At 42.8% G+C, this 288358-nt stretch overlaps 4 protein-coding genes and 1 pseudogene across 7 annotated transcripts; all 5 read right to left on the bottom strand.

Annotated features, from left to right (window-relative positions):
- Positions 1–67393: 67393 nt before the first annotated feature.
- Positions 67394–173863, bottom strand: ccser1 (coiled-coil serine-rich protein 1). The gene is made up of 11 exons (XM_039013150.1): positions 173694–173863; positions 169287–170550; positions 167523–167716; positions 161456–161546; positions 158114–158234; positions 141850–142006; positions 139486–139563; positions 136795–136872; positions 134939–135016; positions 109754–109789; positions 67394–68707 (listed from the first exon to the last, which is right to left on the bottom strand). Exons 2-10 carry the CDS (start codon positions 170527–170529, stop codon positions 109787–109789), a joined length of 2043 nt encoding a protein of 680 aa, XP_038869078.1. The 5' UTR covers positions 170530–170550; positions 173694–173863; the 3' UTR covers positions 67394–68707; positions 109754–109786.
- Positions 173864–179889: 6026 nt separating this feature from the next.
- On the bottom strand, positions 179890–197155 carry LOC120062665 (E3 ubiquitin-protein ligase TRIM36-like). The gene is made up of 9 exons (XM_039012710.1): positions 196921–197155; positions 188197–188540; positions 187540–187686; positions 186017–186112; positions 185313–185566; positions 184503–184624; positions 182413–182721; positions 180510–180807; positions 179890–180247 (listed from the first exon to the last, which is right to left on the bottom strand). The coding sequence occupies exons 1-9, from the start codon at positions 196949–196951 to the stop codon at positions 179890–179892; spliced, it is 1959 nt and encodes a 652-aa protein (XP_038868638.1). The 5' UTR covers positions 196952–197155.
- Positions 197156–205720: 8565 nt separating this feature from the next.
- Positions 205721–244434, bottom strand: LOC120063513 (annotated as a pseudogene).
- A 15233-nt stretch (positions 244435–259667) lies between these two features.
- On the bottom strand, positions 259668–264862 carry LOC120063033 (protein fem-1 homolog C). The gene is made up of 2 exons (XM_039013148.1): positions 263278–264862; positions 259668–262611 (listed from the first exon to the last, which is right to left on the bottom strand). Exons 1-2 carry the CDS (start codon positions 263819–263821, stop codon positions 261308–261310), a joined length of 1848 nt encoding a protein of 615 aa, XP_038869076.1. The 5' UTR covers positions 263822–264862; the 3' UTR covers positions 259668–261307.
- Positions 264863–266659: 1797 nt separating this feature from the next.
- Positions 266660–269752, bottom strand: LOC120063032 (transmembrane emp24 domain-containing protein 7-like). 4 transcript variants are annotated; one of them, XM_039013145.1, is made up of 4 exons: positions 269676–269752; positions 268253–268461; positions 267909–268154; positions 266660–267651 (listed from the first exon to the last, which is right to left on the bottom strand). In XM_039013145.1, exons 2-4 carry the CDS (start codon positions 268418–268420, stop codon positions 267415–267417), a joined length of 651 nt encoding a protein of 216 aa, XP_038869073.1. In that variant the 5' UTR covers positions 268421–268461; positions 269676–269752; the 3' UTR covers positions 266660–267414. The 4 variants fall into 4 exon arrangements, with proteins under 4 accessions (XP_038869073.1, XP_038869075.1, XP_038869074.1 ...); XM_039013147.1 differs by having other exon boundaries at positions 268253–268425; positions 269676–269722; XM_039013146.1 differs by lacking the exon at positions 269676–269752 and adding an exon at positions 268793–268985 and having other exon boundaries at positions 268253–268425.
- Positions 269753–288358: the final 18606 nt, after the last annotated feature.

The raw sequence follows: 288358 nt of genomic DNA, 5'->3' as shown, positions 1-288358 counted from the left end.
GGATACCACGAAATTGGGGAGAAAAGGGGGGTAATTTAAAAATTAAAAAAATTATAAGTATATGGGGTAAAATGAGCTCGACATGAACATTGCACAGCAGTAACCATTTCAGATTGCACCTAAAGAGGAATGACATACAAAAACAATAATTTTCTTATGCTTATAGAGAAGAGGGAAGATGGGGTTAGAAAAATAGAAGGGGAGGAAGAGGGAAGAGAGTACTTTAGATCTAAGATCTTCTCAACCCAAGAGAAGGGGGGGGGGGCTGGAGAGAACAGAAGAAAACAACATATGAGCGTGAAGGGCAAAGGGCTCTCTAAAGCAGAGAGGGTAATGATGACCACCGACACAGCCTCTCCCAAGGAGGCTCAGCTCCAGCTCTCTCTTCCCAGCATCAGTTGTTAGTGGAAGGGAGAGAGTAATGCGGTGCTTGGTAAAGCCAGGCATTTGTCTCTCTCTCACTGTTATGTCGAGAATGACTCTTATTTAGCATTTTTTGTTTCTTACTAGTCAGAGCTAAATAGTCCAACAGCAATGGCACAATAACAGTGTCCTGACTACAAGTGATACATTCAACTAATAAACAGCATGTCAATTAAACAAGCAAACCCACATTAAAGACCCGTTAAAGGTATGCTGGTTGAGTTGTGTATAGTCCCGATTCATGCTGAAAATCCAACTGTTTTGATACAGTATTTAATACTGTCATACCAACAATGAATGCTCGTGTCTGTGAGCCCGGTTGTTCTGTGCTATGTGTAAGAGAGCCAGGTTAAAGATGAATGCTGAGGTAAACTGTAGCCACTGGCGTGGAAAGATGAGTTGAGCAACAAAGGGTCATGGTGAATCATACAGTAGTGTTGTTCAAGCCTTTGCAACCATGTCTGGTTGATTTATTGACTATTAAATAAACAGGGTCAGCTAGCAACCATTATTCAGCTAATTGGCATTAATAATTTTAGGGGAAACTGGGAATCTTTTAAATGAATACCACCAAGGCTCACTTGTTGGCTCCATGTCTTCAGTTGGTGCATAAAACCAAATGATCAATTATTTCAAAATGAAAACAAATATCTACTTCCCATTGAAGAAGTCTTCGTGGGGATTTCAATAAATTCGATTCATATTTCAACACGTTTTTTTTAATGGTCTATAGATTTTGTTACTGCCTAGCGGAAACCGAGGAGGAATCAGACAAACTAGGTGAAACCTTTTGTATTCACAGTCAATTCTGTCAGTCGAGGAGTGAATAAAACCCGGGCGGACAATTAACGATGCTTGACATTTTCCATTCAAGATGGTGTATTATAATCATGATCATGTACCAGGCAAATAATGCCTGCCGCGCGAGCCTTGATTGGCGTGCTCACTATACTGCGGTGCTGCAGTCAACTGAGACCTTGTTCACTAAACACAGCGCAAATTACCCCTGTTCTCAACATGACTTTGAAAAGACAATGCAACTGAGAAATGTTCTCTGTTATGCACCCTGTGAATAATCGAGCAATATGTACCGCTAACCCATGTAGAGTATACCAATATAATTTATAACATATACCATTTAGCAAATGCTTTTATGCAAATCAATATGCAGTAGTGCATGCATATATTTTCGTAGGGGTGGCCCTAGTGGGGTGGCCCCAGCACAGGACCACACATACAGTACTATACTGTATGTCATACAAAGCATAGTCCACAGGTCTAAAGTAAGAGGACTGGTAAAACACATGATATGGTTTCGTTTTCTCTCTGCCTCTCTCCGTGTTCTTTACTTCTCCGCTCTCTCATTTATCTTACACCCTTCTCTACTCAACGCTTTGACTGTGGTGAGTCTTGTAAAAAAGAAAAAGTAGGCTGGCTATATCTGTATACAGCTTGCTCGATAGTTTATAGGCATATTAAACACTTTTTTTTGTCATGTCTCGGGACTGGCCTACTAATAAATGAACAGAGATTTCTGGATGAAAATTCAGTGGGAGGCAGTTGCAGAGGTCCAGTGAACTGTGAGGGAAGCAGAATGAAAAGACTTAGTATGGCCCATTAGTGGACTGCAGCTCAGGTCAGCCGTGGCAACTTGTAGGCTTTGAAGTTGTTCAGTCAATTAGAAATATATGGCATTGGTGTTGCCATTTGCCTTTATAATAAGGGCTGTTTTACGGTGCTGTGAATTTACTGTCGACTCTCTACACTCTGAAAACACGAATAACTGCTCTCTAATGGAGGTGTTAGGTAGTAACTCTTGAGTTTCAAGTTTGTGGGAGCTCACAATTTCTCCTACCATTTCTACCGATCTGCGTGACAGTGATTATTATTTTATATGAGCATTTTTTGTGGAACAGTTTAATTTCAATAATAACGTTTTCGTTTATCAAAATAATTTCCATGTGGTTAATCATTAAAATCTTAATTAAAATTCCACTAATGCAAGAGCACCAGCCTCTGCCATACGGACACATTAATACACTGTGATCCATTGGCGGCTAAATAACTGAGTACATGGAACTCAGAGACAGCCTATAGGCCAAATGCAGCAATAGGCCTATAACTTCCATCATCAACTAAGTAAAATACATAGGCCTAAAGCTGACAAATAAAAACAGTAGAAAATATCTTCATGAAAGTTCAGGTTATTTCTATTGCATGAATCTCTCTACTCCGCCTGTCTGCCCCCTCCTTTCTATCTGTCTTGACTTGAGCTATCACTAGTGGAGTGCAACACTGTAGGCTATCAAATCAATCAACTGGATCCGGCCGGAAGCTATCGCTAGCAAACGCGCAACATTGTGTCAACTAGCCGATTCCAGGCCCTCAGTTTCCTGTGCCAGTGAGCTCGGGACAGACAGCTGTTTTTTTTTCTTGTTTTTTTACTGGATATATGGGATCATCAGACCATGCTATTTTGCTCTTTCACACCAAGGCTTGATGACTATCAAGGTTGGGAGAGTGTTTTTTTTAATCGTATTATTCTCGATAGCGAAAGACAAAATGACTGAGAAGCTCAGCATATTCGTGGTGGACGTGGTGGGTTAAGACAGTCAGAAATCAGACATCCACAAATGGGCACTTTCCTAGACTGGCACAAAGCGGGCCAGGTAGGCCTATTTCTATGCGTGCCCAGGCGTGCGCTACCTCAACGTTATCAGGACAGAGAAACCAGAGACATGCTCATTAGTCACATTGAACACTCTAAACAAAAGAATAAAAAAATTGACAAATCTCATAAATGATGGCTATGAAATAAACAAAAAAAATGTCTCACAAGAGTAGCAGGTTGTGAACTCTGCAAACAATGTTTCCACTCCGAGAATGAGAATGGTAAATGACTTTTAATTAATATATGCATTAACAGAAATGAATGTAACCAACCTGCATGTGACTAAATAAAAATCTAATCTAATCTTCCTCTCTGCTGAATCTATCTCACCGGAGAAAACATCCCGAGTGAGTGAAAACGCATCCCTCCATCTTACTATATGTAACCCATGTATCTGATGCTGTCTGGCCAGAAATAGTGTTAAATGGCATAGTATTTTTGTCCAGACAGCATCAGATACAGTAGCTGCAGAAAGTATTCACACCCCTTGACTTTTTCCACATTTTGTTTTTTTAAAGCCTGAATTTAAAATGGATTCAATTTAGATTTTTTTTGTCACTGACCTACACAGTACCCCATAATGTCAAAGTGGAATTATGCTTTTCAATTTAAAACATTTTTTAAATAAAATTGAAAGGCTGAAATGTCTTGAGTCAAAAAATTCAACCCCTTTGCTATGGCAAGCCTAAATACGATCAGGAGTAAAACATGTGCTTAACAAGTTGCATGGACTCTGTGTGCAATAATAGTGTTTAACATGATTTTTGAATGACTGCCTCATCTCTGTACCCCACACATACAATTATCTGTAAGGACCCTCAGTCAAGCAGTGAATTTCAAACACAGATTCAACCACAAAGACCAGGGAGGTTTGCCAATGCTTCGCAAAGAGGGTAACCTATTGGTAGATGGGTAAAAAAACTAAAAAGCAGACATTGAATATCCCTTTGAGCATGGTGAAGTTATTCATTAGACTAACCCTAACTCAATCACTACAAAGATACAGGCGTCGCTCAGAACTAAGTTGCCAGAGAGGAAGGACACTTTTCAAGGGTTTTACCATGAGGCCAATGGTGAGATTAAAACAGCTACAGAGTTTAATGGCTGTTATAGGACAAATCTGAGGATGAAGCAACAACATTGTAGTTACTCCACAACACTAACCTACTTGATGGTGTGAAAAGAAGGAAGCCTGTACAGAATAAAAACATTCCAAAACATGCATCCTGTTTGCAACAAGACTCTAAAGTAATACTGCAAAAGATGTGGCAAATCAATTCACTTTATGTCCTGAATACAAATTGTTATGTTTGGGGGAAATCCAACACATTAACTGAGTACCAATCTCCATATTTTAAAGCATAGTGGTGCCTGTATCATGTTATGGATATGCTTGTAATCGTTAAGGAATGGGGAGTTGTAAAGGAAAAATCCTGTACTTAGTCTAGGAGATAAATTCACTTTCAGCAGGCCAATAACCTAAAACACGACGCAAAATCTACAATGGGGTTGCTTACCAAAAAGACAGTGAATGTTACAGTTTTGACTTAAATCTGCTTGGAAATCTATGGCAAGACCTGAAAATGGTTGTCTAGCAATGATCAACAACAAATTTGACAGAGCTTGAAGAATTTTGAAAATAATGCGAGTAATGCCTCTTTCTGTCAGAGCGTGTCTCGGTCAAATAAATTATACATTTTCAATATTTTATTTAGATGGGCAAGGAGGTACTGCAGGGCGGGCCAGGCCCCCTAAGGTCCGTTCATAACTCCGGCCCTGGCGAGATTATTGGCGCATGTTGGCCTTCCGTCCACTCACACACAAACACACATGCACACACACACACACACACATACGCACACACACACCTGGAGGCAGAGGCCTGCTGGGGATAGTCGCTGGGCTAGGAAGGGATTAAGCCAAAACCTTTACATGGCAGTCAGTCTTCAGGTACACACACACTACTCATTATCAGTATGTTCCTGGGATAAGGGCCTCTGTTGTTCTCCAAAAATAGCACGTCTGAAATGGTCCAGTCCATCTGGCCTACCCTACCCGCTGTTTACACGGATTAGGTACCTACATGTTAGTCGGCCTTAGATTCCAACGTACACGTTGTAATAATAAAGACGGAGACAAAAAGTAGAGAAGAGAGAATTCATATAATAAATTGCATTTATACGTAGCTTGTTTCACGTAGATCTTAAAACCTTTTTGCAGTACCTTATTTTCATATGGTAAAAGGACCCATGAGCACCAACATGTGAAGTTCACAGGAGCAAATCAAACTGGGTGTAAAATGAAGGCAAAGAGTTGATATTTTTGGGAAATTAAGTCATAGATACATTTTTCAACAATTGTCTATCTTCTAAATGAAGTAATGGCTTTGATTTCTGGTCAAGCAGATGGAAAATGGGTCTTAGAAAACATCTGCCAGAAAAAGTCTTGAAAGGTATTATAAATGCATCAAAACACAATAATGTTGAATTAAAGACCCCTGCCAACTAATATCAACATATAGTTTGTTTCGGATAAATGATTTGCCTTGTGTAAGTTTAAGAAACATTTCCTTGTGCCTTGTAATTCCATTACCAAAACCCACATATCTTTAAGATACAGTATTTTCTCATTTCACACCCTCATGGGGAGGGAGGATAATGAAGATTCACAGAAGTAACAAGTAAAGGTAGACTTAGTTAGTGTTTTTACTGATATCAATTTTTGTTTATTAATTATTAAGTGATTTAAACTTTACCAAATCGGTAACAGAATTAACGAAAAATCATAGACGACTATGTTTCACAAGTTTGGACAGCACAGTACAGTGAAGCACAGTAGAGTACAGTACAGTGAAGCACAGTAGAGCACAGGAGAGTGAAGCACAGTAGAGTACAGTACAGTGAAGCACAGTAGAGCACAGGAGAGTGAAGCACAGTAGAGTACAGTACAGTGAAGCACAGTAGAGCACAGTACAGTGAAGCACAGTAGAGCACAGTACAGTGAAACACAGTACAGTGAAGGACAGTAGAGTACAGTACAGTAGAGCACAGTAGAGTACAGTACAGTAGAGCACAGTACAGTGAAGAACAGTAGAGTACAGTACAGTGAAGCACAGTATAGTACAGTACAGTGAAGCACAGTAGAGCACAGTACAGTGAAGCACAGTAGAGTACAGTACAGTGAAGAACAGTAGAGTACAGTACAGTGAAGCACAGTAGAGCACAGTACAGTGAAGCACAGTAGAGCACAGTACAGTGAAGCACAGTAGAGTACAGTACAGTGAAGCACAGTAGAGCACAGTACAGTGAAGCAGAGTAGAGTACAGTACAGTGAAGCACAGTAGAGTACAGTACAGTGAAGCACAGTAGAGCACAGTACAGTGAAGCACAGTAGAGTACAGTACAGTGAAGAACAGTAGAGTACAGTACAGTGAAGCACAGTAGAGCACAGTACAGTGAAGCACAGTAGAGTACAGTACAGTGAAGCACAGTAGAGTACAGTGAAGAACAGTAGAGTACAGTACAGTGAAGCACAGTAGAGCACAGTACAGTGAAGCACAGTAGAGTACAGTACAGTGAAGCACAGTAGAGCACATTACAGTGAAGCACAGTAGAGCACAGTACAGTGAAGCACAGTAGAGTACAGTACAGTAAAGAAGAGTAGAGTAGAGTATAGTTCAGTTCAGTACAATACGGTTCAGTACAGTAGAGCACACTAAAGTAGAGTACAGTATACTGTACTCTACTGAATTATACTTTACTCTACTGTACTATACTTTACTGTAGTCTGATGTGCTGTGCTCTACTGTGCTATACTGTGATGTCCAAACTTTTGAAACAGACTTCTATGATTGGTTCAGATTTGGTCCGAACCAACCAAATGTGTTATTCATTAGAATAATAGCCAGTGTGTAGAATAATACCCATATATGCAAAGAATGATATTGCATATTTCTACCTTTGTGTACCTATTCAGGATACATCACCATGAAGAGAAAGACATTTAAATCCATAATTATGCATATATATGTAGTACAGATCAGGGACCCGTGATGTAATTTTGTTCCCGGGTGTAAATCCCTTTCCTTACTGTAGTTCAATAACCAAAATAGATTTTTTTGCCCTTGTTTCTGCAGACATCTTTGAATCTAAGGGAGATTGTACAGTAAATCTGTTACCAACCTTTGCATCGCCACAGTTCTTCCAGTAAATTTTGTTTGGCATACATTTTAAATCCCTCTCTCTCTCTCTCTCTCTCTCTCTCTCTACACAACTGGTCCAACAGGCGTAACTGTAAAGTGCCAGGCAGCTACTGGCTTTATGTTTTCTTTCCCTTTTGCGATGTACTGTTTTGGTCTGCAGTAGCAGCTAAGCAGCGCGCACTACACACTCTCTGTCTCTCTCTTTCTATTTGTGGTGTTTGCTGAGACGAAGATATATCCACGAACACTTCAATATATAAATGTTTTGAAAGTTTGAAACGAGTAAAAGTTCATTAACATTTCATAAATGTACAGTTGAAGTCGGAAGTTTACATACACATAGGTTGGAGTCATTAAAACTCGTTTTTCAACCACTCCACAAATTTCTTGTTAAGAAACTATAGTTTTGGCAAGTCGGTTAGGACATCTACTTTGTGCAAGACACAAGTAACTTTTCCAACAATTGTTTACAGACAGATTATTTCACTGTATCACAATTCCAGTGGGTCAGAAGTTTACATACACTAAGTTGACTGTGCCTTTAAACAGCTTGGAAAATTCCAGAAAATTATGTCATGGCTTTAGAAGCTAATTGACATCATTTGAGTCAATTTGAGGTGTATCTATGGATATATTTCAAGGCCTACCTTCTAACTCAGTGCCTCTTTGCTTGACATCATGGGGAAATCAAAAGAAATCAGCCAAGAGAGACCTCCACAAGTCTTGTTCATTCTTGGGAGCAATTTCCAAACGCCTGAAGGTACCACGTTCATCTGTACAAACAATAGTACGCAAGTATAAACACCACGGGACCACGCAGCCGTCATACCGCTCACGAAGGAGACGCGTTCTGTCTCCTAGATATGAACGTACTTTGGTGCGAAAAGTGCAAATCAATCCCAGAACAGCAAAGGACCTTGTGAAGATGCTGGAGGAAACAGGTACAAAAGTAGCTATATCCACAGTAAAACGAGTCCTATATCGACATAACCTGAAAGGCCACTCAGCAAGGAAGGAGCCACTGCTCCAAAAGCGCCATAAAAGAGCCAGACTATGGTTTGCAACTGCACATGGGGACAAAGATCGTACTTTTTGGAGAAATGTCCTCTGGTCTAATGAAAAAAAAAATAGAACTGTTTGGCTAATGACCATCGTTATGTTTGGAGGAAAAAGGGGGAAGCTTGCAAGCCGAAGAACACCATCCCAACCGTGAAGCAGGGGGGTGGCAGCATCATGTTGTGTGGGTGCCTTGCTGCAGGAGGGACTGGTGCACTTCACAAAATAGATGGCATCATAAGGAAGGACAATTATGTGGATATATTGAAGCAACATCAAGACATTAGTCAGGAAGTTAAAGCTTGGTCGCAAATGGGTCTTCCAAATGGACAATGACCCCAAGCATACTTCCAAAGTTGTGGAAAAATGGCTTAAGGACATCAAAGACAAGGTATTGGAGTGGCCATCACAAAGCCCTGACCTCAATCCCATAGAAAATTTGTGGGCAGAACTGAAAAAGTGTGTGGCTTACAAACCTGAATCAGTTACACCAGCTCTGTCAGGAGGAATGGGACAAAATTCACCCAACTTATTGTGGGAAGCTTGTGGAAGGCTACCCGAAATGTTTGACCCAAGATAAACAATTTAAAGGCAATGCTACCAAATACTAATTGAGTGTATGTAAACTTCTGACCCACTGGGAATGTGATGAAAGAAAAAAAAGCTGAAATAAATTATTCTCTACTATTATTCTGACATTTCACATTCTTAAAATAAAGTGGTGATCCTAACTGACCTAAGACAGGGAATTTTTACTCGGATTGAATGCCAGGAATTGAAAAACTGAGTGAAAAACTGAGTTTAAATGTATTTGGCTAAGGTGTACGTAAACTTCCGACTTCAACTGCATTTCTATGTTCTTGTGTAACTAGTGAACTATTGCCATGGTGATGAGATCATATTGTGTAAAAATGGTTTTATACCAAGTGATGCAACGCTAGGTTGGGTATTTTAGCTAGGCTAACGTTAGCACAGTATCTTCCCCTTTTTAAGTGCAGTTTTAGATGAGCAGCACTCAGTGAGTCAATGAATAAGTGTTGCCAACAACAAAGAGGAGAAAAGAGCAGGACATAATATTTTGGGGGGAGCGCATAGGACTGTATATGAATAAATGGCTACATAGCTAGCTATCTAACTACACTGTACAATTCATAATAGACTGGTACTATGTAGTCAGCTAGCTAGCTATACATATTGCCAGACAGTAAATAAATAATTCAGCTCATAAAACCAGAAACAAATTTATGTTAATAAGCTAACCCCATCATTGACAATAAGGCCAGCCATTTTTCTCATATGATAATGGTATTTGGTCATATGATTATGGCAGAGTTAAAATACAGGCAATAGAGAGAGTGAGAGAGAGAGAGAGAGAGAGAGAGAGAGAGAGAGAGAGAGAGAGAGAGAGAGCACTGTAGCCCAAGTGCTACAACAAATGTTTTTGCTTCCATTCTAACTTAATTCGAATTATTTAGACTGCCTCATGAAGCTGGTTGAGAGAATGCCAAGAGTGTGCAAAAAGCTGTCATCAAGGCAATGATTCCATATGTGTTATTTCATAGTTTTGATGTCTTCACCAGTATTCTACAATGTAGAAAATAGTAAAAATAAAGAAAAACCCTTGAATGAGTAGGTATATATATACAGTACCAGTCAAAAGTTTGGACACACCTACTCATTCAAGGGTTTTTCTTATTTTTTTTACTATTTTTTACATTGTATACCACCCCTACCATATCACAACACAACTAATTGGCTCAAACACATTAAGAAGGAAAGACATTCCACAAATTAACTTTTAACAAGGCACACTTGTACACAATAAATCAAATCAATTACGGGTCATCTAAATATTGCTCCCAACATTGTTCAAAGCTCAGAATGCTTATATTCTTGATCTGACTGAGTTATAATCGTGCCTGCCTCTTTGTGAACGAGTGGAATCATGAACAGTAGTTTGTTCGTTATGTTCGCCTGCGTCCCCCGGATTTGCCTCCCAGATGTGCTTTTTTATCAGCACATTCACCACTCTCTCAAACGGCTAACTCCGCCCTCTTGCGGCACAGGCCTGAGGTCCTGAAACAAACTACCCCAGCTCGGAGTTGGTTCAAGTAGATAACTACAGATGGTGCTGACAGTGTGTTTGCGAGATGCCCGGACAAAAGGCCATTTTAAAACCGTCTTGCAACTCCTTCCATGTCTACAAACATACCCAAAACAAACAAAAAACAACTTTTTCTCAGGTATGACAATTGAGTAGGCCTACTTTTTAAACCACTGCCTGCTGCTGTGTCCAGCGAGCCACTCTCTCTCTTTCCTTTCCCGGGGAAGAAAATGCTCTGTGAGAAAAAAGGTGTTCTGATTGTATAACATTTTAAAATCCAATTGTGGGCAAAACACAACTATCATATTGTCACAGTTGAAGAGAGGATGTTCTCAGCTTTCTGTAGGTATAATTGTTATTTTTCAACTGTCAATTTTGAGCTCAAAACTATTTGACAACCAAGATATTTGATGTTTTTGAGATACGGAGCACGCGAAATGCGCATATTGGCCATTGCAATAACATAGTCCTCATTGGTCGGTAGGCCACACCTGCAACGTTTTTTTTGGACATTAAATTAACTGTTAGATGAATGCATGGCTACTAGGAGTGGGTATTATTTTTAGAGTTAGCAATCTAGCTAATGTGTTTTGAGTTTCCAAATAGGCCTACTCAGGTGGTGAATTACCCCCCAATTAAATTTGCCTAAAATCTGAGTGCACATAAAAATGCAGGCATTTTAATCACTATTTATTCTGAAGCCCTATTTCAACAGTAAAATATAACAACCGGTTATTGTCCTGCTGAAAGGTGAATTTGTCTCCCAGGTCTTTGTGGTTAAATCTGTGCTTGAAATTCACTACATGATTGAGGGACATTACAGATCATTGTATGTGTGGGGTACAGAGATGTGGTAATCATTAAAAAATCATGTTAATCACCATTATTGCACACAGAGTAAGACCATGCAACTTATATGAATTGTTAAACAAATGTATACTCCTGAACATATTTAGGCTTGCCATAAGAAAGGGGTTGAACACATTGACCAAAGACATTTAATCTTGAAAAAATGTATTGATTTGTAAAAATGTATAAAAACGAAATTCTACGTTGACATTGTGGGGTATTGTGTGTACAGTCGTGGCCAAAAGTTTTGAGAATGACACAAATATTAATTTTCACAAAGTCTGCTGCCTCAGTTTGTATGATGGCAATTTGCATATACTCCAGAATGTTATGAAGAGTGATCAGATGAATTGCAATTAATTGCAAAGTCCCTCTTTGCCATGCAAATTAACTGAATCCCCAAAAAACATTTCCACTGCATTTCAGCCCTGCCACAAAAGGACCAGCTGACATCATGTCAGTGATTCTCTCGTTAACACAGGTGTGAGTGTTGACGAGGACAAGGCTGGAGATCACTCTGTCATGCTGATTGAGTTCGAATAACAGACTGGAAGCTTCAAAAGAAGGGTGGTGCTTGGAATCATTGTTCTTCCTCTGTCAGCCATGATTACCTGCAAGGAAACATGTGCCGTCATCATTGCTTTGCACAAAAAGGGCTTCATAGGCAAGGATGTTGCTGCCAGTAAGATTGCACCTAAATCAACCATTTATCGGATCATCAATTACTTCAAGGAGAGTTGTTCAATTGTTGTGAAGAAGGCTTCAGGGCACACAAGAAAGTCCATCTCCTAAAGTTGATTCAGCTGCGGGATCAGGGCACCACCAGTACAGAGCTTGCTCAGGAATGGCAGCAGGCAGATGTGAGTGCATCTGCATGCACAGTGAGGCGAAGACTTTTGAAGGATGGCCTGGTGTCAAGAAGGGCAGCAAAGAAGCCACTTCTTTCCAGGAAAAACATCAGGGACAGACTGATATTCTGCAAAAGGTACAGGGATTGGACTGCTGAGGACTGGGGTAAAGTCATTTTCTCTGATAAAATCCCCTTTCCGATTGTTTGGGGCATCCGGAAAAAAAGCTTGTCTGGAGAAGACAAGGTGATCGCTACCATCAGTCCTGTGTCATGCCAACAGTAAAGCATCCTGAGATCATTCATGTGTGGGGTTGCTTCTCAGCCAAGGGAGTGGGCTCACTCACAATTTTGCCTAAGAACACAGCCATGAATAAAGAATGGTACCAACACATCCTCTGAGAGCAACTTCTCCCAACCATCCAGGAACAGTTTGGTGACAAACAATGTCTTTTCCAGCATGATGGAGCACCTTGCCATAAGGCAAAAGACTTTTAATTAATATATGCATTAACAGAAATGAATGTAACCAACCTGCATGTGACTAAATAAAAATCTAATCTAATCTTCCTCTCTGCTGAATCTATCTCACCGGAGAAAACATCCCGAGTGAGTGAAAACGCATCCCTCCATCTTACTATATGTAACCCATGTATCTGATGCTGTCTGGCCAGAAATAGTGTTAAATGGCATAGTATTTTTGTCCAGACAGCATCAGATACAGTAGCTGCAGAAAGTATTCACACCCCTTGACTTTTTCCACATTTTGTTTTTTTAAAGCCTGAATTTAAAATGGATTCAATTTAGATTTTTTTTGTCACTGACCTACACAGTACCCCATAATGTCAAAGTGGAATTATGCTTTTCAATTTAAAACATTTTTTAAATAAAATTGAAAGGCTGAAATGTCTTGAGTCAAAAAATTCAACCCCTTTGCTATGGCAAGCCTAAATACGATCAGGAGTAAAACATGTGCTTAACAAGTTGCATGGACTCTGTGTGCAATAATAGTGTTTAACATGATTTTTGAATGACTGCCTCATCTCTGTACCCCACACATACAATTATCTGTAAGGACCCTCAGTCAAGCAGTGAATTTCAAACACAGATTCAACCACAAAGACCAGGGAGGTTTGCCAATGCTTCGCAAAGAGGGTAACCTATTGGTAGATGGGTAAAAAAACTAAAAAGCAGACATTGAATATCCCTTTGAGCATGGTGAAGTTATTCATTAGACTAACCCTAACTCAATCACTACAAAGATACAGGCGTCGCTCAGAACTAAGTTGCCAGAGAGGAAGGACACTTTTCAAGGGTTTTACCATGAGGCCAATGGTGAGATTAAAACAGCTACAGAGTTTAATGGCTGTTATAGGACAAATCTGAGGATGAAGCAACAACATTGTAGTTACTCCACAACACTAACCTACTTGATGGTGTGAAAAGAAGGAAGCCTGTACAGAATAAAAACATTCCAAAACATGCATCCTGTTTGCAACAAGACTCTAAAGTAATACTGCAAAAGATGTGGCAAATCAATTCACTTTATGTCCTGAATACAAATTGTTATGTTTGGGGGAAATCCAACACATTAACTGAGTACCAATCTCCATATTTTAAAGCATAGTGGTGCCTGTATCATGTTATGGATATGCTTGTAATCGTTAAGGAATGGGGAGTTGTAAAGGAAAAATCCTGTACTTAGTCTAGGAGATAAATTCACTTTCAGCAGGCCAATAACCTAAAACACGACGCAAAATCTACAATGGGGTTGCTTACCAAAAAGACAGTGAATGTTACAGTTTTGACTTAAATCTGCTTGGAAATCTATGGCAAGACCTGAAAATGGTTGTCTAGCAATGATCAACAACAAATTTGACAGAGCTTGAAGAATTTTGAAAATAATGCGAGTAATGCCTCTTTCTGTCAGAGCGTGTCTCGGTCAAATAAATTATACATTTTCAATATTTTATTTAGATGGGCAAGGAGGTACTGCAAGGCTACCCGAAATGTTTGACCCAAGATAAACAATTTAAAGGCAATGCTACCAAATACTAATTGAGTGTATGTAAACTTCTGACCCACTGGGAATGTGATGAAAGAAAAAAAAGCTGAAATAAATTATTCTCTACTATTATTCTGACATTTCACATTCTTAAAATAAAGTGGTGATCCTAACTGACCTAAGACAGGGAATTTTTACTCGGATTGAATGCCAGGAATTGAAAAACTGAGTGAAAAACTGAGTTTAAATGTATTTGGCTAAGGTGTACGTAAACTTCCGACTTCAACTGCATTTCTATGTTCTTGTGTAACTAGTGAACTATTGCCATGGTGATGAGATCATATTGTGTAAAAATGGTTTTATACCAAGTGATGCAACGCTAGGTTGGGTATTTTAGCTAGGCTAACGTTAGCACAGTATCTTCCCCTTTTTAAGTGCAGTTTTAGATGAGCAGCACTCAGTGAGTCAATGAATAAGTGTTGCCAACAACAAAGAGGAGAAAAGAGCAGGACATAATATTTTGGGGGGAGCGCATAGGACTGTATATGAATAAATGGCTACATAGCTAGCTATCTAACTACACTGTACAATTCATAATAGACTGGTACTATGTAGTCAGCTAGCTAGCTATACATATTGCCAGACAGTAAATAAATAATTCAGCTCATAAAACCAGAAACAAATTTATGTTAATAAGCTAACCCCATCATTGACAATAAGGCCAGCCATTTTTCTCATATGATAATGGTATTTGGTCATATGATTATGGCAGAGTTAAAATACAGGCAATAGAGAGAGTGAGAGAGAGAGAGAGAGAGAGAGAGAGAGAGAGAGAGAGAGAGAGAGAGAGAGAGAGAGAGAGAGAGAGAGAGAGAGAGAGCACTGTAGCCCAAGTGCTACAACAAATGTTTTTGCTTCCATTCTAACTTAATTCGAATTATTTAGACTGCCTCATGAAGCTGGTTGAGAGAATGCCAAGAGTGTGCAAAAAGCTGTCATCAAGGCAATGATTCCATATGTGTTACTTCATAGTTTTGATGTCTTCACCAGTATTCTACAATGTAGAAAATAGTAAAAATAAAGAAAAACCCTTGAATGAGTAGGTATATATATACAGTACCAGTCAAAAGTTTGGACACACCTACTCATTCAAGGGTTTTTCTTATTTTTTTTACTATTTTTTACATTGTATACCACCCCTACCATATCACAACACAACTAATTGGCTCAAACACATTAAGAAGGAAAGACATTCCACAAATTAACTTTTAACAAGGCACACTTGTACACAATAAATCAAATCAATTACGGGTCATCTAAATATTGCTCCCAACATTGTTCAAAGCTCAGAATGCTTATATTCTTGATCTGACTGAGTTATAATCGTGCCTGCCTCTTTGTGAACGAGTGGAATCATGAACAGTAGTTTGTTCGTTATGTTCGCCTGCGTCCCCCGGATTTGCCTCCCAGATGTGCTTTTTTATCAGCACATTCACCACTCTCTCAAACGGCTAACTCCGCCCTCTTGCGGCACAGGCCTGAGGTCCTGAAACAAACTACCCCAGCTCGGAGTTGGTTCAAGTAGATAACTACAGATGGTGCTGACAGTGTGTTTGCGAGATGCCCGGACAAAAGGCCATTTTAAAACCGTCTTGCAACTCCTTCCATGTCTACAAACATACCCAAAACAAACAAAAAACAACTTTTTCTCAGGTATGACAATTGAGTAGGCCTACTTTTTAAACCACTGCCTGCTGCTGTGTCCAGCGAGCCACTCTCTCTCTTTCCTTTCCCGGGGAAGAAAATGCTCTGTGAGAAAAAAGGTGTTCTGATTGTATAACATTTTAAAATCCAATTGTGGGCAAAACACAACTATCATATTGTCACAGTTGAAGAGAGGATGTTCTCAGCTTTCTGTAGGTATAATTGTTATTTTTCAACTGTCAATTTTGAGCTCAAAACTATTTGACAACCAAGATATTTGATGTTTTTGAGATACGGAGCACGCGAAATGCGCATATTGGCCATTGCAATAACATAGTCCTCATTGGTCGGTAGGCCACACCTGCAACGTTTTTTTTGGACATTAAATTAACTGTTAGATGAATGCATGGCTACTAGGAGTGGGTATTATTTTTAGAGTTAGCAATCTAGCTAATGTGTTTTGAGTTTCCAAATAGGCCTACTCAGGTGGTGAATTACCCCCCAATTAAATTTGCCTAAAATCTGAGTGCACATAAAAATGCAGGCATTTTAATCACTATTTATTCTGAAGCCCTATTTCAACAGTAAAATATAACAACCGGTTATTGTCCTGCTGAAAGGTGAATTTGTCTCCCAGGTCTTTGTGGTTAAATCTGTGCTTGAAATTCACTACATGATTGAGGGACATTACAGATCATTGTATGTGTGGGGTACAGAGATGTGGTAATCATTAAAAAATCATGTTAATCACCATTATTGCACACAGAGTAAGACCATGCAACTTATATGAATTGTTAAACAAATGTATACTCCTGAACATATTTAGGCTTGCCATAAGAAAGGGGTTGAACACATTGACCAAAGACATTTAATCTTGAAAAAATGTATTGATTTGTAAAAATGTATAAAAACGAAATTCTACGTTGACATTGTGGGGTATTGTGTGTACAGTCGTGGCCAAAAGTTTTGAGAATGACACAAATATTAATTTTCACAAAGTCTGCTGCCTCAGTTTGTATGATGGCAATTTGCATATACTCCAGAATGTTATGAAGAGTGATCAGATGAATTGCAATTAATTGCAAAGTCCCTCTTTGCCATGCAAATTAACTGAATCCCCAAAAAACATTTCCACTGCATTTCAGCCCTGCCACAAAAGGACCAGCTGACATCATGTCAGTGATTCTCTCGTTAACACAGGTGTGAGTGTTGACGAGGACAAGGCTGGAGATCACTCTGTCATGCTGATTGAGTTCGAATAACAGACTGGAAGCTTCAAAAGAAGGGTGGTGCTTGGAATCATTGTTCTTCCTCTGTCAGCCATGATTACCTGCAAGGAAACATGTGCCGTCATCATTGCTTTGCACAAAAAGGGCTTCATAGGCAAGGATGTTGCTGCCAGTAAGATTGCACCTAAATCAACCATTTATCGGATCATCAATTACTTCAAGGAGAGTTGTTCAATTGTTGTGAAGAAGGCTTCAGGGCACACAAGAAAGTCCATCTCCTAAAGTTGATTCAGCTGCGGGATCAGGGCACCACCAGTACAGAGCTTGCTCAGGAATGGCAGCAGGCAGATGTGAGTGCATCTGCATGCACAGTGAGGCGAAGACTTTTGAAGGATGGCCTGGTGTCAAGAAGGGCAGCAAAGAAGCCACTTCTTTCCAGGAAAAACATCAGGGACAGACTGATATTCTGCAAAAGGTACAGGGATTGGACTGCTGAGGACTGGGGTAAAGTCATTTTCTCTGATAAAATCCCCTTTCCGATTGTTTGGGGCATCCGGAAAAAAAGCTTGTCTGGAGAAGACAAGGTGATCGCTACCATCAGTCCTGTGTCATGCCAACAGTAAAGCATCCTGAGATCATTCATGTGTGGGGTTGCTTCTCAGCCAAGGGAGTGGGCTCACTCACAATTTTGCCTAAGAACACAGCCATGAATAAAGAATGGTACCAACACATCCTCTGAGAGCAACTTCTCCCAACCATCCAGGAACAGTTTGGTGACAAACAATGTCTTTTCCAGCATGATGGAGCACCTTGCCATAAGGCAAAAGTGATAACTAAGTGGCTCAGGGAACAAAATATCGATATTTTGGGTCCATGGCCAGGAAACTCACCAGACCTTAATCCCATTGAGAACATGTGGTCAATCCTCAAGAGGCGGGTGGACAAACAAAAACCCACAAATTCTGACAAACTCCAAGCATTGATTATGCAAGAATGGGCTGCCATCAGTCAGGATGTGGCCCAGAAGTTAATTGACAGCATTCCAGGGCGGATTGCAGAGGTCTTGAAAAAGAAGGGTCAACACTGTAAACATTGACTCTTTGCATCGACTTCATGTAATTGTCAATAAAAGCCTTTGTCACTTATGAAATGCTTGTAATTATACTTCAGTATTCCATATCTGACAAAAATATCTAAAGACACTGACGCAGCAAACTTTGTGGAAATTAATATTCATTCTCAAAACTTTTGGCCACGACTGTAGATCAGCGGCTCAAAATCTCAATTTAATCATTCTTAAATTCAAACAAAATGTGAAAAAAGTCAAGAGGTGTGAAAACTTTCTGAAGGCGCCATGTTTTTTAAGTCAATTGCGTGAACATTTGATTCCATATTGAAGATTTGCTGTATATTCTCACTGTCACTGAATTATTTAATTAATTAATAGTGCAATTAAATTGTGTAACTAAGTAAGAAGTGTATAGACTCAAATTGCTTTAACTCCTTTTGAGTTAACTGGGTATAAGATATGTGTTATTCAAGACCATGTACTAGCCAAGATTGGTGAAGGGTACACAAATAGAATTAAAGGGGTTTTGACATTTAAATGTAGTTAAAGAAGGGGCATGGTGGTAACTTTCTTCACTGTTAAGAGTAACACAGTTTAAAGTAATATCCTTTCAGTTGTGATTGGGGTATAGTAACCAAATTATCAGGATTTAAAAAAAATATTTCCTTTCAAAATTCACCAAAAACAACCATTTCACAGCTACCCATTTCACACCGGAACACATTGACCCCCCCCCCCAAATATCCAACACAAAGTTACACCCTTGCTACTGGATGAGTGCCTCACCAACATGGACACTGTATGTCGATGTCACTTCCAGTACTCAATGGGTGGATAGATAGGAAGCACTTCAAACAAACGTGTAGCTCATCGTTAAAAAGGACGTAGCCTTGACAGCTGCGAAATGGGTTAGCAAAACACCAGGAACACCCAAATCTATAAACCCGTACATTTTGAATTTCACTACCATGGCAAAGAGAAAAACAGAAGTGTTCTCCTGTCATATTACAGCTAAAAGAAGATTATTTATTAAGGTCACTTCCATAATGCATCACGTAAAAATTACATAATTTAAAAAATAAATAATAAAGACGAGATTTTCCCCCTCAGGAGTATTGAATATTAATACAACATTACAGCTTGAAAAGCTTTAAAGACTCGACCACTAGTGGGGCCCCTAGAAGGGCCGGGGAATACGACCACTAGGGGGGCCGGGGAATATAATAAGCCTGTCCTCCTGCATTTCGATTTGGGCACTTTGTATTTCAATTGACTAGGTGCAAAACATAAACAGAGGGCATCTGCATTAAACAGGGAATCGTGAATCTTTGTTAGTCTGCGGAAGGAACAAAGTAGCCTGAAGTGGGACTGTCATGTGGGAATGTTTGGCTCCTCTGCATTAGTGTATGGTGAGCGGGTGGATGTGCTGTGTGAGGACGATGCCAGGCAGCTCGGATAATACGAGGGACTTTGGGGCTTTCCTGCAACATAAATCAAAGTGACTTTCTGAATAGCCTCGTAAAGTGGCACGCCATTGCGATGCCGTGCACGGTGCATGGCCTGTCCCTTCAGCATGCAGATCATTAGAAGGCTCCTCAGCAATCAAGTAACGCGTGCGATATGAAAATGTCTCCCTCAAATTCTAGCGTCACAGGAAAGGATGATGCAGTAGGCTATAAGCTATGCCAACTAGGCTATATCAGTCTGTTGATTTCAGGTTTTCCCCTTTCCTTCTTTAACAGCAACAAATAGATTAGAAAGGGATTACCTCTGACATCGTCAAAGTTATGCTTAACGTAGCTTTTCATTCTCCTGACCACTCACTTGTTTTGGTAGACAATGTAGACCTAAGTATTTCAATGAAACACAATGTTGTTCCTTTAATAATTAGGCCTATACCTAGGCCTGACATGTTTTTTTTAATGCTGTCTTTTCTCACTTGACAGTGACATGCAAGGAAATATCACAACAAATAAGTGGCCTAGTCTGCCATTTCCACCAGGGAGGGGAATCGTAATGGTAACCTTTCATGTAGGCCTAGTGATTCAAAATAGGAACGTCTAGCAAGGGAAATGAGCTATCGATTGAGGGTGGGGAAGAAAGTAATGACTCAAAAGCACCACCAAAGGTTGTTTATCGAGGAAAAATGAACAAACAATGGCTTATTGTCATTCATTAGAAAGAGAATGACATTAAAATCACATTACAACTGGGTGAAAAATGAAATGTACATATAATAGGACGTAACTAATACTGTAGGCTGAAAATTCCCAGGTTTTCACTGGAGAAGCAGCTTGTCCAAAGACCATCCATAAACCAAGTCCCTGATCTTCCCAAATAGCTACAGCTACAAATAGGCTACTGTAAATCACCTACACCTACCTTGTTTCACACTGGCAATTTTTCTGATGCACTAAATTGACTTCTCTGCATTTTGTCAGGTGTGCGACAAACGAAAAATGCATTGCATGACAATGGCCTCACAATAGGCTATCATAAAGTCTTGGGGATTGGAATGATCAGATAAATAAGGCCAATTTACTTGAGAGATTGACAGCTATATAGAGAGGGTGGTTTAAGATGAGGTAAAGCGTTTTGTGTTAAGTGCACCTAACACTATCAGGTTTATCTTGCTCATAACATTTTAACCATCAGTGTGTTGCAATGTACCATTGTTGAGACCCTAAATTGGTGTGCATCTCTCTCTCTCTCCATCTCTCCATCCCCCACAGAGAGCAATAATGATCATATTTATTTAGGCACTAACGGAGGCCAACTCCACCATGGCTCATTGACCAAAGGAAAGCCTATTGGGAAATTCATGTTTTTTTGGGGGGATAAACACTGAAAATATGGGCTGGGGATAAACACAGGCTTAGGAGATCTTAAACGTTTTGTTCTATGAGGTCATCTTCATCAGCTAACGTCACTTTTTGTGAATTTAAGCATTTATGTAATCAAAACAAGCATATACGGCACATTTTTTAAATACTTTTTTGTATTTAAACTTTATTTAACTAGGCAAGTCTTCATATTTCATAAAGGTCATGTTAACTGACTGATATTATCTCATAGAACAAAAGGTTTAAGATCGCTGAAGCCTGTGTTAACCTCAGACCTTATTTTTGATTCCCCCATTCATTTCCCCCAGGAATGGCTGAACGAACCATAGGTAACTCATTTCTGGTTTTAAGGACTACAAGTTGGCAAGCTCTATTTGAGGTCACAATGTGTGTCCATTCAAATATGAACCTATCGCGCACACAAGCAAGACACGCATGAGCGTATACACTATCTCTCAGCCGACCCTCCTCTCATTGCCTACATCTAAGCACAATTTTTCCTACACCCCATTTCAATCTGCACACTCAACATAGCCTCATTGTCTATAGTGCAGAGAAGGCTGGTGGGAGGAGCTATAGGAGGATGGGCTCATTGTAATGGCTGGAATGGAACAGTATCAAACACATCAAAGGTATGGAAACCACATGTTTGACTCGGTTCCATTTATTCCATTCCAGCCATTACAATGAGCCCATCCTCCTACAGCTCCTCCCACCAGCCTCCTCTGCTACAGTGGTCCCATTCCTATATTGTTGAGGCTATTCCAGGTGAATTGCATGTAGCTAACATGTAATTGTGGAGATATTGCTGTAAGAAATTGAATATCAGCATATTCCTTCCTAATCCGCAGACATCAGGCAATTCTCAAACCACCTGTTTTCAGGCGGCAGGAGAATTGACGCAATGAACAGGAGATCCATTCTATACAGTAAGTTAATATTACATGTTAGCCTACGGTATAAAACATGTATTCACATTTCCCATCTTTAGGTTATTGAATATAAAAACATATTATGATTCATGCAATTCCCTAACTAAAACATACACGATAATTATATGCAAAACTCAGCTGGCAACTTCAATAGTCATTATGTATAATTGCGCATGAGATGTTAGATCAAAAATTGCTTTGCAGTATGAGGTTAAAATGAATTGTATTATTGAACAATAATGTATCCCGTACCAATATCATGCTTCGGAACTGACAATGTCCATGTCGTTAGAGGTGTATGGTGGACAAATGATTTGCCAATTACAGATAGGCTACCCAAATCTATGCCGAGGCAAATCCATGCAGAGGGATGGCACCCTTATTAGCGTACTCATTTTGGGAGAAGGCGCACTTACCGATGTGTATGATCGAATCAGAATTCACGGGCTCCCACTCCTGACTCCAAAATATGGCAAGGAACAACACTGCTGAAACAACTTTCATGGCTCCCGCAGTTTAAGGCAATTTTCCCAAGAAGCGCCAAAACCAAGATGTGTGACCTGCTAGTTTCAAAATCCCGAGGAACCAAGATTTAGTCCATATAGGGATGATCTATCGATGGTTTTCGCACTTGACTTGAATGTAGCTGTTTTCAGAAAGGTAGACGTCCAGTTACCCTGTTGAAAAACCCTTTACATCAAATCATGCTGAAAGCTATGCAGTTCTCCACAGTCGCATCCAACGCCGGTGCATCCGATCAATCCGAAACGGGGGGATAAAGGCAAGCCAAATGCAATGTTTGATAAATAGGAACGCTGTGGTTTGCGTTTCTCATACGCAAATCCTGGGCTGATTTGGAGGAGACCGTAGATTCTGCCTCAGACACGACGCATTTGCTCAGCTTGAACGAATGAAAATAAACTGAAAAACTTGCATTTTCATGCGGTTTCAAAGACTGGATCCATCACTGATATTTAAGACATAAAACAAAAAAATTATAACATTTATATTTCACAAGGACCTCCATATTCAAGAATTTGGCAAGCGTAGATACCACTCTTCTGCTAGATACCACTCTTCTGCGACAGAAAATCAAGTCTAAATTCACCACGGTGCGCGCGATGAGGCTCCGCATGCGGATTCTCTCTAGCAGTCGGTGGGTGAGGTATACTGAGTGGAAGGAGGCCCGGGAGAGAGAGCCAACTACAGGGACAGCAGCTGCAGTTGCCAGCCGCGCATTTTCTGGAACAGAATTACCTGGAAGGAAGACTGATGGAGGCAGAGAGAGGATGATATGCACAGAGGGCGGGGATATCTCACATGAACCGAGAGAGGCAATCTGGCCAGGCTCTGGCTCCGCCCTGGTTCAGTGGTGGGCATCTCCATGCTCCTTCCTCATAGACCGGGGGACCCTAGGCATAGGCTAATCTTAAATCTGATGACAATCGTCTATTAAAGATTCAGTAGGAAAACACTTTGGATCATCTGATCGCTTTTGATAGGTGTAAAGTGAAATAATCGTGTGTTTCACTTTTTCATCTTTTCATCTTTTCAATCAAATTACATAGTTTCACACCCAAAACCAACTAAATCAAATCAAATCAAATTGCATTGGTCACATACACATATTTAGCAGATGTTACTGCGGGTGTATCGAAATGCTTGTGTTCCTAGCTCCAACAGTGCAGTATTATCTAACAATTCAAAACAATACACAAATTCAAAAGTACAATAATGGAATTAAGAAATATATAAATATTAGCACGAGCAATGTCGGAGTGGCATTGACAAAAATACATTAGAATAGAATACAGTATATAAATATTGTAACGGCGGCCTTCCCTCTCTTCACTAGAAGAGGGGGTGAAACAGGGATCGGACCAACACGCAGCGTAGCCAGTGCTCAACATGTTTAATTAACAAAAACTACAGAGAACACTAAACAAATACAAAATAACAAAAGTGGCAAACCAATACAGACCTATCTGGTGCAGAATACAAACACGGAGACAGGAAACAACCACCCACAATCCCCAACACAAAACAAGCCACCTATATATGATTCTCAATCAGGGACAACGATTGACAGCTGTCTCTGATTGAGAACCATATTAGGCTGAACACAGAAACAGACGAACTAGACACACAACATAGAATTCCCACCCAGCTCACGTCCTGACCAACACTAAACAAGCAAAACACATAAGAACTCTGGTCAGGACGTTACAGTACCCCCCCCCCCCCCCCCTGAGGTGCGGACTCCGAACGCACCCCTAAAACTCAAGGGGAGGGTCTGGGTGGGCATCTGTCCGCGGTGGCGGCTCCGGCGGTGGACGAGGACACCACTCCACCACTGTCTTTGTCCCCCTCCTTAGCGTCTTTTGAGTGGCGACCCTCGCCCACGACCTTGGCCTAAGAATCCTCCCCAAGGCCCCCACATGATTTAGGAGGTAGCTCAGGACAGAGAGGTAGCTCAGGACAGAGAGGTAGCTCAGGACAGAGAGGTAGCTCAGGACAGAGAGGTAGCTCAGGACGAATGGCAGCTCCGGACTGAATGGCAGCTCCGGACTGAATGGCAGCTCCGGACTGAGTGGCAGCTCCGGACTGAGTGGCAGCTCCGGACTGAGTGGCAGCTCCGGACTGAATGGCAGCTCATGACTGAGTGGCAGCTCATGACTGAGTGGCAGCTCATGACTGTAGGGCAGCTCATGACTGGAGGGCAGCTCATGACTGAGTGGCAGCTCATGACTGAGTGGCAGCTCATGACTGTAGGGCAGCTCATGACTGGAGGGCAGCTCATGACTGGAGGGCAGCTCATGACTGGAGGGCAGCTCATGACTGTAGGGCAGCTCATGACTGTAGGGCAGCTCATGACTGGAGTGCAGCTCATGACTGGAAGGCAGCTCATGACTGGAGTGCAGCTCATGACTGGAGTGCAGCTCATGACTGGAGTGCAGCTCATGACTGGAAGGCAGCTCATGACTGGAAGGCAGCTCATGACTGGAAGGCAGCTCTGGCAGCTCCTGACTGGCTGGCGGCTCTGGCGGCTCCTGACTGGCTGGCGGCTCTGGCGGCTCCTGACTGGCTGGCGGCTCCTGACTGGCTGGCGGCTCTGGCGGCTCCTGACTGGCTGGCGGCTCTGGCGGCTCCTGACTGGCTGGCGGCTCTGGCGGCTCCTGACTGGCTGGCGGCTCTGGCGGCTCCTGACTGACGGACGGCTCTGAAGGCTCGTGGCAGACGGATGGCTCAGATGGCGCTGGGCAGACGGATGGCTCAGATGGCGCTGGGCAGACGGATGGCTCAGATGGCGCTGGGCAGACGGATGACTCAGATGGCGCTGGGCAGACGGATGGCTCAGATGGCGCTGGGCAGATGGATGGCTCAGATGGCGCTGGGCAGACGGATGGCTCAGATGGCGCTGGGCAGACGGATGGCTCAGATGGCGCTGGGCAGGCAGGCAGCTCAGACGGCGCTGGGCAGACGAGCAGTGCAGGCGGCGTTGGGCAGACGGCCGACTCTGACCTGCTGAGGCGCACAGTAGGCCTGGTGCGTGGTGCCGGAACTGGTGGTACCGGACTGGAGACACGCACCTCAAGGCTAGTGCGGGGAACAAGAACAGGGCACACTGGACTCTCGAGGCGCACTATAGGCCTGGTGCGTGGTACCGGAACTGGAGGTACCGGGCTGAGGGCACGCACCTCAGGGCGAGTGCGGGGAGAAGGAACAGTGCGTACAGGGCTCTGGAGACGCACAGGAGGCTTGGTGCGTGGTGCCGGAACTGGAGGTACCGGGCTGAGGGCACGCACCTCAGGGCGAGTGCGGGGAGAAGGAACAGTGCGTACAGGGCTCTGGAGACGCACAGGAGGCTTGGTGCGTGGTGCCGGAACTGGAGGTACTGGGCTGGAGACACGCACCATAGGGAGAGTGCGTGGAGGAGGAACAGGCCTCTGGAGACGCACTGGAAGCCTGGTGCGTGGTGTAGGCACTGGTGGTACTGGGCTGGGGCCACGCACCATAAGGCGAGTGAGGGGTGCTGGAACTGGAGGAAATGGGCTGGGGCGGGAAGGTGGCGCCGGATATACCGGACCGTGCAGGCGTACTGGCTCCCTTGAGCACCGAGCCTGCCCAACCTTACCTGGTTGAATGCTCCCCGTAGCCCGTCCAGTGCGGGGAGGTGGAATAACCCGCACTGGGCTGTGTTGGCGAACCGGGGACACCATGCGTAAGGTTGGTGCCATGTACACCGGCCCGAGGAGACGTACTGGAGGCCAGATATGTAGAGCCGGCTTCATGGCACTTGGCTCAATGCTCAATCTAGCCCGGCCAGTGCGGGGAGGTGGAATAACCCGCACCGGGCTATGCACACGTACAGGAGACACCGTGCGCTCTTCCGCATAACACGGTGTCTGCCCGTACTCCCGCTCTCCACGGTAAGCATGGGAAGTGGGCGCAGGTCTCCTACCTGACTTCGCCACACTATCCTTTAGCCCCCCCCAAGAAATTTTTGGGGTTTCTTCACGGGCTTCTTACCGCGTCGTCGTGCTAACCTCATTCGCCGGTATCCCTCTGCACATTGCTCCATCGAATCCCAGGCGGGCTCCGGCACTCTCCCTGGGTCAACCGACCAACTGTCTATTTCCTCCCAAGTGGTGTAACCCAGATCCGGCTCCTGCTGCCGAGCTAGCTCCTTGAAACGCCGCCTCTCTGCTTTTGCTGCCTCCAGCTCTGCTTTGGGGCGGCGATACTCCTCTGGCTCTGCCCAGGGTCCGTTTCCGTCCAGCTCGTCCTCCCATGTCCATTTCTCCTGGTCCCGCTGCTGCTGCTGCTGCCACTGCTGCCCGTTGCTACGCTGCTTGGTCCGAGATTGGTGGGTGGTTCTGTAACGGCGGCCTTCCCTCTCTTCACTAGAAGAGGGGGTGAAACAGGGATCGGACCAACACGCAGCGTAGCCAGTGCTCAACATGTTTAACAAAAACTACAGAGAACACTAAACAAATACAAAATAACAAAAGTGGCAAACCGATACAGACCTATCTGGTGCAGAATACAAACACAGAGACAGGAAACAACCACCCACAATCCCCAACACAAAACAAGCCACCTATATATGATTCTCAATCAGGGACAACGATTGACAGCTGTCTCTGATTGAGAACCATATTAGGCTGAACACAGAAACAGACGAACTAGACACACAACATAGAATTCCCACCCAGCTCACGTCCTGACCAACACTAAACAAGCAAAACACATAAGAACTCTGGTCAGGACGTTACACATATGAGATGAGTAAAGCAGTATGTAAACATTATTAATGTGACTAGTGTTCCATTATTAAAGTGGCCAGTGATTCCATGTCTATGTATATAGGGCAGCAACCTCTAAGGTGCAGGGTTGAGTAACCGGGTGGTAGCCGGCTACTGATGGCTATTTAACAGTCTGATGGCCTTGAGATAGAAGCTGTTTTTCAGTCTCTCGGTCCCAGCTTTGATGCACCTGTACTGACCTGACCTTCAGGATGATAGCAGGGTGAACAGGCCGTGGCTCGGGTGGTTGATGTCATCGATGATCTTTTTGACCTTCCTGTGACATCGGGTGCTGTTGGTGTCCTGGAGGGCAGGCAGTGTGCCCCCGGTGATGCGTTGGGAAGACTGCACCACCCTCTGGAGAGCCCTGCGGTTGCGGGCAGTGCAGTTGCCATACCAGGCGGTGATACAACTCGACAGGATCCTCTCAACGATGCATCTGTAAACGTTTCTGAGGGTCTTAGGGGCCAAGCCAAATTTCTTCAGCCTCCTGAGTTTGAAGAGGTGACGTTGTGCCTTCTTCACCACACTGTCAGTCTTCTCATTAACTAGCGAAGACCAATGGGAGTGCAGTAGAGTGGACACTGGACATAGCCTACACCACTTACAAAACTCACACACACAAACTGATACGCCTCCACCCTAATACACCAGAGGAAGCCGTCACTGGAGAACCCTACATCCAACTTTTTCCATTGTATGTGCCTTTTAAATAGGCTACAGTATTCAACCTTCAAACTAAACTACAATTCTGTACATGTGTAAGTTTCCAACATACATACAATCTTATTCAAGCAAAACCTTGATGAGCTCAATATTACCAATTCATGGACCACATTAATAAAATGCAATATCATATTCTGTAACATACCCATAAAGTTGATTTGTATATTTTAATGTACAGCACAATTTTAAAAGTAATGTTTAAACCATAAAACATGATAAGAATTTGAGCAATTAAAAGCTTAATTTACCCATGTCATTGAAAGTGAGGTCAAATCTGAAGTTGGATTTTTAAACTCAATAGCAATGAAAGAAAGTACACGTCGGTAACACTTCATTTTAAGGGGTAATTATTAGAGTGCAATTACATATGTAATTACACTAACAAGTATTGTAATTGATTGTAGTAATACATAGTTACACTACAATAACAACATGTAACTGGTGGTAATTGCAGGCTGTAATTACAGAGGTGTGACAATGAATGTGTGTTACCATGCTTGTTAGAAATGTTAAAGTAGCTGATAGCATCCCAACTATATATCCAAACGCACCATATTCCAGCCTGCACAAACCATGTGATAAGTGTTAGCCAATTTAAAACCGACCACCTCATTGACACAAGTCTGCAGTAAAGGCCTCTGGAGTTTGGTTCACATCTAAACATACTTTAAATTGTTAAATCAATTAATCAATTGACAATGGGTCAATTACTTTAATCATAAATTAAACAATTTTATACACATAAAAACAGTTATGGTTAAAATTGTGAGATAGTCATTTGTGCTTGCCAAATTGTAAGCCTATTAAGCTTGGTTGAATAATGGTTTATCAATGGACTTGACATTTTCATAAAACAAACTCTTATTCCACCATTTAACCTTGCAAGGGTTTCGCTGTTCAGGAACATTCTCACTTTGGATGCATCGTTGCAATTATTTAATATCATGTCAACATCTACCCATCTGCGCAACACGCTCAAAATAACGACAACCTTGAATAGGACCAAATTTGTTGACACTGACGTCATGTGACAGTGGGGCAAAAAACGGGTTGAGAAGGTCATTGTGCAAAATCCAGACATAAACTTGGGTCAAGATCCGTTTCTTGATTTGCTCTTAGGAACAGGGCACCATTTAATGGAGTGATTCCTGGGGTAGCGTCGATTTCTGGGGTAGTGTGGAGGTGGAGCAATTCAAGTTGAAGATTCCAGGTTTTTGTGACGGCCGCCTTTTGGTGCAACACAGACCTAGTGGGGAGCGTGGTGAAACAGAGGAGTCACTGTCAGTCCTTTTGAGTTTTGAGTCAAGAGTCTCTACCCGACAAAGTCATGTTAGTGTATATCAGTTATCCTGTTCGAGCTTTTGTGTCGAAATCCACTTGTGCTATTTCAGGTGCAACATTTATGGTAATGTTGCAGCAGTTTGTAGGAGGGAGATTCCAAGATGTGACAAGTGTGCAGGAAGACATGGGACAGAGGATTGTGTAGTTTCGGTGGATAAAGTGTGTGTCAACTGTAGGGGTGCCCATGTTGCTGGGGATCGGAAGTGTCCGGTGCAAGTGAGGCAGGTTGAAGTGGCCAGAGTCAGAGTTTTGTATAAGGTGTCGAAAGCTGAGGCAGTGAAGAAAATAGAGGCGGATGGGTCAAGGGTGAAGAATCCTGAGAGGATATTTGTTGCTGCACAGAGGGATAGGCCAACGAGTGAAATATGCTTCAGTAACGTTGGCTTCTTAGCGTTCGTAGCAATGGTTATTAACTGTACTGCAGAAATGGAACAGAAATCACAGAAAATAAATGTTCAGGTGGCAGCTGCAGAGAAGTATTTGGGTATATGAGATTTCACTTCAGAAGAGTTCCAAGGTGTGTTGAGTGGTGGTGTACCGTCCTCCCAGGCCGTTGGCATGGTGCAGGAGCAGATAGGGTCAAAGTAGTGCTATGGGACACTGGTTTTTGAATGAGTGTAGGTGGCAGCTGCAGAGATGTACCTGAGTGTACAAGACTTTACTGCAGAAGAGTTATAAACTCTTACACTAGCCCAAGCCAATGGCATGTACCAGATGCTCAGCAGGCTCTGCTCACACTTACTGGCCTGAGGCCAAACCACACGACCAGCAACATTGGACACTTTATGGAACACAAAGCCTTCACTATCTCATCCTGGAATATTCAAGGCCTGAGGTCATCTGCCTTTGGCCTACAGAGTGGGAACCTGGACTTCATCAAAGAAATCAGAAATACAGACATTGTCATCCTACAAGAAACCCGGTATAGAGGAGACTGGTTGCCGTCTAGGTTACAGAGAGCTGGTAGTCCCATCCACCAAACTACCAGGTGTGAAATAGGGAAGGGACTCAGGGGGTATGATAATTTGGTATAGAGCAGACCTCACTCACTCCATTAAATTAATCAAAACAGGAACATTTTACATTTGGCTAGAAATTCAAAAGGAAATTATCTTAACAGAGAAAAATGTCCTCCTGTGTGCTACCTATATCCCCCCACTAGAATCCCCATACTTTAATAAAGACAGCTTCTCCATCCTGGAGGGTAAAATCAATCATTTCCAGGGACATGTACTAGTCTGTGGCGACCTAAATGCCAGAACCGGACAAGATCCTGACACCCTCAGCATACAGGGGAACAAACACCTGCTTGGAGGTGACAGCATTCCCTCCCCCATATGCCCTCCTAGGCACAACTATGACAACATAATCAACAAAAATGGGTAACTCCTGCAGCTCTGTCGCACTCTGGGTATGTACATAGTCAATGGTAGGCTTCGATGGGACTCCTATGGTAGGTACACCTATAGCTCATCTCTTGGCAGTAGTACTGTAGACTACTTTATCACTGACCTCAACCCAGAGTCTCTCAGAGCGTTCACAGTCAGCCCACTGACACCCCTATCAGACCACAGCAAAATCACAGTCTACTTAAACAGAGCAATACTCAATCATGAGGCATCAAAGCACAAGGAACTGAGTAATATTAAGAAATGCTATAGATGGAAGGAATGTAGTCTGTAAACCTACCAAAAAACAATTAGGCAACAACAAATTAAATTCCCTTTAGACAACTTCCTGGGTAAAACATTCCACTGTAATAGTGAAGGTGTTAACTTGACAGTATAACATCTTAACAGTGTATTTGACCTCTCAGCTTCCCTATCAAATCTAAAAATCTCAAATAGAAAACCGATGAAAATGAACAACAATGGCAAATGGTTTGATGAAGAATGCAAAAATCTAAGAAAGAAATTGAGAAACCTGTCCAACCAAAAACATAGAGACCCGGAAAACCTGAGTCTACGCCTTCACTATGGTGAATCACTAAAACAATACAGAAATACACTACGGAAAAATAAGGAACAGTACGTCAGAAATCAGCTCAATGTAATTGAAGAATCCATAGACTCTAAAGACTCTAAAAACTCTAAAAACGAAACAAACAACAACACGAAGAATTATCTATCCAAAAGAGAGATGTATGGGTAAAACACTTCTCCAGTCTTTTTGGCTTTTAAATATAACAAAGAACAAACAGAAAAAACATATACATGATCAAATACAACTATTAAAGACTACCAGAACCCACTGGATTCTCCAAATACCTTGAATGAACTACAGGACAAAATAAAAACCCTCCAAACCAAAAAGTCCTGTGGTGTTGATGGTATCCTCAATGAAATGATCAAATATACAGACAACAACTCTTTAACATCATCCTTACCTCTGGCATCTTCCCCAATATTTGGAATCAAGGACTGATCACCCCAATCCGCAAAAGTGGAGACAAATTTGACCCCAATAACTACCGTGGGATATGCGTCAACAGCAACCTTGGGAAAATCCTCTGCATTATCATTAACAGCAGACTCGTACATTTCCTCAGTGAAAACAATGTACTGAGCAAATGTCAAATTGGCTTTTTACCAAATTATCGTACGACAGACCACGTATTCACCCTGCCTACCTTAATTGACAAACAAACAAACCACAACAAAGGCAAAGTCTTCTCATGCTTTGTTGATTTCAAAAAAGCCTTCAACTCAATTTGGCATGAGGGTCTGCTGTACAAATTGATGGAAAGTGGTGTTGGGGGAAAAACATATGACATTATAAAATCCATGTACATAAACAACAAGTGTGTGGTTAAAATAGGCAAAAACACACACATTTCTTCCCCCGGGGCCGTGGGGTGAGACAGGGATGCAGCTTAAGCCCCACCCTCTTCAACATATATATCAACGAATTGGCAAGGGCACTAGAAAAGTCTGCAGCACCCAGCCTCACCCTACTGGAATCTGAAGTCAAATGTCTACTGTTTGCTGATGATCTGGTGCTTCTGTCACCAACCAAGGAGGGCCTACAGCAGCACCTAGAACTTCTGCACAGATTCTGCAAGACCTGGGCCCTGACAGTAAATCTCGGAAAGACCAAAATAAGGGTGTTCCAAAAAAGGTCCAGTCGCCAGGACCACAACTACAAATTCCATCTGGACACCATTGCCCTAGAGCACACAAAAAACTATACATACCTTGGCCTAAACATCAGCGCCACAGGTAACTTCCACAAAGCTGTGAACGATCTGAGAGACAAGGCAAGAAGGGCATTCTATGCCATCAAAAGGAACATAAAATTCAACATACCAATTAGGATCTGGCAAAAAATATTTTATTCAGTTATAGAACCCATTGCCCTTTATGGTTGTGAGGTCGGGGGTCCACTCACCAACCAATAAATCACAAAATGGGACAAACACCACATTGAGACTCTGCATGCAGAATTTTACAAAAATATCATCAGTGTACAACGTGGAACACCAAATAATGCATGCAGAGCAGAATTAAGCCGATACCATCTAATTATCAAAATCCAGAAAAGAGCCGTTAAATTCTACAACCACCTAAAAGGAAGCAATTCCCAAACCTTCCATAACAAAGCCATCACCTACAGAGAGATTAACCTGAAGAAGAGTCCCTTAATCCCTAAGCAACATGATCCTGGGGCTCTGTTCACAAACACAAACACACCCCACAGAGCCCCAGGACAGCAACACAATTAGACCCAACCAAATCATGAGAAAACAAAAAGAAAATTACTTGACACATTGGATAGAATTAACAAAAAAACTGAGCAAACTAGAATGCTATTTGGCCCTAAACAGAGAGTACACAGTGTCAGAATACCTGACCACTGTGACTGACCCAAACTTAAGGAAAGCTTTGACTATGTACAGACTCAGTGAGCACAGCCTTGCTATTGAGAAAGGCCGCCGTAGGCAGACCTGGCTCTCAAGAGAAGACAGACTATGTGCACACTGCCCACAAAATGAGGTGGAAACTGAGCTGCACTTCCTAACCTCCTGCCCAATGTATGACCATATTAGAGACATAAATTTCCCTCAGATTACACAGATCCACAAAGAATTCGAAAACAAACCCGATTTTGATAAAGTCCCATATCTACTGGGTGAAATACCACAGTGTGCCATCACAGCAGCAAGAATTGTGACCTGTTGCCACAAGAAAAGGTCAACCAGTGAAGAACAAACACCATTGTAAATACAACAATTATTTATGCTTATTTATTTTCCCTTTTGTACTTTAACCATTTGTACATCGTTACAACACTGTATCTATACATAATATGACATTTGTAATGTCTTTATTCTTTTGGAAATTCTGTGAGTGTAATGTTTACTGTTGATTTTTATTGTTTATTCCCCGAAAGGTGAATAAACTGTAAGCTATAAAAACAAAGAGAGTTGCACACTCCATTATGTAAAACCTCCCAGTAATTTATTGGGTAAAATAAAACAATGTTTGGGTTATGTCATGAATGCTTGAAACAGGTAATGTAGACAAACAGTGCAATTAGTGCAACCAATGACAATAGTGAGGGGTGGGTCGTAATTGCTAGGTTGATCAGAATAAATTGAGCGAAACTGTTAAAAGACCACAGCATATTGAATATACAGTGCCTTGCAAAAGTATTCACCCCCCTTACCGTTTTTCCTATTTTGTTACATTACAACCTGTAATTTAAATTGATTTATATTTGGATTTCATGTAATGGACATACACAAAATAGTCCAAATTGGTGAAGTGAAATGAAAAAACGTACTTGTTTAAAAAAAATCTTAAAAATAAAAAACTGAAAAGTGGTGCGTGCATATGTATTCACCCCCTTTGCTATGAATTCCCTAAATAAGATCTGGTGCAACCAATTACCTTCAGAAGTCACATAATTAGTTTAAAAAAGTCCACCTGTGTAAAATCTAAGTGTCACATGATCTGTCACATGATCTCAGTATATATACACCTGTTCTGAAAGGCCCCAGAGTCTGCAACACCACTAAGCAAGGGGCACCCCCAAGCAAGCGGCACCATGAAGACCAAGGAGCTCTCCAAACAGGTCAGGGACAAAGTTGTGGAGAAGTACAGATCAGGGTTGGGTTATAAAAAAATATCCGAAACTTTGAACATCCCACGGAGCACCATTAAATCCATTATTAAAAAATGGAAAGAATATGGCACCCCAACAAACCTGCCAAGAGAGGGCCGCCCACCAAAACTCAGGGACCAGGCAAGGAGGGCATTAATCAGAGAGGCAACAAAGAGACCAAAGACAACCCTGAAAGAGCTGCAAAGCTCCACAGCGGAGATTGGAGTATCTGTCCATAGGACCACTTTAAGCCGTACACTCCACAGAGCTGGGCTTTACGGAAGAGTGGCCAGAAAAAAAAGCCATTGCTTAAAGAATAAAATAAGAATGTTTGGTGTTCATGTTTGGTGTTCACCAAAAGGCATGTGGGAGACATGTGGGAGACTCCCCAAAAATATGAAAGAAGGTACTCTGGTCAGATGAGACTAAAATTGAGCTTTTTGGCCATCAAAGAAAACACTATGTCTGGCGCAAACCCAACACCTCTCATCACCCCGAGAATACCATCCCCACAGTTAGGCATGGTGGTGGCAGCATCATGCTGTGGGGATGTTTTTCATTGGCAGGGACTGGAAAACTGGTCAGGATTGAAGGAATGATGGATGGCGCTAAATTCAGGGAAATTCTTGAGGGAAACCTGTTTCAGTCTTCCAGAGAATTGAGACTGGGACGGAGGTTCACCTCCCAGCAGGACAATGACCCTAAGCATACTGCTAAAGAAAAACTTGAGTGGTTTAAGGGGAAACATTTAAATGTCTTGGAATGGCATAGTCAAATCCCAGATCTCAATCCAATTGAGAATCTGTGGTATGACTTAAAGATTGTGTTATTTCATAGTTGTGATGTCTTCACTATTATTCTACAATGTAGAAAATAGTAAAAAATAAAGAAAAACTCTGGAATGAGTAGGTGTGTCCAAACCTTGATACTGTATATATTTAAATATTTCCAATTTCATTAAAAAAATGGTTATAAGCGACCAAGCTTATAGACCACCAGTGGTGGTTTCTTGAAGAGTTGTGCAATTAGTTTGTCTGATTGCAAAATATGCCAGTGCTTTTTCAGGATTCCTTTCATTTTCACCGAACACTTGGTGTACTTGGTGCAAAACACAGTTGCTCTGTTGTTCTTCGTTTTTTGTAATTCCTCTCTGGGCTTTTGCGATATTTTCATCATGGCAGCATTAAGAGTTTTGTCCTTGTAGCCTCTCATTTTGAATTGCATTGCTGTCAAAATCTGACTGGTGGCCACAGCTGTGTTTAACCCTGCATAACTGGCTATATGGTAGACCATTCTTGAGGGGAAGGGGATGCATACTATCCGCACGTAGCATGGTATTGCGGTCTGTGGGCTTTGTGTATTAGTCTGTATGTAATGCATCATTCTCTTTGTTGATCCAGGTAATTCATTTTTTTCTCATTTAACAGAGTTTGGAATTAATTTAGTTCCTGCTGACTTCCTTCCCAGAGCACAAAGACATAATCTATGTATCTCTTCCATAGGAGGATTTTAGAAAGTAGGGGGTGTCTCTCTGTTTTGTAAATATTTTCTCAAATTGTCCCACATACAGCTTCGCATAGTTGGGGGCAAAAGGGGCTATGGCTACACCCCGAAATTGAAGGAAAAAATCTGACTCAAAGATTAAGTAGTTATTGGATAATGCCAGTTCAGTAAGATGCAAAATAATAATATGCAATTATTGGATGGAGCGAGGGTAAGGTCTCTCTGCTGAAGGAAGTGTTGCAGTGCCTGCAAGCCTCCAGTGTGTGGGATGTTAGTGTACAAGCTCTCCACATCAAAAGTGGCCAGCAGGGTGCCCTCTGGTATCCTTCCTAAGCCCTCTATCAATGAGATCATGTGACTAGTGTCTGACATAAGATGGGAGACTCTCAACCATCAGTTTAAAGTGGTGGTCCACAAACTTAGAAATGATGGACGTCACATAGTCAATTGCTGCTACAATGGGTCTACCTGGGGGAGGAGACACTTGTTTGGGTAATTTAGTGACTCTAGTGTTGGTATCTTAGGAAATTTCACACGTAGAAATTCACATACTTCTTTGGTGATTTGTCCTGATTCCTAATAGCTTTCCAATGTGGATGTGATATTATGCTGTTATTCTAGGGGAGGGTCATTATTCAGTTTGTGACAGAAGTCACCTTTAGATAGTTGTCGGTGACATTCATTCACATAGTCACATTTGTTTTGTATACAAATTCCTCCTCCTTTGTCACATTTTTTTATGACAATCGAAAGATCTTATTTTAAGTAACATTAGTTCCTTTTCAATGTAACTAAACACTAGCTAACTTAGTTTTAAGCATGCTCTATTATTGCTAGCTGAATAACACAACAACTATCTAGGTAGCAGGCCTAAACTAGAGATATTACGATGATAACTAGTATAGTTTATTAGGTACACCCATCTAGTACTGGGTCGAACCTCCCTTTGCCTCCAGAACAGCCTGAATTATTTGGGGCATTCTCCAAGGTGTTGGAAACATTCCACAGTATAGTTGGTCCATGCTGACACAATGGCATCACGCAGTTGCTGCAGATTGGATGGCGTTACATTAATGCTGTGTACAGCCCATTCCATCTCATCCCAAATATGCTGTATTGAGGTCTGGGGACTGTGCAGGCCACTCAAGTAAACTGAACTCGCTGTCATGTTCCAGGCAATGTTTTTCCACTCCTTAATTGTCCAGTGTTGGTAATCACGTGCCCATTGGAGCCACTTCTTCTTTTTAGCTGAACCTGGTTTGGTCGTCTGCTGCAATAGCCCATCGGTGACAAGGATCGACGAGTTGTGCGTTTCGAGATGGCGTTCTGCACACTGTTGTACTACGCCGTTATTTGTTTGTGGCCCCCGTTAACTCGCATGATTCTTGCCATTCTCCTTTGACCTGTCTCATCGATGAGCTTTTTTCACACACAGGACTGCTGCTGACTTTGTTTTTTGTTGGTCGCTCCATTCTTGGTAAACCCTAGACACTGTTGTGTGTGAAAAGCCCAGGAGGGCAGCCATTTCTGAGGTACTGGATCCGGCACACCTAGCCCCGACAAGCATACTACACTCAAAGTCGCTTAGGTCACTTGTTTTGCCCATTCTAACATTCAATCGAACAGTAATGGAATGCCTCGATGCCCGTCTGCCTGCTTTATATGTCTGTAGGAGCGATCCATTTTCATGAACGGGCTGGTGTACCTAATAAACTGGCCGGTGAGGGTGAATTGTCATAGCTACATTCTTCTTCTCTACCACAGATTCCCACAAGGTCTCAGACTCCAGGATTGGAAAATGCTTAAAACAAACTACCAGATGAAGACAGATACAAATGTGTCGATTTCCACTATTACTTCTAATATTAAAAGGGAAGAAAAAGGCAATTCCGTTTTTCTAAATGAGCTATCTAGAATACTACTCGCCACCACTAGAATAGTTATTTTCATGTTATTGAGTAGGCCTACATCTTTGTTTAATCTAATTAATCAAATTATTAATCGAACAATAAAAATCCTTGAAATGTAGAAATACATTTTTACATGTTGCAATAAAGTTGACAAAAGGAAAAGCAAATCTTTTGTTCGTAGGTATTTCACTTGGTAATGAGTAGTAAGGGATTATATGGAAACTGCTCATAGGTAACTTTAAAATTACACTTAATTTGAAATAGCTAAATCCTGTGTTACAACTAGTGACAACCTTGTACTTACGCAGATATTACAAATATGTACTCTGTGGTGTATTCGTGTGTTTATTTTCTCACTTGGATGACAATTTCAGAATCTGCCGATTAGATTATCAGGATGGGTAACATACGTTGTAGGTCCACTAATTACAAGTAAGTACCCCTCAAGATACACTGAATTGTAACTAGCTAAATCCTGTGTAACACCTAGTAATTACAATGTACCAATGCATATATTACATGTACTTTGTGGTGTACAAGTGTGTTTAATTTCTTACTTGGATGGTGCTTCCAAAAGCTTTAAAATTAGGGTCAGGTTGTCTGGATGGGTAATGGAATATAAGTACACATAAATTACAAGTAAGAATTCCGCAAGATGCGCTTCATTTTAACTAGCTAAATCCTGTGTAACCCACAAAATCTCACACTCAATTCATGCAAATATGTACAAAAAGTATTTCAGGAGATTTAGTGCATTTTGTGTGGCTTAATTAGTGTGAAAATACACACATTTTTGTGCGACTTAATCCGTAGGAAAAGACACACATTTTTATGCGACTTCATTCATTGGAAAATACATTTTTGGAGGACAAACTTATTTTGAAAGTTATTGGAGCAATGCATTTAGGGCAATGGTGTTCTACACTGCCTTTTTTTGTGTCCCACATTTATTTATATAAAAAGAAAACGTGTTAACAACCCAATATTACTAATCAACCAGGTTGTCACGAAATACTTATATTATGTGACTCGTTTCAGGAAACTAGGCGTATGTCACGTGTCACTACTTCACAGGAGAGCCATTTGAAGGTTTGGTGGAAATGCCTTCTGGAACATGTGAACTTTCATTTGCCTTAATAACACATTTGTATGCCATCTGTAAATACGAATACAATTGTTAAATTATAAGCCTAGTTGGTTTAGCCAGGGAAAAAGCAAGCAACCTTCGCACTAGCCATGATTGGCTGAGATTGAGTGGGTTGGACATGCCGAGAGATGAGCCAACTGTTTATAACATAAGCTGGTCAGTATGTGTAGGTAATCCTTTCTAATGCTGCTTTTTTGAACGATATCACGTAGTATAACTGCATAAGTGTTGCACTCCACTTTCTGGAGGACTGAGTTTTGAAATCATTAGAGTATGATAGCTAAGGAGATGGAGAAAATTCTGGAGTTTGACTGCAAATATGCAGACAGATTTGAAAAGAGAACACACAGAAGGCTGTTGTATAAAACACCTGTCTCTGGATTACATCTTCAAACTAAGGGCAACCATGGCATCCGTGACAGAGAGGGTGAAGCGTCCATCCATGTATATGGGTAAGATAGTCTAGATAGCTACATTTTCAGATATCACACGCAGTGGCGGTTCTAGCTTGTATGGCTCCCTGGGCGAATCCCCCGTTCAGCGTCCCCCCGCCAAAAATAAATAAAAGCACCATTCTCCACAAATTGTAACTTTTATTCAGACATTTGGAACAACACAAATAAATAATCATAACATTTAAAACGATATATATATAAAAAATATATACAAAAATAAGTCATACATATCAAAAAGAATTAACAAAGACAAATAGAAACAAATTTGTGTTGACACATATGGAAATGTTGACATATGGAAATGTCTGCTCTACCCAAAATTACAACCAATTAATTGCAGCATTACCACAAAAATGGAAGAGGCAAGTAGAAGGGGGAAAAAGTAAGGAACTTGTATGTCGGCCCTATATTAAAGAACATAAATGGTTAAAGAAAAGTGTGATAAATAAAAACATATACCAATTTCATTTAAGGACCAAAAAACTGACAGCTGTGCCATATAAATTGCAAAATAGTTGGGAAGAGATTTTCGATGTACCCATTCCATGGCACATGGTTTTTGAATTGATACGCAAAACAACGCCGGATTCAAAACTTCGAATTTTTCAATTTAAATTACTGTACAAAATTCTTGCAACTAATAGAATGTTATATATATGGGGGATACAATCTTCCCAGCTCTGCAGATTCTGCTGTGAGGAGGCAGAGTCATTAGATCATTTATTTTGGTATTGTCCATATGTAGCTCGTTTTTGGTCACAGGTCCAGGAATGGCTGAAGAATTGCAACATTTGCCTAGAACTAACGCTCAAATAGCAATACTGGGGGATTGGAAAAGCCATAGTCAATCAATCAATAATATAATAATTATTTTAGCAAAAATGTTTATTTTTAATTTACAATCTGTAGAAGCTATGAGAATAGGAAGGTTCAAATCTTTTGTGAAGCATCACAGCACAGTTGAAAAATATATGGCAAATAAAAATACGAAATGGATGATGTTGGAAGATAGATGGGAAGGGTTGAGTGGAACTGAAGGGTGGGACTAATAACAAGATAAACAATGTAGGGCATACGGGATCTGTGAAATGTGTATAGGTGCGGAGCTTTTGTGAAATAGCACAGTTACAAGTGGAAATAAAACTGGATGGACAACAGAAATAGAGGAAGGACTAAGAACAAACAAGAGAGAACTATTATAAAGTAGACTGTGTCTGTAAAATGGGTATAAGATGTATAAATTGAAGGTAAAAGCAGAAGTGTTTATCAGTTTACTCCAATTGGGGGATCGGTGGTAGGGTTGCGGGGAATAATAATAAAGGTATATTCTTTAAAAAAGCATGTATGTCTATATAGGTATGTGTATGTATATATGTGTATATGTATGCATGCGTGTATGGATATATTTACCCCCAAAAATATGGGGGATTGGAAATGATGCAGACAATTACATTGGAAGCAACATTCTTTCCGCAATATTAAGCTGATCCACCCCTTTAAAAAAAAAAAAAAAAAAAAAAAGACAAATAGAAACAAATTTGTGTTGATTTGGCACTCGAGCATCAATACATTACCCATCCCCCAACACTGTCAACCAAAAGTCAAGACTAAACCAATTCACCTTTGTGGTATGCAGACTGGTTTTACATTATTCTTAACGATTTCGCAGAAACCAGAAAAAAATGCAACAATATGTTTGTGAAACTATATATTCACAGTATTATGAATGAATTGTGTTTTATTTGGTAGCATTACGTAGACGTGACTGATTTTACTAATTGCATTAGTACTGTACAAAGTTAGAGGTGCGCTATTTGATAGATTCCCCCACTCCCCCTACCTCGGGTTTCCAGTGGGGAGACCTGAGATCAACCTACCCCCGACCCCCCTCCCCATCTCGTACTTCTGAGTAGGAGACCTTCCCAGGCAGTAGTCTACCAAGCTCACAAACTAGAATCAGGGTGCCCACTCCGACAAGGTTAATTGATCCACAGTCCCACAAGGTGACATGACATGACATAGAAGGCCAGCATCCCGGAGTCGCCACTTCCTTGTTGACATTGAGACGGGTGTTTTGTGGGTACTATTTAATGAAGCTGCCAGATGAGGACTTGTGAGGCGTCTGTTTCTCAAACTAGACACTAATGTACATGTCCTCTTGCTCAGTTGTGCACCGGGGCCTCCGACTCCTTTTTCTATTCTGGTTAGAGACAGTTTGTGCTGTTCTGTGAAGGAGTACTACCCAGCGTTGTATGAAATCTTCAATTTCTTGGCAATTTCTCGCATGGAATAGCCTTCATTTCTCAGAACAAGAATAGACTGACAAGTTCCAGAAGAAATTTCTTCGTTTCTGGCTATTTTGAGCCTGTAATCGAACCCACAAATGCTGATGCTCCACATACTCAACTAGTCTAAAGAATGACAGTTTTATTGCTTCTTTAATCAGAACAACAGTTTTCAGCTGTGCTAACATAATTGCAAAAGGGTTTTCTAATGATCAACTAGCCTTTTAAAATGTTCAACTTGGATTAGCTAACACAACATGCCATTGGAACAGGAGTGATGGTTGCTGATAATAGGCCTCAGGACACATATGTAGATATTCCATAAAAAATATTCCATTTCCAGCTACAATAGTCATTTACAACATTAACAATGTCTACACTGTATTTCTGATCAATTTGATGTTATTTTAATGGACAAAAAATGTGCTTTTCTTTCAAAAACAAGGACACTTCTTAGTGACCCCAAACTTTTGAACGGTAGTGTAACTTGTATCATTATTATAGGGCTGTGAAACCCATAGACGAATGGGTATTTTTCTACAAATTAAGTCACACCCAAATTAGTCTTTTCACACGAATTAAGCTACACAAAAAAACGCACAAAAACACATTAAATATGCTGAAATACTTTTTGTACATATTTGCAGGAATTGAGCGTGAGATTGTGTTGGTGTAACATTGCACTTATGCAGATTTTACATGTACTACGTGGTTTATCCTCTCACTTGAGGATTTGTTTTTGTAAACTTAAACTTAACCCAGATTGTACACCTTTTGGGGGCAAGTGCTAGCATCAACAGTGAGTGGAAATGTTGAAGTGTGCATTCACAGGAAGGTAATTAGAGCCTATGCAATCTCGAGACACCCAGCGCATCTGTCAGTAAGAGATTACAACCTTGTGATAGTTATTACAGAATCGTATGCAACTGACTTAAAAACAAAACACTAAATTGGTGAATTTAGTGGAAACTTGCCCATTTCTAACAAGCACGGTAATAAGCATTCGTTGTTACACCACTGTAATTACAGACTGCAATTACCACCAGTTACATGTTGTTATTACAGTGTAACTTGGTTTGTACAATTAGCTACAATGCTTGTTACAGTGTAATTACACGTTACCCTAGCTGCTATTAATCTTATTACATTGGCCACAGCACCATGCAGTGAAACAAAATCAATCGCATAAACCCACATTTCTATCAATGCAATACTTTAACACGATTGTTTGTGCATGTGCTAAAATCACCACTATCTCCAATAAAGCATTTACTGGAGCAGGCTACTCTCACTGTCAATATGAGTTTGGCACACATATCATTTTATGTCCGTGTGCCTTGGTTGTTATGGATAGTCCAGATTGATGAGAGAGCAGAGTGAACCAGAGAGGCTCATGGGAGTGGAGAATACAGTTGCTGCTGTCACGCTGTATTGAGAAGACTGAATGAGCCAGTGCGACCCCATTAACTACAGTGATTGGATGAGGTGTGTGATAAAGAAAAGGGAAGGTGCAGCATGTTAATGCATGCTGGGATTAATAATGCAGGGGTCATCAATAACGACAGGTCGACTGTTTAAGAGTGGACAGAGGGACAGAGGCAGACAGACAGATAAACGGGCAGATAGATAGAGGGGCAGGCAGACAGGCAGGGGAAATTCCACTTAGACTCTTCACTTAAAATGTATGCCAAATAAAAAACATTGATTTCAAAGTTTAACAAACCATACCATTCTATGCACAACTACTACTTTTAACAATTTACGCTGAAAATTGTACATGAACACATTTACTGGAAGAACATCATTTTGGTAAAATTTCCCTCCGTTTTTATGTGACCATGTTTTCGAAAAACTCTTAAATATCTGCTCCGAATTAAGATTCAAAGATGTCTGCAGAAAGAATGGGATGAAAGAGCCGGGAGAGGTGACATTAATTGGAGAGAGAGAGGAAAGAGAGAGAGAGATGGGTTGTCCAGACTTTTCACGCTCTTGCTTTGACCACCAGTTCTCAGCTGAACATAACAGTATACCAGTGGAAGGGAGGACAGTAGCAGGGACCCAACTGTGGTTTGTGACTACTATCATTTCCTATTGTAGCCAAATCAATTGTGTCACGTCCTGACCATAGTTCTTGTGTGTTTTGCTTGTTTTAGTGTTGGTCAGGACGTGAGCTGGGTGGGCATTTCTATGTTGTGTGTCTAGTTTGTCTGTTTCTATGTTTGGCCTAATATGGTTCTCAATCAGAGGCAGATGTTTTGTGTTGTCTCTGATTGGGAATCATATATAGGTGGCTTGTTTTGTGTTGGGGTTTGTGGGTGGTTGTTTCCTGTCTTTGTGTTTTCTCTGCACCAGCTAGGACTGTATCGGTTTGCCACATTTATTATTTTGTATTTGTTAAGTGTTCACGTGTATCGTTCGTATTAAACATGTTGAGCACTGGCTACGCTGCGTGTTGGTCCGATCCTTGCTACACTTCCTCTTCAGACGAAGAGGAGGAAGGCTGCCGTTACAAATTGCAGAAATTCCGTTACCGCTTGTTCTGAAATTCTGTTACCGATTTAATAACAGGGTTTCGAGTTTTAATCACTTAATTCATAAACAAAATTGATCAATCAGTAAAAACACTAATTGGTAGGTCTACCTTTACTTGTAACGGTGAACTTTCATTATCCTCCCTCACGAAGGAGAGAAATTAGAAAATATCTCAAATATATGGGGTTTTGGTAACGGAATTCCAAGGCACAAAGCAATGTTTTTTAAACTTACAGAAGACAGAAACAAATATTAGTTGGCAGGGGTCTTTACTTTATTATTATTGTGTTTATGTATTTCTAATACCTTCAAATACTTTTTCTGGTAGATGTCTTCTAAGATGCCTTTTCCTTTTCCATCAAGAAATCAAAAACTTTGCTCATTCCAAATTTTTAGGATGGAACATGATTCAAATGTATATGCCTTAATTAAAATGTATATGCCTTAAAAATATATATACAGTTGAAGTCAGAAGTTTAAATACACTTAGGTTGGAGTCATTAGAACTCATTTTTCAACCACTCCACAAATTTCTTGTTAACAAACTATAGTTTTGGCAAGTCGGTTAGGACATCTACTTTGTGTATAACACAAGTAGCTTTTCCAACAATTGTTTACAGACAGATTATTTCACTGTATCACAATTCCAGTGGATCAGAAGTTTACATACACTAAGTTGACTGTGCCTTTAAACAGCTTGGAAAACTCAACAAAATGATGTCATGGCTGAAGAAGCTTCTGATAGGCTAATTGACATCATTTGAGTTAATTGGAGGTGTAGCTGTGGATGTATTTCAAGGCCTACCTTCAAAATCGGTGCCTCTTTGCTTGACAGAAAAAAAATTGTAGTACCACGTTTATCTGTACAAACAATAGTACGCAAGTATAAACACCATGGGACCACACAGCCGTCATACCGCTCAGGAAAGAGACGTGTTCTGTCTCCTAGAGATGAACGTACTTTGGAGTGAAAAGTTCAAATCAACCTTGTGAAGATGCTGGAGGAAACAGGTACAAAAGTATCTATATCCACAGTAAAACGTGTCCTACATATATCGACATAACCTGAAAGGCCGCTCAGCAAGGAAGAAGCCACTGCTCCAAAACCGCCATAAAAAGTTAGACTACGGTTTGCAACTGCACATGGGGACAAAGATCGTACTTTTTGGAGAAATGTCCTCTGGTCTGATGAAAAAAAAATAGAACTGTTTGGCCATAATGATCATCGTTATGTTTGGAGGAAAAAGGGGGAGGCTTGCAAGCCGAAGAACACCATCCCAACCATGAAGCACAGGGCTGGCAGCATCATGTTGTGGGGGTGCTTTGCTGCAGGAGGAACTGGTGCACTTCACAAAAAAGATGGCATCATGTGGCAGGAAAATTATGTGGATATATTGAAGAAACATCTCACGACATCAGTCAGGAAGTTAAAGCTTGGTCATAAATGGGTCTTCCAAATGGACAATGACCCCAAGCATACTTCCAAAGTTGTGGCAAAATGGCTTAAGGACCACAAAGTCAAGGTATTGGAATGGCCATCACAAAGCCCTGACCTCAGTCCTATAGAAAATGTGTGGGCAGAACTGAAAAAGGGCAACTAAAACTACAAAACTGACTCTGTCAGGAGGAATGGGTCAAAATCCACCCAACTTATTGTGGGAAGCTTGTGGAAGGCTACCCGAAACGTTTGACCCAAGTTAAAAAACTTAAAAGGCAATGCTACCAAATACTAATTGAGCATATGTAAACTTCTGACCCCCTGGGAATGTGATGAAAGAAATAAAAGCTGAAATAAATCATTCTCTCTACTATTATTCTGACATCTCACAATCTTAAAATAAAGTGGTGATCCTAACTGACCTAAGACAGGGAATTTTTACTAGGATTAAATGTCAAGAATTGTGAAAAACGGAGTTTAAATGTATTTGACTAAGGTGTATGTAAACTTCTGACTGTACTCTCAGCTTTCATTTGACACCCAATTTGACACGCTCCTGTGAACTTCACGTTGGTGCTCATGGGCCCTTTTTTACCGCAGGCAAGCAGACAGACAGACAAGCAGACGGACACCGCACATAACTTATACAATTAAAAACATGTGACACCATTCCCTGAAACTAAGTGTGAGGCAAATGTGTGCTGTAGACATAACGTTGACTAAAGCACAGCGGGGATGTTTCTATTCCAAGACGTGCAGGTTCACCATCAGGTTGTGTATATAGCACATTGGGAGAATGTCACCTTGGTGAGGAGGGTGGCGTGTGGCTTAAGATCTAATCAGGGGGTGTGTATAAATGTTTCTGATGAGCTTACAGCAGCTTGTGAGACCCAGCATCACAGAGATAAAAAGAGCAATTCAGGTGTGTGATGACTGACATAGTATGCTGCCTCAAGGACACTTCTGTGTTGGAGAGATGCTGCTACATCGTTAGACCAGAGAGCAGAGTCTGTCTTGTCTGTCTGTCTGTCTGTCCGTCTGCCAGCCTGCATGTCTGTCTTTGGACTGAAGACCATTGAAGTGGATGGTGACGAAAAGCCTTGCAGTTATTGTATTTCAACTTGTGATTCCTTTCATTAACCGAAAGGCAGACGTTTATTAACCTTTCTGTTTGACTGGGAGGAAGACACGTAACCACACTCACATCGCTGAAAAGCTATTAGAGTAAAGTTTGTTTAGTTCAGAAGTACAAACACAGACAAAGACACTGTTCATGAGTTGGCTTCTCACGAGTTGGTTTCTCCCTGGGTATCCTATTGATTCCACACAGCCCTGACGAATGACCACTGTTTCCTATACCAGCTCCCTTACCTTGTTTTGTCTTTTGTCTATCTCCCTAGGTTATTTCTAAAGTGCTATGTGCCTATGCTCCTTTTTAATTCCTACTTAGTAGCGCCTTAATGAGACAGAGAGAAATACAATGAGCTCCTGAAGTACTTTTGGAGCTCACTGTGTATGGTTTTGTTAGCAGTTGAACCCAACGGAGAGACGCTCCACTCTGAGCACCATTATATCACTCCCTATTCTCTGGCACTAAATCTGCGGCTGAAATGAAGAGACCCAAACATTGTGATCTGCATTCTGTGAATAATTGATAGCAACAAACAAACAAAATGCAATCAAAGTGCTGCCTTCTCGACATTGGAGCGGGAAAAAGCAATCGAGTTGATTCAGGAGTTACCAGCGCCTTCCACTTTATCCCGTGTAAATAGAAGCTTTATGAAGTGGCGAGACTTTTTTGTACGGTGCATGCAGTGACTGACATCATGGCGTCTATGGAGTCAGGTAGGAGATCTTTTTGCATAGAGGCTGCATCTGAAATGCCCCCCTATTCTCTATAGAGGGCACTACTTTTGACCAGAGACCTATCAGTGGTGCAGAGCCATATGGGCCCTGGTCAGAAGTAGTGCCATATATAGGGAATAGGGTGCCATTTCAGACACGTCCTAGAGAATAGAGCCTGAGAGGATTCTTTGGTAACCAATCAGCCTGCTCTGCTATAAGATTCATTGCCATATGGTAGATAGATACTGTATACTATATAAAATCAGGGAAAGGGTAATAAATGGGTTGTCTGCCATAGAGACAGAAGGGATTGAAGTGTGGTTTTGAGGAGTACAGAGAGGTGTAGGGAGAAGTTGCCCCTAGAAAAGCTGATCTTGGGTCAGTTTATCATTTTTCTCACTAATGGTTAAGGTTAGGATTAGGGGGCGGGGCTGATCCTAGATCTGTACCTAGCGGAAACTTCACCCCGGAGCGTAACAAAAGATCCATTACCATGTAGCAGATCATATCCAGGGAGGATAAATATTGATGGAAAGAGAAGGGTGACAGCTGATCAAAGAATAAATGAACGAGGAACGTATATTAACAGAGTATGAGTGTGATTGGTGGTAACGGTGTTTACAGTGTTGAACTCCTGCTGTCCTGATCAAATAGCATGTTGTACTTGATGGCCTCCTCAACAAACAAGCTCTTCGTGATAGACTTGTCTTTCACAACATTCACTCGGTGGTCAAATGTTTCAACTGCGCCGTCCAAAGATGCTTTTTCCTCCTTCCTCTCTCTCTACCTTGAGAGAACCCTAGCTAGCCCCTCAGGTGGGGTATTGAACCGAGTCAAGGAGAGGAGCGGCTCAGGGGTAATGATACAGTAGTAACTCTCGACATAAGGTGAGAGTCAAGGATGGTTGGAAATGTCAAGAGGAAATGAGGCACAAGACATTTCCCACGCTCCAGCTTAGAACAGTGGAGCTGTCCACTAAGCCGGTGCTAAAACAAGGGTCTGCTCCAACACAATCCCTGCCAGTCTCTCAGTGCTAGGAGAAGGAGCTATTCACCGTGTAGAGCTGTCTGCTCAGGCTGTATGCCCTACTTTAAAACAGCTGCGGCCCACTTGAACGTCTTCATCACCATCCTCATCATTGGAGCTGACCTGGACATGGTATATAATCACATGAAAGCAATATTTGACTGTACTAAATAAAGTTAATATAATACACTGCGAAATATAGGCTATCATTAATCATGAACATTGTGTTCCTTTTTCAAAGGTATTTTTTGTTATTTCAAATCATGATGTCTGGAGTACCAGTACTAAACAGCAGAGGTCTCCCTTCCATTTGAACTGCCTGGCAGATTAGGTTGAATGCACAAGACATTTGACATGAGGTAAAGAGATGTCAAAATGCAAAACTTCAGCTTGATGATACAGATGCCATATATCATCTATCCGCTTGCTAAGTTCACAGAGAAACAAACTACAGCAAGTAACAGATCAGTATCTGGAATATTTGTGCATATAAATGTATCCTTTGATGTAACCAAGAGATGTTCCTGGGCTCTGGCACAACTCCCTGCTTGTTTTTACTATCTAAGGCTAATGCAGAGTAAACCTTTGAATCATCCCTCTTTTAGTGTGTGTGTGTGTGTGTGTGTGTGTGGGATGGGGTTTCCACAATCTTGACTGTGTGACTGTGTGTGTGTGTGTGTGTGTGTGTGTGTGTGTGTGTGTGTGTGTGTGTGTGTGTGTGTGTGTGTGTGTGTGTGTGTGTGTGTGTGTGTGTGTGTGTGTGTGTGTGTGTGTGTGCGTGTGTGTGTGTGGTGTACTAGGGTCAATATCCCTGCAGAAGAGACTGACTAATGAGGAGCTGTAGATTATTTACATTTTTTTGGGTATCAGGTGAATCGGACAGTGCTTAAATCAATCAGCCTCTGTCCTTAGAGAGGAGCTATCACCTACAGACCTGTCCAAAGAACAATGACACAGCATCAAAACAACACACACCTGCAACATATCCCTGTGCATGGTGTCAAGAAACAAACACACACACAAATTAACGCACGCACGCATGGATACACACACACAGTTCTCCGCTCACTTCATAGGGATATTGACAGATCCAAACACAGGTGAGGCAATATGTGTTTCTAACTCATATGTGAAAGTCCTACCCTCTGGTAACTAAAAAGTATATGTTTGCCTGCATTAGGTTGTGTTGGGATGACTTCTCATCTCATATACAGCCCATATTTTCAAGGACATTGATAGTTGTAATCAGTGACAACCCGTCATTCAGGGCAGGTGGGGCTTGCCTGTTTTGCATGTTATATTGGCATTAATACGTGTCACATATCAGTTTGCAAACAATGTAAAAAATATATATCATTGAGTTAATGAAGCCGCATACAAACATGGTCTCTGAATATTGTAGCTTTCATTGTCTGCTTATATGCCCCCTTTATTTATCCTACGGTTCTGACTTGGTGTACATGGAGAACACTGTAAGAACGGCCCTTGTTCTGAATTCTGTCGCTGTACATTTCAAAAGTGCTGAACAAATAGTTATATCGACTACGTCCGTCCTGCATGCCCCGCCAAGATTTACATGCTAAAATCGCCACTGGTTGTAATAAATGTTGAAGAGGTGCAGAGTTGCCCCCCTGGAGACAAGCAGACATGTTGACGGGGGCAGTGGAAGCGTTGTACTTCCTGGGAAATGTCCTTAGGTTGCTTCCCAAATGACCCCCTATTCCCTATATAGTGCACCACTTTTAAGAGGACACATAGCGCTCCCTTCAAAAGTAGTAAACTATGTAGGGAATAGGGTGCCATTTGGGTGACCTCCTTAGTCTCTGTAGTCATTGGCTTTGCATAATTAATGGATCTCCTTGCAGACTGGTAACAATATCTACTGCTGCTTGTAGCCTGAAGTAAGGGAACGGGAAAGGGAGATACCCAGTCAGTTGTACAACTGAATGACTTCAACTGAAATGTGTCTTCCGCATTTAACCCAACCCCTCTGAATCAGAGAGGTGCGGGGGGCTGCCTTAATCGACATCCACATCTTCGGCGCCCGGGGAACAGTGGGTTAACTGCCTTGCTCAGGGGCAGAACGACAGATTTTTACCTTGTCAGCTCGGGGATTCGATCCAGCAACCTTTTGGGTTACTGGCCCAATACCCTAACCATTAAAGTAGCGGGATGCATTTGAGAGAGGAGAGGCGGGGAAGAGGAGGGACTTCAGGGGAACAGAGATTGTGTGTAGACTATCACCCACAGCTAGCTCTCCTTCTTGCTCCCTCTCTCTCATCAGCCCTATGAATTTCAGTCAAACTAGCCTATTAAATCACCAACTATATGAGGCACACAGTGCATCAACTCCTCATGTAAATTATTCAATATTTGCATTGCTTTATTGAAATAGATCTCTGGCACATCTACGACCCAATTCCAATTTCATCTTCCGAATAATTGTCAATTCGGGCACAGATATAAGTTCCATCAATCCTCCATGTACTGCGATTTGTGAGAAAGCTGGTGTTTTGGTGATCTGTTTTCTAAATTTGTCGTCGCATTGTGCCCTGCCATTGTGTTTCCTTTTATTTACACAAGAGGTCTTCTGCGCGAAGAGCAGGATTATTTTGTGGAGGGAGAAATTGGGTCATTCATTTTTATGATTTACAATTTGTTCCGATAGAACACCATGCACTTTTGTAGTTGTGTGTTCAGTGCCTCAATCTGAGTTTGAGTATTTCATCTGGAAATGACTTGCCCTTGCACTTGTCTAGTTTGGTCTGGTTACCCTCGGCAAAAGGTGCACTTCAAAACAGCTTTTCACTAGGTGTGCTCTATTAAGGCCTTTCAGGGTCTCAAAAGGAAGACGTTCGCCTCTGTATCACCAACAGCCCCACACACATGTACACATACAGATGATAAAAAGAGACGGTCTAATTGGCTTTGTAGCTGACACCCTGAAAGCAGGAGAAAGCGAGTTGAGATGAAATGAGGTGGACTGTCTGGGCTGCGGCCACCCTGAGACACTGCCGGGAGAAAATGAGAGAATTTTGCGTGGATTAAAATGGCCACTCACACGTATAGGCGAGTAGCAGAGGAGCCGAGCCGTGAGATGAGAACATCCTCTTTCACCGCTGCTGAGATTGAAGGCAGTCTCTGAGTCTCTCTGCGGCCCTTCGGCCCCGTGAAGAGAGCAGAGTGGAGGGAGATTTTGTTTGGTTGGTTAATAGAGGAAAACAAGTTGAAGAGGAGGTTAAAGAAGCCACATGCCCCAAATGAGGAACAGCAGGAACTTAATTGAAGCAGGTAGGAACCAAAGTGAGAGCCCACGTGCCAGCGTTTACTCTTCCACAGTCGCAGCGACACAGATTTAATGCAATCACAGAGTCGGTGGGTCATCATTATCACCGAGATGCATGACTGCTCACTGCTGCAATACATCTTGGGTGCCGTAAAGCCTGATAAATGAATACTCTCTAGCCTCGGCTGTTGAACGTGTAGACTCCTGCTGAAATTAAACTGGAGTGCGTATCAGTGTATGGGAGCAGCTGTGGTGGAATCCAAAACGGAACAGGATATATAGTCTCTCTCAGAGTGGAAATCCTGGAGAGTTCCAGGAAGTGTGGGCCTGCATAGATGTTGATAATGGGCTGTTAATGTGCATGTGGAACAACGATGGGCACACAATGTAGAGAGCACACTGTGACTAGCACCCATTTCACAGAAATAAAAGGGCCTGCAGTCACTAAAGTTTGGTGTGAATGTAATAGGCTAAAGTGGTGCACATGTTGAGGATTGTCATCCATCATTGTTCGACTGTACTGTAGCTCCAGGCTGTGTCTTGTGAGTCCTTCATCTGAGAACCACCACTTTCTGCCATATAGATTTACGCTCCTCTCTAGCCTGAAATACACACTAAATATCCACCACTTTATTGCTCATAAAAAACACTTGTGTAGGCTGCATATGGACAATAAAATAGAAGTACATGCATAGCCATGGGAGTTAGGGCTACTGAGGGTGCTGCAGCACCCCGATAAATGTTTTTATATTTACAGTTGAAGTCGGAAGCTTACATACAGTTAGGTTGGAGTCATTAAAACTCGTTTTTCAACCACTCCACAAATTTCTTGTTAACAAACTATAGTTTTGGCAAGTCGGTTAGGAGATCTACTTTGTGCATGACACAAGTAATTTTTCCAACAATTGTTTACAGACAGATTATTTCACTTATAATTCACTGTATCACAATTCCAGTGGGTCAGAAGTTTACATACGCTAAGTTGACTGTGCCTTTAAACAGCTTGGAAAATTCCAGAAAATTATGTCATGGCTTTAGAAGCTTCTGACAGGCTAATTGACATAATTGCAGTCAATTGGAGGTGTACCTGTGGATGTATTTCAAGGCCTACCTTCAAACCCAGTGCCTCTTTCCTTGACATCATGGGAAAATCAAAAGAATTCAGGAAATACCTCATAAAAAAATGTGTAGACCTCCACAAGTCTGGTTCATCCTTGGGAGCAATTTCCAAATGGCTGAATGTACCACGTTCATCTGTACAAACAATAGTACGCAAGTATAAACACCATGGGAACACGCAGCCGTTACACCTCTCAGAAAGGAGATGCAATCTGTCTCCTAGAGATGAACGTACTTTGGTGCGAAAAGTGCAAATTAATCCCAGAACCACAGCAAAGTTCCTTGTGAAGCTGCTGGAGGAAACGGGTACAAAAGTATCTATATCCGGGTAACCTGAAAGGCCGCTCAGCAAGGAAGAAGCCACTGCTCCAAAACCGCCATAAAAAGCCAGTTTACGGTTTGCAACTGCACATGGGGACAAAGATCGTACTTTTTGGAGAAATGTCCTCTGGTCTGATGAAACAAAAATAGAACTGTTTGGCCATCATTATGTTTGGAGGAAAAAGGTGGAAGCTTGCAAGCCGAAGAACACCATTCCAACCGTGAAGCACGGGGGTGGCAGCATCATGCTGTGCTTTGCTGCAGGACAGACTGGTGCACTTCACAAAATAGATGACATCATGAGGCAGGAAAATTATGTGGATATATTGAAGAAACATCTCAAGACATTCAGGAATGTCAGTCAGGAAGTTTCATTCAGTCAGGAAGTTGAAGCTTGGTCGCAAATGGGTCTTCCAAATGGACAATGACCCCAAGCATACTTCCGAAGTTGTGGCAAAATGGCTTAAGGACAACAAAGTCAAGGTATTGGAGAGGCCATCACAAAGCCCTGACCTCAATCCCATTGAAAATTTGTGAGCAGAACTGAAAAAGTGTGTGTGAGCAAGGAGGCCTACAAACCTGACTCAGTTACACCAGCTCTGTCAGGAGGAATGGGTCAAAATCCACCCAACTTATTGTGGGAAGCTTGTGGAAGGCTACCCGAAACATTTGACCCAAGTTAAACAACTTAAAGGCAATGCTACCAAATACTATTTGAGTGTATGTAAACATCTGACCCACTGGGAATGTGATGAAAGAAATAAAAGCTGAAATAAATCATTCTCTCTACTATTATTCTGACATTTGACATTCTTAAAATAAAGTGGTGATCCTAACTGACCTAAGACAGGGAATTTTTACTAGGATTAAATGTCAGGAATTGTGAAAAACTGAGTTTAAATGTATTTAGCTAAGGTGTATGTAAACTTCCGACTTCAACTGTATATATATATATATATTGTAGCAGGCTCAAGGGTGTGGGGTTTCCACGTCACCAAGTTCAATAACCAAACACGCACAGGGAGCACAACTAGAATGCCAATGGAGAATTTATAAGGGGATATTTGCACACGGTGGGAAAGGGGGGGAATCCAGCAACCAGTTCACAACGGGTAATCGTACAGATAATTCTCCCACTTCTCACACTCTCCATAAAACGCGTTTCCCTCTCAGTCCTCTCCCTCTTTGTGCAGCCCGCTTCCTCTTTTATCCCCAAGTACTCAATGGCTGAACGATCCACCGGCTTGCCTCGTTGGGGCAGGAAGTCCATATAAGGCTTGGGGGTGGAGCCAGCGAGCTGCAATATATCTTCCTTCAATCACCACTCCCTTCACCACTCCCTGCCATCGGCTCCTGGTCAGATCTGTCAGGGGGCTGGCTAGGGAGGCAAAGTGGGGGATAAAGAGAGATGTTCTGTTGACGCCTGGGGGTCCACTTCCTGGAATCCACACATCCGGGCATCACTCCTTCTGGTGTCCCTTCCGCATCTCCGGCTTCCTCCTCCCTGCTGGTTCCCTCGGTTCCCCACGGCTCCGGACATACTGGTCCACAATTGGCGGAACATCGGGAAATCCCTCCCGATAAGGACCGGCACTGGCAGGTTTGGGACGACTCCCACTGGCCCCGTGTGTTGTCCCTTTGTGGTCTTTAGGTGGAGGAGTGTGGTAGGGTAGGCATTGGTATCACTGTGTATGTACGTGATGGCCACGGTGTCAGTCAGGTTTGGGGACTGGGTGAAGTCAGGTCGGATCAGGGTCACCATACTCCCGGAGTCAAAAAGTGTCGTGGTGTCCTTTCCTTTGGCTCTTATCGGGGTGACAGGGGAAGGACCACTCTCCTTAACCCAGCATGTCACCAGCAAGCTGCAGGGATGCCCGGTGGCTACCTCACTGGCTGAGGCCGAAGGCATCGGGACATCGCGTTTTGGACAGTTCCAGGCGATGTGTCCCGGCTCGCCACATTCGTAGCACTTAGGATTTGATTTAAATTCCAGAAACATGCTGCTATCATATAAAGATCCGCTGTCGTTATTATTGTGCATCGAGCATATGAACATCTTTGTTTTCTTAGGGAATCGTAAGGGGTAATGGGCTTTCGCTCTCTCTCCTTCTCTTTGACATAGAGAATAATAAGGGTATTCATTGGCGATTACAAGTAGTGTCCTTTCTTTTGCTGTAGCAGAGGGCTGTGTGAATGGAAGTCTGGGAGATACGGATATTACACCCCAGAGCTGCGGCAGGCAGCCTCAAGACTTCTACACACTGGTTGCATCAAACTGTATGCGTTCCGGCAGAAGTCTGTTAATTTCATCGGGAGGCAATCTGCACTGCTGTGACTCATCTTGTTCTTCTGCTGGAACGCATGCAGTTTGACGCAACCGGTGTGCATGAGGCATACACCTCATCTCTGGGAAATTGCCTCAGAGGAATGAGATACTCCAATCTGATGTTGTTAGATCAACAAGACTGTTTGCCCTCCTCCATGCAAACACACTACACACACAGTACTCTAAAAATGGCCAGGGCTACTGGAGTATAAATCCCTTTGGATGACAATAATAATAAAAGCAGGGAAGAGAGGCTGGGAGTATTCTCAAAACCGTCCCTTTAGGGCAGCGGTTCATACTATGTTATATGACAGTACATCATTACGCAGTCTCTTGTTTATAAACACTAGTGGTATAAACCCGTATACTGCTTTATGTAAAACGCAGACGTCACCTACCCAATTGTTTGCCAGTTATCTTTCTTCCTCCTCTCCCTTCACAGTGGTCTGCATTAAGTCTGTGTAAGCCTCTCTCCCCTTGGCAGGCACTGGTATCTCCATGTGCCAGCGTGTCTCTCTGGGGGTGAGTCTAGAGGGCATCGCTGTTGGTCAGCTGAGAGACGGACATCTCCACAGGGGGCGAGGGGAGTGGCGGGCCATGGTCACTTGGCACACACTGACCTTCCCTGGGTTTGAGGGGCGTTGGCACAGCCTTTCGCCCTGATAACTGTGGCCTGAAGCTCTGAGGGTGGCTCATACTATAGCACACCAGTGGGCACGGTTCCTGGATAGTGAGATTAAAACTAGGATCTAATGCTAAGGCTACATGTGTCTGGAAGACATCTTGTCAGAGTGTGTCACATCTCTCTTCTTACGGATATGTGACACTACTGCCACATCTAATATAATAATATGTAATATACAGTATGCCACTTAGCAGATGCTTCTATCCAAAGTGACTTACAATCAGTCAGGTGTACATACACTTTTCATATGCGTGGACCCAACCAGAATCGAACCCACAACCCAAGCGCCATGCTCTACCAACTGAGCCACAGAGGACCACTACCACTGGAGGGGTTAGGGCTGATTGTCTTGTATATCAGAAACCTCTAACACTAGACATATCAAATAAGTATGATATGTTAGGTTTGGTATGGTTACATAAGACAGAAGGTTACTTAAAAAGCCAAAAATAAAAGTAGGTTGGATGGGTGGGATTGGTTGCGTGTTCGAATCACGGACACCGTTACCATTTAGCTAATTAGCAACTTTTTGAGAACGTCTAACAGCCCAAAGGTTGCATGTTCGAAACTCATTACGGTCAACTTTAGCATTTTAGCTACTTTGCAACTACTTAGCATGCTAGATAACCCTTTCCTTAACCTTAACCCCTAACCTAGCTAACATTAGCCCCCTAGCTAACCTTAGCCATTAACAAATTGGAAGTAGTAAGATATCATATGTTTAAAAAATTCCTAACATATTGTACAAATTGCAGTTTGTAACATCATAAGAAATGGATGATGGAGATCCATAAAATAAAAAATAAAAAGTAACATATCATACTAATTTGAGTTTCCCGGATTTACATTTACTATGTTACGTCTACCCCTGAGTCCAGGAGTCCAGATATGCTATGAATTGAATGTAATTTGAAAACAGTATGGCATCTACTGAGCAGGTGAATAGAATCTTTATGTTGATATGTAGGATGAATAACGGGATCAAATGATTATAGAATACTTAAATATATGTGCCCTTAAACAATAGCTGTGGTTTATATTTCCTTACAGAGAGAACCTTGGGATGCAACCAAGTTTGATTGAATTATTATGTTCCCTTTCCAATAAGACGTAGGAAGGATGACCGATTCAATGTTGACTCTGACAGCACGAACCATACAGAATCGCCTACCAGCAACAGCACAGCCCAAACCCAGACTTCAGTGCGTCGGTGAGATATATACCAAAGTGTCACACATAACAGATACAATTTCACAGTGGCAGAGATGAGCATCAACAAAAGGTTTCTTCATTTCAATCAAAGTCAACATTCCCATTTATCTTTGCCGTGCTTTTGCTGCCTTTATTCACAAGGAACTCTTAATTGTGGCGTTTTCAAGTTTAGCCCTGGCCTCCTTTTAGGCCTAAAACTAGTTAAGGATGAAAAGGAGATGAGAGAAGTGAAAAGCATGCCAGGGAGCCTTGAGAGAGAGAGAGAAAGAGAGAGATAACTTTGAGAGGCTTACAGAGTAGGGAAGACACTGTGGTTCACTAACAGGCGTCTGAGCTGTTAGTAATAAACAAGTGGCAATGCAATAAGAAGGGGTGACAGGCAGGATAGAGCAGAGAGATGGATCCACGTCCACTCTGATTGTGACAAACGACAGCGTGACAGAGATATTCAGCGGCTGGGCTTCAAAACATGTTGGTGACATCGATCAATGGGTCGCAGATGGCTGTAAGCCAGGGAGGGTCCGTACACTGTACTGACACGCAACACTGATGAAGTGAGCTCAAAAGCCCAACTGTTGTCCTTATCTATACTGACAAGTCCAAAATGATTGACACCCTTAAAAAAAACCTAGGTGTTATTTTAGATTCTGAACTCAGTTTCGAGTCACACATTAGGAATGTGACCAAAATAGCTTTCTACCACCTGAGGAGCATTGCCAAGGTGCGGCCGTTTTCTCTCAGGCTGATGAAGAGAGACTCATCCATGCTTTGATTATAACAAGCAGGCTTGACAACTGTAATACTCTCCTGTCTGGTCTACCCAAGAAAGCCATTGGTCAACTGCAAAACATACAGAATGCTGCAGCACGGGTACTGACCAAGACCAGATGGAGAGCACACATTACACTGGTTTTAAGGTCTCTGCACTGGCTGCCTGTGAGTTTTAGAATTTATTTTAAGATTATTCTATTGGTTTTTAAATTAATCCATGATTGTGCACCCCAATACATGTCAGACATGCTTTTAAGTTATGTACCCAGTAGGTCCCTCAGGTCCTCTGGCACTGGCCTTTAAACTATCCCAAAGCCTAGGACCAAGAGGCATGGAGAGGCAGCCTTAAGTTATTATGAACACAGCCTCAGGAATAGCCTGCCAGATAACCTGAGGGGGGCCCGAAACCGTGGACAAATTTAAAAGAGATTTTAAAACATCTTTTTAGCTTTGCTTTTCCTTAGGGTGATTTTAGTCGTTCAATTTTTATTCTTCTTCTTTTGTTTTTGTACTTTTATGTTTGTTGTGTAGTATATTTGTGTAGTATATTTATGTTTTTATTTTCATAGTTTTAATTCGTTTTTTCCTGTGATGCACATTGCGTTGCATTCCATGTCTGAAATGTGCTGTTTAAATAAAGCTTGATTTGATGATGAAAGACAAGCAAAAAATAATGTATAAAATGAATTGAATATTTAAAATGTAAATACTGAGCTATATTGTATGCAACAATTTACATTTTTTATTTTTTACTAATACAATTGATCAGAGTGTCACGGCCATCGTCAGAAGGAGACCAAGGTGCAGCATGGTGAGCGTACATTTTTTATTTTAATGTCGCCAACAAAAGCAAGAAACAAAGAAACGACCGTGAAGCTTAACAGGGCTAAGTGCCACTAACAAAGATAACTACCCACAAACACCGAAGGAAAAAAGGCTGCCTAAGTATGATTCCCAATCAGAGACAACGATAGACAGCTGTCCCTGATTGAGAACCGTACCCGGCCAACATAGAAAATATTAACCTAGACAGGAACACCCCCCCTAGTCACACCCCGACCTAACCAAAAGAGAGAATAACAAGGCTCTCTATGGTCAGGGCATGACAGTGGTAGGCATGGTGTGTAAATCAGATGATACAAACCCCCCCCAAATCTATTTTAATTCTAGGTTGTAAGGCAATAAAATAGAAAAAATGCCAAGGGGGTGAATACTTTCGCAAGTCACTGTATTATGCCTTCCATGGCTTCCTGTTTCACTGGGGTATAAAAATGGGGTAACACGCATGTAGAATCACTTTGTCATCCATAAACATTGGAAAAGGCAAAGAGCTCACAATCAAAGAGACAAATCGAGAGCATCCTGACCGGTTGCATCACCGCCTGGTATGGCAACTGCTCGGCGTCTGACCATAAGGCGCTATAGAGGGTAGTGTTTACGTTCCACTACATCAATCGGGCCAAGCTTCCTGCCATCCTGGACCTATATAATAGGTGGTGTCAGAGGAAAGCCCATAAAATTGTCAGAGACTCCAGTCACCCAAGTCTTACACTGTTTTCTCTGCTACCGCACGGCAAGCGGTACCGAAGCGCCAAATCTAGGACCAAAAGGCACCTTAACAGCTTCTACCCCCAAGCCATAAGACTGCTGAACAATTAATCAAATGGCCACCGGACTATTTACATTGACACCCCACCCCTCCATTTGTTTAATACACTGCTGCTACTTGCTGTTTATTATCTATGCATAGTCACTTCACCCCTACCTACATGTACAAATTACCTCAACTAACCTGTACCCCTGCACACTGACTCGGTACCGGTACGAGTCATTGTAGCCTCGTTATTGTTATTGTGTTACTTTAATATTTTTTTGTTTAGTTTATTTCGTAAATCTTTTCTTAACTCTTCTTGAACTGCACTGTTGGTTAAGGGCTTCTAAGTAAGCATACACTTGTTGTATTTGGCGCATGTGACAAATAAAGTTTGATTTGATTTGAAATTGTTGTTGATCGTCATAAATCAGGCAATGGGTACAAAAAAATAGCTGGACTAGCGCACCACCTCGACAACATCCGGTGAAATTGCAGAGCGCGAAATTCAAAATAAAAAATTCGTAACATTCATGAAAATACAAGTGTCATATATCGTTTAAAAGCTTAACTTCTTGTTAATCCAGCCGCTTTGTCATATTTCAAAAAGGCTTTACGGCGAAAGCATACCATGTGATTATCTGAGGACAGTGCCGCGCGTACAAAAGCATTACAAACATTTTCCAAACAAGCAAAGGTGTCACGAAAGTCAGAAATAGCGATAAAATAAATCACTTACCTTTGAAGATCTTCCTCTGTTTGCAATCCCAATGGTCCCAGCTACATAACAAATGGTCGTTTTGTTCGATAAAGTCCTTCTTTATATCCCAAAAAGGTCAGTTTAGTTGGCGCGCTTGATTCAGTAATCCACCCGCTCCAGTCGTTCAACATGCAGACAAAGGAATCCCAAAAGTTACCAATACACTTCGTCCAAACAAGTCAAACAACGTTTCTGATCAATCCTCAGGTACCCTAATATGTAAATAAACGATACAATTTAAGACAGAGAATAGTATGTTCATTACCGGAGATAAATACGAAGTGCGCGCCCTCATCCACACGTGCCACAATACTACAGTCAAAATGGGAGCCACTTTGAAAAACAAAACATTCTAGCTCATTTTTCAAAAAACAACCCTGAAACTCTTTCTAAAGACTGTTAACAGCTAGTGGAAGCCCTAGGAACTGCAATCTGGAAGGTATGCCTTTGATTTTCCCATAGACAGCCATTTCAATGAGTGGTGACCTCAACAACAACAAAAAATCCGGATGGATTCTCCTCGGATTTTCGCCTGCCATATCAGTTCTGTTATACTCACAGACATTATTTTAACAGTTTTAGAAACCTTAGAGTGTTTTCTATCCAATACTACCAATTATATGCATATCCTAACTTCTGGACCTGAGTAACAGGCAGTTTACTTTTGGCACCTCAGTCATCCAAACCTCCGAATACTGCCACCTATCCCTGAGATTAAGAAGTTTACTACCACTGGAACAATGGTAAACTTGCCTTTTATGAAATGCAAATGAATCTTGTCCCCACGCACAGGAAGACAGTTCGGGAGGCAAAGTACAGTGAACAAAAATATAAACGCAACATGTAAAGTGTTGATCCCATGTTTCATGAGCTGAAATAAAAGCTCCCAAAAATTTTCCATAACGCACAAAAAGCTTATTTCTCTCAAATTTTGTGCACAAATTTGTTTACATCCCTGTTAGTGAGAATTTCTCCTTTGCCAAGACAATCTATCTACCTGACAAGTGTGGCATATCAAAAAGCTGATTAAAAAGCATTCTCATTACGCAGGTGCACTTTGTGCAGTTTTGTCACACAACATAATGCCACAGACATCTCAAGTTTTGAGGGAGCGTGCAATTTAACATAAGCTGCTTCCAACGTTGTTTTAGAGAACTTTGTAGTATGTCCAACCAGCCTCACAACTGCAGACCAAGTGTAATCACGCCAGCCCAGGACCTCCACATCCGGCTTCTTCACCTTCGGGATCGTCCAAGGCCAGCCACCCAGACAGCTGATGAAACTGTGGGTTTGCAAAACCGAAGAATTTCTGCAGAAACTGTTAGAAATGATCTCAGGGAAGCTGATCTGCTTGCTCCTCGTCCTCACCAGGGTCTTGAACTGACTGCAGTTTGGCATCGTAACCGACTTCAGTGGACAATGGCTCACCTTCGATGGTCACTGGCACGCTGGAGAAGTGTGCTCTTCAGAGGACTCCCGGTTTCAACTCCGGGTTTCAACTGTACCGGGCAGATGGCAGACACTATGACATCGTGTTGGCGAGCGGTTTTCCTGATGTCAATGTTGTGAACAGAGTGCACCATAGTGGCAGAGGGGTTATGATATGGACAGGCATAAGTTACGATGGCAATTTGAATGCACAGAGATACCGTAGCGAGATCCTGAGTCCCATTGTTGTGACATTCATTCGCCGCCATCACCTCATGTTTCAGCATGATAATGCACAGCCCGATGTCACAAGGATCTGTACACAATTCCTGGAAGCTGAAAATGTCCCAGTTCTTCAATGGCCTGTATATTCACCAGACATGTAACCCATTGAGCATGGTTGGGATGCTCTGGATCGATATGTACAACAGCGTGTTCCATTTATATTTTTTGTTCACTGTAAAATCCAAGAGACAAAACTTGAGAATTACAGAACTTGGCCGCATCTTAAGTCTCCAGTTCTACAATTAGATGCCACCACCATGTCTATAGGCTCTTTGAAAGGTTTGCCAGAAAAAAAGCCTTTATTGAAAGCAAACCAACAAATGTAAAAGCCTGAAGTTTGCTAAACGACATAGGCACTTGGATTGGAGCAGGTGTATGGTCTGGTGACATGAAAATAGAGCTCTTTGGCCACGCACAACAGTGGTGGGTTTGGGGTCAAAAGGAGGATGCATTTGCAGAACTTAACCTCAACTGATGTAATTTATGGTTGTTGATCTTTGATGTTATGGAGCTGTTTTGCTTCCCTTGGTAAAGAGTGACTGCACTTCATGATTTGGCCCGTTTCAGGTTAGGTTCATTAAGAAATGCTATAAGCCATGACGGAATTCAAACGTGAGTTGGTTTCGGGGTGTGGTTTGATGCGGGTGTCTGCATGTGGGAAGTGTCAGCCAAATTATTTCACCAATTAGCTTCAGCCAGCTGGTACACTACCGTGGCAAAGTTGCTTTGAATTTGGATAGCCTATCTCTGGAGATAGTTTTGGACTGTCAATAAATTACACAATGTAAATGTAACAGTATTTCTATGTTGCAAATCTTTTAGTTGTCTAATTTTTACAAACAAATCTCAATTTTGTATGTAAATGGAACATTATATAAAGGTCCAGACACCTTTTTTGTGATTTCATTTAGTTTTTTTTAACAAACTTAGCCCAAACAGCCAATGACATCCTCATCGTTGTGTCGTATGGGGCCCTGAAAAAACACAAACAAAAGCGCCATAAACACCCAAATACATCCTTGTCGAAACAGCAAATCTCAGTATAGCGATGCAGGTCTTTAGATATACACATGAAATTGTGTAATTCTACACACACAACATTGCTCAGTAGAAGTATTATTTGAATCTTTATTACTCATCTTTATCATGGGTGCCAACTATTTTTGACCTGACTGTATGTAAATGTTGATAAACTACCAGACAAACCTGGGTGGCATTCAGTGGTGAAACATTGTCAACGTTCAGATTGAAATGTGCTATGTAGAACAAGCATGCCTCTCTTACAGGAATCACTTTGGCTCTTTGTGGAATTCTTTTTAAGGAGTTCTGCGATATTCACTGTGTTAATCAACAGGATTGATTGGTTGAGGTGTTTTATGAAGGTGTTCTCATCCACTCCTCTGTCATAGCCAGTAGACATCTCCAGAGTTTCTTCAACTATAATGAAAACAGTAGCAGTCAACCATGCGGGACAAAGTTATCCAAGCATAATTAGTAATAACCCAACACCCAAATGAAACAAACTGAAGAAGGTTGGTTCAATACCACCAAAGACAACACCGCACACCTCTTATGTTTTAATAGGAGTAAATAATACAATGAAAATTATTCGGTAAAACATTTAATCAACAACGATTGTGGTCGAGAGAAATTACAGCTCGATTTTATAACACTTAACAGTTTTTTTAATCTCAAAATTCTCTACATTGTGAACCCTGTATATATATATTTTTAAATAACCTTAAATCGACTTAAATTAATATTGTCAGGTTGTATCTATGTACAATATACAGTATATAACGTCACATCACCAGTGCATAATTACAGTCATGTTCTTCATAAAAATGGTGACATAAGTCTTTGTGATCCAATCTCACAAAACATCAAATAAAGCGAACAAATAGGTGAGCTCAAAGTGAACGAAGTGTCCTCTACTGTACGGTCAGCTAAGAATCGTGAGTTAATGAGACTCTTGTTCTGTCCACTACAAGAGAATACATCCTTGTTCTTCAGTTGTACACACGATTGTTCAAAACTCAAACACGCAACTTTATCCTTTTAACTATGCCCTTATAATACGAATTAATCTTTGTTCTAAGAACAGTATGTTGATATATCCCAAAATTGCAGTAAAGAAGCTGAGAAGGTCCGTATCAAACATATAGTTGAATCGGGGGTCAAACGCTTGGGGGATAAAAGCTGGTGTGCTGGCTGTGTTTGGCAAGACGTCATCATGGGTAAGTGCAGCTGGCTTCTTCCACTAGCCCTCGTTGTAGTCATGTGATACAACGAGCCCCGCTAAAGACAGGATAGATAGCACACTGAATACACGCCCTCCTCCAGGCCGCTCTCTCTGGGTGTGAGGATTCAGGGCTTGTGTATGTAGGCTGAGAGAGGGAGAGCAGAGGACGAGAGTGAAGGAGAAAGAAACAGAGAGCGAGAAAAAGGAGGGAAATAAAGTGGAGCAGTAGACCTGAGGGAGTGGAGCTGGACCGCAGGGGGTAAAGCTGCGTTTCTTCAGGGTTTCCTTCACCTCTACGAGTCCTTGCTTCCACTCCAACTATAATGGCGCATTCTGTACCACTTTCTGCTGCTTACAGTGACGACAGACAGACAGGCTTTCTCCTGCAAGACTCTACTGACAACTGTATACTACTATATACTTTACCATTACAGCTCACGACCGTTTTTGTAAACGCATCTCGAAAGACAAGTATCCTCATGTATCGTCAACATTGCTATCATGATGGTGTTCTACAAACATGAGTACTTACTTATTAAATGCTGTGCATTGAACAATAACCATTGCCTTAAATTAGTGACAGTACAAGGATAGGGTTCTATTCTCATACAATACTCCGTTGTAATGTGTCTCGGGGTGAGATGCTGATCTAGGATCAGGAACCTCCTATCCAAGTCTTCATATTCATGATCAGACCTATTCTGAGACACTTTATGAATACAGGCCCTGATGCAACAACCAGTTTCTGATATCCACTTATAAAAAGTGTCAAATGTAGACAGACATGTCTGTTCTTATTAAAGACTGTAAAATCAATTTTTGACCCACACACTTTCACTGTACAAAATATGTGTTGTCTACAATGATAAAAAGCATGCAATTACTAAAAGGTTAAAGGCCCTGTGAAAGTCAAAAACGTGTTTGCCTGTATTTTATATATATTTCCACACTATGAGGCTGGAATAATACTGGGAAATAGTGAAAAAGATGATCATGCCCTTTCAGTGTAAGAGCTGTTTGAAAACACTGCCTGAAATGTCTGCCTGTTTCATGTGGGATGGAGTTTTGATCTACCTGGTGAAATCACCAGGCGGTAAATTAGTTAATAGACCAATAAAAAAGTTACAAACATCTCTGCCAATAACACCTAGTTTTCACCTCCCAACTCAGACGTAGCTTGAGAAATTGCTCTTTGCTAAAAAGCAATTTGTTTCATTTTGACCATTTTAATTGCATACAATCACAATAATGTACTTAATTGTTACCCAGAAATGATTTGATATTGAAATAAAAACAGCTGCATTGGACCTGTAATGAATGAAACTCCCTAAAATGGGCTTGTCTGTATGTGTAAAAATCTGAGTTGGGATCCTGTAATGAATGAAACTCCCTAAAATGGGCTTATCTGTATGTGTAAAAATCTGAGTTGGGATCTTTGACTCCAGGATTTGGCGATACAAGGAGGATGCACTTACATTATATATACAAAAGTATGTGGACAACTCCTTCAAAATTTGTGGATTCGGCTATTTCAGCCAAACCCGTAGCTGAAAGGTGTATAAAATAGTGCACACAGCCATGCAATCTCCATAGACAAACTTTGGCAGTAGAATGGCCTCACTGAAGAGCTCAGTGACTTTCAATGCTCAGTGACTTTCACAGTAATAGGATGCAACCTTTCCAACAAGTCAGTGTGTCAAATTTCTTCCCTGCTAGAGCTGCCCCGGTCAACTGTAAGTGCTGTTATTGTGAAGGAGCAACAATGGCTCAGCTGCGAAGTGGTATGGCACACAAGCTCACAGAATGGGACCGGAGAGTGCTGAAGCGCGTAGTGCGTATAAATCGTCTGTACTCGGTTGCAACACTCACTACCAAGTTCCAAACGGCCTCTGGAAGTAACGTTCGTCTGGAACTTTGTGAAATGGGTTTCCATGGCCAAGCAGCCGCATACAAGCCTACAAAATCACCATGTGCAATGCCAAGCATCGGCAGGAGTGTTGGGGCGGCAGGTAGCCTAGTGGTTAGAGCGTTGGGCCAGTAACCGAAAGGTTGCTAGATCGAATCCCGAGCTGACAAGGTTGAGCCAGTAACCGAAAGGTTGCTAGATCGAATCTCGAGCTGACAAGGTAAAACTCTGTCGTTCTGCCCCTGCAGTTAACCCACTGTTCCTAGGCCGTCATTGTAAATAAGAATTTGTTCTTAACTGACTTGCCTTGTTAAATAAAATACAAATAGTTTAAAAAAAACTTTCCACCATTGGACTCTGGAGCAGTGGAAACTCGTTCTCTGGAGTGATGAATCACTCTTCACCATCTGTAAGTCTGATGGACAAATCTGTGTTTGGTGGATGCCAGGAGAACGCTACCTGTAAAGTTTGGTGGAAGAGGTATAATGTTCTGGGGCTGCTTTTCATGTTCCGGGCTAGGGTTAAAGCAAAGGGAAATCTTAATGCTAAAGAATATAATGACATTCTAGATGATTATGTGCTTCCAACTTTGTGGCAACAGTTTTGGGAAGGCCCTTTCCTGTTTCAGCCATTGCCCTCGTGCACAAAGCGAGGTCCATACAGAAATGGTATGTCGAGATCGGTGTGGAAGAACTTGACTGGCCGGCAAAGAGCCCGACCTAAACCCCGTCGAACACCTTTGGGATAAATTGGAACAACGACTGCGAGCCAGGCCTATTCGCCCAAAATCAGTGCCTGACCTCACTAATGCTCGTGGCTGAATGGAAGCAAGTTTGCGCAGCAATGTTCCAACATCTAGTGGAAAGCTTTCCCAGAAGAGTGGAAGCTGTTATAGCAGCAAAGGGGGGACCAACTCCATATTAATGCCCATGATTTTGGAATGAGATATTCGACGAGCAGGTGTCCACATACTTTTGGGCATGTAGTTTATGTTGGTCACATTGTCAGTGCAATGAGCATCATGGTTTGGTCATGTTCAGCTTTGCTAATGTAGCTACAACTCTCACATTAGTTAATTCCCTATGGCGCTAGAGTGTGTGTGTTCACGCATGTGTGGACATTAGCACCTCTAAGCAAACGCTCAACATTCAGTGCTAATCTAAAGTGATAGATGGACGAGTGCCTTGTTAATGCTAGCAGGCAGGCTGACTGACTGGTGTGTGTTCAAGTGAGCACATCTATCAGCCTTCTACAGTAATATAAAATGTCAAAATGGTCAAATGCACAGAACCAAAGAAACGCATATAGACATGTACCTACCGAGGTACTGTTTGGAGGTTTGGTTGGATGACAGTGTAACACAACATATGTGTTTAAGAAGAGAAGCAAAGTTCCCAATGATGTGATATAGATAGTTTTAAAGTGTCTGTCACAGCAAACTGATAAGGAGGAGCTAGGGTTGAGAGAATGAGATGTACAAAATGGGTTAGATTTGAGGTGAACGGAAGATGCTTGGGAGTTGACACTGATTGTTGGATAAATTCCAGAGATTACCTTCACTTCCATGATTCAGACGGTGATGTGTCCATTCAATGATATGTTTAGGGTATATGGGAAAAGTGAAAGGTGTTTGTGTGTGTGCGGCCCGCGCCTCAGCCGTTATGCTGGACCAAGGCCTGCAGTTCAGCAGTGTGGAGCGAGTGCTGCAGGAAGACGTTCTTGCGGCTGTACATGTGCAGGGACAAGGGCCCTCTGGGGGGCTGGCCTAGGCGGCCCGTAAAGGAGGAAGAGGAGGTGGTGGTGGTGGAGGGAGGAGGAGGCTGGCGGGGGCTTGGCACGGGGGCTCTCTCGCTGTCTGAGGAGAGGCAGCTTCGGCAGGGGCTGTCTCGACTCTGGAGGCTGGAGCTGCTGCCCCCCACCCCCATCGCCCGGGGGATCTGACTGGTTGGGTATTCACTTTTCCTGAGAGCCCCTGCCTCTGATGATGAGGACAGAGCCTCTTCTGGTCTCCTGGGGGCCCCTGAATGGTCCCTGCCTCCCACGGGCCCACTGGAGGAAAGGGGTGGGGTCGGGGTTGGGGTCGGGGCTGGGCAGTGGCGCACGTCACTGGTAGTTGAGCGCTCAGCCACCACACGGCTATATTGGTCCACGTTGAGAGACCGGGCCGCCCTTCTGTCTCTTGTGCTGGCACTGTTTTGGCTTGTTGCTCGGCTTGGATGGATGGTCTGCGAAATGAGAGAAAGAGCAAGAGAAAAAGGGAGAGAAAGAGAAAGACAAAAGTGAACAAAATACAAACACCAACGTAGCTGGTGAACTGCAGTGACATTTTGACAAGGCGTTGTTCCCGGAGCTTTGTCTAATTGTTTCTTAATCAACTGGAACCTTGCTCTGTAAAGAAGGAGAACAAGAAGCAGACTCAGTCTCTCCAGCACAGTGTGGGGAGGTGGCACACAACTCAAGCATGGCACCAAGGAGAAAAACACCTGTTCCTGGTCACACAACACAGCCTCTCTTATGCAACACGACCCTGTTACTTCACTCCACAACGCTACACTATAGCCACGCAACAAGGAAACGCATGAACGCGGTCGGCATTGACAAATCCAAACAGACACTCCGGAAAATGTTTGACTAACTAAACCCAATCTGAGTCGACGGGAGGGTAGATAGGAAATGAACCGAGTCGACAGCCAAAAAGTAAAGAAAATGACTTACAATGTTTGGTACAAATCTATGAGCAGGGCAATATAATTACAAGGAGCAAAGCTAATGCAATAACTTTCGAGGTGCAAATGGAAATTGAATCCAACGTGCTCGCACAATGTAATATCGCACAATGTAATACCAGGGAAACAGAACGGGCTTATCGGGACGGAGGAACGGAGCGTTAACGCTTCATGTTTGTTCCCATCATTAGTTATCATCATTATTATCATCTCCACATAAAATGGACACAAAAATAAGAGGCGAAAGAACAGTGTGTAATATTAAAGTGACTGTTTCTTTCTCCGGACATTCAAATTGCCAGCTACATCTACTTACAAATAGTCATTTGTACGATCATTCCTGCAGATATTGTGAGATGTTTGAACTGATGTTGAAAATACAAATTCTGTTGAGCAAAAAGGGGTCTGTATGTGACCGTGTGTTTCTCCAGACATGTTGTTTGGATAGGGATGGTAGAGAGAGTGGAGGAGTGCAGGTGTAGCCAAAGAGTGGAGCAGGTTGACGTTAATTGTCCTGAGTTTTGTCCTGGAGGCAGAACTGAGCGATTTCTTCTTCGATAGGCCAGCGGCAAAGTCAAAATTGGCAATTTTGAACAAATTTTGAAAAACAAAAATTACTTTGTAATTTTTTTTGGTCTTACTTTGAGGTTGTGGTTAGGCATTAGGATTAGCAGTGTGGTTAAGGTTAGGTTTAACATCTGATTTTATGACTTTCTGGCTGTGCCAGATAGTTACCACTCTGCAGAGCTGCCTCCAGAACAAGATTCATGACGAAAAACGCTAACCTGCAAATGAGGGGTTTGCCAAAATCCCTCCAGCTGATTATATGCAGAAGTGGAGACGCAACACAATTTCATCACTATTCTCCCCTGGTCGAGCCCGCCACAGCACAGCACGCCCACACACACTACGATGGCACATACAGGCGAAACAGCTCCCCAGAACACAGTCAGAACACAGTCAGTCTTTTGTCTCAGTTTGACTGAACACAGTCAGAGATACAGCAGCACAACACAGAACTGTCAGTGATACTAATCCAGTGTTTTCCTAAAGTACATGGAGTAGCCAGCCATTTAGGGAAAAAGTAGCTGTCCCAGACTGTCTAGTGGGGTCTGGAGGCATGCTGCCCCCCAGGGGAAAATATTACATTTTGGTGGCCTCTGGAACACAGATACACAACTACCCGAAATGCACAGCTAAATTCTTGAACACTTTAATGAGTCTGGTATTTTGGCATTTAATTAGAATCCCCATTAGCTGTTGCAAAAGCAGCAGCTACTCTTCCTGGGGTCCACACAGAACATGAAACATAACACAGAATGACTTAATACAGAACATTAATAGACAAGAACAGCTCAAGGACAGAACTACATGTATACAAAACATTTTTAAAGGCACACGTAGCCTACATATCAATGCATACACACATACTATAGGGGAGGCGTTGTGCCGTGAGGTGTTGCTTTATCTATTTTTTATATTTTTAAACCAGGTTTATTTATTTAAATTTTACCCCCTTTTCTCCCCAATTTTCGTGGTATCCAATTGCTAGTAATTACTATCTTGTCTCATCGCTACAACTCCAGTACGGGCTCGGGAGAGACGAAGGTCGAAAGCCATGCGTCCCCCGAAACACAACCCAACCAAGCCGCACTGCTTCTTAACACAGCGCGCCTCCAACCTGGAAGCCAGCCGCACCAATGTGTCGGAGGAAACACCGTGCACCTGGCTCCCTTGGTTAGCGCGCACTGCGCCCGGCCCGCCACAGGAGTCGCTGGTGCGCGATGAGACAAGGATATCCCTACCGGCCAAACCCTTCCTAACCCGGACGATGCTAGGCCAATTGTGCGTCGCCCCACGGACCTCCCGGTCGCGGCCAGCTGCGACAGAGCCTGGGCGCGAACCCAGAGTCTCTGGTGGCGCAGCTAGCGCTGCGATGCAGTGCCCTAGACCACTGCGCCACCCGGGAGGCCCCGGTTTGCTGTTTATTTGAGCAATATGAGATGGAAGGAAGTTCCATGCAATAAGGGCTCTATATAATACTATACGCTTTCTTGAATTTGTTCTGGATTTGGGGACTGTGAAAAGACCCCTGGTAGCATGTCTGGTGGGGTAAGTGTGTGGATCAGAGCTGTGTGTAAGTTGACTATGCAAACAATTTGGGATTTTCAACACATTAATGTTTCTTATAAAAAGAAGAAGTGATGCAGTCTCTCCTAAACTCTTAGCCAAGAGAGACTGGCATGCATAGCATTTATATCAGCCCTCTGATTAACGTGCCGCTCTGTTCTGGGCCAGCTGCAGCTTAACCAGGTCTTTCTTTGCAGCACTGGACCACACGACTGGACAATAATCAACATAAGACAAAACTCGAGCCGGCAGAACTTGCTTTTTAGAGTGTGGTGTCAAAAAAAAGCATCTCTTTATTACGGCCAGACCTCTCCTCTCTTTACAACCATTGAATCTATATGTTTACCTCCCAAATTGGTGACACTAGTTGTGGTATTGAGTAGAATGATGATTTTACAATTAAAATGACTGAAAATGTATGAATGAAATGTATTGTTGTTTAGGATATCGTCTATGCCTAGTGCGTTCAGAAAGTATTCATACACCTCGACTTATTCCATCCACATTTTGCTGTGTTACAGCCTGATTTTAAAATGGATTAAATAGATTTTACACACAATAACCCATAATGGCAAGTAAAAACATGTTTTGGATTATTTTTTAAATTCTTCAAGCTCTGTCAAGTTGGTTGTTGAACATTGATAGACAGCCATTTTCAAGTTCTGCCATAGTTTTTACTTAAATCTGCTTGAAAATCTAACTAGGCCACTCAGGAATATGCAATGTCGTCTTGGTAAGCAACTCCAGTGTATATTTGACCTTGTGTTTTAGGTTATTGTCCTGCTGAAAGGTGAATTTGTCTCCCAGGTCTTTGTGGTTGAATCTGTGCTTGAAATTCACTACTCGACTGAGGGACCCGGTGTCTCGTGTAAAGCAGACTGAACCGGGTTTTCCTCTAGAGTTTTGCCTGTGCTTATCTCTATTCGGTATCCTGAAAAACTCCCCAGTCCTTAACAATTACAAGCATACCCAAAACATGATGCAGCCACCATACCATAACCCCACCGCCACCGGGATTCATCTGTGAAGAGCACACTTCTGCAGCGTCACAGTGGCCATCGAAGGTGAGCATTTGCCCACTGAAGTCTGTTACAATGCCAAACTGCAGTCAGGTCAAGACTCTGGTGAGGATGACGAGCACGCAGATGAGCTTCCCTGAGACGGTTTCTGACAGTTTGTGCAGAAACTCTTAGTTTGTGCAAACCCACAGTTTCATCAGCTTTCTGGGTGGCTGGTCTCATACGATCCCGCAGGTGAAAAAGCCGGATGTGGAGGACTTGGGCTGGCGTGGTTACACGTGGTCTGTGGTTGTGAGGCCAGTTCGACGTACTGCCAAATTCTCTAAGCTCCGGTGGACATCCCTGCAGTCAGCATGTTAATTGCACGCTTCCTCAAAACTTGAGACATCTGACATTGTGTTGTGAGACAAAATTGCACATTTTAGAGTGGCGTTTTATTGTCCCCGGCACAAGGTGCACCTGTGTAATGATCATGCAGTTTAATCAGCTTCTTGATATGCCACACCTGTCAGGTGGATGGATTATCTGGGCAAAGGAGAAATGCTCACTAACAGGTATGTAAACAAATGTGTGTACAACATGTTTGATAAATACGTTTTTTGAGCATATCGAACATTTCTAGGATCTTTTAATTCAGCTCATGAAACCAACACTTTACATGATGCGTTCATATTTTTGATCAGTGTATTTGAAAACATTATTGTTGACAATTAAATTACTGAAGGAAATTTCAACAAGTGTTTGCAACTCTGTAAATTGCAATGTCATTTATTTATAAAATACATGTTTAGCAACTGACCTACAGATTTATTTTTGAAGAATCCTGCAAGAGTCTTCTGCTAACTTCCACCAGCTTCCTTTTATTAGGCATGAAGAATGAAGCAGGTGTTAAACATTGGCTTTGCTACACAGTAATCAGCAGTTGATTACTCCATTGTTGACACTCTAATCAAATCAGTAGGCCTATATAAATATCTGTAATAATACCATATAAGTATCATTAGCGTTTAGAACCTTCAATCTGTTTTATTATGTATTAATAATTATTTAAAATGATAATTAGAAATGATTAGATTGAGAAAAGTAAGTCATTGCCCTTTAAAAACAACATTGCCCCTTTAAGAGCTCTGCTGCGCAGCTGCGCCCAAACCATGCTTGAAATAAACACTGGAAAGCTGGGATCCCCCTCTTAACAAATGCCATCAAAACTGCTGTCAAAAGTGTTTTCCCCACGATTGCATTAAGAATTGTTGTGCATTGACTACTTGTCAGAATGACCGTTTCTCCCCTATTGGCACTCGTAACTTGAACGTGCCTCGAGTGGAATATTTATCAAATACGTAAACTATTCTACTATGGGGTTGGCAGAGGAAGAGTAAATGTGGACAGTTCTAGCATATTCAACGTGCGCCTCTGCAGAAATATTTGTTAATGTTCCATATTCTTTAAATTAAAACAAGTGTAGGCAATTTATGAAGTGGAAAACACTGATGCTACAGACCAGCTGGGCACAGCAGTCATTCATGTGTTCCCTAAAACCAGATATCTTAAGGCATTGGGACACTCCACATGGGACACTCTGCGACAAAGAGCAGAAAAGACAGTGAAAAGCTCAAAAAAATGAGGAGTCACTTATGACTGCCCCCCCCCCCCCCCCCCCACTCGAAAAATCCTGCAAAATGGATGGACATGAACAGCCCCCCACCCACCCATAACTAAAAGCAGTTTCCCAGATCAACACATAATGAACTAGCAAAACAAACTGAAAACATTGTATTAAGGACTGTGGAGATGTCTGGCTTTTGTCGCGCCTGTCTCTTGGTATTGTAAAACAAATGAAGAGAAGGCTCACGGTGCAGAGGCTTGAGCCAGCTGCGGTACAATCAGTGTCCTTGATCTCTGTAGTGATTACGCAACTAAGCGTTCCCAGACACAAGTGTAGGCAGAGTAGAATAAGGTGTGACAGCCAGGGGAGAAACAGACGATCATTGGTCCTGACAGAGGCGGCTTGCAGCCTGCCCTATGTCACCTCACTGTCCGTCACTGGCCCACCATGTCTTCAGCAATGTTTACAGTGTCACTGCAGTAGAGTTTTACAGTACCCAAAACCAAGACATTTTTTTTTGTTGCAGGTTGATGTACAACGATGCTTGTCTATCGCAGGGCCTTAACCCTAGTCCATCTCCTTAATGCTGCGTGCCAAAAAGAGAGGCTTCGGGTCCCATTTAAAGAGTTTATGGTATGACTTTGCCGGCGATCAAACCCCAACCTTCCAATCTCAGGGTGGACACTAAAGGATGGAGGAGAGCTACTGCGTGAATACAGTACCGTAATGCGGCGTTGATTGAATTGAGCCCTAGGACTGTAAGGAGAGCAACGCTTCCAAGAGGAAGCTAGAAGAGGAAGGCTCCTCCAGTTGGTGACATCACGTGTTTAGAGATGAGGCAGAAAGAGAGAGAGGTCTGGAAGTTGGAGCAGTAGGAGTGCATGGAGCCGGTAGCACAATGATGAGGACTGATGGAGCACAAAGATGATGGGAGGCAGAGCTCCATGTACATCAAAGCTACCCGGCACCTACTGCAGCAACCCTCACGCAGCTGTCAGCTCTGCAGCCGATAAGATACTTTACTGGGCCCATCTTGTTCTCCCCGACAGCACAGGACCTGGATAAACAATAAGGAAAAATATCAAGAGGAAAAAAAGGAGGCGAGGAGAAGAAAAGCCACTCATAAATGGAATTTCCATCAAATAGTATGGCAGATGTCTTTGTAGTCTGATAACAATGTTGCAGCTGCCAGCGTGTCACATCCAGAAAGCAGCTGCGATGCTTGACTGCTCTTTACTCCTGTTCAAAAACAGACAGCGAGAGGGGAGAGGGAGTGCAGCTAGCTAGCTACCCACTCATGTGTCAAAAAAGACTGACTGGATGTACACTACACTGTGTTGACAAGAGTTCCAACAGACTATATTGTACCACACACACACACACACACACACACACACACACAAGACCTGTAACAGTGAGACATAGCCTATACGTTTTAGATAGAAGACAGACAAAAGGTTGGCAAGTTTGCTATACCATTTTGAGAAATAAATAGAATGGACACCGATGATAATAAAATACAAAGTTGTAAAAGGCCACAGGGTGGTGGTTTGTGAGAACAGTAGCTCTGGTCCAGGGCCTTAGCGTGTTTTCTTTACTAACCTCTACTTAGAGTAACATGCTAACGCCCTGGTCAAGAGCTATGAGAACAGTAGTCTCTTTAGACTTGTTGAGCAAACTGTCATTCTCCTATTGTGTCATGCAGTGCTTCGCTTAGGGCTGCACCCAGATCAGTGCATTGACCTACTACTCAACCCATTGGTTGGTTGTTTTTCTGGCAAGTGTGAAACTGCACAATGACAAACTCCTCAGTCAACGATCACACCAACCAGACTGCTTCCCTTCCCCAATCCTAACCGTAACCATTAGTGAGGAATATGACAAACTCCTCAGTCAACGATCACACCAACCAGACTGCTTCCCTTCCCCAATCCTAACCGTAACCATTAGTGAGGAATATGACAAACTCCTCAGTCAACGATCACACCAACCAGACTGCTTCCCTTCCCCAATCCTAACCGTAACCATTAGTGAGGAATATGACAAACTTTGGGCTCCCGAGGTGTCACTATAGTACCTGGTTCGAATCCAGGCTGTATCACATACGGTCGGGATTGAGAGTCTTATAGGGCGGCACACAATTGGCACTGCGTTGTCCGGGTTTGCCGGAGTAGGCCCTCATTGTAAATAAGAATTTGTTATTTTAACTGACTCGTCTAGTTAAATAAAAGGTTAAATAGAAATAAAATAAAAAAAGATCCAAAACAACCATCTCCAGAACCTAATTCTGGACTGGAACGAATTGCAAAAATCGCTGAAGCTGGAGACTTTCCCTCACTAACTTTAAACATCAGCTATCTGAGCTGCTAACCGATCGCTGCAGCTGTACATAGCCCATCTGTAAATAGCCCACCCAATCTACCTACCTCATCCCCATACTGTTTTTATTTACTTCTCTGCTCTTTTGCACACCAGTATTTCTACTTGCACATCACCATCTGCTCATCTATCACTCCAGTGTTAATTTGCTAAATTGTAATTACTTCGCTACTATGGCCTATTTATTGCCTTACCTCCTCATGCCATTTGCACACACTGTATATAGACTTAATTTTTTTTCTATTGTGTTATTGACTGTACGTTTGTTTATTCCATGTGTAACTCTGTGTTGTTGTTTGTGTCGCACTGCTTTGCTTTATCTTGGCCAGGTCGCAGTTGTAAATGAGAACTTGTTCTCAACTAGCCTACCTGGTTAAATAAAGGTGAAATAAAAAATACATATATACAAATATAGCCCTTAAACCAGAAGCTTTCCAAATGAGTGTTAAGAAAAATGAGTTTGCAAAAGTTGCTTCTCTAATTATGTTTTAATTAAATATTTTTATTCTGAATAATTTCATATTTTGTAAAAAAAAAGGGAAAAAAAGAAGCCCAAGTTAGACTTTATTAGCCTACATTTTACAACATATCGCTATACATTCTCTCTGGATGTCACATTTTTATATTGCAAGATTCATCAGACAGACCAGAACTTAACCAGCTTTCTCTCTATCTTTGTAGATGGATAGGGTAAAACTTGCACCATGTTTTGGTAATTATGTATGTTTGATGAGAGTTCACCATGTGCTCAAGGAGAGAGAGAGAAGGAGGAGAGGAGAGAGGTCAAGTCCTTCATGGGCCTCTGGAGTGGAGCTGTCACATGCCACTTCTGGGAACGGTGGTTGGAGTGAGGGCTGCTGCCCCGACGGACAGATGCCTGCATGTCTCATGTCTCCCTCACCTTGGGGGCCTTGACAGCTAGGGCCAGCACTGCCAGTCTTGTGTTAGTCCCATTGACGGCTAGAGGGGAGAGGGATGAGGGAGGAGACTGAGGCCCTCGTTAATTACTCCCGTTGTATCCTCTGACAGCCTGCACAGGGGCTGAGGGAGAGGCTGCCTGTTCCAAAGTCCCATCTCAGTCTCTCAGGGTACGCACGCACACACACAGCTTTAATGGCTATCTCTGTCAGCCATTTTCCGAGGGCATTCTGGTGACTGATACTGAGAGGACAACATGGCAGAAACAGATACATTGTCATCATAGCACTGACAGACAACACCGTTGATGTTTGGACATGGAGTGCTGCCTGACACAAGGGGTGGAATATACCCTCGGGTTTGACAGATACTACCACACCGAAGGCCAACCGATGGACCTGGGTACCAGCCTTTTTGTGCCATTATGTTTGGTGTGACGAGAAGTAGCAAGGATCGGTATTAAGGTTCAAACAGATCTGGGACCAGGCTTACGTCATATTATTTGACGGATAAAAAAAAGACCCGTTTCTGAGAACATTCAAGTAAAACAATTCTAACTGGGTCATTCTCATGGTTGACCGGCCTCTTTAAGGGCACGAAGCAAGATCTCACACAACAAGCGCTGTTCTGAGACAGAAGCTCAGGTCACTTTGCTTCGAGTCTGGCACACACATACAACCGAAACAAGAGTGTGTGCGTGTGTGTGGGTGGCCCGCCTCGCTCAGAGGACCACATGAAGAAAGAACCCAGCCAATTTATGCTTATCAGATTTCATGTTAGCACTGAATATTCATCTGCCATATTTGTCGACAGAATATTCGTACTGTGTGCCTCAAGGATATCCGGAATGTGCAGATTCCAAAGAATACCCTCATCAATATGCATGTTTCTCTGCTTTCATTAATGTTGGAGTAAATTGTTTTAGATCAAACTCAGAGGTTCTGTCTCTGCATCCATAAACCGAAATATTAAACCAGACGTGCATGTGGTAACATGGAAAACGCCAATCTGCTGTAGCTCTCCCCGGTCTAACTGGAGAAGCATGAACAGCAGGCCGAAGGAGAGGAGTGTAGCGAGAGAGCATAGGGCCGGGGATTCTGCACTGGCATTGGAGAGGATCCAGGCAGAGAGAGTTGTTCTCACGCAGCACCTACCCTACTTTGCTTTGACTAATGAACCTGAGGTGTCCTGAATCTCTCCAGTGGCAGGGGCATGAGTTGGCCCACCCCACACAGAGGGCGTGTGTGTGTGAGAGAGTGTACACATTACATACATGCGTTTGTGTGTGAGTGAGTGATTGATTGTATGCATGTCCCTTGGTGCTGTGCTGAACGACAGCCCCTGCCAGTGGGCGCTCTCTCTCTGGTCCAGGTACCACATGGCGAGACCATTTATGAATTAACACTTCATCATCCTCTGACCAATGATGAGAGAAATGTGTCCTTGCCTCAGGCTACGGATGGAAAAAGCAAAAAATAGCATTGGTGTACATTAGCCATCTTGGGATTTGAGACTTTGCATAGGGGGAAAAAATACATAGTATTACATAACAACCATATTGAGGCATTGTGGTCTGGTTGAAGGTGAGAACAATGTAGGCTACATGACCCTGCAAAGAGATGTTTCTGGTACCATTACAAATGTAATGTCTCTCTGGTCGAGATCGTGGTCTAACTAATGTAACATCACGTTCCTGAATTATAGCCCTGTTAATTGTGGCATATCTGTTCGATGATGTTGTTATTATCGCTAATGGTGTCTTGGAAGTTAGTTCTAAATGACTTCTCAGTCAAGGTAATGCTTTGTGTGTTTTTGATGCTAACATGAGCGTTAGCCTAATCTTGTACATATTTACACAAATTCTCACTTACGATCCTATTTAACTTAAGCTCCCCTCCTACAGCATGTAGACTAATACCCCATGGCATGAAACACTCCTTTTAAATGCGGCTTAAAGAGTAATTATTTTACCTTGATTTAACTAGGCAAGTCAGTTAAGAACAAATTCTTATTTTCAATTACGGCCTAGGAACACTGCCTTGTTCAGGGGCAGAACGACAGATTTTGAACCTTGTCAGCTTGGGGATTCGAACTTGCAACCTTTTGGTTACTAGCCCAACGCTCTAACCACTAGGCTACCCTGCCGCCCCATGAGAAGAAATGAGAAGAATTAATTTGATTCCCATGAGCTCTATACTATACACATACATATGAATGTGAAGTCATTTAGATGGCTTACAATAAGAGTCATACTTCTCCCTTGTGTTCCATCCCAGAAAATATGTATTTATAGATAATTTATGTCTTAATGAGTAGTGCACTATAAAGGGAATAGGGTGCCATTTAGGATACAGATTTACAGTGTGGGTTAAACATGGTCCCTGAAGGAGAAGGTCTTGACCAGCTACCAGTCTGATTAAGGATCCAGAGCCTTCTGAATTATGGGAGACCCCAATTCCAAGTCCGATAAAAGAGAACACAAGACAATCTTCCAACATTTTGAATCTGGAGCAATAACGGGGATATTTGTCTTGTTATATAATCTTCTGCGTTGTAATTCTTCATGTGTAGTACATCTAGTCCACACATAATCTATTCTATTCTCGCTGCCCCCATCCTAGGAGGTATTCATGCGCACGCACACATATAGAGAGTAGAAGTAAATGAGGCTTATGTTAGATTTCTCATCTCTCTAAACACTTCACTCTGCCTTCTGTCCTTGTTTCTCTCAGCACTCCTGATGTGATACTCCCCTGGCGTTTGCTGATCCGGGGTTTGCTTCAAACTCTTAATTGTTGAGATCACGGTCTAGCAAATGTAACGTTACGTTCCTGAATTATAGCCGTGTTAGTTGCTGCATATACAGTGCATTCGGAAAGTATTCAGACCCCTTGACTTACTCCATAAAATGTTTGTTACGTTACAGCCTTATTCTAAAATGTATTACATTTTTATTTTATTCATCAATCTACACACAATACCCCATAATGACAAAGCAAAAACAGGTTTTTAGAAATGTTTGCAAATGTAAAAAAAAAAGCACTATCACATTTACATAAGTATTCAGACCCTTTACTCAGTACTTTGTTGAAACAACTTTGGCAGTGATTACAGCCTTGAGTCTTCTTGGGTATGACTCTACAAGGTTGGCACACCTGTATTTGGGGAGTTTTGCCCATTCGTCTCCGCAGATCCTCTCAAGCTCTGTCAGGTTGGATTGGGAGTGTTGCTGCACAGCTATTTTCAGGTCTCTCCAGAGATGTTCAATCGGGTTCTAGTCCGGGCTCTGGCTGGGCCACTCCTGCGTTGTCTTGTCTGTGTACTTAGGGTCGCTGTCCTGTTAGAAGGTGAACCTTCGCCCTAGTCTGGAGGTCCTGAGTGCTCTGGAGCAGGTTTTCATCAAGGATCTCTCTGTACTTTGCTTTGTTCATCTTTCCCTCGATCCTGACTAGTCTCCCAGTCCTTGTCGCTGAAAAACATCCCCACAGTACGATACTGCCACCACCATGCTTCACCGTTGGGATGGTGCCAGGTTTCTTCAAGACATGACGCTTGGCATTCAGGCCAAAGAGTACAATCAAGGTTTCATGAGATCAGAGAATCTTGTTTCTCATGGTCAGAGTCTTTAGGTGTTTTTTGTCAAACTCCAAGCAGGCTGTCATGTGCCTTTTACTGAGGCGTGGCTTTCGTATGGCCACTCTACCATAAAGGCCTGATTGGTGGAGTCCTGCAGAGATGGTTGTCCTTCTGGAAGGTTCTCCCATCTCCACAGAGGAACTCTGGAGCTCTGTCAGAGTGACCATCGGATTCTTGGTCCCTTCCCTGACCAAGGCCCTTCTCCCCGCTCAGTTTGGCCGGGCGGCCAGCTCTAGGAAGACTCTTGATGGTTCTAAACAGCTTCCATTTAAGAATGACGGAGGCCACTATGTTCTTGGGGACCTTCAATGCTGCAGACATTTTTTTGGTACCCTTCCCCAGATCTGTGCCTCGACACAATCCTGTCTCTACGGATAATTGCTTCGACCTCATGGCTTGGTTTTTGCTCTGACATGCACGGTCAACTGTGGGACATTATATAGACAAGTGTGTGCCTTTCCAAATCATGTCCAATCAATTGAATTTACCACAGGTGGACTCCAATCAAGGTGTAGAAACATCTGGAAGATGGGCAATGGAAACAGGACACACCTGAGCTAAATTTTTCGAGTCTCATAACCAAGGGTCTGAATACTTATGTAAATAAGGTTCTGTTATTAAATTTAAATAATTTTGCTTTGACATTATGCGGTATTGTGTGTCAAGTGATGAAGATTTTTCAAATGTAATATATTTTAGAATAAGGCTATAACGTAACAATATGTGGAAAAAGGCAAGGGATCTGGATACTTTCTGAATGCACTGTATGCTGATCTTATTTCCGCTAATGGTGTATTGGAGGTTAGTTTCAATGAAGGTAATACTTTGAGTTTTGGATTGTTTTAAGTACTGTGTAACACCGTGCCTGTACAGTTTTGGCTTTGAAGTAAGTGTTCGATCGCTCCCTTTCTTTTTCTGTTTGCAATGTCTGGCTAGTAATTATCATGTATGAGGATGACCTGTTACACATGTAAGGAATTATATTAGCATAAGACAAACGTACAAAGAGTCTGTTACTAGAGTATAGAGAGACATGGAATTCATACGCTCTGTGAGCCAAGTCATCTAAATCAGAGCAGAGGCATACAGTGACAGATTCATCTAATATTCCTCAGAGACAACGTTCTCTTGGTACAGACAGACAGTCAAAGCTGTATATGTTCTGGCAAGTTCAGGGAGTTGCAAAAAATAACCTTTCCCCTCTCCTCAGTCCAATGGGAGGCAGCGGGCAGGCGGCGCAGACTAACATTTGGGCAGGACATGATAGATTCCCTGCAACTTTTATTACCTCTCTCCAACCCGCTCCACTTTCTTAAGAGAGGCTGTCTGGGGAGTCTGTCCAGCTTTTCACCCAATCATTTTATGATGTGCTTTTAAAGCTCTGCCACCATGGCGCCTTTCTCCATTTGCTGCTCTGTCACCGCTCTTGTTAGTCTCTCCATCTCCTTGAACCACCATAGTTGACTGGCCCACATACAGTAAGATAGGCAGGGGGCTGGCTGGCTAGAACAGACCAAAATAGCAGGCCACTAAAGACGCACGTCAATCCTTGCACACGTATGCAAACACACACACACATACGCAGAGACACACGGTTTCTGTGGTAAAGGGTCGTCAAAGACAAAAAATTCCTGCATTCTCTGCACGTAAAAAAGACCTTGCTGCCTACAGCGCGAAGGACCTTTGAGGCTGTTGCATTCCTTAGGCCTTGGACAGGCAAAGCCTGTAAAAAATGGAAATATTTGTAAACCACTTCGCTACTTATTTTTCCCTAAAACTGACACTTTTAACCAAGGCCGCAATCTCATTTAAAATCATTTTCTACAGCTTGGTACTATCTAGAGACAATAAGGTTAAGTGCATTGTAGAATTTAACAAGAGGCCTCCAAGTTGCTATCTGAGAGACATTGGCAACTGTTTCTCCCAGTCTCTCTCTTCCTTGTGCTCACATGGGTTCCTCCACTGGTGCTGTCCCCCCTTGTTCCACTCACACTGTACCGTCTGCTGTCCAGAGAATTAGAAGAGCTAATTAATTTCAGAATCCATTCCCATAAATGACAATCCTAATTCTCCCTTTTGAAGAACATGCTGATTGACTTAGTTATCAATTAAGATGTTAAAAACCCATTGTATTCTGGGTCGGCGATGTATCATTGTTGTTACGGCTGTCAATGTCGTTCTCCTCCTCAGACGAGGAGGAGCATGGATCGGACCAAGATGCGGATTGGTAAGTGTTCATTATTTAATGGCAAACCAACAAACACTACAAATTAACAAAACAACAAACGTGACTAACCTGCAACAGTCCTGTGTGGCCCAAACGCTGACACAGGAACAAACACCCACAAACCACCAGTGAAACCCTGGCTGCCTTAGTATGACTCTCAATCAGAGACAAACGATACACACCTGTCTCTGATTGAGAATCATACCAGGCCGAACACAAAACCCCACATAGAAATAGAAACCTAGACCAACCCACCCAATTCACGCCCTGACCAACTAAAACAAATACATAACAAAGGAAAACAGGTCAGGAACGTGACAGAACCCCCCCCTTAAGGTGCGAACTCCGGGCGCACCAGCACAAAGTCTAGGGGAGGGTCTGGGTGGGCGTCTGTCCACGGTGGCGGCTCTGGCGCTGGTCGTGGTCCCCACCCCACCATAGTCAACCCCCGCTTCCGTGGCCTCCTCCCAATATTCACCCTCCATGTCAATCCCGCTATTCCAAAAGGCAGTAACAGACTGAGGGGTAGCAGTTGACTGAGGGGCAGCACCAGGATAAGGGGCAGCACCAGGATAAGGGGCAGCTCCGGACTGAGTGGCAGCTCCGGACTGAGTGGCAGCTCCGGACTGAGTGGCAGCTCCGGACTGAGTGGCAGCTCCGGACTGAGTGGCAGCTCATGACTGAGTGGCAGCTCATGACTGAGTGGCAGCTCATGACTGTAGGGCAGCTCATGACTGTAGGGCAGCTCATGACTGTAGGGCAGCTCATGACTGTAGGGCAGCTCATGACTGTAGGGCAGCTCATGACTGGAGGGCAGCTCATGACTGAAGGGCAGTTCTGGCAGCTCCTGACTGGCTGGCGGATCTGGCAGCTCCTGACTGGCTGGCGGATCTGGCAGCTCCTGACTGGCTGGCGTCTCTGGCAGCTCCTGACTGGCTGGCGTCTCTGGCAGCTCCTGACTGGCTGGCGTCTCTGGCAGCTCCTGACTGGCTGGCGTCTCTGGCAGCTCCTGACTGGCTGGCGTCTCTGGCAGCTCCTGACTGGCTGGCGTCTCTGGCAGCTCCTGACTGGCTGGCGTCTCTGGCAGCTCCTGACTGGCTGGCGTCTCTGGCAGCTCCTGACTGGCTGGCGTCTCTGGCAGCTCCTGACTGGCTGGCGTCTCTGGCAGCTCCTGACTGGCTGGCGTCTCTGGCAGCTCCTGACTGGCTGGCGTCTCTGGCAGCTCCTGACTGGCTGGCGTCTCTGGCAGCTCCTGACTGGCTGGCGTCTCTGGCAGCTCCTGACTGGCTGGCGTCTCTGGCAGCTCCTGACTGGCTGGCGTCTCTGGCAGCTCCTGACTGGCTGGCGTCTCTGGCAGCTCCTGACTGGCTGGCGTCTCTGGCAGCTCCTGACTGGCTGGCGTCTCTGGCAGCTCCTGACTGGCTGGCGTCTCTGGCAGCTCCTGACTGGCTGGCGTCTCTGGCAGCTCCTGACTGGCTGGCGTCTCTGGCAGCTCCTGACTGGCTGGCGTCTCTGGCAGCTCCTGACTGGCTGGCGTCTCTGGCAGCTCCTGACTGACGGGACGGCTCTAGCGGCTCCTGACTGACGGACGGCTCTAATGGCTCGGGACAGACGGGCGGCTCTAATGGCGCTGGGCAGACGGATGGCTCAGATGGCGCTGGGCAGACGGATGGCTCAGACGGCGCTGGGCAGACGGATGGCTCAGACGGCGCTGGGCAGACGGATGGCTCAGACGGCGCTGGGCAGACGGATGGCTCAGACGGCGCTGGGCAGACGGATGGCTCAGACGGCGCTGGGCAGACGGATGGCTCAGACGGCGCTGGGCAGACGGATGGCTCAGACGGCGCTGGGCAGACGGATGGCTCAGACGGCGCTGGGCAGGCAGTTCAGACGGCGCTGGACAGACGAGCAGTGCAGGCGGCGTTGGGCAGACGGCCGACTCTGACCTGCTGAGGCGCACAGTAGGCCTGGTGCGTGGTACCGGAACTGGAGGCACTGAGCTGGAGACACGCACCATAGGGAGAGTGCGTGGAGGAGGAACAGGGCTCTGGAAACGCACTGGAAGCCTGGTGCGTGGAGTAGGCACTGGTGGTACTGAGCTGGGGTGGGAAGGTGGCGCCGGATATGCCGGACCGTGAAGGAGGACACGCGCTCTTGAGCACCAAGCCTCCCCAACCTTACCAGGTTGAGTGGTCCCCGTAGCCCTGCCAGTGCGGCGAGGTGGAATAGCCCGCACTGGGCTATGCAGGCGAACCGGGGACACCACCTGTAAGGCTGGTGCCATGTACGCCGGCCCGAGGAGACGTACTGGAGGCCAGATACGTTGGGCCGGCTTCATGACATCCGGCTCGATGCCCAACCTAGCCCTCCCAGTGCGGCAAGGTGGAATAGCCCGCACTGGGCTAAGCACGCGTACTGGGGACACCGTGCGCTTCACCGCATAACACGGTGTCTGACCAGTACGACGCCCTCTCACTCCACGGTAAGCCTGGGGAGTTGGCTCAGGTAACCAACCCGGCTTCGCCACACTCCCCTTTAGCCCCCCCCCCCCCCCCCCCCCCAAGAAATTTTTGGGTGAGCCTCTCGGGCTTCCAGCCGCTCTGCCTTGCCTTAGCCTCATACAACCTCCTCTCCGCTTTCGCTGCCTCCAGCTCCGCTTTGGGGCGGCGACACTCCACTGGCTCTGCCCAGGGTCCTTTACCGTCTAGGATCTCCTCCCAAGTCCATTCCTCTTTTCCCCATTGCTGTTGTTCTCTCCGTCCTTCTCCAATCCGATTGGTCCTGGTTTGGTGGGTGTTTCTGTTACGGCTGTCAATGTCGTTCTCCTCCTCAGACGAGGAGGAGCATGGATCGGACCAAGATGCGGATTGGTAAGTGTTCATTATTTAATGGCAAACCAACAAACACTACAAATTAACAAAACAACAAACGTGACTAACCTGCAACAGTCCTGTGTGGCCCAAACGCTGACACAGGAACAAACACCCACAAACCACCAGTGAAACCCTGGCTGCCTTAGTATGACTCTCAATCAGAGACAAACGATACACACCTGTCTCTGATTGAGAATCATACCAGGCCGAACACAAAACCCCACATAGAAATAGAAACCTAGACCAACCCACCCAATTCACGCCCTGACCAACTAAAACAAATACATAACAAAGGAAAACAGGTCAGGAACGTGACAATTGTAAAAACTGCTGAAAAACTTTGTTGTGTATCTTTCATTGATAAATAGACAAGTTCAATTGAAAGGTTAGCGCAAAACCATAGCTGAAAATGTATTTCATTTCTTTAATGATGTAAAACTATTAAAGAGACTTTTTCTATTAAAGGGAGTATTTATTATTAAATGGAGTGTTAATTTGAACTTTGTAGTAATAAACATTTGAATATAATGTGGCAAAAGCACATACAGTTGAAGTCGGAAGTTTACATGCACTTAGGTTGGAGTCATTAAAACTTGTTTTTCAACCACTCCACAAATTTCTTGTTAACAAACTATAGTTTTGGCAAGTCGGTTAGGACATCTACTTTGTGCATGACACAAGTAGATTCCAACAATTGTTTACAGACAGATTACTTCACTTATAATTCACTGTATCACAATTCCAGTGGGTCAGAAGCGTACATACACTAAGGTGACTGTGCCTTTAACTTCTCTAGGATAGGGGGCAGCATTTTCACTTTTGGATGAAAAACATACCCAAATTCAACTGCCAGCTACTCATCCCCAGAAGATAAGACATGCATATTGTTAGGAGATTTGGATAGAAAACACTCTGAAGTTTCTAAAACTGTTTGAATCATGTCTGTGAGTATAACAGAACTTATTTAGCAGGCGAAACCCCGAGGACAAACCATTCAGATTTTTTGTTGTTGTTGAGGTCACTCTCTTTTCAATGATTTTCATTGGGAATACAGATTTCTAATTGATCTTCTTGCAGTTCCTACCGCTTCCACTGGATGTCAACAGTCTATAGAAATTGTTTGAGGGTTTTTCCTTTGTGTAATGAAGAAGTACGGCCATTTTGAATCAGGGTCACTTGTTGTGGCCTGTTTGTTAGAGACGCATGACCAGAAGGCTAGCTACAGTTTGTTTTAATCCTGTATTGAACTCAGATCATCCCGTCTTCAATTTTATCGATTATTTACGTTAAAAAATACCTAAAGTTATATTACAAAAGTAGTTTGAAATGTTTTGGCAAAGTTTACAGGTAACTTTTGAGATATTTTGTAGTCACGTTTCACAAGTTGGAACCGGTGTTTTTCTGGATCAAACGCGCCAAATAAATGGACATTTTGGATATATATTGACGGAATTAATCGAACAAAAGGACCATTTGTGATGTTTATGGGCCATATTGGAGTGCCAAAAACAGAAGCTTGTCAAATGTAAGGCATGAATTATATTTTTATTTCTGCGTTTTGTGTTTACTATGGTGCTATCCTCAGATAATAGCATCGTTTGCTTTCGCCGAAAAGCCTATTTGAATTCTGACATGTTGGCTGGATTCACAACCAGTGTAGCTTTAATTTGGTATCTTTCATGTGTGATTTAATGAAAGTTAGATTTTTATAGTAATTTATTTGAATATGGCGCTCTGCATTTTCTCTGGCTTTTGGCCAAGTGAGACAGTAGCGTCCCGCCTAAACTCAGATTTTTGGATATAAATATGAACTTTACCGAACAAAACATACATGTATTGTGTAACATGAGTGTCATCTGATGAAGATCATCAAAGGTTAATGATTAATTTTATCTCTATTTCTGCTTTTTGTTACTCCTCTCTTTGGCTGGAAAAATGGCTGTGTTTTTCTGTGGCTATGTACTGACCTAACATAATCGTTTGGTGTGTTTTCGCCGTAAATCCTGTTTGAAATCAGACATGTTGGCTGGATTCACAACAAATGTTGCTTTAATTTGGTGTCTTTCATGTGTGATTTCATGAAAGTTAGATTTTTATAGTAATTTATTTGAATTTGGGGCTCTGCATTTTTACTGGCTTTTGGCCAAGTGGGACATTAGCGTCCCACATATCCCAGAGAAGTTTAACAGCTTTGAAAGTTCCACAAAATGATGTCATGGCTGTAGAAGCGTCTGATAGGCTAATTGACATAATTTGAGTCAATTGGAGGTGTACCTGTGGATGTAATTCAAGGCCTACCTTCAACCTCAGTGCCTCTTTGCTTGACATCATGGGTATATCAAAAGAAATCAGCCAAGTCCTCAGAAAAAAAAATTGTAGACCTCCATAAGTCTGGTTCATCCTTGGGAGAAATTTCCAAACGCCTGAAGGTACCACGTTCATCTGTACAAACAATAGTACGCAAGTATAAAAATCATGGGACCACGCAGCCGTCATACCGCTCAGGAAGGAGACACGTTCTGTCTCCTAGAGATGAAGATACTTTGGTTGAAAAAGTGCAAATCAATCCCAGAACAACAGCAAAGGACCCTGTGAAGATGCTGGAGGAAAGAAGTACAAAAGTATCTATATCCACAGTAAAACAAGTCCTATATCGACATAACCTGAAAGGCCGCTAAGCAAGGAAGAAGCCACTGCTCCAAAATCGCCATAAAAAAACCAGCCTACGGTTTGCAACTGCACATGGGGACAAAGATCGTACTTTTTGGAGAAATGTCCTCTGGTCTGATGAAACAAAAAAAGAACTGGTTGGCCATAATGACCATCGTTATGTTCGAAGGAAAAAGGGGGAGGCTTGCAAGCAGAGGAACACCATCCCAACCGTGAAGCACGGGGGTGGCAGCATCATGTTGTGGGGGTGCTTTGCTGCAGGAGGGACTGGTGCACTTCACAAAATAGATGGCATCATGAGGTAGGAAAATGATGTGGATATATTGAAGGTACATCTCAAGACATCAGTCAGGAAGTTAAAGCTTGGTCACAAATGGGTCTTCCAAATGGACAATGACCCCAAGCATACTTCCAAAGATGTGGCAAAATGGCTTAAGGACAACAAAGTCCAGATATTGGAGTGGCTATCGTAAAGTCCTGACCTCAATCCAATAGAAAATTTGTGGGCAGAACTGAAAAAGCGTGAGCCAGCAAGGAGGCCTACAAACCTGACTCAGTTACACCAGCTCTGTCAGGAGGAATGGGACAAAATTCACCCAACTTATTGTGGGGAGCTTGTGGAATGCTACCCGAAACGTTTGACCCAAGTTAAACAATTTAAAGGCAATGCTACTGAATACTAATTCAGTGTATGTAAACTTCTGACCCACTGGGAATGTGATGAAAGAAATAAAAGCTGAAATAAATAATTCTCTCTACTATTATTCTGACATTTCACATTCTTAAAATAAAAGTGGTGATCCTAACTGACCTAAGACAGGGGATTTTTACTGGGATTAAATGTCAGGAATTGTGAAAAAACTGAGTTTAAAGGTATTTAGCTAAGGTGTATGTAAACTTCCGACTTCAACTGTACATAATACCTTCCTCTTTTGGCAATGCCAATATAGCCGCAATGAATCTCACCTTTTAAATCTTTAATCCTCTATTATTGAACAATAATACTCATTAATATACTTAAGTCCATCTGTAGAATATTGACATCTGAAAGAGAAATAGAGATCTACGGTAGCCAAAAAGAACTTACCAACAACTAGTGAGTTTGTCTTTTTCCACTGCTACAAGAGGCAGCCTTGCAGAAGTGTCACTAGACTCAACCTACTAAACCATAACTATTTATTAGGGATGTGCATCTTTCCCTTTCAAGACAATTTGATACGTCAACAAGATTTTACTGATTTACAATTCATATAAGGAGATACATGGGCTCTGATATGTTCGTTTTAGTTTGATTAGAGGAACGAATCCATGCGAATTCAGATTGATGCACTAATATTTGTTGCATAAACATTCACTTCCATCCTAAATTCAAATATTATGCTGATGGAGCTTGTGAGATGGGCCTTTCTGAGCTGGATTGGTCTGAGCTGACCACTCTCTCTCTGAATGTGTACGTAGGTTGGCTTTTCTATCCTTGTGGAGACCTAAAATCCCCACAAGGATAGTAAAACAAGAAAAACTATACCGCGTTGGGACATTTCGTGGGGACATTAGGGGTTAGGTTTAGGGTTTCAATTAAAGTTATGGTAAGTGGTTATGTTTAGGGTTTGGTTTACGTGTTAAGGTTAAGGTAAGAGTAAGGGAAAATAGGATTTTGAATAGAAATACATTTTAAGATAGAAGAACATAATGTGTGTGTGTGTGTGTGTGTGTGTGTGTGTGTGTGTGTGTGTGTGTGTGTGTGTGTGTGTAAATGATGTACATGTATATGTCTATGGTGTATGTAGGCACCTGAGCTGAGCCATAACGGAAACTGTGCATCTACCACCCTACTATCAGATAACGGAGGCAATGTTTGCTTTTTATCCACCAACTTCTGATCTGAAATCTCCATCACCCACTAATTCATGTAATTTTTGCAGATTCAAAGTGTTTGAGCTAGTAATGTATCAATATTTATCTTTAAAAAAAATAGCTTTGACATAGCCAATGAATATATAGCACAACGTTGGATTTCACCCTCGTTCTCCCACATCTGCATTGCTTGCTGTTTGGGGTTTTAGGCTGGGTTTCTGTATATCTCTTTGTGACACCGGCGTATGTAAAAAGGGCTTTATAAATACATTTGATTGAAAGAATTGAATTGATCGAACGTGCAGTGTGAGTAGTGTGCAATCAGACAGATCCAACTCAGAAAGGCCCAGCTCATGAGCTCCATCAGCATAATAAAATATAAATATCTCTTGGGCTCAAGATAGAAATACAAATGCTCCTGTTGACTGGGCCTACTTCAGAGCGCTAAGAAACAAATGCACATGATTGATCAGGAAGTCCAAATCAGATTACTATTTAAATGCAGTCACAGAGAACCTAAACAACCCTTCCAAGTTCTGGAAGCTAATCAAATCAGTGTCAGGGTCTAATGTATCCTCTGGCCTTCCTGACCATTTAATGATGGATTCTAATGAAGTGAAGGATAAAGCCAATATTTTAGGGGTTTTAACAAGCACTTCATGTCTGCTGGTTCAGTTTTTGATAATGGTGGGGCCCAGGCCTCTAATGTAAGCTCTGTTACAGTCAACTATGATATAGGCCCTCATGTGAACCATTTTAACCTTGAGCCTGTTTCTTATACTGAGGTCTATAAAGACCTAAAGGCAATAGACAGTAAAAAGTCTGAAAGTCCAGACAACCTCGACCGCTACCTCTTAAAGATAGCAGCTGGTATTACTGAACCTGTGGCTCACATTTTCAACTTGAGTCTCTTGACCAATTCCATACCCAGCATTTGGAAATCAGCTTATGTCCTCCCACTGCTAAAGGGTGGAGATCCCTCAGAGGCTAATAACTATCATCCTATCTCTAAACTCCCTATCCTGGCCAAAGTCTATGAATCCCTAGTGAACTCAGTTAAAAAAAGTCTTAATTGAAAATAACATATTGAGCGGGGTTCAGTCTGGCTTTAGATCGGGGCACAGCACCACAACTGCAGCTATGGCAGTGGCAAACAACATAATTAATGGACTTGATAAAAAGCAACATTGTGCTGTTTGTGGATTTATCAAAGGCCTTTGATTCAGTTGTTGCTAGATAGACTCAGAAACATTGGCCTCAGTGAAGGGGCAGTAAATTGGTTAAAGAACTATCTTTCTGACAGAAAACAATGTGTATATACTGACTATCATAAGTCTAGCTTTCTTGAGATTAATAGAGGTGTGCCCCAGGGTTCCATTTTAGCTCCTGTGTTGTTCTCAATTCTTATTAATGATTTGGGAAATGGGATGCATCCAGCAAAGTTACATCTATATGCAGATGATACAGTTATATATTAAATGTGCTCCTTCTCTGGTTCAGGCTGTTGAAGAGCTCCAGACTGATTTTCAGTCACTGCAGGCCTCCCTTTATGGTCTCAAACTGGTCTTTGATATACAAAAAACTAAATGCATGACCTTTACCAGAGCTTGAACTCTGCCAGAGAATGTTAGCATTGTCACATCTGGTGGCTTATCCATTGAAAAAGTGTCATCCTACAAATACCTAGGTCATTTGGTTGGATGACAAGTTGTCCTTGAAAGTTCATGTGGATAATCTTGTGACAAAGCTTAAATTGAAATTGGGTTTTTATTTTCGTAATAAGGCTTGCTTTCCGCGTATGGCTAGAAAGAAGCTTGTTCAGGCCACTTTTCTCTCTGTAATTGATTATGGGGATTTGTTGTATATGCATGCAGCCTCCTCTGTCTTACAGAGACTGGACTGTTTATCATGCATCCTCGCGCTTTATTACAAATGCCAAGTTACTCACCCACCATTGCACATTGTACCAAATGGTAGGTTGGACCTCACTTTATATGTGCAGAAAGATACATTTGTATGTGTTCATCTACAAAGCCCTTTTGGGTAAACTCCCTCTGTAGTCTGGTCTCCTTCACCACCAGCATTTACTATACCCGGTCTGCTAGGTGGTTGCTACTTCAAGTCCCCAGTACATTCACAGTATTAGGCAAGACTGCATTCTCTTCTAGTGCACCAGACGCTTGAAATAATCTACAATCCATGCTTCATCTAGATATGTTAGTACCACTGATTGAATTTAAAATATTGATCGGAGGAGTGTAAATGCTTTTTTAAAGGCTGGATCATGTTGTTGTATGTTTTAATTATGTAATGTATTGATTGTTGCTGCCTTCTTGGCCAGGTCTCCCTTGAAAAAGAGACTTTGTGTCTACAAACATCCAGTGACATCACACCTGCCCAGACCCACCTGCTCACACCCCCATCTCCAGCGCCTGAATGTCTCCGTCACATGGCCTCAAACTGCACAATTTTGTTTGTCTATGTTGCCCACACACTTTCAACATTTAGATAATAAAGTATTAAACCTTTCCATTGTGTTAACGATGGAGGATTGGTTGATTTCCAGAATTTTAAGTATATGTTTTTTCCAAGATGATTGCCTAGAAAGGTATCGCCAACCCATCAGATCTCACTGCACCCTCATATGCATGGATTATTGAGTCATTGTTAGTTTTACACTTAAGACATGACTCTGCCGTTGTGCTTTACAATTTGTGAATTGTGTCTTCTGTATAATAAATTCTATACATTCGTTTATACATTTTCATTAACCCTAATTCCGTTAGTTACGTTCCAACACTCCATCTTGTGCCAATACCAGTTTTTTTTAATGTTCCAATAGTTTATCTTTTTTGTAAGAGATTGTCAGTTGGATAGGATCTCTGCAAGGTTTTGTATATCTTACCTAGCATATGAATATCCTTTTCAGACTCAATTAGAATTCCCTCACGATTGCTCTAATGATTTCAAATCGAAATTACATGAGAAAACCTTTAAGTTGCATGCATTTGAAAATATCTAGTGAACAAAAATATGTAAAGTTTTGCTCCCATGTTTCATGAGCTGAAGCTGATTAAACAGCATGATCATTACACCTGTGGACCTTGAGCTGGGGACAATAAAAGGCCTCTAAAATGTGCAGTTTTGTCTCACAACACAATGGCACAGATGTCTCAAGTATTGAGGGAGCGTGCAATTGGCATGCTGACTGCAGAAATGTCCACCAGAGCTGATGCCAGAGAATTGTATGTTATTTTCTCTACCATAAGCAGCCTCCGTCGTTTTAGAGAATTTGGCAGCACGTCCAACTGGCCTCATAACGTGTAACCACGCCAGATCAGAACCCCAACATCCGGCTTCATCATCTGTGGGATCGTCTGAGACCAGCCACCCAGAAAGCTGATGAAGCTGTGGGTTTACACAACCAAATCATTTCCGTACAAACTGTCAGAAACTGTCTGAGGGAAGCTCATCTGCGTGCTCGTCATCCTCACCAGGGTCTTGAGCTGACTGCAGTTTGGTGTCGTATCTGACTTCAGTGGGCAAATGCTCACCTTCGATGGCCACTGCACGATGGAGAAATGTGCTCTTCATGGATGAATCCCGGTTTCAACTGTATCGGAAGGTGGCAGACAGCGTTGTGTGGGCGAGCGGTTTACTGATGTCAACGTTGTGAACAGAGTGCCCCATGGTGGCGGTGGGGTTATGATATGAGGAAACACAAGTTACGGACATAATTGCATTTTATAGATAGCAATTTGAATGCACAAAGATACCTTGACGAGATCCTGAGGCCCATTGTCGTGCCATTCATCCGCCGCCATCACCTCATGTTTTGAGCATAATAATGCACAGCCCCATGTGGCAAAGATCTATACACAATTCCTGGAAGCACAATTCCTGGATCTGGATCTATAAGCAATTCCTCGCGGGGGGGGGGGGGGGGGGGGTGTTTGTTTCTGTCGGCGTGACGCATGAAGAAACCCGGTGGTTGTACCGACTCTGACAACATATCCCGAGTGAGCCATGTTTCCGTGAAACAGAGAATGTTACAATCTCTGATGTCTCTCTGGTAGGCAACTCGTGCCCTAATGACGTCCACCATGTTGTCTAGAGACTGGACATTGGCGAGTAATATGCTCGGAAGCAGTGGATGTTGTGCTCACCTTCTAAGTCTGACCAGGAGGCCGCTCTGTATGCCTTTCCTGCGGCGACAACGTTGTTTTGGGTCGGGCTCTGGGATTAGAACCAATGTCCAGGGTGGAAGTCCGAACAAAGGATCTGCTTCGGGAAAGTCATATTCCCGGTCATAATGTTGGTAAGTTGATGTCGCTCTTATATCCAATAGTTCTTCCTGGCTGTATGTAATAACACTTACAATTTTCTGGGCTAACAATGTAAGAAATAATATGTAAAATAACAAATTACTGCATAGTTTCCTAAGGACGTGAAGCGAGGCGACCATCTTGCAGAGCACACACTGGATGCTCTGGTCGAGGAGTAGGGTTGAGATCCGAGCGTTCTGACCTCACAACGGCAGTCAAGCACCCAAGCTAGCTGGCTAACATTGGCTAGCTTGTTAGCTACTTCCAGACACAATTGAGAGAACACCTCACTCCGGTCATTTTACTCGCCCTAGCAGAGCTGGTTAGGCTGTTTTCATGTTATCCAGAGAGTTGGTGACTATAACTGTGCTGCTTGCAACAATTTAATTACGCTTACTGACACCAGCCATATTCAACTGGAATTTGACGGGAATAATCAAGTGAATAAACGTTGGGTAGTTAGTTAGATAGCATATAGTTAATATACTGGCAAGTTTGATGTATTAGTAGCCAACTAACGTTAGGTACAGTGGGGAGAACAAGTATTTGATACACTGCCGATTTTGCAGGTTTTCCTACTTACAAAGCATGTAGAGGTCTGTAGTTTTTATCATAGGTACACTTCAACTGTGAGAGACGGAATCTAAAACAAAAATCCAGAAAATCACATTGTATGATTTTTAAGTAATTAATTTGCATTTTATTGCATGACATAAGTATTTGATCACCTACCAACCAGTAAGAATTCTGGCTCTCACAGACCTGTTAGTTTTTCTTTAAGAAGCCCTCCTGTTCTCCACTCATTACCTGTATTAACTGCACCTGTTTGAACTCGTTACCTGTATAAAATACACCTGTCCACACACTCAATCAAACAGACTCCAACCTCTCCACAATGGCCAAGACCAGAGAGCTGTGTAAGGACATCAGGGATAAATTGTAGACCTGCACAAGCTCCATGCAAGATCTCACCTTGTGGGGCATCAATGATCATGAGGAAGGTGAGGGATCAGCCCAGAACTACACGGCAGGACCTGGTCAATGACCTGAAGAGAGCTGGGACCACAGTCTCAAAGAAAACCATTAGTAACACACTACGCCGTTATGGATTAAAATCCTGCAGCGCACGCAAGGTCCCCCTGCTCAAGCCAGCGCATGTCCAGGCCCGTCTGAAGTTTCCCAATGACCATCTGGATGATCCAGAGGAGGAACGGGAGAAGGTCATGTGGTCTGATGAGACAAAAATAGAGCTTTTTGGTCTAAACTCCACTCGCCGTGTTTGGAGGAAGAAGAAGGGTGAGTACAACCCCAAGAACACCATCCCAACCGTGAAGCATGGAGGTGGAAACATCATTCTTTAGGGATGCTTTTCTGCCAAGGGGACAGGACGACTGCACCGTATTGAGGGGAGGATGGATGGGGCCATGTATCGCGAGATCTTGGCCAACAATCTCCTTCCCTCAGTAAGAGCATTGAAGATGGGTCGTGGCTGGGTCTTCCAGCATGACAACGACCCGAAACACACAGCCAGGGCAACTAAGGAGTGGCTCCGTAAGAAGCATCTCAAGGTCCTGGAGTGGCCTAGCCAGTCTCCAGACCTGAACACAATAGAAAATCTTTGGAGGGAGCTGAAAGTCCGTATTGCCCAGCGACAGCCCCGAAACCTGAAGGATCTGGAGAAGGTCTATATGGAGGAGTGGGCCAAAATCCCTGCTGCAGTGTGTGCAAACCTGGTCAAGAACTACGGGAAACGTATGATCTCTGTAATTGCAAACAAAGGTTTCTGTACCAAATATTAAGTTCTGCTTTTCTGATGTATCAAATACTTATGTCATGCAATAACATGCAAATTAATTACTTAAAAATCATACAATGTGATTTTCTGGATTTTTGATTTTAGATTCCGTCTCTCACAGTTGAAGTGTACCTATGATAAAAATTACAGACCTCTACATGCTTTGTAAGTAGGAAAACCTGCAAAATCGGCAGTGTATCAAATACTTGTTCTCCCCACTGTAGCTAGATAACATCGGTACATACTGATGTAATGATAAGCTATGCGGTTCGTAAGGATAGCTTAGCAAACAAATTGTCAGCCAACATAACGTGTAAGGTAACTTTATTACATTGCAATTTCGAGTCACATAGCAAAGGGTCCAGATACGTATGTAAATAAGGCACTTCTGTTTTTGCTTTGTCATTATGGGGTATTGTGTGTAGATTGATGAGGGAAAATGCTTTTTTAATCAATTTTAGAATAAGGTTGTAACATAACAAAATGTGGAAAAAGTCAAGGGGTCTGAATACTTTCCGAATGCACTGTATAGCCAGATGAGTCATGTCTCAGGCGATTGCTTAGTGTACTTTATTCCAGAAAAATATAACTATTTTCAACAGCGCTGACCGACCAACGCGAGCGAAGCAGAGCAGTGCGCAGTTTGACTAATATTGCCTGGGTTGTTCAGCATGCAAAATTGCTTTTTGATCAATGACTGTCACAGTTACATGATTAGATCGACACTGAAAGAGATGAGGACGATCAAGATGAGTTTAATTTCCAGTAAAAAAATAGGCCTTTGTTGGCTTTCTTACCTCTGCTTTTGTCATGTGTTTATACAGTATGAAGAACACTACAGAAACCATTGTCAACTCACTCGTGTAGACAAAATCTTAGACCAGTCGGGGGTAAACAATACTAGGTTGCATGCTAACCAGGGAACTATAATTCTGATATAGTCTCCTTTTAGCTTACAACTGGGTCCTGGCTAGAACTTTGGTTTTGTTTACATGATGATTCAAGAGAAAACCCGAAAAGCTTTAGGATGAATTAAAAAGTTTGAATTAAGCAGCCATTAAAATAGCCAACCAGGAAAGGAGCAGAGGCGAAAGATTTTGCCACTGGCTAATGCAGTGACGCTACAGATGGTCGGGAGCGTCTTTCCTGGGACCCATATGGACACAGGTAGCCAGCACAGCTTGTGTTCATTACCTACACTTCAACCAAACTAGGCTCATGGGCGAGCCATCGAGGGATATTAAAGAGTAGAACATAACACAAAGTCTGAATGGGAGTCAATGATGCATCAGTCCAGATGCCAATAACACATTGACTCCCTAAACACTGAATGGATAAAACAAAGCAACATGCAAAACAAAGCAGGTTCAGTATTTTGTTTTATATCAGGGATGAGAAACCCATTGTAGCTTAGTTGCGTAGCACTTGATTAATCAGGGCCCTTTAACACAACTATTATAACCAATAATATTAGTTGCAGTAATTAAATCTAATGCTATTTTAATACTAGAAAAAAACTTTCACAATAGCCAGCTTCAAAATAGCCCATATCTGGCACTTGTAAAAGATATGAGTATCACGGCTGAATGTCAGCCGTTGTGGAACGATCATTCTGGTAATGTCGAGAGGAGGGCTTAGCCTTAGACTTGCCATCACCCTTTGGGCTGAATGCTTCAGGGGAACAGAGACTGAAAGATCCCAAAATAAGCAGATTAGTTTTTATGCTCCAGGTCATGAATGAAAGCTTAGACTTTTCCACACCTTTCTCACTGGATTGTGCAGGAGTGATGCGAACCAACTCAACATCAAATCAATTACTTGTAAGGGTGTCTGTTGAATAATTAATGCCTCCACTTTCATGTCCTGCTCTGGTACAGAAAAAAACAAGAAGAAAAAAGGAGGCCTTTTTTTTTTGAGGGGTTCAGTGTTGAAATGCCCAATTTTCAGTCCAACAGGGATGGCCGTGTATGTCTGCATTGTTCACTAAGAGGACATAGTGTTACATGTTTGAGCTAAAGGCTCCAGGAATAGACCGTGCCCTAAAGCAGTCTTAATAATACATCCCTCTGCCTGTCACTTAGGGTTAAATTCAACTAGAGCACCCCCACCTGTAGCAACAATAAGAAAACTCATACAGTAGGATTAAGTTAACAGAGACTGGATCGGCTGGTACGAAAACGCTGCAGGGCTGAGTGATGGAGAGAAATTTACACACACACACACACACACACTTCTCTATTAAGTGCAGGAGGCTAGCTTTCAAATGGTTCCTTCTACTAGATGTACATACATATTGGAAAAGCTCTGAAAAAAAACTATAATGACATGAAATTACCTGAATATAAATAGCACTTTCCACAAGGTCTTAAAGTGTTTTACATTATATAGGGAATAATTTACACCAGAAATGGTCAACTAGATTCAGCAGCAGGCCATTTTTCTTGAGCGGATGGTCAGGGGGCCGAAACATAATTTGTAGACCGCAAGAAGTCCAAACATTCGACAAAAAAAAACATTTAAAACCTTGCATAGATTTGTATACGATCACATATACAGTGCCTTCAGAAAGTATTCATACCCCTTGACTTTTTCCATATTTTGTAGTGTTACAGCCTGAATTTAAAATTGATTAAATTGAGATTTTGTGTCACTGATTTACACACAATACCCCATAATATCCAAGTGGAATTATGTTTTTAGAAATGTTTACAAATGAATAAGTATTCAACCCTTTTGTTATGGAAAGCCTAAATAAGACTATTCACTCTGTTCCATCTGACTGCGCAATGCACATTCTCATCAGCTCAGCCAGGCAACTGATAAACTTGATCTCCACTATAAAAAGCATCTAGACATTCTCACATTTCTTTTAGACTAACATTTAGTTTTCAACAGCGGAGATTTGTATAAATCTTGCTGTCTGTCTCCAACATGCTTCAATATTCAAATTTGATCTCCTGCTTTCCCATTTTTTTTTTAAATGTAACCTTTATTTAACTAGGCAAGACAGTTAAGAACAAATTCTTATTTACAATGATGGCCTACACCGGTCAAACCCGGACGACGCTGGGCCAATTGTGCGCCACCCTATGGGACTCCCAATCACGGCCGGTTGTGAAACAGCCTGGATAGAAGTGAACGTGTCGGGAGTCGGGACGAGACAGACAAGCAGGCAGCGTTTCTCAGCCAGTCGAAATCATGAATCGGCTGGCATCATTTTTATGGATATACAGTTGAAGTAGGAAGTTTATACAGTTTGAAGTCGGAAGTTCCAGTGGGTCAGAAGTTTACATACACTAAGTTGACTGGGCCTTTAAACAGCTTGGAAAATTCCAGAAAATTATGTCATGGCATTAGAAGCTTCTGATAGAATATCTGACATCATTTGAGTCAATTGGAGGTGTACCAAACCTTGTACCAATCTGGTTCATCCTTGGGAGCAACTTCCAAATGCCTGAAGGTACCAAGTTTAACTGTACAAACAATAGTACGCAAGTATAAACACCATGGGACCACGCAGCCGTCATACTGCTCAGGAAAGAGACGTGTTCTGTCTCCTAGAGATGAACGTACTTTGGTGCAAAATTGCAAATCAATCCCAAAACAACAGCAAAGGACCTTGTCAAGATGCTGGAGGAAACAGGTACAAAAGTATCTATATCCACAGTAAAAGGAGTCCTATATCGACATAACCTGAAAGGCTGCTCAGCAAGGAAGAAGCCACTGCTCCAAAACCACCATAAAAAAGCCAGACTACGGTTTGCAACTACACATGGGGACAAAGATCGTACCTTTTGGAGAAATGTCCTCTGGTCTGATGAAACAAAAATAGAACTGGTTGGCCATAATGACCATTGTTATGTTTGGAGGAAAAAGGGGGAGGCTTGCAAGCAGAAGAACACCATCCCAACCGTGAAGCACGGGGGTGGCAGCATCATGTTGTGGGGGTGCTTTGCTGCAGGAGGGACTGGTGCACTTCACAAAATAGATGGCATCATAAGGAAGGACAATTATGTGGATATATTGAAGCAACATCTCAAGACATCAGTCAGGAAGTTAAAGCTTGGTCGCAAATGGGTCTTCCAAATGGACAATCACCCCAAGCATACTTCCAAAGTTGTGGCAAAATGGCTTAAGGACAACAAAATCAAGGTATTGGAGAGGCCATCACAAAGCCCTGACCTCAAACCCATAGAAAATTTGTGAGCAGAACTGAAAAAGCGTGTGTGAGCAAGGAGGCCTACAAACCTGACTCAGTTACACCAGCTCTGTCAGGAGGAATGGGACACAATTCACCCAACTTATTGTGGGAAGCTTGTAGAATGCTACCCAAAACATTTGACCCAAGTTAAACAATTTAAAGGCAATGCTACCAAATATTAACTGAGTGTATGTAAACTTCTGACCCACTGGGAATGTGATGAAAGAAATAAAAGCTGAAATAAATCATTCTCTCTACTATTATTCTGACATTTCACATTCTTAAAATAAAGTGGTGATCCTAACTGACCTAAGGGGAATTTTTAATTAAATAATTAAATGTCAGGAATTGTGATTTTTTTTATTTAAATGTATTTGGCTAATGTGTATGTAAACTTCCGACTTCAACTGTATACAAAGAAATGTCAATTGAAAAATGTAAATTGCAGTCTTGATGGTGTTAGCTGTGTTGTTGGCAAGCTCCTCTGAACAAAAGTGTAATGACGAGGGAGCACATTTTCTATGCCAGGCGAAATCATGCCTCAATAGCTCATTGTTATGGTTATATCCAAATAAATGTCACTAGAAAACAGCTTAAACATATGCAAATGCAGCTACTGTTGTTATTCTGGTTGCACTGTTTGCCGTGATGGTAAGTTAGCCATAGTTGGCTGGCTAGCTAGCAAGCAAAGGTTAAAAAAGTTACAAGCCAGTATGGCAATGGTAGATTTAGAATGAACAACTGGGTCGCGTCCATAGACACAGAACAAAAGGACTGAACGACTGGGTCGAGTCTCTGGCAACGGAACCGATAGAACGAATGACCAGCTGGCTTGGGTAGCAACCCTAGATTTGTGTCGGGACTATATATTTTGGAAAGATGGAATAGAACGAATAAATTAATAAAAATAAAACATTTTATGAAAATAAGTCAATCATTATTTTAATATGTTGTTAACCCATGGTATAAAGGAGTAAATGCCCTCGAAGCCGGTGTTTGGGGGATATATTGGCACGGTTAACAACACCCGTGCCAATATATCCTCCAAACACCGGCTTCGAGGGCATTATCACTTAATTAAATATTCTCCATGTAGTGTTAATGGGGCACTAACATGGATGCCATAGAATTTTGAAGTGTAATGTAATGTAAAGGCATAATAAAGCTAATTTGAGACGTTAGACTGATTGTACAAAACATTATGAACACCTTCCTAATATTGAATTGCAACCCCTTTTGCCCTCAGAGCAGCCTCAAGCCTATAGGTTTCGTAGCTTCAACCCCACCGCACAAACACACCAATTTATTAATGGACTGCTGAATGTACATACAGTACCAGTCAAGCGTTTTTCTACATTGTAGAATAATAATGAAGACATCACAACTATGAAATAACACATACGGAATCATGTAGTAAGCAAAGAAGTGTTAAATAAATAAAATATATTTAATATTTGAGAAAATTAAAAGTAGCCACCCTTTGCCTTGATGACAGCTTTGCACACTCTTGGCATTCTCTCAACCAGCTACACCTGGAAGGCTTTTCCAACAGTCTTGAAGGAGTTCCCACATATGCTGAGCACTTGCTGGCTGCTTTTCCTTCACTCTGCGGTCCAACTCATCCCAAACCATCTGAATTGGGTTGAGGTCGGGTGATTGTGGAGGCCAGGTCATCTGATGCAGCACTCCATCATTCTCCTTGGTCAAATAGCCCTTACATAGCCTGGAGGTGTGTTGGGTCATTGTCCTGTTGAAAAACAAATTATAGTCCCACTAAGCGCAAACCAGATGGGATGGCGTAACAATGCTGTGGTAGCCATGCTGGTTAAGTGTGCCTTGAATTCTAAATAAATCACGGACAGTGTCACCAGCAAAGCACCCCCACATCATCACACCTCCTCCTCCATGCTTCACGGTGGGAACTACACATGCGGAGATCATCCATTTACCTACTCTGCGTCTCACAGACACGGGGGTTGGAACCAAAAACCTCACATTTGGACTCATCAGACCAAAGGACAGAGTTCCACCGGTCTAATGGCCATTGCTCGTGTTTCTTGGCCCAAGCAAGTCTCTTCTTATTTTTATTGGTGTCCTTTAGTAGTGGTTTCTTTGCAGCAATTCGACCATGAAGGCCTGATTCACACAGTCTCTTCTGAACAGTTAATGTTGCAATGTGTCTGTTACTTGAACTCTGTGAAGCATTTATTTGGGCTGCAATTTGTGAGGCTGGTAAATCTAAAGAACTTATCATCTGCAGCAGAGGTAACTCTGGGTCTTCCTTTCCTGTGGCGGTCCTCATGAGAGCCAGTTTCATCATAGCGGTTGATGGTTTTTGCAACTGCACTTGAAGAAACGTTCAAAGTCCTTGAAATGTTCCGGATTGACTGACCTTCATGGTTTAAAGTAATGACGGACTGTCATTTCTCTTTGCTTATTTGAGCTGTTATTGCCATAATACGGACTTGGTCTTTTACCAAATAGGGCTATCTTCTGTATACCACCCCTACCTTGTCACAACACAACCTATTGGCTCAAAAGCATTAAAAAGGAAAGAAATACCAGAAATTAACTTAACTTCTTTGGGGTAGGGGGCAGTATTTTCACGTCCGGATGAAAAGCATGCCCAGAGTAAACGGCCTGCTACAAAGCCATAAAAGCTAGAATATGCATATTATTAGTAGATTTGGATAGAAAATACTCTGAAGTTTCTAAAACTGTTTGAATGATGTCTGTGAGTATAACAGAACTCATATGGCAGGCAAAAACCTGAGACAAAAATCCAACCAGGAAGTGGGAAATCTGTAGTTAGTCGATTTTCAACTCAGCTCCTATTGAAGATACAGTGGGATATTGGTAATGTTCCTAAGGCTTCCACTAGATGTCAACAGTCTTTAGAACCTTGTCTGATGCTTCTACTGTGAAGTGGGGGCAAATGAGAGGGGAATGAGTCAGAGTTCTGCCAGCAGCCACGAGCTGACCATGCGCGTTCACATGAGAGTTATTTCCCGTTCCATTTGCTTTTCTGAAGACAAAGGAATTCTCCGGTTGGAAAATTATTGAAGAATTATGTTAAAAACATCCTAAAGATTGATTCAATACTTCGTTTGTCATGTTTTTACGGACTGTAATAGAACTTTTTTTACTTTTCGTCCGTACTTTCCGCTGGACTTGAACGCGCGTCGTGAGTTTGGAAAGTGTACTGAACGCTAGAACAACAAGGAGGAATTTGGACATAAATGATGGACATTATCGAACAAAACAAACATGTATTGTGGAACTGGGATTCCTGGGAGTGCATTCTGATGAAGATCATCAAAGGTAAGTGAATGTTTATAATGTTATTTATGACTTATGTTGACTGCACAATATGGCGGATATATTTGTGTCTTGATTGGGGTCTGAGCGCCGACTCAGATTATTGCATGGTTTGCTTTTTCCTTAAAGCTTTTTTGAAATCTGACACAGCGGTTGCATTAAGGAGAAGTGCATCTAAAGTTCCATGCATAACAGTTGTATCTTTTAGCAATGTTTATTATAAGTATTCCTGTAAATTGATGTGGCTCTCTGCAAAATCAAAGGATGTTTTGGAACTTCTGAGCGTAAGGCGCCAATGTAAACTCCGATTTTTGGATATAAATATGAACATTACCAAACAAAACATACATGTATTGTGTAACATGAAGTCCTATAAGTGTCATCTGATGAAGATCATCAAAGGTTAGTGATTCATTTTATCTCTATTTCTGCTTTTTGTGACTCATCTCTTTGGCTGAAAAAATGGTTATTCTGTGAATAGGCACTCACCTAACATAATCGTTTGGTTTGCTTTCGTCGTAAAGCCTTTTCGAAATCGGACACTGTGGCTGGATTTATAACACGTGTATCTTTAAAATTGTGTAAAATACATGTATATTTGAGGAATTTAAATTTTGGGATTTCTGTTGTTATGAATTTGGCTCCCTGCAGTTTCACTGGCTGTTGAAGAGGTGGGACGCTACCGTCTCACGTACCCTAGAGAGGTTAACAAGGCACACCTGTTAATTGAAATGCACTCCAGGTGACTACCTCATGAAGCTGGTTGAGAAAATGCCAAGAGTGTTCAAAGCTGTCATCAAGGCAAAGGGTGGCTACTTTGAAGAATCTCAAATTTAAAATAGATTTAGATTTGATTAACACTTTTTTGGTTAATACATGATTCCATTTGTGTTATTTCATAGTTTTGATGTCTTCACTATTACTCTACAATGTAAAAAATAGTAAAAATAAAGAAAAACCCTGGAATGAGTAGGTGTGTCCAAACTTTTGACTGGTACTGTATTTGGGATGATGTAAAATATGTATTGGTCTGATGTAATTAATAAGGAGCATCCAAACGCTGCACTTGATGCACTTATGAAATTTCTTGTTCAAATTATTGATAAACATGAGCCTGTTAAGAAACTGACTATTAGAACTGTTAAGGCTCCTTGGATTGGTGAAAAACTGTATAGTTGAAAGGGATGGGTTAAAAGGAGTGCCTAATAAGTGTGGCTGCACATCTTACTGCAAATTGAGAAATTATGTGACTAAACTCAACAAAAAGAAGAAGCTGTATTATGAAGCCAAGATCAATGATATAAAGAACGATGGACAAAACGTTGGAGTACTTTAAAATAAATTATGGGCAGAAAGACAAATTCAACTCCATCTTTCATCGAATCAGATGGCTTATTCATCACAAAACCATTTGATGATTACTTCATTGGCAAAGTGGGCAAACTTAGGCAGGAAATGCCAACAATGAACAGTGAGCCATCGTATTCATGCAAAAAATAATAATCATAATGAAAGAAAAGCATTGCAAGTTTGAATTTTGTAAAGTTAGTGTCGGAGAGGTGAAAAATTATTGTTATCGATCAATAATGACATTGACAATTTAGATGGAAAGCTACTGAGGATGGTAGCTGACTATAGCCACTCCTATCTGTCATATTTTTAATCTGAGCAGAGTAAAAGTATTTGGCCTCAGGCCTGGAGAGAAACCAAGGTAATTCCACTAGCCAAGAGTGGTAAAGCGGCCTTTACTGGTTCTAACATCAGACCATTCAGCTTGCTGCCAGCTCTTAGCAAACTTTTGGAAAAAATTGTGTTTGACCAAATACAATGCTATTTCTCTGTAAACAAATTAACAATAGACTTTCAGCACGCTTATAGAGAAGGGCACTCAACATGTACTGCACTGACACAAATGACTGATGATTGGTTGAAAGAAATTGATAAGAAGATTGTGGGAGATATGTTAGACCTCAGTGCAGCCTTTGATATTATTGACCATAACCTGTTGTTGAAAAAAATATATGTGTTATGGCTTTTCAACCTCTTCCCTATCGTGGATTCAGAGATATCTATCAGAGCTCAAAGGGTTTTCTTTAATGGAAGCTTCTCTAATGTCAAGGACGTAAAGTGTGGTGTCCCGCAGGGCAGCTCTCTATGCCATCTACTCTTTTCTATTTTTTCCAATGACCTGCCACTGGCATTAAACAAAGCAAGTGTGTCCATGTATGCTGATGATTCAATCGTATACGCATCAGCAACCACAGCTAATGAAGTCACTGAAACCCTTAACAAAGAGTTGCAGTCTGTTTTGGAATGGGTGGCCAGTAATAAACTGGTCCTGAACATCTCTAAAACTAAGAGCATTGTATTTGGTACAAATCATTCCATAAGTTGTCGACCTCAGCTGAATCTGGTAATGAATGGTGTGGCTGTTGAACAAGTTGAGGAGACTAAATTATTTGGCGTTACCTTAGACTGTAAACTGTCATGGTCAAAACATATAGATTCAATGGTTGTAAAGATGGGGAGAGGTCTGGCTGTAATAAAAAGATAACACCATGCTCCAAAAAGCAAGTCCTGCATGCTATAGTTTGGTCTTATCTTGATTACTGTCCAGTTGTGTGGTGCAAGGAAAGACCTAGTTAAGCTGCAGCTGGCCCAGAACGGCACGTCTTGCTCTTCATTGTAATCAAAGGGTTGATATAAATACTATGCATGCCAGTCTCTCTTGGCTAAGAGTTGAAGAGAGACTGACTGCATCACTTCTTTTTATAAGAAACAATGTATTGAACATCCCAAAATGTTTGCATACTTACACACAGCTGACACACACTTACCCCACCAGACATGCCCTTGACTTTTTCCACATTGTTAGTTTACAGCCTTTTTCAAAAATGTATTAAATCGTTTGTTTTCCCTCATCAATCTACACACAATACTCCATAACGACAAAGCAAAAACAGGTTGGCCATTTTTCTAATTTATAAAAAAATATGTAAAAAATAATAATATTATGCGGAAAAAGTCAAGGGGTCTGAATACTTTCCGAAGGCACTGTATATGTGATCCTGTATCCGTAATCCATATATGCATGATATAATCAACCATTACATTTTATATTTTCAAATCAAGTTCTTTACAATTCTCTCCTTATTTTGACTACAAACCTATTATTCGCCGAATTCTGCAAAACAATGCAAACAAAGCCCACAAAATAAAACGCTATTCACTGTACGGTATCATCGTTTAAAGTCAAACGGTTACCATAATGGTCAGATAACCTCAGTTAAATCCGTGCCACAGTCTTTAATCGTGCATTTATGCCTGAACCTTTGCCATTCTGATGAAGATTTTGTTCAGCTAATTAGCGTAATTAGCTGGGTCACAATTAGCCTGACCCTCGGTGGAATTGTGATCCCTCTTTGCAGCACCTGACCTTGACGACAATCCACCAGAGAGCTGCAACTGATCCACACGTTCCCGCACCGCAGAGTTCTCTCTTGACACAGCACATCGACAGGCAGCAGCTCTCCCACCCCCTTCCTCTCTGGCCCTGTTTACAATGGCCACATCAATTAGTTACTTGTTTACCAAAGAGCACAGCGCAAACTGTCAAACGGAGCCACATGCACGCACACACTGACACAGAGAGACACACACACATACAGGAAAGAGACTCACTGTTTGTAAGGATGCTTTACCCTTGCTTTTTAGTCCAGGACGCCAGCCAGAGCAAGGCCTCCATTTTCTTAGCGCGTAAGTTTTTTATTTGTATTTTACTAGGCAAGTCAGTTAAGAACAAATTCTAATTTTCAATGACGGCCTAGGAACAGTGGGTTAACTGCCTTGTTCAGGGGCAGAACGACAGATTTTTACCTTGTCAGCTCAGCGATTCGATCTTGCAACCTTTCGGTTAGTAGTCCAACGCTCTAACCACTAGGCTACCTGCCGCCCCAATGATGCCTTTCTATAACACAACAGACCAAAGTCCCTGCCTGGGCTATGATTAATTAAACTCCATTATTCGTGCCCTTCAGAGTGGTCTGTCCAAGTTGGGCATTACTGATTCTCTGGGCTGGGCATTGTGCTGGCTGAACATGCACAGAAGGGCCACCTCCACTGGATCAATGGAAGGTGAATCTTGGCAACCGTAAGCGAGAGGTCTGCCCAGCCTGCACGCCGGACTCCGGGGCCCCTTTCAGCATTAATGAAACAGATGTCCCTTCATTAATAAGTCCAGGTCTGGAGTCGTAATGAATGAATTAATGAAAGAATGGAGAGAGCGAGAGTGAGAAAGCAAGCGAGAGAAAGAGACGAGAGAGAGAGAGAGCGTGAGAGAGTGCAAACAGATGCTTTACATGCACTAAATGAGCCACTCCCCCTCACACACGTAATTACTGTGCACCACAGTTAGCAAAGGGAAGATGCTGAATGTTTTTCTACATATTCCACTGACTTTCAAGACACTTGGTAGGAATGCACTTAACTTGTGTTTGCATCATTAAACCTGTGTGTGTGTGTTATGAATGAACAAAGGGGTCTGACTTCAAATTAAGTATTACAGGACACTACAGGACACTAATATTGACACTTTTCTGTCAATATTATTAACATTCTGCTGTTTTATACAGGACAGCCACAAAGTCCTAATTATGACTAAACCCTTCCCATTTCCACAGTTTCTGTTCAAATTTGATTTTAAACCTAATCCTAAATAAACTAAGGAAAAGTTTGATGCATTGGTCCATCAGACCTTTCGCGCATTTGGCCGGAAGTGTCTGGGAACGAGATTAGGTATAATGTGACTAACGGACTTCACTTTAGAGAGTGTTCCATCCTTCAGCACAACATGTCACCCTTTATAAAGCACATGTTTATATCATATTCGACATAAGTTGGTTATGCCACATTGACATTGGTGATTATGTCACACGGATATGCCACGTATATGAACCATTTGTAAAGTATGACAAACGGCCATAGATGCTTTGTAACACATTTATGAAGTGCTTATGAAGGCTTTATAAGCTAAATGTCATTTAAAGCAGGACCCATTATACAATATAATCACCAAACCCCTTGCTTTCTACCAAGAGCAGAGACTTCACTACTGAATAACTGTACGCACACAAGAGTAGTGACTGATACAACAAAGACAATGTATAGGTACACTATACTACTTTCATATTCAAGCTATTACTCGCTATTACCGTTACCGTGTGAAAATCCAAGTGGGCAGAAATCGGCCATAGGATGACCAATGACCTGGTGGAAACGAGAGAGAATGCTCACCGACAGACAGTGATCAAAATGAAAGACAGGCCACCTACAGGGACAGTGGTTTAACATGATTTGCCACCAATCAAGACGGGAGCATGCAAATCAAAGAGATATGTTTTTTTTCGGAACACCGGCCGTTATTTCCTAGATTTCGAATTTGATTTATTTTGGATGACCTTATTACAATGTTTCCTGTGTTTGGTGTTTAGAGGGAGGGTTTGTAGGGGCAGGAGTGCCAACCTGCCTTGATTACAGACAGAATGGCACAGGCAGGCAGGCTGGGTGGATGCAGCACAGAGAGAGGGACCCCTTACCTGCACAGTGCCTTCTCGGTCACATGATGCTGGTTACTGCGAAGCCAAGGTGGTGGATGGGAAAACAAAAGAACAAAACAACATGGAGAGATGAGATGAGCATGGCAGAGACAAACACATGAATACACACAACATGTAGCCCAGCCCTCTCTCACTCACACACACACACACACACACACACACACACACACACACACACACACACACACACACAGTCAAAAGTTTCAGAACACCTACTCATTCAAGGGATTTTCTTTATTTTTTACAATTTTCTACATTGTAGAATAATAGTAAAGACATCAAAACTATGAAATAACACACATGGAATCATTTATTTTGGATGACCTTATTACAAATGTTTCCTTTGTTTGGTGTTTAGAGGGAGCAAAAAAGTGTTATATATCCAAATATATGTTTTATTGGAGATTCTTCGAATAGCCACCCTTTCCATTAATGACAGCTTTGCACTCCTGGAATGCTGTTCCAACAGCCTTGAAGGAGTTCCCACATATGCTGAGCACTTGTTGGCTGCTTTTCCTTCACTCTGCGGTCCGACTCACCCCAAACCATCTCAATTTGGTTGAGGTCGGGGGATTGCGGAGGCCAGGTCCTCTGATGCAGCACTCCATCACTCTCCTTTGTCAAATAGCCCTTACACAACATGGAGGTGTGTTGGGTCATTGTCCAGTTGAAAAACAAATGATAGTCCTACTAAGCCCAAACCAGATGGGATGGCATATCGCTGCCGAATGCTGTGGTAGCCATGCTGGTTAAGTGTGCCTTGAATTCTAAATAAATCACAGATAGTGTCACCAGCAAAGCCCCCTGACACCATAACATCTCCTCCTCCATGCTTCACGGTGGGAAATACACATGCGGAGATCATCCGTTCACCCACACCGCATCTCACAAAGACACGGCTGATGGATCTAAAAATCTCCAATTTGGACTCACGACCAAAGGACACATTTCCACCGGTCTAATGTGCATTGCTCGTGTTTCCTGGCCCAAGCAAGTCTCTTCTTCTTGTTGGTGTCCTTTAGTAGTGGTATCTTTGCAGCAATTCGACCATGAAGGCCTGATGATTCATACAGTCTCCTCTGAACAATTGATGTTGAAATGTGTCTGTTACTTGACTTCTGTGAAGCATTTATTTGGGCTGCAATTTCTGAGGCTGGTAACTCTAAATGAACTTATCCTCTGCAGCAGAGGTAACTCTGGGTCTTCCATTCCTGTGGCGGTCCTCATGAGAGCCAGTTTCATCATAGAACTTGATGGTTTTAGCGACTGCACTTGAAGAAACTAAGTTCTTGACATTTTCCGGATTGACTGACCTTCATGTCTTAAAGTAATGATGGACTGTCATTTCTCTTTGCTTATTTGGGGCTGTCCTTGCCATAAAATGGACTTGGTCTTTTACCAAATAGGGCTATCTTCTGTATACCCCCCTACCTTGTCACAAAACAACTGATTGGCTTAAACGCATTATGGAAATAAATTTCACAAATTAACTTTTCAGAAGGCACACCTGTTAATTGAAATGCATTCCAGGTGATTACCTCATGAAGCTGGTTGAGAGAATGCCAAGAGTGTGCAAAGCTGAACATTTAAGAAACAACTATCACAGCTCTTCACATGAGAATGACATGAGGTCGTGGATAGTTCCAGTACATATGAGCAGTAATCTTGAAATAGTCACAAATAAAACCACCCACCATAAAGTCCCGACTTTTTGGGAGAGAGTTGTAAATGAAAAAATACTGGACACTTGGAATTATGTTTTTGATGTTTGTTGGGCGGTAACATGGAGAGGACATAAAAGGATGTTGTGGTCCTGGTCCCACAGATGTGGAGAAGGAAAGTGAATCATGGTGGGAATTAGCATTCTAATGAAACTACATGCAACCCACGGTAGTGAAGCCGGTGAATAAGGCATCGGAGGAGGAGAAGAATTTGATCAAGGGAAAGAATAGGAGGGAGTAAAAGAAGAGCAAGCAATGGGGGGAATCTGAAAAGGGGACAAGGACATGAAGAAAGGAGGAAGAACGTGGAGTAGAAGGGGAATAAATAAAGAGGGGGATAGGGATGTAGGCCTGAGAACAGAGAAGGGATGCAGAATGGGTTATAAATGAGTGATGGTGAGAGATAGCAAAGAAATGGAAAAGTACTGTATAGTCAGAAAGAGAGGGGACATGCATTGCTAGATGTTCCCATAGACTTCCAGCCATTGAGCTAACGACTATCCATTTGAAAGCGCATCTCGGCAGAGACGCGCTGCTAAATGAATATCGAGGAAACACTGGTGGTGATGTTCTGGGAAAGGATTTTTTAAAAATCCCAGGTGCCAAAAAACAGGGCAGCGTAGCTAACAAATTGTCAGCCAACATAACGTGTAAGGTAACTTATTTCAAAAGTCATTACTTTATTACATTGAGTAGCAAGCTACCGCGAGGACGCGCTCTATCGAATCTGCGGCTTGGGCATGCTTTTGGTGCACAGTCGATAGCACGCTGGATTTCGGGCAAGAAGGTTGAGGGTTCGAAACCTGCTCCCTGCTTGTTGAATTATCAGTTTATTATTTGGTTTATATTGCCCATTCATTGTCAATTAGAGACACAGTAGTGCATTGGGACCCAAAAGCATAATCATAGCTCTAACTCCCCCTTGGTCATTAGGACAAATCTGGTCTGCGATAGGACAGGGGGTTCTCACAAAGATATTTAAAGATTTTTTTAAATTTGAAAACAAAACTCCAATTTCATTTTGTTATCAACCACCCTCCATTTTGGCCATTTTTTGAGTGTCAGTTCGGCTACAACCAATACTGTTCAGCCTTTCTTTCCGACACAAAGGAAGGACGACTGTGTGATGATGGCATCTCAGGTAAGAAGCACTGGGCTTTCTTCCGTCGAGAACGCCTGTTCTCGTCATTTTCAGTTGACTTAATCTAACTTTCTTTCATGGGAACTCATAAGCAGGCTATGTCCTATTTGTTTCATAGTCGATATATAATCATATTTCATGACGGTGTAACGGTTAGCTTTTTTTTTTTTTTTTTTACAGAAGGATGAAAGAACACAATGCGTCTGTCAGGGAATGCTATTCTGATATGTCAGATGAAGAGTTGGACCATAAAGTCAGCGTCATTAAGGCAAGGATGCCCAATGCGGGCTTTAGAATGGTCAAAGGAAGTCTCAGAGCAGTGGGCCATCGTGTACAATGGCAAAGAGTTAGGGAGTCTTTGCAGCGTGTAGATGGTGCAGGTATCATTGCCAGAATGATCCAGCTTCGTTGGATTGCTCGGCCAAAATACTCTGTTCCTGCTCCCGTCTCTCATCCACATTGATACAAATCATACATTTTTAAGGTACTAAGATGTATAATGTCTCCATCAAATCTAAGTAGTTAAACTTTTTTATTCTTACTTATTCTTAGACATGTATGAAATTGGAGTTGCTCTTCAACAACTGGTAATACATAAATAATGAATCAGCTTTTTTTCAAGATACAACAGGCAAGTATATTATTTTGTATACATATTGCATATTTCCCATCACCTAATGAACAACCACAATACCAGTCTGGTGTTACGCTTTCTGTGCTGTATTGACGTATCCTGAAAATGACATCTGCTGCTTTAGGTTGAACGGTCATATCTACAAGAAATAAGCTATTTTCTTTACTTTCAGAGAGCGAGCTGATCAAGGGGTCGAACATGTAGATATTGCCAGATGTTCACTGTTCGAGGAACAGGCCGTGGAAGCTTTATTGCTGGAAATATTGTCCATAACCAGAGGTAATTAAAAACGGTTATGTGCTCTTTCTCTCTCTTCCGGTCTTGTTGTACATGGAACCTGTCTCACATGCAGTTTGGAGGAAGAAGGATATCTTGACCTGTCGAGTTCTATCCACCTCTTCTGTGTAGGATATGTGTTCCTATCTCGTCTGCCAGCAGATCTACACAGCTGATTCAAATGATCAAGTCATCATTAAGCTTCAAGTGGTATTTATGTCTAAAATGACATTCTTCTATTGTTTGTCTCATGTGTCTGTTTTTCAGCATAAAGGACTCTGTGGACACCAGGTGAAACCACACACACACAATAGTCTCTCTCCTTCACTTCCTCCCTCTCCCACTTCTCCCTAAATCCTCTAGGTTATATCAGCTGTGTTGGTGAACCCCTCCCGCATCTGAGCTGGCTGACACAGAGGGCACAGCATGATCATAGGTCACTTGGTTGGGTCAACAGGAAGTATTATTAAAGAGATGCTTTACATTGAAATACAGATAGAGATGTAGTAGTCCCATAGTTAATGATCCAAGGTCAGTTTTGCATTTCACCTCCTGATGATTATGACTGACCGTGTTAGAATAAAAAAACAAGGCTTAATCATGCTCTTTTTCTATCCATCTGTCTCTCGTCTGCAGGTATGTTCTGATGTGAGAGAGGAAGCCAGTCCCATCATCGCCACCTCACCCGCTCTTAACTTCTTAATAGGGGGCGCTGTTTTCACTCTGGGAAAAAAATCGTGCCCAAATTAAACGGCCTCGTACTCTGTTCTAGATCATACAATATGCATATTATTATTACTATTGGATAGAAAACACCCTAAAACTGTTTGAATTATATCTCTGAGTAAAACAGAACTCATTTTGCAGCAAACTTCCAGACAGGAAGTGAAAATTCTGAAAATGGGGCTCTGTGTCAGGGCCTGCCTATTCAACTGGCTTATATTTATGGATCTGTATGCACTTCATACGCCTTCCACTAGATGTCAACAGGCAGTAGAAGGTTGAATGGGGTGTCTAGCTTGATGTGAGGCCGAATGAAAGCTTTTGGAGTGACAGGTCCGCTCTTTTGTCAGTTTTCAACGGCGCCCAGGGGAACTCCACATTGTCTTCTGAAATGCGTTACGTATACACGACGAAATGCTCCGGCTCTGATTTTATTGGATACATATGAGAAAAACATCATAACGTAGGATTTTCAACTGAGTTTGACTAGTTTATTCGATGTCTATTGGGAATTTTTGAATTTTTCGTTCCAGGCGCAACGATTTATTGAACACGTGAGCTCCACCATGCTAGCCAAAGTTGCTAATTCGACAGAAGAAATGGACATTCTAAAACCAAACAACGATTTATTCTGGAACTAGGACTCCTTGTACAACATTCTGATGGAAGATCATCAAAAGTAAGAGAATATTTATGATGTTATTTCGTATTTTTGTGTTTTATGTTGGCTCCAACAAGGCAGAGAATTGTAGGGCGCTGTCTCAAAATATTGCATGCTGTATGTTGTACTAAAGTTATTTTTTAAAATCTAACACAGCGGTTGCATTAAGAACCAGTGTATCTTTCATTTGCTGTACAACATGTATTTTTTTAGTAAAGTTTATGATGAGTTCTTTGGTTAGATTAGGTGACTGTCCAAAATATCTCCGGACATTTTGGTGCATTGTGGCTACGTATTCACAATGTAAAACCACGATTTGCAGCTCTAAATATGCACATTTTCGAACAAAACATAAATGTATTGTATAACATGATGTTATAAGACTGTCATCTGATGAAGTTGTCCAAAGGTTAGTGATTAATTTTATCTCTATTTCTGGGTTTTGTGAAAGCTACCTATGCGGTGGAAACATGGTGAAAACATGGCGTTGTGTGTTTGGCTATTGTGGTGAGCTAATATAAATACATAGTGTTTTCGCTGTAAAACATTTTAAAAATCGGAAATGATGGCTGGATTCAGAAGATGTTTATCTTTCATTTGCTGTACACCATGTATTTTTCATAAATGTTTTATGATGAGTATTTATGTATTTTACGTTGCTCTCTGTAATTATACTGGCTGTTTTGGTGCCATTTGTGATGGTGGCTGCAATGTAAAACTACGATTTATACCTCAAATATGCACATTTTCGAACAAAACATAAATGTATTGTATAACATGATGTTATAAGACTATCATCTGATGAAGTTGTTCAAGGTTAGTGATTAATTTTCTCTATTTCTGGGTTTTGTGAAAGCTACCTATGCGGTGGAAACATGGTGGAAACATGGTGAAAACATGGCGTTGTGTGTTTGGCTATTGTGGTGAGCTAATATAAATACATAGTGTTTTCGCTGTAAAACATTTTAAAAATCGGAAATGATGGCTGGATTCACAAGATGTTTATCTTTCATTTGCTGTATTGGACTTGTGATTTCATGAAATTATATTATATGATATCCCTGTCGCGTTAGGCTAGGCTATGCTAGTCAGCTTTTTTGATGAGGAGGATCCCGGATCCGGGAGAGAGAAGCGGTAGAGGTTATTAAGATAACCGTCGGGCCAACTGGGGGCCCAAGGCTGGTTAGGAGACACCGCTAGAGACACTGTAATTATGTGGAACTGAGAGAATATTAGGGCAGCACTGTAATTCATTAATCATATGCTGTCTGCCTCTGTTCTTACCTCTTTCCCTTTCTGTCTTCTACACCTCTCTCCCCACCTCGTCTTTCTTCCTCGTTTTATAATGCACACCATATGTGCATTGAAGTACAATTTGAACTTGTAATTATAATATAATATTACAATTATCATAATTATAATGCCCATATTATGTATTGATAACACCTGGATAATGAACTATTTTCAATAAAGCGTTTCACATTCTCCACTGATTGAAATTAAGTATCTCATTGAAATACTATCCCGTGTCCTCAGATTAATGCAGATGAAGGGAGTTAGATATGCATAGGCTTTTTTTTCTGTATATGTGAATTTCAAAATCAGCCTTTACTTAAATCCTGTTTCTAGTCTATTGCATAGTTACAACGTGTAATCATTGATGTCCCAGGAGCGGTAAACACTGTTAAAGTATATAATTGTAATGCATACATGCAGGGACAGCATCATTCAAAGAATGGAGTTTGATACACCTGGTATTGGATATGACTGAAAAAGAATGTCTCAGAGATTCATACCTGAACCACACCTTTATTTGCCAAGGAGGAGTACATGAGTGACTATATTCATTGTACAGGCTACAATGTGGGGGATCTCTTGCGTGGTAATAACTACAGTACATGTATAGGACTTGCATCCTTGGCACAATAAAGTTATTATATTCTACTCAATCCATAGGCTTCATTAATGCCATTCAGACTTGAAGTTGATACAACAACTATGATAGCGGAGGTTCATAGACAGGTTCTGAACTAATATTAATACCAAACGTTTTAGGGTCCATACACAGATCAGCTACATACTGTAGCTAGCTACACATCCATAGGCATACAGTTATTTTTATCCTCCACTACACAATAAGCAAGTAAATAGTTAGCTAGCTATGTTACTTCAGCTGCATTGCACGGCAAGGCAAGCTTACACAATTGTACATTCAAATTGCAGTAAATGCTTTAGCTAACTAGATTCTTTACATCCACTGTTTCCTAAGACGACAGCTTGGTTTGCTGCTTTTCTCAGGAGTACCTAATACATTAAACAACACGAATTACAATGTCACACTCATGTCATTACACCAGCTAACTAGCTGGCTAATGTTAGCTAGTCAGCTAACTTGCTAAATAGCGATTATCGTAAATTAACTTTGACAAAAAATATGCACAATCGTTAATCTCTACATTAACTATCATATTCCTCTCAATTGTAAATGTTTTGCTTGACTCGTTATGATGTTATAATTACTTACATTTGCTTCCCCGTAATGTTTTGTCAGACATCTTTTCTGAAGAAAGTCACCAGGGACGGGTGGCTCGCGTCAAATTCGTCATCGGAACCACTCGATATGATTGGTCATATAAAAACCTTGGGACCCGAGTGCTCTAACTCCCTCTTGTGGTGGTCTGGAGCAATGAAGCTGTGACTCTGGGTACCTCTAAGTCCCGCGGTGTAAGCTCACAACTTTTAAAGGAGGAACCACTGTAGATAGAGTGGAGTAGACGAAGTATCAAGGGAATTTAGACAACTCTGTAAAAATGGTAATCTGGCGCAGCAGTATAAGGTACTGCATCGCAGTGCTATTGGCGTGCCGGGCTGTACCACAACCGGCCGTGATCGGGAGTCCCATAGGGTTGTCCGAGTCCCATAGCGTCGTCTGGGTTAGGGCAGGGTTTGGCCGGGGGGGCTTTACTTGGCTTATCGTGCTCTAGCGACTCCTTGTGGCAGGCCGGGCGCCTGCAGGCTGACCTCATTTGTCAGTTGTTGAACAGTGTTTCCTCCGACACATTGGTGAGGCTGGCTTCCGGGTTAAGCAGGCGAGTGTTAAGAAGCGCGGTTTGATGGGTCATGTTTCGGAGCATGACTTGACCTTCTCCTCCCGAGCCTGTTGGAGAGTTGCAGCGATGAGACAAGATCGAAATTGGCGAGAAAAAGGGGGTAAAATACACAACAACAAAAAACTAAACTAAAAAGACAATGTAATCTGGCTGGTGTGAGAGAGACTATGAATCATTTCGCTCCCTGTCTTCCCCACTGGCATCCAGCGGTATGACAGTAATTAGATTAACCTGCTTCCCCAGTCAATTAATATTTACACTGAACCATTTGAAGTGAGTTGTCAGGGGCAGATGGAAGAAGTTCAGTGCCATGAGCCAAGAGGCATAACATCCTACTCTACTGATAAGAACAGTAATAGGCCAGTTCCAGAAAAACACGCCAGGGCTGTGGGGGGGATGACATGGGTGAAGCACTATGGCTACACAAACCACTCAACATCTACAGTTCACAGCCCATCCAAGACACATCGCCCTGCCTGTCGTGCTATATATAGCACCTATAGTGTAGCTGATTGATACAGTACATGTAAGAAAAATGACTAATTAGCTCAGTGTGGGAGTATTCTTGAAAATGAACTATTTTCTCCCAGTAACAAGGTGATAAGACTCCAGGATCATCTATAAAAGGGTTAGTGTGGGTTGTCCTCAGTACACTCCTTTACTAAAAGCCTGCCTGGTTCCAGAATCTAACTGGCCTTCCTGTGTATGGTTTATGTGGGCTGCTTGCCTGTTTTGTCCTCCTATTCCTCCTGTAGCGAGTGTCATTGTTGAGATAATAAATAATTAAGTTGTTCATTATGCCTAGCTGTTGCTGTCTGTCGGGCCATCTGTCCCCAGCGAGGTGCTGCCTCCTCGTTCTGTTCCCCCTGGCCGCAGGGGAGAAGGGGACTGCTAGAGTACGATTCACCTTCTGCTGACGGCCACCCACCCCCAACCGCGCACCATGCACCGGGTACAGGGGCAGCGGCCCAGCGGGCACTGGGCCTTCTGTCAGCATTTTAGACCGCTGTGGTTACCTTGACAAACTTATCACGGACACCAAGTTCAGCCTGCTCACTGGTGCAAAGTCATAACCAATAGATAGAGAGCCGCAAAAAATGATACTTATTGGGTTGCATAGGCCTACGATCTGCCTGAGAGGGAGTGACTGACCAAATATGTCCATGTCATCTGGACATAACATTAGGGTTGTTTGTTGAGTTTGTCATTAGATCCCCACTAGCTGTTACTTTAGCAGTGGTATCCAGTGAATGAAAACTAACACCCTTGCTTTTCTTGCAGTTACACTCAAACTTGTCTTTTCTTACTAGCACCAACTTTACTGATAGCTACTTTGAGTAAAAATGTACTTACTATGACTGTGATACGTGGTTCTCTCACCAAGCTACCTTAAAGGGATAGTGCGAGACTCTGGCAATTAACCAGTTTTCTACTTACCCAGAGTCAGATGAATTCACTGATAAAAAATTTACATTACCAAGAGGGAGTGTGATGAAGTTATGCATCAGATGACCTGGCCTCCACAATCACCCGACCTCAAAGCCCAATTGAGATGGTTTGGGATGAGTTGGACTGCAGAGTGAAGGAAAAGCTGCCAACAAGTGCTCAGCATATGTGGGAACTCCTTCAAGACTGTTGGAAAAGCATTCCAGGTGAAGCTGGCTGAGAGAATGCCAAGAGTGTGCCTGTCATCAAGGTGAGACGACCATGTAACACAGTAAGTACATTTTTACTGTTCCCCAAACAATACCCAGTTATGACAATCCAAAAACAGGTTTAGAATTTTTGGAGAAAAAAAATAAAATCACATTTACATAAGTATTCAGAACCTTTACTCAGTAATTTTTTGAAGCACCTTTGTTTGGCAGTGATTACAGCCTTGAGTCTTCTTGGGTATGACGCTATAAGCTTGGCACACCTGTAGTTTCTCCCATTCTTCTCTGCAGATCCTCTCAAGCTCTGTCAGGTTGGATGGGCAGCGTCACTACACAGCTATTTTCAGGTCTCTCCAGAGATGTTTGATCAAGTTCAAGTCTGGGCTCTGGCTGTGCCACTCAAGGACATTCAAAGACTTGTCCCGAAGCACCTCCTGCGTTGTCTTGTCTGTGTGCTTAGGGTCATTGTCCTGTTGGAAGCTGAACCTTCGCCCCCAGTCTGAGATCCTGAGCACTCTGGAGCAGGTTTTCATCAAGGATCTCTCTGTACTTTGCTTCGTTCCCTCGATGCTGACTAGTCACCCAGCTCCTGCCGCTGAAAAATAAACCCACAGCATGATGCTGCCACCATCACCATGCTTCACCGTAGGGATGTTGCAAGGTTTCCACCAAATGCGACGCTTGGCATTCAGAGCAAAGAGTTCAATCTTGGTTTCAACAGACTAGATAACCGTTGTTTCTCATGGTCTGCGAGTCTTCAGGTGCCTTTTGGCAAACTCCAAGCGGGCTGTCATGCGCCTTTTACCGAGGAGTGGCTTCCGTCTGGCCACTCTACCATAAAGGCCTGACAGAGATGTTTGTCCTTCAGGGAGGTTTTCCCATATCCACAATTCCTCCGACCTCATGGTTTGGTTTTCGCTCTGACATGCACTGTCAACGGTGGGACATTATATAGACAGGTGTGTGCCTTTCCAAATCAGGTTCAATCAATTAAAATGTATCACAAGTGGACTCCAATTAAGTTGTAGAAACATCAAAGATGATCAATGGAAACAGGATGCACCTGAGCTCAATTTCGAATCCCATAGCAAAGGGTGTGAATACTTGTCAGAAAATCTGTTTTTGCTTTGTCATTATGTAGGATTGTGTGTAGCTTGATGAGGAAAACACATTTATTTTAGAATAAGGCTGTAACGTGGAAAAAGTGAAGGGGTCTGAATACTTTCTTAATGCACAGTATTTGGATAGGGATATGGATTACTCAAGGAGCTGAAATAATTCAATTTAGATTGTCTTGTGAGACTGTTTCTGCATTCCGCTCAGCTGTTGAATGAGGACATGCTTTTGGACTGGGATCGTGTTGGTCTCTATCTATTCAATAAATAAGATGAACAAATATTATCTCCCTCACTCTTCCTTCCATCTACCTCTCAAAGTATTCTTTCCATCGCCTTAAGAAAGTATTCACACCCTTTGACTTTTTCCAAATTTTGTTCTATTACAAAGTGGGATTGAAATGTATTTGATTGTCATGTTTTGTCAATGATCTACACAAAATACTCTAATGTCAAAAGTGGATGAACATTTCTAACAAATCTTGTTAAATTAAGGGAAAATAAAACATATGGAACCAGTCAAACGTTTGGACACCTACTCATTTAAGGATTTTTCTTTATTTGGACTATTTCTACATTGTAGAATAATAGTGAAGACATCAAAGCTATGAAATAACACATATGGAATCATGTAGTAACCAAAAAAGTGTTCAAATCAAAATATATTTTAGATTCTTCAAAGTAGCCACCTAGATGACCACTTTGCACACTCTTGGCATTCTCTCAGCAAGCTTCACCTGGAATGCTTTTCCAACAGTCTTGAAGGAGTTCCTACATATGCTGAACACTTGTTGGCTGCTTTTCCTTCACTCTGAATGATGGTCCCACTAAGCACAAACCAGATGGGATGGCGTATTACTGCAGAATGTTTTGGTAGCCATGCTGGTTAACTGTGCCTTGAATTCTAAATAAATCACTGACAGTGAAGCACCCCCACACCTCCTCCTCCATGCTTCACGGTGGGAACCAGATCATCCGTTCACCTACTCGGCATCTCACAAAGACACAGCGGGTGGAACCAAAAATGTTGATGTCAGATGTCCACCGGTCTAATGTCCATTGCTCTTGTTTCTTGGCCCAAGCAAGTCTCTTCTTCTTGTTGGTGTCCTTTAGTAGTTGTTTCTTTGCAGCGATTCACACAGTCTCCTCTGAACAGTTGATGTTGAGATGTGTCTGTTACTTGAACTCTGAAGCATTTATTTGGGCTGCAATTTCTGAGGCTGGTAACTCTAAATGAACTTATCCTCTGCAGCAGAGGTAACTCTGGGTCTTCCTTTCCTGTGGCGGTCCTCATGAAAGACAGTTTCATCATAGCGCTTGATGGTTTTTGTGACTGCACTCAAAGTTCTTGACATTTTCCGGATTGACTGACCTTCATGTCTTAAAGTAACGATGGACTGCCATTTCTCTTTGCTTATTTGGGGCTATTCGTGCCATAATATGGACTTGGTCTTTTACCAAATAAAGCTATCTTCTGTATATCAACCCTACCTTGTTGATATACAACACAACTGATTGGCTCAAACGCATTAACAAGGAGAGAAATTCCACAAATTAACTTAAGGCACACCTGTTAATTTAAATTAATTCCAGGTGACTACCTCAAGAAGCTGGTTGAGAGAATGCCAAGAATGTGCAAAGCTGTCATCAAGGCAAAAAAGGTGGCTACTTTGAAGAATCTCAAATATATCATGTATTTTAATTTGATGTATAATGTATTTTAATTTGTATTTTAACACTTTTTTGGTTACTACATTATTCCATGTGTTATTTAATAGTTGTGATGTCTTCACTATTATTCTACAATGTAGAAAATAGTAAAAATAAAGAAAAATCCAGAAATGAGTAGGTGTGTCAACTTTTGACTAGTAGTGTACAGTGGGGCAAAAAAGTATTTAGTCAGCCACCAATTGTGCAAGTTCTCCCACTTAAAAAGATGAGCGAGGCCTGTAATTGTCATCATAGGTACACTTCAACTATGACAGACAAAATGAGGGAAAAAAATCCAGAAAATCACATTGTAGGATTTTTTATGAATTTATTTGCAAATTATGGTGGAAAATAAGTATTTGGTCAATAACAAAAGTTTCTCAATACTTTGTTATATACCCTTTGTTGGCAATGACAGAGGTCAAATGTTTTCTGTAAGTCTTCACAAGGTTTTCACACACTGTTGCTGGTATTTCTGCCCATTCCTCCATGCAGATCTCCTCTAGAGCAGTGATGTTTTGGGGCTGTTGCTGGGCAACACGGACTTTCAACTCCCTCCAAAGATTTTCTATGGGGTTGAGATCTGGAGACTGGCTAGGCCACTCCAGGACCTTGAAATGCTTCTTATGAAGCCACTCCTTCCTTGCCCGGGCGGTGTGTTTGGGATCATTGTCATGCTGAAAGACCCAGCCACGTTTCATCTTCAATGCCCTTGCTGATGGTAGGCTTTGTTACTTTGGTCCCAGCTCTCTGCAGGTCATTCACTAGGTCCCCCCGTGTGGTTCTGGGATTTTTGCTCACCGTTCTTGTGATCATTTTGACCCCACGGGGTGAGATCTTGCGTGGAGCCCCAGATCGAGGGAGATTATCAGTGGTCTTGTATGTCTTCCATTTCCTAATAATTGCTCCCACAGTTGATTTCTTCAAACCAAGCTGCTTACCTATTGCAGATTCAGTCTTCCCAGCCTGGTGCAGGTCTACAATTTTGTTTCTGGTGTCCTTTGACAGCTCTTTGGTCTTGGCCATAGTGGAGTTTGGAGTGTGACTGTTTGAGGTTGTGGACAGGTGTCTTTTATACTGATAACAAGTTCAAACAGGTGCCATTAATACAGGTAACGAGTGGAGGACAGAGGAGCCTCTTAAAGAAGAAGTTACAGGTCTGTGAGAGCCAGAAATCTTGCTTGTTTGTAGGTGACCAAATACTTATTTTCCACCATAATTTGCAAATAAATTCATAAAAAATCCTACAATGTGATTTTCTGGATTTTTTCCCCTCATTTTGTCTGTCATAGTTGAAGTGTACCTATGATGAAAATTACAGGCCTCTCTCATCTTTTTAAGTGGGAGAACTTGCACAATTGGTGGCTGACTAAATACTTTTTTGCCCCACTGTATATGCTGATTAGATAAGTATTCAACACCGAGTAAATACATGCTAGAATTACCTTTGGCCACGACTACAGCAGTGATTCTTTCTGGGTAAGTCTAAGTGCTTTGCACATCTGGATTGTACAATATTAGGCTATTATATTCTTTAAAAAAATATTCAAGGTCTGGCAAGTTGATCATTGCTAGACAGACATTTAAGACTTGACATAGTTTTTTTTACTTAAATCAGCATGAAAATAACTCCAGTGTATTTGGCCTTGATTTTTAGGTTATTGTATCGCTGAAAGGTGAATTTGTCTCCCAGTGTCTGTTGGAATGCAGAATTACGTTTTCCTCTTGAATTTTACCTGTGTTTAGCTCTATTCTGTACATTTTTGTTTAAAAAACTCCCTAGTCCTTGATGATGACAAGCATACTCATAACATGTAGCCACCTCCACGCTTTAAAATATGAAGAGTGGTACTCAATGATGTGTTATGTTTGCCCCAAATATAACGCTTTGTATTCAGGACAAAAAGTAAATTTCTGGCCTCCTGAGTGGCGCAGCGGTCTGTCACTGCATTGCACTGCTAGAGGCGTCACTACAGACGAGGGATCAATCCCGGGCTGTATCACAACCGGCCGTGATCGGGAGTCCCATAGGGCGGCGCACAATTGGCCCAGCGTTGTACGGGTTAGCGGAGGGTTTGGCCGGGGGAGCATTACTTGGCTCTTTGCGCTCTAGCTACTCCTCGTGGCGGGCCGGGCGGCTGTAGGCTGACCTCGGTCATCAGTTGAACACGGTTTCCTCCGACACATTGGTGCAGCTGGCTTCCGGGTTAAGCGGGCGGATGTTATTAAGCCCGGTTTGACGGGTCATGTTTCGGAGGACGCAGCGACGAGACAAAATCGAAATTGGGGAGAAAAAGAGGGTAACATTTTTGGGGGGCGGTATTACTTTAGTGCCTTATTGCAAACAGGATGCATGTTTTGGAATGTTTTTTATTCTGTACAGGCTTCCTTTTTTCACTCTGTCATTTAGATTAGGATTGTGGAGTAACGACAATGTTGGGTGCCTGTATCTTTGTAGTGTCTGGGTGTATTGATTCACCATCCAAAGTGTAATTAGTAATGTACCATGCCTTAAGGGATATTCAATGTCTGCTTTTTTTAACCCATAGACCAATATGTTCCCTTCTTTGCGAACCATTGGATAAGCTCCCTGGTCTTTGTGGTTGAATCCGTGCTTGAAATTCACACAGAGTGAGTCCATTCAACTTATTGTGACCTATTAAGCACAATTTTATTTAGGCTTAACATAACAAAAGGGTTTAATACTTATTGACTCAAGAAATTCAGCTTTTCATTTTGCATTAATTTGTAAAAATGTCAATGTAGATCAGTGGCACACCATCTCAATTTAATCAATTTAAAATTCAGGCTGTAACAACAAAATGTGGAAAAGTGGTGTGAATACTTTCTGAAGACACTGTATGTGTGTGTGCATACAGTGCCTTCGGTGGGGGGGCAGGACTCTACAGGAAGTGGCTACCAGAAGAAGAGCAGAGAGATGCTAGGAGAGCCTAGGCCGTCCTCCTTTGGGGTGACATGTCATTATGCTGAATGGGGAACACACGAGTCATTCAGGTTGTCCCACGCCAGCCTGGCCAGGAGCCAGCACACTTATCTCAATCTAATCCTGCACAATGATGCAGCACAGGGCACCTCTTAATTATGGGCAGAGGCACTCTTCTCTCACAACACAGACAAAAGCGCATGCACACGTGCATACACAAATGTGCACACACGCACGCACAAACGCTAATGCACGACACACACAACAACCAGAAACAAACAAACAGATACATCAAAAAAACATGCGTCTTATTCATCACAAGCGTACAGCATACAGATACAGGAGCCTTTGAGCGGAAAATCTGTCAGACAGCGCGACAGCTGCTGCGACAGCATCTCAAACAGCAAATTCACAGGCAACGGAAGGCAGGTTTCATCAACGCGTCACACACCAATTTGCAATGAGCTGGAGGCAGTATGCATTTTGAAAACATACAGTTGACTTAATTGTTTGAAACCTGAACGTTTTACTTCATATTATGGAGGTATGTCTTTACCTTGCTTCAAAATAGCCTAGCAAAAATCTGACCCATATCCAGAGGGTATTAGCTAAAAGGCACAATCCTAGTCATATAAGCAGCCCATGCTACTTGTTGCCTATTAGATCTCCCCCTCTACATTTCTAGGATATTTTCCTCTGTCACATGTGCTTTAGACAACAGTTTTTTTCCCACTAATTGCATTATGGAACAAACATTTGCACGTAGCCTACTGCCTTGTGTGCATTGCTGCACGTATAATGTGAAGAAATAATAGTTTATCAACATTTTAAGATAATTATTCTGATCTGTTGCATCAGACTCGTTGCTTTTTAATGTTGTTTTTGGGCTCTACCGCCCCACAACTGTCCCAGAGTCTGTTTGGTATAGGCCATTTCTTTCTTGTCAAGCTGACCAATAAAATAGGTCAACTTTTCTACTATGGCGGATAGTAGATTGACATAGGCTAGTGATTTTGCTGTTCGTTACTCGTCTTGTTGGACGAGGAAAAGTAAATGTGAACAGTTATTCTAACATCTTCAAAGTGCACATCAGAATTCAGTAAGAATGGCCGCACGTCCTTGTATCCTCGACTTGCTGTTAAAAAAAATGAATTACCGTATTCTAAATGTTATTTGTCATTCTGAGCACCGTGGATGGACGTCTTAATCAGTTTACTCACCCAATGCATATGGGTCCGGTAAATTTCTCACATTTTTCAGCACCACTGAAATCCTGGGGTACACATACTACAACCTGGAGACATCAATAAAAAAAGCAATGTTTTCAGATACAACAATTCACCAACCTCAGAAGTGGTTGTATTCCAAAGTTCGGGGGTATTTCAGAGGTTGTTTGTATCCCCGTACTTGCCTGTGTATGGTTGCAAGTCTGAACCAGGCAAAAAGATGTACCTTCGAGGGAAACCAATGAGGATCAAGGAATTATATCCACACACACAGTCCTAGTAATCACCCCAGACAGGTACCCCAACCAACCACAAACAATGAAAAGCATCCAGATTCAGATTATGCGTGCGGAGGCCACCTGGCCTGTGAACGAACCTCAAAGAGCATGTGCTTGCGTCTCAGATGGTATATGTGCCCATAGTGTTCTAACGCCCTGGACCAGAGCTATAATCTGTCACAAGCTCTGTTCCAGGGCGTAGCTATTAGCTAGCTAGCTCTGGTCCGCACTAGCTCTGGTCCGCAATAATTAGCTCTGATCCAGGGTGTAGCTAGAAGTTAGTGCAGACCAGAGCTAGCTAGCTACACCCTGGAGTAGAGTTAGTGTGGACCAGAGCTAGATAGCTACTAGCTACACCCTGGACCAGAGCTAGATAGCTGCTAGCTATGCCCTGGACCAGAGCTAGTGACATATTATAGCTCTGGTCCAGGATGTTGGAGCACTGCATGTGCACATACCAACAGGAGCTTTCATCCATCGATGCCTGCTACTGCCCTATGGGTAGACTCTACAAGGCAGCCCACTGTCTGTTCACTCTTCTCACAACTCCACCTGGTATACGCACGCACTTGCTGTTAGTGGATGCAAGGAGACTGCTTAGTAACAAACCACGATCACAGAACTCAAAGCGAAACAATAGCAGAACCTGGGTAAACCAATCATGGAAGACAAGGGCCACAATATGAACCATAGGGAAAGTGAGCGATTCATACTATCGTTCATAATGCAACCGGTGCACTAGCAGAGACGTATGTGGCTGGGTTAGAGCATAGTGCACCTAGATCAGACTGGAGAGGTCAGCTAGTGCATAAGGCAATGACCTCTGTGGCTCAGCTGACAGGACACGGAGGGGTGGACAAAGGTTGACAGATCAGGGTCAAGGGTGAAAAGCAGGGTTCCGGAGGTGCAGTGACTGGGGGTCTAGTAGTGCCCTAACTGGCAGAGTCGCCAGGGCCTAGCTGGCATGCCATGCTTCAGGTGCAGGGGACATTCTCTACAGTACTGTATAGTACAATGCAGGGAGCATTCTCCAGTAGTCCACAATGCAGGAAACACAACACACACAAGTTCAGATCAAACACCACTTACTTAGCGGCCTGCGTGACAACATGACCGTGCTCCCGCAAGCTCTGCCCTGCAAACAAAACACACCAATATCTTGGGATCAATGTCAGCAAACCTGGAATAGGGGGGAACCAGGGGTGGATAACATGGCAGCTTTACAGCCGCATAGTGCACTAGATACCAATGTTAAAATATATTTTTAAAACAGTGCATCCTTCTGGTAGATATTATTGATATAGGGCCAGGAGTTAGTCCTGTTGATGTAGGACCAGGAGTTAGTCCTGTTGATGTAGGACCAGGAGTTAGTCCTGTTGATGTAGGACCAGGAGTCAGTCCTGAGCACGATGGCCTCCTGGTCGGTTGACAAGGACAGGAAGAAAGTTCTGGCTTCCTTCACATAACCTTCATCTGATCCAGTATGTATGAGTACCAAAGTCCTGACTGCAGGCCTGTACGTCTCCCTCTAGGTTCCACCTGCCATACTTAGCGCCCTCCTGTGTTTACAAGGTCCTGGCTGCGTCTGGACGTTGGAGGGGCCTCCTGCAGTAAGGGGCAGCTGCTGCAGCACCACAGCAGGCAGATAGAGGGACGCCTCTGCCAGTAAAAGTTGATGGTCACAGTAAAATCACCGTAAAAACACTATTTCCCTTTTCAGGGCCCTAATACCCCTGCCTCCGTCCAGACCGCACATGAACATGCAGATCGGGCAGACGCCACAGGAGCCCGCCCCACACATTACATCAGGCTTAATGGTGTGTATGATCCTCGTCCCCTCCCCACTCAGTGTCAGGAGCCCTAAAGGAGTTACGGTTAAGCGCCGTGGTCTGGACACAGGCGAGAACTCATTTAATCACCTTAGCATACACTCATATGGGCCTTGGGAGAAGTAGGAGAGACCCAGAACCATAAAACTGAACTGGGATATACAGATGGAGGGACAGCAGAAAGAGGAGGAGGGAGAAGAACGGGGGAGGAAAATTGAAAAAAAGGGAAATTACAAAAAGAGTGGAAAGGAGAGGAAGGTCTAAAGAGGACAGACCAGCACCATAAAGATGAGGAAGGATATACAGATGGGGGGACAGCTGAAGGAGGAGGAAGTAGGAAGACATTTAAAAAGAGGGGAGTGTAAGTAGGGCAGAAAGATTACTTTCTGCAGTGCTTTACCATTAGTCAGGAGAGGTTGATCTAGAATTGGGGACGAGACAGAGACCTAAATTAGCTGGTTGTAGATCTGGACAGAGGAGGAACAATCTTGGCTTAAAATGAGAGTTGAGAATGCAGTTTTCACTTTTGAATTTCATACCATAAATCTCAAAACTTTGCGTCCCTCAAGCAAACTTCTAGGCCTAACAATACCGACCATATTGATAAATTCTACTAAACTCAGTAATATATATATATTTTTTAAGCCCTCTCACTGTCAACTGCGTTTATTTTCAGCAAACTTAACGTGTAAATATTTGTATGACCATAACAAGATTCAACAACTGAGACATAAACTGAACAAGTTCCACAGACATGTGACTAACAGAAATGGAAAAACGTGTCCCTGAACAAAGGGCGGGTCAAAATCAAAAGTCAGTAAGTATCTGGTGTAGCCACCAGCTACATTAAGTACTGCAGTGCATCTCCTCCTCATGGACTACACCAGATTTTCCAGTTCTTGCTGTGAGATGTTACCCCACTCTTCCATCAAGGCACCTGCAAGTTCCCAGACATTTCTGGGGGGAATGGCCCTAGCCCTCACCGTCCGATCCAACAGGTCCCAGACGTGCTCAATGGGATTGAGTTCCGGGCTCCTCACTGGCCATGGCAGAAAACTGACATTCTTGTCTTGCAGAAAATCACGCACAGAACGAGCAGTATGGCTGGTGGCATTGTCATGCTGGAGGGTCATGTCAGGATGAGCCTGCAGGATGGGTACCACATGAGGGTGGAGGATGTCTTCCCTGTAACGCACAGCATTGAGATTGCCTGCAATGACAACAAGCTCAGTCCAATGATGCTGTGACACACCGCCCCAGACCATGATAGATCCTCCACCTCCAAACGGATCCCGCTCCAGAGTACAGGCCTCGGTGTAACGCTCATTCCTTCGACGATAAACGCAAATCCGACCATCACCCATGGTGAGACAAAACCGCAACTTGTCAGTGAATAGCACTTTTTGCCAGTCCTGTCTGGTCCAGCAACGGTGGGTTTGTGCCCATAGGCGACATTGTTGCCAGTGATGTCTGGTGAGGACCTGCCTTACAAGCCCTCAGTCCAGCCACTCTCAGCCTATTGTGGACAGTCTGAGCACTGATGGAGGGATTGTGCGTTCCTGGTGTAACTCGGGCAGTTGTTGTTGCCATCCTGTACCTGTCTCGCAGGTGTGATGTTCGGATGTACCAATCCTGTGCAGGTGTTGTTACACGTGGTCTGCCACTGCGAGGACGATCAGCTGTCTGTCCTGTCTCCCTGTAGCGCTGTCTTAGGCGTCTCACAGTACGGACATTGCAATTTATTGCCCTGGCCACATCTGCAGTCATCATGCCTCCTTGCAGCATGCCTAAGGCACGTTCACGCAGATGAGCAGGGACCCTGGGCATCTTTCTTTTGGTGTTTTTCAGAGTTAGTAGAAAGGCCTCTTTAGTGTCCTAAGGTTTCATAACTGTGACCTTAATTGCCTACCGTCTGTAAGCTGTTAGTGTCTTAACGACCGTTCCACAGGTGCATGTTCATTAATTATTTATGTTTCATTGAACAAGCATGGGAAACGGTGTTTAAACCCTTTACAATGAAGATCTCTGAAGTTATTTGGATTTTTATGAATTATCTTTGAAAGACAGGGTCCTGAAAAAGGGATGTTTATTTTTTTGCTGAGTTTAGATTCATATACCTTTGATACAAATGTGTCCCATTCAAGCATTTGGCCATCATTGTATATAAGAATTTGTTCTTAACTGACTTGCCTAGTTAAATAAAGGTTAAATACATTTTAAACAGGCAAACTGTGCCTTAAAAACACTTCTAAATCTCTTCCTTTACAATTCCCATAGACATCATCTCCCCACTTTTCCTCGGTTTCGATCTCAACTCTCAGTACATATCCATCTTCACGTAGAAAGAGCCAGGCCCATCTATACTGAACAAAAATATAAACGCAACATGTAAAGTGTTGGTCCCATGTTTTATGAGCTGAAATAAAAGATCCCAGAAATGTTCCATAACGCACAAAAAGCTTATTTCTCTCAAATTTTGTGTACAAATTTGTTGACATCATGTTAGTGAGCATTTCTCTTTTTCCTAGATAATACATCCACCTGACAGGTGTGGCATATCAGGAAGCTGATTAAACAGCATGATAATTACACAGGTGCACTTTGTGCTGGGGACAATAAAAGGCCACTAAAATGTGCAGTTTTGTCGCACAACACAATACCACAGATGTCTCAAGTTGAGGGAGCATGCAATTGGCATGCTGACTGCAGGAATGTCAACCAGAGCTGCTGCCAGAGAATGAAATGTTCAATTATCTACCATAAGCCGCCTCCAACGTTGTTTTAGAGAATTTGGCAGTATGTTGAACTGGCATCACAACCACAGACCACGTGTAACCACACAAGCCCAGGACCTCCACATCCGGCTTCTTCACCTGCGCGATAGACTGAGACCAGCCACCGGACAGCTGAGGAAACAGACCTTTTGTGGGGAAAACTCATTCTGATTGGCTGGGTCTGGCGCCACAGTCGTTCAAGTGGGTGGACCTATGCCCTCCCAGGCCCACCCATGGCTGTGCACCTGCACCAGTCATGTGAAATCCATAGATTAGGGCATAATGACTTTATTTCAATCGACTGATTTCCTTATATGAACTGTAACATAGTAAAATCCTTAAAATTGAGTTTATATTTTCGTTCAGTGTAGTTGTCAACTAGCATCTAGTTGTCAACACAGTGGCTGTCAATAGCACATAATTTATCATTCCTGACCCTCATTCACAGCTCCCTCTGAACAAGGAGCCAGGGTTGAGGACATGAGCTTCAAAGACACAATATGATTGTACCGAGAATAAAACGGCAACAGATAAAAACAACACAATCAAAACCGAGAAACTGAAGGAGAGGGTTTGTTGTGGGAAGTGCTTTGCAGTGGAAGCCTCTTCTTATACCCCTGGTGCGCTCCCCATCTTTCCTGCTGGGATCAGAGATTAGGAAAGCGTAGAACGCTCCGCAGGCGCCTCTCGGAATGCTGAAAGTGTTGGGAATGGAGTTCAGGGCCGAGGAGAGATGTGAGAGCCCAGCAGGGTGAAGTTTGATGTCCGAGTTGAAATGGTCGCCATGTACCTTTGCACAGGTGTTTACAGAGCAGTGGAGAGCAGGAGGATTGCATTGCCAGGGCTTGGTGGCCTGCTCCCAGCACAGAATCCCCGCTGGCATCTGGCTGGCACATGGCACAGGGATGCCAGTCTGCTCCATGTTCATGGAGCCTCTTTAATAAGTGCTGTCATTCCACTAAAAACTGATTTATGACTGCAAGAGGAATCTTCTGGAAGAAAGGCAATCCATTTAACATCTTATCTCCCCTATAGAGGGGGACTAAATGTTCGCTTAAGTGTTTTTCCATTTAAATGACTGTCTACAACAGCTTACAGGCAACACTATAAATTCCCGGGCTTTTAGCGGTACCCTTCATCCTTTTAAGTAGCGACAACAGTGACCACAAGGAGACTGGAGAGAGGGGCACAGAGAAAAGAAAGAGGGAAGAGTGCTGCACATCAAGTACTTTTGATTCCCTATAAAATGTCCCTCTTAAGAATGCTTACTTCTCCAAGCCAATTTAATGCACAATCTCAATCGATTCAAGCTCCTGAAAAACCTTTCAAATACCCTGTACCTCGAGCTCTTAAGTCTCTGCAGGACATCAAATAGCCTCTCCTTCTGGCAACACATTCGCTCTACTCTTTTTCTTTCTCCCCCTCTCAGTGCTGGAAATCCTTAAATAGTATCTGAAGACGCGAGAGGCTTCACCATCTATTAATTCTGCTGAGTCATTCGACTGCCTTGCTCATGCATTTGCTATCTACACTTGAAGCGCGTATTTTCAAACTCAATTCTTCCTCTCTTCATTGGTTCACCTATGTAGGAACATGCACTTCCGGCTGCGTGATGCGTGGGTGCTTGGCCCAACAACTTTCCTGGGACTTTGAGAAGTCTTTGCTCCAGAGCCTTGGTTCTTTTGGAGCGGGTGGACAGGACTGATGACCAAAACAGAGTGGACACAGGGCAGTCTCTGGTGGTGGTATGTGGCTGGACGGAGAGTACAGTGCTTGCTCTGCCTCTCCCTGTAAGTGAATTAGCTCCAATGGAGAGAGGGAGAAAGTGCTCCAAAAAAATAAGACGTCCTCCTGAAGTCACACCAGCCTTCGAAATAGCTGACCCACTTGTAGACACACTTTAGATAACTGCCTGTCCTCGATGTTGTAACCTATAAAGGTTTGCAGTATATACGCACGGGAGCCTGAAGATGGCAACTCGTCTGCTGCTGCTACTACTGCTGCTGCTGTTGCTGAGTAAAGTAACCTGTAAAACCTTGGGAGCGGTAAAGAACGTGGTCATGTGGAACGCTACAGTACATGAGACAGCTGATGTATCGAGACGATACACGCGTATCTTCATGACACACCACTTCAACTCCATTACCCCAAGCAAGAAGAGGGAAAACTTCAGAAAAGCAGTCCTTAAGACTTACGCAATAACATAATATATGCAAGCTTTCTTCATCGGCACAATCTCCAATTCGCCCGTGTTCCTTTCAGCGATGACACTCAAGGCCAAGTATAATGGGGTGATGACACATTTGTGTTGCATTAGGCCCCGAACCAGTGGAGGCAATTACAGGGGGCCATTTGAATGTACATTATGGAAGCACATTAGTAAGAACAGCAAACAAAGACTAGAGAAATTTAATGAGAAAAATATATACACGAGCCTATCTTTGTATGGGCAGAGGAATGCATCGCCCACTAAAACCCATGTCAGAGTGATAGAAAATTAATGATTCCGATGATGAACCCCACTCTCAGTGCTTTTTCCACTGCTTAGCTGTATGCAAACATTGTGTGATGCCAGCCATATAAATGCACGATAACAGAACCCCTCCACTAAGACCAGCCCGTTACAGCCTTAACTAAATGATTAAGTGACCATTTTGGTCCATATGTGCTTCGCCACACTGTACAGACAAACCTTTTTTGTACGAGTAACTCTGAAATTTAACCTAATCGTTAGGCACATGAAATGAAAGAACACAGGAGCACACATAGCCACGGACATTTAGTCAGTCACATCGTGCCGTTTCCAGATGTGTTCTTAAAATCTAGTTAAGCTGTCATTTCTTTTGCTGTCTCTAAGTTTTTTTGCAAAAAGTAAGCCATACTTAATATTGTGAGGAAAATGTGAACACAACATGTGCTATCTATGTCTGTTGATGTGCACTGTGTGTGTAAAGGAGTATGTAGCTTAGTTAAGAACCATATCCATTGTCATTGTGTGCATGTGAAGTGGGGAATGTTCCAGAGACAACAAGAAAGACAAACTCACTATGCTTTTTTTGTTGCTATTATAGAGATGCCTCATTTTAGGCAGTCATCTGTTAAGTCCCGTGTTCCCAAACGGTCCCAACACCCTCGGCCAGGCAAGTTGAACAGAAGACTGGGCCGGACCCATAGCTCTCATAGAATAGACAGCACTTTACAATGGGAGTGAGATACCGCTGAGGCTGCTGAATGTCTAAGACATCTCCAAAAGGAAAGATCTATGGGAGGCCATATTCCATTTGAAAAAAGACGGATGCTAAACGGCAGGGGTGCCTCAACAGTTCCATTTGGATCTCTGTTCTAGCAGAGTGATCTGTGGACTCACCTCTGGTCCAAGAGGGTCAGTCTGCGTAGTTCGGTCAGGTTTTTGGCAGGTGGGCTTCAGGGCAGCTTTGGCACTCTCCTGCACGCAGAACACACAGACCAACGTCAGAGACGGTCACTCATACTACGGCCCAGAGTTCTTCCTGGTCAGGTCATGCGGTCAGGAACAACTCCCAGCCTACATAGTTAGTGCCAGGAGTTTTGTCCTGACCATGTGGCTTGACTATGAAAAATCCCAGAACCTAGTAGTATTACTACTACCTCTTTTTAGTGCATGCGGTTTAAGAACACCACATGCCAAAAAAGCACCACAGAAAATATTCCATTCCATCCAACAAACCCCTAAAATCACTGGGGCAGGAATGTTTTTTTGAAAGACATGCAGGGAGGATTTCGTCAGCAAATATTGAACCACGTTAGCTCGCAAAGTGCACCAAAAAATAAAAAACTGACAGGGAGTGCTGGCCAATGTGCTGCAAGGTCTTACTCGGGCAAAATGAATGCTTCTCAGTGGACAGATTTGGCTAAAGAGCTGCCGTTTCCTTGAAAATACAGCCCTTTTTTGAGGGGCTGCTTACGATTCCGCTGCAATGCTGCTGGTGAGTGTTACGTTCTGTTAATATCAATTCTACCAATTAGGGTTCAGAAATCTGAGGCATATGCCCTGAATTTAAGTGAGGTATGCTGTCGCAGCAGACATGGCTGGTGTGTGCAGCATGCAATCTGCCGGAGAGTGAGTATCGTCACACCAACCGCGCCAGATTTCAAACAGTACGGGGGCTTCCAAAATCCCTCGTCTTTGGCTGAGATCCTCAATTCACGAGGAACCTGATTGATTGGGCCATCCTTATCTGAGCTGGGCCAACAACACATTGCTCAGTCTGTGTTTTCCTATGGACCATATGGTAGTCTGAGGAGAAGGAGAGAGGAGCAATCGGTACCTAGAACCAGAATGTGCAAGTACACAGATGTCAAAACGGGAACCGACCCTATGGAGCATAATGGCGGCACCAGGCATGTGACATAGAAAAGACGATGTGTGAAGCCTCCGGAGCAACGTATCAAATTATATTCTTTCTCAGAGCAATATATCAACTTGACAACAGCTCTACAAACCCTCCCAAAATACTTGACATTCCAGTCTTGCATTTAAAGCATTTTGGGTTTTGATCCGATTCCAAACATGATTTATTTGTTTAACTTTTTTGTAGCTTTCTAAAATTTGGTCAAAGCAGATTAAAATTAGCATTCAACAACACTGTACTTTTCCCCTTCATATTTCTCTTTCATTTATATTAACGACAGGGAGAGGAGAGAGCAATGCTGCATGTGATAGGCTGGAGAAAGTCATAAACAAGGAAACAAATGGGTGGGGGGGTTACTACTATTAGAAGAGTCTCCTCAGTGCCCTCTGCTGTTGTCATGGACTCCCCCACTTCACTCGCTCGTCGTCGTCATCATCCACACTAGTGGTGAGTAGCTAATATTTTTTGCTGTTCCCCCTGTATGTCAATCTAGCTCCTAACCATGTAATGCATATTATCCACAGTCTGTGTGTTTGTCTCTCAGAGCAGCCAGTCCAGGAAACTCAGAGGAACTCCTACAAGCAGAGATGCTGTCTGTGTGCACCGTGCTGAGGTGTTCCATACCCAAAAGGAGCTGCTATGTCAATCGGACCAAGTTGTTTCTGTTTTGCACAGGCAACTTTGAAAGACAGCACTTTTGTATCCCATTCTGTATTTAATTGTACTCTATTGTATCGAAGTGATCTGAATTTCTAAATGGAAGACAACACACAAATTCAATGTTCAGACAGTCTTCTCAAACATTGTGGTAGCGCTACAGTACGTCTCTCACCAGTTCAGCCTGCAGTCGGAAGATCAGCTCATCCTTCTCCCTCAGCTGCCGCAGCAGAGCCTCTTCCCTCCCCGGCTCCTGGAAAGGAGTACAGACAAAGTCACATACAGTACTTCAGAACGGGAATAAGTTAGGGGAGGTGAACACTGAGCCACCACAGCACTACCTTAGAGTTGGTGATGGCTAGAATGTGGATTTAGAACACAGACCACTATATTATGTTACAAGTGAACAGGGAGGCGGAGAAAGGAGTGAAAATTGTGTGGAGAGTACATGCAAGGACTCCTCTGGTAAACTATGACCGCAGCCATTAAAGATAGGGGAGGGAGGCACTTCCAAAGACAGGAGAGGATGGAGCAGGCCCTAGGCAGGAGAGACCATGGCAGGAACCATACACCCACTCACACAACCAAGATGGCCCACTTCAAAACGCCCTGGTCGAGAGAGAGCGAGCAAGGGCGAGTGAGAGTGAAACAAAAGTCCACCAACACGGAGCCAAGAAAATGGCGTATGGCACGGCTGCAGAAAAACTAGAACAATGTGGCTGTGAGTTACATAAGGCAAGTTGAGGCCAATCAATCTCTTGCCCAGAACCCCCAGGCAGATACTTTGTGCAAAGGTCCTCAACCCTTGCTGCGCTTTCTCAGGCGGCCATGTTGTTTATGAAATCTGTACTGATTGCTCAATGTGCACTTTGGATGAGTTTCCCTTACTGATGTTCTGCTATAATGAGAGCCCTGGCAGATCCCTTCAAAAGAAAGGTAAGCTCAAGGCAATGGATGGGCAACAACATTATAAGACCATTAGTCTGTTACCAAACTATCATACCATGTGTTCTAAGTAACCCCATGTTGCAAACTTGAATTGGCTTAGTGCCTTCTGCTGCTATATGCCCGTTATTTATTTTCTTTGGGTTTCTCACACAACCTCAAACGTCTCTGTCAGTCACTGTTTTCTGACCCACTGTTACTGCGCTCTCCTTCTTAACAGTTTGTTTCTTTCTGAAATAGACCTTGCTATGCACATGTTCAAACTAAATGTCAATATTATTAGCCAGATAATGCCATGAAAGCCTGTGTTTTTGTCCCTCTTAGGTGGGGTCATGTCCCGAGGAGGTCACAGAGTAAACAAGGAAATGAAACACCCTCTAAACCTTCGCCTGAGGGGAATCCTTAAATCTGTCTTCATTAGAGATGTTCACGGACAGGCATTTTATCTGCACATTACCATAGCTAGGACCTCTGGGGGGGTGGGAGGGGTGAGAGAGGGAGAGTGAGAGAGGGTCCCAGTCCCACAGACTCGCAGGGAAGCACAGCAGCACACTACCCTCCATCACCCCTATGAATAAACAGAACATTACGTATGCAGCATCTCTCCGTCCTCACAATTATCCTGACCACCCAAGGTTAACAGAGTTGGGCTCAATGTCTGTATCAGGGTTGGGCTCAATTCCAATTCCAAACATAAATATTTTCATCAGCGATCCATTGAGGAAAATTGTCATTTCAATTTACTTCCCGAATTGACTGAATTAAACAAGAATTGGGGGGGTTGAATGTTTACAGCACATGTGGCCGGGCCATGACAAGAAACAGCAGTTGGCACAGTTGCCAAAGCTGCCAAAGTTTTCTAAAAAGTTCAGGTTTATCTGCAGGCTTATCTGGCCTCTGGACAGACTGTCAGAAAGTGCTGCCTGTCCTGCCACCTGTTTGTACAGAGACAACACAAAAGTGTAGCGTTTGGGGAAAAGGTTATGCGGAACACATCAGGCAATTGATGAGCTTGGCATTTCAATGAGATCGCCTCCACCCGAGGAGGAGCAGTGAAAAAAGCTGTGCTCTCCACGGGAGCCGCTTTCCGAGGGCGCTAATTATAAAAAGGCAGGGATAACAAATGTTCCCTAAAGGAAGTTTTTGCTCAAAGTAGGACAAGGAGTGACACGGTTTCGTCTCAGGTGGGTTGCGGGGCTTTATTTTTAAACTCAGATTTTTCTGGAACGTCAGGACGAGACCCACCCGTCTCCCCTGTCATCCAACACAACGTCAGATGCATGGGCTCCTATTCTCAGCTCCCTCCCCCTCCCTCTCCATGCGAAGAGAAGGTAGGAACGGACCAGAGCGTCACACAGCGCTCTGCCTGTGCAGTGTTACTGCTCTTGCTGGTGCCATAGTTCCATGTAGGTCAGTAAGGAGGACACACACACACAGAGACACACACACACAGACCTAATTTCCACTCCTGTGCTCTCCGCCCCAAAAGCGCAACAAAAACTCTGCCGCCCGCCACCAAACTAAATCCCCTTTTCCTCAGAAACCCTGACAAAAGCCCATTTGATAAACCTCCCCTGCCACCCCAAGACTTTCCCAAAGGGATTAATGAGATCATCTCATTGAGATCAAATTCCACTGATGCTATGGCTGAGAAAGACTCAGCCCCGTCAAGTTTCGGTGGCACTTTAAGAAGCAGAAGGACTGGAAAATGTTCCTGGGCATGCCGAGAGAAAGCAGGCATGAAAGAAGATCTAACTCACAAACAAATCACTTAAAAGAACTCTGCGGGTGGTAGAAAACACTTCTGAATGTGTTGAGGCTCGAAAAAGCACTACTTGTACATGTATACAGCATGGCATAGATAGGTACCGGTTGTGGTTGAGCCTTGCAAAAGAGAGTTGTTAGCTGAAAAAACAGTTACCTTTAGGGGCAGTGACTTCTCACTACAGGGGCTGATGGGGAGAGAATGGAGACTGCTTGCAGGACTTGTGTCAGTGCTCTGAGGAGGGTGAGAGAGAAGGTGACATTTAGAAAGAAACTGAAAAAAAACATCAATAACATGAGCACATTAAAAAACTGTGACATTCACAATTTTGAAATGTTACCATATTATTTTGAGGTGAGAGGATAAAATATGTCACAAGAGATAGGAATGTGACTAAATACACAGCAATGGGTAGCTGAAACATGAGCTCTTAAAATAACTTGCTGCCTTCTTGCCATTTACAGTGACATCAAGACTATTGTACAGTGACTATTCTGTCACATGTAGGTTCAGTTGTACACTTATCTATTAACATACCTCAATACATAGATTGCCCAAACTGGGTAATAATCGTCATATATTATGTGTTTGGATGCCCCCTTTCAGAGAAGCAGTCCTATGTCCACTTAAAAGGTGCAACGTAGTCAGACTAGTCCGGCCCGAATGTGTCAACTTTCATCAATGTGTATCCCACATGCAGGTTTAAGGTCTACATTTTTCTACAGGCTTGCGTGGAAATGTCTGAACAATTAAATAAGGTGCAATTTCGGCATGGCACTGCCCTGAAAGCATTCATAGACATGCTTTTCTCCTTATTTGAGGTGCCAGAGCTCAGTGACCAGAGATGATAAATTAATAACATGGCCCTCGGCCCACTTCGATAGAGTATTTAATCATCATATTCAAATTAGGAAATGTAACGCTTCAAATGACTAAAGGCTTTTTACCCCTTTAAAAACTTGACTTTCATAGGTATTAGGAGCCTCTGAAAAGCATGCGGTGCAATAAGATTCTTTTGGCTGAGCAGAGATGCCCCGCACTGCTGTGTTATATCCAATATTAGAGCGTTTTATTCTGGATGTGGAGAGGATGAAACACCACAGAGCGGGAACGGAGAAGAAAAACCGCCAGGTCTCAATATCACGAGGTCAAGCAAATAAAATGCAAAGTAAATAAACAAGTCATTCTTATTTCTTGTTACTGAGCGGTCTTGTTACATACGGCGATGGAAGGCAGCGCATTTGCAAGTTAATGAGAGTACGGAGTCAGCAGAGAGGGCAAACAATTTCCTCTTCAATATTCATGTTCTTCTGTTGTGTGCTCCTCTCTGGCCCTTCTCCTGTACAGCCTCTAATTGTTAATGTAGACTTAATTTTATCTGGCTGATGGGTCTTTTTGAGAAAACGCAAAAAGATGAACAAATAACAGAGAGAATCAGACAGTGCATCATTCGACTCGCATTGTGATCTTTTTGTGTTGGCTTGGATCTCAGTTTAAAACACAGCAGCTACTAGCAGGTGCTACTAGGGGGAGATGACCTTCAAAGCAACATAGGATGTTGTGAATTACTGCTTGGCCAGCAGTGCCTAATGTCTTGTCACCAAGGAATATAATCATTCTGCTACTGTTAGAGGCATTGTTTTTCTACCAGAGCAGCCACGCTTGGTACTGTAGGACTGGTTCTGGTCCACGGTTATTGTGGAATGGATTCCAAGAATTAAATGTTAACCAAACACCATGGAGTGCTGTGTGATTTTTCAGTTAATTAGCCATTACACAAATAGCTAATCACATTTATAATAGTGGGATGTAATTTGATTGCGTTTCCCTAGCCACTCTAGATACTATCCATTCCCAGAATTAAAACCCCCATTAAATACACAAAGGCATTTAAAAAGCTGCGGAGGGCATGGCGTCAGGCTGAGGCTTTAACAAGCTCCAGGCTTCACTGTGTGACAACGCCAAAAGCACACAGCTATTTAAATGAACAAATGTAAATTACTTCCAGCACTTGTTTTTGAGGTTTAAATATACCATGTTCAGAGCTGATAGAGCAGAATACTGGTAGAGACTGGCTGGTATTGGGACTGCTGTGCTGCTGCTACATCCACCATTCTGATGTAGGCTACATCATGTGTTGCTATCAAATGGATGATTGAGTTACTAATGCCCATTATCTAGGACCTTTGTAATCCATGGGTATGACAGTTTCTATCGACTACTATGTAGTTATGAATGAACTTGCAGGGGGAAGAGCCATGTTTACCCTATTCTTCCACCCCCCTTGCTTGCGTACTGCAGTGAGTGGAGTGTAAATTCAAATCTGGACGTCGAAGCCAGTTCCACTGCTGATTTTCATTCTTCCCCTCTAATCAAAGACTGATTTAAACCTGGCTGGGAAACCAAGTGTGTGCAACTAATTATCAGGTAGAACAGAAAACCAGCAGGACCCTGGACATCTAGGCTCTGATTTGAATACCCCTGGTGTAAGGTGTGACAGGTGGTACTACTGCAGCCTACCTCCTGCAGGGTCCTCCGGAGGCGCAGCAGCAGGGTCTTGACGGAAGTGCAGTCCTGCTGCATCAGCCTGAGGGGTAGTGCCTCCAGCCCCGGGGCCTCGTCCTCCCGGCCCAGGCACCAGTCAGCCGGCAGCAGGGTGGTCGGCCGGCAAGGCTCCCTGGAACACAAGCACAGAGCCACCTTCACACCCACAAATCGGAACAAACATGCACAGAAGGGGGGGCATATTCACAGATAGCTCCTAACTTAAAATACTACAGTTGCAAAGGAGAATAAATGTGCCAAAGTCCTATTTATTCACTATTATAAACTGGGTGGTTTGAGTCCATTGGCTGAAAGCCATGGTATATCAAACCGGATACCCCGGGTATGGGGGAAAAAAATTACAAAAATTATTATTATAGTCTTGTAATTATGTTGGTAACCAGTTTATAATAGGAATAAGGCACCTCGGGGGTTGTGGTATATGGCCAATATACCACGGCTAATGGCTGTATCCAGGCAGTCCGCGTTGCGTCGTGCATAAAAACAGCCCTTAGCCGTGGTATACTGGCCATATACCACAACTCCTTTTTGCTTAAATACACAATTCAAATCATTGAAAATAAAGTAGTATGTCCTACACTGTTTGTTCGTTGATTAGGGCTCACCTAAAGAGTCCCTTTACAACATCCTTTACCAATAGGCCTACAGCATCTTAAATGTATTGTGGGCTGAACATAGCATTTTAAAGACAGAAGGCACTTTCTTTAATGACACGTTATCTAATGCAGAGTTCAAACAGAATCTAGACTCATCTCAAATGGACTGGTTGAGAGTTTGCCAGTTGTGTTCAGAGTTTAGAACACTGGAACCTGTTCACACAGAAAAACAAAACAGTTGACGAGATGAGTCTAGATTCTCTCTAAGGGCCTGTGTGAACTTCGCTTAAAAGAGTTGCTCCGTCTGATGATAAACCCCCCCTCATCATGCAGCCAAAGAGGTCCAGGTGTCACTTCAGTGTTGCTCCAAATAGGCAGCCGAGAAAATGAACCATGTCCGCAAATATAAATTGGATCCACTTCCTCGTTTGAGATACTTCATTCCCGGGAGGACAGGAGCTGTGATGAATTATTTCATATGAGCGATTACCATCGCAGATATTAGGTGTAAAAAGGAATCTGAGTGTTCCTCGTAAAACATTGCTCAACTGTGTTCGAGACATTGCATTAGAGTTCCACCTGCCCAGAGTTTGAGCAATGAGAGATTAATGGTGTCCAGATAACTTTATCAACAGTTGAATCCTTCATTTCACTTCCTTACCCTCCTCCGCAAAATGGAGATGTGGGGATTGGGATGTTTTGATTGCAAACAAAATTGACTGCGGCCCCAAATTCGCTCCAGTTGGTTCTCTTCCTACGCAGGCCATTGTAGAAGAAGACCATGAGTGAGTTGGATATCTGAGCGATACATAACAGACTGTCATTGAAAGGAAGGCGTGAGTCCTTAGGGTATGGCATAAATTCGGCTTGCCATCGACATCTAATAAAATATTCCTTGATCAATTAATCTGAAGTTTGATAATAAATAACTTCAGCTTTACACGGACATTTATTTTTCATACTGTTGACACTTTTTACACTACTGTGTTGTGCGACTGCGACATGACATTTTCAAAAGTTGAGCGACAACAAAGAGAGCTTGCATGCAACAACAACACAAAAAATCAGGAGGCTCTAGCTCATTATAAACAGTATCCATAACACCTAGACCAGGAGAGTTTTAGCACGGACATTAAGATCCCTTCGGTTCACCAATGCTTTATTGGCACAAAAGACCATCCAAGACGAGTGTTTTGTTGGGAAAACTAGTAGCAAAAACGTCTCGTCATAATACTCTCGTTTGCAAGCCGCAACAATTAAAACGTAGTCAAGCGTTCAAATGTCCCCAGAAGCACTTGCATTGACATGTGTTCTATAGGTAGTGATGAGAGAAAGTGGGTCTACACAGAACACCTGACTAAAGACATGATCCATCACACAGGCCTCCTCTGATTTCCTGCCTGTTGACCAATCAGGCCAGATGGAGCCTCTCCCTCCCAAAACAAACACAGAAACAATAGATTTCAGAAATGCGGAGAAGTCAAGATGAAAGTCTTCTTTTAACGGATTAACATTAAGCATAAATTGCTCAAGGGGATGCGGAGGTGGATGAATGTGGTCTGAAATATTTCAGTCATCAATGCTTACGTCTACATGATGCCACAGATGAATTGGTTTGCTCTCCTGAGGTGAGTGTGCAGTGGCTGGTTCTATGTGTGTTGGAGCCATGGAGGACTCACATCTCAGCACTGATGTTGGGTGATTAGGCCTGGCTCGCAGTATGCGTTCCAATTCATCCCGAAGGTGTTAGATGGTTGAGGTCAGGCTCTGTGCAGGCCAGTCAAGTTCTTCCACACCGATCTCAATAAACTATTTCTGTATAGATCTCGCTTTGTGCACAGGGGCATTGTCATGCTAAAACAGGAAAGGGCCTTCCCCAAACTGTTGCCACAAAGTTGGAAGTACAGAATCATCTAGAATGTCATTGTATGCTGTAGCGTTAATATTTCCCTTCAATGGAACTAAGGGGACTAGCCCACACCATGAAAAACAGCCCCAGACCATTATTCCTCCTCCATCAAACTTGACAGTTGGCACTATGCATTTGAGCAGGTAGCGTTCTCCTGGCATCTACCAAACACAGATTTATCGGTCTGTCCGAGACCGCATTTACACTGTTCCAGAGTCAAATGGCGCCGAGCTTTACAACACTCCAGCAGACACTTCGCATTGCGATCATAGGCTTGTGTGCTGCTGCCCGGCCATGGAAACCCATTTCAGGAAGCTCCCAACGAACAGTTCTTGTGCTGGCATTGCTTCCAAAGGCAGTTTGGAAATTGGTAGTGAGTGTAGCAACGATTTTTACTCCAGAATTCGGCGGTCCCGTTCTGTGTGCTTGTATGGCCTACCACCTTGCGGTTGAGCCGTTGTTGCTCCTAAACGTTTCCACTTCATAATAACAGCACTTACAGTTGACCGGGGCAGCTCTACCAGGGCAGAAATGTAAAAAACGGACTTGTTGGAGAGGTGGCATCTTATGACAGTGCCACGTTGAAAGTCACTGAGCTCTTCAGTAAGGCCATTCTACTACCAATGTTTGTTTATGGAGATTGCATGGCTGTGTGTTCAATTTTATACACCTGTCAGCAACGGATGTGGCTGAAATAGCGAAATCCACTCATTTGAAGGGGTGTCCACATACTTTTGTATATATAGTGTATGTATGCGGCTGCAGACAGTCTCCTCAGCAAGATGATGAATAACCTACAGGAGGCGTGATTTCTCTCCTTAGGACGATCAATCTTGTCACTTCGTCAAGGCTGTGGATTAGGGCTGATAGCCAGTGTCCTCTGGTCTGTCTCTGGGTGTTTGTACTGTAGGCCTGTAGTGGATAAACAGAGCAGGGCAGGCACAGAGCAGACCAAGCCAGGCACCTGCAGACACTAGGACTACTACAGGATGTGACTGGCTGTCAACTTACCAACGCTGCAATACAAAGCTTTCTTTGCAGAAACATTCAACGTGATCCATTTCACTATTCTGAAAAATCCAATTAACTTTGGAGTTTAAATATTTTGACTGAACTCCCACAGAAAATGATTTCTTGTGCTCAGAGCAACACGTTTCTCTTTTTGTAAATGCTTTCCAATTCCAGAGAAGGCCAACTGACAAATACTTACACGTAGTCAAATGAATTATGGCTGCCTAAAAAGCATTAGCTGGGACTGCAATAAATATGAATAAATCCTTGTCACTCACCAGGCTGCATTGTCCTCACAACACAGAGTCAATTAACATTGAGACTGTCGACCAAAGGCAGAGTGTCCTGGGCTGCTTTCATCTCTCAACATAAGCATTCTATACCAACACTACGGTGAGTGTATTGCCTAGTCTCCCAGCCAGACACACAGCAGGCCACATAATTCAATGCTCCACAGGATTGGTGGTAAACCATCTGTAATGGGATGTTGTTGTGCTTTCCCCAAAATTAGCTATTTCCCCAAAAATGTATGTCGTTGCCCCAGTTAGACGGTTTAAGGGAAAGAAGTCATTACCAGTTATCGATTTTGTCAAGTATTACCCTAAAATACAGTACCTCTATCTAGCCAGGATTGTGAAAAATTCAGACTTCTGGTATTTGTAATTGTTGTATTTCCTAATTGTAGTTATGTTTGTATTCTTCTAAATCTTTGACTAGGGCTACATGTGAAGTCCTCCAATCAGCTATAACGTATTCTCCCACAGAACCTGAACTTTTTCCTGATAGGCCTAATTGGACTTGGACTGTGTGTATGTGCGTGCTTGTGTGTATGATGGGCAACATGTGATGGCTGGGACACATGAGCTCTTGGCACGGGATGAACTGCAAGGATTTAAAACTCTCTGAATTAGGGCCTGATGTGTTTGTGCTCCAAGCCATTTATGTTGATTTGTTTATTCTAAAGATGTTGGGGCCTGTTAACCATTTACAAACCCAAAAGCCTCGTAAAATTCGTGAGGGCATTTGCCTACTAGTCTTGACATGCACTGTACAGTCACCCAAAAAAACGTGCAACTCTCGACTCTCCATGCCGCCGTCACAACGCAATGTGTGCATAAAAACAATGAAAAACCAAGGTGGTGGAAGACATAAATGCTGTTTAGAAAGGACCAGGGTCATCACAACAAATGGACCATGTCTATGTATCACTGGTTGGTTGGTGGTGAAAGGACAGAGGATGATGAATCTCATATCTAGGCCAGGTTTCAGGCCACGACTTTCTCCTCCTACAGTAATTAGCTGCTTGCACACGAGACTGCCGTGTAAACATGTGCATGCTCCCATGCGTGGCACCCTTCTCCCCTGTCACACGGCATCAACATTAGGAGCATGCCATCAGGGTACGCCTGCGATTCCACCACTCGGCATCATCTTTAAAAACGCTACATCTGGCAAGATCGACCCGTTCAGGACATCATCGCCACATATGCCGTCATAACTCAGTGCAATCGTCTCAAGTGATAGAGAAAGCGCAAGTAAAGAACAAATCAGAGAAATAAAGCAATTAACCAAGAGTTTTTTTGTCAAGCAACTAAAATAAGCCTTCAAATGGGCTTAATAAACATATGGCTGCTGTCAAACAGCCACTGGTTTTGCCTTATGGATTGATCTGGACACCATCAAATGTTTGCGAGCCCTTCACTTGGTCAATATGTCTTCTGAATAGTAAAAAAGTGTAACGAAAAGCCTGACAGAGTTCACATGGCAACAAGCAAATTGAAAGGGTGGAAATTTGATTTCAAATATGGCAGTCGACTGTGGTATTTTGGACGCAGTAATTGCAGAATAATTGCAATAATTTGGATGCAATAATCAGAGCGTACTGCAGTTATACTGCACTCTGACAGCAATCTTTTTTCGTAAGCATAAATTCTAAGGAGGGTAAAACAAATGTGTCTGAACTGAGGGGAACTTTGCGCTTCTGGGGCACTCCAGTTCTGGAGCTGTGCGACCTTGCTCTGAGGTCAGGCGGGCCCCTGTCACTGACAGTACTCGGTGCCAAATCATTCCAAGCTCTGATTGGAAGAAAAAAAAGGTCTCTCTTTCCAGGTAGTCTCCAGGGTTGCGTTCATTAGGGCACACGTTTTAAAACGTTTTGGAAACAAAAACAAAGACAATAATTTCTCATTGGACTTCAGATAGTACATCCCCGTTTCGTGGAAGAGGCAACACCTCCAACACAGAAACTATGTGGTAACACAGCAGTTGCGAATAAAAGTCGACCACATGAAAGTACAGCGAGACAAAGTAATAATCTGCATCCAACACTTGTCAGGCAGGAAATAATGAAGGCAATAACAAACTACACTGCAAATCTTTATTGCAGACTCTATAAGCTCAAATAAGCCTATCCTCCAAGTGTGCGGCCAAATCAATAATATTGCTAAATCTGCCACGGTGCACATATACACAATAATGGCAGGTGTTGTTTTAGCAGATATCTACTACTGAGGGAAAAGTGCACAAAATGTATTCTATGAATATGTCCCTGTTATGCTGGTTCACTTTCAGTCAGTCAACTTCGGTACAACATACGCCTTCGGTTGAAGGATCTACAATCACGCCGGACAAGAACAAAGAAATACGCACCACGCTGGAAGCCCCGCCTTCCACAAGTGATACGCGTGAGGCTCGGATTCATTCCTTCAATTATTCTGCTCTTCACCTCTGTGTGAACAGGAACGATTCATGCTACTAAATAAAATGTCTAAAGCGAACAAAACAACGAAAGCTAACAAGCCGGGTTTGGGTTTGAGACATGCCCCAATGAATTAAAAGATACGTTTGTTGTCTTGTATGTCTCGGCACATGCTCAGGCAGCCCTCGCTCGAATTGGTTTGTGTGCGAGACTAGGGGACGGCGGGAAAGGTTCTCTTTTTCTGTTGGTCTGATGAAACAAAGATTGAACTCTTTTAGCCTGAATGCCAAGTGTCACGTCTGGAGGAAACCTGGCACCATCCCTACGGTGAAGCATGGTGGCGGCAGCATCATGGTGTGGGGGTTGTTTTTCAGTGGCAATGCGTGCACATGCGAACAGAAAGGAAAGTATGTAGCAAAGTATTTCTAAACAAAAAATCGGATATTTAAAAAGTTGAGTTCATTTTCATTCTATTATCCATTGTCTATAGGCTATCATTGATTTTGACCCAATAGGCCTGACATATTAACTCTTTCAAGGAGAATTCTGTTTTGATAGGGTTATTTTGCTTAACCTTTTCAGCCTACAAATAAATTTTAAAAAACTCTGCATCCCTGCCCAGCATGGCAAGAGTGGCCCGAAGGGTGGTTTAGCATCCATAGTGGCTTTGAAAGTGTGGAGAGGTTACTTTCCACTGCTGGCCTGCTCTCCAGGCACCATCACATGAGCCTGAAGGCACAGACTATGGCCAAACTCATGTTCCTTAAAGTGAATTCAAAGGCCTAATTTGTGTTTAGTTTTTATTGAAGTCTAAGGTTGTCACAGCCTACAGTGCCTTTGTAAAGTATTCAGACCCCTTGACCTTTTCCACTTTGTTACGTTACAGCCTTATTCTAAAATGGATAAAAATAAATCCTCAGCAATCTACACACAATACCCATAAAGACAAAGTGAAATGTTTTAGACATTTTTGCAAATGTATTAAACATAAAGCAGAAATACCTTATTTACATAAGCATTCAGAACCTTTGCTATGAGACTCGAAATTGAGCTCAGGTGCATCCTTTTTCCATTGATCATCCTTGGGAGTCCACCTGTGGTAAATGCAATTCATTGGACATGATTTGGAAAGTCACACACCTGTCTATATAAGGTCCCACAGTTGGACAGTGCATGTCAGAGCAAAAACCAAGCTATGAGGTTGAAGGAATTGTCTGTAGACCTCCGAGACAGGATTGTGTCGAGGCACAGATCTGGGGAAAGGTACCAAAATATATTTCTGCAGCATTGAAGTTCTCCAAGAACACAGTGACCTCCATCATTCTTAAATGGAAGAAGTTTGGAACCACCAAGACACTTCCTAGAGCTGGCCGCACAGCCAAACTGAGCAATCGGGGGAGAAGGGCCTTGGTGAGGGAGGTGAGCAAGAACACTCTAAATAACTCAGGAGCCAGACATGTAGCCTAAGAAGGAATGAAAATGAATTATTTATGCTATATTATTATTAGCCTAGTATTTCAAGGCTATTATTTCAAGATTCTCTGGTCTGATGAACTCTTTGGCCTGAACGCCAAGTGTCACATCTGGAGGAAACCTGGCACCATCCCTACGGTGAAGCATTGTGGTGGCAGAATCATGCGGTGGGGATGTTTTTCAGCAGCAGGGACTGGGCGACTAGTCAGGACCGAGGCAAAAATTAACGGAGCAAAGTACAGAGAGATCCTTGATGAAAACCTGCTCCAGAGCACTCAGGATCTCAGACTGGGAAGAAGGTTCATCTTCCAACAGGACAACGACCCTAAGCACATAGCCAAGACAACGCAGGAGTGGCTTCGTGACAAGTCTCTGAATGTCCTTGAGTGGCCCAGCCAGAGCCTGGACTTGAACCCGATTGAACATCTCTGGAGAGACCTGAAAATAGCTGTGCAGCACGCTCCCCATCCAACCTGACAGAGCTTGAGAGGATCTGCAGAGAAGAATGGGAGAAAGTCCCCAAATACAGGTGGGCCAAGCTTGTAGCGTCATACCCAAGAAGACTTGAGGCTGTAATCGCTGCCAAAGGGTGCTTCAACAAAGTACTGAGTAAGGGGTCTGAATACTTAGGTAAACTTAATATTTCAGTTTTTTATATATAAATAGCAAACATTTCTAAAATCCTGTTTTTGCTTTGTCATTATGGGGTATTATAAGGAGATTGATGTAAGGCTGTAATCTAACGAAATGTGGAAAAAGTCAAGGGGTCTGAATTTCCGAAGGCACTGTATGTGCAATTTATAGACTATAATAATTGAATACAACAAAATGTTGTTTAAATGCTGAGCGCTTAATGTTCATGCCAGCCTACTGTGTCGCACTTGCAAATTATTCACAACGTATTTATTTGTAGGCTATAGCCTTGAGATAATAGGCTAATAATAAATAAATAAATAAATACATAATAATAGCCTAAATAATTCATTTTCATTCCTTCTTTGGCTACATGTCTGGCTCCTGACCTATTTGTATGCTGTTTAATTAGGTAGCCTATTAGATTAAGTAGCCTATTTGAAATGATGAGCACTTCTTACTGTCACCTTTTCATGTTGTTTATTAAAATACTTTTCATTTAAAATCATATGGTTTGGTTTCAATACATTAAAACCAAATGGTAGGTCCAGATAGTCACAAAAATACATGGGTGTTGGTTAAATTGTGATTTTAACAAATGGAGCGAATATGGATCAGCATTTTTTTTTCTTCTTGTGAGCGAGAAGAGGTTTTTAGTGGAATGGTTGTTAAGGACATGAAGCGCTGGAGTGGTGAGCGATGAGCGGGATTGTGGACCGCTCAACTCAACTCCACTCACATGCTCTCGTCTGGCTTGGTGTGGATTTACAAATCAGAGAATTATAAAAAGCAGGAGAATATTTGATTAATTTGGGTTCTGATAGTAATTCCCCTGTTTCAGATTCAATAGTTGCTGTATCAGCTAATTGGTCATTACTCCTTAGCTTGTTGGGCAGTAAACAACTGGGACGATTACCATAGTTGAGTCCAACTCAATGGATGGCAAATTCGGCTCTCTGTCTTTTCAATAAATTAAGTGCGGTCTTGACTTTGGAAAGAATAATAGCTACCTGGTCTGAATTTTTGTTGTTGTTAACACTAACGCTGTTAATATTTCCAATTCTGATATCTTCCATAATTGTGATTTATTCAACCCAGATATAAAAAATAATGCAACTGCATTTGTAAAACATTTGGTGGCATCCAATAGAATCCACGAGTCATTGATTGAAATGAAATGGATCATTATACATTAATTTAGTTCAATTTAAAATTGATGACAGAATGTAGGACTTTGTAGTAATGAAACGTTGAAACGCCATCTTTGTGGCTCTTTTAGGAGATTCGGACATTTGTAATTGGCAGTAGTAGGCGTGATGATTGGACAAGCTCACGTCTAATTTCTATTTTGCTGACTTTAGAAAATAGAAGTGTAGATAGATTTTATATTATTTGAGAAAATGTTTTATGCCTGTTTAAGTAGAAAGTGGATTTGTTTGCTTCTGGATTATGTGCTTGGTTGCATGTGGATTGTAGTTGGTCTTATTATATTTGTACCCCATGTCCAAAATGGCATTCATGTCTGTTCCAATAACCAGATGGAATTCAGTTAATTCCAACAATATGCTGTTCAGAGAATCAAAAAACTTTGGATCATATGAATTTGGACTGTGCACATTAATAAAAGCAATTCTCTTTACATTATGGATACATTTTAGAAAAGTGATTCTGCGTTCTTGGTCTACGCCCTTTACCCAAGATGGTGATTTTGAGTTTCATTATGATTACAGCTTTTGTTTGAGGCTGATGAAAAAGCAGCCAGATTGTAGAAATGGTTCTGCACTCTATGTGCGTCCTTATGACGCAGGTGTGTTTCTTGTTATATCAATATGGTTTCTTGCTAGGATATCAAGACAGCTGGAACAGTAGATAGGACAATTTAGGCCTTCCAAATTCCAAAAGAGAATAGCTAGCATTGGAAAATTAATTATATGACAAAATTGTGATCATTAGTGTTATAAGTGTACAAAAAGCAGGACCCACAGGGAAACTCACCCATTGGTTCTTCCCCACCCAGAAAACCTCCCTGTAAACCATTCCCCCGCCCCCTCCACTCCCCCACTATCATTACCGGGCTGCAGCATAACAGAGAGTGTCAGCCTTATACATGGAGTCTCTTAGGAGCATATTTTTTTGTCTTTAGGTATAACATTTTTTTACAAATTAAAACAAAATAGGTAACAATTTTCAGACCTTTACAGTATCGTTAGCAAACCTCATAAGTTACGGTGGGTAATGAAGAAAAGTAAATAACAGATATGCAAGCCTAAACCGTCAAATAGGATACGGTGGCTGTAGGAGCAATAGTTCTTAATCCATTGTCATCTATTATTAGCAATATGGTTTATATGACTAACATATATTTGCCCTTGACATTTTTATTAAGCATTTAAGTGCTACATACTATGTAAAAAGAGGATATGTGAGCAAGAAATGCAGTCTAAACAATAATTCATCATGGCCTGTAGGCCAAGTCCTCCCTGGGAGATAAATTCAATAGCCTGCCCGAAATGAATGGGGACATCAATAATACATTTATAAAAAATTATAAAAACAATTGTGTACTAGCCCATAAGGGACTCTCATTAGCAGTAGCAAAAGAACTTGGAGGGGAATAACTTCCACCTTACACTCAGTGGTCAGTTTATTAGGTACACCATCCCGTTCACAAAAATGGCTCGCTCCTAAAGACAGTGAGTCACATGGCTGTGGCTTGCTATATAAAGCAGGCAGACAGCTATTCAGTCACTGTTCGATTGAACGTTCGAATGGGCAAAGCGTTTGACCTAAGCAACTTCGAGCGTGGTATGATCGTCAGTGCGTGGCATGCCTGTTCCAGTATGTGGGCTTTTCTGGGCTTTTCACGCACAACAGTCAGCAGCAATCCTGTGGGCGGAAACAGTTTGTTGATGAGAGAAGGTCGAGAAAAAAATTGCAAGAATCGTGCAAGCTAACAGGCGGGCCACAAACAGGCAAATAACGGCACAGTACAACAGTAGTGTGCAGAACGGCCACTTGGAACGCATAATTCATGGGTCCTTGTCACAGATGGGCTATTTCAGCCACACCGGGTTCCACTCCTATCAGCTAAAAACAAGAATCAGCTACAGTGTGCACGCGATCACCAACACCGGACAATTGAGGAGTCTGACGAATTGATCTGTCGAATCCTGGTTCCTATTGCATCATGCTGATGGCAGAGTCCTGCCTGGTGTCAACGGTACAGGCTGGTGGCAGTGGTGTAATGGTGTGGTAAATGTTTTTCCGGACCAGGTTAGGTCCCTTGATAGCAATTGAGCAACGATTGAATGCTACACCTTGAAGAATCCATACCCCGAATAATTCAGGCTGTGCTGGAGACAAAGGGGGGTCCGACCCAGTACTAGGTGTACCTAATAAACTTGGGCAAAACATATTTTGCCCATGTAGGGATTCAATGCCACAAAAGCCCCAGAAGGAAGCAGCCCCAGTCCGTGTGGAACATCAATAGATTGTCCATTGTTTATTAATTGGCATTGTCACTGTGTTAATATTCTCCTGTTGAGCCAGTCATGATCGGGTTCCATCATACTCGTCCCCTTGTGTGTTGGGTTTGATGTGATTCTTGAAGTCTTGAGCTTCCTTGGCAGTGGAGAATGTGTGTGTTGTGTTCTGGAAGGTCAAGATGAGTTTTGCTGGGTGGATGAAGCAGCATCTCAAATTTAGCTTGTGTAGCAGGGATCTTACCTCGTTGTAGGTCGCCCCCTCTGTTTTAGTGTCGGCACTCAGGATGCTGATCCTATTCTATGCATAGATCAGAGCCCCCGATTCGACCGCAAGGCGAACAATTCACTGTTTGACTTCAACTGTGGAATTGTATAATCATACAACAAGAGACATTCTGGAGAGGACCCGTGCGGTGCGCAATGTTAATTAGCAGCATGGGACCCAGCTTCTCCTGCCCGAACAGTTCATAGAAAAGATTGCTCATGAAAGAAGTGGGGTTGCCCGCTTCCATGACAGTTTCAAGTCCTATAACCCACACATTGAATTTACGGGATCATTTAAGTGATTCTGTTTTCTCTTTTAGGAGAATGATTACCCCTTCTAGCTTAGCTAGAAGTCATGGAGTCACACTTGTCGCATTTTACATTTTCAGAATTATTATTGTTGAACATAAGACTAAAAACACCATGAAATCAGCTCCATGAGCTCCACATTTAATTTCGGGAAATCTGTTCCCAAGTATTCCCACGCATAATACGTGATCGTATACAAATGTAAGCAAGGTTTGAAACAATGTTTTAATCAAATATTATATCCGTTTGGGCTTCTTGCGGTCCATTTGCAGTCTACTAATTATGTTCCGGCCTCCCGACCATTCCCTCATGAATAAATCAGCCCGTGGCTGAATCAAGTTGATGATCCCTGCTTTAGGTGGCTTGGTGTTTCCGATGCGGGATGCGGAGATGGATTGGGTCGTTGGTCGGGTCGATTCTCTCACCGGCTCCTGTGCCCTCTGTCGCCAGTTACGGGAGGCTACTCAGAGAGAGAGTGACCAGGTTCTGTGGGTATCCCCCCGCCTCCTGTCTGCCTTGGTTAAGCACGGCTTGCCTCTCTTCCCAGAAGGGTCCGGGTCCCACTTCGGTGATCCGGTCCTATGTAGACTATCGAGACCAGGCTAACTAACAAACACTGCATAGTGTGCTAGCCAGGTTATCCAAATTGCTGAGGCGAGCTAGCTACTACAAGATATTCTGACTTCCTAAAGTTGGACTTGCTTGGGTAGCTGTCTTGTTTAGTATATGTAGCTAGCTTTAATTTTCTTGTTTATTCAAAAAACATCCCGTGCTGTGGTCAAAGAGGCTAGACTAGAAGCTTCATCATGGCTAACGTCAGCTAGCATGCATAACTTCAGGTGAATGAAGCTTACTAGATTTCACCCAGCATTATGCCAATCACATTCCTATTTCCAATTTCTGGAGTTGGAGGGAGTGGGGCTTCTGGGTACTTCTGATGAGGAAACAGCCTCCGAGCACTTGGCTTGGATAACCCCCGGAGCAAGGGGCCTTAGAAGGGGTCTGCGCGACCGATGAGTCCCTCCACAAAAACATTACTGTGACGACAGTGCCACCACGTTTGGTTACGGCCAAACGGAGTGCTACGTCATCCATTGCTGGAGCAACTTGAGTCCATAAGGGGCTGGGCTTCATCCAGGGCACACAGTCTCATGGAAGCACAACTTAGTTTGGAAGCGTGTTCAAGGAGTGAGAGTAATAAGTTGGGTGATTCGCTCTCTGTCCACAAGAGGGCACTACTCCTGCATAGGTGGCTCATTATTAGGATTCATTGCTGATTCCTGCCTGTAGCTCACTAGTCCCTATGAGGTGCTTAGTTCAGCTCCTTTTCTGGTTTAAAGAAAACCTAGACACTGAAAATGGGACATCAGCCTGGATCAGATCTATTGGGGCAGTAAGCAAATTGAATTGGGTCTAGGGTGTCAGATAAGGATCATATCACCTCTACCTTGTCTCTCAAAGCACTTCATGACAGAAGTGAGTGCTACGGGGCAATAATAATTTAGTTCAGTTACCTTTCCTTTCTTGGGTACAGGAACAAGTGTGTGTGTAACACTGTGTGGATGTGTGTAACACTGCTTGTTCCCTTGACTCTGCTGCCATCACCTTTGAAAAGATGCAAGGTGAGAGGGACAAGCTGAATGGGAGGACTAAAAACTCAGACTATCTATGGTCTTGTAATGAAACTACAGAAAATGTCGGTGATATGGGCACAAGGGCACATGAAAGTACAGATCCTTTAGGTTGATGGTGGTAAATCCAATCACTGAAGTGCACAGACTGTGACAGCCGCTGATTTGAGAGCATTTTGAAAGTGCGAACTCTGAGATGCTTGCTGAGGACAAGTCTAGAACGGGGCATAAAGTCCCGACCCCTTTGCTTTTTTCTATCCCCGGAGAGGGTGTCCAGGTTCCAGCTCTGCATAGCCCAAATTTGGTTGAGGTGCACAGTATGTTTTCGCCAGTCCATGCACCTACTGGGGATGATGGCTTCTATGAAAGTGGACATTCCCCTGGGATTACTATTGATGTGGTTGTTCCAGTGCTGAACGTTAACCATGCGCTTGGATGCATCTCGCCACCTAGACCGGTTGATTCAGTTGCCCACAACATGCCTTCAGCACTGGCCCAGTGGAGGGATCCCCGGCTACTGTCACAAGCGGTTCTCAGGGGCCAGGCGTTGTTCCGCAATATGATCACGACCGACACGTCGCACCAAGGGTGGGGCGAGTTGTGCAAGGGTTACTCACTTCAGTGTCACAGAGTGCCCGGCATATCAATTACCTGGAACTTCTGATGATGTACATGGCGCTCAGGCACCTCCCACGTTTTTCGGGCCGGCATGTGCTGGTCAGATCCATCAACATGACGACAGTTGCATACTCAACAGGCAGGGGGGGATACAGTCCCTCCCCCTCCTTGCTGCGGAGCAGTGCGCATTTGCTGTCACTTTTGGTGATGCATGTTCCCGGTTGCCTCAACTCAGGTGCAGATCTGCTATCTCATAGGGAGGGCTGATAATTCATTCTTGTGGCTGGGAGGGTTTATCATTGATTCTTGTAGCTTCCCGTTGGACCAGGCAGCCTTGGTTCACGGAAACCATTCACCTTTAAAGCGGACCTGTCGTCCCAGGGCGCACAGGCAGGTTTGGCATGTGAGGCCAGAGATTTGGTTCCTATGGGCCTGTCCATGTGAGGGCCAATTTAATGGCTAGAGGTTTACCTCCGAATGTCATTGCTACCGTTCAGTACGCAAGGACGCCCTCCACGAGAGCTGTATGCACATACAGTTGAAGTCGGAAGTTTACATGCACTTAGGTTGGGTTCATTAAAACTTGTTTTTCAAACACTCCACAAATGTCTTGTTTACAAACTATAGTTTTGACAAGTCAGTAAGGACTTTGCGCATGACAAGTAATTTTGTTGTGTATGTCGCGTATGTTGTGTATGCCGCCCATTCATTGTCAGTTAGAGACAGTGTGACCCAAAAGCATAATCAGTGCTCTAACTCCCCCTTGCGCTGGTCTGGAGCAATGAAGTGGTGACGCAGGGTACCGTACTAAACCACAAATTACCTCTAAGTCCCGCAGCATAATCACTAAACTTTTAGTGGAGCAAACACTGTAAAACACCCATTTGGCCCAACGCCGCCAGTTCCTGGGCTCTGTGAAGAGTGCTATTAAATTGAAGGAATGAAACCAAGCCTCACACTTATCGCCTGTGGAAGGTGGGGCTTCCAGTGTGAGACAGATTACATTGGCCTTGTCAGGCATGATTACAACCGAAGACGTGAAAGTGCAACTCCCCATAGTATGTTGTACCTCGTTTCCCTCCTTCAGGGAACAATAGTTATAGTCAGAACGTTACATTCATCTCCATGGGGTACACATAACATGTTACACATTAATCGCAATAATCTCCATCAGCGTTTCCTGCTAGGCCACATCAAAAGGCTTCTCTAATAAAAAACAATTAAGATAGCAATGCTTTAGTTGCAATGAGAATTTTATCCATGCCTGTTCGTGGCTCTCATTGTTCTACCTAATCAGTTCCACCCCTGGAAGGAAGCGTTTGGCGCTAATGGCTTTGTGTGATAACGGCTTCCTATAAAGAGCAATGGGACTTTCTGTTAAGGAGTTGTAATGAGCCTTCCTTCCTTTCTGCATGGAAATACAGTGACTGCTCACTGTTGGGAATGTGTGAAGGATGAGTGATAGCTGTAGTGAATGTTATAAGTGTAAGTGTGGGTCTAAGTGCAGTGTAGGTGGAGAGCTGTAGTGAGCATTATAGGTGTAGTGAGAGCTGTAGTATGATGTACTAGGTATAGATGCAGGGCTCTCTCACCTGTGGATGATGGTGGTGTCTCTGGGCTCCCTGCCAGGGATCCTGTCTACATTGGGCTCCAGTGGGGAATGCATCAGGTTCAGGCAGGAGGCTAGGGACTGGCTGGAGTCCTCTCGGAATACTACACACACACACACACACACACACACACACACACACACACACACACACAAAACCATTGAGTCAATGCCGTGTGGCACAACAGGCTTGCGTTTACAGAGTTGACAACATGCTTAGAGTAGTCCACCCTGGACAATATGCTATAACGAATGTTGTTAGTATTTAAAAGCGAACACTATACTACAGAAATCAAATATTTCCTTTACATTCACAGTGCAGAGTAAAATACACAATGGCATCTGTTTTAACGTTTCATTAATGCAGAAACTACTAAGGAAACAGTTTTGATAATCAGAAATAACCAGATCTTTAAAAAAGGGATGTGGATTTGCTCAGTTTCAAGGTAAAACTGAATGTGGCTCAGCTCAGCAGCCCATAAATTGCTGTGAAACTGCCTGGTTCTTAATAAAAATGCCAAGCAGCAACCTGAGAGCACTAAAACAGGAGCATCCATGCATTTGTGTGTGTGTGTGTGTGTGTGTGTGTGTGTGTGTGTGTGTGTGTGTGTGTGTGTGTTTTAATTTGAGTTAGTGTGAGAGACTTTCCACTTAATTCTCTCTTTCAGTAAGTCACATCGTCACTTCACTTTAAGTGTGCGATTTATCAATTCTTTGCAGGGATTTCACAGCACAGTCTGAACCTTTTAGGCTAGTATACAGTGCATTCGTAAAGTATTCAAACTTTCCATATTTTGTTACATTACAGCCTTATTCTAAAAAAAATGTTTTACTTTTGTTTTGTTTTTTTACAATTCTTAAACAATTCATCAATCTACACACAATACCCCATAATGACAAAGCGAAAACAGGCTTGTTGAAGTGTTTGCAAATCTATTAAAAATAAACAGAAATAACTTATTTACATAAGTATTCAGACGCTTTGCTATAAGACTTGAAATTGAGCTCAAGTGCATCCTGTTTCCATTGATCATCCTTGAGAGGTTTCTACATCTTGATTGAGTCAATTGATTAGACATGATTTGGAAAGGCACACACATGTCTATATAAGGTCTCAAGAGTTGACAGTGCATGTCAGAGCAAAAACCAAGCCATGAGGTCGAAGGAATTGTCCGTAGAGCTCCGAGACAGGATTGTGTCGAGGCACAGATCTGGGGAAGGGTACCAAAACATTTCTGCAGCATTGAAGGTCCCCAAGAACACAGTGCCCTCCATCATTCTTAAATGGAAGAAGTTTCAAAGCACCAACACTATTCCTAAGATGGCCAACCAGCCAAACGGAGCAATCGGGGGAGAAGGGCCTTTGTCTGGGATGAGACCAAGAACCTGATGGTCACTCTGACAAAGCTCCAGAGTTCCTCTGTGGAAATGGGAGAACTTTCCAGAAGGACAACCATCTCTGCAGAATTACACCAAATCAGGCCTTTATAGTAGAGTAGCCAGACAGAAGCCACTCCTCAGTAAAAGGCACCTAAAGGACTCTCATGGTCTGATAAAACCAAGTTTGAGCTCTTTGGCCTGAATGCCAAGTGTCACGTCTGGAGGAAACCTGGCACCATCCCTACGGTGATGCATGGTGGTGGCAGCATCATGCTGTGGGGATGTTTTCAGCGGCAGAGACGACTAGTTAGGATCGAGGGAAAGATGAACGGAGCAAGGTACAGAAAGATCCTTCATGAAAACCTGCTCCAGAGTACTCAGGACCTCAGACTTGGGTGACGGTTCACCTTCCAACAGGACAACGACCCTAAGCACAGAGCCAAGATAACGCAGGAGTGGCTTTGTGAGAAATCTCTGAACGTCCTTGACTGGCCCAGTCAGAGCCCGGACTTGAACTCGATCAAACATTTCTGGAGATACCTGAAAATAGCTGTGCAGCAACGCTCCCCATCCAACCTGACAGAGCTTGAGAGAATCTGCAGAGAAAAATGGGAGAAACCCCCCCCCCCCAAATACAGTTGTGCCAAGCCAAGCCATTACAGTTGTGCTGTAGTTGTGTTGTAGCCAAGAAGACTTGAGTCTGTAATCACTGCCATGAAGGTGCTTCAACAAAGTACTGAGTAAAGGGTCTGAATAGTTATGTAAATGTGAGTTTTTCTTCATTTATACATTTGCAATCATTTCTAAAAACCTGTTTTTGCTTTGTCTTTATGTGTGTAGATTGATGCGGGGAAAAAAACAATTTATTCCATTTTAAAATAAGGCTGTAATGTAACAAAATGTAGAAAAAGTCAAGGGGTCCGAATACTTTCCGAAAGCACTGTATAAAGAAAAAACGTACTATGCAAAAAAATGTTTTGTGTGTGTATTAGCGATGACATCCTGGGAAGCTCTCTGTCTAGAGGCTTTGCCCTCAGTACATGTTTACTGCTACTTTTGCGTGTTCTGATGCAACCTCCAAAAAGAGGGATGTTAAGAGAATTAAGATTGAAGGTAATTATCCAAGCCTGCGTAGATGTTGCATGCCTAGAGATATGAAAGTCTTGTTTAACTGACTCAGACCTCCCGTTAGATAAGAGTCAACTAAGGGGCATATCTGGCCTGTTGTCTCCACTCAAGTCACCAAACACATCCTGCTCCTAATAATAGGCTACATCTTTGCGTTCATCTTGCATTCATATAAGGGCAATTAATTGTTTCTCAGTAATTTCTGTTTTGCAATTCTTTACATAATGCATAATATATCTTTAGGATACATAAAAACCAGTGAGGTTATGTCACAAAGTTTGTGAATGTAAGAAAATAAAAACAAATCCTTACAAAAACACTTCCCTATGACGCACTCAACACTTGTTTTAAAATCAGTCTTCTGCTGCTGAGAAAATATTTAAAAATTATCAAAAGCCTTGAGATTTAACCATTTCTGTTGCTAAGTGTTATGAGAATATCAAGGAACTAATGATAGCAATGCTGGGGGAACAAACCATCTGAACTGGCTTAAAACTGTCCTAGCAAGTGTATTTGGTTTAGTTATAGTAGAACTATTCTAAACTTCCTAAATATCTGAGCAAACAAGTTAGTCCTGCTTGAACTTGGGTGTGTCCCTGGATACATATAGAGGTCATTCTAGAATCTCCAAGTTTCCTTGGACAAGTGGCTGAAGTAGAGGAGCAGAGAGGGTGGCTGCGTCCCCAACGGCACCCTATATAGTGCTCTACTTCTGACCAGAGCCTGATGGGTAAAAACAAGTTTGGAATGTAAGGAATAGTGCCATTCGGAATGAAGCCGGTGGATTTGCTGTTGAATGGATTGGGAGTGTCCATACCGTGACGCTGGCGTTGGTCATCAGAGAGATCCAGGTCCAACATCAGGTCATCCTCATCCAGCTCAGACGAGCCCAGATTGTTCAGTACATCCTGAGGACACAATGGAGACATCTGTATGACTCGGTGCGCTGGACACAGTTTAACAACAAGCTTGATGCATGGCACTTTACTTTCAGAGTAGGGTCAGGAGTTGACTATAACTAGGGCCCAGTGTGTTAACTTGTAAGGTTAGGTGGGGGGGGGGGGATCTGGCACTATACAGACATATACAGGTAACTGCCAAAATAAAGGAAACACCAACATAAAGTGTCTTAATAGGGAGTTGGGCCACCACGAGCCAGAACAGCTTCAATGCACCCTGGCATAGATTCTATAAGTGTCTGGGACTCTATTGGAGGGATGCGACACTATTCTTCCATGAGAAATTCCATAATTTGGTGTTTTGTTGATGGTGGTGGAAAACAGTCTCAGGAGCCGCGCCAGAATCTCCCATTAGTGTTAAATTGGGTTGAGATCTTGTGACAGACGGCCGTGGCATATGGTTTACATCGTTTTCATGCTCATCAAACCATTCAGTGACCACTTGTGCCCTGTGGATGGGGGCATTGCCATTCTATGGGGGCATAGCCATGGTAGCCAAAATAATGGCCTGCCCAGCATTTTTAAATTGCTTAATTAACTCAGGAACCACACCTGAGTGGAAGCACCTGCTTTCAATATACTTTATATCCCTCATTAACTCAAGTGTTTCCATTATTTTGGCAGTTTACTATGGATACACTAGAGATCTAGAGACAAACTTAAAACATAAGAGGACTTCATAAACGCTTCGTTATAGGTCACTGTTTGCATTGACATTTTGTACAGTACCAGTCAAAAGTTTGGACACACCAACTCATTCAAGGGTTTTTCTTTATTTTTACTATTTTATACATTGAAGAATAATAGTGAAGACATCAAAACTATGAAACACATATGAAATCATGTAGTAACCAAAACCGTGTTTAACAAATCAAAATATATTTCAAAGTAGCCACACTTTGCCTTGATGACAGCTTTGCACACTCTTGGCATTTTCTCAACCAGCTTCATAAGGTTCACCTGGAATGCATTTCAATTAACAGGTGTCTTGTTAAAAATAAATGTGTGTTATTTAATGTGTTAATGTGTTTGAGCCAATCAGTTGAGTTGTGACAAGGTAGAGCTGGTATACAGAAGATAGCCCTATTTGGTAAAAGACCAAGTCCATATTAAAGCAAGAAACGCTAAAACTAGAAAGACATAGGTCAGTCAATTCTGAAAATTGCAAGAACTTTGAAAGCTTCTTCAAGTGCAGTCGCAAAAACCATCAAGTGCTATGATGAAATTGCCTTTCATGAGGACCGCCACAGGAAAGGAAGACTGAGTTACCTATACTCCAGAGGATAAGTTCATTAGAGTTACCAGCCTCAGATTGCAGCCCAAATAAATGCTTCAAAGAGTTCAAGTAACAGACACATCTCAACATCAACTGTTCAGAGGAGTCTGCGTGAATCAGGCCTTCATGGCCAAATGCTGCATAGAAACCCCTACTAAAGGACACCGATAAGAAGAAGAGATTGCTTGGGCCAAGAAATATGAGCACTGGACATTAGACCGGTGGAAATCTGTCCTTTGGTCTGATTTTTGGTTCCAACCGCAGTGTCTTCATGAGACGCAAAGTAGGTGAACGGATTATCTCTGCATGTGTGGTTCCCACAGTGATGCATGGAGGTGGAGGTGTGATAGTGTCACCAGCAAAGCTCTATCTGTGATTTATTTAGAATTCAAGGCACACTTACACAGCATGCCTACCACAGCATTCTGCAGCGATACGCCATCCCACCTGGTTTGCGCTTATTGGGACTATCATTTGTTTTTCAACAGGACAATGACCCTTACACCCCCAGGCTGTGTAAGGGCTATTTGACCAAGGAGGAGAGTGATGGAGTGCTGCGTCAGATGACCTGGCCTCCACAATCACCAACCTCAACCCAATTTAGATGGTTTGGGTTGAGTTGGACCGCAGAGTGAAGGAAAACCAGTCAACAAGTGCTCAGCATATATGGGAACAAGACTGTTGGAAAAGCATTCCTCATGAAGCTGGTTAAGATAATGCCAAGAATGTACAAAGCTGTCATCAAGGCAAAGGGTGGCTACTTTGAAGAATCGCAAATATATTTAGATTTGTTTAGCACTTTTTTGGTTACTACATGATTCCATATGTGTTATTTCATAGTTTTGATGTCTTCACTATTATTCTACAATGTAGATAACAGTAAAAATAAAGAAAAACCTTTGACTGGTACTGTATGTATTTTAAGGGTTCATTCATGGCTGTACTGGATCCATAACGGGTCACCAAAGCAAAGGTTATTAAAATCCAATCTCATAATCAATGATCTTATCCATTGAGATTTTGAAGCCATTGACCCAGTAAACATTGATGACATTTTCAAAGACATCCACTTCTAAGCAGTGGTTGAGGAATCATGTACATGACGACCCCTTCTCCTTTTGTCATGTTTCAAAGGGATACACTGCCATCTTGTGGCGGTACACAGAAAAATGGTTACCATTGTTGGTCTGTTGGTAAAAATTTGAAGGAAATATCCAAGGTGCACAGGAAATGCAGAAGCTAGAAAATATGAATTACCTACAAAATATCTAAGGGATTCTTATGGACAAGGTTAAAGGTAGGGTAAAAAAATAAAACAAATAAAAAGGATTTCATATCATTTGGATAACATTGAGAGATAAATGTGATGCAGTTATCACTGGTAAATCACACAATTCCAGGAAGATGGATGTGTACTACTAACTAGCCAAAATGTCACCGTAGTGTACCACATTTCCAACAAAATATGTTAATGGGCAAAGAAACCTATTTTACTCATCTTGTAATTACTTTTTAGTGGTGTCGTCACCATACTGCAAACAGAGACATACAAATGGTATCCACGAGTACATCCGACTTAGGGTAAGTAGAAAAACGGTTGCCAGAATCTCTACAGTATCCCTTTAAAGTTGGGTACATCAATGTGAATCAGAACCAGGCAGTGTCATTATGTCCAAACAAAGCTCATGTTGTCCACTGTCATACCGTTCTTAATAGCCAGTATCCCTTTAAGACTATTATTGGTCTAAGAAGCATTCTCAATAGAGATTCTCAATTGAAGGTTTAATCTGTGCCTGGGAAACTGACCCTAAATGTCAAGCTCAAGTCAAGTGTAAGAGCATCTCCATAAAGTATAATACCTTTGAAGGAAATGATTAGCCTCCACTTATGAAGAGGTAATATAGCCCTTATGCTCAACTAAGGTGTTCTCAAGTAATAGTTATTGGAACAGGGAGTCAGTCCTCACCCACTGTTGTAAAATTACATCTATTATATACATCATTTGGAGCTAAATTAGCGTGTTAATGTCATCCCCTAGTAATAGATGTGTATTAAAACTCCTTCACTGTGCAAGCTCTGACCTTTTTTACAGAGCAATAATGTTTGAGTGAGTAACTTTATGCTAATAGAGATTTAAAAACTGTTGCTCGTTAAAACAAGGATCTATTTCATCAATGCCAACCTCAGTAATATGGAAAATATTCAGAATAAGCAGGTGTCTCTTATTCTGCACATAGAAAGACTTTGGGTCAGTAGATATTATACATTTGTGCCTGTGGAGTTAATTCAAGAGGACCAATAGAGAAAAATGTGCCGTTGCAGAGGTCCAGACTCCAGGGGTGTATTGGTTGACCGAGAGGCATTGTGTCAACTATTAACTTGGTCCGGGCCAGATGCTCGTGCTAGCAAACTTGCGACATTGTATAAAATATTCCGGGCCCTTAGTTTCCCACGCCAGTGAGCTCAGGACAGACACAGCTGTAAGCTATTTGCACAAGGGATAACAAGTAATCAGGTAGGCCTATTTTATGATGTTTCCACCAGATCAGAGCATGACATTTTTCCCCCTTTCATGCTGAGTGGTTATGGAAAGGGAGAGAGCTCTAAAGACTTTGTTGAGGAACTATTGTCATTATCAATGGATGTAAAAACAGACTTGACTCGCTGTTTGAGGCGAAGAAAACATTACTTTGAGAAGCTCCACAGTGATGGTGAGTTAAGTCAATCAGAAATAGTATCAGATCCCCAAATGGGCACATTTATAAGCTTACATTTGCACACAGGACAGGTAGCCTAGGCCTACTTCTATGCGTAATCTGGTGCACGTCCTTACTCAAGATTGTCAGGAGCGCTCTAAACAAAAGACAATGAATAAATTGACAACTGGATAATGGAATGAAATAAACCACTACTTTTTTTTATCATAAGTGTAGCCTAGGTTGTGCGCTCTGCAAACTACGTGTCCACTCCTACAAAGACAAGACAGTAATAATAATATATTGAATGCATTAACAGGAAATTACCATAACCAAATAAATATTGTCGATTAGAAATTATGGTAATTAACGGTAAATATACTACCGGTGATACTGGTGTGCCATTTGCAATGTCTACTCAGACAGGCATGAATCTGACAGGTGTCTCGTGTGCCATCATTTAAAATATATTTTACACTGCTCAACTAAAAAATATATATATTGTCAACCAACAGCCTATCGACCAAACAATCGACCAGACAACTAAATAGGGTCAGTCCTAATTAGCGCACACCATAGCAAAACATTTTGCACAGTAATAAAACAAGCGTTTCCTACAGGACAAATTCAAGTAGGTCCCTCCCAGTTTGGCCCATTTGGATCCTAGTGAATAATACACCCCTCGTGAGAGTTAAGGAGGGGTTATTCATATAGATAATAATGGACTTAGTTTGCTCCCATTCACACAAAAGATTAGTGTCAAAGTGTGTCACTCAAATAAGTACTCAAATGTTTCCTTACCAGTCTACTACAGGCCAGGGGAGACTACAATTCCCACATATTTTGAAAAATGGGTTGGTTAACAATCTCTTGATGTACAGTATGATGGTTCTTTTTACTAGTTCCTTCAACATCCACACGGTTCTCTAAGCATGTCGTATGAAGTGAATACATGTACCGAACATAATAAAATAAAAGGCACTTTTGCCAGTTTAGAATGATTATATGTATATCTTGTACCCAAAGTGTAAGACAGAGCAGGCATATCCTGTTGGCTGTTGAGTGTATTGTAATTATGACACAGAGAAGGGAGGGATTATCTTCCCAGTATTGCCTTGTACTTGTCCAGAAAACATACTTTAGTCCACCTCTGCATCACCCTTGACTGCTCGTGAAAGCACAAACCTACTCAACAGACAATGGAGAACACTTTAGCGTCTCACTGAAGCTCTACTCGTCGCACTGGATTGCCTTCTGTTATTCCCACAAAGTTAAAAAGAAGCTGGCAAAAAGAGACTAAATTGGTAATACAATCCTACAGCCACACTTCACGATTCTCCACCAGAGCAAAAAACAAGACTGCAGAGTCTGCCGCCACTTAGATTTTATCGACCGCAGACTTAGCCCCACGTATTTCACATGTGCTTTCCTTTCTGGGTATGGAAGATGAGGGTTGTCGAGCCACCTCGAAAATGAAATAGATCTTAGTATAAGCCTGAAAAATGTGGTGCACTACAGCAGTGGTTCCCAAGCTTTTTTGTTTACTGTACCACCAACTGAATTTTGCTCTACACGGTGGCGCCCTGTAGTACCTGGTTGGGAACCACTGCATTGCACGATGAGTACTTTCACTGCAAAAGCATGGGTGTTTACGCAGGCATGTGGATTGGAGTGGCCAGACAGGAAGGAGGCAGGCGCAATCCCTTGAGTGACAAGTTGCTGTCCTGTTGCACTGATCTGCAGCACAGTTAGTTAGATGATTAGTCTGTTTAATTTAGGGCGGGCTGTTATCCCCGTGTGAGAGTGTAATCCAGAGAAGGATGCGGCCATGGACTAAGCTATTTAGTCTACAGTGAGGATCCGCTAGCACCATTGCCAGCTCCCCTGCTGCACTGTCCTCTACTGTAATCCTAGTGTAACTGTGCTGTACTGTAGTGTAGTGTAAACACGTACAAGGCTGCCAAGCTTGGAGGACGACGAGTTGGTCCTCTGTTTCAGCAGCACGCTCCCCTCTGCAGTGCAATGGGGCTCTTTGAGGTTGAGGTGGAGCCCCCGTGGCCCCCCGGCACCCTCCGAGGAGGAACGTAGCCGGCGCTCCATGCGCATCACCTCGTGGTAGGGGCTGGCGCTGCTGCTGCACATGGACACTGTGGAGGGCAGAGCACAAGACACGTGATAATATTTTTGCTGACGTGGAGACAGGGAGCTAGGCAAAAAAGTGGCGAACAGACGAGTAGGCAGACTGTCGAATGCGACACAGACAAACAATTGCAGACTACACGGTGGGGGAAAAACTTAAAAACAAGCAAACAATCAATTGGCTATCACAAGCCTTGGGGCTGGAAGCGATCCAGTGTTTTGCAACAACAGCTTCGGTGAGTTTATGGAAATAAATTATTTTAGATGACCTTTACACTAATGTAAAGGCATTTTTCCAATATAGTGAGGGAATAAGGCTACTTTCACTAATTGATTGAATTTGGGTTATAGATCTACATCATCACGGAGCACACTTTTCAGGTGCAAGTATAACTACTTACGTGTTATCACCAATACAAAGTAACCTAAGCAACAGACAGACAAGAAATAGGCTTACATCAGAAATGAACAATAACAGTGCTGTGTTAATCATTATGGATAGCCTAACACTGCCCAAAACCAGTAGACCATACCTCTGCCTTCTGAATGTGAAAGCAGTGTAAATTTCAACCACTTTGAACAGAAAATGTCTATTTGTAGGTGACCGAAAACACAAATTCAGTCTCAAACGGTGGTAGGCAATACTGTGTGCAAACACTTTGGCCAAAATATACTGAACAAAAATATAAAACGCAACATGCAACAATTTTTACGATTTTACCGAGTTACAGTTCATATAAGGAAATCAGTCAATTGAAATAAATTCATTAGGCTCTAATCTATGGATTTCACATGACTGGGCAGGGGCGCAGCCATGGGTGGGCCTCGGAGGGCATAGGCCCACCCACTTTGGAGTCAGGGCCAGCCAATCAGAATGAGTTTTTCCCCTACAAAAGGGCTTAATTAAATCAGAAATATTCCTCAGTTTCCTCAGCTGTCCGAGTGGCTGGTCTCAGACAATCCCGCAGGTAAAGAAGCCGGATGTTGAGGGCCTGGGCTGGAGTGGTTATACGTGGTCTGTGGTTGTGATGCCGGTTTGACATACTGCCAAATTCTCTAAAACGACATTGGAGGCAGCTTATGGAAGAAAAATGAACACTCAATTCTCTGGCAACAGCTCTGGTGTACATTCCTGCAGTCAGCATGCCAACTGCATGCTCCCTCAAAACTTGAAACATCTGTGGCATCGTGTGACAAAACTCCACATTTTAGTGGCCTTTTATTGCCCCCAGCACAAGGTGCACCTGTGTAATGATCACACTGTTTAATCAGCTTCTTGATATGCCACACCTGGCAGGTGGATGGATTGTCTTTGCAAATTAGAAACACTAAGAGGGACGTGAACAAATTTGTGCTTTTTGTGCATATGGAATATTTCTGGGATCTTTAATTTCAGCTCTTGAAATATGGAACCAACACTTTACATGTTGCGTTTATATTTTTGTTCAGTATACATGTCAGTAATTTACAATTAGCTTTTCACAAGAGCAATGCGCCTCCTCTGTATTATCAATGAGTCAATCGCATAGAGATCGATCAGTACTCCGCATGTTATTCAATTAATTGTTCAATTCTTACCTGTGTGGGGTTTCCTCAGGTGACATGACCTGGGTTCATGTCTACCGCAGCACGCTCCCTTGCCTGGTTCCTGGATGAGCACTGTGTTCCTGGACCTCCTCTCAGACTGCTCTGGATTGGAATGGTAGCCTTTACTACGCACTGGGCCTGCCTCGCTCTCACTAGTCTCCGTCTGCGCTGGTCTGACCTCCTCCACCATCATAACATCCTCCTTCTCTTCACCTTCTTCCTTCTCTTCCTGTGATTGTGTTGGTTGTTCCGGTGGCATTGGTGGTGTTGCAGCTGTTGCTGGTTCTGTGACAGGGACTGCAGTCTCAGACTCTGTGGTGTTTGCGGTGCTGGTGTCTGGCAGTAGGGGCTTATCTGTGGCAGCTTGGGCAGGCATGAAGATCACCTGGGAGGTAGAGACGACATGGCTGAAGTTGTCTGGCGTGGCGGCGAGGCTGGGGGCAAGCAGCACGTCCACCTCAGACACAGAGTCCTCTGTGATGGGGACATTAAACTCGGAGGGGGTGAGGGCCGTGGTGCGGTCCTCAGACAAAATGGGCGACTGCAGGGAGCTCTCCCCCAGCAGCTCGCCCGGCCACGAGCCCGGGGTACCCCCTGACGTCGGCGGCACTACACTCACCACTGGGGGCTTGCACTGCTCAGAGTTCTTGGAGAAGCGGTGGTGGGCAGAGAAGGACTTGGGCAGCAGCTGTTTCTTCTGCCTGTACGAGCGCTTGCTGTCGCCGCTGAAGTCATCCAGATACCCCGAGTCATCGCCCTCGTTGGTACCTGAGCTGATGCAGTTGATGAACACGTTCCTATTGGCCGTGGAGGTCACCTTCTCAAAGTCTTCAGTCTGCGAGCGGGTGATCTTTTTCTGCCGGTGGCCCCCAAAGCCAAAGGAGTGGCGCGTCTTGGCCCGTGGAAGCACAGCGCCATCTTGGAAGCCCAGCGGAGGGTTGTTCTGGCTGCTGTTGGTGTCCTGGGCTGGGTCCAGAGGAGGGGTCTGGATGCGTGGCGGCTCACTGTTCCTCTTGCTGCTGAAGCTGATGGAGGGTGTGCGGAACAGGCTACGGCGCTTGCCCGTGCTGCTGTTGCTGGAGTTGGTGCTGGAGGGGGACGAGGTGTGAACGCCATTGCCCACGCCGGCCGAGGATGGGGAGGAGGGCAACGAGTCCTGCCTCTTACTTATGCTCCGCCTGAAGATGGGCAGCCTGGAGACGAGCGTGGAGCGGCGCGACCCTGATTCGCCCATCAAGGTTCAGCGGCAGTCACTCTGCAAAACAGACATGACACAGTCAGAGAGAAACCACATAACCTCAACAAACACCACAACCATCAGTCTGAAGATGCACTGTCCATTTCCTTGTGTGCATTTCCAAAAGTACCATTTGACAACCTACTGAAACTATTAGGCTACAAGCGTAATGTAATCTACAAAAAAAATGTGTGAATATAGTGTACTATATTTATACTCTCTGTAAGATAGATAGACATGGTATTGTCTAGAGTGACAAAATAGAAGAAATAGGCCAAGTAGCCATTTCAATGCAACAAATCTAACCTATATAGCAGCCTACAGTATTGTCCTCAGTCACACATTTCAATTTAAAACTGAGGGGAAAAAAATCCGGAAACCTATAATTAAGAGAAGGCTATACATTCATTGGAATAAGCCATTAGACATGATGGATCACACAACATGTATAGAATTACACAATACCTCATAAATAAAACAATAACTAACTTTACTATAGCCTTATCTTGGCCTATTCAAATAGAATGTTTTGCATATCCCGGCTAAAAATGGCCCACGGGGGTATTATCAAACGAAGAAGTTCTATGAAAAATACAGAGATAGGCTACCTCCAACGCGTTACTGATTGCATGGATGGAGCAAAGTCCCACAGAGAAAAACCAGAGATAGTAAGGTCTATTTTCACTTGGAGTTGAAGATTCAATATGAATGTCTAATAAGCCTAGTCAATTTCAACACAAGTTAGGCTAAGTGTAACTGGAAAGATTGCGTACACAGTACAAAAGCTGCATTAGAGTCTTAGAACTAGGAGGCCATCGATATTATCAGCCTAACATTAGTGACATCTCAAATACATTTTATTATAATAAGCTACTTGGCAAACAATGTTAATAAATCACACAAGCAATTAATACTCAGTCATGCCCATACTTGACAGTGCTGGTGAATAACAACCTGTTTTTTGGGGGGGGGAGAGGTATTTCTGATTTCAAAATGAAATCAACATAAACATGCCATAGACAGCATCCCAAATTGCATCCTAAGCCCTTTACAGAGCACTACTTTTAATGCTACTGTGTATCACGTGTCCTACTAGGCAAGTAATGTAATGTCTTGGCATGAAAAATCTTTCTACAGCTCTCAATTCATGGAAGAACCAAGGTGTGCAAAAGGATGGGTGGTTCCATTTGATTTCAATCACTTTTTGACCGCACCCCAGTTGATTGGAGCACACATATTTTATAGTAACATTATAATGGAATATAACAGAATAAAATACAAATAATAGTTTTCCCTTGTCATGGGAATGTGTGGAACCACTGTCATATAAAAATATTTTTGCTCTTTCATTGGCTAGAAGAGTCCCATCTGATCTCACCTCCCTTCCATCTTTGAGGACATTCATTTCCATTGTTAGAGCGGTTACTTGACTATCTTGTCAATATAATAGAAAATCTTTGTTGGAATCAAATGGAACAACCCGAAAGTGACAGGAGTTTTCTGACAACACTCGGACTCCCGAGTGGCGCAGCGGTCTAAGGCACTGCATCTCAGTGCAAGAGGCGTCACTACAGTCCCTGGTTCGAATCCAGGCTGTATCACACCCGGCCGTGTTTGGGAGTCCCATAGGGCAGCGCACAATTGGCCCAGCGTCATCCAGGTTTGGCCGGGGGAGGCAGTCATTGTAAATAAGAATTTTCTCTTAACTGAATAAAAAATTAAAACACGTAACAATACAAACAAAAAGATACTGTACTATAAATGCTATTGTCTTCATGGAATGCAGGACCTATGCATCATCTCACTAGGCACATTAGCCATGATGACAAAAAATATGGCTTTTTACCAATTTGTATTCTTTATAATGCCTTTATAAATAATTCAAAATGTGTAAAAAGCCTCATCTTTGGAGTTATAACATGGCTATAGGCACATCATCTCATCTTTAAAAGACTAACTAGGTCTAAAGTTGAATGCAATGCACTAGCTAGGTAATGTTGTCAATCATGCCACAAAAATCCCTTCCAAAAAGGTAATGGAGTAATATGACTACTAGCCTAGCTAGCTAATTCACTGTTGAAAAACACTGACAGTTGTTGCACTGGTGTATATGATGTAGCAAACTACAGCTGCTGTACACATTACTATTAAAATGTTAAATGTGGGTATCTTGATAACTCACTAGATGTAATCTGGAGTAACATCATGAGGTAGCTAGTAAATTGTCACCTTGCTATGAATTTAGCCAGCTAGCTAACATTAGCTACAGAGGTAAAAAAAAAGATATTGGATATTCGGGGGATATTTAGTTCTCGCTCATCAATAGCTCTTAGACAAAGCGTACCATGACTATGAAAATTATATATTCACAATCTAGGGAGGATGGACAAAAAAAAAAAATGCTTTTTTTTGTCAATCTCTTATTTTCAATTTTTCAATCATCAATAGCTCTTACACAAATCATGCCATAACTATGTAAATGTTACCATAAACAACAAGAAAAACTAAGCAATGTAAATAAATATAAAGTAAATTTTTGTCCATCCTCCCGTGATTTAGAATATATAATTTTCATAGTCATGGCATGCCTTGAATTGAACTGAAGATTGAAAGCGACAACAAAAAAATCCAACACATTTTCTAAATAATAACTGTGGATTTATTTTATTTTACATATTCTCCCCTGATTCTTGAATATATAATTGTTTTGGTCATAGCACGCTTTGCGTAACAGCTACTGAAGATTGAAAGACACCCACCAATTTTTTTTTAATCTAAATTGATTCAGAATATACCATCTTCATAGTCATGGCATGCTTGGCTTAATAGCCATTGACCAGAGAAAACCGAATATCCAATATAAAACCAATTTTACCTCCTTACATTCGCTAGCTTCCATATTTGAATGCAGGATAGCAGCTAGAGCTGTCAAACGTCAACGCTGTAAATGCCAACGTCCAAACATAATCTCAATGTTATTTATGGAACGGGCAAATCATGGTCCGGGCAAGTAATTAGGACCAAATACTGCCATAATACGAAAACTACAGACGACTCAAATCTCGCTGTGTTTTTGGCTGAAAAGAAAGGTGCATGCATGTGTGCGCGAGTCCCGGCGAAGAAGCCGCAGTTTGCTAGTCAAGATAGCAGAAACGTGTTACCTTCAACTGAATTCCAATGTCCAGGCTGCTCCTTCCAATGACAGACGAAGCTTGTCTGAATATATTCAAACCTCTATTGTTTGAATATTGATAGTTTTGCTATATCTGTAAGATTTTCATGTGGCTGCATAGCATGGTTGATTTAATAATCTATCGCACAAATGCACCTCAATGACGTATAATCTCTACCAGCTACACTAAATTAGTACTTCCGGGTCACGGAATTTTGGATTTAAAAAAAATAAAAGTCACCACGTAATAGTAGAAAAGTGTCAAACCCTGTATTGATTCATGATATATGAAAACATAATTGTCTAAACATTAACAATGACTCATATTTTATGACATGTGCATTAAATGTGGGTTTTAAAACACGTTCAAGGTAAAATAAATGCCCCCAATGTAATACACTGTATAATAAAAGAAGCAATAAGCAGTTGCTGCAACCATTTTTGGATTTAAAAATGCATGATATGTACCCATTGATTCTTGAAGACTATAACTTATAAATGCCTCATGAGCTTAGTTCAATGATTGTACCCCATCAAACCCCAACGTATAGGCTTGTTTTACTCTAAATGTTTATAAACAAAGTAAATGTAGCTTTAAAACATGGTTAACACTATAATTTGTATATCATTGACAGTCAAATACATGCATCCATAGCTGTCTATGAATTTAAGAATGGTTAAATTTCTCCAGGCCCACACCTCCGCTTTTCCCCTAAACAATGGTGGGGTGCAGCTTTGTTATTGTATTAGCTACTGATTGCCACTAAATACATATTGGCTTATATAGAGCAAAATATTCTAGGTCCCGAAGTAAAAGTAGAGTTTGGATTACTCACTAGGGTCTGTAAAATCTATATATTGTGTTATTTCATGGGGGACTGAGGTCTAAATATCCAGCAACACTTTCTACTCCACCCATTCAATTGGTCCCAATGCAAGACCTCAGTCCCCCATGAAATAACACCATATATAGATTCTACAGACCCTACAGAGTATTCCCAACAACACTTTTGCATCAGCTCATAATAGTTTTTCTTTATAAGCCAATATGTAATTTATAGGCCTACACTACACTGTATTGCATTGGGACCAATGGAATGTGTGTAGTAGAAAGTGCTGTTTGAAATGTAGACCAGTCCCCCAGGAAATAACACCATAGACTATAGTGCTAGATCAGTAGGTTATGTTAGAATATTATGTTCTTTACATTAATTTATTGAATGCTCCAACCATTTCTCAATGTCGTCCCCTTTATATTATTTATCTTATGAAAAGTAGTAATTCGTTTTTTCACCAATGTAGTTATAATTTTGTAACCTAATTTTAACATTAGTCACTATGCAAAGCTGCAAAATGATTGATTTCGGATCATAGCGTTGTACCACTTTTATTTTGAAGCCACAATCGAAAAACCGGAAATCGTAATGTTGCTGCCTTGACGCTAATGTAATCTCTTTGCTTCCTCCTTCCGTATTACACAGCCCACGAGCATGCGTGGCGTGCACCCCTTCTTCCCTGACGACTAAGCAGCATCCTCATGAAGCAGGTGATGCGCTGGACCAATTGCTGGCCTGATGATGCTGGCAAGTAACAGTATGGCCACTTACAAAAATTGTACTTCTTTGTCAAATGTAATTTGACCTTGTGTATTGATCAAAATGCAATAACATAGCTACAACAGTTGAACAGTAAGTTACAGGCTATTTAATGCCATCTGTTCTGTAGCTTACCATAATTGCAGGTGTGCCGCCATTCAATCACCCCGTTGCCCTGTCAGGAAACCAAACATAGGCTCCCATGAAAGAGCATATTCATAGAATATGATTAGCCTACTGTGCACATTGTGTATAATTGCATAGGCTTTTTTGCTGTGTTGCATTTTCCACGTGCTGTATTACATTTAGTTTGCTACCATTACTCTTATCTGTACTATTGATTGGATACATCTCACAATGCTCTTGGACACAGGGATGTAACTTGGGGTCATTCGGTGTTTCGGGTCTTTCAACATCAGGCCCCCTCACCAAGGCGACCTAGGGAGAAGCTCAATTGGTTTTGCTCGACTCATATCTTCTCTCTCCTGCTTTGAAAAAGGTAGAGGAGCTGAGGCGAGGAAACATGTGCTTGTATGAAATGAGACTCCTCCATTCCCACTCACCAGGCAAATTACTTTTACAGGAGTGGAATCCCAAATAAAATTTGCAAAGCGATAAAAACTAAATTTAGCTAGTTGTGCAAGACATTTTATAGATAAAATAATAAGTAGCTAAAACGCTAAAGTAATGTATCGTTTTGAAATATGTGCATGCTTTTTTCCTTCGAGAAAAAAGCTGTGGCTGATTTTTTTTTTTTACTTCCGTGCTAGATGTCATAAGGATACTCTTGATCATCAGCTAATAGAGGTGGTGAACAGGCTCCTCTGTTCATCTACTAACAAATTGATACTCGCCTCGAGCACTCGACCACTTATCGTTTCCGGGTCATGGAGGAGAAGACGGAGGAGTTGAGGACTGACTTCCCAATTGAGAATCTCCCCTTGCCTTACAGAGATGAAGGGTTGACGCCTTCTCAGTCCTCTCCTCTGCTGCAGTCTGGGGAAATGGGTCCTCTGCTGCAGTCTTCTGGTACCAACTACTGTTTCCAACTACAACATTACTCAAAACACTGTTAAACATCTCAATTTGCACAAAATAGCACCCCAAAAAAATATAGAACTACAAGAAACCTGCAGGACCTTCAGAAGTAGATTCCTTTCAGCAGGGGTGTCAAACTCATTCCACAGAGGGCTGAGTGTCTGCGGGTTTTTAGTTTTTCCTTTCAATTAAGACCTAGACAACCAGGTGAGGGGGATGGGGGGGGGGCTGCTCCTGAAAGGATTAAGCTGAGTCTGTAGGAATATCATGTCATTTTTTTGGCCAGGATGTGCAGGATCTTTTAAATTCCTGCAGGATAAGGCCAATTAAGCAGGTGTCCTATCAAATATTCCCTGCAGAATTTAATCAATCATACAGGATTCCTGCAGGAATTGTTGCCTTTGTTTAGTAACTGTGTAGGTCTTTAGGACTTTTTTGTAAGGGTAGATAATCTTACCTTATCTGTAGAGGCAGTAGCGTCATATGATGATGATGGCTGGATCGTGGTCTGAGAGGGGAGGAGAAAAGGTACATGGCTTTAAGAGGAATCTGTGTGTATGTGTAACAGTATAACTTTAGTCCGTCCCCTCGGGCGCGAACCAGGGACCCTCTGCACACATCAACAAGTCACCCACGAAGCATCGTTACCCATCGCTCCACAAAAGCCGCGGCTCTTGCAGAGCAAGGGGAACCACTACTTCAAGGTCTCAAAGCGAGTGACGTCACCGATTGAAACGCTATTAGCGCTCACCACCGCTAACTAGCTAGCCATTTCACATCGGTTACACTCACCCCCCTTTCGACCTCCTTTTCCGCAGCAACCAGTGATCCGGGTCAACATCATCAATGACGTCACCGATTGAAACGCTATTAGCGCGCACCACCGCTAAGTAGCTAGCCATTTCACATCGGTTACATATGCATTTCTTAAAATGTTCCAGTTTTCCATGCCCTGCTATCCCAATTCCCAGTAGAGTGATATGGTGACATGGATTATCAACATTTAGCATTTTCTGTTTGCAAAACCATATTCAAAAGTGAAAACAACTAGGTATAAATACACACGCACACCTACAAAGAGAGAACAATTGGTTTAAAACACTAGTTTATTTCATACAAATCAACAAACAGCAAATTAAAAAAAAGCTTAGTATTTCAAGAATCTGATGACCAACAAAGCTTCATGTTCATTAAAGCATTATACTCACAGAAAGCAAACATCGCATCCCATTACTTACAGGAGAAAACAATAGGCCTATTTCCTGCATTCTACGTAATATTGCACACCAATTCATACAGACCTGCACAGCCGAGAGGCATACATGCTACAGTTTAAAGTGCTAGCTTGAACCATTTGATTGAGAGTCTGCAGAATATTTGGTTTAACTTACTACTGAAAGCCATATGATTCCCTTTTCTAAAATTAGCAGTGATATGTCGCTAAAATATGCGCACTATATAGTAAACCTCTACCATACATCGACCGTGAAAGACACAGCTGCTGTGGCCACCAGTGACTTGACCCAAGAAAAGCAAATGAACACAAACACCTAATCTAAGAGACATTCAGTTTGTTCTGTATATAATAATGCATTCTGTGATGAATAAACAACCCTGAACCTGTTAATTAAGTGCATAGACTTTTTAAAGGTGTTTCAGTCATTCCAAAAGGAACAGGTAGAGGTGTTGTGCCCTATAAGGAATGGTAGAGAATTACTCTAAATGATGCGCACCAATTCTAAAGTAAATAGGAATTGAGTTTAAAACTACAGATTATGTTGTTACTCAACATGACCTTATAGGATTCAGATAAGCAACAACAAAATAACACCACAAATTCTAGGAAACGCTACACTCAAATGGACCTAAGCACATCAAACACAGAAAGGGGGATGTGTATGTTCAGTTTTAAATTGCTCACTTCACAAATTCAGTCAGACATGATTACATCTAGGTCCAATTACAATTTTCCACCAATTTCCCAAATTTCTATTAAGCCTTGAGAAACTTCACAGCAGATACAAACTCCGAGAATAAATTGCAGATCTAGGTTTTATTTGACAGAAAATGTCCCACTAGATATGTATATGGAGGTTGAAATGAAAAAAGTTATTTCCAGTTTATTATTGGATATGAACAATCTTAAAGGCTGATATATTACGGTATAATAAAATTGTGATGTATTTATGGAAGCTGCAAAGGAAAGTTAAGTCCTGTTCCGAGGAGGAAGGTATAGTTTTAAAAGGATTTCCAGGGCCGATAGGAGGTAGGTAGCATAAGGCCCACAGGCCACAAACCTGAGAAAACACACACCGATTACCCTTACCCTCAACAAAACACAAACATGACTGGATCTACAGATAGTCCTGTCCAGAAACGCATGTAGGAAAGCCAGAGCTGACCAGGGGTGTATTCAGTAGGGTGAAATGTTCACAACGAGATAAAAGTAATGTATAGAGTCAAAATGACACCTTTTTCTAGAGGACAGAGAATTTGGTCGATTTGCATAATATATTTTCTATCTAAATGTTCTGAAACGCTGCCCCCTCTTGATTCTCAAGAGCCAAATCAACAACTTGTGTAACAACTGGCTGTAAGTTCTGTAGACTTTTCTAATATGAAGTAGTCCAAAAAAGGACCTACATCGTAGCAGAGAGTTCCGTGGAAGTATGTGTAGTAAGAACCTGTCAGGTGTCCTAGGTATCACATTCTTGGTGCTAAAAGGAAAACATTCACTGCTGTTGAACAACTGCATCAGACAGCCGTGTCAGAGTTCAATTAATTAATGTCAACATTTTGTGATTAACAACTAAAATCGGTGAGAGCGCAATTTTAACTTGAGATCGGCCTGTGTCAACTCACAATTCCAAAAGTTGACACCATGATTTACATGGGAAGTCTGAGTTGCACACGCAGATCTCAAGTCTGAATTACACCCTGCATGTGAATGCCTAGTGTTACAATTCAGATAAATGTGCTCTGCTTTGAAGTAGTGAGTAGGTTTTGAGAGAATATGTGAAAGGTGTGGTAGTCTTTTAAATAAACACCTGTGAGAATGTGTCCAAATTCGAATGCGGTCTACCCAACCGATGTTGACCGTGAGTCTTGTCAAAGGACATTGATTAGGTATACGTTTTGTCTCAGTTTTTGGTAGGGATGTTTCTCAACCGAGGGGTCCTTGTGACTTAGATACACTCTCTCACCTTTGTAACTGATGACTAACCTTGCTGTTTTGCACAGTTATTATTAGACAAATTACAGCATTTGCTAGATTACCTATTTATCATGAAAGGCACAAGAGTGGGACTAGCTGCAAGGCTCTTCGGGTTTCTCTTGGCTACATATTACTGGACTTAGTAGTACAATATAAATAGTTGTTCAATAAAACAAAGAAATGGCATGATCATAATCAACTGAAATAGTGTGTACATACACACACAAACAAATCACTACAAAAATATACCTGACTGAAAGCAGAGAGAGAGAAACATGAGCTCAAAGGCAAGTGTTGAGAGTGCGAGAGAGACTTTGGTGTGTGGAAGGCCCAACATCTCACATATACGACATCCGCTTTGCTGTGATGAACTCCTCTAGATGAACCTTGCCACTACCCATGAGGCCAAACGCGGGATACATGGTACCGGTGCAGTCCACTTGCCGCTCGTAAAGGCATCTCATGGTGTTTGCGTCGTAGAAGTAGACACGGCCCGCCTCGTAGTCCAGGTACACGCCAATGCGCTGGGGCATGGGCAGCACCCGGTTGCCGTGGTCATTGCCGGCGGTGGCGGAGGAGATAGATGCTTTGGGTATGAACACTTTGCCCATGCCCACGGTGAGCAGGGTGAAGGGCTGGGACAGGTCGTAGCACGCGTCCTCGCTGCCACTGTCGTGCCCACTGTCGTGGTCGTACCTGGAGTTGGAAGAGATAAGAGAAAGCAGCCTACAATTGCAATTATACTCTGACGCACGCACCATCATTATCTGGAAGCCTGTTAAAATATACATAATAGTAAACCCACAAAGTAGGTAATAACAATGAATTGTTGAGAAACTAAGGCCTGGTCCGTGAGTTAGCCCTTAACAGGTTAATGCTTCTTACATCACAGGCTTTTTTGTGACTCAGGCCTGATCCTTAGTGAGTAATAGAGTAAGACTGAGGAAGTGGGGTTTACCTGGGGCTACTAGTGTCCCGGGGGTTGTGGATCCACTCCAGCAGCTTGGAATCAGAGGCCACGCCCACCTTGACTAAGTAGGAGTGGGGCTCCACGCGGAAGGCCCAGTAGTGTCTGCCCTGAGAGATGCCCGTGTCACCGATGATGTAGTCCAGGCCCATGTAGCTGCCTGCCTGCACACGCTCAGCAGCCAGCAGGAAGGCCATGCCGGCCGCACTCTCCACCGAGTCACGCAGCTTACTCAACGTCAGCCGCTCCGAGCTGAAGCCGCACTTGTCATTGAACAGGAAGCCAAACACTACAGGAGAGAGCGAGCAATGATACAAAAGGAACAGCATCAGCCACAGATAGGATTTCACATCATCTTTGGATGCCAGGGAAAAGGTGAACTTTCATAAAGTGTCACATGAGGGCGCCATTATAAAGATGTTCAAGTAATGAAACAAACTTAAGGAATTAAACACATTTCCAAAACGATACATTTTCAGATGTGAAGATATACAAAACAATGCTTGGTTTCTTATTTCTCAAATAAGGTCTATATAAATTATTTTCTAGGCCACATCTGCTGCTGAACATAAAAATATTTCAAAAATAGTTACAACGCCAAAGGCAATAATTACTATAAACATAAGTAAAATAATTACGCCTGTGCATTGAACCATTGCATTTGGTCTCCATGTTATGAGATGACTTCATTCGCATTAATTAATGACGTTCCCGTAAAAACAAGGGCAAAAATACTAGCTGTTTACCCCTTTAGCCTTTGTTGTGTGAACGGCACAAACTTAATTGAATGGAGTCATCCTAAAGATAAGCTTAATTAAAAAGGATAAGAAAAGGACAAATGTATGGTCATACAGCATTGATTAAAGTCTACGCCTACACTGACTGTTGTTGTGATAGGAGGCGTGTTGAAGCTACTGTAACGTCTGAGGCCAGCGTTGACCCAGAATTCCATCTCATTACTAACGCACTGTGCACCCCACTGCTACATGTGTCCACAGTCCGGGCAAAGGAATGTGGGCTCCCAGTCCCATCACTGGACTTCCATCCAGTAGGCCCAGCCTCAGTTTACGGCAAACTAATGAGCCAGGGGAGGATAAACACTCAACGAAATCCTAATGGATCAGCCATTGTCTATATGCATGGGGGTTTCAGACAGGTGATATCAATCCCTAGAGTGCTCTACAGATGGCATGTGATTGCTATTCAGAGTGCTTAGAAACAGAGGCTTTGAATATCGTAAACAGATGAACTGTAACTCTGGACCTCAGCTGCATCTCAACTCTGCTCAGTCGGTCTGAAAAAAAAAACAGCAATTTCAAAAAGGCAATGTTTCTGCGATTCAACAAAGGAGATGGGTCGCAGAAATTATAAATGAATGACCGACCCACCGTAGCTTCCTAACAGTCAACTGTATTTTATCCACACAGTTCACTTTGAACAGTCGAGCATCTGTCAATTTGTAATCTTCCGTGGATCCGACTGCTAAATACCGACAGACTCGGGAGGGGGGAAAAATAAAGCTTAACTTCAGCCCCGAAGCCCAACACAGGCGGGATGCCAACGTAAGACTGAAAATAAGATGTATTTCTTTGTAATTAGGATAATTAGCATCCAACTTTCAGGGCTGCTTTCACAGCCTAGTAGAGATGATTGCTATAGAGCCCAGTACAGTATACTAGTTTTTCCCCAGTTCCTACATTTGAAAAATGGAATTGAATCATTGTTAAATTATTGCAGAGAATTTATTCCAGTAGAGCTTGAAATTATTAGTCTGTCACTGTTTTGGTTAAGGGCCCAGGGCCACCTCTCTCTTCATCAGTGCCAACCATACACATATGACATCATCATAATCAGTGTTTGGTGTGTGTGTATGACATCAGTGCCTGGTGCCTACCTGGAGCAGGTGGTGTGTGGAAGGTGACTTCTGGGCTGTAGGGGCTGTAGAGGGAGTTGCGGCAGCTGCGTACTCTGAACGAGTAGAGGCTGTTGGCCTCCAGGTCGCACACCACTGTGCTGGGGCCGTACACCGGGACTGTGGGGCGCCAGCGGCTGCTGCCCTCCTCCTCGTCCTTCTCAACACCCAGCTTCCTGTACTCCAGCACCTGGTGGTCTGTGGCCAGGGTGTCCTCAGCCAACTGCCAGCACACCAGGCCTTCGTTGTAGACGCGACTGCGGGACAGATCGATGATGGGAGGGTCAGGGACTGGAGAGGGAGGGGAGGAGAAAAGGTAAATGGCAGAGGGAGGGGTCAGTTTAAAGTGTAATTTGTCTGCAGCCAATTCATGTCTTTCTCTAAATCGACAAACTAACATAAGTCGGCAAACCTTAGACAAGTAAGACTTGTTAGAGCCAGAACGTCCCATACAAACTAATGCTAGAAATTATTTTAAATGGTATTGGTTATACAGGAAATATAGAAAAATAAACCCCAAAATGATAAGAACCCTAAACTTGATTCAACACATTGGTTTATGTAATCGCATAAGTTTATTTATTAAGGGCATGGAGTCGACCAGAGATGAGACTGAACTCATAGACAGACAGGACAATGGATAGGACGAATAAGAGAAGCTCTTAAAAAGGTTTCATTTATGCACAGACATTGCCAGGAAAAGCACTTTGCAAAACCCTCTCTCGCTCTCTCCCCCTCGCTCACTGCGGATAGAGCTTCCTGTCAAACAGTAGCAGCCGGATCCAGCTAGGGTCCCATAGAATTGGATCAGGGCTGAGGAGGGTGCCGCAGATGGAACTGGGCAGCCTGCAAACCCAGCCGGCACCCGGCCCGAGAGCGCAGCTATTCTCAGAGAAACAGACTATTTTTCAGGCTACAGCCGGGACGGGAGGGACAGACTAAACAGAGACGTCAACTTCCTTCTTACTGGCCGTGAGTTCAGACCATACTGCAGTCTCTGGAGGGGCTGGATTAGGAAGGGAGAAAGCACACACCACAATGTCTTTATGGTTCAACTAGTGGGACACATTCAAATATGGAGCCAGTGTGAGCGTAGAAGACTCCAGAATGGCATTGTAATGACATCTTGATGAGCAGGGTTGAAATTACACATCGACTCTTGGGGGGATATTTGTGGGAGGTGTCCTTGGTTGTCACTCTCCCATCCTCAGATCCCCACCCTACAGGCACTGTGAACCTTGGTGATGAGGATTGCCAGACATTTGTTAAATAGGAGACAGTTTTGCATCCTCTGCTCTTTTCATGTCTACCGTCAATTCAATTACTGCTGGGCATCAATTCTTAGAGCTTCCTCCTCTCAGACAGAGTGCATCATTACCCTCCTGTCCCTTCCCTACCATTTAGATTAACCACATCAATCAATGGCCTTCCTTTCAAGGGCTTTCAAGCAGCTTTCCCCGCAAGAAAGGGAAAATTGATTACTTGGACGCATTTCTAATATGTAAGCAACATAGTTGTTTCATATGACCCTTTCATGACCCACTATGGCGCGACAGAGCAGAGCCCTTTATGATCAGTAATACTTCTAGCAGGAGGGAGAATGGCTGGAGCTCATTCTAAGGACACAGCCACAGGTAGATGACAGTCTATGAATACCCTTCTGCTTACTTCCTGGGTTACACTCCCCTTACTTAATATGCGCATATCAAATCAGTTCCTTTTCATGGCAGACAATTATATCCAGCCCGCCTCACAGTGCCCTTTTCTTTAATCGGGGCAAATGGACGTGAGAGTCTATGCAAAGCAGTGGACCAGAAAAAGCCCTGCAATGCTCTCAGTGCCAAAATCCCTGCGTGTATATCAGGAGTGTAACCGGCTTATTCAATTAAAGGGCTTCTGGTGGTCGGCATCTAAACAGAGAGCAGAGCTCAGGAGGAGGTGTAAGTGGCCAACAGGTTGAGGTGACAGTGTGGGACAGATGAGGATTGTGTCAACAAATTGAGTTTTAGGATTTCATTACGATGTATGTATACATTGTTACATACGTAATACTGGGGGGGTGGGAGTCTTACCTCCACCAAAGCAAAGCTCCTTCAGCAGGGTCTCCTCTCTGGAAGTGTCCAGCACAAACTCATCAAAGGAGGGGTCGGCCACAGGGTGGAATGTCCTCAGAGACTCGGTGGATTTCGCGATCCTGGGAGTGAAAGGACACAAATGGCAGAGTTATTCACTTTGTAGTGAACACTACACGCTACCAAGAAGCCATTCCATCAGAGCAGAATGGAAATCATCTCCTGGGCAAGATAAACGAGAGTGTGGGAAATGTGTGTGTATTAATGTAACAGCGTTCCTAAAATTAAAAGCGTGAATAAAGTCCTCAAGCTGCTTTTTGACTAATGGAGATCAATAAGCAGGATTAGAGCTAGAGCGGGACATGGGGAAAGTAAACAAGGCTTTGTCGTTCCAATCTCTCACTTGGAAAAGGTACCTGGCCAGCCACACCAATGGCTGACCGGATCTCTGGCACTCACCACACCCACATAAGCTGATTGAATTCTCCAGCCCTAAAATAACAGGGGCCAAATCCCCATTAGAAACCTAGAGGTCCAGAGTTGCCACAGGGAAGTCACCATGATCAAATAGCCATTATGGCCTGTAATAAAGAGGTTGAAAATGGGCCCTTTGTTTGTTTATTAAGAATGGAGGCCAATCGAATTACTGCCCTTTTATAAACAATGGTATTATATCACCATTAGACAATAGCCTTTACCCACAATTGATGACGGGAACCTTTTGGGTGACAGTCTCTACTGTATACTATCCATAACAGAGGGCAATGTGCTGGGACTGGGAGTGTCAGTCAGGGCTGGAGAGAGGCTGACCTGGTGTGAAGCTGTTTGGCAGTCTGAACAAAGCAGGACTGGTCCGTCTCCTTGAGAACCTCCTGGGCATAACCCACCAGGCCGCTGTTCTCCAACATGCCCTGGTACTCGTCCACCTGGCCCCGAAGCTGGTCCAGACGCCGCGTCCTCGACTGCTCGATGGAGCGCAGCATCTCAAACTTCCTCTCCTGGAGGGTCTCGAACAGTCGCTCAAAGTGCTCGTTGGTCCGACGCTCCGCCAACTGGCCGTTCTCCTGTAGAAGTAAGAGAAATGTTGCACGACAATTAATTGAAACCTACAACTGCATAGAAGTAGCCTATGGACCAGTGTTTGTTTGTGAAATCATGCCACATCATGCCTTCTTGTCATGCCGAAGAGTTTGACATGACAATGAGTTGGAATGATAGCCCAAACAGATCTGGGACATGGCTAGCATAGACGTACTATTACAACAAATGAAAACAAGACAGGGACAAAATACATAATACAGTACAGATGAGCAAACGCTTCTGCAGTGGAATTCATGTGAATTAGTACATGTTCCTTTGTTTATGCCTTTATATGCATTTGAATAAGTGACCTTCCTTCTCAGGGCAGACAGAATGTCCCTTTGTTAGAATGTCCCTTTGTTAGTGGACATAATAGACAACACGGGACTAGTTTAACTCTGTCAACACAGTTACTTGTCAACACAGTTACTTGCCTCGGTTTCATTGATCAACACCTCCAGGTGGGAAATCTGAGTCTTCACTTGGTCCTCTTTGCTGATTAAGTAATGGATAGCCTTTGATAGCTTCTCCTGTTGGTATAATAACAACAAAGAACATTAGCAGAAATGCTCAATAGATAGAACATAAGATACAAATGATTGCATTAAATATGGATGAGTCTGGCCCGGTGCCCGTGTCCACAGGCCTTTTAGATTACAGCCAGAGGACACGGAGTCCTCAGTCCCTCTGCTTTCAGTGGCTGATTGACCGCCGTCTAGGCGGGGTAGACGAGGTTTGCTTGTTGTTGATGACCACACGTCGATTACACTGCTCACAAAGGAAAACTGATCATGTGGACGTGTGCCACTTAGTACAGGTAACTGATGGGTTGGCGCCCCCCCTTGGTTTGTGCTGTGGTGGAGATTTTTGTGGGCTATACTCGGCCCTGTCTCAGGATTGTAAGTTGGTGGTTGAAGATATCCCTCTAGTGGTGCGGGGGCTGTGCTTTGGCAAAGTGGGTGGGGTTATATCCTTCCTGTTTGGCCCTGTCCGGGGGTATCATCGGATGGGGCCACAGTGTCTCCTGACCCCTCCTGTCTCAGCCTCCAGTATTTATGCTGCAGTAGTTTATGTGTCGGGGGGCTGGGGTCAGTTGGTTATACCTGGAGTACTTCTCCTGTCTTATCCAGTGTCCTGTGTGAATTTAAGTATGCTCTCTCTAATTCTCTCCTTCTCTCTTTCTTTCTCTCTCTCTCTCGGAGGACCTGAGCCCTAGGACCATACGTCAGGACTACCGGGCATGATGACTCCTTGCTGTCCCCAGTCCACCTGGCCTTGCTGCTGTTCCAGTTTCAACTGCTCTGCCTGCGGTTATGGAACCCCTACCTGTCCCAGACCTGCTGCTTTCAACTCTTAATGATCGGCTATGAAAAGCCAACTGACTTTTATTCCTGATTATTATTTGACCATGCTTGTCATTTATGAACATTTTGAAAATCTTGGCATAGTTCTGTTATAATCTCCACCCGGCACAGCCAGAAGAGGACTGGCCACCCCTCATAGCCTGGTTCCTCTCTAGGTTTCTTCCTAGGTTTTGGCCTTTCTAGGGAGTTTTTCCTAGCCACCGTGCTTCTACACCTGCATTGCTTGCTGTTTGGGGTTTTAGGCTGGGTTTCTGTACAGCACTTCGAGATATTAGCTGATGTACGAAGGGCTATATAAAATAAACTTGATTTGATCAATATTTCATTAGGGGGCTGAGAAACAACAGCGTCACTGGCCAGTTGGGTAAACATCAACTTCCAAACTATAACATTATTTTTTCCTGGGGTGTATTCATTAGTACACACCGTAGCAAAACATTTTGCAACAGAAAACATTTGCAATGAAAAACAAATTTACTTTTTGGGACAAATTCAGGTAGTTCACTCCCCGTTTGCTTCCTGGTAAATAAATCAGATTAAGTTCTGGTCAGGTCAAGTGAATGGTTGGAGACATCGTTATCGTCATAAAGTACCTTGAGGATCTTGTAGGCGCTGCTCATGGTTGTGACTTTGTGGTTTGCATGAGAGCCTCCCAGCTTGCACAGGTGACAGACTGGACGCCGGCACACCTCGCAGTACATGTTGACCTTCTCCATCTCATGCTCCGGACACATCAGCACCTGGATGGCCATGAGCACACATTGGATGAGAGGTCATAAAAAAAATATATATATATATATATATATATATATATATATATATATATATATATATATATATATATATAAATAAATAAAATAAAAAAATAAAATAAATAAAAATTCGCACACTCGTCACACCACATATGCAAAATGGCACAAAGGGTTACCCAAAAGTTTGTCAACACTAAATGACATACTCTCTCCTTTCAATCGTCTTTCTATTTATTAGCACTGAACAGGTATCTCCCACAACCAGCGAGTTTAACTGGACTGCAGAAGCACAAAGAAAAGCAGAGATAACACTTATTGTCAGTCAAAATTAAACCAACATCTCTATAGGCAGCATCATTAACGCAATCAACTCGTCAATGATTGTCCACCATCAATGACATGAGCTGATCCCTGCAATCTAAAATCAACAGCAGAGCAACATGGTCGAGATCAACAGCACAATGAACCCCCCCCCCCGAGGTGGTAAATTGTGTCTACCTTTGGCCTAAAGTTCATGGTGGGCCCCACATATTCGTGCTGGGCTTTGGGGGTGCCCCAGGGGTGGTGGAACTTGAAGCATTCGTTGCAGTAGCTGGCCTTGCAATCCATGCAGCTCTTGGTAGCCTCCTGCTGGGGCGGCTTGCACATGTTGCACATGATCGCAACAGCAGCGCGGGCAGCCTGCCGGTAGCGCTCCACGATGCTCTCCAGGGTGAAGTTCCGGAAGAGCATGCTCATGCCCCGCTCGCCCAGGTCCACGTCGTGTTGGCAACCCGGGCATGGGAAAGTGGTGATGCGGGGGGTCACAGAGCCACGCCTCCATCCTGGTGAGGAGATAGAGCCTGATACGACAGACAGAACAGCCATTAGAGTGCTAATCACATCAAACTAAGGATGGGCCTGCACAGACAAGCACACACACACAGTGTCTTACAGAAACAAACACGGGTCCTTCTCGGACAGCTCACACTACATGGTCTCTCACACAACATGGATGGATAACACAAGAGATAGGAAGAGCATGTTTACAGTGACCTGGACACCAACAGATTCACGTAAAATTTATTACAAATCTAGTGCAAAGTGGGAAACCCACTAACAGAACCAAAATATCAACTCAAATCAACTTAAGGGTAAGAGAGAGTAATATCGATTTCCAGCAAAATGGCTACCTGCAGAGGAAATTCATTTTTTAAATGATTTGTCCAGTTCAATATATCCTAACACACTCTCACAAACACACATGATGGATGCAAGCAGCAGAACATTGTGCATTGAATGTACAAAGAAAAATGGCAAGCAAAAAAAATAGAATTTCAGCACACAGACATGCGGTGGGCACAAAGCAAAGCGTGTGTGACAAACATGTCTGTCGATGTGTGTGACGGCATGTAGCGATGGGAGACTGAGGGTGCTGATGTAGTAGTGAGTGAGCAGGCTTGGCGTTTTGGACGGTCTTGGGATGGAAGTTGATGAGGTGGGGGCCAAGTGTCCTGGCCTGAAGCGAATGGGAGAGGTCAGGGATTAAAACGACAGTGTACTTAGGCTAGGTGGGTGTGCTGGTCGGGGAGGGAGGGTGTTGCAGCAGCGTGTGTCTGCGGCAAGGTGTACGGTAGCAGGCTGAGGCACGTTGCCTGCTGCTGCAGTGGAAAGAGCTCAGGGCAGAAACTGACAAGTCATCGCAAGGCCATTCTGGCAGGGCAAAAACCACAACATGGTTTGAGTCATCACAATGCGACACAGCCCAATCGCCATAACCAGGACTGCATTGCAAAAGGGATGCAGGCTATCTTGCCAGGAGTATGTGAATAAACCAAATACTGTACAAGGTAAGAACATACATTTAAAAAGAGTGGAGTTAATCTTCCCTACACGTTTTTAACTCCTTTATCTTCCTTTAACTCCTTTAATCTAACTGTCAAGATGAATGGCTTTTAGACTGAAAGCCTTAGGGTGCTTTTAAGACTTGAGCTCTATGAAAGGGACACAACTTATGTATCCTGACTTAAATAATTCTGGTGCCATTTTAAAAAGGAGTTGTTCAGATGCATAATTATCATGGCATAGCATTTTTAAAACATCTACTGAGCACTTCAACGTAAAATAAATAATCATGTCTGCTAAAGCATTGTGCTCTAGGGTGTTCTCCCATCAAATGATGAGATCTTTGTAGAGATTGCTCATGGCGCGCAAGCCAAACACATGCGTGTCTAAAGCATTTTCTATAACTGAACCGTGGAGCAAAAAAGGTTTCTGGGGCAAGACTGTCAGTGAGACTAGGTTGAGGCAGTATAGTCTAGACAATCTCGGTATGTCTAAACAAAATATAATATTGTGTAAAATAGAAATATGTCCCCTGCCTCTTCTAAAAGTACATTTTTTTTTTTCTTTATTATTTAACTAGGCAAGTCAGTTAAGAACAAATTCTTATTTACAATGATGGCCTAGGAACAGTGGTTAACTGCCTTGTTCAGGGGCAGAACGACAGATTCTTACTGGCCCAACGCTCTAACCACTAGGCTACCTGCTGCCCCAACAAGGTACTTGTCCACAAGGTACTGGATATTTCCGAGGCTACAGGGAGGGGAGACCCCTCTTCATTTGCCCAGGCATTAAGAAATTCCACTTTAAACCCAACTCCTAGGTAACTTCCTGAGCCATTTCGCTAACCTCTAGTCTCCACTCTGACTCACATCCCGCCCAGAGCTGTGGCTCACACACTCATTCTCCAACCTACTTTGTAAGACATGCACGTGTTGAAAGCAGAGCACAAAAGCCCGAAAGCACCAGGCTCGAAAAATGCAACAAAACACCAAATGCAGACATAAATTGGTGGGACATACTATACATTTGCGACTTTGCTCAGTAGACTTTTTAAAAAGCTAGAATGCCACGTCTACCAAATCGGCTACATAAAAGGCAACAGGGGCCTATTGTCAGTTGTGTGGTTACATACAGGAGTGTAACAGTTAAGTTGGGGTTCACAGGGGATCTTGTGACACTGTACTCACTACTACAGCTATTCAAAAAATGGAACCCGCGTCTACCTCTCCTCCCAAACGACCTTCTCTGCAGTGTGGCTGCAAGCAATGGACAAAAAAGTGAAGTGAGACCAACAATTAACATATACAGTATGTTAACAGAAGTGGAGTTAAAACTGATGCACATCCAATTACAGTGGACAAGTGCTAACACACAATAACATGGTGCTTAAAATAAATGGCCTTTTTAAAAAGGTTTTGGTGAAAACATATGTGAATTCACAGATTTCAAAAAAGTGTGGACACACCTACTCATTCAAGAGTCTTTCTTTTTATTATTTTCTACATTGTAGTATAATAGTGAAGACATCACAACTATGGAATAACACATATGGAATCATGTAGTAACCAAAAAAAGTGGTAAACAAATCAAAATATATTTTAGATTCTTCAAAGTAGCCACCCTTTGCCTTGACAGCTTTGCACACGCTTGGCATTCTTTCAACCAGCTTCTCCTGGAATGCTTTTCCAACAGTCTTGAAGGAGTTCCCACATATGCTGAGCAATTGTTGGCTGCTTTTCCTTCACGCTGTGGTCCAACTCATCCCAAACCATCTCAATTGGGTTGAGGTCCAGTGATTGTGGAGGCAAGGTCATTTGATGCAGCACTCCATCACTCTCCTTCTTGGTCAAATAGCCCTTACACAGCTTGGAGGTGTGTTGGGTTATTGTCCTGTTGAAAAACAAATGATTTCCCATCTGGTTTGCGCTTAGTGGGAATGGCGTATTGCTGCAGAATGCTGTGATAGCCATGCTGGTTAAGTGTGCCTTGAATTCTAAATAAATCACAGACAGTGTCACAAGCAAAGCATCTCCACACCTCATGGTGGGAACTACACATACGGAGATCATCCGTTCACCTACTCTGTGTCTCACAAAGACACGGCAGTTGGAACCAAAGATCTCAAATTTGGACTCATCAGACCAAAGTACAAATTTCCACCGGTCTAATGTCCATTGCTCATGATTCTTAGCCCAAGCAAGTCATTTCTTATTGGTGTCCTTCAGTAGTGGTTTCTTTGCGGTAATTCAACCATGAAGGCCTGATTCATGCAGTCTCCTTTGAACAGTTGATGTTGAGATGTGTCTGTTACTTGGACTCTGAAGCGTTTATTTGGGCTGCAATTTCTGAGGCTGATGAACTTATCTTCTGCAGCGGAGCGTAACTGCAGCGTAACTCTGGGGCTTCCTTTCCTGTGGCGGTCATCATGAGAGCCAGTTTCATCATAGTGCTTGATGGTTTTTGCTAGGGATGCACCGATATTACATTTATGTCCGATACCGATATTTTCCTTGCCAAAAAAAACCCCGATAACAATATTTCAAATTTTAGCAGCCTTTTAACTGACTTTCCTAGTTAAATAAAAGGTTACACACACACACACCTGACCAAAGTTATTTTGTTGGCATTTACGTATGTCCCCATTACCAGTAAAACCCATTTATTTCACTTACTTCCTGTGCTGTTTCATTGTTCATTTGTTCAGTCGTTTCATTCTCAACCAGGATTTCATCATGCATGTCAGACAGAGCTGAAACTTCACTGCTTATCCCTGGCCTCTCTTCCTCGGTGTGCACTGTCACTGTGTCCTTTTACATCTTGTCCAGCTATGTATGTAACATTTCACGTAAACCCTGTTTGTCTGCGTCGAAGTAGTGGTCCTTGTACCTAGCATCAAGCATGGTGGCGACACAGTAAAGAAGCTCAGAGAGAATGCCACCGTGGTGCTTGTTCAAAGCCTTGTGTACTTTTGTAAGTTTTAACCCCACGGTCTGTCGGCAGTTTTGTTGAGCAGCCGTTTCAATGACATGACAGAGAGTATAATGTCTGCTGCAGACGCAGTTGATTAGCTTATTTCTTGAGTCAGTTGTTCGAATGGAGCTAGGAGTGTTCATGTTTCAAACATGTTCTCAAATGCCATTGAAATGGCAGCAGCGGTATGAGAACCAGCACATTTTTGAGCATGCAATACGGTTTTCCTCAGTACGAAATCCTCGTCGACCCACTGTACTGTCAGACTCATAATAGTTATGGGGCTGACATTGCTGGTCCAAATGTCAGTCGTGAAGCTCATGGATGTGAGTTTCAACAATACTGTGTAACTCCGGTAGGGCAACATCTGAAAAAGCTTGTGTACCGGGGCTCGATCAGTCGGCAAAAACCAACATCATCCACGACAGAGCACAGTTGATTGTGAAGGGCAATGAATTCCATTATCTTGGCGTTAACGGATTTCGCCTTCGAGTTGTCTCGCTGAAATTTTCTTACTCTTTCAAATGACCGCTCGACTTGAACATGTTTAGTATTTTTCTGCTTTTGTTCTGTGTAGCGCTGTATTTTGTGGCGTCACCATGTCATCTACTTACGTTATATAAGTATGCACGTCAGCTTTGACATCGGTTTTGCACATCGGCGTTAACTTCTTAATAGGGGGCGCTGTTTTCACTTTGGGAAAAAATCGTGCCCAAATTAAACGGCCTCGTACTCTGTTCTAGATCATACAATATGCATATTATTATTGGATAGAAAACACTCTGAAGTTTCTAAAACTGTTTGAATTATATCTGTGAGTAAAACAGAACTAATTTGGCAGCAAACTTCCAGACAGGAAGTGAAAATTCTGAAAATGGGGCTCTGTGTCAGGGCCTGCCTATTCAACTGGCTTATATTTATGGATCTGTATGCACTTCATATGCCTTCCACTAGATGTCAACAGGCAGTAGAATGTTGAATGGGGTGCCTAGCTTGATGTGAGGCCGAATGAGAGCTTTTGGAGTGACAGGTCCGCTCTTTTGTCAGTTTTCAACGGCGCCCAGGGGAACTCCACATTGTCTTCTGAAATGCGTTACGTATACACGACGAAATGCTCCGGCTCTGATTTTATTGGATACATGAGAAAAACATCATAAAGTAGGATTTTTCAACCGAGTTTGACCAGTTTATTCAACGTTTATTGGGACTTTTGGAATTTTCCGTTCCAGGCGCAACGATTTCTTGGACACGTGAGCTCCACATGGCTAGCCAAAGTTGCTAATTCGACAGAAGAAATGGACATTCTAAAACCAAACTACGATTTATTCTGGAACTAGGACTCCTCGCATAACATTCTGATGGAAGTTCATCAAATGTAAGAGAATATTTATGATGTTATTTCGTATTTTATGTTAAATCCAACAAGGCGGAGAATTTTAGGGCGCTGTCTCACAATATTGCATGCTGTACTAAAGTTATTTTTTTTAAATCTAACACAGCGGTTGCATTAAGAACCAGTGTATCTTTCATTTGCTGTACAACATGTATTTTTTAGTAAAGTTTATGATGAGTTCTTTGGTTAGATTAGGTGACTGTCCAAAATATCTCCGGACATTTTGGTGCATTGTGGCTACGTATTCACAATGTATAATCAGGATTTGTAGCTCTAAATATGCACATTTTCGAACAAAACATAAGTGTATTGTATAACCTGATGTTATAAGACTGTCATCTGATGAAGTTGTCCAAAGGTTAGTGATTAATTTTCTCTCTATTTCTGGGTTTTGTGAAAGCTATGTTGGCGGTGAATAAATGGCGTTGTGTGTTTGGCTATTGTGGTGAGCTAATAGAAATATATATTGTGTTTTCGCTGTAAAACATTTTTAAAAAATCGGAAATGATGGCTGGATTCACAAGATCTTTATCTTTCATTTGCTGTATTGGACTTGTGATTTCATGAAATTATATTATATGATATCCCTGTCCCGTTAGGCTAGGCTATGCTAGTCAGCTTTTTTGATGAGGAGGATCCCGGATCCGGGAGGGTGACTCGTTAGAGGTTTTAAACTAGACATGGGGCCAATGCTGGCATTTTTAGCTAATATCGGCCGATTCCGATATGCTCACCGATATATCGTGCATCCCTAGTTTTTGCGACTGCACTTGAAGAAACGTTCAAAGTGCTTGACATTTTCTGGATTGACTGACCTTCATGTCTTAAAGTAATGATGGACTGTTGTTTCTCTTTGCTTATTTGAGCTGTTCTTGCCATAATATGGACTTGGTCTTTTACCAAATAAGGCCATCTTCTATATACCACCCCTACCTTGTCACAGCACAACTGATTGGTTCAAACGCATTAAGAAGGAAAGAAATTTCACAAATTTACTTTGAACAAGGCACACCTGTTAATTGAAATGCTTTCCTCAGGACGACCTGACATGATGACTCCTTGCTGGCCCCAGTATACCTGGCCGTGCTGCTGCTCCAGTTTCAACTGTTCTGCCTGCGGCTATGGAACCCTGACCTGTTCACCGGACGTGCTACCTGTCCCAGACCTGCTGTTTTCAACCCTCTAGAGACCGCAGGAGCGGTAGAGATACTCTTAATGATCGGCTATGAAAAGCCAACTGACATTTACTCCTGAGGTGCTGCACCCTCGACAACTACTGTGATTATTATTATTTGACCATGCTGGTCATTTATGAACATTTGAACATCTTGGCCATGTTCTGTTATAAACTCCACCCGGCACAGCCAGAAGAGGACTGGCCACCCCTCATAGCCTGGTTCCTCTCTAGGTTTCTTCCTAGGTTTTGGCCTTCCTAGGGAGTTTTTCCCTAGCCACCGTGCTTCTACACCTGCATTGCTTGCTGTTTGGGGTTTTAGGCTGGGTTTCTGTACAGCACATAGATATCAGCTGATGTACGAAGGGCTATATAAATAAATTTGATTTGATTTCCAGTGGACTTCCTCATGAAGCTGGTTGAGAGAATGCCAAGAGTGTACAAAGCTGTCATCAAGGCAAAGGGTGGCTACTTTGAAGAATCGCAAATATAAAATATATTTTGATTTGTTTAACACTTTTTTGCTTCTACATGATTCCATATGTGTTATTTCATAGTTTTGAGGTCTTCACTATTATACTACAATGTAGATAATAGTAAAAATAAATAAAAACACTTGAATTAGTAGTGTGTCCAAACTTGACTGGTACTGTACATTGAGTTAAACATTCTAAAACAACAAAAAGGTCTCTAGCCCGAATCCTAATAAAACATTAAGGAGTTTCCACAAAACCTATTAGCTTTTACAGCACTTGACTGATAAATATAGCCCTGGGCTCAGTTCATTTAATCCCTCATTCATTCCTCGCAGGCAGGTTTCGTCACCATGATCACCACTGGTCTGACAACCATTCAGCAGAGGTGAAACCTTTAGTGAAATGCTGTCAGAGATTTAAGACTTTTACTTTAAAGTATGTTAACAATGTCCTTTAAGATTTCTTCAATGTACTTATAAGAAAATTGTTTACTAAATCCACTGCAAAAGTACCATGGTTACTAATGCCAAGGGGATTTAAATGAAGTACATGATTCTTAAGATGACTAAGGATATATTATTTTATTACCAGCGCTAACTCTTTTTCTAAAACAGCATTGAATGTTTCCACTGTGTTAATAGATGCGGACGTGGACATGAAGAATGGTCACATTCAGGTTCGGGCAAATGTGAATTGGTTGGGCTGTGGGTTCCGCAGCTGTGTTTTTGGAGTGGCCAGGGACTGGCTCATGATTAAGTAAAAGACTGCCTTGTCTCACTCCATGCTGTTTGCACCTTGGATTTAGACATTGACCTCTCAGCTTCCCCCAAAATAAAGAATGTGACAACCTCCCCCTCCCACCAACAAGTTAATTCAAAAGCGTTTTAAATGCTTTAGTGGGATAGTCGTGCTTTGTTCCGACATGTGTACATAAATCAAGCCTGTCGTCCTATCAAGGTGGTGTAAATGATAGGCATTCCGTTAAGAAATTGCTTGGCATTACAAAAATCAAAATATTCACAATACACCTATCATTTAACATTTTTGGGAAGTGCATGCTTTAAGGGCATGGAACTAGACAGAACAAAAGTGATGAATTGAATAAGCTTGTCAAGTGTCTATACTTTGCTCAAGAAACTTAAGACCCATCTCAAAACCTAATGAGATTAAAGGAAATAGTATAAACAGCCAACATTATGATTTTAAACAGGGTGGGGTTGGTGGTGTCGTCTTTCATTCTACAACCCAGAGAATAACTAGGAAAATACAAATGAAACTGGGTGTGGCATGTCCATAACTTTACTGCAAATTGCATGTAATGTTGCCAGATTTACATCACTTGTCACAATTTAGGCTTGATGATGAACGGCCAAACCCAAACGCACCTGATCTTGCAAGCCTATCCAGCCTCTCCATGCTTGGCGAGTGCACTCTGGATCGGGGCCCTGGGCTCCCAGGGAGGGAACACTCTGAGCCTGCATCGAAAGAATCCTCATGGTTCAATAGCAGCAGGTCTCGGACACACTTGTGACAAACGCTGTGCTGACAGGGCAAGATGAGGGGGTGTGTAAACAGCTCCTTGCAGATCGGACAAATGAGTTCACGCTCAATGTTCTTGATAGGGACCTGGTGTGGACAAACATTAATATTAGGTCTACAGTAAACTTATCTCCAGGCTAATTGCTACCGCATACCAGTTCAACAGAGATGGATCCGGCTGGTGGACGAGACTAGCAACAGCAGCGTTTTCCAAACTCGGTCCTGGGGACCCCAAGGGGTACACACTTTGGTTTGATGATGAGTTGATTTTTTTTGAGTCGGCTGTGTATTGCTAAGGAAAAATCCAACATGTGCACCCCTTTGGGTCCCCAGGATCGAGTTTGGGAAACGCTGGTCAACAGTAACATACATAGGCTTATGTAAACGCTTGTTGAACATTTCATTTGAAAGAGGCCAGTTTTGATACTGAGACTAGGCATACATTTACAAATGTTACGTGTAAGCTCTACCCTGGTAGGCCATGCACATAGTTAGAGAAGTTCATGCATCAGCTTGTTGGTTAGCTGAGGCAAAAATGGTTAGAGCAAGCAATTCCTCAAAAGGGGAAAGCTATACGGACACACCTGGTGCCCAAAATGATGACGTATGTTGCGCAGCGAGAGTTGAGTGGAGAAGAACGGATTCGGTTCGGTCATCCTGATGAGCCCTTCCTAGCTATCTAGTTTATAGATGTGGCTAGGAACTTCAGAGAGAATTAGGAACTTGTCTGCCGAAGTTGGGCCTTGGGAGCAGAAATCTTTTCAACTGGAGTTATTGTTGTTTTTTTTAAATAAAAATGTGGACGTTAGTTGTATATTTTCGGTGAAAATCACTACAATGAATGTGCTGTAGCCGTCACCCTGGCCTGATATTGGCTACACTATCAAGCTACTTCCCTCACTTTGCTGCGGCAAGCCGGCTTGCAGCGCAAACTCTCCTCCATTGAGCAGGAGACTGTATCCCGGTGATATGGTACCAAATACCAATATTAAAAGTGATTTATTGTGTAGGCTGTTATCCTACTCTAAATAAAAAATCAAGTGGGATGAGCAAAACATTTTAATATAGATATATATATATCTCATCAAAGAAGAAACCTCTCCTCTCACTGTCAACTGCGTTTATGTTCAGCAAACTTAACATGCGTAAATATTTGTATGAACATAACAAGATTCAACAACTGAGACATAAACTGAACAAGTTCCACAGACATGTGACTAACAGAAATGGAATAATGTGTCCATGAACAAAGGGGGGGGTCAAAATCAAAAGTAAGTCAGTATCTGGTGTGGCCACCAGCTGCATTAAGTACTGCAGTGCATCTCCTCCTCATGGACTGCACCAGATTTGCCGGTTCTTGCTGTGAGATGTTACCCCACTCTTCCACCAAGGCACCTGCAAGTTCCCAGACATTTCTGGGGGGAATGACCCTAGCCCTCACCCTCCGATCCAACAGGTCCCAGACGTGCTCAATGGGATTGAGATCCGGGCTCCTCGCTGGCCATGGCAGGACACTGGCATTCCTGTCTTGCAGGAAATCACGCACAGAACGAGCAGTATGGCATTGTCATGCTGGAGGGTCATGTCAGGATGAGCCTGCAGGAAGGGTACCACATGAGGGAGGAGGATGTCTTCCCTATAACGCACAGCATTGAGATTGCCTGCAATGACAACAAGCTCAGTCCAATGATGCTGTGACACACCGCCCCAGACCATGACAGACCCTCCACCTCCAAATTGATCCCGCTCCAGAGTACAGGCCTCGGTGTAACGCTCATTCCTTTGACGATAAACGCGAATCCGACCATCACCCCTGGTGAGACAAAACCGCGACTCGTCAGTGAAGAGCACTTTTTGCCAGTCCTGTCTGGTCCAGTGACAGTGGGTTTTTGCCCATAGGCAACGTTTTTGCCGGTGATGTCTGGTGAGGACCTGCCTTACAACAGGCCTACAAGCCCTCAGTCCAGCCTCTCTCAGCCTATTGCGGACAGTCTGAGCACTGATGAAGGGATTGTGCGTTCCTGGTGTAACTCGGGCAGTTGTTGTTGCCATCCTGTACCTGTCCCGCAGGTGTGATGTTCGGATGTACCAATTCTGTGCAGGTGTTGTTACACGTGGTCTGCTACTGAGAAGACGGTCAGCTTTCCGTCCTGTCTCCCTGTAGCGCTGTCTTCGGTGTCTCACAGTACAGACATTGCAATTTATTGTCCTGGCCACATCTGCAGTCCTCATGCCTCATTGAAGCATGCCTAAGGCACGTTCACGCAGATGAGCAGGGACCCTGGGCATCTTTATTTTGGTGTTTTTCAGAGTCAGTAGAAAGGCCTCTTTAGTGTCCTAAGGTTTCATAACTGTGACCTTAATTGCCTACCGTCTGTAAGCTGTTAGTGTCTTAATGACCGTTCCCCAGGTGCATGTTCATTAACTGCTTATGGTTCATTTAACAAGCATGGGAAACAGTGTTTAAACCCTTCACAATGAAGATCTGTGAAGTTATTTTGATTTTTACAAATGATCTTTGAAAGACAAGGTCCTGAAAAAGGGACGTTTATTTTTTAGCTGAGATATAGATATTGTAATGCTCTACTTGTCAGTGTTCCAAACAGGACATTATTTACCTAATAATGTTTTTTAGTTTTTTTTACCTAAACACCATATACAATTCATAGCTAGCGGTGCACTGGAATGACATTCAGTTGAAGTGGAATGACATTCACTCATGGGATGGGTGGCCAAAAATAACTACCTGAAAGCCACACCCCCAAAAAGCCACAAGTATGACCACAGAGGCATACAGTGCCTTTGGAAAGTATTCAGACCCTTTGACTTTCCAAAAACATTTAACAGCCTTTTTCTAAAATGGATTCAATTCTTCCCCCCACCCCCCCTCAATCTACACACAATACCCCATAATGACAAAGCAAAAACAGGTTTTTAGAATTTTTTGCAAATGTATTAAAAATAAAAACTTAAATATAATTTACATAAGTATTCAGACCCTTTACTCAGTACTTTCTTGAAGCACCTTTGGCAGCGTTTACAGCCTCAAGCCATTTTGTGTATGACAAGCTTGGCACACCTGTATTTGGAGGGTTTCTTGGGGAGTTTGTCAGGTTGGATGGGGAGCGTCGCTGCACAGCTATTTTCAGGTCTCTCCAGAGATGTTCGATTGGGTTCATGTCCGCTCAAGAACATTCAAAAACTTGTCACAAAACCACTCCTGCATTGTCTTGGCTGTGTGTTTAGGGTCGGTTCACCTTCCAACAGGACAACGTCACCCCAGTCTGAGGTCCTGAGCACTCTGGTACAGGTTTTCATCAAGGATCTCTCTGTACTTTGCTTCATTCATCTTTCCCTCGATTCTGACTAGTCTCACAGTCTCTGCCGCTGAAAAACATCCCTACAGCAAGATGCTGCCACCACCATGCTTCCGTCTGGCCACTCTACCATAAACGCTTGATTGGTGGAGTGCTTCTTCTGGAAGGTTCTCCCATCTCCACAGAGGAACTCTGGAGCTCTTTCAGAGTGACCATTGGGTTCTTGGTCACCTCCCTGACCATGGCCCTTCTCCCCCATTTTGCTCAGTTTGGCCAGCTCTAGGAAGTCTTGGTGGTTCCAAACTTCTTCCATTTAAGAATGATGGAGGCCTCTGTGTTCTTGGTACCCTTCCCCAGATCTGTGCCTCGACACAATCCTGTCTCGGAGCTCTATGGACAATTCCTTCGACCTCATGGCTTGGTTTTTGCTCTGACATGCACTGTCAACTGTGGGACCTTATATAGACAGGTGTGTGCCTTTCCAAATCATGTCCAATCAATGGAATTTACCACAGGTGGAATCCAATCAAGTTGTAGAAACATCTCAAGGATGATCAATGGAAACAGGATGCACTTGAGCTCAACTTCGGGTATCATAGCGAAGGGTCTGAATACTTAATTAAAAACAAAAATACCTTATTTACATAAAAAAAATCGCAAAAATATTTCTAAAAACCTGATTTCACTTTGTCATTATGGGTTATTGTGTCTACACATAAGAACAAAAATATTAAAGCAATTTTAGAATAAGGCTTTAACGTAACAAAATGTGGAAAAGGGGGAGGGGGTCATAAATACTTTCCCGAGTGCACTGTATGTCACTGTGCATCTATGGCTATATGTGCAATGCCACTGCCTACTTCATTTGTTCATTTAACAAGACAGCTCATAATCCAGTGCCTATATCACAGTCAACACCTATATTTTAGCTTAAAAAAAGAAACATTCTCAGCCTCATGGCAAACTAGCTTGATGGGAAGGGCTCATCAGGATGACTGACTGAACCGAATCCATTCGTCTCCACTCAACTCTTAGCTGCGCGACATACTTCATCAATGTGTGCACCGGCGTGTCGGTATAGCCTCTCCCTCAAAAATAGGTAGCACAAAAACTTCCATTGCCTTTTTTTACAGTTAATTATTACTGTAAAATTAGCCTATATAATTTCGACCACGCCATTTGAAATGTGAAAGGCAATGATGAATCATTAACGTTCCACGAGGATATTTCATATAATTTAGTATTATTAAAACTAGTACATAGACTAGTCACTTACCGGCAAAATTGAGTTACGTCGCGAGACTGCAGACATGATGAATTCATATATTTTTTGGCGTCTTTTAGCTTGTTAAAACGTATCCAACGTATGTTGAAGATGCCGACTACTGCAATCACGAGCGTTGTCGAGTCGACAATGAATTAACCGCCGTGAATAGACGCTATGGCTGGGACCGAGTGTCGTGAATCAGCAACAGTCTAAAGGCTGCTGCATTTCAAGCAATGACGGACAGCAAAATCGTATGGGGCGGGGTGGAGACACTGAAATCACCATAGTAACAATGCCGCAGCCCTGAGTATTCAAAAGACAGGGAAGGCAATAGGATCAGGTTTCACTGGACCAAAACTCGAGGTTTGTAGCGAGAGACGTTATATTGTTGCACTACCACAATTGTTACTGTTAGGTCTATTATTTGTATACTGAACAAAAATAGAAAACGCAACATGCAACAGTATCAAAGATTTTTTTGAGTTACAGTTCATATAAAGGAAATCAGTCAATTTAAATAATTTAATTGGCCCTAATCTATGGATTTCACATGACTGGGAATACAGATATGCATCTGTTGGTCACAGATACCTTAAAAAAGGTAGGGGTGTGGATCAGAAAACCAGTCGGTATCTGGTGTGACCACTATTTGCCAATTTTGCATTGAGTTGATCAGGCTGTTGGTTGTGGCCTGTGGGATGTTGTCCTACTCCTCTTCAATGACTATGCAAAGTTGCTGGATATTGGCTAGAACTGTAACACGCTGTCATACGTAAATCCAGAGCATTCTAAACATGCTCAATGGGTGACATGTCTGGTGAGTATGTAGGGCCATTTTCAGTTTCCATGAATTGTGTAGAGATCCTTGCGGCATGGGGCCGTGCATGATCATGTTGAAACATGAGGTGATGGTGGTGAATGAATGGCACGACAATGGGCATCAAGATCTCATTACGGTATCTCTGTGCGTTCAAATTTAACATTGATAAAACGCAATTGTGTTCATTGTCAGTAGCTTATGCCTGCCCACTCTGTTCAAAACAGCAAACAGCTTGTCCACACGACACCATACACGTGGTCTGTGGTCGTGAAGCCAGTTGGACATACTGCCAAATTCTCTAAAACGACGTTGGAGATGGCTTATGGTAGAGAAATAAACATTCAGTTCTTTGGCAACAGCTCTGGTGGACATTGCCAATTGCACACTTCCTCAAAACTTGAGACATCTGTGTAGATCGTGCATTCAGTCATAGCACTATTATTTTTAGATAATTAATATGGCACTTCATGGACTATGAGTGGCTTGAACAGTAGGCCTAAACTAATTTGTGTAAATAGCCTAAAGCTTACCCTACCAGTTTAGCAGTGAAACAAGATGTTTGCACATGGATGGTGCATCCAAATAAAGTTCTCCCCAAATGCAAATATTACATGGGTAGGAGTAGGCTGTTTACAGAAATTATAGTCATTATTAATGTATGTTCATAGGACTGGTCTATTCCCCGACTCATCTTGTTCAAAAGCCTACAATATTTCTAATGACTGCAATTTAGCATGCTTTTGCAGTCTATTCTTTATGCAACCCCTTGGTATCCTGTAAAGCCTAATTAATATATTTAAATTCAATATCTTGATTTATGAGTTACTTACTATAAGAGATCAGGGCATTTGTTTGTAGCCTATAAAGAGGATTAACTCAAATATAGGATTTCATGGAGAAAAAAACACCTTTGTGAATCTTGCACCCCACATGAACTGCTCAAGTCACACTTTCAGATAGCATAGATACAATTTTTATTTTACAGCAGCCCATATTAATGCACGTGTTATCTTTATGTCCCCGATCCCGTTCCAAGGACGGCACAAAACCTTGAGCATCCTTCCTCTCCACCAAGATTACACACCTTGATCTAGCTGACACCATACTGAAGATGTCAGCGTGGCTTCAATAGGCTACAGATGTTTCATTTCCATAAATCGTATCTGACGTTCACTTACCTCTCCGGCTGTTATTCGCTGGACTATCTGCTCGACCAAACTCGGTAGCATATCCTGATTTTCTTCGGTATCCGCAGTATCCGACATAATGACTTATAATGTCGACAAAATGCAGGGATTATAATTAACAAAATGGGTCAATAACAAATAAATATCCTAACAAATACTGTAAAAATCGATTGGCTTCCAAAAGAGAGAAGGTAACATTCGGAGAAATATGGTTGCATCTTCATCCTCAGTACATCGAGCAGCCTAAATAGCATACAATTCATTCCCCAGCTGCTTGAGGAGAACATTCTGCAAGATTTATCAAGAGAAATAATCTTTGATGCGTAACCCCGCCCTCACTGTACATCTCAGGCGTGCGTTTACCCGCGCAGTTAGACATCAGCAGCGTCATCCGCGATGTCTTCAACTGAGCCCTTTGTATTTCACCCAACAAATGAAGACTATGGCTATTTTGAAATTACAGATAATAACCCCATGATGTTTGGGAATATAATGGATTTTACTGAGATAAAATTAAGGAATTAAATTGGAGTCACCTGATTACGCATTCAAGCGTGTATGCTTGATAGGCCTATAAAGAGTTTTTTAGCCTACACGTTAGTTCATTACAATCTGAAAACACATAGGCTATGCCTTTTTGCCTAATAGTTTACGCGTTCTTTTGTTCAATTTGTTTAGCAATATTAGCAACAATAGTCTTTAGAGGCTAAAGCCTATTGTGGTCTTCCCAGCATATCCCTTCAAATAAATGATTTCATGCTGTAACGAAAACCACAATTTAAGACAAGCGTTTATGATAAACCTGTTAATAATATTGAATAGGTCAGTGATTTATGATAAACCTGTTAATTATATTGAATAGGTCAGCGATTTATGATAATCCTGTTAATTATATTGAATAGGTCAGCGATTGAGAGGATTAAATTGGGCATAACTGCTGCGATGCCACTTGTTCCACGCAACGCGACGGCGTCACCAGATGGCGGCTTCAGGCGGATGGTTAAAAAAACCCACAAAAACAAGCGGAGGTCTTTGAAAGCCCATGTCATGTCTTACAACCATTATCAGTGCACCATATAAAGCCACATAATGGACCCCACGCGGCACTGGCTTGTGTGATTGAGTTATTCAATTATTTAGTCATTATTTAACTACTGGTTTAAAAGGGCTTAAGAAATGCATTACTCGTACAATTATGTAACTTTTAAGTAAAGTCGTCCTTGGCTTAGAGATGGCATGTCATGTCACATGCAAGGTCCGATGCTGTATACTTTTTATTTGTAGCAGAGAAAATGACATTTTCCTGAGTCTTCATAAGGATTGTAGTCTTAATTAAGAGTGCATAGCTGAGACCAGGGCAATGTTGTACTACTGATAAAGTACTTCTGTTTTATACTCTGTCATCGTGCTGATTTTGTTGGCACACCTTCACTTTGCAGTAAAAATCAAGATAGGGGAGGGATGCTGGATTTCATGAGATGCTGATTAAAGTGGTGAGTGGATTAACTAACTGATGACTGGCAAACCAGCAAACTGCAGACCCCAAGGACAATCTCCTTGATTAGATCTAAGACTAAACAACCTCTGATGACAATTTACTGTTACTTTAAACTGAAACATAAACAGGCTTCTTTCTATCTCGCACTCTGCACAAAAGAAAAGGTAGGCATGTTTCACATAAATATGCACCAGTTTTAGCACAAGTTTAGTTGATTTGACATAATACAGAGAATTATACTATTATTTATTTCACATAACATTGCATATCAAATCCACCTACCTCACTGAAATAGCAGTGATAAGATTGAGCACTTGCATGATAGAGGTGACATTTATATAATATCTACACTCAATATTTCTATAACGTGCAGAAAAAATGTATTCAATGTAACTTTTTTCTGTATAGTTCATGTCAAGACAAACATTCATGTGTCTTTTGACCCAATAACACATCTGCAGTGACAGGCAAATCCATACAGTAAAGGCCCCTCGGGTTAGAGAGCCCAGTTTTTGCTGTGTGAAGAACATTTCAGAGAAAGGAATGAAGTTTGAGGTAGTGGTCTCGTGACTTGTCAGCCTAGGAGTACAGAAAACTGCCATAACCTCAAAATATTACTGGAGCCAGCTACACAGGTTAAAAATACACAGATGCTAAAAAATAACTTATCCTGGACAAACACAAGAGGCTTGATCGGTGTAGTGACCATGTCAGTTTCCGACAAAAACATTTTGACCAAATAACAACGACACGCAATAGGCAAAAAGTCTTAAAGATCTTTTGAGAATGTAGCAGAGAACCTACAGTGTTTCTAGCAGATAGAAGTTCAGTCTTTTAAAGAGCATGTGTCTCAGAGGAAGGGAAATAAATACAGTATCTACAAAGCATTTCATTATAACACTGAATCTGGCTCAAAAGACGCTAAGCAGAATGAGCTCTCGCCCGGCCTGAGCGTCTACTCCGCCAGTTTGCGCTCAATTAATGATGGGCCCAATAAATTATTTATTCACCTTTCCCCCCTGTTTCAATGAGACCCACATGGCTTAGGGGCTATGGTGGCAGTACTTGGAAGCTGGGGTGTGGTGGTGGGAGGCATGCTGCTGTCAGCTTCAGGTGTCTCTCCACGTCTGGTGCAGATGCTGCAGATACTCAACGGCCCTCTTGCTCACGCTCAGGGTGGTGTGAACCTGCTGCAGGTTGGCCTCCCCTATCAACGACAGGCCGCAGATCCCAAAGTAGGCGTGCAGCGGGTCTGGAACAGACACGAAGACCAGAAGAGAGAGGAAGGTAGGTCAGACAAGGGACATGCCCCAGCACCTGACACTGAAAGGGCACTGTGGCTTCGGTCACATTCCACGTTCGATTGCATTGCTGACGTTGCTTTGCATCAACTAATGGTTGGACGCTATGTCATCAACTGCGCAGTCAAGCATCAGATTGCTATAGCATAAGATGTGGTTAGCTGTATGTTTGTAAATAACAGGAAGGCCCGCACACTGTTTATGCTCCAAATTTACCGCTTTGACAATGCTTCGATCCGAAACGGATCTTCGTCAGGTTTAACACCTTTGTGAGATCTGGCAGGTGCCTGCAATGTAGTCAGACTGGAATGTGACTAGCAGACTTTTAAAAATCATATAGAAAACGAGGTCCACAGCTCCTTTAACAACCTCACATTTGCCCGACATGAATTAGTGGCTGCACCTGATGGCTGTACAGACCCAAAAATAATATCATGAAATAACTAAGATGTGGTTTTAAGAGAGAGCAACTCTAAAGTGCTGCAAAAACAGGATTAAATTGCATACATCAATAACTGTCACTATGGACCACTTGCTTATGAATAAATGTCACGACTTCCACCGAAGTCGGTCCCTCTCCTTCTTCGGGTGGCGTTCGGCGGTCGACGTCACCGGTCTTCTAGCCATCGCCGATCCACCTTTCATTTTCCATTTATTTTGTCTCGTCTTCCCACACACCTGGTTTCAATTCCATCATTACATGTTGTGTATTTTACCCTCTGTTTCCCCCATGTCCTTGTCCGGAATTGTTTATTGTAGTGCTTGTGCACGTTATGCTGGTGTGTAACGGGTTTTGTTTACCCATTGATTTATTGTTCTGTTTACGGTGGTTTTATTTATTAAACTGCGCCGTTGTAAATCAGTTTTTGCTCTCCCATGCCTGACTTCTCTGCCACCAGTACGCACCCCCTACAATAAAACAGATCTTGACATAATTGACAGATTGCCAATAATGTCTAGCTGATCCCAATTATGTTTCGAGTGAAACATCACAACACTTTTCCATACTTTGTCTTATGCAAGATGTATCTCTTCTTAGGAAAGCATTAATAGGCTGCTACACATTACTAGAGAGAAGAACAGTACATGCAGTAAGTACATGATAGTAAGTACATGATACTACCTCAATTGTCTTTGTGAGTAATAACAGTCAATGGATGCATTGTTTTACTGGCCCTTTAAACTTCTTGTCAATAGGGGGGTGCTGTTTTCACTTTGGAAAAAATCGTGCCCAAATTAAACTGCCTCGTACTCTATTCTAGATCATACAATATGCATATTATTATTACTATTGGATAGAAAACACTCTCAAGTTTCTAAAACTGTTTGAATTATATCTGTGAGTAAAACAGAACTTGCAGCAAACTTCCATACAGGAAGTGAAAAATCTGAAAACGATGCTCTGTTCCAGGGCCTGCCTATTCAATTGCCTTATATTTATCGATATGCATGCACTTCATACGCCTTCCACTAGATGTCAACAGGCAGTGGAAGGTGGAATGGGGTGTCTAGCTTGATCTGAGGCCGAACAAGAGCTTTTGGAGTGACAGGTCTGGAAATTCTTTGTCTTCTCTGGCGCGCGAAGTACGTCGACATTGTCTTCTGATAAGCGTTCGGTATACACGGCGGATATCTCCGGCTCTGATTTTATTTGATACATGTGATAATAACATCATAAAGTAGTTTTTTTCAACCGAGTTTTATCAGTTTATTCAACGTTTATTGGGACTTTTGGAATTTTCTGTTCTTTGCGTCAAGAGAAGATGGGCATGTTCGCGCCACATGGCTAGCTAAGGTTGCTAATTCGACAGGAGAAAAGGACATTCTAAAACCAAACAACGATTTATTCTGGACCAAGGACTCCTACAAGATTCTGATGGAAGCTCTGCAAAAGTAAGAACAATTTATGATGTTATTTCGTATTTCTGTGGAAAATGTTATTTCTATTCTCCGCCGTTTTGGCGGGCGCTGTCTCGCAATAACGCAAGCTGTTTGTTATGGTAAAGTTATTTTTTTAAATCTAACACGGCGGTTGCATTAAGAACCAGTGTATCTTTCATTTGCTGTACAACATGTATTTTTTAGTAAAGTTTATGATGAGTTCTTTGGTCAGATTAGGTGAGTGTCCAAAATAGCTCCTGACATTCTGGGGAAATGTTGCTACATTTTCACAATGTATAACCACGGTTTGCAGCTCTAAATATGCACATTTTCGAACAAAACATAAGTGTATTGTATAACCTGATGTTATAAGACTGTCATCTGATGAAGTTGTTCAAGGTTAGTGATTAATTTTATATCTTTTGCTGGTTTTTGCGAATGCTATCTATGCGGTGAATAAATGTGTTTGTGTGTTTGGCTATTGTGGTAAGCTAATATAATGCTATATTGTGTTTTCGGAAATATTGGCTGGATTCACAAGATGTTTATCTTTCATTTGCTGTAAACCATGTATTTTTCATAAATGTTTTATGATGAGTATTTAGGTATTTCACGTTGCTCTCTGTAATTATTCTGGCTGCTTTGGTGATATTTTTGATGGTAGCTGCAATGTAAAACTATGATTTATACCTCAAATATGCACATTTTCGAACAAAACATAAATTTATTGTATAACATGTTATAAGACTGTCATCTGATTAAGTTGTTTCTTGGTTAGTGACTAATTATATCTCTATTTGGTCAGTTTTGTGATAGCTACCTATGCGGTAGAAACATGGTGAAAATATGCGGTTGAGTCTTTGGCTATTGTGGTTAGCTAATAGAAATACATATTGTGTTTTCGCTGTAAAACATTTTAAAAATCGGAAATGATGGCTGGATTCACAAGATGTTTATCTTTCATTTGCTGTATTGGACTTGTGATTTCATGAAAATTATATTATATGATATCCCTGTCCCGTTAGGCTAGGCTATGCTAGTCAGCTTTTTTGATGAGGAGGATCCCGGATCCGGGATGGGTATCACTGAAAGGTTTTAAGGGACCATAAATAATGCACCATGACCCCTTTAAACTGTCCATCTTCCATGGGACCCCACTAAAAGCCTTCCAGGCACAGTGAACGTACCATCATTGAATTATAATGAAAAGACAGATTGGAAGCGGATTAAAATCCATTAAAAAGTAATTTCAACATGAATTATGACTCAAGGTCATGTGGAATTTTCTTGCAGGATTGCTGTACAAAACATTAAGAACACCTTCCTAATATTGACTTGCGCGCACCCCCCCTCCCCCAATGTGTTGTAGGCATGGACTCTACAAATTGTCAAAAGTGTTCCATAGCGATGGTGTCGAAAGCGTTCCATATGGATGCTGGCCCATGTTGTGTCAAATTGACTGGATGTCCTTTGGGTGGTGGACCATTCTTGAAACACACAGGAAACTGTTGAGTATGAAAAACTCAGCGTTGCAGTTCTTGACACAAACCAGTGCACCTGGCACCTACTACCACACCCTGTTCAAAGCCACTTAAATCTTTTGTCTTGCCCATTCACCCTCTGAACGGCACACACACACACACAGTCCATGTCTCAAGGCTTAAAAATCCTTCCTGTCGCCTCTCCTTCATCGACACTGATTGAAGTGGATTTAACACAAGTGACATCAATAAGGGATCATAGCTTTCACCCGGTCAGCCTGTCATGGAATGAACAGTCGTTCATAATGTTTTGTACATTCAGTGTATGTCTTCCATGATGACATACATTCTTTTAACTGCAACCCATCTAAAGATTGTCAAAATAAAAACTAGCAATGAAATATTACACAAAATAATTTTTAAACAACTGTTACACTTCACTGCATGCACTCTAACAATACTTTTGTGTGATAGTTCTCTCATATTGTTCCTTCTTAATTCTCATTCCCATCCATCTAAATGATCTGAGAACCAATTCAACCAAACAGTTCCTTTAACGTAAGGCCTGTTCCTTCCCCTGTGTCCTCATAAATTAGACATCCCTGCCCCCTGGCTATTGGCTTACTGGGCGTTTTCCATTGACAAAGGCTAACACTCCCTCCCACCCCATCTACACCTGTACAGAGTCAGAGTAACCTTACCTGGATGACTGTCTGGTCATTTAGCGAAGCTGCCCACCAAATGGTCCTGAGTGGACAGGATGTAGTTCCAGGTTCTTCTCAAAATTAGTATACCGAAAGACGTCTAGGGCTGAAAATAGGAGAGGTTAGAATTAGGCCGGGGGGGGGGGGGGGGGGGGGATCACTGTGACACCTTAGAACTAGAGCACACCAGCGCTCTACAGAGCTCTTACTAAATTAAAAATTTAAAAAATTTAAAAAAAAATTTAAGTGAGAAGTAGGGATTGGTCTGAAACCGAAAAATAAAGAAAATTCAAGAGCACCACAATGCCTACATTACCCATGCTCTACCAAGGTTTTCCAGCGCACAGCTTTTGACCTACTACAGCTATGTTGGTCTATTGTACTTCAAACAATGTGTATGCAGGATGCTTAGGATTCAAACCTTCTCAAACAGCCTATGAATGCAAATCCCGCCTTCATTCCGCTTTGATCAACCTTTTTTCGACACTGTGTGAATCCGGGCTGATAATAGGTCACTTTGTTTTATAGAGGAGCCGGTATGCAGTTCCTTGAACATTTGAAGTGGGCTCTCCGGACAGGGCTCTCCGGACAGCTCCGGCCCAAGTTGAGCACTGATCTTAAGGCAAAGTTCATCGTCAGAACATTCATAGGCGCATCGTTAAATCTCTGAGCTGTTTCCCAAAACCATCGTCACTACAGTTACACTTGAAAACACTTGTCATTTACCGACTGCCTCAGACCACTTGTAGAATGCTAACTGGGTCGTTAAATGCTTTTTTGCCCTTTATTCACAGAAGATCTCAGCTAAACATAGAATCAAGTTGCTGATCTTCATCTGTGACCGCCGATAAATTCAGAACAAAGTTGACTACAATACAAAGTTGACAATGTCTTTGCCATCGTTATAAACGAGCAAAGGGTAAAAATATGCTTCAAATGAAAACCGAGATGACTGCATTAAAATATAAATACAGTAGCCTACATAGGCCTATATATTTCAGTCATATTGAAATCAATTTCATGTTCAATCAATTGAGTTCTATTTTGCTAATTGCAGGCTACCATCTCATTTTTGCCTCAATTTCATGATGTGTAGGCCTAACAACACGTGCGCTATGATGTGTCCAATATTCGATTTAGTACATAGCCTAAGCATTAGAATAAGCCGCCTCAATATTTGCAGCCATAGGTGATAATTTCTCTCTAGGAGCTGATCTGTCGTCAGTATCTAATGTTAAGGTAAGATTTGAATGGAGAACGCTGACCCGAGACCAGCCCTGCCTTTCTTTCGATCCCATCAGTATCGACACATGCTCTAACGAAGCACTTATTTAAAGTTCTCCCTACGTGGTGTTTTGGGAAACGCATGTGAATTCTTCAGCCGTTATAGAAATGATGCATCGTTAAAAACCCTCGTAAGCTTAAGTTTCATCGCTATAAGGAAACCGGGCCATGGCTATTACTCGATTTGGCCCAAACCTCAGTAGACACACAAAAGTGGACAGCCCTGGTGCGTCAGATGCACGCTGATTTGGAGGTAGTCATCCAAATGTTCCCCAGGACAACAGTGGTCTTCTCTGACATCACACAGCAGAGGAGTTGGATGTTCCAGTGAGGACATCAACAAGCACATAGAGAGTGCCCAGTGCTCTGTCAACCAGCTGCTGTTTGCATTTCTCCATGACAGGCACATGCCCACAATCCACCACCCTGCCATCAAGCAGTACCATAGGGATGGCATGCATCTCACAGATGAGAGCAACAACCTCTTCCTTGAGAGTCTGATCTCTCCTCTGTTCTCGCAAGACACACGCAGTAGTAACATGTTTTGGGGTCATTTTGCAGTCACTCTTCTACAGAGCAACTTACAGTAGTGAGGGCATACATTTACATACTGGTCCCCCATGGGAATCAAACCCACAACCCTGGCTTTGCAAGTGCCATGATCTACCGACTGAACTACACAGGAGCTACACACAACACTCAATGCCACTTGCCTACTGCTCCACGAACCCTAAGGCTATTTTAAGAACCACCTAATAAATGAAAATAAGTGTGTGTTGTGAGGGGGCTGTCAAAAGTATAAACAAAAATAAATGTCAAAATGTGTTCTCTGAGGCAAACCCGCAATCTTCAGATGCACAGGTGGTAAGTAACCATTACACTAACACATGGACTTCGAAAGACCATTTACAATGGACAGTCTGGAAGCATTCGTTCATATAACGCTATCAATATCCACTTGTGTATCTAGGGATCAATTCTCAAGACTCCTGTATATTCTCCGTTTCTATAATCTCCATTGCACAGTGACCGCTGTGCAGTTGGCTAAACATGAGTGGTCAGGCAGCAAAGGTTACCATCTCGATTACAAACCCCTTTAGTAAGACCTACTAGACCGTAAGATCATGCCACCCAGTTCCATTAAATGCACAATGTTATGAATTTCCCTGCCGAAGGCGCTGTAGGACATTTTCCAGAGTGTATGTTTGTTTATGTCTGGCTGGCGCCGCGTGGTCTAGTTCTCCCCCTCACGTGAGAGTTATCGATCACTCACAGCTTCAGCCAATAAGGCTGTCCACTCTGTTAACGCACTAATCACGCATTCTCTGACCTGTTCACAGGACGTGCTACCTTGTCCCTGACCTGCTTTTTCGCTGTCTTCATCTCCCTCCCTCTCATACCTGCTGTCTCGACCTCTGAATGTTTGGCTATGAAAAGCCAACTTACATTTACTCCTTAGGTGCTGACCTGTTGCATCCTCTATAACCACTGTGATATTGCTTGACCCTGCTGGTCGTCTATGAACACTTGAATATTTTTGTAGAACGATCTGGCCTTTATGGCCATGTAGCCTTATAATCTCCACCTGGCACAGCCAGAAAAGGATTGGCCTCCCCTCAGAGCTTGGTTCCTCTCTAGGTTTCTTCCTAGGTTCCTGCCTTTCTAGGGAGTTTTTTCTAGCTATTGTGCTACTACATTTGAATTGCTTGCTCTTTGGGGGTTTAGGTTGGGCTGTATAAGTGTAATGGATTGAAAACAAAGTCACTAAAAAAGGACACCCCTTTATAATTATTATATTTTTTAAACCAATTTGTTTATGTATTTGTCTTAATCTAAATTGTATATTCTACATGCTTTAGCATTAGTAGTCCATCAGGCCAATAGATGACGCTGTTGCACATTCTTCAGAATGAAGGAAGTGGCAGAACTTTGCAGATGTAAACTTGTGTCTGTTCTTTTTACTATTACAGGTGTGTAACAGAACTTCCAAAACATCAAAAGAATATGTAATAACATGCTATTTAACAACTTTGTCAAGGTATTATCACGTTAGGAAAGGTTTTGTGTTGTTTTTGTGTCGAACTGAGTGAGAGAAGAACGTGATTTACAGTGAGTGAGAGTATATGTTAGCTTGATGCTAGCTGAGGTAAAAACTATTTACAGGGGGGATCACGTGACCCCTGAACGAGATGGCCGCATGAACTAGGAGCTCCGCACAAGTAGTTTCCAATTCCTTATCTTACCTCCACTTCAAGTTTAAACTCATTTAGCTTTAGTCAAAAAGTCATGGCGGCTACAAAAGGCGACATTTTTACCCGGACTCGAGCACTAGCGACGGAAAAAGCCTCCAAGAAGCAGCTAGCTTCAGAAAAAGCTAGCGCCATTAGCCAGGAGCAAGAGGACCCGTTCCCCCCCGAGGCCCAACGAATGCCAACCTCGCACTCTGTCGAAGACATCTTTTCTGAGCTGAGATCCCAACGTACAGAACTCAACACTAAACTAGATGCCATTAACGCTCAGCTCAGTGCGATAGGGGGCAAGGTGACAATCCTGGAAAATGCTTTGCCTGACATAAACAACAAGATAACCATAAACGCGGGGCGCCTGGACGAGGCAGAGGGGCGAATCCTATCCACGGAAAACTTATTGACAGACGCCATGGAAACAATAGCATATGCTAAAAAAAAAATAGAGCAGCTGGAAGAAAAAACAGAGGACCTGGAAAACAGGGGGCGAAGGAATAATTGTGTTCTATTAAATCTGGGCGAAAGAGAAGAGGGAAACATGCCACTGATCCGCTACCTGCAAGACAAACTTCCCGAGTGGCTCCACCTGTCCACCGACAGGCCCATAGAACTCACCGAGCACTGAGGCCTCTACCAGCAGCCAGACAACCACCGCGCCCAATCACCATACGTTTCCTGAGATTCACCGACAAGGAACGAGTCCTACAGGCGGCGAAAACCAACACCATTACAGTGGGAAACGCCAAACTCACCTTACTCCAGGACCTGTCAGCTGGAATACGCCGAAAGCGCCGAGAGTTTGACGAGGTGAAGAAATGCTCCATTGACCGAGGCATCTTTAGGGGATTCAAATACCCAAACGAGCTCAGGATTCTTCACCAAGGAGCCCTGCGACACTTCAAAACTCCCGAAGAGGCAAAACGTTTTTTGAAAGACAACCCCGGTCAATGAGAAATGGACCAATGACTAAATGCGATTACTGTTATTACTAAAGGAGGTAAGACAACATATAGCCGATATCCAAAGACCCACCCGCCCTGCTAAATGTCATTATAGCCGTCTAATCTATATTTATGTTCCTTTAGCTGAGAGGGATAGGTCCCATATTATAACCTAGGCCTACTACATGTAGGCTGGGCTATTGATTTTATTTTCTCCCTTTTTTAATGTGGTCTGGACGGGGGTTACGTTGTAATTTACTCAATGCGGGGCGGAGAGGATGAGGCATTTCTTTGGTGGGGAGGGGGAGACGTAGTGCGTTGCTAACTGTTCCCGTTTTTTTTTTGTTGGAACACAGAATTGTGACTGAGCAGGGAGGTAATAGATCCAACGGGATATGTCGAGTTGTTTGGGAACTCGGCTGGGGTGTTCAGAGATTGTTATTTTATGTAAACCATTTATTTTCCTTTTATGTGAACGCAGCTGTAACTACTATCCACCTTTACCCAGAAATGACTTGCACTAAAGTTCGATTACTGTTCGATGACGATGACTAGTACCTTAAATCTATTGACATGGAACTGCAATGGTCTAGGTCATGCAATAAAACGGAAAAAGATACTATGTGCTCTAAAAAAGGAAAAAGCAGACATCGCGCTATTGCAAGAGACACACCTCTGTGATGCTGAACATGCCAAACTCCGCAGAGCTTGTGTGGGACAGGTGTATTTCTCATCTTTCAAATCCAACAGTAGAGGTACAGCCATACTTATCCATAAGAATGTTCCATTCATAATTGACAAAAAACATATCTGATCCGGAGGGGAGATTTATTTTGATAACTGGGTCACTGTATGGGCAACCAATTACTATCTTAAACATATACGCCCCTAACACAGATACTCCTGCTTTTATGTCGAAAATGATAACCCTGTTCAATGAGCATTGTGTTTCCTTTGGAGTGTTGGCCGGAGATTTTAATTGTACCCTGAACCCAACCCTAGACAAATCATCTCAAGTCCCCACCACAAATCCTAGATCTGCAAAGATGTTGAACTCTCTTACTAAAGAGATGGGACTGATAGATATCTGGAGAGAGACTAATAGCTCATCTATGGACTATACATACTACTCTAATGTCCATAACACCTACTCCCGTATAGATTACATTTTTATCCCAAAGAGTTTCATAAATTCAGCCACGTGTACAATCGGACCCATAGCGCTTTCGGATCACGCCTTTGTCCACCTCCGCTTTGACCTCTGCAAAAACATCCCGAGGTCAAAGAGCTGGAAATTCAACACCTCCATGCTATCAAACGAAGCATTCCATACATTGGTAACTACATGGATAGACAACTACACACAAGACAACAAAGATTCTCCTGTTTCTCCGGCCACAATGTGGGACGCTATTAAAGCCACACTAAGAGGTCATCTAATTGCATATGCTTCCTCTAAGAAAAAAGCAATGGAAGCACACAGGCTAGATCTGGAGAGGGAGCTGGAACGCTGTGAAAAAGTACATAAACAATCCCCAGACAGCACCTCCTGGAGTCAACTTAAAGCAGCCAAAGCCAAACTGAATTTGGACTATACTCGGGAGATTAAAAAAAAAGTTTTCTTTACTAAACAGAAATACCATGAGTATAGCAATAGGCCTAGTAGATTGCTTGCTTATCAATTAAAAAAATAGCAGTCAGAGCGTACAATTATGGCTATCCGAACAGCAGAGGACGAGGTCACATATGACCCAAAAAAGATCAATTTAACTTTTCATGATTTTTACTGCAAACTATATACCTCTGAGAGAAAACACACGGAGGCAGAACTCCACTCCTTCCTAGAGGGAATCTCGCTACCTAAACTATCAGAGACCGACCAAGAAGATCTCAACTCCCCCTTCACTCCTGAGGAGATCCTGGAGGCAATTACCTCCATGCCACCTAACAAGTCCCCAGGCCCAGATGGATTCCCCAGAGAGTTCTACAAAGCTTTTTGGCCCCAGCTTAGCCCTATTTTCATGCCAATGCTGGAGGATTTTTGCAAAAACGGAGTTCTCCCAGACTCAATGCACACAGCTCGCATTACAGTGTTGCTCAAAAAAGACAAGGACCCCCTATCCTGCTCCTCCTTCCGGCCCATAAGCTTGTTGGATTTCGACTACAAAATAATTACCAAATTGCTCGCCAAAAGACTAAACACTCTTCTTCCCAAAATAATAAAAGCGGACCAAACTGGATTTATTAGAGACAGATACTCTTCTGATAACATTCGCCGTCTTTTTGATATTATTGATCAAGTAAACGCACAGAAGACCCCTGTCCTGCTGGCTTCACTGGATGCTGAGAAGGCGTTCGACAGGATGGAGTGGAGCTTTCTGTTCTCAGTCTTAGAAAAGTTCAATATGGGCCCAAACTTTATTAAATGGATCAAATCACTATACTCTCATCCAAATGCCATGGTGACTACTAACGGACTGAACTCTGACAGATTCCCTTTGGGACGGGGCACAAGACAAGGGTGCTCGCTGTCCCCCCTGCTCTACTTGTTGGGGGTGGAGCCTCTGGCAGAGTTGATAAGGAGCAATCCAAGTATTATAGGTGTTCCTGCAGGCGGCCTGCAGCACAAGATTTCACTTTACGCGGATGATGTCTTGCTCTACATATCCAACCCTGAGAAATCCCTTCCTCCCATTTTAGACACAATTGCTCAGTATGGCACGTTTTCAGGTTATAAGATACATTTTAACAAATCCACTGTCTGCCCTCTCAATATTACACTCACCAGTTCTATGAAGACACTATGCCCATTCCAATGGAAGACACAGGGGTTTCAATACCTTGGGATATTCATAACACCAGATCTGAATAGGCTTTTCAAGGAGAATTATCTTCCACTCCTGGATCGAATCAAGAACAACCTCCAAACCTGGATCTCCCTCCCAATTAGCTTAGTAGGAAGAATTAATGTAATCCGTATGAACATCCTCCCTAGACTGAACTATTTATTTCAGATGCTCCCATGCTATCTCCCAGCTTCCTTTTTCAAAACAATTAACCAAAGCATCACCAAATTTATATGGGGCAATAAAAAACCTAGGATCAAGCTCTCCACTCTATCGAAACCTGAATCTAAGGGTGGTCTTGCCCTTCCCTCCCTTCAATTGTACTACTGGTCTGCCCAAATCCGCAACATGCTAACATGGATCACAAACAGACAAGAGTCAACGTGGATCCAGATAGAAGCCCAATCCTGTGGTTCATTGCCACTAAGCTCAACTATATTCATTAATAACTTTAGTGAAGTGGGCAACATAGCCAAAACATTTGTGATTTACAGCACACTACTAGCGTGGAGGGACTGTAAGAAATACCTGGGCATCTCCTCCCAAATATGTTCTCACTCGCCTATAGTAGGCAACCCAGACTTGCCAAAAGCCCTGAGGGATGCCAACTTTAATCTTTGGCATACTCTAGGAATCAGGACCTTTTCAGACCTATTTCATCAGAAGACCACTACACTGAAATCCTTTCAAGAGCTCTGCAGTGAATTCAATGTGCCAAGATTAAAAAATATCTTCAAATTAGACATGTCATCTCCTCATTTACTTCCAAGAGGAGGTTTAGAACTCAGTTGAATGAAGTTGAAACCCTTCTTGTCACAGCACAATCCATTAAAGGCAAAATATCCTATATCTATAGACTCCTTTCTGAGAAAGGAGGCTCCTCCTTTACTCCTTTGAAAAGAATCTGGGAAAAGGACCTTGGTCTGACCATCAGTGATGAGTTATGGGCGGAGGTTTGCGACAGGGTATACTGCTCCTCTACTAATGTAAAAATGAAAGAATCTAATTACAAATTTTTGTACAAATTTTATTACACTCCCTTGAGACTCCATAAAATGAAAACAGACATTTCTCCTAACTGTAAAAGATGTACCTCTGAAAGTGGAACCTATATGCATGTATTTTGGAGCTGTAGAGAGATTGCCAGATTTTGGCAATCTATACATACTGCTGCACAGAAAATACTAGATGTACAGTTTGATATGACCCCGTGTCTCTATCTTCTTAATGCCCAGCAGGACTTTGTTCTTGATCCTGACAGAGAAAATTTGCTCATGACCATTACATACTTTGCTAAGAAATGTATTCTTCTATTGTGGGCCTCTAGTACCTCTCCTACATTTAAAATGTGGATTGACCAGATTGTTGACTTTCTCCCTCTTGAAAAGCTCACTTATGACCTCCACAAGAGACAGCCCAAGTTTGATAGTGTCACGTTCCTGACCTGTTTTCTGTTAGTTTTGTATGTGTTAGTTGGTCAGGACGTGAGTTTGGGTGGGCAGTCTATGTTTTGTGTTTCTATGTTGGTTTAATGGGTACCTGATATGGTTCTCAATTAGAGGCAGGTGGTTTTCATCTCCTCTGATTGAGAATCATATTAAGGTAGGTGGTGTCACATTGTTTGTTTGTGGGTGGTTGTCTCCTGTGTCTGTGTCTATGTACGTTGCGCCACACGGGACTGTTTCGGTTTGTTTGTTCGTTCGTTCGGTTTATGTAGTCTGTTCCTGTTTCATGCGTTCTTCGTGTCATGTAAGTTCTTATGTTCAGGTTCGTCTACGTCGTTTGTTATTTTTGTTAGTTATTCAAGTATAGTTCGTTTTTGTCTTGTTCAATAAATATCATGTCATATCACGAAGCTGCATTTTGGTTCAATCCCTGCTCCTCCTCTTCGGATGAAGAGGAAGAGGAACGCCATTACAGATAGACTCTGGTCTCCACTACTCAACTATATTTCAAATTGGACAGAGTGAATGGGGGGATCAGGGAGATGAGCAGATGCGTGTTGTGTAAGGTGCTGTAAAATCTAAAAACTAATTATTGGCTCTTCATCTCAGCTAAGGCTGGAAATAGCTAATAAGAACCTTGATAGTGCTGCTGCAAGTTCTATATTTTAAATTTTGTTATAATTATTATTTGTGTGTGTGTGTGTATATATATATATATATATAAAACAATTTTTTATTATTATTATTTTTTTAAGTCTGTCACATCTGTGAATGTGGAATGTGTTTGGTTGGTTGATTGAAAACTTAATAAAACTTTAAATTGAAAAAAAAAACAATTTACAAGTCACAGTGACTATGTTTAATGAGCAGCTTACTTGTACTGGATTTTGTCTAGGAGATTTTATAAAGAATCCAGTTAAGGATTTCTGAGTTCGTTTTACATGTTAATGGTTTTGTGAAAAATTGTGCTGACGAGCTGGTCAACTGCCTGCGCACGCTCAGTTGCATGAGAGAGAGAGACGATTTTACGGAGGTGCTACTATCTTAAAGCTGAATGTATTGTTGTCAGTTATCTATATTGGTGGCAGTATATAGAAAAACATTAAGTTATTTTTGTCTATATATACAGTACCAGTCAAAAGTTTGGACACCTACTCATTCATTGGTTTTTCTTTATTTTTACTATTTCCTACATTGAACGAAAATAGACATCAAAACTAATGAAATAACACATATGGAATCATGTAGTAACCAACAAAAGTGTTAAACAAATCAAAATATATTTTATATTCTTCAAAGTAGCCACCCTATGCCTTGATGACAGCTTTGCACACTCTTGGCATTCTTTCAACAAGCTACACAAGGAATGCTTTTCCAACAGTCTTGAAGTAGTTCCCACATATGCGGAGCACATGTTGGCTGCTTTTCCTGCGATCCAACTCATCCCAACCCATTTTATTTGGGTTGAGGTCAGGTGATTATGGATGCCAGGTCATCTGGTGCAGCACTCCATCACTCTCCTTCTTTGTCAAATAGCCCTTACACAGGCTGGAGGTGTGTTGGGTAATTGTCCTGTTGAAAAACAAATGATAGTCCCACTAAACTAAAACCAGATGGGCTGGCGTATCGCTGCAGAATGCTGTGGTAACCATGCTGGTTAAGTGTGCCTTGAATTCTAAATAAATCACAGTGTCACCAGCAAAGCACCCCCACACCATCACACCTTCTCCTCCATGCTTCACGGTGGGAACCTCACATGCGGAGATCATCCGTTCACCTACTCTGCGTCTCACGAAGACACAGTGGTTGGAACCAAAAATCTCAAATTTGGACTCATCAGACCAAAGGACAGATTTCCACTGGTCTAATGTCTATTACTAGTGTTTCTTGGCCCAAGTAAGTCCATTCTCATTGCTGTCCTTTAGTAGTGGTTTCTTTGCAGCAATTCGACCATGAAGGCCTGATTCACACAGTGTCCTCTGAACAGTTGATGTTGAGATGAGTCAGTTACTTGAACTCTGTGAAGCATTTATTTGGGCTGCAATCTGAGGTGCAGTTAACTCTAATGAACTTATCCTCTGCAGCAGTGGTGGTTCTCATGAGAGCCAGTTTCATCATAGCGTTTGATGGCGACTGCCCTTGAAGAAACTTTCAAAGTTCTTGACATTTTCCGGATTGAATGACCTTCATGTCTTCAAGTAATGATGGACTGTTGTTTCTCTTTGCTTATTTGAGCTGTTCTTGCCATAAATTGGACTTGGTCTATTTCCAAATAGGGCAATCTTCTGTATACCATCCCTACCTTGTCACAACACAACTGATTGGCACAAATGTACTTTTAATAAGTTAATTGAAATGCATTCCAGGTGACTACCTCATGAAGCTGGTTGAGCGAATGCCAAGAGTGTGCAAAGCTGTCATCAATTAAAAGGGTGGTTACTTTGAAGAATCTGAAATATAAAAGACATTTGGATTTTTTGGTTACTATATGATTCCATGCGTTATTTCATAGTGTTGATGTCTTCACTATTATTATACAATGTAGAAAATAGTAAAAATAAATTCAAACCCTGGAATGAGTAGGTGTGTCCAAACTTTTGACTAGTACTGTATACAGTTGAAGTCGGAAGTTTACATACACCAAATACATTTAAACTCAGTTTTTCACAATTCCTGCATTTAATCCTAGAAAAATTCCCTGTCTTAGGTCAGTTAGGATCACCACTTTATTTTAAGAATGTGAAATGTCAGAATAATAGTAGAGAGAATTATTTATTTCAGCTTTTATTTCTTAATATCACATTCCCAGTGGGTCAAAAGTTTACATACACTCAACTAGTATTTAGTAGCATTGCCTTAAAATTGTTTAACTGGGGTCAAACGTTTCAGGCAGCCTTCCACAAGCTTCCCACAATAAGTTGGGTGAATTTTGGCCCATTCCTCCTGACAGAGCTGGTGTAACTGAGTCAGGTTTGTAGGCCTCCTTGCTCGCACATGCTTTTTCAGTTCTGCCCACAACTTTTCTATGGGATTGAGGTCAGGGCTTTGTGATGGCCACTCCAATACCTTGACTTTGTTGTCCTTAAGCCATTTTGCCACAACTTTGAAAGTATGCTTGGGGTCATTGTTTATTTGGAAGACCCATTTGCGACCAAGCTTTAACTTCCTGACTGATGTCTTGAGATGTTGCTTCAATAAATCCACATCATTTTCCTACCTCATGATGTCATCTATTTTGTGAAGTGCACCAGTCCCTCCTGCAGCAAAGCACCCCCACAACTAGATGCTGCCCCCCCCCCCCCGTGCTTCACGGTTGGGATGGTGTTCTTCGGCTTGCAAGCATCCCCCTTTTTCCTCCAAACATAACGATGGTCATTATGGCCAAACAGTTCTATTTTTGTTTCATCAGACCAGAGGACATTTCTCCAAAAAGTACGATCTTTGTCCCCATGTGCAGTTTTAAAACCGTAGTCTGTCTTTTTTTATGGCGGTTTTGGAGCAGTGGCTTCTTCCTTGCTGAGCGGCCTTTCAGGTTATGTCGATATAGGACTCGTTTTACTGTGGATATAGATACTTTTGTACCTGTTTCTTCCAGCATCTTCACGTGTTCTGGGATTGATTTGCACTTTTTGCACCAAAGTACGTTCATCTCTAGGAGACAGAACGCGTCTCCTTCCTGAGAGGTATGACGGCCGCATGGTCCCATGGTGTTTATACTTGCGTACTATTGTTTGTACAGATGAACGTGGTACCTTCAGGCGTTTTGAAATTGCTCCCTAGGATGAACCAGACTTGTGGAGGTCTACAATTATTTTTCTGAAGTCTTGGCTGATTTCTTTTGATTTTCTCATGATGTCAAGCATGAGTTTGAAGGTAGGCCTTGAAATACATCTACAGGTACACCTCCAATTGACTCAAATTATGTCAATTAGCCTATCAGAAGCTTCTAAAGCCATGTCATCATTTTCTGGAATTTTCCAAGCTGTTTAAAGGCACAGTCAACTTAGTGTATGTACATTTCTAACCCACTGGAATTGTGATAAAGTGAAATAATCTGTCTGTAAACAATTGTTGGAAAAATTACTTGTGTCATGCACAAAGTAGATGTCCTAACCGACTTGCCAAAACTATAGTTTGTGGAGTGGTTGAAAAAATGAGTTTTAATGACTCCAATCCAAGTTTATGTAAACTTCCGACTTCAGCTGTAAGTGTTTCTATTGTATGAATGTTAAATACATTGTGGTTTTCACGTGAAAGGTTATTCGTGGAACATTTTTTAATTCCGCTTTAGTTATGTTGTGTATTTTAAAGTGTGCACGTGTTTGATGTGAATGTTTTAAAAGTACGAACAAGAAAATAGACAATTGAACAAGAGAAAAAAACATTCAGAATAAAAAAAGCGCCAGAACTTTGCAGATGTAAACTTGTGTCCGTTCTTTTTACTATTACAGGCCACCTCAGATAGCCCTTGTGTTGTCTTAAGGGTAAAACATGACCCGCCACTATGTTTAACAGCAGAGAAAACTCCCTAAATTATATTTTTTTAAATTGAAATTTGATGACCTTTCATAGAGTGACCCCAACATTAGAAAAAGTGAAACACACACACACGAGAAATTGAGATTATGTGTGCTACTGATTGAACTCAGCCAGCAGCTCCTAGAGAGGAAGATCACCATGGTTGGCACAGTTAGAAAGAACAAGCCTGAGCTCCCCCCTGCACTCCTTGCAACAAGGGGGAGAGAGGCCTTCTCATCCAAGTTTGCCTTCACCCCCACCACCACTATAGTTTCTTAACTCCCAAAGACGAAGAAGAATGTGGTCCTCCTGAGCACACTGCACAAAACGGCTGAGATCAGTGATCGTGAGGACTGGAAGCCAGCCATCATCCTGGACTACAACCACAACAAAGGAGGCGTGGACAACCTGGACAAGGTGATTGGAACTTACAGCTGCAGAAGGATGACTGCCCACTGGCCCCTGGTCATCTTTCATAACATCATTGATGTGTCCTCATACAACGCCTTCGTGATATGGAACAAGATCAACCCTACCTGGATGCCTGATAAGTGGAACAAGAGGAGGGTGTTCCTGGAGCAGCTGGGAAAGGCACTTGTAACGACCACACATTCAAAGAAAGGAGCGCCTCCCCCGTACAGCAGCCTCTGCAGCGCTTGTGAAAGCTGTTCAGGGGGCTGAATCTCATCCTGATCCACTTGCGGCTGCAACTGGGGCAGGCAAGAGGAGGAGATGCCAATTCTGCCCCCCAAAGGACTGTAAAACAAATACTATGTGCTGCACATGTGAGAAATACATCTGCAAAGTCCATACAAACACACCTGCATACTGTCTTACATGGGCAATGGTTAAAAAAATGGGAGAAGACTAGCATTTTGTAGTTGAATTCCTCATTGTACAGTATATAAGAATATATCACTATGTTGCCAAAAAATGTCATGACCGTTATTGTTTCCCTTCAATAAAATGCATTCAAAACTACTTTCTGCACATTTCTGCTACTTTCTTACGATATACAAGTGCTATCTCTTGCAAAAACATTTTTTTACACCTATGCAGTACCTTTAGCAATAATAATAATAATAAACCTCTACTTTAGTAAAGATAACAATTATGACAGGTGTGTTGTAATAAAAAACGAATGGTGTCCACTGATTAAATGCAGTCTTTCTGCATTGTGAAGAGGGAAAACCCAGATATTCACAACGTTTGTGATGGATGACAGGTTGTTTCTTCATGCAAAATAGATTTGGGGTTTAAAATTCAAATAAGCTGCTTTATTTTAGGGGTTTAGTGAAGGCGGGTCATTTTTTACCCTTAGGACAAGGGGAGTATACAGAATGTTGAGACGACACAAGGGTTAAACTGAGGCCGGTAACATAAGCACTTTGTGACAACTGCTGATATTTGTTGTTGTTGTTTAACTTGCCATTGTTTGTGTCTATTAGTAGTCATAATATAGCATAATAATATAGCAACTACTATGTTATGCATTTATGCTGTCTCCTTTACAAGTAACTCTGCTTTAGGTAACTTACTGTCAAGTAAATACAGTCCTTTCTTGCACTGCTGTCATTTATTACTGTTAGCAGCCATTGCTATTCATTACTCCTGTGTAACATTAGTCCTGTGTAATACATGCTTTTTACCTTAGTCCTTACCTTGTGCTTTTGCAGTTCGGTTCCATTTCTATTCACTGCTGTAGCCCATTGATATGCATACTGTACATTCATCCTGCTTTATTCATTGCATTCCATGTATATACTCATTATTTGTTTCATTTCTCTATTACAGAACCATCCATGTACCTTAGTTTTCCTGTGTGTGAATAAAGCTCCAGTATGAGTTAACTTTTGGCCTGTTTTATTTCCCTCTAAACGGGGGCGTTGTCAGTGGGTTACAGACCAGCAAACACGTTGAGCCGGGGTCACGCTCTTTTCACGGCGCTCTTTCCGCCCTCCAACCCCGTTATTGGAGGGTGGACCATCCATAACACCACTGGTACCCATTGTGCTGTATCACTCAAGTAAAACATTTTAACATAGGGGAAGTACGGCCTGCTAAGTGAAAGTCAATGCATACTACGAACATATTTGATTCATTTACTGGACCTTTCGCTAATAAAGCAGCATTAATGAACCATATAGTGAGTGTACGCTGATATATCTGCGGAGGTTCCAGCCCAGTTCCCGTTACCTCGAGTGTGGCGCCCACCCAGAAGGAGTAGCACATTCTGCTGTCTCATGATGCACCAGCGGCGTATCCTGTTCAGCTCACTCTCGCTGAACATCTCCTCTAATTTGCCCATCAGACACAGGGCGGCGACGGCACAGAATGTGGACCCACCTGACAGACAGACAGAAAGACCGCTTAATGACAGGGGTTATCAGCCGCCGGCACAGCACCACTATCAATCACCAGTTTCCCTTTTCAACTGTCACAACATTAGCATCAGAGCTTTTGGATCACTTCCCAACTGCGGAGGTGTACTTATGGGGGAAGATGCGGAGGCGGAGTATAAATCTGACACGGTAGCAGCTCTGTGGGGCGGCCGCTAACAATGAGGGAGAACCTTGCACTCGGCAGATAGTTAGGAGTATGTACCTACCTATTTGAGATAATATGAATAATCAAGGCCCCCCCAGGGTTAAATAAAGGTTCTAATTTCCACATTTTTTTCTTAACTTGAATATAAATGCTTTGTGTAACGTCCCATGGTTTCATTACACAAATATCTCTGTGCAGTAGCTTAGCTAACCCCGGGGGATTCCCTGGAATAATAGGGCTTAATTGGAAGGAATTAAGAGGATATTTGTTCGAGTAAGGTTTTGGGCTAATGGCTAATCCCGCTCTAGACCCATAATATCAATCAATCCCGGGTGCCGCCTGCCATACTCAACATGCGATTCCAATCCAGCCCCCTGGCCAATGCCATTGTCATATGACTGAGGAAGCAAAAACAACATTCAGATTATTAGGCAAACATAGGACCATGTGAGGGATAGATACCCATCACTGAAACGGTATAATAACTTGAAGATGGGGTGACATATGTGATCTATGAGGAAAGGCGAGATCAGGACACAAGCTGCTCAATCAATGCCCACATGGAGCAATCCACGGCCACATGTCCACAGTGCTGCTTGCTAACTATACTAAACCACACTTCATACACACGCTTGATGAGGCAGACCAGCTTTGGCAACAATAACAATGAGGACATAACAATGTTGAAAGTAGTAATGTTTACTGTAGTGCCCCGCCCCAGAGGTTAAAAGCCCACCAAATTTGGCAGCAAGAGGATTAGAGGCCTTCCCTCCCGTCTGGATCATATCCTCAATTTATAGGCATCTGAGAAAACCCCCAGAGCTTAGGACCAGCGCTGCATGGGCTTCTTGTCTGCCTCTGTCTCCACGTCACAGCAGCCAACTGCATGGCCCCAAACCACACACACAGCTCAATGTAATCCACTACAGCCATCCAGACAGGAATACCGCTGCCTGCCCTCCAGACTGTACTATATAATTTTTTGTTAGATTACAGTAATGGGAAGGCAGGGGTTATCACAGAGGAAACAATCACTATTATGAGGCCCAGCAGGATACAATGGTGGCTGGTCTCATCACCTCCGTCTCACCATCCCCTTGTGACTTGGAGGGGAGGATAAAGTGAGAATGTAATAAAACTCAGGACTTGTGTAAACTGTTTCTCTCTGAAGGCTTTGACTGTAAAAAGTCAGGCAGTTGGCAAGACGGCCCTTTGATTCCAATGCACCTTCAAAAGAAGGCCACCACTGACACAGATGCTTGATATAGGTCTATCTCTATGACGTGTTGACTACAACAGAAATAAACACTGGGTTAAACCAATGTTGGTTTAAACCCCAGTTTTACACTCTAGCAAGTAGTGGTTGAGGGCTGAACTCTTGTAGAAAAGACTGAGGAGGCTCAGTGCAGCAGGCTGCTTGATGAAAGAGACAAAGTAAAACAACGGACCTACCGTACTCCTCCTGATGTAGTCGATGGCCTTCTTGATGTCCATGCCCGACCAGTCATCGAGCACGTAGCAGATGCATGCTGCGCAGTACACAAACCTCATGTCCTTTTCACTTCCTTCTGGGATGGCATAGAAACTGAAAGCAGACATTAAAGGCCTTTTTTGTACGTGTAAGGACGAGGTTTGCTGTGTCAAAGGGTTTTACTGGTTAAATCAGGACGCAGTGATCTCTGACAGTGGTCTCAACGCTGACATTGCTAAACAGGTTTCCCTTCACATAAAGCACAAAAGACTATAAAGTACCAAACACTAACATTAGAAGAAAATAATACTTTATTGTCCATCAACCTAAAGACAACGGAAACGCGTCTTTATGCTCACAACCCGACTCCCCCGAGGGATTGGAAGCAAATGGGTCAGCCGAAGTGCAGCGGCCCTGTAACAAGTGTAGATGGTTTAGTGCTTTGCTCAAGGCACTACCAAAGAACGTAACAGTAACTCATTGTTAGTACATCTGGTAAATGAACTGCAGTGGAGAGTGACTAGGTGTTTACCTTCCGTCCTCTAGCTGGAGGGCTTTCAGGCCCATTAGACAGGCCTCCTTATTGACGACTCAGGTCGTCGCCCAGTATGACCAGGCAGGCCAGGCCAGGCCAATGTACGTCATGGCCACTGTCATACAGGTGGGATACTCCTGGGCCCTGAGGAGGCAAGCCTTATCAATGCATTCTGAATAGGACTGCAATATGACGTCTGACTCCATGACTATTTAAAAAAAAATATCCCCAACTGATTCAGCTGGCTTATAGACACTTATAGGCAGGCAGTTAATAATTATGTTGAACAAGGATGTGTATCCAACGTGTCGAGGTATGAAATTAGGTCAATACCTTTAAAGTGCTGTATGGAACTCCGATGTGTGATGACCCGCGAAACCCACAACGTCCTAAATTGGATTCTAGGGGGGTATGTGAAATGTGGGTAAAGCCACGGCCATAAAGGGATATGTTGAAGGAAATTAAAAACTTGACATTCACATTTAATGCATACATACACGATATATACAAAAGTATGTGGACACCACTTCAAATTAGTGGATTTGGCTATTGCTAACAGATGTATAAAAATCGAGCACAGCCATGCAATCTGCATAGACAAACATTGGCAGTAGAATGGCCTTACTGAAGAGCTCCGTGACTTTCAAAGTGGTTTGGGCTAGGCCCCTTAGTTCCAGTGAAGGAAAATCTTAATGCTACAGCATACAATGAAATTCTAGACTATTCTGTGCTTCCAACTTTGTGGCAAAAGTTTGGGGAAGGCCGTTTCCTGTTTCAGCATGACAGAAAAAATTGTTCGTCAAGAACAATGTGGAAGAACTTGACTGGCCTGCACAGAGCCCTGATCTCAACTCCATCAAACACCTTTGGGATGAATTGGAACGCCGACTCCGAGCCAGGCCTAATAGCCCAACATCATTGCCCGACCTCACTAATGCTCGTGACTGTCCCCGCAGCAATGTTCCAACATCTAGTGGAAAGCCTGTTAAAGCAGCAAGGGGGACCAAATCCATATTAATGCCGATGATTTTGGAATGAGATGTTCGACGAGCAGGTGTCCACATACTTTTGGTCATGTAGTGTAGCTCTCTGTGTAGTCCTCACTTCAGGGCCCGTATTCATAAAGCATCTCAGTTGGCGTGCTGATCTAGGATCAGATCCCCCCCTCTTATTGATTATGATTTAAAGTGACAAAACTGATCATAGATCAGTACTACTTTGAGACTATAATATAATAAGAGTGTAGCCTAGGGATAGGCCACCCTGTCACACCAGACCAACTGATCAGTTCAGCGATTGCCTAAATTCAAATCACCGGAGGCCTCATTTATCAATATTGTATAGAAATTATTTTAAAATACTACTTACAAACAGAATTTAGAATGGTCGTACGCATAGTAAAAGTCTGATTTATCAAACAATCCTACCAACGTCATACGCACACCGTAATATTGAACTGTAACTCAGTAAAATCAAATTGTTACATTTATACTTTTGTTCAGTAACACATTTATGAAAATGCCGTACCACGAAATAAAAATTGCAAGGCTTAAATATAGGTGCTGGTGTCAGCGATGGATAGCCAGCAGCATACCACCCTGCATCCCACTGCTGGCTTGCTTCTGAAGCTAAGCAGGGTTGGTCCTGGTTGGTCCAGATGGAAGACCAGATGCTGTTGGAAGTGGTGTTGGAGGGCCAGTAGGAGGCACTCTTTCCTCAGGTCTAAAAGAATATCCCTGTGTAGGGTGCTGTCTTTCAGATGGGATGTTAAATGTGTGTCCTGACTCTCTGTGGTCACTAAAGATCCCATGGCACTTATTGTAAGAGTAGGGGTGTTAACCCTGGTGTCCTGTCTAAATTCCCAAGCTGTCACTCATACCATAATCCACAGCTTATAATTGGCTCATTCATTCCTGTTCCCCAGGTTGTTGCTGTAAATGTGTTCTCAGTCAACTTACCTGGCAAAAATTTAAAAAAATTGTACAACCAAAAAGTTAAGTGGTGTGACCAGTAAAAACATAGCTACAAAAGAGAGGACAATTAAGTATACTTGAAATGAGTAGACAACACTTGTCAAAAAGCCATCCATCCTCAACAGTTCCCTCTATGTATGTGTATAGGCCATCATTGCTGTTCTATAGAATAATGAGTTGTGCGTTCCACCTGGCCAGCACAATCAGCAGTGTCTTTTGCACATCAACTGTGCATAAATAGTGGAAGCCTTTTCTGTTCACATAATTTAAATCGTTTTGGGATGGGGATTTTATGGCAATGTGGGGGCTGTCTATTGCTCCGTTCGTATTTGGAACCCATTGATGGCATGGCAAAGAAATCCCTTCGACTTCAACCTGTGCAATGCTGTATAGGAATTGTGTGTTACTGTTCATTTTGCTGATGTTTATATTTATATTATTTATATTATATTCAGAAATCACAATTAGTGAAAGACTATGATAGTGGAGGTTTACAGGGTATTGATTTTGAGTCGTTAGTAGGTGCTTTTAGAATTAAATGGTTGAAATTATGTTGCTCTAATCCTACCTCTATGTGGTATCATATCCCTAACAGTCTGTTTAATAAACTTGGTGGACTTGAATTCCTAATGAAATGTGATTTTGACCCTCCAAAATTACATGTGAAATTGTCTAAGTTTCACCAGCAAATGTTATTTTTCTGGAAAATGAAATTCAAGCACAATTTCCCCCCCCCACAAAACATTGATTTGGAATAGTTATTCAAATTAATTTACAAAGGCCTTTCGTTTGAAAAGGGTATTCATTTTGAATGTGATTTAGTAGACAACGCTGGGGAGTTTGCCATTTGATGAGTTCATTGGTAAATTTCAGGTTAATATTACTCCGAGATAATATATGAAGGTATGCAAAGCAATTCCACTTCCTTTACTTGGACTTATTAAGAACACTTTGTTATATGAGGTTGTTCTCTCTTTTCCAAGTTTACAAATTAAACTCGGGGCAGTGAGAGAATAAGCTCAAGGAAGCAATTGAACATGTTTAATTCACACAAACTTCATCTGAAAGTTTCAGTATTGACTATTTTAAACCCAAGAACATGTTTTAGAACAGTAATCTCAGTAGGAAATATGCTAACATGATTGCCATTGCTAACTAGATAGCTTTCTAAATCGGTTGCCTAGCAACAGACATTTTAGGATGATTTGTAAGAAGCTATTTGAGGACATAAAATCTTAAGATATTGTTGAGGAATTGCACTTATGAACTTTTTTTTCTTTCTTAATAAGCAGCTTCTTAAGTTTTTGCGTAAGAAGTGTTTTGTGAATCTTGGCCCAGGGTTGTATACCCATGGTCTAGCCTATATAAACACGAGCCAAGGCATTATCCATTCCTGTCAGGCAACTCAACAAGTTGCAATGCTGCCATCTAGTGGTTAGCTTTGTCAGAATGGGAGTGTCCCTGACTACTTAAATAGAACTGAAAATCAGCAGCTGAAACTATTTTATTTTATTTTACTAGGCAAGTCAGTTAAGAACAAATTCTTATTTACAATGACGGCCTACCCCGGACGAAACTACTGCATAATAATACAAATGTTAATAATAAGTAACAGACCAGACAAGTAACATACTTTATAACTTGTAACTTTATATATCCAACCGATAAACAAGTTCCTAGTAGGATTTCTGTTCATCGTCTAAATAATACATTTAAAAAACGGGCATTGAGCAGAAGTGGCTGATTAGCATCATCCAGATGAGAGCTCATAAAAATAGTAACGTTACCTTCAGAAAGAATTCATACCCCTTGTTTTATTCCACATTTTGTTGTGTTACAGCTTGAATTCAAACGGAATTCAAATGGATGACAAAGTGAAAGCATGTTTTTAGAAATTTTTGCAAATTTATTTAAAATGAAATAATGAGATGAGGTAATCATGTTAAACACTATTATTGCAGACAGAGTGAGTCCCATGCAACTTATTATGTGACATATTAAGCAAATGTTTACCCCTGAACTTTAGGCTTGCCAAAACAAAGGAGTTGAATACAATTTGACTGATATTTCAGCTTTTCAATTAATTAATTGCACTTTGACATTATGGGGTATTGTTTGTAGGCCAGTGACACAAAATCTCAATTTAATCCATTTTAAATTCAGGCTGTAACAAAATGTGGAAAAGGTCAAGGGGTGTGAATACTTTCTGAAGGTACTGTACCTGTGTCAATGTCTAACACATGTGTTAGCATCATGTGCTGTGTGATTTATGGTAGACCTAAACCATTTATAGTATGTTATAGCTAAATGTCCCTAGAATTCACTCCGACCAACTGTACTTGACACAATGTAATATACACATCGTCTAACAGTGTGGAGAGAATATTTAAGCAATTAACTTTAGAAGTTGAGGCGAAAGGGTTACTTTTTATTATCCAAGAGTGTACCACTGGATAAAAAAGCTCAGATGGTTTTATCTGACTTCAGTTTGGCCTTCTATTTCACCAAATGAAGTCAATGTCGTCTGTGTGTGTATGCCTTCCTCTAGGCCGTTGAAATGCAAATGCCGAATAACAATAAATTACAGTGCATTTGGAAAGTATTCAGACTAGTGATGCACCGATATTACATTTTTGGCCAATACCGATATCCAATATTTTCCTTGCCTTAAGAATTGCATTGGGGGCATACTAGTACTTCCGGCGCCGACAGAGATGGCCGCCTCGCTTCGCGTTCCTAGGAAACTATGCAGTATTTTGTTTTTTTACGTGTTATTTCTTACATTGGTACCCCAGGTAATCTTAGGTTTTATTACATACAGTCGGGAGGAACTACTGAATATAAGAGCAACGTCAACTCACCATCATTACGACCAGGAATATGACTTTCCCGAAGCGGATCCTGTGTTTTGCCTTCCACCCAGGACAATGGATCTGATCCCAGCCGGCGACCCTAAACAACGTCGCCGTAAAAGGGGCAAACGAAGCGGTCTTCTGGTCAGGCTCCGGAGACGGGCACATTGCACACCACTCCCTAGCATACTACTCGCCAATGTCCAGTCTCTTGACAACAAGGTTGATGAAATCCGAGCAAGGGTTGCCTTCCAGAGAGACATCAGAGACTGTAACGTTCTTTGCTTCACGGAAACATGGCTCACCCGAGAGACGCTATCGGAGTCAGTGCAGCCAGCTGGTTTCTTCACGCATCGCGCCGACAGAAACAAGCATCTTTCTGGTAAGAAGAGGGGCGGGGGGGTATGCCTTATGATTAACGAGACGTGGTGTAATCATAACAACATACGGGAACTCAAGTCCTTCTGTTCACCTGACTTAGAATTCCTCACAATCAAATGTCGACCGCATTATCTACCAAGGGAATTCTCTTCGATTATAATCACAGCCGTATATATTCCCCCCCAAGCAGACACATCGATGGCCCTGAACAAACTTTATTTCCCTCTATGAAAACTGGAAACCACATATCCTGAGGCTGCATTCATTGTAGCTGGGGATTTTAACAAGGCTAATCTGAAAACAAGACTCCCTAAATTCTATCAGCATATCGATTGCGCACCAGGGCTGGTAAAACCCTTATATGCGACGCATATAAGGCCCTCCCCCGCCCTCCTTTCGGAAAAGCTGACCACGACTCCATTTTGTTGCTTGAGGTGAGGTGAGGTGGTCAGGGATGCATTGTGTGCGGTTTTCTCCTCAGTCTGGATGCAGTTAGGCTACCGAAAGCACATACAGTGGGCGACATCATCAGCACTCCTCCCACAAGTCTCCAGAAAACTTGTGTTTTGGGAATGAGAGGCACCTTTTCATCATAACGTTGGACGAAATGCATTCTTAGCATGTGAGGAACGTGTTTGATGGCCTCATAAATGCTAGCCAGCTAGCTGATATTTTGAAAAACAATGTTTAGTTTAGCTAGAGTTATGCTAGCCCGTTTGCAATCCCTTTTGCCTTGCTTGCTAGCTTGCTACAGAAGTTAGCTGGCTAGTTAGCTACAGTAGTTAGCTACTACCATCAGTTGTTGTGTCATATTTAGCCTATTCCACCATTTGTTGGATGCATACTGTCATTTGAATATAGCGGGAAAAGGGAATCCGGACACACTGTGGACAACGTAGACACATTTAAATATAGGTGTAGATGCATAATGCGTTCGGAATTCCATGATCAGAAGCTGCATGAACTGTAAAGCCTAGACATGGCCTGGTGTAACTGAGTCAGGTTTGTAGGCCTCCTTGCTCGCACGCACATTTTCAGTTCTGCGCACAAATTTTCAATAGGGTTGAGGTCAGGGCTTTGTGATGGCCACTCCAATACCTTGACTTTGTTGTCCTTAAGCCATTTTGCCACAACTTTGGAAGTATGCTTGGGGTCATTGTCCATTTGGAAGACCCATTTGCGACCAAGCTTTAACTTCCTGACTGATGTCTTGAGATGTTTCTTCAATATATCCACATCATTTTCCTACCTCATGATTCCATCTATTTTGTGAAGTGCACCAGTCCCTCCTGCAGCAAAGCACCCCCATAACATGATGCTGTCACCCCCGTGCTTCACGGTTGGGATGGTGTTCTTCGGCTTGCAAGCCTCCCCCCTTTTCCTCCAAACATAACAATGGTCATTATGGCCAAACAGTTCTATTTTTGTTTCATCAGACCAGAGGACATTTCTCCAAAAAGTATGATCTTTGCTCCCAAGGATGAACCAGACTTGTGGTCTACAATTGTATTTCTGAGGTCTTGGCTGATTTCTTTTGAGTTTCCCATGATGTCAAGCAAAGAGGCACTGAGTTTGAAGGTAGGCCTTGAAATACATCTACAGGTACACCTCCAATTGACTCAAATGATGTCAATTAGCCTATCAGAAATGTCTAAAGCCATGACACAAAGTAGATGTTCTACCTGACTTGCCAAAACTATAGTTTGTTAACAAGAAATTTGTGGCGTGGTTGAAAAACGAGTTTTAATGACTCCAACCAAAGTGCATGTAAACGTCCGACTTCAACTGTATATATATATATATATATATATATATATATATATGTGTGTGTGTGTGTGTATATACAGTCGGTTAGGACATCTACTTCGTGCACGACACAAGTAATTTTTCCAACAATTGTTTACAGACAGATTATTTCACTTATTTCCCTATTATCTCCATCATTCTGCCTAATAGTTCCATCAATCTGCCTTGCAGCCTCTGCATAAGAGACATTATGAGTGATTTTGTATCTTTGGGCTTCCCTTGCCTCTTTCTGCACCTGGCATCCACCAAATGCTGCACTGTGTTGCCCCCCACAATTACAATATTGTCACGCCCTGACCTTAGATATCTGTTTTTCTTTATATTTTGGTTAGGTCAGGGTGTGACTAGGGTGGGCACGCTAGTTTTGTATGTCTAGGGTTTTTGTATGTCTAGCGGTGTTGTCATCTAGTTGTATTGTATGTCTATGTTGGCCTGATATGGTTCCCAATCAGACAGCTGTTTATCGTTGTCTCTGATTGGGGATCATATTTAGGTAGCCATTTCCCTTGTTTGTGTTGTGGGATCTTGTCTACGTATAGTTGCCTTTGTGCACATCAGTAGCTTCACGTTTCGTTTGTGCTTTTGTTTATGAGTCTCTTTATTAAATATGTGAAACTCTACTCACGCTGCGCCTTGGTCTCATCATTATGACGATCGTGACAAATATTTAACCTTGACAATGTTCCCACATTCACCATAATCATGTTCCGCTCCACACTTGGCACCTGTTTTCTTTCCTTTGCACAGAGCTGCTACATTTCCCAATCTTTGGCATTTAAAACACCTTAATGGAGGTGGGACAAATTCTCTAACAGTGAAAGCCAGGAACCCCATCTATACTTTCTTAGGTACAACCTTCTCAAACATTATGTAACGATTTTCCTCCTCTTCAGACGAGGAGTATGAAGGATCGGACCAATACGCAGTGTGGTAATTGTCCATGATAGTTTAATAAAACTGAACACGACAAAATACAAAAATAACAAAGTGAATGATAACGAAAACCGAAACAGTCCTGAAATGTGAAACAAACACTAACACAGGAAACAATCACCCACAACACATGGAAATGGAAAACAGGCTACCTAAATATGGCTCCCAATCAAAGACAACGATAAACAGCTGCCTCTGATTGGGAACCACACCAGGCCAAACACATAGGGAAAACAACAACCTAGAAAAAAGAACATAGACTGCCCACCCTAACTCACTCACCAAACTAAAATAGAGACACAAAAACGGAACTAAGGTCAGGACGTGACACATTAATAATACTGATAGGCTTTCACTTCTCTGCCCCTCTTTTTTACTGAACAGCCTTTTGGCGTCAACCACTATGCCCCTCTACATTTTATGTTATACACTCTATGGAACCCCAGAAATGCCCCCCCCCTCAGCCTAGCCAAAGCTCCAGGGACATGACTTGTGGTTTTCTTCCCATTGAGAGTTTTCATTTTCAGAATCTTCACTTGATGGACATGGTCAGCACAGAATATTAACAGTTTACCATTACCAATGAACCGGGCTAATGTGACTTCCCCTATCTCTTTCTTAGGGCCATTGGTTAATCTAATAGGGTGTAGATGAGACCCTGTGGTCGCATCAAACACGATAACAACTTTCCCACTCCAACACATTATTACTTTGTTTTTCACTACCTTCACGTTCTCAACACTAGAAGTGCCACTGCTGTCAGCAGCACTTATAGCAGACCATCCAGGTCCTTGACGTTCATCATCCCCACCCACACCATCACAACTATCAGTCATGTTGAACACTGTCCAGCACAGCTGTTGCTAAAACCGCCTACCACAATATAAAACAATGGATTATATTTCGCTTCCTTGTTTGAAGTCGAAACTCGCGCGTCCACACTAGCACAAGCAGTAAATTGCCACATGACGCTTAGGCCGCCCAGAGTGGCTCGCTTGTGGGCATTCTGGCAGCATATGGCAGCACGTTCGATTGTGCGTCAATAATTCAGCATAGCAAGTTTGTATGAAGGTCTGGTTATTAAATGGGTAAATAGTTCAATAGTAATATGCTCTAAAACGCTCTGGTGACAAAAAACTTTGCTGCCATGTTTCCAATCGTCCACATGGCTGGGCGAACCAATTCAAGTAAGTAAATACATTTAGAAAATGTAAAAAAAAATGATGTATTATTAGCTAACTATCTACAGTGCAGGCTAACTCAAATGAGCTGCTAACATAGCTAGCTAGCTATCTAGCTAACTTTACATACTGTATATGTAAAGATATCTAGCTAATGTAAAAAAAAATGTAAAAAAAATTGTAGGTAGCTAGCTAACAGCTATGGAGGAGGGTGAAAGGATAGCAGCCCCAACTGTCAAAGTGAGAGAGTAGGCTATTCTGGAAAGGGCAGGTACTTTTGTGTCGTTCCAGTCCCTAGAAGTGAGGACGGAGATAATGAATGTATAATGAAGTCTGTTTCTTGTGAGGTTTTCTGTCCTCAGATAAAGAGAGCTGTGAAAGCCATCTGGGTGCCTCCTGGGAAAATTCAGGCGTGTGAAGGCTACCTGTGTCCTGCATAACTTCATGAGGATGGACACGAGGACCAGGAGGGGATCTGCAGCTCGCCGCTGTGTGCCAGAGGAGAAGTCTGCTACTCTGCAGAATGTTTCAAGGATGGGGTCCAACAACACAGCAAGAGAGGCAATCCATGTGCGGGAGATCTTCACCTCATACCTCTTTGAAGAGGGTGCTGTTCCCTAGCAACACCATAGACTATACTATACACAACCAAAGGCTCTTTTAAGAACCATCCACATTGCAATAAGAGTATTCTTCCATTTACTTAGCTATGTCAACTGCAGTTGATTTCTACTTCTCAGGTGTGGGTGCTGTTTAGGTAAGGGTGTGATGTCAAAACAAAAACAGGCTATTTTAAGTCACCCATATTGAAAAAACGTAGAACAATTAGACACCCTATAATCCACACATGTATCAATCTGATTGATGGATGTGTTGAGCAGTAAGCAGGCTGATGGATTGTGTTGAGCAGTAAGCAGGCTCAGGTGTATAACTGTTGCTCCTTCCACCTTCAAAGAATAGGTAAGAGAGCCAACCATGGAGAATAGTAAGACACTTCCTTATTTCTATAACTACGCTATATTGTTTGTCCTCGTGTGTCTGCATGTTTTTCAGCATAAAGTACTCTGCAGCCACTTAGTGTGGACACCAGGTGAGGCCTCACACACAGATTCCTGTTGAACACTGTCTCTTTAACTACCTTATTTTCTCAATAAGGCTTTCTCCTTCACTTCATCCCTCTCTCCCCTTCTCCCTAAATCCTCTGTGAACCCTTCCCGCATCTGAACTGGCTACACAGAAAGCACAGCATGATCAGAGTTGAGAGGTCACTTGATCGGGTCAACAGGAAGTATTATTAAAGAGATGCTTTACATTGAAATAGAGATTTAGTAGTCTCAGAGTTAATGATCCAAGGTCCGTTTTGCATTTCACCTCCAGATGATTATGATGACTGAGTTTTAGAATTAAAAAAACACAAGGCTTAAACATGCAATCTCTCTCTCTGTCTCATCTGCAGGTATGTTTTGATGTGAAAGAGGATGCCAACCCCCAGTCCTGTCATCACCACCTCACCCGTTCTAAAGATAACCTTCGGGCCGACTGGGAGCCCAAGGCTGGTTAGGAGACACCACTAGAGACACTATTATGTAATTGTGATGAACTGAGAGAATATTAGGGCAGCACTGTGATTCATTAATCATTTGCTGTCTTCCCTGCTCCTCTGTTCTTACCTCTTTCCCTTTCTGTCTTTTAAACCTCTCTCGCCACCTCTTTCTTCCTGTTTTTATAATGCACACCAGATGTACATGGAAGTACAGATTGAACTTGTATTTATAATATTTATAATGCATGTATTATGTATTTATAACACTTGGATAATGAACTTCTTTCAATTAAGCGTTTCACATTCTCTACTGATTGAAATTAAGTCTCTCGTTTGATGAAATACTACAGCTTTCCTGTTAATCAGATCAATGCAGATGAAGGAAATTAGATAGAGGTGAACCAGTTTTAGTATTTACATGATGCATAGGCAGTGTAGTGTACTGTTTTTTAAATTATATTTCTGTATAGAGCCTTTGGTTGTGCATAGTGTAGTCTATGGTGTTGCCATGGAACAGCACCCTCTTTGAAGAAGTAGGTGAAGATCTCCCGCACACGGAGAGTCTTGATATGTTCGTCAAAAGAGAGATCAGGGTCCAGAGTAACGCCGAGGTCCTTCACAGTTTTATTTGAGACGACTTTACAACCATCAAGATTAATTGTCAGATTCAACAGAAGATCTCTTTGTTTCTTGGGACCTAGAACAAGCATCTCTGTTTTGTCCGAGTTTAAAAGTAGAAAGTTTTCAGCCATCCACTTCCTTATGTCTGAAACACAGGCTTCTAGCGAGGGCAATTTTGGGGCTTCACCATGTTTCATTGAAATGTACAGCTGTGTGTGAGAATGTGGTGATCGATGGTATCAAAGGCAGCACTAAGGTCTAGTTGTAACGGTAGTCCTCCTCCTCTTCAACCGAAGAGGAGGAGTAGTGATTGAACCAAGGCGCAGCGTTTTGGAATGACATGATTTAATTAGGACAACGAAAACACGAACTTGACTATAAACTAACAAAACAACAAAACGGAGTAGACAAACCTGGACATGTGAACTTACATAAAACGCAGAACTCACGAACAGGAAAATGACTACACAAAAGACCGAACTCACAAACAAACCGAACAGTCCTGTATGGTGCGACAAACACTGACACAGGAGACAACCACCCACAACGAACACTGTGAAACAACCTACCTAAATATGACTCTCAATTAGAGGAACGCAAAACACCTGCCTCTAATTAAGAGCCATACCAGGCAACCCTTAAACCAACATAGAAACAGAAAACATAGAATGCCCACCCAAACTCACGTCCTGACCAACTAACACATACAACAAACTAACAGAAATAGGTCAGGAACGTGACATAACCCCCCCCTTAAGGTGCGAACTCCGGGCGCACCAGCACAAAGTCTAGGGGAGGGTCTGGGTGGGCATCTGACCACGGTGGTGGCTCAGGCTCAGGGCGAGGTCCCCACCCCACCATAGTCAATCCCAGCTTACATCTCCCCCTACAAATGACCACCCTCATATTACACCCACTTAATCTTTTGGGTAACATCGAGACAAGGGGCAGCACCGGGATAGAGGGATAGCTCAGGACAGAGGGATAGCTCAGGACATAGGGATAGCTCAGGATAGAGAGGTAGCTCAGGATAGAGAGGTAGCTCAGGATAGAGGGGCAACTCCGGACTGAAAGGCAGCTCCGGACAGAGAGACAGCTCTGGACTGAGGGGCAGTTCTGGACAAATAGCCGCTCTGGGCTGAGGGACAGCTCATGACTGGCTGACGGCTCTGGACGCTCATGGCTGGCTGACGGCTCTGGACGCTCATGGCTGGCTGACGGCTCTGGACGCTCATGGCTGGCTGACGGCTCTGGACGCTCATGGCTGGCTGACGGCTCTGGACGCTCATGGCTGACTGACGGCTCTGGACGCTCATGGCTCACTGACGGCTCTGGCAGATCCTGTCTGGTTGGCGGCTCTGGCAGATCCTGTCTGGTTGGCGGCTCTGGCAGATCCTGTCTGGTTGGCGGCCCTGGCAGATCCTGTCTGGTTGGCGGCCCTGGCAGATCCTGTCTGGTTGGCGGCTCTGGCAGATCCTGTCTGGTTGGCGGCTCTGGCAGATCCTGACTGACGAATGGCTCTAGCGGCTCCTGACTGACTAACGGCTCTGACGGCTCGGGACAGACGGGCGGCTCTAATGGCTCGGGACAGACGGGCGGCTCAGACGGCGCTGGGGAGACGGACGGCTCAGATGGCGCTGGGGAGACGGATGGCTCAGATGGCGCTGGGGAGACGGATGGCTCAGATGGCGCTGGGGAGACGGATGGCTCAGATGGCGCTGCGGAGACGGATGGCTCAGATGGCGCTGCGGAGACGGATGGCTCAGACTGATCCTGTCTGGCGGAAGGTTTTGGCTGCTCCTGTCTGGCGGAAGGCTCTGTAGGCTCATGGCAGACGGGCAGTTCATGCGGCGCTTGGCAGACGGAGAGTTCAGGCGCCGTTGGGCAGACGGCAGACTCTGGCCGGCTGAGACGCACTGTAGGCCTGGTGCGTGGTGCCGGAACTGGAGGCACCGGACTGGAGACACGCACTTCAAGCCTAGTGCGGGAAGCAGGGACAGGGCACACTGGACTCTCAAAACGTACTATTTGTCTGGTGCGTGGTACCGGCACTGGTGGCACCGGGCTGAGTGCACGCACATCAGGACGAGTACGGGGAGAAGGAACAGTGTGTACAGGGCTCTGGAGACGCACAGGTGGCTTAGTGCGTGGTGCCGGAACTGGAGGCACCGGACTGGAGACACGCACCATAGAGAGAGTGCGTGGAGGAGGAACAGGGCTCTGGAAACGCACTGGAAGCCTGGTGCGTGGTGTAGGCACTGGTGGTACTGGGCTGGGGCGGGGAGGTAGCGCCGGAAATACCGGACCGTGCAGGCGTATTGGCTCCCTTGAGCACTGAGCCTGCCCAACCTTACCTGGCTGAATGCTCCCCGTCGCCCGACCAGTGCGGGGAGGTGGAATAACCCGCACCGGGCTATGTAGGTGAACCGGGGACACCATGCGTAAGGCTGGTGCCATGTAAGCCGGCCCAAAGAGACGTACTGGTGGCCAAATATGTAGAGCCGGCTTCATGACATCCGGCTCAACGCTCAATCTAGCCCTACCAGTGCGGGGAGGTGGAATAACCCGCACTGGGCTATGCACACGTACAGGAGACACCGTGCGCTCTACTGCGTAACACGGTGTCTGCCCGTACTCCCGCTCTCCACGGTTAGCCTGAGAAGTGGGCGCAGGTCTCCTACCTGCCCTTGGCCCACTACCTCTTAGCCCCCCCCCAAGAAATTTTTGGGTAGTACTCACGGGCTTTTCGGGCTTCCGTGCTAGACGCGTCCCCTCATAACGCCGGTTCCCTTCTCCGGTTGCCTCTGCTCTCCTCAGTGCCTCCAGCTGTTCCCATGGGAGGCGATCCCTTCCAGCCAGGATCTCCTCCCATGTGTAGCAACCTTTCCCGTCCAAAACATCCTCCCAAGTCCATTCCTCCTTCTTGCGCTGTCCCTTCCTCTGATTACACCGCTGCTTGATTCTGGATTGGTGGGTGGTTCTGTAACGGTAGTCCTCCTCCTCTTCAACCGAAGAGGAGGAGTAGTGATTGAACCAAGGCGCAGCGTTTTGGAATGACATGATTTAATTAGGACAACGAAAACACGAACTTGACTATAAACTAACAAAACAACAAAACGGAGTAGACAAACCTGGACATGTGAACTTACATAAAACGCAGAACTCACGAACAGGAAAATGACTACACAAAAGACCGAACTCACAAACAAACCGAACAGTCCTGTATGGTGCGACAAACACTGACACAGGAGACAACCACCCACAACGAACACTGTGAAACAACCTACCTAAATATGACTCTCAATTAGAGGAACGCAAAACACCTGCCTCTAATTAAGAGCCATACCAGGCAACCCTTAAACCAACATAGAAACAGAAAACATAGAATGCCCACCCAAACTCACGTCCTGACCAACTAACACATACAACAAACTAACAGAAATAGGTCAGGAACGTGACACTAGTAGCATGAGGACAGATGCAGAGCCTCGGTCTGACGCCATTAAAAGGTAATTTACCACCTTCACAAGTGCAGTCTCAGTGCTATGATGGGGTCTAAAACCAGACTGAAGCATTTCGTATACATTGTTTGTCTTCAGGAAGGCAGTGAGTTGCTACGCAACAGCTTTTTCTAAAATTCTTGAGAGGAATGGAAGATTCGATATAGACCGATAGTTTTTTATATTTTCTTGGTCAAGGTTTGGCTTTTTCAAGAGAGGCTTTATTACTGCCACTTTTAGTGAAGTTGGTACACATCCGGTGGATAGAGAGCCGTTTATTATGTTCAACATAAGAGGGCCAAGCACATGAAGCAGCTCTTTAAGTAGTTTAGTTGGAATAGGGTCCAGTATGCAGCTTGAAGGTTTAGAGGCCATGATTATTTTCATCATTGTGTCAAGAGATATAGTACTAAAACACTTAAGTGTCTCTCTTGATCCTAGGTTCTGTCAGAGTTGTGCAGACTCAGGACAGCTGAGCTTTGGAGGAATACGTAGATTTAAAGAGGAGTCCGTAATTTGCTTTCTAATGATCATGATCTTTTCCTCAAAGAAGTTGATGAATTTATTACTGCTGAAGTGAAAGCCATCCTCACTTGGGGAATGCTGCTTTTTAGCTGGATTTGCGACAGTATCAAAAAAACATTTTGGATTTTTCTTATTTTCCTCAATTAAGTTGGAAAAATAGGATGATCGAGCAGCATTGAGGGCTCTTCGATACTGCACGGTACTGTCTTTCCAAGCTAGTCGGAAGACTTCCAGTTTGGTGTGGCGCCATTTCCGTTCCAATTTTCTGGAAGCTTGCTTCAGAGCTCAGTTATTTTCGGTATACCAGGGAGCTAGTTTCTCATGACAAATGTTTTTAGGGGTGCAACTGCATCTAGGGTATTGCGCAAGGTTAAATTGAGTTCCTCAGTTAGGTGGTTAACTGATTTTTGTCCTCTGACGTCCTTGGGTAGGCTGAAGGAGTCTGGAAGGGCATCAAGGAATCTTTCAATTTGTCAGAGCTAATGGTCCCCAGGACCAGGACTTAGAACCACTGCCCTTCATTGGGACCTCTTCATCTCTAGACAGGCTTCCATAGCTCTCTTTATCTGAGGACAGAAAACCTCACAAGAAACAGACTTAATTACACTCAAATTACACTGCACTGAATATTATGTTACTATTATCTCCGTCCTCACTTCTAGGGACTGGAACTACACAAGTACCTGCCCTATCCAGAATAGCCTAACTTACTCTCTCACTTTGAGTTGGGGCTGCTATCCTTTCACCCACCTCCATGGTTGTTAGCTAGGTTACCTACAAACGCATTTGGAGTTTGTTTTTTACAGTGATGAATACATCAAGATAGCTAGCTAATATGAAGTTAGGTAGCTGGTGATATTTAATTCACTTAGCTAGCTATCTATACAGTATGTAAAGTTGGCTAGCTACTGGCTAGCTCATTTAGCAGCTTATTTGAGTTAGCCTGCACTGTAGCTAGCTAATAATACATCGTTTTTTAAACATTTTTGAAATGTATTTAACGTTACTTACTTGAATAGGTTCTCCCATCCATATGGACAATTTTTTGAAACAGGGCAACAAAGTGTGTTCGTCACCAGAGCGTTTTAGAGCATATTACTATTGAACTATTTAGGCATTTAATAACCAGACATTCATACATACTTCATATGCTGAATTCTTGACGCTCAATCAAAAAGGTGTTAACGTTATATGCTGCCAGCACGCACACAAGCGAATCACAATGGGCGGCAAGGGGGATTTACCGCTTGCTCGTGTACTTGCCCGTCAAACTGGGCTTTGAAGCATCCGCTTGAAGTGCCCACTGACCGGTACTGGGAGAAGATGAAACGAGATGGATTTTGGCCGACATTCTGCAAATTCTCATCTGTGAAACATTTGATTTCAATACAGTTTGATGTTCCCAAATGTAGAATATGTTATGAACAGAGTGGACTACGTTTTGTAGACTTTACCCTTTTTTAAAATCGCGTTGTTTAGGAGTGCAATGGCAAATTGAGTTTATGCCCACGCGCACTTCGCAGAGTAGGCGTTCCCTAACATAAATATGCAGATGTATGCTAGCACGCGCCAATAGGATCTCGCTAGCTCGTGCTTGGCTCTGCCCACCTCCTTGCTTGTTCTTCCCACTTTGACTCATTTGTTCACATTGGAAATGACAGGTTGTGGTCGATCTTGGTTTAGTTGTAAAACATATTTGGTAATGGACTCCTGAAACCGGAACTAGCAAGATGTCAGCCCCCACGAATCGGCGTATTCGAGAGTGAGTAGATTACGTTGAAAACAACGGTCAGCCATCTTGGAGGCTGTCTCTAGTTCTTATTATAGCCAAATATTATGGATATACTGACAAGAAACACGTCTCTGGTGACAACGACTCAATTCAATTCAATTCAATTGACTTTATTGACATGGCAAGTTCATTATTACTTACATTGTCAAAGTATACATATCGAAAAATAAAAATCTAATATATATGTATATATATACAAAATATATATATATTTATATATAAATAAATGGTGGAACCAACAGTAATAATAATAGTAGTAGTGGACATGGGATTACCATTAACAGCAACTACAACAACAATATTAATCAGAACAACAATATATTAAATCAATGGTAGTAGACCAGTGTCAACATGACTTGAGAAGACATATGACCTGGTATGAAAGACAAAACAAAACTAAGCTAAATGGGAAATATTATCAACATTACTTTGCATTTTTCACTGGCTGTCCCTCAGGTTGTGGCAGGAGGACACATATTTGGCTGCCAAAACTGCACATTTTGGCTTTTCACCCAATAAATATTTGATTTTTTCTTCATCTTTTATAGTTTCAAATTCTTTGTATTGAGTTATAATTTTGGGAAAGAAATATGCTCTTAGGTCTGAGTATTTGTCACAGTGTAGTAGGAAATGCACCTCTGTCTCTACCTCTCCCCTGGAGCAGAGTGAGCACAGCCTGTCCTCTCTGGGCAGCCAGGTTTGTCTGTGACGACCGGTCTCTATAGCCAGACTGTGCTCACTGAGTCTGTACCTAGTCAATGTTTTCCTCAGTTTTCTATCAGTCACAGTGGTCAGATAGTCTGCCACCATGTACTGTCTGTTTAGAGCCAAATAGCATTGAAGTTTACTTTGATTTTTTGTGGTGTCTTTCCAATAGGTGATATATTTTTCTTTTTGTTTTGTGATGATTTGGTTGGGCCAGATTTTCTGAGGGCTGTCCCGAGGCTCTATGGGGTTGGTTTGGGTTGGTGAACTGAGCCTCAGAACTAGCTGGCTGAGGGGACTCTTCTCTGGTTTCATCTCTTGACATTGTAGAGCTGTGTGATGGAATGTTTTGGGGTCACTTGTTTTTAGATGGTTGTAATATTTGATGGCTCTTTTTTCTATTCGAATGAGGAGGGGGTATTGGCCCAATTCTGCCCTACATGCGTTATTTTGAGTTTTTCTTTGTACTTGCAATACAGTCTTGCAAAACTCTGCATGCAATATTTCAATTGGATGTTTGTCCCATTTGGTAAATTCATTATTAGAGAGTGGACCCCATACTTCACTGCCATATAGAGCAATTGGTTCTATAACTGATTGAAAAATTTTGAGCCAGATTCTAATTGGAATTTCAATTTTGATGTTCCTTTTAATGGCATAGAATGCTCTTCTTGCTTTGTCTCTCAGCTCATTCACAGCCATGTGAAAGCTACCTGTGTTGCTGATATTTAGTCCTAGATATGTGTAGTTTTTGGTGTGTTCTAATAGAACTGTGTCCAAATAGAATTTATATTTGTCATCCTTATTTCCCGACCTTTTTTGGAATATCATTATATTTGTTTTTTTTAGGTTAACGGTCAGAGCCCAGGTCTGACAGAACCTGTGAAGACGATCTAGGTGCTGCTGTAACCCCTCTTTAGTGGGAGACAGCAGCACCAGGTCATCTGCGTACAGCAGACACTTGATTTCAGTGTTGTGTAGGGTGATACCAGGTGCTGCCGATTCTTCTAATATTTTTGCCAATTCATTAATGTAGATGTTAAATAATGTTGGACTTATTGGGCAGCCCTGTTTCACTCCACGCCCCTGAGAGAAGAAGTCTGTTTGCTTGTTGCCAATTTTAACCGCACATTTGTTTTTAGTGTACATTGATTTAATAAGTCGTTGTCCACAAAGCATCACGGCGGGCTGTCTAGCTCCCGCCTAACCTTTCTTTGGATTGGTGGTACATCTCATTATTGCAATAGATTTTTGAATATTCAATGAGGGTTGTTGAAGTCAACCGCCTGTATTCAATAGAGAGATGCTATGCTACTAGCCTCATGACATGAATATGCATATCTATCTCGGGAGAACTCTGATATAACTTTTTTTTTGTCTAAAAGTTGCCAGGATGTCACGTGTGTCCTAAATATATATGTATTCATAACAACTTAGGCATTATGAAACGTATATTAGATCTAATATACATCACGTAGCAAATAAGCCATTTATCTTTTTATTGGCCAAATTCGACACTCATTGACCTCCATACAAAAACTCCTTGCTTGGTGGACAAAACAACGAAAAAACGACACCTGCTGTAGAGAGACAGATTTCCCGCTGAGTTTGGGTGTCAATTCAATTGACTTTATTGACATGGCAAGTTCATTATTACTCACTCTTCCCTTCTGTTACAGCTCAATCGCAGATAGAACATTGAGACAGATATTTCACTGGATATATAAATGTGAAGCATCCGGTTGGAGTTTCCACTAACTACCAAATATGGTGATGAGAGGCAGCCCAGTGGCCGGCAGTGAGAGAAGCTGGAGCGAGATGGGTTTTGGCCGAAATTCAGCACATTTTATTTTAAATTTTTACATTTTAGTAATTTAGCAGACGCTCTTATCCAGAGCGACTTACAGTAGAGTGCATACATTTTATTACATTTTACATACTGAGACAAGGATATCCCTACCGGCCAAACCCTCCCTAACCCGGACGACGCTATGCCAATTGTGCGACGCACAATGAAATGGTCAATGAAATGAAATGGTCAATGAACCATTTGATCTCCATACAGATTTGTGTGTCTAAAACTAGAATATGTAACAAACAGAGTGGACTGCGTTTTGTAGACTACCCCTTGCAAAATATTCCAAAAATTGTGTTGTTTAGAAGGAGTGCACGGGTGAATTTAGTTATTGCACACGCACACTCACAAAGTAGGCGATCCCTAACGGAAATGTGCAAATAACTGCTAGAACGCGGCAATGGAATATCACTAGCTTGTGCTTGGCTCTGCCATCTTGATTGTTCTGCTCACTATGATTAATTTGCTCCCATTGTGAACGACAGGCTCTGGGTTAGTTAAACAAATCTTTGAGCAAGTTCAGGTGGGACCATTATTGCCAATGAGAGTACAGATACGCGTGTCAACAACAGGCAGAACGGTTTCCACTACTTGCCACAAACACAAAATTGGCTATATTGTAAAAATTCATGAAAACCAACATTTGGTTTTGGTCTCAATTTAAGGTTAGGTCAGCTGTGTGGTTAGGGTTAAAATCACATTTTATGAAAATAAATGGTCAAACTGGGCGGAGTTCAGGACCTTGTGGCTGTGGTAACTAGCGACGACCAGGCACAACTTCGATATAAATCGTTTTTTCCCTAAAAGTTGGCGGGATGTCACGTGTCGTACTTATAAATCAGTACTCTTAACCTAATCATTCCACAACGTCTATTCGAGCAAATAAGCCATTCAAGTGTGACACTGTCATTGGCCTCCATACAAAAACTCAGAAAAAGTGAAAATAAAATGATCCCTGTCGCTTCCTCTCTACCTCTCTGGTTAAGCACCTTCATGGGTCTCTGCTCACTCCATTGCCACCTTGCTCTGTTTTCTTTTGTGATGTATGAGACCTTTTGTAATTCGCAGAAAAGTACCATGACTCATGGTAAGTGTTTGCAATGCATCAGTCCAGTAGTCTACTTGCAAGTCGGTTTCTGCTCTCCTGCCAACTCCTAATTAGTAATTAATAAAACATGTAATTAGTAGTAGTTTATTTTTATTATTACATGTAGGCAGTACTTGGCAGCTAAACGTTGAATTGCAGTTCACAGCACATCCCAGGGACCACGCTCACATGTGAAGAGGTTGACAGCCTAAAAAGGCCCTGTTAAAAAAGGCAGACGGGGATGGTTATAGAAACATGATGGCAGGCTGAGGACTGGAGGCAGTCCTTGTGGTATCAGCTGCAATGTAGAGACTAATCAAGGGTAATGCACACCACCGCATAAATCCAGGGGATTGAGCGTCCTTGGCAGGCAAGTGAACTGGGCCTAAGCAGATAGCAAAAAGGTCCCCCCCCCCATGCTAAGCTAACAGCTGCTTCCCCTTATCACTGTAGGCATAAGTGAGACCCATCTCTCAGATCAGTGAGAGGTAAACTCAACTCATCACAGCACAGTGACTGGACCTTTACTTATTATATGCTCTGCTCTCCTGTTCTGGATTCTAACTGGATCAAAGCATAGGAATCACAGTACTGTAAAATACAAACTAGGGCATCAGTGTGTGTAAGTGTAACCACCCAGACAACCTTTGGATGCTAAACATTTTTAGATCAGTCTTTCATTATATGATGGAGGATTAAATAACAGGCTTGTCCCTCTAAGGCTGTGGTGTAAAGCACTTAAGTAAAAATATTTTAAAGTACTACTAAAGTATATATTTCTTGTACAGTATCTGTACTTTTCTTTTTTGACAACTTTTACTTCACTACATTCCCAAAGAAAATAATTTACTTTTTACACAATACATTTTCCCTGACACCCAAAAGTACTTGTTACATTTTGAATGCTTAGCAGGACAGGAAAATGGTCCAATCTACACACTTATCAAGAGAACATCCTTGGTCATCCCTACTACCTGATCTGGCGGATTCACTAAACACACATGCTTTATTTGTAAATTATGTCAGTGTTGGCGCGCGCCCCTGGCTATCCGTAAATTTAAAACACATGAAGATCCTGCCGCCTGGTTTACTTAATATAAGGAATTAGAAAATATTTATACTTTTACATACTTAAGTACATTTGATCAATTATGTTTACTTTTGATACTGAAGTATATTTAAAACCAAATACTTTTACTCAAGTATTTTACTGGGTGACTTTCAACTTTTACTTGAGTCATTTACTATTAAAAGTATCTTTACTTTTACTCAAGTATGACAACTGGGTACTTTTTCCACTACTGCTCTGAGGCTTGTCCTTCAGGTAACCACAAATGGATTTCAAGTTTTAGGGAATGTGCAAAATGAGCGCAAATGAAACCGTTTAATAGTACATGTAAATCTGTCATTTTACACAGGAATCTGATAGCAGGGTGTAATGGTGTCAGTTTGTGTGATGATACATCTATTTAATAGTGTCGCACCACTAGGACAAATAAAATCATCCCTGACTAACACTGTAAAAGAACTGGCAAGGGCACTGCCTTACCGCTTGCTTCCCAGAGGAAGACTGGGAGACTAAAATAGCTCTGAAATGGCATTGCTATAATCATGCCACCTCTCCCTATATACACTGCTCAAAAAAATAAAGGGAACACTTAAACAACACAATGTAACTCCAAGTCAATCACACTTCTGTGAAATCAAACTGTCCACTTAGTAAGCAACACTGATTGACAATAAATTTCCAATGCTGTTGTGCAATTGGAATAGACAAAAGGTGGAAATTATAGGCAATTAGCAAGACACCCCCAATAAAGGAGTGATTCTGCAGGTGGTGACCACAGACCACTTCTCAGTTCCTATGCTTCCTGGCTGATGTTTTGGTCACTTTTGAATGCTGGCGGTGCTCTCACTCTAGTGGTAGCATGAGATGGAGTCTACAACCCACACAAGTGGCTCAGGTAGTGCAGCTCATCCAGGATGGCACATCAATGCGAGCTGTGGCAAGAAGGTTTGCTGTGTCTGTCAGCGTAGTGTCCAGAGCATGGAGGCGCTACCAGGAGACAGGCCAGTACATCAGGAGACGTGGAGGAGGCCGTAGGAGGGCAACAACCCAGCAGCAGGACCGCTACCTCCGCCTTTGTGCAAGGAGGAGCACTACCAGAGCCCTGCAAAATGACCTCCAGCAGTCCACAAATGTGCATGTGTCTGCTCAAACGGTCAGAAACAGACTCCATGAGGGTGGTATGAGGGCCCGACGTCCACAGGTGGGGGTTGTGCTTACAGCCCAACACTGTGCAGGACGTTTGGCATTTGCCAGAGAACACCAATATTGGCAAATTCGCCTTTGGCGCCCTGTGCTCTTCACAGCTCTTCGCAGGTTCACACTGAGCACATGTGACAGACGTGACAGAGTCTGGAGATGCCATGGAGAACGTTCTGCTGCCTGCACCATCCTCCAGCATGACCGGTTTGGCGGTGGGTCAGTCATGGTGTGGGGTGGCATTTCTTTGTGGGGCCGCACAGCCCTCCATGTGCTCGCCAGAGGTAGCCTGACTGCCATTAGGTACCGAGATGAGATCCTCAGAGCCCTTGTGAGACCATATGCTGACACATGCACATTTGTGGCCTGCTGGAGGTCATTTTGCAGGGCTCTGGTAGTGCTCCTCCTTGCACAAAGGCGGAGGTAGCGGTCCTGCTGCTGGGTTGTTGCCCTCCTACGGCCTCCTCCACGTCTCCTGATGTACTGGCATGTCTCCTGGTAGCGCCTCCATGCTCTGGACACTACGCTGACAGACACAGCAAACCTTCTTGCCACAGCTCGCATTGATGTGCCATCCTGGATGAGCTGCACTACCTGAGCCACTTGTGTGGGTTGTAGACTCCGTCTCATGCTACCACTAGAGTGAGAGCACCGCCAGCATTCAAAAGTGACCAAAACATCAGCCAGGAAGCATAGGAACTGAGAAGTGGTCTGTGGTCACCACCTGCAGAATCACTCCTTTATTGGGGGTGTCTTGCTAATTGCCTATAATTTCCACCTTTTGTCTATTCCATTTGCACAACAGCATGTGAAATTTATTGTCAATCAGTGTTGCTTCCTAAGTGGACAGTTTGATTTCACAGAAGAGTGATTGACTTGGAGTTACATTGTGTTGTTTAAGTGTTCCCTTTATTTTTTTGAGCAGTGTATATGCCCCGTTGTTTTCACTGTTGACTCAGTGGGGTAAGCCATGGCACAGTGGTGGTTTGGAAGATTGGTGCCTGCCTGCTCAAGTGTCCCCAAGGCCTCTATTTACCAGTGAAAGCTTAGCTGAGGTCTCACTTAAAGGACCTGTTGAAATTGTTCCACATGTGCCCCTCATACCAGGTTTAGACCCAGAGTTCCCCATGTTGTTACCTATTTTAACCAAGCTTGGGGGGGGGGGGGGGGGGGATCGTTGTCCTGTTGGAAGGTGAACCGTGACGCCAGTCTGAGCTCCTGAGCGCTCTGGAGCAGGTTATCAAGCATCGCTCTGTACTTTGCTCCGTTCATCTTTTCCTCGATCCTGACTAGTTTCCCAGTCTCTGCCACTGAAAAACATACTCATAGCATGCTGCTGCCACCACCACAATGCTTCACCGTAGGGACGGTGCCAGGTTTCCTCCAGAAGTGACGATTGGAATTCAGGCCAAAGAGTTCAATCTTGTTTCTAATGGGCTGAGAGTCATTTAAGTGCCTTTTGGCAAACTCCAAGCGGGCTGGTCATGTGCCTTTTACTGAGGAGTAGCTTCTGTCTGCCACTCTACCATAAAAGCCTGATTGGTGGAGTGCTGCAGAGTTGGTTGTCCTTCTGGAAGGTTCTCCCATCTCCACAGAGGAACTCTGTAGCTCTGTCAGAGTGACCATCGGGTTCTTGGTCACTTCCCTGACCAAGGCCCTTCTCCCCCGATTGCCAGGCTGCAGCTCTAGTAAGAGTCTTGGTGGTTCCAAACTTCTTCTATTTAAGAATGATGGAGGCCACTGTGTTCTTGGGGACTTTCAATGCTGCAGAAACTTTTGTGCACCTTTCCCCAGATCTGTGCCTTGACACAATCCTGTCTCGGAGCTCTATGGACAATTCCTTCGACCTCATGGCTAGGTTTTTGCTCTGACTTATACTGTCAACTCTGGGACCTTATATAGACAGGTATGTGCCTTTCCAAATCATGTCTTCGGATGGGGCCACAGTGTCTCCTGACCGCTCCTGTCTCAGCCTCCAGTATTTATGCTGCAGTAGTTTATGTGTCGGGGGGCTAGGCACTTTGGTTATACCTGGAGTACTTCTCCTGTCTTATCCAGTGTCCTGTGTGAATTTAAGTATTCTCTCTCTAATTCTCTCGTTCTCTCTCTCTCTCTGAGAACCTGAGCCCTAGGACCATACGTCACGGCAAACCGGGCATGATGACTCCTTGCTGTCCCCAGTCCACCTAGCCTTGCTGCTGTTCCAGTTTCAACTGCTCTGCCTGCGGTTATGGAACCCCTACCTGTCCCAGACCTGCTGCTTTCAACTCTTAATGATCGGCTATGAAAAGCCAACTGACTTTTATTCCTGATTATTATTTGACCATGCTTGTCATTTATGAACATTTTGAAAATCTTGGCTCTCTCTAATTCTCTCCTTCTCTCTTTCTTTCTCTCTCTCGGAGGACCTGAGAGCCCTAGGACCATACGTCAGGACTACCGGGCATGATGACTCCTTGCTGTCCCCAGTCCGCCTGGCCTTGCTGCTATTCCAGTTTCAACTGTTCTGCCTGCGGTTACGGAACCCCTACCTGTCCCAGACCTGCTATTTTCAACTCTTAATGATCGGCTATGAAAAGCCAACTGACATTTATTCCTGATTATTATTTGACCATGCTTGTCATTTATGAACATTTTGAAAATCTTGGCTCGCTCTAATTTTCTCCTTCTCTCTTTCTTTCTCTCTCTCGGAGGACCTGAGCCCTAGGACCATACGTCAGGACTACCGGGCATGATGACTCCTTGCTGTCCCCAGTCCGCCTGGCCTTGCTGCTATTCCAGTTTCAACTGTTCTGCCTGCGGTTATGGAACCGCCACCTGTCCCAGACCTGCTGTTTTCAACTCTTAATGATCGGCTATGAAAAGCCAACTGAAAATTATTCATGATTATTATTTGACCATGTTTGTCACTTATGAACATTTTGAACATCTTGGCATAGTTCTGTTATAATCTCCACCCGGCACAGCCAGAAGAGGACTGGCCACCCCTCATAGCCTGGTTCCTCTCTAGGTTTCTTCCTAGGTTTTGGCCTTTCTAGGGAGTTTTTCCTAGCCACCGTGCTTCTACACCTGCATTGCTTGCTGTTTGGGGTTTTAGGCTGGGTTTCTGTACAGCACTTCGAGATATTAGCTGATGTACGAAGGGCTATATAAAATAAACTTGATTGATTGATGTCCAATGAATTGAATTTACCACAGGTGGACTCCAATCAAGTTGTAGAAACATCAAACATGATCAATGGAAACAGGATGCACCTGATCTCAATTTCGAGCAAAGGGTCTCAATACTTATGTAAATAAGGTATTTGTTTTTTTATTTGTAATACATTTGCAAAAATTTCAAAAAACCCATTTTCACTTTGTCATTATGGGGTATTGTGTGTAGATTGCTGAAAAAATATGTATATATTTAATACATTTTAGAATAAGGCTAACTTAACAAAACATGGAAAAAGTCAAGGGGTCTGAATACTTTGCCATCTTTCACGCTGGAGACTAATTTCTCACACCGGCCACTACTAATGGAAAATCCCAACAATTTATCAGATAAGTAAAGAGCTCCCATACGAGGGGTAAAGGGATTTTTATTTGCTAATGCATGGCATGTGGACCTGGCTGCTATAAGACTTTGCACTGTTTTCAGTCAAGGTGTGCCATCGTCCTTTCGCCTTGGGCATTGTGCTGACTGAAACACCTGCAGGGAGACACTGGAGCCAGCCCTTATGTAGGACACCTTTTCAGTGGAGCATTATTCAGGGTTATTTTAAGACACGGCAGAAGTAGGCTGAGTAAAAAGCCAAAAAGGCCATCAATTAGGAATGGTACTATAATGTGAGTAGACCAGTGAGGAAAACAGTTCAACAAAATGTGAGGTTCCATAGTCCTTTAAGGTATACCATTTTATTTTTTAATGTTTTTTAAATAACCACCGTATGGAAAAATGTGACCTATTGCATGGCTATAAAACTATTTATCCACTGAAACAATGCAATTGTTTCCTGCGGCCTTGTGAATGTTGACCTGTTTAAAGATCTTACATTGGCTACGGAGAGAGTGAATACATAGTCGTCCGGAACAGCTGATGCTCTCATGCATGTTCGAGGCAAGTAACACTGAAACATGCATGAGAGCATCCGCTGTTCTGGACAACTGTTTGATCACGCTCTCCGTAGCCAATTTTGAGTAAGACCTTCAAACAGGTCAACATTCACAAGGCTGCAGGGCCAGACGAATTACCAGGACGTGTACTCCGAGTATGCACTGACCAACTGGCCAGTGTCTTTACTGACATTTTCAACCTTACCCTGACTGAGTCTGTAATACCAACATGTTTCAAGCAGACCACCATAGTCCCTGTGCCCAATAACACTAAGGTAACCTGCCTAAATGACTACCGACCCATAGCTCTCACGTCTGTAGCCATGAAGAGTTTTGAAAAGCCTGTCATGGCTCACAACACCATTATCCCAGAAACCCTAGACCCACTGCAATGTGCATACCACCCCAAGAAATCCAAAGATGATGTAATCTATATTGCACTCCACACTGACCTTTCCAACCTGGACAAAAGGAACACCCATGTGAGAATGCTATTCATTGACAACAGCTCAACACCCTAGTGCCCTCAAAGCTCATCACTAAGCTAAGGACCCTGGGACTAAACACCTCCCTCTGCAACTGGATCCTGGACTTCCTGACGGGCCGCCCCCAGGTAGTAAGGGTAGGTAACAACACATCCGCCACACTGATCCTCAACACGGGAGCCCCTCAGGGGTGCGGGCTCAGTCCCCTCCTGTACTCCCTGTTCACCCATGACTGCATGACCAAGCACGACTCCAACACCATCATTCAGTTTGCTGATGACACAACAGTGGTAGGCCTGATCACCGACAACTATGAGACAGCCTATAGGGAGGTAGTCAGAGACTTGGTTGTGTGGTGCCAGGATAACATCTCCCTCAACAAAGTCTATTCCCCCTCAGGAGACTGAAAAGATTTGGCATGGGTCCTCAGATCCTCAAAAAGTTATACAGCTGCACCATCGAGAGCATCCTGACTGGTTGCATCACTGCCTGGTATGGCAACTGCTCGGCCTCCGACCGTAAAGCGCTACAGAGGGTAGTGCGTACGGCCCAGTACATCACTGGGGCAAAGCTTCCTGCCATCCAGATCTTGTACAACGCTGTGTACTACTCCCTTCACAGAACAGCGTAAACTGTCTCTAACCAGAATAGAAAGAGGAGTGGGAGGCCCCGGTGCACAACTGAGCAAGAGGACAGGTACAGTTGTGGCCAAAAGTTTTGAGAATGACACAAATATAAATTTCTCACAAAGTCTGCTGCGTCAGTGTCGTTAGATATTTTTGTCAGATGTTACTATGGAATACTGAAGTATAATTACAAGCATTTCATAAGTGTCAAATGCTTTTATTGACAATTACCTAAGATGACGCAAAGAGTCAATATTTGCAGTGTTGACCCTTCTTTTTCAAGACTTCTGCAATCCACCCTGGCATGCTGTCAATTAACTTCTGAGCCACATCCTGATTGATGGCAGCCCATTCTTGCATAATCAATGCTTGGAGTTTGTCAGAAATTGTCGGTTTTTGTTTGTCCACCCGCCTCTTGAGGATTGACCACAAGTTCTCAAATGGGATTAAGGTCTGGGGAGTTTCCTGGCCATGGACCCAAAATATCGATGTTATGTTTCCCGAGCCACTTAGTTATCACTTTTGCCTTATGGCAAGGTGCTCCATCATGCTGGAAAAGGCATTGTTCGTCACCAAACTGTTCCTGGATGGTTGGGAGAAGTTGCTCTCGGAGGATGTGTTGGTACCATTCTTTAATCATTGGCTGTGTTCTTAGGCAAAATTGTGAGTGAACCCACTCCCTTGGCTGAGAAGCAACCCCACACATGAATGGTCTCAGGATGCTTTACTGTTGGCATGACACAGGACTGATGGTAGCGCTCACCTTGTCTTCTCCAGACAAGCTTTTTTCCGGATGCCCCAAACAATCGGAAAGGGGATTCATCAGAGAAAATGACTTTACCCCAGTCCTCAGCAGTCCAATCCCTGTACCTTTTGCAGAATATCAGTATGTTCCTGATGTTTTTCCTGGAAAGAAGTGGCTTCTTTGCTGCCCTTCTTGACACCAGGCCCTCCTCCCAAAGTCTTTGCCTCACTGTGCGTGCAGATGCACTCACACCTGCCTGCTGCCATTCCTGAGCAAGCTCTGTACTGGTGGTTCCCCGATCCCGCAGCTGAATCAACTTTAGGAGATGGGCCTGGCACTTGCTGGACTTTCTTGGGCGCCCTGATGCCTTCTTCACAACAATTGAACCGCTCTCCTTGAAGTTCTTGATGATCCGATAAATGGTTGATTTAGGTGCAATCTTACTGGCAGCAATATCCTTGCCTGTGAAGCCGTTTTTGTGCAAAGCAATGATGACGGCACAAGTTTCCTTGCAGGTAATCATGGCTGACAGAGGAAGAACAATGATTCCAAACACCACCCTCCTTTTGAAGCTTCCAGTCTATTATTCAAACTCAATCAGCATGACAGAGTGATCTCCAGCCTTGTCCTCGTCAACACTCACACCTGTGTTAACGAGAGAATCCCTGACATGTCAGCTGGTCCTTTTGTGGCAGGGCTGAAATGCAGTGGAAATGTTTTTGGGGGATTCAGTTAATTTGCATGGCAAAGAGGGACTTTGCAATTAATTGCAATTCATCTAATCACTCTTCATAACATTCTGGACTATATGCAAATTGCCATCATACAAACTGAGGCAGCAGACTTTGTGAAAATAAATATTTGTGTCATTCTCAAAACTTTTGGCCAGGACTGTACATTAGCAGGACAGCATCCCGGAGTCACCTCTTCACTGTTGACGTCGAGACTGGTGTTTTGCGGGTACTATTTAATGAAGCTGCCGTTGAGGACTTGTGAGGCCTCTGTTTCTCAAGCTAGACACTCTAATGTACTTGTCCTCTTGCTCAGTTGTGCACCGGGGCCTCCCACTCTTTCTATTCTGGTAAGGGCCAGTTTGCGCTTTTCTGTGAAGGGTGTAGTACACAGCGCTGTACGAGATCTTCAGTTTCTTGGCCATTTCTCGCATGGAATAGCCTTAATTTCTCAGAACAAGAATAGACTGACGAGTTATAGAAGAAAGTTATTTGTTTCTGGCCATTTTGAGCATGTAATCAAACCCACAAATGCTGGTGCTTCAGATACTCAACTAGTCTAAATAAGGACAGTTTTATTGCTTCTTTAATAAGGACAGCAGTTTTCAGCTGTGCTAACATAATGGCAAAAGGGTTTTCTAATGATCAATTAGGCTTTTAAAATGATAGAATTGGATTAGCTAACACAATGTGCCAATGGAACACAGGAGTGATGGTTGCTGATAATGGGCCTCTGTACGCCTATGTCGATATTGCATAAAAAATATGCCTTTTCCAGCTACAATAGTCATTAACAATGTCTACACTGTATTTCTGATCAATTTCATGTTATTTTAGTGGACAATTTTATTTGTCTTTTCTTTCAAAAACTAGGACATTTCGAAGTGACCGATAACTTTTGAACGGTACTGTACATATTACCTCAACTAACCGGTGACCCCGCACATTGACTCTGTACTGGTACCCTGTATATAGCCTCGCTATTGTTATTTTACTGCTGCTCTTTAATTATTTGTAACTGTTATTTTTTACTTAACACTTATTTTTTTCTTACCTGCATTGTTGGTTAAGGGCTTGTAAGTAAGCATTTCACCTGTTGTATTCAGCGCATGTGACAAATACAATTTGATTTACTTCCACGCTTGACAGACTACAGCTTCTGCAAGTATGAACATGCGCAATCAACCAGACGTAGAAAACAACCTCGTTTCAGTTTTAAATTAGCACTTGAGAATATTCCAGAGACGAGTTAGCCTACTGTTCAGCAGAGTTGAGAAAAGTTGAAGAGATCAAACATATGACAAAGAACCCCAAGTTGACACTTAACTCATGTTTTACACAAAGAAGATAGACAAGTTGAACAGTGAGAAATACAATAACATAACCAACCAAGGCAAGCTACACAGGCCTACTGTGGTCATAGAGTAACACCCTACATGCATTACTCACCATGACTCATCAAAGGAACATCCAGTAACTGTGCAATATCTTTAACGTGCTGGGGAAAGAAAAATTAGGTGTGTGCAGGGAAGTCACTACAAAAGTTCCATCCTGTTGCATAGCTATCTGGGGCTGAATCATAACACTGGGGCAATGAGGACAAGTGCAATACGGGTTTATTGTCAAATTGGTTCTTAAAATATTAACTTGATATATGTCACTTTGTCATATGAAGTCTTAAAGTCTGTTGTAATAAAGTGCAGAATTAAAGCAAGTTCCCTGGTGGAACTGTACATTTGTATGGTTCGGTCCTTAGCGAAATGTATTTCTAAAAATATGAAAAGCCCTTTAACCACATGAATAAAGCTAATGTGCAAGGTTATTTCACAAAGCTCAGCCCCACTGTACAAGGCCTCCCCTCTTTTCAATTAGAATACAATTGGACAAATATAAAGGTTTCACGTTTGGGTTAGTCAGAGCTCTGAAGAGTTTATACGATAATTGATATGCCGTACAAAGCTCAGATGTCAATGAATTTCCTGTAACCTCAAACTACATGCACGGCCATACTAGTATCCAGCTAACCTATGTCTATTGTTTTTGTGCTCAGCTCACCATAGAACAAATCAGGTTCAAAGGTCAATAACATGAAGCATAAGGGTTGCATACACTCCTACTCAAAATCTGCACACGATTACCTTTTACAGTTAACACCTGAAACCACGCAACACTACCAATCAAACAGCATTCAGCAATTGTCATATCCCTCTTTGCTTAGTGTAACAAATGATGGAAACAAAGGAACAGGCAGTCACCACATATAATGCAAAATATTGCACAGACAAGTGCTAAAACAGAACAGTCGCATATCATAGCCTGTGCATAGGAGGAATAAAGCACTTACGGTATTTGCAAACATTACCACTTCATAAAGCTTCATGGTTTTGATAGAGAAATGAGTTAATTCCATTACACTCAACAACACCGATACAAAACCATGACAACATAACCATTGAATGAGAGCATAATGAATGTATGATTAAAGTGAAGAGTCCATATATTGGCAACATAGTAATGGAAAAAAAGTCCCAGCATTCCACCATCTTTGCATAGATAGAAAGAAACAAAGAGATGGGGGCATGGAGAAATCTCTCAATGATATCTTAATAAATAGCATGGAAAATGTAGAAATTAGTAAGCTAAAGATATTGTGCATGCACATATTTTAAAAATCCCCATCAGTTTGCCACAGAGCTATAAATGGGGGCTGCACTTCCTGATTTGCCCTATTTTTTCAGCCATGTACATTGTCTAATTTGCTGATGGTCCCTAACTAGCCCCATAGAAATATCTAATGTCAAACCAAATTGGCCATGGGAATTACTATGGTTGCGTGCAGCTCTGCTCCAAATTGATGATTACTTGGTTGCTGCCAGCTGTGGGCAGGATTGAAATAAACCCAACCCGAGGAAAAAAATGTTAGGGTACTCCTCATTCCGTGACATACCATTTTTTCCTATCATCTCGCAAATCTCAGTTTTGGACGAGACAGACGTTGACCAAAATGATCCTATTTACACTTTGTGGTCAATTTTGACACTACAATAAATGTTTGACTCATATCGATGCCACATAGGCTGTTTTCAAAACAAGAAGTTGCTTTTTAGGGGCAGTTGCTTTTTAATTCTGGCTTCGCAGGGGGGGTAGGGTTCACACAATGTTCATCATGGACTTCAATAAAATCAAAAAGAGTGCACATGGGGTGAGAAGAATGGTGGCACACATGTCTTTAATAGTCATTATCTGTGGAGAAGCACAAAGGCCTCTAGCTTCTCTGGGATGTTGCCTCTGTAGCAGAGGCTGTGCTTGATGATAGCCCGCGCAGCCAGACACTGCAGGGTGGTGTGGTTGATGGGCTGGATCAGGTTCTTGGCCATCTCCTTCTCGTCCAGCAGGTCGCAGGCCGTCTGCTTCAGGGAGTTGGTGCTGTCAAAGTGAGTTCCGCAGGAGATCAGCAGGTTCATGATGTCCGGGTGGTTGTTGGAGGCGGCCACATGCAAGGGGCTGTTGTTGTCCTCGTCGCGGCAGTTGACGTCCGCCCCACACTCCAGTAGGATAGAGGTGACCTGGAAAGAGGGGAACTTACAGACAGGATAGCGGCCCACGCAGGTGGTGTTCCTGTCCACGGCCAGGTGGAGCGGGCTGTAGCCATTCTTCCCGCAGGGCTGCAGCTTGAGGAACCTGTAGATGGTCTCCTTCTTGAAATGGTCCTGCTCCACGGTACAGGGGACCTTCTCCAGCAGGCAGATGAGATGCAGGATGATGGAGAGAGCCTTGCTGAGCTGAGCCAGGTCAGGCTGGGTTTGTTTCACCGCACGTTCAATCTCCAGCACGCTCTTACTGAGGATGCCCATGAGGTCGTTGAAGGAGACCGAAGTGCCCAGAAGGCCTTTAGCACGGTCCTGGAGCATGAAGGAGAATAGCTCAGCGAAGGACAGCAGGCTGCTGGCTGTCATGGGGCTGAGGGGGTCCAAGTTGCTCTGCTGCATGTCAAGGGCATACTTCCAAAGGTTAATGCAGCGCTCAAAATTCCCAGAGTCAGCGTATACAGCTCCCCGGTAGCGGATGTAGTAAGAGGTGTCGGGGTGGGAGGGGCCCAGGATGCGCTCTCTAATGAGCAGGGCCTGCATCCTCATCTCATCTGGGTCTGAGATCAGGCTGTCTAGCTCCTCCCCATTACTTACTTCCCTGGCATAGTCATAGGCCATGATCAACTGCTTTGGCTCTGCTTTGTTAAGAAATGTTTTGCTGTCACTGTATCTCAGGTCCATGGCCCTCTTCCAGTACTTTAATGCCCCAAGAAGATCCCTCTTTTTGTCCACAAAAGTAGCACCAAGCAGTTCGAGGGCATTTATCCTCTCCATGTGGTTTGTTTGCTGGTGTTGTGTCAGATAGTCAACAATGTTAGTGTGGCCAGTCACACTAGCAGACAGCAGTGGGGTCATTCCATAACCATCCTTCTCCATGGTGGCACCATATTTTAGCAGCATCTTCATTATCTCCAAGCTACCAGATTCAGCACAGTCATGTAATGCTGTGTTACCTGTGAAGAAAGAAATACTAATACATGTTTTGCAAACTGGAAACCATTTTTGCAGACATTCTAGCAATAAATAAATATATATTCAAATGTATATTCAAATTCATTGAAAGTAGATGTTTAAGTGAAGAGACAAAAAGGTTACATTTGCTACATTTCATAACTAAATATGTTTGTCAAATAACTTGGTAAGCAAATGTCTTCCCACATGCTTGCCTGTAACCCTTTCCCTCTAGGAGTAGACCAGGGTGATGTAAGCAATGTGCCAATCTAAGCACCTGCCAAGGGGGTAAAATTCTCATGGATTGGGACAGATCTTGTGAGTGGGCTATTGCAAGGCTTACATTTATAACAGGCCTGGGTGGCATCACGTCCCCTAATTGGTTTAAACACAAATTACTCCAGCTTGTTAGTTGACCTGATTAGATGTCCAAATGGAGGATTTACCTCAAGACTGTCTGAAAAAACATACACAGGTTTGGCAAATTGTATCAGACAAATGTGATCTGCATTTAACAGCAAATTACTGAATGTTTCATCATTTTGGTTATGATCTGTCATGACATAACAGAGCAATGCACCTGCCAGGTACTAGGCCTTATCTCGTTGCTCAGGTAGACCCAGGGATATAAAATAAAGGGAAATAAACGTTTGAATGCGTGACCTCACCTTTAACACTTTTCCTGTTAACATCAGCGTCTTTCTCCAATAGATACTGGGCAATTTCCTTGTGTCCTTTGTAACACGAGATCATGAGGCATGTGTGACCATGTCTGTTTGCTACTTCCAGGTCTGCCTTGTGCTCTACCAGGTATTTGACAATGTCCAGATGCCCATCGAAGCAAGCTGCTCTCAGGGGGGTGGAATTGGTGAGTGTTGTATTGTTCACAGAGGCACCGTGGCCAAGTAAAGATTGCACTACTTTCAGGTGTCCTGCTGCTGAGGCAGCCCATAGAGGGGGGGCACCTTCGATAGTCTCTCCATCAAAATTCACTGACCCCCCAACCTCAACGGGTGCGCAGCAACACTCCAAAAGATATTCCACTAAATCCAGGTGTCCGTATCTTGCAGCCATAAGCAAAGAGGTCGCACCGTTGGTTTTCTCTGCCATTAATTTGGTAACCTCTACGCCAGTTTTGTTCTCCAAAAGTTTCTGAAGCAACCGTAGCTTGCCATCTCTGGCTGCATTGAACACCGCCGTTTGTAAATCCATTTATGCAGCTTTGTTCACGGACACAGTTGATTAAGACACGAGCGTCTTGATACAAGTATGTGGCAGGTGTTGAACAGAAGCCTTTGTTTGTGGCGCTAGCTAGCCTTGAATAGTTTGGCACGCGATACTAGGTGACTAGCTAACTACGTATTGCTAAATTAGCCAAATGGGAGGCAGAAATCAGCCAGCTAGCGACTGGAAAACGTATATATTAACACTGGCATGTTCTGCTTTCCCCTCTTCTCGATTGAAAGTTTGTTGGCGACGGAAATATAGCTAACTTAATAAAATTGGCTGGGTAGCTAGCTACGGCACTGTTCAACCAAATACCATGGGTGTAAAAATCTGTTGCGAACCCGACAACTCCAAACGGGAAACGATAGTTTACTGGGCACATTCAGGTAGGTCCCGCCCTGTTCCTTTTGGTTGTTAAACGGTAAAAAGTTTGCGTAATGAATACATCCTAGGGGTGTAATCATTAGCAAAACAGTTGAAAAACATTACGTTATGCAACTAAAACGAGTTTCTATTGGACAAATGCAGATAGATCCCTCCCTGTTTCGTCCCGTTCGCTTCCGTCTGAGAAACGTTTTGCAAAAGAATCGGCGTAATGAATACGCCCCAGCTAGGCGTGTTCAGTCTACGCTGTCCGACGTCCTTTTCAATTTCATCAAGCAGTTTTTGGGGGGGATTAGCCTTAATTCTGCATGTCATTTCCCCACAGAACCATGTGTAAATCGACGTATATCTAGATGTTTTATCCAGTTTAAATATCAAGAAATACGGTGAGGCCAGAACATCCGCCCCGCTTGGTATTTAATGTATAACTACGCTAGCTAGCCAACATTGTCCAGCAGCCGAAGTCGTTTGAGATGCGTTCTTTTTCTTCGTTGATCAGCTTGTTGTGTTGTAAATTTTTCCCGCCCGTTAAATCGATCCCAGAGGGAATAACACAAGAAAATCTAGCTAGTATGGCTATTTTTCTATAATGTTTCTTGGCGGGGGGCGGGCAAATTTGTCCACCCACCACACTGGTTAGATCATCACGACTCAATGGGCGGATTCGATTATGCTGAGGTGTGGGACACGTGACAGAAACGGGCAAAAACGGCGAGGGAGGAGCACTATTTCAAATCGAAAAGTAATCTGCACCGCTCGGTTGTCAACAATTAGGCAGCGTAGTGCATCGCCCTGAAACATACATATATTTTTCATGAAATATTGTAACGACCCTTATTGTAACGACCCCACAATGCGCGGATATCGGCTATGCCGTGGGAGCATGCTTTTGCGGCACAGTCGATAGCGCGCTGGACTTCGGGCTAGAAAGTCGAGGGTTCGAGACCAGCTCCCTGCCTGTTTCATTACAATATGTTTGCATTTTCAAACTACTTTTCATTGTGAAGGTATATTAAACATTTTTATCAAAATAAATCACTTTTGCATGTGAAAACTCAGAATCCTACTCATTACTCCAAGTGCTTGGTTACGTCACATTTGTTTTGAGCAGATCTCGCCGTTTGGCTTTGAACGGGGCACCTGTGGCTCACGCCCGGAGGCAGCCCGGTTCCAAAACAAATGTAATCAACTGTAACCCAGTGCACAATACGCCTACACGGACAGATTAATCGAGTCCCCTCATTTCCCAGAGTACACTGCTGTCAATTCGAAAACGATGCGTTTTTTTAAATTTACTATTTATTGAAAAGGAAACCATCCAATCACATAGCTTGTATTCGCTTACGCAATAGCAGTTAAAGGAAAATACCCGACTCCATCAGTTTAGGAGATGAGCAAGATGTCATTACAGTTTTTGGGGTTTGTAGTGAATAAAATTGGCATCTGCGCATAAAACTGTATTAAACGAATAATAACATATTTGCATATCCTTACAGGCAGATGGTGATTGCATTGCATATATTTTGTTGGCTACTACCACCTCCTGGAGGTTGAGTGAACAATGTACAGAGGATGTTTTTTTTTCTGTGATCAATTATTTGATAAACAAGCACCGAGTGTGTATATAGAATCAAGATTAATTTGAGAAAAAGTGTAATACTTTCTGCAGTTCTTGAAATCATCACATGACAATGTAATCATAAAATGTTTCATTACACATTTCTCGGTGTTGTATACAACCGCACCTTTCATGATGTTCACAAGTGTACATGGCCCACAAGCTGTGTCCTTTGTAAAGAACAAAATTAAATACTTGTTGATCATTAGCAACCTGAGCAGTGAGTGGATTTTAACATATCAGCTATTCCTGATGATACTGATAAAATATTCTGCATCACAATATAGAGGTAATTGTCAAAATTAATGGAAACAAGTAAATGAGGGATACAAAGTATATTGAAAGCAGGCACTTCCACACAGGTGTGGTTCTTGAGTTAATTAAGCAATTAACATCCCATCATGCTTAGGGTCATCTTAAAAAATGCTGGGCAGACCATTATTTTGCCCCATAGGATGACAATGTACCCATCCACAGGGCACTGAATGGTTTGATGAGCATGAAAAACATATGCCATGGCCGTCTGTCACCCAATTGAACACTTGTGGGAGATTCTGGAGCGGCATCTGAGGAAGCATTTCCACCACCAACAAAACACTAAATTATGGAATTTCTCATGGAAGAATGTTGTCGCATCCCTCCAATAAGGTTCCAGACACTTGTAGAATCTGCCACGGTGCATTGAAGCTGTTCTAGCTTGTGGTGGCCCAATGCTCTATTAAGACACTTTATGTTGTCTCCTTTATATTGGCAGTTGCCTGTAAATGCTATCTATTTATGTGGCTCAGTTTATTCATTGATTGAATATTGAAGGTCTGACAATGGGTTTACCAGAATGTTTATTAAGCTATGCAAATAAGGAAACAATTCCTTGTACTACCAACAAGCTGATGACTGTGCAGAAACAATCATGAACAGTACGCAAACATATGACCACACACATGCCTAATATGAAATAAATTAAATAATTTTGTGCTTACACCAGCTTCATATTTATGTTTTAACCATATAAACCAAAACAAAACACCAGTTACAATAAAGAGATAGTTAAACTCCTAGTCAAGGTCCATCCACCCAAAACAACCTCTGCTTGCCACAAGCCTGTTGAGTGGAATCTCACATTAAAAACAAACCAATTGTTTACAACACAGAGTACTTTTGATTTGTTTGATATCACAACTTGAATCTAACAACCAAGTTTGAATTGTCATTACTAAGGAAGCGAGAACTGTGCACAAATTAAATTCTGCAACTATGATTTAATGTATCAAGTAGGTGTCAAATTAGAACTGCAAGACGGGCTACCAGTTTGTTCACATTATTCTGGTAAACAGTGTTGTAAAAAACAATGACAATATGCACCCACATGATAAATACGTTGTTGCATTTCCAACATTATTTGCTAGATTTTATTTAGATAATCCAGTGGGTTTTTAAAAGTAACTTCAAAGCCTGAACGTACCTTATCTAATTCTATGAATGGCATCTATAAAAAACATTCTGCCATGAACTGTTGTTGGTGGCGTTGGATCTGAAGTCCCTTGTGGAGGTGACCGGGATGAGATGCTGTGGGATGTTAGGATCCAACACGCGTGGTGGTGGTCTTCCTGTCAGAAAAGAAGCTTCTCAGCAAGACCACCTGGCTGATGCTGACTACCAGCAAAATGAAGGCCTCCCCAATGGACCAGAAAGCCACTCTTGTGTTAAGGTCCTCGGCACGGCTGCGTCCCTGAGCCTCCCGCAGACGGAAATGTGTCTGATAGTCAATGACCGATTTCAGGGCCTCATGAATGGACACGCAGGCAGACTCCATCTGAAACAGGTATTTACAGGCTTAAAAAAGGCATACAAGATCCCTGTATGGTTTGACATGCAAGCACTGCAAATAACCAGAAATCTATGCCTATGCACACAGTTCTTTCCATTATGTTTCTGCCAAATGGGGAAAACTGAAATCCAATAGCATTTAATTCTGTTGTAGAGAATTAACAGATTGTTTTGATTGAACTGCCATATTGAATATTGCACAGAAAAACACCTCTCAGCAATAGTCATCAACAACAGACCTACCTGGGTTAAAGCAGTGACCCTGTTCTCATTGGGGAAAAGTGGGGGATCCTCTCCAACTTGGAAATCGAAGTAGACGGTCTTATGCGTGAAGGTGGAAAACTCATTGCTGAAGCAGAACTTATATGTTCCGTTCTTGGCAGCCGTGAATGTAAAGCTGTCATACTGCTTCTTCATTTCTTTGTAAAGAACAGTACCATCTGCATCCTCTAGACGACAGTCAACATCGTAATGCCCGCCAGTGACAACCTAGAGAGAAAATATTTTGTTTAAAATACAGCCTAGCAATTTAGCTATAGTTATTCCCATAACTCCATGTCATAATGTGAGGGCCTCAATCAACTTACCTGGAACTCAAGTGTACACTTGGTGCCAATGGTAATATCTTCATAGAAACACTGTTTTGCGTTATCTGGAAGCTCAAACGTAAGCTCGGAGCCAAACGTCCAACCACAGAGCAGGTGGGCCCAAAGAACCTGCACCAACACTCTGATGGTACCATGATAGCTGTACATCGTGGCTGGTGGAAGAGTGGTAATCTGATATAGCTGTGAACCTGCAAACCAATACTATTTCTAGATCACTTCAAACAAATATCTAAATAAGAAAAACGTATACATTGACATGTGAACTAACAACATATGACTGAAATGGAATGGTCTACAGACCAAACGCGGAATTCACAATTGACTAGCTTGATACGCTAATTTAGATAGCTAGCTGACATGGCCGATTCATTTGCAATCTGTTTTTATTAGAATTTGAGTTGGCAAGATTAACTAGGTTTACAATGAACAATTACAATAATTTATTGTACACATATTTTAAGTCATCGTTGAATAGCATGCTATTTTAGTTCAATATTGTGGTTAATTCAAGCTACTCACTTTAGATCCCTCATCCGGATGAAAGTAGCTACTAGGAGACGTAGCATCAACGAATCACCCCATTGGCTAACATGAAATGGGCCAGCCTCCGTTCTTCTACCATTGGTCAGAATTATCGGAGGAAGCACTATAACAGGAGGTGCGTTCAGTTTGCTTGAACGTTTGCTACCTTGCGAAACGGTTTGTACTGTACGACACGTTTCCCCAATACGTTCTTGAACAGCATTTGACGTACGTTTGCTGGGTGTGGCTTGAAGCAATGAGTGACATATAAAGGGCAGCTGCCACGCTGACAGCGTTGCCCAATCCCTCCCCGTTTTGCAACTGGTGGTTCGTTACAGCACCGTTTCCGTTCAATAAAACGTTCCAGAACGTAAACAATTAAGGAACGCAGCCAAGGTCATAGCTAGAAGCTTTTGTCAAATTAACGTCGAATTAGTTTTGCACTTTAGCTAACCCTAACCCCTTTCCTAACCTTAACATAATTATCCTAACCTGCTAATTGGACAAAAGCTGTAGCAATTCTAGCTATGACCCCCCCCCCCCCCCCCCACACTCCAGTCTTGTTACTGTTAAATTTGTCAATATCACTTCGCTTGCAAATACTTGTCAATGTTTGTCAGATTTTTGTAACCCCACCAGACTAACATTTGAATAAACCATGTGATCCCTTGTGGTGTCACTTACCATAGGCCTACCTAAGGCCCAAAGGGAATTTGACTAACAACTGATACCAGGGTCAGATTATTCTTCCAATCTATCTACAGCTACATACCTCGGCTACTAAACACATACTTTGACCACACATTCATAGCAACAGGAAGTAGGGGTTTTGATGGTGCTGCAGCACCCCCTGAAAGATCTGTATAAAAAAAACACTCACCAAAGTAGTAGACTGGCCCTTTACCAGTCCTGTACTAGCAGACAGATATAGCCATCTGTAGCTCTGGCCAACATTTGTTTGTTGTAAAAAAAAAAATCCGTCCCTCTTAACAGGACTGGCCCTGTCAATCACCCTTCACAACTCTGTTCATTCAAACAATCAGGGCGCTTGGACACACTCCAGGGCTCAGCCACACACCTCAAGTTAGAGAGCATGTTCACCTCAGGCCCAGCTCCAAGAAGGGCTTAGCCCTTCATTTGAAACTTGTGCCCACTTAGTTTTAGTTTCACGTTCCTATATAAAAATAGCAAAAAAGTTCAAATGATTGAGTGACAGGTTGGTGTGATATTTGTATCTCTGCATCAGCACAATGGTGGACAGTACAGTAGGAGGGCTATGGAAAGCCCCAGTGGCAGTTAGGTATTTATTTATTTATTTAGTCAGTTAAGAACAAATTCTTGTTTTACAATGACGGCCTACCCCAGCCAAACCCAGACGACACTGGGCCAATTGTGCGCCATCCTATGGGACTTCCGATCATGGCCGGTTGTGACACAGCCTGGGATCAAATCAGGGTCTGTAGGGACACCTCAAGCACCGAGATGCAGTGCCTTAGACCGCTGTGCCACTCGGGAGTAAAGGTATGACTCTGTAGGGTTTCCATAAACGCGGGAAAAAACGCTTCTCATCTTTGGTAGGCTAAGTGAATAACAACGTGATACGCCTCTGCCTGTAAAATTATATTATTTATAAGGGCGGGGTCAAGTTTATAGTTGAAGCTGCTTCACTCAACTCTGCCTCACGCCCCATCACTATAGAGTTTAGTTAGCTTAGCTTAGCTATCAAAGCATTGGTGTTATTAGCCTTCACCTATTTAGCTAGCACAAACCAGCTAAGCTGCCACAATGGGTATCAGAAATTGGCTTTGCCAAAGTACCCAAACATAGTCTAAGGAGAAGGGGACACCTGGCTACTGTGTCAGTGGTTGTTAAAAGTTGTGACAGCATTGTGAAGTTCCTCTCTGACATTGAATGCACGTGTTCGTACAACACAGAAGTAGAGTCACTCGAGGCTACAGGGCCGCTGAAGGCGGTGACTGACCCAGGCTTTGTTACAGCCACCATGGTACACAGAATCCTCAGTCTTCTCGATCCTCCAAACAAATGACTCCAGGCAAAAGCAACCAATCTTTACACTGGAGTCAAAGTGGTCCGCATTGCGTTGGAGTGCGTTGAGAAGCTGAGGCACAGTGCAGTGGCACCACCAGCTCCAAGCAAACTACAACGTTATCTAAGTAAAATCTCCAGCAATACGTGGTGGACAGTACAGTAGGCCAGCAGGAAAGAGGAGAAGAGACTGTGTAATAGACTGTACTTCAACACGTTTGATGCTGTCATTGGTGAATTGTCAGAACACAACACCCAATTGGTGGAGGCCCTGTGTGCCCCTTGACCCAGAGAGCCATGACTTTCTAGATGTGAAAAAGGTGAAACCAGTGCTGGATCTAAGCAAACAGATTTGGTGCTAGCTGAGTTTAGTGTTGCTTGCCAGTTTTTGCAGACTGAAATCGCCAGCTCCAATGAGGACAAATGGACACCACTTGATATCCTGCAACAATTCTCTGGGCCTCTCTCCGCTATGCCGACCATGCTTACGGCACTGAAACATGTATTGACTTTTGGGGCGTCCACAGCTACATGCGAGAACTCATTTTCCACTTTGACAAACGTGTTCAGTCAGCACAGAAGAAGCATGCTCAACTAATCCAATTGGCATTTGAGGGAAATCTGGAACTAAGGAAGTTCCACAGAGCATCAAGGAGGCTGCAACTCTTCTGAAAAGGTAAGAAACAATCTAGCTGGTTGGTTTTCCTCTGAATCTTGGTGGTATAGCCAGTGGCGTCATTTCAATAAAACCTAGGGTATGGAATGGCAAAATAACTTCTCTAGCCAGCCTATGTTTAAAACGGCTTTGCTTTATTGTGTAGGGCACTGTCCATGGTGCTGATAGAGCACAATGGAGTTTTCACGCCAACCTGTCACTTCTTGGTCAAAAGCAGTCAATGGTCTCAGCATTTGAACTTTTATGTGTATTGTGGTATAGTGTGATATAAGCAGAATTCAAAATAATTACAATGCAAGAACCCAAATGACACCCCTGGGTATAGCGACATGTCGGTATGTTTCATCATAGAAATAGATACCATCTATTATGGTTTTCTTGGAAGCCTATTAGTTTTTGTGGTTATAAATGGAACTGTACGTATTCGAAACGTGCTTATGGTAGGCTGGCATTGCTTAATTAATTACGTAGGTTGAATTTGATCCACAGAAGTGTATTGTGCCATATCACAATGTTGCTGTACTCATGAGTGGCATGATTTTTCATGTTTGAAGCGGGCCTACAGGCCTACTTTTTTGGCAAGACAGCTGCATCTCACTGTAGTAGGCTGTAGGCTGTTTTGGTTATTTGAATCGCCATTCGCTTTTTCTTTAATGTATTTGTTTACTGTTAATGTAACTAGCCTAAATACAGATTGTGTCACCGATAAAAACATTTGCTTACTAGGCCTACGTGGTACTGGGTACTGGGGAGAACGGGCTTGTGGTATTGCCTGGAGTGGAATGGGTGGAATGATGTCAAATACATCAAACACACGGTTTCCAGGTGTTTGATGCCATTCCATTTGCTCTGCTCCGGCCATTATAATTAGTCATTTTCCCCTCAGCAGCTTCCTGAAGTTACGGCTGCATTCAGATACACTGTTTGTAATAGGTGATTTACAGCATTTGTGTTGTAGCCTATATTCATTACCAAAAGTGTGTAGAGCGCTGTCCATTGTGCTGATACAGCGCAGCGGAGATAGGCAACATATTTCGTGCCAACCTGTTACTTCAAAAGCACTCAATCAATGGTCTCGGAGTCTCTGCATTTGAACTTTGTTTATTGTGGTACAGTGTGATATACAGTGCCTTCGGAAAGTATTCAGACCCCTTGACTTTTTCCAGATTTTGTTAGGTTACAGCCTTGTTTTAAAATTGATTAAATTATTTCCCCGCCTCGTCAATTTACACACAGTACCCCATAATGACAAAGCAAAAACAAGTTTTTAGAAATGTTTGCTAATTTATGAAAATAAAAAATATATCACATTTACATAAGCATTCAGACCCTTTACTCACTACTTTATTGAAGCACCTTTGGCAGCGATTACAGCCTCGAGTCTTCTTGGGTAGGATGCTACAAGCTTGGCACACCTGTATTTAAAAATATATATATATTTCACCTTTATTTAACCAAGTAGGCAAGTTGAGAACAAGTTCTCAATTACAATTGCGACCTGGCCAAGATAAAGCAAAGCAGTTCGACACATACAACAACATAGAGTTACACATGGAGTGAAACAAACATACAGTCAATAATGCAGTAGAAAAATAAGTCTATATACAATGTGAGCAAATGAGGTGAGATAAGGGAGGTAAAGGCAAAAAAAGGCCATGGTGGCGAAATAAATACAATATAGCAAGTAAAACACTGGAATGGTAGATTTGCAGTGGAAGAATGTGCAAAGTAGAAATAATGGGGTGCAAAGGAGCAAAATAAATAAATACAGTAGGGGAGAGGTAGTTGTTTGGGCTAAATTATAGATGGGCTATGTACAGGTGCAGTAATCTGTGAGCTGCTCTGACAGCTGGTGCTTAAAGCTAGTGAGGGAGATAAGTGTTTCCAGTTTCAGAGATTTTTGTAGTTCGTTCCAGTCATTGGCAGCAGAGAACTGGAAAGGAGAGGCGGCCAAAGGAGGAATTGGCTTTGGGGGTGACCAGAGAGATATACCTGCTGGAGCGCGTGCTACAGGTGGGTGCTGCTATGGTGACCAGCGAGCTGAGATAAGGGGGGACTTTAACAAGCAGGGTCTTGTAGATGACCTGGAGCCAGTGGGTTTGGCGACGAGTATGAAGCGAGGGCCAGCCAACGAGAGCGTACAGGTCGCGGTGGTGGGTAGTATATGTGGCTTTGGTGACAAAACGGATGGCACTGTGATAGACTGCATCCAATTTATTGAGTAGGGTATTGGAGGCTATTTTGTAAATGACATTGCCGAAGTCGAGGATCAGTAGGATGGTCAGTTTTACAAGGGTATGTTTGGCAGCTTGAGTGAAGGATGCTTTGTTGCGAAATAGGAAGCCAATTCTAGATTTCACTTTGGATTGGAGATGTTTGATGTCAGTCTGGAAGGAGAGTTTACAGTCTAACCAGACACCTAGGTATTTGTAGTTGTCCACATATTCTAAGTCAGAACCGTCCAGAGTAGTGATGCTGGACGGGCGGGCAGGTGCAGGCAGCGATCGGGCGAGGCAATCATTTGAGAAACCAAGGCTATCGAGTCTGCCGATGAGGATGTGGTGATTGACAGAGTCGAAAGCCCTGGCCAGGTCAATGAATACGGCTGCACAGTATTGTTTCTTATCGATGGCGGTTAAGATATCGTTTAGGACCTTGAGCGTGGCTGAGGTGCACCGATGACCAGCTCTGAAACCAGATTGCATAGCGGAGAAGGTGCGGTGGGATTCGAAATGGTCGGTAATCTGTTTGTTGACTTGGCTTTCGAAGACCTTAGAAAGGCAGGGTAGGATAGATATAGGTCTGTAGCAGTTTGGGTCAAGAGTGTCCCCCCCTTTGAAGAGGGGGATGACCGCAGCTGCTTTCGGGAATCTCAGACGACATGAAAGAAAGGTTGAACAGGCTAGTAATACGGGTTGCAACAATTTTGGCAGATAGTTTTAGAAAGAAAGGGTCCAGATTGTCTAGCCCGGCTGATTTGTAGGGGTTCAGATTTTGCAGCTCTTTCAGAACATCAGCTGACTGGATTTGGGAGAAGGAGAAATGGAGAAGGCTTGGGCGAGTTGCTGTGGGGGGTGCAGTGCTGTTGACCGGGGTAGGGGTATCCAGGTGGAAAGCATGGCCAGCCGTAGAAAAATGCTTATTGAAATTCTCAATTATAGTGGATTTATCGGTGGTGACCGAGTTACCTATCCTCAGTGCAGTGGGCAGCTGGAGGAGGTGTTCTTATTCTCCATGGACTTTACAGTGTCCCAGAACTTTTTTGAGTATGTGTTGCAGGAAGCAAATTTCTGCTTGAAAAAGCTAGCCGTGGCTTTTCTAACTGCCTGTGTATATTGGTTTCTAACTTCCCTGAAAAGTTGCATATCATGGGGGCTGTTCGATGCTAATGCAGAACGCCATAGGATGTTTTTCTGTTGGTTAAGGACAGTCAGGTCTGGAGAGAACCAAGGGCTATATCTGTTCCTGGTTCTAAATTTCTTGAATGGGGCATGCTTATTTAAGATGGTGAGGAAGGCATTTAATTTTTTTTACCAGGCATCCTCTACTGACGGGATGAGGTCAATATCCTTCCAGGATACCCGGGCCAGGTCGATTAGAAAGGCCTGCTCGCTGAAGTGTTTCAGGGAGCGTTTGACCGTGATGAGTGGAGGTCGTTTGACCGCTGACCCATTACGGATGCAGGCAATGAGGCAGTGATCACTGAGATCTTGGTTGAAAACAGCAGAGGTGTATTTAGAGGGCAAGTTGGTTAGGATGATATCTATGAGGGTGCCCGTGTTTACGGCTTTGGGGTGGTACCTGTTAGGTTCATTGATAATTTGTGTGAGATTGAGGGCATCAAGCTTAGATTGTAGGATGGATGGGGTGTTAAGCATGTCCCAGTTTAGGTCACCTAGCAGCACAAATTCTGAAGATAGATGGGGGGCAATCAGTTCACATATGGTGTTTGGGGAGTTTCTCCCAGTCTTCTCTGCAGATCCTCTCAAGTTCTGTCAGGTTGGATGGCGAGCGTGGCTGGACAGCTATTTTCAGGTCTCTCCAGAAATGTTAGATTGTGTTTATGTCCGAGCCCCAGCTGGGCCACTCAAGGACATTCAGAGACTTGTCCCAAAGCCACTCTTGCGTTGTCTTGGCTGTGTGCTTAGGGTTAACGTCATGTTGGAAGGTGAACTTTCACCCCAGACTGAGGTCCTGAGCAGGTTTTCATCAAATATCTCTCTGTACTTTGCTCCGTTCATCTTTCCCTCGATCCTGACTAGTCTCCCAGTCCATGCCGCTGAAAAACATCCCCACAGCATGATGCTGCCACCACCAATCTTCACTGTAGGGATGATGCCAGGTTTTCTCCAGAAGTGATGCTTGGCATTCAGGCCAAAGAGTTCAATCTTGTTTTCATCAGACCAGAGAATCTTGTTTCTCATGGTCTGAGAGTCCTTTAGGTGCCTTCTGGCAAACACCAAGCGAGCTGTCATGTGCCTTTTACTAAGGATTGGCTTCTGTCTGGCCACTACCATAAAGGCCTGATTGGTGGAGTGCTGCAGAGATGGTTGTCCTTCTGGAAGGTTCTCCCATCTCCACAGGAACTCTGGAGCTCTGTCAGAGTGACAATAGGGTTCTTTATTCATATCCCTGACCAAGGCCCGTCTCCCCCGATTGCTCAGTTTGGCCAGGCGGCCAGCTCTAGTAAGAGTCTTGGTGGTTCCAAACTTGGAGACAACTGTGTTGTTGGGGACTTTCAATGCTGCAGAAATTTTTTGGTACCTTTCCCCAGATCTGTGCCTCGAAACAATCCTGTCTCAAAGCTCTATGGACAATTCCTTAGACCTCATGGCTTGGTTTTTACTCTGACATGCACTGTCAACTGTGGGACCTTATATAGACAGGTGTGTGCCTATCGAAATCATGTCCAATCAATTGAATTTACCACAGGTGGACTCCAATCAAGTTGTAGAAGCATCTCAAGGATGATCAATGGAAACAGGATTCCCCGGAGCTCAATTTCGAGTCTCATAGCAAAGCGTCTGAATACTAATGTAAATAAGGTATTTCTGTTTTTTATTGTTAATACATTTGCAAACATTTCTAATATCCTGTTTTTGCTTTGTCATTATGGGGTATTGTGTGTAGATTGCTGAGTTTTTATTTTTTATTTCAGCGATTTTAGAATAAGGCTGTAAGGTAACAAAATTTGGAAAAAGTCAAGGGGTCTGAATAGTTTCCGAAGGCACTGTATAAGCAGAATTCAATATAATTCCAATGCAAGAACCGCCCAAAACTGTGTCCCCTCACCGATTTCAACTGAGAAGTCAGACTAAAAACAGAGCTTGACCAGTATTGATTAGTCAGCTCAGGAAGGTCATGAATCTTTACACATGACAATAGCTAGGGCTGTTGCGGTCATGACATTTGTCTGCCGATGATTGTCAAGCAAATAACTGCCGGTCTCATGGTAATTGACCGTCAATTAACATAAACACATTTCGCATCTTCTGGCTTCCAGGCATAGCCTACAAGCCACTGATGTTGACCTTTGGAACATCTACATTTTAAAGAACAGAATACCATACTCTGAGTTTTCCTTATGTCAGGCCCTGATCTGGCTTTGCCATATGTCTGTGGGCTACACTAGTTAATTTAGCAGACAAGATTTGCTTAGAATTCCATGGCATTATTTTATGTGTTTTTATAGTATGAAGAATACAAATGAACATAGCTGAAGAAAATAGAAAGGATATTTTCTCAAAACTATTTGAGACTATTCTCTGTGGAGCAGTTAACAAAGAAACAGGTACTCCTATATGCTTAATTTACAGTTATTAATGTAACTTTAGTTGTGATACAAATGTTGGAGTAAATGTTTAGATTTCTAATACATTCTAAGGCTGCATGATGCCACTCTAATGATGATTTTAAAAAAGTTGCATGAAAGGCATGCGCTCTGGTTTGTTTTTTTTTGGGCAGGCTGTACACACTTCATCAGTCTCTCATTCACAATTTCACAAGCACTTGCTAATGGCTCGAATGTCCCGGCTGCATCCCCTTTGTGTGGCCGTAATACCCCCTAAAAAAATCCATGTCTTTTGTGGCGAGAAGCCGTTGTGCCCTTGGTCTGAATATAATTATTTTTCCCTTCTCCAGGCTACGTGCCGAAGCACCTCTTTCTCACAGGCTACAAATGAAGACCGATGCATCGGGGACGCAACTGCGCATGTCCTTATATAATTCCGAGGCGCATATTGAAGATATTGGAAGAACTGTCACATTTACTTTTCGTCAGCCATCAGGATGAGTAGGCTTAACAAACAGCAAAAGGACTAGCCTATGTCAATCTACAGTACTATCCCCCATAGTACAAAAGTTGACCTATTATGTGCAAGAAATACATATTCTAAACATAGTCTGGGAAAGTTATGGGATGCAATAGATCTCAAATTAATACAACCACTAGCATCAAAAAAACTGTTTTAACCAATGAGCCTGATGCAACAGATGAGAACGTTTAGCTTAAAATGTTGATAAACTTTTAGGCTATTTCAAATCAAATTTCAAATCAAATCAAATTGATTTATAAAGCCCTTCTTACATCAGCTGATATCTCAAAGTGCTGTACAGAAACCCAGCCTAAAACCCCAAACAGCAAGCAATGCAGGTGTAGAAGCACGGTGGCTAAGAAAAACTCCCTAGAAAGGCCAGAACCTAGGAAGAAACCTAGAGAGGAACCGGCTATGAGAGGTGGCCAGTCCTCTTCTGGCTGTGCCGGGTGGAGATTATAACAGAACATGGCCAAGATGTTCAAATGTTCATAGATGATCAGCAGGGTCAAATAATAATAATCACAGTGGTTGTCGAGGGTGCAACAGGTCAGCACCTCAGGAGTAAATGTCAGTTGGCTTTTCATAGCCTATCATTCAGAGTATCTCTACCACTCCTGCAGTCTCTAGAGAGTTGAAAACAGCAGGTCTGGGACAGGTAGCACGTCCGGTGAACAGGTCAGGGTTCCATAGCCGCAGGCAGAACAGTTGAAACTGGAGCAGCAGCACGGCCAGGTGGACTGGGAACAGCAAGGAGTCATCAGGCCAGGTAGTCCTGAAGCATGGTCCTAGGGCTCAGGTCCTCCGAGAGAGAGAAATAAATAATTAGAGAGAGCATACTTAAATTCACATAGGACACCGGATTAGACAGGAGAAATACTCCAGATATAACAGACTGACCCTAGCCCCCCGACACATAAACTACTGCAGCATAAATACTGGAGGCTGAGACTGGAGGGGTCGGGAGACACTGTGGCCCCGTCCGACGATACCCCCGGACAGGGCCAAACAGGCAGGATATAACCCCACCCACTTTTCCAAAGCACGGCCCCCGCACCACTAGAGGGATATCTTCAACCACCAACTTACAATCCTGAGACAAGGCCGAGTATAGCCCACAAAGATCTCCAGCACAGCACAAACCAAGGGGGGGCGCCAACCCAGACAGGAAGATCACGTCAGTAACTCAACCCACTCAAGTGACGCACCCCTCCTAGGGACGGCATGAAAGAGCACCAGTAAGCCAGTGACTCAGCCCCTGTAATAGGGTTAGAGGCAGAGAATCCCAGTGGAGAGAGGGGAACCGGCCAGGCAGAGACAGCAAGGGCGGTTCGTTGCTCCAGAGCCTTTCCGTTCACCTTCACACTCCTGGGCCAGACTACACTCAATCATATGACCTACTGAAGAGATACGTCTTCAGTAAAGACTTAAAGGTTGAGACCGAGTCTGCGTCTCTCACATGGGTAGGCAGACCGTTCCATAAAAATGGAGATCTATAGGAGAAAGCCCTGCCTCCAGCTGTTTGCTTAGAAATTCTAGGGACAATTAGGAGGCCTGCGTCTTGTGACCGTAGCGTACGTGTAGGTATGTACGGCAGGACCAACTCGGAAAGATACGTAGGAGCAAGCCCATGTAACGCTTTATAGGTTAACAGTAAAATCTTGAAATCAGCCCTTGCCTTAACAGGAAGCCAGTGTAGGGAAGCTAGCACTGGAGTAATATGATCAAATTTCTTGGTTCTAGTCAGGATTCTAGCAGCCGTATTTAGCACTAACTGAAGTTTATTTGGTGCTTTATCCGGGTAGCCGGAAAGTAGAGCATTGCAGTAGTCTAACCTAGAAGTAACAAATGCATGGATTAATTTTTCTGCATCATTTTTGGACAGAAAATGTCTGATTTTTGCAATGTTACGTAGATGGAAAAAAGCTGTCCTTGAAACAGTCTTGATATGTTCGTCAAAAGAGAGATCAGGGTCCAGAGTAATGCCGAGGTCCTTCACAGTTTTATTTGAAACTACTGTACAACCATTAAGATTGTCAGATTCAACAGAAGATCTCTTTGTTTCTTGGGACCTAGAACTAGCATCTCTGTTTTGTCCGAGTTTAAAAGTAGAACATTTGCAGCCATCCACTTCCTTATGTCTGAACGCACAGGCTTCCAGCGAGGGCAATTTTGGGGCTTCCCCATGTTTCATCGAAATGTACAGCTGTGTGTCATCTGCATAGCAGTGAAAGTTAACATTATGTTTCCGAATGACATCACCAAGAGGTAAAATATATAGTGAAAACAATAGTGGTCCTAAAACGGAACCTTGAGGAACACCGGAATTTACAGTTGTTTTGTCAGAGGACAAACCCTCCACAGAGACAACCTGATATCTTTCCGAGAGATTCGATCTAAACCAGGCCAGAACTTGTCTGTGTAGACCAATTTGGGTTTCCAATCTCTCTAAAAGAATGTGGTGATCGATGGTATCAAAAGCAGCAGTAAGGTCTAGGAGCTCGAGGACAGATGCAGAGCCTCTGTCTGACGCCATTAAAAGGTAATTTACCACCTTCACAAGTGCAGTCTCAGTGCTATGATGGAGTCGAAAACCAGACTGAAACGTTTTGTATACATTGTTTGTCTTCAGGAAGGCAGTGAGTTGCTGCGTAACAGCTTTTTCAAACTTTTTGAGAGGAATGGGAGATTCGATATAGGCCGATAGTTATTTATATTTTCTGGGTCAAGGTTTTGCTTTTTCCTCAGAGGCTTTATTACTGCCACTTTTAGTGAGTTTGGTACACATCCGGTGGATAGAGAGCCATTTATTATGTTCAACATAGGAGGGCCAAGCACAGGAAGCAGCTCTTTCAGTAGTTTAGTTGGAATAGGGACCAGTATGCAGCTTGAAGGTTTAGAGGCCATGATTATTTTCACCATTGTGTCAAGAGATATAGTACTAAAACACTTAAGTGTCTCCCTTGATCCTAGGTCCTGGCAGAGTTGTGCAGACTCAGGACAACTGAGCTTTGGAGGAATATGCAGATTTAAAGAGGAGTCCGTAATTTGCTTTCTAATGATCATGATCTTTCCTCAAAGAAATTCATGCATTTATCACTGCTGAAGTGAAAGCCATCCTCTCTTGGGGAATGCTGCTTTTTAGTTAGCTTTGCGACAGTATCAAAAATACATTTTGGATTATTCTTATTTTCCTCAATTAAGTTGGAAAAATAGGATAATTGAGCAGCAGTGAGGGCTCTTCAATACTGCACGGTACTGTCTTTCCAAGCTAGTCGGAAGACTTCCAGTTTAGTGTGGCGCCATTTCCGTTCCAATTTTCTGGAAGCTTGCTTCAGAGCTCGGGTATTTTCTGTATACCAGGGAGCTAGTTTCTTATGACAAATGTTTTTGGTTTTTAGGGGTGCAGATGTATCTAGGGTATTGCGCAAGGTTAAATTGAGTTCCTCAGTTAGGTGGTTAACTGATTTTTGTACTCTGACGTCCTTGGGTAGGCGGGGGGAGTCTGGAAGGGCATTCAGGAAGCTTTGGGTTGTCCGAGAATTTATAGCATGACTTTTGATGATCCTTGTTTGGGGTCTGAGCAGATTATTTGTTGCGATTGCAAACGTTCTAAAATTGTGGTCCGATAGTCCAGGATTATGAGAAAAAACATTAAGATCCACAACAGTTATTCCACGGGACAAAACTAGGTCCAGAGTATGACTGTGGCAGTATTTCTTCACATTATAAGCACAGCAATGCGCACACGGCAGTAAGTTATAAGCGGGAATGTTCCATTAGCAGAAAAACACCATTCTCAAAAGTGACCACAAACGCGATTATGCATGTAATGCTTTTATTATAAAGGGGCATTTTTATGGTGAAAATTATCTTCCTCAAACTTGTCACTCATGTGCTGCGTATGTATGCCAGGCTCTACACCCATTGTAAAGCGGATTAATGTGCTTAATTTGAAGAAGTTATTTGGCCACTTTAGTTGTGATACAAACCTTATCAAAACATATAGGCCTATGGGCTAGGCTACATGTGGTGTGCGACTATGATTTGAAAAATTCGCGAAAAAGCATGAACTGTTTCTTGCCTTAAGCTGGGCATCATTCATAAGTGATAATATATCATTCACAAGTGTTAGGCTCATATTGTCACCCATCACTATTATTGATTTAATATTGTCTTTACATACAGTACTGTCACATGTGCTCCCTCTCCGGCCTCTAGGTCACCAGGCTGCTCGTTATGGCGCACACCTGTCACCATCGTTATGCGCATCAGCGCGTTATGACATTCACCTGGACTTCATCACCTCCTTGATTACCTGCCCTTTATATGTCACTCCCTTTGGTTCCTTCCCCAGGCGTCATTATTTCTGTTTTATGTCTGTGTGCTGTTACTGTTTCTTGTTTTGCATTATGTTCCATTTATTTTATTAAAACACTCACTCCCTGAACTTGCTTCCCAACTCTCAGCGCACAATGTTACAGAATGACGCCTCACATAAGGGAAGCATCAGGGAGTGTTTTTAAAAATGTATTTAAAACTTCTTAGGGCTGCAATCCCGGCAACGGGATCGATATGACAACAGCCAGTGAAAGTGCAGGGCGCCAAATTAAAAAAACAGAAATCTCATAATTAAAATTCCTCAGACATACATGTGTCTTATACCATTTTAAAGGTAATCTTGTTGTTAATCCCACCAAAGTGTCCGATTTCAAATATGCTTTTCAGCGAAAGCATCACAAACGATTACGTTAGGTCACACCAAACCACAATAAGCACAGCCATTTTTCCAGCCAAAGATAGGAGTCACAAAAAGCAAAAATAGAGATAAAATTAATCACTAACCTTTGATGATCTTCATCAGATGACACTCATAGGACTTCATGTTACAGAATAAATGTATGTTTTGTTTGATAAAGTTCATATTTATATAAAACAATCTGAGTTTACATTGGCGCGTTATATTCACTAGTTCCAAAAACATCCAGTGATTTTGCATAGCCACATCGTTTCAACAGAAATACTCATCATAAATGTAGATGATAATACAAATTAGACACATGGAATTATAGATATACCTCTCCTTAATGCAACCGCTGTGTCAGATTTCAAAAAACTTTACGGAAAAAGCAAACCACGCAATAATCTGAGACGGCGCTCAGAACAATAGTCAAATTAGCCGCCATGTTGGAGTCAACAGAAACCAGAAGTTACTTGATAAATGTTTCCTTACCTTTGATGATCTTCATCAGAATGCACTCCCAGGAGTCCCAGGTCCACAATAAATGCTTGATTTGTTCGATAATGTCCATAATTTATGTCCAATTAGCTACTTTTGTTAGCGCGTTTGGTAAACAATTCCAAAGTCACGAAGCGCGTTCCATAAAAGCTGACCAAATGTCCAAAAGTTCCGTAACAGTCAGTAGAAACATGTCAAACGATGTATTGAATCAATTTTTAGAATGTTGTTAACATAAATCTTGAATAACGATCCAACCGGAGAATTACATTGACTTCAGATGAGCGATAGAACAGAGCTCCCTCTTATGTGCACGAGCATGGTGAAAGCATGGTCAAGTCATGGCAGACTTGACTAATTCCTCTCTCATTCAGCCCCCCTTCACAGTAGAGGCATCAGACAAAGTTCTACAGGCTGTTGACATCTAGTGGAAGCCTCATTCATGAAAACTCATTCATATCTGCTGTGAATTCAATGGGATCTTGGTTGAAAATCGACCAGCCTAATAATTTCCACTTCCTGTCATATAAGTTCTGTTATACTCACAGACATCATTCAAACAGTTTTAGAAACTTCAGAGTGTTTTCTATCCAATACTAATAATAATATGCATATTTTAGCAACTATGACTGAGGAGCAGGCCGTTTACTCTGGGCACCTCTGTGCACCTTTCATCCAAGCTACTCAATACTGCCCCTGCAGCCACAAGTACATTTGTTGTGTCAGAGTAATGACGTCGGGTCCGGGAACTGCTACAGGCTCTCATGCCTCAACCAGATCGCCAGGCTCCCCTGCCTCAGCCAGCTCATCGGGCTTTCATGCCTCTGCCGGATCACCAGGCTCCCCTGCTTCCACCGGCTCGTCAGGTTCTCATGCCTCAGCCGGATCGCCAGGCTCCCCTGCCTCAACCGATCTGTCAGGTTCCCGCGCCCCAGCTGACTCAACAGGTTCCCGTGCCTCAGATGGCGTGACAGGTTCTCGCGCATCTGCAGGGGTGACCGGTCCGCTCCTGATCCCCGGAATCGTCCCTGTGGCTGGCGTCCTGCGGCTGGGGCCGAATGCGTCGGGGAGGGGGTGCTGTCACGTATGCTCTCTCTCCAGCACTCTAGGTCACCATGCTCCCGCGCCTCAGCTGGATTGACAGGTTCCTGCACCTTAGCAGAGGTGACCGCTCCGCTCCTGATCGTCATCTTGGTCGGCATCCTGCAGCTGGAGCCACACGTCGGGTACGGGGTACTGTCACGTGTGCTCCCTCTATGGCCTTTAGGTCACCAGGCTGCTTGTTATGGCACACCCCTGTCACCATCGTTACGCGCATCAGAGCATTATGACACTCACCTGGACTCCATCACCTCCTTGATTACCTGCCCTTTACATGTAACTCCCTTTGGTTCCATTTATTTTATTAAAACACTCACTCCCTGAACTTGCGTCCCAACACTCAGCGCGTATCATTGCAAGTACCAGTCAAAAGTTTGGACACACCTACCAAAAAGTGTTAAACAAATCCACTGAGAATGCCAAAAGTGTGCAAAGCTGTCAAAGGCAAAGGGTGGCTACTTTGAAGAATCTCAAATATATTCTGATTAGTTTTAGTAACCAAACTACTTTGGTTACAATTTTTTTTCCATATGTGTTATTTCATAGTTTTGATGTCTTTTATTATTCTACAATGGAGAAAATAGTCAAAATAAAGAAAAACTGGAATGAGTTGGTGTGTCCAAACTTTTGACTGGTACTGTATGTGTGAAATTGGTTTTGATTTAGAATGGACCATTGTCATGCAGCTGTCTCAAAACAGGGGCAGCGGAAAAAAAAAAATCTATGCACTTCAATAGAGAATGGAGGAGGCTTTTCCTGTGATTAATTTTCATGCCAGCCAGGTAGTAGGCTGTTGTAAAGAGAAGCAATGTGCTTAATAATATTAGGAAAGTTGGGAAATAAATATAGGCCTGGCCTATAGAAAGCTGATGGGATCCTCCATTTTTTAATATAGGCTATCGCTCTGTTTTCTCATGCAGTTGCATAGCCTATAGAAATGTTGCGGAACAAGGGAGAGCTCGGCTTGTGTGTTTTGGAAAGTGTGTTGTTTTGGGAAATTTTGAAAGTCTATTGAAAATGTTTGGTTACTAGAGTTTGGATCCCATGCGTGGTTAGCATCATTTGCTGGGACCGCTACTATCTATTCAGTGATTCTGCCGACCAAGGCCGGGTCTGAGAAGCTGTTTGGCGTTGCTGCTAGCTAGCTGCCAATCAAGCTAGCAGGGGTTTCTTGAGGGTTTGAACGCAGCCCGCGATGCGGTTAGCCATTGTGGCTGGGACCGCGGATTGTTCCAGGCTTGTGGCTGTCTAGACCCCAGGTGTTTGTCGTTGTTGTTGTTTTCAATCTTCCTAGTGCTAACAGTAAGTATCTAAATAATGTGTGTGAAATGCTCAATAGTGTATGTGATGTAAACAAAGAGGTCTACTTTATTAGGAACCTGAATATTGACTGGTTTTCATCAAGCTGTTCACTCAAGAGGAAGCTTCTCACTGTAACCAGTCCCTGTAATCTGGTTCACGTTATTAATCAACCTACCAGGGTGTTTACAAACACAACAGGAACAAAATCATCCACAAGTATTGATCACATTTTTACCAATACTGTAGAACTTTGTTCTAAAGCTGTATCCCTATCCCTGTATCCCTGTGGATGATGTTTAAAATAGTTGTTGGTCTGATGTGATTAATAAGGAGCATCCAGATGCTGAAATTGCTTCTTCCAATTATTGATAAACATGTGCCTTGTACAAAATGGCGCCAATAGAGATGGCAGCTTCGCTTCAAGTCCTTCGGAAACTGTGCAGTATTTAGTTTTTTTATGTATTATTTCTTACATTGTTAGCCCAGAAAACCTTAAGTGTTATTACATACAGCCGGGAAGAACTATTGGATATCAGAGAGACGTCAACTTACCAGCACAACCAGCACTAGGACCAGGAATATGACTTTCCCAAAGCGGATACGTTGTCTGCACCTCCCAGGGCATTTGAACTGATTCCAGAGGTCGACCCAAAACAACCCCATCGGAGGAGAGGGTGCCGGAGCGGTCTTCTAGTGAGGCTTCGGATGCGCGCACACCACCCTCCGCTTCCGAGTATATTACTCGCTAATGTCCAGTCCCTAGTTAACAAAGTCAACAAAATAAGGGCAAGAGTTGCTATCCAACGAGATATCTGGGATTGTAACATACTCTGTTTCACGGAGACATGGCTAGCTGGGGACATACTGTCAGAGTCCGTACAGCCAACGGGATTTTCAGTGCATCGTGCCGACAGGAACAAACATCTCCCTGGTAAGAAGAAGGGTGGGGGTGTATTTGTCATGATTAACGACTCATGATGTAATTGTAACAACATAAAATAACTCAAGTCATTTTATTCACCTGACCTAGAATTCCTTACAATCAAATGCTGACCGTATTATCTCCCAAGAGAACTCTCTTTGGTTATCGTCACAGCCGTGTATATCCCCCCGCAAGCGGATACCAAGACGGCTATCAAGGAACTTCACTGGACTTTATGCAAACTGGAAACCATATTGTAGCTGGGGATTTTAACAAAGCTAATCTGAGAACAAGGCTACCTAATGTCACGCCCTGAGAGAATGGCAGGGTCACGGAAGCCCGAGAGGCAGCTCCCAAATATATTTTTTGGGGGGGCACACGGGGAGATTGGCGGAGTCGGAGTTTAGACCTGAGCCAACTCCCCGTGCTTACCGTGGGGAGCATGTGACTGGTCAGGCACCGTGTTAATGGGTGATGCGCACGGTGTCTCGAGTGAGCATTCACAGGCCGGTGTGCTCTGTGCCAGCGTCCCGCATTTGCCGGGTGGAAGTGGGCATACAGCCACAACGGGTTGTGCCAGCTCTGTGCTTGAGACCTCCAGTGCGCCTCCACGGCCCAGTGTATCCGGTGCCAGCACCAAGAACCAAGCCTCCAGTATGTCTCCCCAGCCTGGTGAGTCCTGTGCCTGCTGCCAGAACCAGGCCTCCTGTATGTCTCCCCAGCCTGGTGAGCCCTGTGGCAGCTCCACGTACCAGACTGCCCATACGTCTCCTCACTCCAGTGATGATCCATGGCAAGAAGCCTCCAGTGATGATCTATGGCAAGAAGCCTCCAGTGATGATCCATGGCACGAAACCTCCAGTGATGATCCATGGCAAGAAGCCTCCAGTGATGATCCATGGCAAGAAGCCTCCAGTGATGATCCATGGCAAGAAGCCTCCAGTGCTGATCCATGGCACGAAGCCTTCAGTGATGATCCATGGCACGAAGCCTCCAGTGAGGAGTCATGGCAAGAAGCCTTCAGTGATGCTGTTTATCATGTCAGCCTTATCCACTGCCCTCATTTTGAGATTATAGTCAAGCACGCAGTCTGGTTTGATGTTTCTCTGTCTGGTTTGTTTCTCTCTCCCGTCAGGTGGTCCACCTTCCCTGTGGCCGACATGGTTGCTGTATGGACAGTGGAGAGGACATGGACGTCTCGTTTGTCATGGCACTTTACTAACAGCTGTTGACATTTCTTATTTTGTATAACGGGTCATTTAGGATGGCAGTAGCGTTGTTGATGAAATGCAGTCATAGCAGCAGAACTAGAAAGCAGTCTTGGGAAAAGAGGGTGGCAAAGACGGGAGTTGCAAACATAGGATCTCTGCTCCACTATTCTCTTAGGGAGTTCTTCTTTACTATCCCCATGAGAAGGACTGTCACCAGGAAGGTATACATTTCACTAATTGTGGTTGTCCCCCCCACTCCTGGCTCTCTCTTCTCCCGTAGCTCCAAGGCATAGCAATTGGTGTCTCCCACCAGCTCCTCTGTCAGAAACAACTTGAAGCACTCTGCCTCAGATGGAAATGGCAAGGGGCGTTGCACTCCAGACTGGGACTCATCAATACAAACAGCAGGGCCAGGAGGGGTGAAATGGCTGGCAGCCTTCCAGCTACCACAGAACTCCTGTACTTCATCCTCTATTGGTCTGCCTCCATCACCACCAGCATCTCCAAAGGGAACTCGGACTTTGTCAGTGGATTAGGGGTCCTCAGACAACTGGTCCTCTGTCACTGTCAGAATCTGATTCCTGACTTTCAGACTCAGACTCATTGTCAGAATATTTTTAAATCTCCAGAATTTCCGCATTTGTGAGTTGTCTCCTTTTGAAAGACATTGCTAATGCTAATGCTCATTAGCGACATACATAAACAACAACACTGAATGGCTCAGAGTGGGAGTGAGAGGTTAAGTGATTGAC

Source organism: Salvelinus namaycush, chromosome 18 (assembly GCF_016432855.1).
Source record: "Salvelinus namaycush isolate Seneca chromosome 18, SaNama_1.0, whole genome shotgun sequence".
NCBI lineage: Eukaryota > Metazoa > Chordata > Actinopteri > Salmoniformes > Salmonidae > Salvelinus > Salvelinus namaycush.
Note: the sequence above shows the minus strand (reverse complement) of the source record. Positions and strands in the feature narration are given on the sequence as shown.

Bases quoted from the DNA above. Each gene is read 5' to 3' on its own strand.
- ccser1 (XM_039013150.1), bottom strand. From the start codon at position 170,529: ATGGGCGAATCAGGGTCGCGCCGCTCCACGCTCGTCTCCAGGCTGCCC. The intron at 139,564-141,849 runs GTAGGCTGCAGT...CACCCTCCTCAG, and splicing joins TCCGGAGGACCCTGCAGGAG to AGCACTGACACAAGTCCTGC. The intron at 136,873-139,485 runs GTAACTGTTTTT...ACTCCTTTCCAG, and splicing joins AGAAGTCACTGCCCCTAAAG to GAGCCGGGGAGGGAAGAGGC.
- LOC120062665 (XM_039012710.1), bottom strand. From the start codon at position 196,951: ATGGAGAGGCTGGATAGGCTTGCAAGATCAG. The intron at 186,113-187,539 runs GTACTTTATGAC...TTATACCAACAG, and splicing joins GCGCCTACAAGATCCTCAAG to GAGAAGCTATCAAAGGCTAT. The intron at 185,567-186,016 runs GCAAGTAACTGT...TTACTTCTACAG, and splicing joins TGTTGATCAATGAAACCGAG to GAGAACGGCCAGTTGGCGGA.
- LOC120063033 (XM_039013148.1), bottom strand. From the start codon at position 263,821: ATGGATTTACAAACGGCGGTGTTCAATGCAGCCAGAGATGGCAAGCTA. The intron at 262,612-263,277 runs GTGAGGTCACGC...CTTTCTTCACAG, and splicing joins TAACAGGAAAAGTGTTAAAG to GTAACACAGCATTACATGAC.
- LOC120063032 (XM_039013145.1), bottom strand. From the start codon at position 268,420: ATGTACAGCTATCATGGTACCATCAGAGTGTTGGTGCAGGTTCTTTGG. The intron at 268,155-268,252 runs GTAAGTTGATTG...TTTTCTCTCTAG, and splicing joins AGTGTACACTTGAGTTCCAG to GTTGTCACTGGCGGGCATTA. The intron at 267,652-267,908 runs GTAGGTCTGTTG...TACCTGTTTCAG, and splicing joins GGGTCACTGCTTTAACCCAG to ATGGAGTCTGCCTGCGTGTC.